We start from the raw sequence: 288358 nt of genomic DNA on the forward strand, positions 1-288358 counted from the left end.
TTCAATAATTAAGGGCGTGTTCCACTAATAAGGCTCCATTCTGCTTAACTTTTACTAGCACTTTTAGAGTCCGTTCCAGAACACCTTCTTAAAAAATAAGAACTTATTTCACATTTTCAAACTAAAAATAATGTAAACGAAAAATAAATTTTCAATTTTTTTTGCACCGTATTAAAGATCTCATTGAGATCTCTTAAACAAGATCTCATTGAGATCTCTTAAACAAGATCCATATTACATATTTTTAGATTTCAATAAGCCCATTATTTTTTAGTTTAAAATTACCTTCTTAAAAAATAAGTACTTATTCGGCTTTCTGGAACGGAGAGTCCTTATTCAATTTTTTTCGCTTTTGTTAGTTTGTGCCAAACTTTCGTGAATTATTGATTGGTCTTGATGAGAGTAATCGAAAAAGTCGACTTTAAAGTGGTTATTTTTCAAAATATTTGAGTAAAAGTAATTTTTTTCACTTTTCGATTTCTCTCGTCGAAACGAAACGAGTCAATAATTCACAAAAATTTGAAGGAAAACTAACAAATGCGAAAAGAATTCAAATAAATACAAAAACCAACTTATTTCACTTTAAGTTAAAGTGGAATAGGGTTAAATACTTATTTTCGAAGTAAAAGTGATTTATTATAAAAGAATCACATTATTTCATAAATTAAAGAATAAATACTTTAGCGAAACGGGCCTACGCCACAACAGACCGCTGCCCTGCCGTGCATCAATTTGCGATTAGAAAGCCCAGGAGCATTGCATGCTCCAGTAGCACTGAATAACTTTTCGTCATACACGCTCACCCCCTCTCACGGTTTTGACCTCTTCTCCCTCTCCCTCTCCCTCTCCCTCTATTTCTTCGCCTCATCTCTCTCTCTCTCTCTGTCTCTCTCTCTCTTCTTCTCAGGTATCCCTCCCAGTCACCAATGGCGAATCTCGAAGAATCAAGTCCCCTCCTATCTACCCACCTGCCCTCGGACGATGACAAGAAACCCACCAAGCCAACTTCTGCCCCTCCGCCTGCTGCAACGCCGACAAAGCAATCTCCTCCAGATGGACCCGCCTACGGCTGGACGGCCGATGGGCTGCCACTGGGGCACGGAAGCGTGGTCGGTGAGCCCATGCGCCGCGCTCAGTGGGACTCCAGCCTCCTCGCTTGCCTCGGACGCAACGATGAGTTCTGTAGCAGCGATCTCGAAGTTTGTGAGTTTCTTTTTCTTCTTGTATTCCTATTTTTGTTCTGGTTTCGTGGAGTTTTATTGTTGTGCTGAAAAGGGTAAACTTCAAGAATTTGACGCTCAATGTTGATGGGTATTTGCAATTTAGACTCTGTTTGGATAGCTGTGAATTCCAAATGAAGGTAATTAGTTGGTGATTAGGATAAATAGTTTAGGGTATTTGCAATTTAGACTGTGTTATCTGTATGGATAGGTGTGAATTGCAAATGAAGGTAATTAATTGGTGATTAGGATAAATAGTTTAGAGGTTTAGCTATAGGTGGATTGTGAAACTTCTAAAGGGTGGATCTCGAGGTTTTGTGAGTTTCTCTTTGAATTTTGTTGTCTTATTTTCCCATTTTGTGCTGTTATCAATAGATTTCAAGATTCTTGGGCTGAAAAGGATAAGCTTTTATGAATTTGACGCTCAATGTTGACAGATACTTCAATTTAGACTCCGTTTGGATAGATGTGAATTCCGAATGAAGATAATTAGTTAGTGCTTACGATATATAATTTAGAGGTTTAGCTATAGGTGGCTTGTGAAACTTTAGTGAAGGATGGGTTAGAGGTATAAGAGAGGTGTTTTGTTTGAGATCCTTGTATAATTACAACCCTTAACATGAAGGATCTCTGTAGTAATTCAAATTGATCGCAAAAAATTCATGAATTCAATGTCAAAAGTTAATTTGTAAAGTATCAGATCTAGGTTTGACTTATTATTATTAGACAATAAGGTCAAACCACTTCATTTTGAGATGCAAAGCTATCCAAATGGAGCCTTAGTTTCCCATCTAGATCTGGTTTTTAGATGTTAGTACCAATGTTAATTCGTCCATTGTGGCTAATAGTATACTGCTGCCTGTTGTATGGATGTGCATAGAATAGTTGGATTTGAATGGCTTGTGAATTTTATTGCATTACAATATGGAATGCGGGAGGTGTTACGACTTGGTGGTATCGCTTTATGTTGGATGAAGATATGCATGCACGCTTATTCATTTATTCAAATCTGAAAATTTATGAAAGATACGATTGTGAAGATTATTGCTATTAGTTGTAGCGGAATTTATGGTCAAAGGGGAAAGTTTAGTACAGTGATTGAAGCATGGAAGAGAGATTGACCCTATCCTTCTCTAAATACCCCTCTTGTTTGCTGACATGTGGCATGCTACTATAGGGGTGTGATTTTTCCAAAAATATATAATTGTGTCATATTTGGTTATGCTAAATGCCATAGTGGTTGGAGTAATGCGTATAATCAGATTTCGTGGAATTTGGTCAGTTATAAATTGAAAACTAGTCCTTTTTTTTCCAGCAATCAATCTACTCTTGCACCTGACTTACTATAATGATCAATTCTTACCAGATAAATGGTTGATGAGTGCTCATATCTAACACAAAAAACCTGAAATTGTTGTCTTCAGTCTTACATCTGCATTTAATTTTCTTCCTGTCGAAATAGGATAAATGTTCTTGCACAATATATATGAATACGAGGTGACCGGTAAACCTTCCAATCTGTTCTAAAAGCGCTACATGGACTAAAGTTTGATGTCATGGATAGTCTATCTAATGATTCTAATCCTTGCGCGAATGATATTTTCCTTTAAATGTTTGCACTGATCAAATTAACTTTTTATGCTTGATCAAATAAATTGACTTTGTCTGAGACGTCTCTAGTAGTTTACCCAGTCCGTATGTTAGGAACTTAGAATTGGATAACTTAGTTTTTTTTTAGCTTCAAATCTTATTGGTTGAGACGCTGTTAACTTTGAATCATCTAGACCTCTTGGATAAGTTGCTCTCTAATCTTTAGTCCACAATTGTGTTTTCTGCGTATTTCTCTCTCTCTCTCTCTCTCTCTCTCTCTCTCTCTGTGTGATAAGTTGATATTTAATAGGCCTCCTTGGAAGTGTGGCCCCATGTGTGCTTTATGGAGGCAATGTCGAGAGGCTTGGCTCTGCTCCCGGGACTTTTGCAAATCACTGCCTGCCTTACTGTGCTCTATACACGATTGGTCAGGCCTTTTTGCAATCAAACTCCCTTGCACCCTGCTTCTCATATCCCAACCGTACTGCCATCCGTCAGAAGTTCAATCTTGAGGCAAGCTATTTTTTATCTTTTCCAGTTATCATCTCTTCTGACTACATTGGAAATCAAGCTTGTGGTATTTTCTCATTGTTTAGTTTAAGTTTCAACTGATATTCTTGTTCTTTAGTTCAAGATATATTCTGTAATTATGATACAAACGTGTAGGGTAGAATACTTCCACTCTCTTTCAATGTCAAAAATCGCATAATTCCTTCCTGTGCCGCATTTCTAACCTGTTCTCTGCCGTAGTTTTCTTTCCTTTGTAATACTTGTAGATTTTGGTTAAGATTATTCTGTTTGATGAAGAGGATAAGGATATACCCAACCTGGCAAAGTTCTAACTATATCATATCTTAAGTAAGAGTAATATTGAAAGAAACATAAAATCCCCAAGCCTCCTGACTTATATAAGAATAAGATAACAGAGTAAGATTAAACAAATATAACTCCCCATGGTTCACAACAATGTCAAAACAAAAAATTAGAACGCAACTATGATAAAGTAGCAAATTGTGTGAGCCTAATACATTTACATGGAGAGTGTCTTTGATGTTCAATGCGCGAGTGATGAGGAGGTTGTGGGAAGGCGATGTAGCCAGGTACGGTGAGATCTTTGCACTTGTGCTGTTGTGCAAATGGCAGTACTGAGTTAGTCTCTATCTTGGGGACAGGTTGGAGGAATAGCGAACTGGTGTGAAGAATTTGTATAAAGGGGTCCAGATGGGTGGCACATGTCATTTTACTAACTTAATAGGGGCGTTTGAGGAACAAACACCTAGAAAATAGTTTAGTGATTCCACCTTTTAAAGTAGTATAAATTTATAATTGATATCGTGTTGTCATGGGAAATGTTTCTGCGGTTTTGTCTTTTGTATGATGATAGAGCTCTATTCAATAGGCTGTGTTGTCCTATTGCCGGTAATGAAGTGGGAATTATGGCAGTCTCAGTTGACTTTTAATATTTCGAGAGATGCATAAATTGTTAATTTTAATAATAGTTACTCTGAAATGATGTCTATATGTTGTAATAATGTAGATGCTAATACACAAAGTATTCATTTTATCTGATATCCTTGTGAAATAATTGTTAGTATATGATCCACATTGCGAGGGTTAAATGCTTAGGAATTGTATGGGTCATTGTAACACTTTGCTGTTTGATATAATTTCCTGCATACATGATTGAATTTGTACTGCCTAAGGTTAGGTCTGTCCCTAGTCATTGCCCGCCTATACCACCATCAATTGGTGATTACATGGGTATTGTTAAAACCTGAGAGAGCTCATGCAATTGTCTTGGGATTGGAGGAAACTATTGGAATCTCAGAGTAGTGAAACTCAGAACTACGCTTTTCAAATACTGCATTGTTAGTTTACAAACCAAAGTACACGAAGCAAGAAAGTGTACAAGGATTGAATAGAAGATAACAAAGAGGCAACCATAGTGTATTTCGTCTCATTCACATCCCACCTTGTTACTAATTTTTGCTGCGCAAATTACTCAAACAAAAGTCTCCCAACTTCTGTAAACTATGTTTGTCTAGAGGGTAAGATATAGGAAGATAAGCAAGTATTCGTTTGATATGAATTTATGCTTGTTGGATGATCATCCAAAGATGGAGAGGTGTTCAGGTAATTAGGAAAATGTTCACTATTAAGGAAAGTGTTCAGGTAATTTATGCTTGTTGATGATCATTTAACTGGTGTTAACTTCTCTTAATTAGTGTTTCCGTTCCTTAACTGTGTCTACTGAATCAAACAGGGAGGCTGCGAGGCACTTGACAGGTCATGCGGATGCTGTGGTAGCTTTGTTGAGGATGATGTGCAGCGTGAGCATTGTGAATCTGTTTGCGACTTTGCAACCCATGTCTTCTGCCACCCGTGCGCACTTTGCCAGGAGGGCCGTGAGCTCCGCCGTAGGCTTCCTCATCCTGGGTTTAAGGCACAACCCATCTTGGTCATGGTCCCGCCCAGAGACCAAACCATGGGCCGTGGCAAGGCCTGAGTCTGAGTCTTCTACCTCAGCGTTGACATGGTGATAAAGACTGGATTGCATAATCTAAAACTGTGGTTGAAATTTGGTGTTACAGGTATAAATAAGTTATCATGATAATCTATGTCTCCGTTTATAGTATGTAATTGTCTGTTGTGGGGGTGACTGGGTGTACTATGATATCTGCGGATATGCCTTTTGATGTGGACTGAAGCTAAGACCGCAAAACAAAAACTGATTTCCCTATTTATGTCTGTGTTGCATTGCTCTATCTCACATTATTTGATGTGTTGCTCTTTGAATATGAATGCTTGGCATATATCTAATGGGGACGTAAGATTTCCTGAACCTACATCTCCTTAAAAATGCTGTGTGCTTTTAATACGCAAGACTAAAAGGTTGGTGCTCTATTCAACTATTGAAGTTATCCGGTTCATCTTAGTTTTGTGACCAGTAGGTTGCCCTGATGGATGTGTGATTATCAACCCAGCCATCATAGCTTTGTGACCAATAGGTTGCCCTGATGGATGTGTGATCATCAACCCAGCCGAAACCAAATGGTCATTTTCTTTACTTCTAAGACCGAAGTTTTGAGTCCAAGCTATGAATCGGTATGATGCTGCTGTAGTAATCTAGCATACAAAGGCTCTGTTTGTTTGGGCTAGTTATATTTACCCGAAAATAAATTTCCTCACTTTTGGCGTATGGTTGCTCGTTAGTTTTCTTTTTTCTTTTTAATTCAAAGTCATAGCCACTGTCATTAAGTGGTAGATCCAAAGGATCAAATTAGAGATTAGGACATCAAGAATAGGGGAACAAATGATGAAAAAAAATAAAAGAGGGGAACAAGCTCCCGAAAACAAGCACTGATATCTCTAAAAATAATATTGGACTACATTGAGTAGAATACACACAACGACGAGATTCTTCAGTGTTTACTGCAAATGTGGTAGATAGCATGTTGGTCTTTAACTCTGTCTCCGCTTGCAAGTGAGAGTAATTCAGGACATAAACCATAAAACCATATTCCATAACCATCTGCATGTCTCATAAGGCCTTGTTGATTCGTGAGGCTGAGTAGCGCGAGGCTTCAGTTGGATGACATAATCCTCTTCCAACTTTGTTTCTGAAAATGCTTGCTTTGGGACTTTACCATCCGTCAAAATTGCAAGCAGAACAAGAGTTAGCATCACACATGAGACCTGAGTTGTTTTCTTACTCTCATGCGTCGTGTAACCTGCTTAGCAAGGCTTTGATGGGTTATGCAAATGCTGTCTATGTTTTGTGGAGGACAATAAACGTGCAATGTGAACAATGCGAGTCGGCTTGTGACTTTTGCTACTCATATCTTGTTCTACGCTTGTTCACTTTGCAAGGAGGGTTGTGAGCTTTGTTATCGGCTTCCTCATCCTGGGTTTGAGGCTCAACCAATCTTTGTTATCGTCCTGCCTGCAGAGCAGACCATGGGTTGTGGCGGGGCTTGAGATTCTTCAAATCTCAGCATTGGTGTCTTGGGTAAATTTCGGTACGCTATGATATCCGACTTTGTGATAATATCCGATTCTATAATCAAACTGTTCTTGAAATATTGCTTTGCATGTATCGCTGAGTTACCCTGACCAACATACTCGTTTTGCTTTTTCACATAGCTATTGTCTGTGTTGTGCTAGCAAGTCCAATGGTTGCAAAAATGACTTAGAGCCATCGCCAAAAAATGGCATTTTTTGCTCCAGTAATTTATATCATTTTTATCCAAAAATGGCACCAAGAATTGGAAAGCCATTTGTGCCACATCATCAAATCCAACAATCAATTTTCAGAGAGAGAGAGAGAGAGAGTACTTGTTGCCGGATCCAGATCCTCCAATCTCGCCTTTGCCAGAATGGTTGATCTTCGTCGTCGCCGGAGCCACTGCTAGTGTTGGCAAAAACAGTCGGTTGTTGCACAAAACTAGTAGATTGTTCCACACAAACAGTGGATTTTTGTACAAAATCAGTAGATCTGTTGCACTCTATCTTGATGGTAGTGTCGTCTGATACCAGTGGAACCAACGTGCTTAGCTGTTCATCGTAGAGATTTCTTCTACAGCAATAGATTTCTTGAACTTGATCATTGTAGAGAAGAAGAGGATAATGCTAGTATATTGATTATTGAGAAGAAAATAGTAGATGTGTTGTAGTAATCAAAAATTTTATTTATTCATAGAGATGAATTGAAAATGTTAGATAGTAGGGTTGAATGAAGAATAAGAAAAGGTAGATGGAGAATGGAAGTCAGAGAATGTTAGTTAGTTGGATTTGGGAGACAAAGGGAATTTTGCCAAAAAATGAAAGATGGCTTTGCACCAACAGTGACATTTTGATGAATATTTTGATCGTGTTGCTAGGCAGTATGCTGTGTATTCATTTTGATGTCAGTCAGCTTTTAAAACAATTTCTTGCCTGTGTACTCAACAAAAAACATAAGAAAATTCATGTCATTCATTTCTTCACTTGATTATTTTTCTTACAGTTGCTTCTCCTACATAAATTTCCTCCACACTCCAGGTATTCCCTGATCTAAACACAACTACGGAATGTCACATGGTTGATGGATCCGTGCAGCCGCTTAAAACAACAAAAATCACTTTGATTATTTCGGCGATGCCCTTTGGCATCTTTTAGCTTGGAACTTCAGTGTACAATCTCCAACGTACCAAAAACAAAAGAAGGATGAACAAGAGCAAACACAATTCTGGCAACAGCCCAGCCTAATAATAAGGAAAGCTAAAAAGAGTCATATCAACATGAGGGAGATTGAAAAAGCGCTTAGCGCCGAAAAGAAACAAAAAAATAACCACAATTGTCTTGGAGAAAAGTGCAATATGTTTTGAATTTTTGCAACTGAAGTCATTATCTCCCTAGTTAGATGCCAAATCATCGGGGGTCTAACTTAAAATCAAATTGTGTAGCTAAATTTCAATCCAGTATGATGAGAGGAGAAAAACATCAAAGAAAAGGGTACGGGACAAGAAGGATGACATTTGAACACAACAACTCAGCCTAAAGAGCAGAAGCATTACAAATTGGCCGACCATGTCTATTCTCCGGGTGCAGAAACACCTTGCTTCAGCCTCTCCTTCTTCATCTTCTTCTTCGAGACTGGCTTCTTCTTCTTTGGAGGAAGGGTCTTTTGTGCATACACATAAAGTACATAATTTCCAACCAGGAACGTCAATAGTAGGCCACCAACAAGGAGCAAGACTATCAGACCCGGGTTGAACCCTTGAGGATCCTTGATCACATTTTCCTGTTCATCAAATAAAATGACAACATTAATTTCCAAAATTTTCCAGCAACTGTGAGTTGAAACATCTCAACAAAGCAACACAAGAACACGCAACTACTATTTTACTGGCTACTCATCGCAATCCCCACATAGCAGTTCCAAGATATAAAATTTTCGACAAAATCATCTCATGGTTATCCAAATACATTCATCAATGATTAGTGCACTTTTAAGCAGCAACCAACTACATGCACAATCACCGATTACGCATAGATTTTCATAACAATATCGGCACGGCTAAGATTGACCAACACCATAAATATCTTCTCAGTTTAGGAATAATTGCAGGTCCCTCCCAACAATGCGCATTCACAAAATAAATGAACTTGCCAAGGCCTTGAAAATGAAACATGTGAAGGTCAGATATTGACACCAACTGATACATGCAAAACAAACCGAAAGGCCTTTCCATCGGGTGCAGATCATTATTCATCAAGATCCGCAACCAAGGATATGCCATACACTGACATAACAATTCCCAGTAAAATACACAGAATATCATGGAGATTAATGTGTTTTTCTAATAATTATAACATGCCATTCTGATACAAAAAGACTATGTTTTCCATAATATTTTTAGTAGACCACACCCACAAAACTGGTTTAATATAAGCGGGCTGATCATGATTGACTAGAAAATGGCTAATAGATATCCAGTCATGGTGACAGCAGGCGGCAATGGATGGTGGGAATCAGGTTTAAGAATCTACAGTGCTTATCGTAAATAAGAAGTCTAAGATAGTAAGATCTCAAATGCTTCTACAAAACTGACTGAGTGGCTTCTCCAATATCTGTCGGGAAGATGACAGAAGATGACTCTACTTTTTCCCATTATTGGTTTGATCCATGATGGAATTGCAGAAGAAGTATTGAAGATGAAACACCAATACTAGGGGAACATGCGGCTTATACAGCATGCAACTTCTAAGTCTTTGCATCAAAAAAACCACTTCCAGTATTTTTGTTTTTATGTGCCAAAGTTCTAGCACAAGAAAGCCCAAGTATATAGTATATTTGATATGAATTCACTTTATAATGATCTGCAATGATAAGGAAAATATTTCTATATATACATCCGAATCTGTCTATAATATCTGAATCTAATAAATCGCCCAAACTGGCTTACTCTTGGGATGTCCTAAAACCTTAGATTCTATAGTCTAAACAACGAGTGTAATAAGTTCCAGACAACTACAAATAAGAAAGAAAAGAAAAACCCTGGGAATCACTCTTAATGGCATTAGGCATCACACCAAGGGTTCAACTGCATCGCACTATCTCAACGAAGCATACTTGGCTGAAAATTATTCTGTAAAACCTGAGTCGATTAATTTTTAAGAACTACAAATCTTTGTAAAGACTTTGGAGACTTCTTAAACCGACTATAATAAGGACTTCCAATAAAAGGAGCTAGTCAAACCACTAAATTCTTTGAATTTCTAATATCTATCCAACACCAAAGAAGACCGATAAAGTCATAGACAACATAAACACAATAAAAAGATCCTTGGATTAGCAAAGTGGCCTGTCCGACAATTATTGCTAAATTACCAAAATACCCGACTGCAAAGAACATTATGAAGACACAAAAGAACCAAGTTATTCAAGGTCTCAAGTGGTTTTGTCTTGAAAGCAACCCATTAATGCTTCCATAATCTTGTATTTCCCTCTCCTCTTAGGAACTGCATCTAACTTCTTTACCTTTTAGATCCTAAACAAAACCCCGAAACTAACTATAGAAAACTTGTCTTACATCACAAAGACACTTTAAATTGAAAATTATTAACCTGTACCAAAATGGTTATGGCTTCCCCAGCAATGCAAAGGCAAGTAAAAATGAAGTCCGTCCATATTGACCAGCCCAAAAGCAGGATGATAATTAAGGTAAGAGAAGCGGGAAGGATGTATAAAGAGTTGGAACTAAGTTTGGCATTCCTAAACTATGGAAAGGGTTTCACCTGGTATTCCACCCTCCTACTAAACTTAGAAGCTCAAATTGCAAGAAAAACAGTAAATAATGACAGTTTACATCAGTATGCTAACTAATGAATTCTTCAGAATGGCATGGGCAAGTGTGAAATTCCTAATTATCAGAATCCACCGAAGGATAAGAGTAAACAAGAAGATAATCTTCTCACCAGCCAAGAGATATTTCAATTAAACAAGGAGAGGCTTTCTCTTGGGAGTTGAATTGAATTAGCCTTAATCAAATCGCATGTTTGTTTAGCCGATAAAGACTACGCCAATGCCCCCAAACAGGCTCTCAATCACACTCCCCATGATTAATCATCAAATTCAAGCTCAAATTACACCGCAAGTATAGACCTTTAGAAAGCGCTCTTCTTTCTACTTTGACAAGAAAGCGCGCAACAAGTTCAGCTCGGTAGAACGCAAAACTCAAAATTCGGCCAAATCAGGAACAAAAAACGTAACATAACGACAGATCATCGTGAGACAAGTAAGAAATCCTAGATCACGACACCCGAAACACTAAATCCAGTTCAAACGCAAAGATAGATCTAACGAAAAAGGACGAGAATTGAGAGACAGAATGAGCGATCTGTATCGAGCGTGCGTACCGCGCGATGGGTGAACGAAGGAGGAGAGTGATCGGCAAACTCGGCTTCGTAGTCGTCCATGGCCGTCGGACAGATCGGTTGTCAGAGCTGCGCAATCGGTGATGGGTTCGAGGTAGGACCGACAGAATGCGAATGGTGATGTGATAAATTGGTTGCGGTAACAGTTCAGGCTCGATATTTGATTACAAGTCCTCGTAGTTTTCTTTTTTCTGAAATCGCCCCACAACTTATGTTTTGTTTCGTTTGTGGCGCCCCCCATCTATTGGAGTCAGTCACATACTAGTAGATTTCTCTTTGGTGGCCGCTATTCGCAGCCCAGTTCTTGCTACTCGCAGTCAATTGCTATCTACAAACCATCACCTTATAAGGAATTGCTACTTACAATCAAGAAATTATCCTTGAACTCCCCTTTTTGCCCTTCTGTACAAAAAACATACAGCCCAGAATCCGTTCCTTCTTCAGTATGACGTTCCCTTTTCAAACCTATGTTTTATTTCTCCTGTCCACAGCTCCATAGTCTGTTCCTTCTCTCCAGTCGACAGCTCCAACTCCCTTCCCATTATCGCCACCACCAACTCCCACCCCACAGCCCCACCTCCCGTCTCTCTCTCTCTCTCTCTCTCTCTCTCCCCCTCGCGTTTCTTCTTCTCCTTTTGCCCCGTTTCTTCTTCTCCTCCATAGACACCAACACCACTCTCACCACACCACAATAACAGTACAACTTTGAGGCGAAGGAGGTGTGAGAAGAAAGCACAACACCCCGGCATCACCAATTATTTCAAAGTTAAACATCGGTAAAATTTTGAATTTTGTTATTACGCGGGTTTTTTTTTTCCCGATTTTTCTTTGAATTTTTTTTGAGAAACCCACAATGAGTACGCTACTATTTCATATATTTCAGATTTGATCGAACATTAGAGTCCGATTGTTTTCCACAGTTTCGGGTATTAAAGTCTGATTGTTTGCCCCTTATTCGGATTTTAATATCTGAAATTCATTGTATTTAAAATTCATTCGGATTTTAATTTCTGAATAGCCCCCTAGTTGAATATTATAAAAGTTGAATTGTTAGGTCATTCAGAATTTAATATCCAAAATTTATTGTCTCATTCGGATTTTAATATCCAAAACTTTATACCCCATTCGGACATTACAGTTCGATTAGCACCCCTTGGTTGTAGCCAGAGCTGTAGCTTTTCTTTCAACCAATTTTTGAAGGCATCTTATTGTAAAAGCAAGCCAAATCGATGACCTCTGTGGTCTGTACACGTGTTAATAAATTTGTAAGATGCAATATGCATGAATAATGCTCAACACACCAGTTGTAGCTCTTTTATTATGCTTATAGAGATGCGATATGGCTTCACAATTATAACTCAATATCATGACACGTAGAAACACTTCCAATTTGTAACACAATAACTTAGTGAAAAGTCTGTTTTGATTACACTCCTAGAAATAGTACCATTAACACAAATGCAAAGAAAACCCGTTTCTGAAATAATTAATTACTTTCGGTTTTGATACCAAGGTCCAATTGGCTATATTTTTTTGAAACGAGTCACCAAAGGTTGTTAATGTAGTCAATTGGTAACTTGGTATACAAACCATTGACATTGTCCAGAATGATTGACAAAATTTTTGGATTTTAATATTTAGCTGAATTTGTAAGGTAAGGCCATTCGGAATTTAATATCTGAAATGTTTGGCCTCATTCGGATTTTAATATCCAAAGTATTTTACCCCATTCGGACATTAGAGTCCAATTTGTTCCCTATATTTCAGTCATTAGAATTCGATTGTGAGAACCCATAAACATTCATAACATTACCCCACTCGGAGTTCTTTCTTCCCCATTGAAAAAGAATAGGAAAACCCTAGTTTGGCATGAAGAACTTGAAGTAATCTCTTGGAGTTTGACATGTAATATGAAAATTTCTCTTCTTGTGGTAAGAAATCTTCCTTAAACTACGAGTATTGATGAATATGTGCATATAGAATCAACCTACATGGAAGAGATTTAAGAATTATGGTTCTATAGTGCTTACATGGTGATTTTATATCTAAGGCTCCGTTCCAGAAACCTTCTTAAAAAATAAGCAGCTTATTTCACATTTTTAAACTCAAAAATAAAGTAAATGAAAAATATTTTTTTAATTTTTTTTGCATTGTATAAAAGATCTCGATGAGATCTTTCAAACAAGATCCATATTGCATATTTTTAGATTTCAATAAATCCATAATTCCATAATTCCGGAACGGAGCCTAATTCATCTTAAATTCTCAAATATTGTTAATTTGTGGATAATATAATTTTGATCATGGAAACCCAAGATTGATGCATGTTAGTTGGTATATAGATGGATTATGAGCATGAACTTGTAGAATTTTGAAGTTGCTTACTGCATTGATGTGAAGATATTTTAGAAAATTTGGGCAACATCCAAAGCTGTATTTTTCATCAAATTTGTTATACTTAGACAAGTTTATTGGTTATGGGTCCTTTCGAGTCTTAAAGATCGTTAAGTTGGTGTTGTTTTGGCAATGGAATCATCGAAAAATATGAAATACACGATTTGTAATGAATATTCGATCACAGACTACTCTGCTGAAAAACTGTGTTTCCTGCACAGAATTTCTGACTTTGAGATTGAATTTGACTTGGTTCTCTTGCTTATAAAATTCTGGAAAAAATCAAGGATGAACTTTGATGTGTTATTATGAGTTATACCAAATCCTAGGTCATTTGGGTGTATACTTTGATCTTGGCAGATTTTACAAGTTGGTGTGACACTGCTGGAAATACTTTGACCGCAGCATGTGGTCTGAGTTTGTGGAATTAATTGAGCGACCTAAAGAGGTCGTATTATTCTAATTTTTTGAGTAGTTGCTGTTCTATATATCTAATTTGATCTTATAAATTCGCGGTTCTTAACTTTGTACGGATATGTAGAGACCTGTAAATTTCTTTGTTAAATTTTTATGTTTTATAAAGGGATAAGTGATGGTTTAATGTGAAAATAATGGTTGTGGGTTCATGTGCAAGGATTTGGGAGATGTGGGTGTTAGTGCAATTTGGTGTATATGTGTGTGTGTGTGTGTGGCAGGGGATTTATTTCCCCTCTCCACCTCTCAGTCTCTCAGTCTCTCTCCCGATCTCTCTCTCTCGGCACCTTCTCCATCTCTCTCTCACTCTCACTCAAAACCCAACAAATCAACTTCAACCCTTCATCAATCAACCTTAAATCCTTCACCTCTATGCGTATTGGAGCTTGAATCGCGTTGGTAGGAGCTCGGTGACCCGTAGTTGGCTTGGTTTGGAGTTTGAAGTTCTAGGGCTTGTTCAATCTCTTTGGTTTCGGCTTGGATACTCGAGGTAGGGAATTCTACCTCTCTTTATATGTTATTTGAGTGTTCTTGTACCATTTTTGAGCTTGTGTTGTTAGTTATTGAGATTGGATCGAAATCGGAAAATTCTGTCAAAAATCGTCTGGAAAACACTCTCCCTACCGGTAGAAACTTCTTGCCTACCGGTAGGACAAGTAAGAACTTTTTCCCTCAACCAGCTCAAACGTACTGCAGCAGCTCAAAAGCTGCTCAACGTATCGAGTTTCTACCGGTAGGAACTTCCTACCTACCGGTAGGTCAAGCTGCTCAAGCTGCTTAACGTATTCATTCACCTACCGGTAGAACTTGTTTGCCTACCGGTAGGCCAAGTACAAAGTCGTTTCATTCAAAATGTTGGCTCTTCTGTTCGCAGTTTCTACCGGTAGGGTTTCTTTACCTACCGGTAGGTCAGGTGTCGAATTCTTCTCTTCTACCGGTAGAATTCAAGCACCTACCGGTAGGTGATTGAGCTGCTACAGTGTCTTTCAGCAGCTTTTCATACGTTCTTTCAAACCACTTTTTGGAGCCTTTCATCGATTCTATTGGGTTCGCTTGCGCATTATTTCTAGTGTTTAGAGGATAATACATATTTCATACCTAAAATCGTGTCCGATGGACTTGAATGAACTTAATGGGTTAATTATCACGGAAACTAGGATCGACGGATTGACGTTAATGGATTACGGATAAAATGTGTTATGTTACCGCCTTAATTGAACTGGAAACCGCAGTGAGTAGTTGATGCGTGGGTCATGGGTTTAACTTGAAGTAAAAGGTTAGTAGATTGCTTAAAGGGGAATTAATGACGGTTTCAGAACAGGTGAATGATAAGAGGACATAAAGGGTAGCTATTCAATGAAACGAGAAACATGTAATGTAAGGGTTGATTTCTGTTGAACCTGAAGCTGGGAACCAAATGTGTGATTTGGATGTACGGGGTCCCGAGCACCCGGAACATGGATTGGATGTACGGGGTCTTAAGAACCCGGAATGAGAATCGGATATACGGGGTCCCGAGAACCCGGAATGAGAATTGGATGTACGGGGTCATGATCACCCGGAATGTAAATTGGGTATACGGGGTCCTAATGCCCGGAATGTCTTTTGATTGATATCGTGATGTGACGATGTGAAGGATTTCTTGTGTGCCCATCAAGGATCCATAGGGAACTTCTGAGATACTAAGCGGTTGGAACGTAACCATATGAGGTGGATGTGTGAAGATCGAAAGATGAGTAAAAATGAATTCAAAGGACAAAGATAGGTTAATTGACAAGAGTGAAGTGTTCGTTTACGTTCTAAATTTCTAATATAGTACTTATGTCTTATCCATGCTCCTTTGTTATCCGAAAGTCTATGTTTCATCGGCATCTTTTATCTCATTTGCATATAGAGTTTGCGTAGACTTTTCTACTGGGCTAGTGTAGCTCAAGCCTTATATTATTTCAGGTGCTAACCCGGAACCATAGCTTGCATTGCTTGGCGTGCTTGGAGTGTGGACATTATTTTTGAAAGTTAACCGAAGGAGTTACCTATTCATCTTTGTAAATTTATTTTGAAAGATGTATTTGCAACTAAAATTGTAATTCTTTTGACTCAGAATATTGTAACCACTAATTCTTTTTTTGAACTTCGCTACTTATGATAATTTGGGGCCGTCGAGCCAATGTTGTAATATTTTGGAACATTATGGACTTGGAAGCTTAATTGAGGGAATGGGAACACAGTGATCTTTTGGGTACAGTACGGATATTTGTGAGTATTTTAGTATGAAAATCATTTATAATTATGTTAAAATTCGAGGGCGTGACAACTTGGTATCAGAGCGTCTAGGTTTGAATACTTTGAGACCGTGGGGAGACTTTAGTCTCATGGGTTCAAAATCATAGCAAAATTTTTACATGATATGTGTGCTTGCATTAAGGAGTCTGTACATTGGCATTACATCGCATTTACGATAATGTAGATTGTCAAAGCATGGTTGGCTTGTGTTGGGAAAGTCGAACGTTTAGTCTCACGATGGAGTCGTGGTTGTTATTGTTGATGGTTGTTGTCGTTGATTGTGTTATGTTTTCAATCCTTGTAGCGCGATGCCTCCGAGACGTGAGAATAACCTTGCTAGGGAGATTGTAGCGGCACTTGCGGAGTCGAATCTTTTGAATTCAGCATTTAGGGCTAACACGAATAACCGTGCCATGGAAGCGATGAGGGCGTTTCGCCGTATGAAACCACCAGAGTTTGATGGGGAGAGTAGCGATCCTCTTGTGGCTGACCATTGGCTTGCACAAGTTCGTAAAATCTTTAACGCTCTTAGGATTACTGAAGATGACCTACGAGTGAGCATTGTGGCCATTCAACTTACTGGCGAGGCGAATGAGTGGTGGGAATCGGTTTTAGGAGCAAGAAGAGACGCTAGGAGAATGACAAGGGTGGTTAATCGAATAAATGAACCTGATGTAGAGAACCTGACTTGGGCTGAGTTTGAAGAACTCTTTGAGAATCAATATTTTCCAGAAACGTATCGCGACCAACTTAGAGAACAATTCGAGAAACTAGAACAAGGTAATATGACCGTCTCCGAATATGCTACGAAATTTCAGTCTTTGTCCCGTTTTGCGCCGGAATTAGTGGCGTCAGAGGAAAGGAAGTGTAGGCGTTTTGAGAAGGGATTACACCCATACATTAAGTTGTTGGTGGTGAGCCAGCGCATTGGAAGGTTTTCTGAGATTGTCGAATGTGCAAGGAGTGTTGAGAATCCAGTGGGTGTGCAAGGAGAATTGAACGTGTGGGAACCTAAGCAATCGACCGCTAGTGCAAGTTTGCCTTCGGGAAGTTCTGGGAGCCAAGGGAGGAAGAGACAACGGGAACCACCTCAATCATTTCACGTTCAGCAGAGTTTTGGACCACTTACTTCATCGGGAAGTCATGGAGTTTCTATCAAACCGCAAATAGTGTGCCATCGGTGTGGTCAGTCAGGTCACTTTCGTGCTCAGTGTTCGCAACAACAGAAGACATGTTTCATTTGCGGTGCACCTGATCATCTTGCGAGAAGATGCCCTCAAAAAGTAGGAGAGCGTAGTGGGCCTAGTTCAGTGAGACCAGGGCAGAGTCTTGTTCGACATCACTCCCAATTCCAGTCTACTTCGGGTCAAGGGTCACGCGCTGAGCGAGGAGCGAGTTTTACCATTTCTCAAACTCCAGAGACACCAGATGTGTGGGGTAATTTCTCCTCTCTCGTTTAATCCTTTGCTAGGATTCTTTTAATTTGGGAACATATCATCTTTCCGTGGTTTGCATCTTTTCTTTTACTTGAATTTGAACACCAAGGATTCCTAGACCATTCTTATTTGTTGAGTAACACCTCCAGATAGTATTAGCCGAGACAATGAGTTGGTTGTTTCAGGTTATCGTTTTGTCTGTGATCTCAGTGTCTTACGTGAGGTGAGGTTTGGTCTTGTCTTGAGAAAAGATTGGCTATGCCAGTGATTGCTTGCTATATGTCGAGCGTGTCTTCATCCGAGTTTTTCTTTTCCCGCTCTTCTCTCTATGGTTTAGTTGAACCTTGATTGAAAATTGTATCTGGGCTTGCTATCCATGAAGTCGTTTGTTCATTAGCTTGAATAGATTTTGACATCTGCATCTATTACCACACGATCCTTTCAAGTGCTACTCTGTGCTACACGAATCCTTGTCATGAAGTACCATGTGGTGTACCTACTATTGATTTTGAAGTAACTATTGTTGAAATCTATGAGTACTTCTCGTCTATTATTCTCATTCTACCCCTTATGTTACGATTCATGGTATAAAATCTCGTTAGTCGAATTGAAATTCTATTGCTATGGTTACAAGTTTCTTAGTTTGCAGTAGCTATTCACTTGATCTCTGTTGTTACAGCCCCTATCTATTAAAGCTAAGTTAGTAGTGATGTCTTCAACGACATCGCATCCTTTTGTGTTGTCAAATTCAAATCTTGTTGTGATTGTGGCCTCTCTCGGGCGTTTAAAAAAAAAAAAAAAAAAAAAAAAATCTGATATAGTCCTCAGCCTTGGAGGTATATAGTTTGTTCTATACTATTTCGTTCTAGATTATCAAGAGTTATGCACCTTTCGGTATTAGTCTAAGTATGGTTGCGCATCATTCGTTAGTTTTGGCGCTATCTTTTATATTGTGCTTATCATTGGTATCAGGATACTCGTTTGCCAAGGCGTATGTACTAGTTTCCTAGACTCGTGGACTAGTGGGGCAGATGAAGTTTCTTTTCCTAGATTCTTGGGTTTATTATGAGTTGGTGCATTGAGTTTGTGGCCGCTTTAAAGATTTTCCATATTCCATATTATACAAATTCATTGGTGCCATTAGATGCGGACTTGCCATTTTTGCCTACTTTAGCATTACAGTTTGTTGTGACTCCTCAACGTTGAAGTTACGAGATTTGAACTTACTTTTGCTTCATATCGGCTTGCTCATTTAGACTTTATCGATTGGTCTAAATTCCGTCATTGCAGCCTCTGGTCTATTTATTGAAAACTGCTACTCTATTCAAGTTCTTGTGTCTTAACACTCACTTATTGGAGACAAATTTTTTTTTTGGTGACCTATTGGTTGATATTGATTTATAGTTATTGTTCGATTCAAATTCACTTGTTGTAGTTGGTCTCTGTGATGTTCAGATTTGTAGCCTTCGTGGTAGTCCCTCGACTCTGAAAGTATAAAACTCATTCTATATTGCTCAATTTCACTCTGTTAGAAGTTTTGCTTATCCTTGGTATTGGACACATTGTCGATCTTGCATCAGTTCGTTTACTTAGTGAGCTGTCCTGTTGCTATGTGTTTGTCCTCAGTATTGAAATCTATCATTTGCAAGAGATTGTTCACCAACTCATTTGGCTTGTAGAGTAATGAGAAGGTTACGATCGGTTATTTCTATGTTCCTCGGTACGTTGAGTTGGTTGTTTAGCGAATTTAAAGATTTCATGTGTTCCTTGGATTCCGGATGCCTCGTCTCCATTCTTTGAGTCCTTGATCAGTGTTGTCTGAGTCTTGAAGCTCATTGTTTCGTTTGAGATAACCGAAGGATGATGTTGACCGTTGTTGATACCCCTTTGTCATTCGAAGTGGGAGGACGTATTTCGTAAATTATTGCCGCGTTGAGGTTAGTTTCGTTGAGGCAGAAAAAGGAGGAGCTTTTATAGTTTGAAGAATACGTTATGTATCGGATACGGTGCGTGTCTTTCGGATACCCAGGCGACAACCGACGAAATCCAGTTGGAAGAGGCGATTGATCACCGCCCATTCCAGATGGAAGTCTCGGGAAGTCAATTGGACTATCGGGTATTCTTGATGCATTTTAATACATAGGTATTGAAGAAGTATGAAACGAATCCGTTGCATGTGTTAGAGAGGTCCGAAGTTGAGTTAAAAGCCGACGTGTCCTAAGGTGAGAATCCGACACGTATCCTAGATTTGTGTAGCCAAGTTTTGAGAGGCAATACGATACGATTAATATGGGTTTACATGGGGAAAGGGGGGACGAAGTTCAAAGGAGATATCCACCTTCATTTTAGTTGATTGATGTGAGTATGACGTAGCACTTTCATGATTATTGAACCGTTGCATACGTAAGTTGTTGTGATTTTGCGTATCTATATGATACTTGGTAGCGTTGGACCCGGTTTGACAAATTTCGGGACGAAATTTCTTTAAGGAGGGTAGGATGTAGAGACCTGTAAATTTCTTTGTTAAATTTTTATGTTTTATAAAGGGATAAGTGATGGTTTAATGTGAAAATAATGGTTGTGGGTTCATGTGCAAGGATTTGGGAGATGTGGGTGTTAGTGCAATTTGGTGTATATGTGTGTGTGTGTGTGTGGCAGGGGATTTATTTCCCCTCTCCACCTCTCAGTCTCTCAGTCTCTCTCCCGATCTCTCTCTCTCGGCACCTTCTCCATCTCTCTCTCACTCTCACTCAAAACCCAACAAATCAACTTCAACCCTTCATCAATCAACCTTAAATCCTTCACCTCTATGCGTATTGGAGCTTGAATCGCGTTGGTAGGAGCTCGGTGACCCGTAGTTGGCTTGGTTTGGAGTTTGAAGTTCTAGGGCTTGTTCAATCTCTTTGGTTTCGGCTTGGATACTCGAGGTAGGGAATTCTACCTCTCTTTATATGTTATTTGAGTGTTCTTGTACCATTTTTGAGCTTGTGTTGTTAGTTATTGAGATTGGATCGAAATCGGAAAATTCTGTCAAAAATCGTCTGGAAAACACTCTCCCTACCGGTAGAAACTTCTTGCCTACCGGTAGGACAAGTAAGAACTTTTTCCCTCAACCAGCTCAAACGTACTGCAGCAGCTCAAAAGCTGCTCAACGTATCGAGTTTCTACCGGTAGGAACTTCCTACCTACCGGTAGGTCAAGCTGCTCAAGCTGCTTAACGTATTCATTCACCTACCGGTAGAACTTGTTTGCCTACCGGTAGGCCAAGTACAAAGTCGTTTCATTCAAAATGTTGGCTCTTCTGTTCGCAGTTTCTACCGGTAGGGTTTCTTTACCTACCGGTAGGTCAGGTGTCGAATTCTTCTCTTCTACCGGTAGAATTCAAGCACCTACCGGTAGGTGATTGAGCTGCTACAGTGTCTTTCAGCAGCTTTTCATACGTTCTTTCAAACCACTTTTTGGAGCCTTTCATCGATTCTATTGGGTTCGCTTGCGCATTATTTCTAGTGTTTAGAGGATAATACATATTTCATACCTAAAATCGTGTCCGATGGACTTGAATGAACTTAATGGGTTAATTATCACGGAAACTAGGATCGACGGATTGACGTTAATGGATTACGGATAAAATGTGTTATGTTACCGCCTTAATTGAACTGGAAACCGCAGTGAGTAGTTGATGCGTGGGTCATGGGTTTAACTTGAAGTAAAAGGTTAGTAGATTGCTTAAAGGGGAATTAATGACGGTTTCAGAACAGGTGAATGATAAGAGGACATAAAGGGTAGCTATTCAATGAAACGAGAAACATGTAATGTAAGGGTTGATTTCTGTTGAACCTGAAGCTGGGAACCAAATGTGTGATTTGGATGTACGGGGTCCCGAGCACCCGGAACATGGATTGGATGTACGGGGTCTTAAGAACCCGGAATGAGAATCGGATATACGGGGTCCCGAGAACCCGGAATGAGAATTGGATGTACGGGGTCATGATCACCCGGAATGTAAATTGGGTATACGGGGTCCTAATGCCCGGAATGTCTTTTGATTGATATCGTGATGTGACGATGTGAAGGATTTCTTGTGTGCCCATCAAGGATCCATAGGGAACTTCTGAGATACTAAGCGGTTGGAACGTAACCATATGAGGTGGATGTGTGAAGATCGAAAGATGAGTAAAAATGAATTCAAAGGACAAAGATAGGTTAATTGACAAGAGTGAAGTGTTCGTTTACGTTCTAAATTTCTAATATAGTACTTATGTCTTATCCATGCTCCTTTGTTATCCGAAAGTCTATGTTTCATCGGCATCTTTTATCTCATTTGCATATAGAGTTTGCGTAGACTTTTCTACTGGGCTAGTGTAGCTCAAGCCTTATATTATTTCAGGTGCTAACCCGGAACCATAGCTTGCATTGCTTGGCGTGCTTGGAGTGTGGACATTATTTTTGAAAGTTAACCGAAGGAGTTACCTATTCATCTTTGTAAATTTATTTTGAAAGATGTATTTGCAACTAAAATTGTAATTCTTTTGACTCAGAATATTGTAACCACTAATTCTTTTTTTGAACTTCGCTACTTATGATAATTTGGGGCCGTCGAGCCAATGTTGTAATATTTTGGAACATTATGGACTTGGAAGCTTAATTGAGGGAATGGGAACACAGTGATCTTTTGGGTACAGTACGGATATTTGTGAGTATTTTAGTATGAAAATCATTTATAATTATGTTAAAATTCGAGGGCGTGACAGATTAGTCTTTAAAAATACAACTTTTAGTCTTTCATTTGGGAGGGACATGCATTTTATGCATTCATATGTTGGTTTGTGCAAGTAAACTTGATTTTTTCTTTTCGTAAAGGTGATTTGGTGATATCAATTGTGTTGTAGGTGTTAACGTGGTTTTCTTGACACTTAGCTCATATTTTATAACATGTGCAAGTCTTCTACCGATTTAATGCTTCTCTTATGAGCTTGAAAGTAAAAGTTTATTGATGGAAAGTTTTTGTCATGTTACCATTGATGGATTCTGATATAATTCTATAGCCAAGGTTTATGTGGTCTGTCGTTGGTATTATCTGACACGGTAGTTTATTCTTTGTTAAACTTCGTTTTGGGTGTTTCTAGACGCGGGGTGTGACATCGATTTATGTATCTTTATTCAGAGATTAGTATCCGATTCACCTACCTTTAATTCAAGCGTTAGACTAATGTATTGTTTGCAATGTACAGAAAATACAATGACACGAGTTCCTCCTACTATTTCTACAAGGAAGAGGAAGGCTGAGCAAACTTTAACTTTGGAAAGTAAACGAGGCAAAATACGAGGACGAGGCCAGAGGCAAGAGGTTGGGGGTGAGGAGGATGTGGTGGTTGAGCAACATCGTGAGGTAGACTCTAGTACCTAGTAGGAAAATAAATACTATAGTTTTGCATGTGGTTTCATATTAGTCAAATGCAAATGTGATAAACATTGATTCATTTATAGATTTGTATCGTTTTTGTGTAAATTGTACGATTTTGACAACTATGATTCTAACGTATTGTTTACAATGTACAGCAAATGAAACGAGTTCCTCCTACCGTTTCTACAAGGAAGAGGAAGGCTGATCAAACTTTAACTTTGGAAAGGAAACGAGGAAAAAGTCGAGGATAAGGGCAGAGGCAAGAGGTTGAGGTACATTCGGAGGTAGAGGAGGATGTGGAGGTTGAGCAACATGCTCAGGTAGAGAAGGATGTAGAGGTTGAGATACATTCGGAGGTACAGGAGGATGAGCCACATGCTGTTCTACGGGAGGATGAGCCACATGATAATGTAGGGGAAGATGAGCCACATGTTGAAATTTGTGAGGATGAGCCACATGTTGATGTATGGGAGAATGAGCATGAGTCCATTCAACAAGAGGACGAGGTACATGAAAGTTAGAATACGATTTTGTGTTTCTATCTTTGAATTGGATAGATATATTTCACTCAACTACTAGTACTACTACTACTCTAGAATTTTTCGTCTATGATTCATTTATAATTCATTTATTAGACTAAACTATTGTTTGCAATATACAGGAAACGACACAAGCCAGAGGACGGGGGAGAGGACAAGGACGGGGGAGAGGATGAGGGAGAGGGCGTCAGGCAAGGCAAGAGGAGGTAGACGGTGAGGCAGTTGGTCCACAAGACCGGAGTTTGTTAGTGGATTTTAGGAACCATGTTGCTGTTGATATTTGGAACGGTATGGAGCGACCATTGTTGAAACTGCACTCGCACGGACGTAATTTGAAGAAGTGGTCAATAGCGGAGGCAAATGAGAGGTTACTTATGAGGGTTAGAAGTTCAGGGTTGTTTTCACTTTCTCAGATTATTTCTTCATACTGCAACAAAGTGTTATTGTCTGCCTCTGTTATTGTCTGCCTTTGTGGAGAGGTGGCATCCGGAGACAATTAGCTTTCACTTTCGATTTGGGGAGATGACTATTACACTGGATGACGTGTCGCACCTTGTTGGGCTTCAAGTGGAGGGGTTAGCGGTGCATGCAGTGGATAAGACGAGGGAGGAGTGTTTGGCAATGGTACAAAGGTGTCTTGGTGTGACGGCAGACGTTGCGGAGAATAAAGTTACAACAAACATCGCGTTGAGTTTGAATGGTTGATGAAAACTTTTAGTGAGGTGGTAGATGGGGACTCGGAGGAAAGGGTTGATTGTTGCGCACGGGCTTACTTGCTCTATCTTATTTGTATACCTTTAATTGGATTCTAATTTCCGAACAGAATGAAAACTAGTCAAATACATGACACCATTCATGTTTCTGAACAGAATGTCACAGACTTGACAACTATGAGTTTTCAAACAGAAATACAATATAAGAGTTTCATTGACGATTCGAAAACTACAAGTAGATGTAATCATCCAATTTTCATAACATTAGAACATATTATATAATACAACACATTAAATCGTTTCTCAATCTTCTGAATGGCTAATTGACATGGATGACCTCCTTTGTTGCTACGTCAACGCCGATGATTTCGTTGAACTTCTGAATGGCTACAACATGTGCTGCATCCCAATTTTTAGCAATAGAAAGACGATATTTTTTCCAATTGCAAGCTATTGGCGGCATAGGGGAACCTTTTTTAAGGAATACCTGTCAAATTGCATTACGTACTTATAAAAGATAAATTAAGTTGGATTTAAAGAGCGCAATTCATTATATAGATGACAACAAATCATTTACCAAAATAATACATGTACAAAGTGTCCGCCGTCAACAAACCCGATAGTAATAACCTTTCGTTTCATGGAGGGTAAAGGCTTCAATTGGAGGGGGAGGAATGTAAGACATTGAACATTTGATAAATGGACAACGACACAATTATAAGCAGATGCTATGATGTGATCCATGTCTGGCATTGTCATCCAATGTTCCTGGGGCGCCGGACTTTCATACCATGACAAAATGTGGAGTAATTCCCTAGCCCTCTGCGTCCCCCCTACCACTTGTTCGTAAATGTGTAAATGTGTTTTCAACTCTTTCAGCAAATCACTTCTTACCATTAACCACTCATGAACATCGTCTTTCATGAAGCCCGACACTGCTCGAAACCCACAATTCCCATCATATTCAACATCCTTGACCGATTCTATGTAAGGTCTTATTGCTTCTGGGAACTGATTGATGAAGGGGCATATAAAAAGTTGTGCTGAAACTTTTGCTTTCCCTTTCAGATTACACCACGGTTTCTCTTTGACGGGCTTAGGGGTTTGAAGGGATGCCATAACATGCTCAAATTTCGAGGGATCCTTATGCGTCCAATTTTGTTCTTTGGCTGCATTTTTTTCTTTCGTTGACTTCCGACCGCGTGGTTGTGCATTCACTTTGGGTTCAAGGAGAGTACTAGTTTTCAGATGAGCAAGCTCTTGCATTTTCTTAACATAATTTAGCTTTACATCAAATTGATCTTCATTCAAGAACTTGTTGTAAAAACAATCAAAGTGAGCCAAAAGCGTCTCCTCCATCGAACCCTCATTCTGGGGTGCAAGCAAAGAAAGTCTCTTCCAATGGTTGTAGATTAACTCAATCGGTAGAGGGATATTTGTCATCTTGTAAGGAGCAATCTCATGAGCGCAAGGTAAACCATGAGTGTGCCTCAAAGTACACTCGCACTGACGCTTCGATTCCACAAACCATTCGACTTGATGGGATGCCGCTAAAACAAGTGTCATGGCATTTGACGAAACAACTCCCCTTAGCCTATCAAATAGAGTTGTCCTAAAATCATGTTGCACAGAATTAAGGCTCTTCTCAAACGAAGCTTTGACTTCAGTAACTTGTAACAACATCAATCTGTAAATCTTCTCCCATATAGTATCAAAATTGCATTGCGAGTTTTCAAGATGATTTTTTAGCTTCGAATGTGAACTCTCCGCCCTATGAATAAATATGGCAAGATATTAACCGTAGCAAATAACATGAATAAATGAAAAATTTTCAAAAACGCGTGAATAACATGAATATTAAGGAAAATGGCAGAGTTATGAATGAAGCGTTTACCTGTTACTTGTTAGGTTTCCGAAATGCATGACTTTGTCCGTCCAAGCTCCTACAAACCTCTCTTTGTAGGGTACCAACCAATTTTTCTCGACGTACTCAAGTGCTGCAGGAACCATTTCAAAATTACGCTTCAAAACACAAAGGCGCTCTTCATACTGTGCAACACTCGATGAAAGGACGACTAGGCCCCAACTGCAAATAAACTCCTCCCACCTCTTGTCATCAAACATCTTTCTACACTTGGCTAATACGTTCTTGCCAATATGCCACCTACATGGGAGGTTGGTAGCTTGAGGGAAAACATGTGTGATGGCATTCATAAGCGCCAACTCTCTATCTGTGACAATAACGGACGGAAGCACGTTGGGATCCATCATGCCTTTTAGCTTCTCCAAGACCCAAGTGTAGTTTTCCGTTTTTTCACACTCCATGAAAGCAAATGCTGCACAAAAAGTCATCTCCGTCGATATTACACCAACAATTTGAAGCAAAGTAAACTTGTACTTATTCGTCTTATATGTGCAATCCATCATTAAAACGTGGGGAAAAGCACGTAACATCTCCCCGATAGATGGAGGAGACCAAAACAACTCCGTGACATTCTCAGTCTCGTTCCCACGGGTCCAATGAACGTAGTGGTACTTTTCTAGCCGATCCAACAAATGTTGCATTTGAGATTTTCCAGCTTTCTCTATCACTCGATACTTTTGTCGTACATTGTACACGGTTTTGATAGACGTTACGGTCTCAGGATCTTGAACCTTCAAATGGGTTAGGATTTCTTTGGGTTTCACCAAAGCGACTGACAAATCAACCACCGTGCTAGTCTGCTCTGCCGACAACCTCCCAGCATACGAATGGCCCTTCAAGTATACCGTTGGAGGATGGTTATGGGTGCCATTGTGGACAGAGACAGTCCAACCATCATTGCCCTTTACAGCTTTCAATTCAAATGGGCATTCACATTTTTTGGTGCCCGTGGACCGTACTCTCTTCTTCACAGCTACCTCCTTCCCATCAACTTTCTTCACAAACGGCCTATACTTACCTCTCCTTTCACATGAAAATCTCATCCTAGGTGTGCGATTCTTAATACATTTCTCGGAACCCTTAATCACAATGATAAACCCGTGTTGTTTACCAGTGCATCTTATCCAATCTACTAACGCTTCATCGGATAGAAAAACCTACACACACATAACAAAAAATTATAGCCTGTAATATAAGATTGCACAAGATAAATACTCTATCAAAAAAACACTTTCCATCTCCGTTGTAAAATGCTCCGTATAATCGTATGAAGGACAAGTTGAAATAGGTATAGTCGATGGCCCTACATAACTACCAAGTGTTGAAGTGTCAACCTGTAACACCCAAAGACCAACCAGGTAAGTGTAGGATTTTTTGCAGTTTTATTCAGATATTAATATATGAAAACTGGCACTAAATTCGGATATAAGAGTCCAAAAATGTTGACAATATTTGGATATTAATATCCGAAAAGTTGTACATAATTCAGACATTAGAGTCCGAAAAATTAGTAAATTTTTGGCACTATGTATCCAACTGTAAATACAGGATTCTCTGCAGTTTCATTCAGAGATTAATATCTGAAAACTGACACTAAATTCGGATATAAGAGTCCAACAATGTTGACAATATTCGGATATTAATATCCGAATAGTTGTACATAATTTAGATATTAGAGTCCGAAGAGTTAGTAAAGTTTTGGCACTGCGTGTCCAACTGTGTCGGGCCAGAACTGAAATTGAAAATGGAGGGCTTCTGAAATTGAAAATGGAGGGCGGGCTTACCTCTTGCTGCGATTTTTGCTCCGTCACTACAACATCTGTGACATGTTTCTCAACATCCATTGTGTGATCTTCTTACTCCAAATTGTGGTGTATTGATGGGTCAACTTTTTCTTGTTTATCAATGGAGGGAGAAGAAGCAATCGAGGTTTCCATTGACAATGTAGGAGGAAGAGGAAAGAAGGAAGATAGGCAGACTTGGCTGTTGGTAGGAGGGGCCTTATGGTAGGTGATGGCAGCTGGGTAGGGATGAAAATGGAGGAGTTTGAATGGGGGAGGGAGGAGACGTTTCGGGAGGGAGGGATGGACGGGGAAATTTTTTGTGGTTGTATGTTTTGGGAGGGAGGGAGGGATGGACAGGAGATGATTTTTGTGGTTGTATGTAATGAATTATGTAAGAGGGTAAAATGGTCAAATAACATGAGATTTTAGGGGTATAATGGTCAAACTGAATAAGGGCATTTTTGTCCATAATTGATAAAAATTTTAATCGGCTGCGAGTAGCAAGAAGTGCGTTGCAAATAGCGGCCACCTTCTCTTTTTAGCTTCTTGCACTCATTCCCAACTTACCTTATAGATACTAAACATTTGCATAATTCACTAGAAATAGAAATTACATCTGCAAATAAAAAGATTAGAGGCCATCTGGAGTCCCTGACACTTTAATCTTCTTTGAGTGAGTGCTTTATGTTTCTTTGCCAAATTCATATACAGGTTGATTTTATTGTATATTTAGACAAAGAGATTTTGAGTGTCGGGCAAAGTACTGGTTCGTGAGTTTCATTTCCCCAAACTGAAGTGGGCTTGAAGGTTTTTTTTTTGTACCTTAGACTCTGTTCAGTTGCCAAAAATGTTGTACAAGAAAGTTATTCTCAGGAAAAATCAAGTAAAGGAAAAATAAATCTATTTTCCTGTGAGTGTTCATTTGACAAAATTTTTTTGCAGGAAAACTAAAGTTTAGTAGTTCATTTGTCGGGAAAAGACACTTTTGAGAAACTTCTTTATTTCCCATGGCTAAAAGTAACTTTGAGTGCTAACACATGCCGAAAAATGTATTTTATCTAATGCAAAGCCTTAACATGAAGCTTAAAAAATAAGTAGATAACTAAATAAACAAATGTTAAACAACTATGCTTGATTAGTTGCCGATACAAAAACTCATTGATAAACTGATGATTAGTAAATACAAAACAAAACTGAAGACTAATGACAAGATAAATAAATACTTCCAAACAAAACCAATTACTAATTTTTTCCACAACAATTATCTTAGAAAGCACCACAATAGCCGAAATTGTTGTTGCTCACGTAAATCTCAAAGTGCTTTTCTAATAACCTAATTCGTATTTTTTTGGTATTGGCGTCATTCGCCTTTTTTCTTACCCGCCAATTATTTTGGCCCTATAATGGAGAAAACCTTCCCGTGATGCAAAATCCTATGCTTTTAGTCGAATCACTTTTGCAAGAAAGTAAATCTTGCAGGAAAACTTAAGAACATGTTTCCCACTACTTTCCTGGTAACTAAATACTACAAAAGTTATGGGAAAGTTGATTTTCTCATCCTTTTCTATACTTTTCTGACAACTGAACGGAGCCTAGGGAAGGAACATCATCCAACCGGTGTAGAAGGGAGTGTATCGTTCCTAAGGAGAGCGCGGTCCTGCATGCCTCGATTATTTGCATATTATTATGATTGATGATATGTTGAGGTTATCACTGTTGCAGAAAATCCTATATTAGATAGTATAAATATTTCCAACAATGTGCAACTGTTGGGAAATGACTGCAAAATCTCAAAGATATTATGAGCATGAACAATGAATCATTATTTGCTTATACTTTCAAAAAGCTTACAAAGAAAGAACCATTGACTCTGCAAACGTATTGGATAAATGTAGTGTTGCTCGTGGTTCATTCTGTGAGTTCTTTCGGATCCATTTTTTTCACTATATCAATTTACATCATCTCGATTCTCGACTGTCCCTACCGGTTATGAACCGCGACGAGACCGGTGCTTCATCCGTTTAGCCTATTTATTCTTCAGTTATCTCACCCCTGTTACTGGTGCTTTGATCTGTTGGCATCGCTAGGGGGCGACGATGAGATGAGAAATCAATGGGACTATTTCTGAGGCTCCAGTCTGTCGATAAGGAAGTCCTTGGAGAAACGAAAGAATACTGCCGTTCTTGTTGTCTCCTCTTCCGCCTCACTTCCGCGTGCCATTGCTTTAAAATTCTGGACGTTTGTTCTTCCAGGACCTTACTTTTGAATTGCGATCCCATCTGTTGCCAAAAAAAACCCCTGCTTTTGTTAACGGAATTATTCCACAAATTTTTTTTTTTTCAATCGGCAACCGTATTATTGATCAATGCAAAGAAGAAGAGTCTAATAGAGCATCTCGACAAGGCCCTACCGTATTATTCCACATTCAAACGAGAAAAATTCACATCTTTCTGACTTTTCTGCCCCATGCCAAGGATTGTACAGGAGACAGACAAAAGATCAGAAGCTGTTAATTGACCCTTACCAATCTATGACTCCAAATGTCAAAAGAAATTATTTTTTTGTTCGATCTATATTGGAAACAAATGACTATTCATTATAGTAGACGCGACTGGCAATCCTTCGTTCAAAAATATTTTCGTCTATATCAGTGCGTTCCTAGCAGCATCGTGCTTTAGAATCCGTGCATTTTGAAATTCTCAAAACAATGTGGGGCTAGATGTGTGTTAAAACAAAGGGAAAATGAATGTTTTCATGTGGGAAACAAAACCCTAAATATACTTCCGGCGATAGTAAGTTCACCTGTGTCACAAGCGCGTAGAGAGGAAGTGTAATGTAGCTGCAAAGGACTTGAACAGACACCCTGAAAGAGGAGCAAAGTAGAAGAAGCAACAATCAGAGATGGAAGTTCCGATAATTTTGTGGCATAAAATTTGATTGTCTGGCCAAGGAAATATACAAGTAGGGATGGGAAACCAGGCTTACGCTAACACGATTCTGGTGATAATGATCGCTGTGTGCTCATGGTAACAAGAATTAAACCCAAATTGTATCTGTAGTTCATGAAAGAGTACTGGAATCAGAAACTTCGATAACGCAACTTGTCTTAAGGTTATATACATACATTGAATATGACTAGAACTAACTTCAAACGAAACAGCGAAAGAAAAGCACTTACTGTTACCCAAATGAAGAATGCTAGCTCGAACGCATTCTGAAAGGATATAGAAAATGCAGCATTTGTTAGTAATCTCTTTTCGTCTGAAATTACCGAAGAAAAAGACTTGCTTGTTATCATCGCTCTGTTTGTTATGGTAGAAAACACTTTCGTATAATTGGGAAAACATTTTGTAAATGATTGCAGTTTCTCATACAGAACACTAAGCAAATGCAAAAAAAAAGAAAGAGGAGTATAGTTGTCTTTTAAGTTTTAACTCTTGCTTTACAAAGGAATTAGGATGGGAGAGGGAAGTACCACAAAAAGAGTCAAATGAAGAAGAGTGAGAACGAACATCGGCCGGCCAAACCAGAAGAGATCATCATGCGGTTGGACGACTGGAGCTCCGATGATCACGCTATTCTGATTTTGAAGTTGAAGAGCCATTCTCGCAACAACTACTTGCAATTTTGTTCCCAGCACAAGCACTACCTACATTGGACATGGCAATGAGCAGGAGAGTGTATATCAAGGAGATATATGTGGTACGTAGTTGCACATAAAAGATATCTATGCATAGGATCGCATCACAGAAAAGTGCACGAAAAATGCGTTGCTGGCCCGCGTTTGTTTCCAGTGTGGTCTGAAATTGTGAAAAGGAGGATGGGTTTTGGCCACAAAAACGAACTTGATATGCACTTTTCTGTATCCCAATTCCAAATCTTTTGATGTTGTGGTAGAAATTCATCTTGATGCACGATAGTACTTACCAACAGCGGGGCATAAGATAACCAAAGAAAAACATTCCAACCTGGTTGAATCCAAGAAAAATTTCGAATAAGGGAGTGACAAATTTTAGCGATACAGATCAATAAAACACAAAGCGCGGTTCTAGCTGATCAATCACATTCATATTAATATGAGTGGGGCTGTCATCTAAAATGAAAGAGGTCCTACAAACCTTGTATTGGATTGTAGCTTACTCTGTCTTGGGAAACTTACTGTAGTAAAATTCGAAGAAATCGTAGAAAGTAGAAAATAAAAAAGAAAAGCGTACTGACCGCGAACATCCACAAGCATCAAGATAACGACCAAAAACCACATAAAAGGGCTGCGAAAAGTCACATAGGCAACTGTTAGAGAAAGGTAAGATACTTCTTTTCTGTTCGCGTAACATAGCTTTTGATGTACTTATCGAAAATTGCGATGGTGAAAGAGAGATGATTTCGATCTCTTTAAAAGCTAGCTAGCATGCTTGGAGTAAAAGTATCTTATCACAGGACATTGAAATTTCATATATGGTATTGGCATACACATTAATTCAAACGTGGTTGAATTAATTAATATGCCGCTTGGCAGCATCCCGGGTCCTGGTTTCACTGTATTGTTCAACAAATACTATATGATGACAATTAGAAAGAAGAAGAGCATCTAGCAGAAGAATTAAAAACCTGATGCTGACTACCACTTTAAAATCTTCCTCTAAGGATCTCTGTATGTACTTTTGGAAATTGAAGTTGTTATGCCTTGCTGACAAATGAGCCTGATCATCCCAATATCACAACACAAAATTAAGCACATTAATTAGTGTTACATGCATCAAGAACACATTTTCCCTCTCCAGTTTTTCCAAGAAACAAGTCATGATAAAACTTGGAAGATCGAACAAAGTTGAAGATGGATCATTACCGCGATAAAACCGTGTCTTAAGGTAAGGTAATCAACCTTTGCTACTGAATGAAAGAATTGCCTGAAAAAACATTTCTGTACAATTTCACAGTCAGTGTCCAGTAAAGAAGTAACCAAATCTTTTCACCAAAAAAAAAAAAAGAAGAGGAAAACGTAACCAAATCCAAATATCAATAGACCTATGCAGTACAAATATTCAAATTTATCAGTTCGGTTGCATTTTTTATGTACAGTTTCGCGGACCAATCTTGAAAAACTTGTTTTGCAAAACAAAATATGGGAATAGGCTCTACAATATTACAAAATGTGGAAAAAGTAATAGAGACGCAATAATTCGCCGTCTCTTCCAATTCCAAAATCCACTCGTAGGAGAGATACTTCAATCTCGTTGCAAATTTGATAGGATTCGTGAATTAAGGAATACTATGCTTAACAAACGAAACAAAGATAATGTGTAGTGTTTTTCCTCCTTGGTCACCGCGGAATATTTTTGGAACAAATAATTCGTAGCGAAATTTAATCCCTTGCCAAACAGAAACAATGTAGCTAGCTAGGCAAAGACATGACTCACAATCCACAAGTGAAGTGATGAATCTGTACAATGGGTCATGTGCCTTCTCCCAAATGTTGTTTGCCTTGTGAATCTGAATCGATTTGGATCTGATAAAAAAGTAATATATTAAGACAGAATATAACAACAATGAATTTGAAAAAACTCGAAGCAAACTTTTAACGGTCTAAGTGGAAACTTGATTATCCGGAGTTTCGAATCCATATGTGCCATAGTGTCAAACTAGGTCCAATAGGGATGCACTGTACTCCGGTCCGTCTCCCTCCGGTCCGGGTGGGTATTCCTCGATCCAATAAATAAATAAAGAGGGGATGGTATATGTGTTCCCCGTCCCGATTGTAGCAATAAATGATTTTGTACTTATAGACCTATGTTTGTTTAAATATAATAATGAGAGCAAAATACCAAATAAAAAAGTCGCGCTATTTCTTCATTTCTTTGTTTTCTTATTACTTGCGTTTTAACCATCATCACTTATTCATGAACGAAACCAGCATTTTGGTATCAGGATTCGAGAGGCCAGAATTCGACCAAAATTATTATTCCCTCTGTCCCAAATTGGATGATAATTTTTTATATTTGTGTCAATTTCAATTTATTATATCTTTCAATATGAATCTCAAAAAATATGCAATATGAATCTTGTTTGATAGTTCTCAATTAGTTTTACCATACAAAGTTTTCAAACTCATGAAAAACATTATAGATTGAAAGATATAGACAATGAAAAATGACACAAATTTCAAAAATTGTCATCCATTTTAGAACGGAGGGAGTATTTTTTTTGCCTATACCAATATGGTATTTGGAAGTTCCCTTCTTTTTTTAAAAGGACATAAATTTATTCACGGTAGAGCCATGAACAAGTTTTTTACAGCAGCAACCAATCGCGATCATCCAAAATAATTTTAGACGGTCGCAATTGACTCCGTAAATAACTAACTATTCACGGCTCCGCAATTAAAAAGATTTTTCTCTTTTTAAAGTCTGTTCGGGGGAAAGCATTGGAGGGCTTAACAAATCTGACTCTTGTTCCCATTGGAGCAAGTCTAACGGTACAGAAAAAGCGTACAGATTTTGTGTGGGATCCACTACGGATCTCACACAAATGATTCGAGTCGTTCATTAAATGTAAAACAGCTTTTCAAGAGCCTTTGCAAAAAATCAGTTCAATCCGATATATATATATATATATATATATATATATATATATATATATATATATATATATATATATATAGATATATATATAGATGCTCAATCCAATCATCTAACTTTTGATTTTGATTCCCGGATAATGAAACATTCTATAATTGGATTGGGCATCTATAAGTATCGGATTGAACTGATTTTTCGCGAGGGCCTTTGAAAAACTGTTTTACATTAATGAACAGTTCGAATCATTTGTGTGGAATTCTTAGTGAGCCCCACACAAAATCTGTACGCAAAATCTATACATTTTTTCCGTACCGTTAGACTTACTGTTCCCATTGCCATCGCTGCTCCATAATCTCCTAAAAGTCAAGAACTTTTTTTCCAAGATCAGAAATCAAGAACTTGTTGTAACGTACACAGGAAGTTTATATATATATATATATATATATATATACACAAATTATCAAGTGAGGGATCCCTCATTTTTTTAAAATGAGGGACTTTCATTTCCCGATCAAATTTTGAAAATCCGAACCGTTCAATGTGTGCAGAACGTGATTTTAAGGGTCCCCGCGAGAAATCAGCAAAAAAAATGACCGGGAAGGGCTTCATCCGAGCAGTTTTTTTTGAACCGTTCAATGAAAACTGCTCGGATGAAGCCCTTCCCGGTCTTTTTTTTTGCTGATTTCTCGCGGGGACCCTTAAAATCACGTTCTGATCACTTTGAGCGGCTCGGATCATCGAAATTCAATCGGGAAGGACAGTCCCGCATTTTAAAAAAGTAAGGGATCCCTCACCGGAACCTGACTGTATATATATATATAGTATAAAAGTAAAAGTCAGTGGCTGACCCTTGACTCGACCAGGTTACCGAAACCATTTAAAACACGTTGACATATATATACTGTATATAGTTGAAACAAAATAATAGTATTTTTTGAAAGTTGAAAAATAGCACACCATCTGGGACCATTGGAGTTTCTAGAAATGAAAGTCAAATTAAAAGACTTTGATCTTTTTTGACACTTTTGTTTAAGTTCAGTACTCCCTCGTAAGTATCAAGTACTACAAAATTATTTAGATATTATAAATAACTCTGATGACGAGTGGAATTATCTGTAATAGATGTTCAGGGGCACGTAAATTAGTCCGACTATCATAAGTTACAAGAATAGAAGAAAAACACAACCCTCTTTGTGTTTGGTTGAGAGTTTAGTTTAGTTTAGTTTTGATAGTGGGTAGAGAGAGAAATAGAATAATGATTGAAGATAGGGGTAATGATTAGAGAGAGATGAAAAAGTAATAATTTAAAAAATAGGGTAATGATTGGAGAAAGAAATAGGGTAATGATTGAAAACAAAACTAAAACTACAACTAAACGGTTAACCGAACAAAGCCACCCTTTACGGTGAGTAGAATGTTAATCACGTTAAATCATAACATTCATGTCGAACTCGTGACATTTATTTTCTACAAAATCTCGTGCCACTATAGGTTGGTTATGCATGCCGCGCGGTACATGTATTTCCTGCTTTTCTTGTTTCTTAAGATGTGCTATATATATAAGAACTTCATTTTAACTTTTGGGAGGGAATGAGAATGCGTTTTATGTAATGACTCGCGGTATGACCAAAATGCTCAATGGGATTATGTAAATCTGATCTTTTTGAAGAATTAGAATGAATTTTTACATACCATTTTCAACTTGGTACTCAGTGGTCTGAGTTTCTTCCTCCCAAGCTTTCCAACTCCTCATCTAAGAGAACAGAAAATGAACAATAAGAAAGGAAAGCAATCAAATTGCGCATAGTACTAATATAGACTACAAAAATGCTACGTGCACAATCGTTGTATTGGTTGTGTGCGTAATTCTGACCGTCCAGATGTGTTTGGACGGTTTAAATTTTAAAAAAACTCTTCCAGAAAAAAGAGTTTAACTTTTTTGGGAAAAAATTTGAAGGAATCTTGGCCGACTATGGAGAATCAACCACGAATCCAGCCACAAAAAGTGCATTGATCGATCCACACACACTTAAACGAGCATATACACACACACACACACTGTGTGCACAAGTGTGTGCACGTGTATCTAAATGTGCGTGTAGTCCATCCATACACTTCTCTAGTTGGTAGACATGTCTTTGAGGGAACTCCTTGGGCCCCTCAAAGACAGGCCTTGCTAATTAATTGGTTATGTGACCAGTTCAAATATCTGTAAAACTGTCCACGAATATGAGATGTATAAAGATAGATGGTGAGATTTTTGCATCACACAAGTTTCTTACCTTGGCCCTGCCCAAACCCATGGTGAGTACACTATAAACAATCTGCATAACCGCTAGCACAAAGATGAAAATGTGAAGCTGGTGAAGCCCTTCTTCTGACACTAAAGAAGCCTTCCCCTGCAAATTAATTTCCATGTATTGCTCAATAATCTTAATATGTAGCGCGGATATCAGAATTGATTATTCTTTCGAATTTAATGCCAGGCACATAAGAAGAAAGAAACGTACTTCACCACAAGAACCGGTGGTGGCTCCACCACCATCATCCGCAGCTTGCCCATCATCATCGTCCAATCGCCGGTGTGGCACTTTCCATATGGTTCTATTGTATATTTCACCGGTCGGTAAAAATGTACGGGCGAGGCCAACAACCAAGTGCTCCACATTCTCTACCGTGGTGGCCGGAGTCTCAGCCTGCTTTCGGCACGGAAGCATGATGTCAGCTAGCCTGCTAGGTATGCAGATGTCGGAGATGGGCACTTGTGTTACTGCTAATAGAAGTGACATGAACCCTAGCAACATAAGCTCTGCAAAAAGGTAAGGAAAGAAAGAAATCAATAAATCCATGTGAAAGTCAAGATAAGTTTTTCGGTGCCGGATGGGCACGGGCCACGTGGTGCCTAGTTTTGGACGGCTTGGGTAATTTTTTAGTGTAAAATTACTAAAATACTCCCTCAAGCCCAAACAGATCTGAGCCATCTAAAACACATTTGGACGGCCGAGATGAGTGCTCGGCACCACGTGGCCCTTGCCCACCGGGCACTGAAAAATCTCTCGAAGGTCAAAGTCATGGTATTGTATTCAATCTTCTTCATCTGTTTTCTGTTCAAAAGATTAATAATGAAAACTGAAACACACTCATCATTTCCATGAGGTCACAATTTTTTTTTAAGGTAGCGTTAGTAAGTTCTATTATACGAGGCTGAACGTACTTCTATCTACTCGAACTTGAGACCTCTCCAATATTAGGCCCCTCTCCATGCGGCTGGGCCAAGAGCCCATTGGCATCGGTTATCATTTAATCATGTGCCGTTCAAAAAAAAAAAATAGTCATGTGAAAATACTTTTTTTTTTTTTTGAAAATTCGAAAATAAACGTGGCTGGCTATTGTTTCAGAATTTGTTTTGCATTACATCTTCTAGAAACTGTTTTTACACTGAATATTTTTCTTGTACATCTTTGTCTTTTTGCTGCGAAAGTACATAGGTTTAGAAAAATGTGGAAATAGTTTACCTCCTTCTCCAAAATCAGTTCTGTTTCAGAAGAAGAAAAAAATCACAAATTACGTTTCAAACTTCGCCAGCCGTGAATATAAGTTTCTGAACAACGTTCTTCGATATCGTTTCCAAAAAACTCGATCGTTCAAATGATTGGCATGGGAAACAGTTTCTTAAACAGTACTTAACCAAACAAGTTTTCATTTCTAAAACATGAAAACAATCATTCACTACTCACCAGATTTAAGCCTGTCCACAGCATCATACAAGGCAGTTTTCCGGTGTCTTTTAAGCCACTGCACCAATTCGATTAATTCCAGAATCAAAATTAACTCGTGCATGACATAGTACGTACAAACACAGTATATAAACACACACACACACACACACATATATATATATACACATATGTTCATGTATTAATTTGTTTTCTTACGTTGGTGAGGACTTGGATAGAGTGCTCTATAAGGAAGGAAACGGAGATGATGACGAAGCAGACGATGGCAAGGGCCCACGTCGGAGTGTACTCGAGAGACCGTCCGGGTGTATCTCCGCCCGCCATGATCCTCTCTGTTTGTGGTGGTTGTTTTTTATTGCAGTTTTGCGGTGGCTGTAGTTGCGCAGGACGATGGCGTGGTGGCGGTGGTGTACTGTAGTTTTATTTGCTCTGGGGAGGACACAGGTGAGGACTTAAATAGAGCCAAATTATAAAAATATCTATAAGCTAGACTTGGACGTGTTTGTACGTACCTTCTTGTTTTCTTAAGTTCAAACAGGATTGACCCAAAACAAGTCTACCCAAGAGAAATTGAGGACGCTGCATGTGTTTTTCTACAATTCTAATTAAGGATTGATAGGCAACAATACTTGTGCATTTAAAGAAAGAAATTACTTCTATCAAAGGCCCCATTTGGCTATTTATTTATTGAATTCCATGAGCTATTTAATTGGATATTTTTCAAATTATTTATGTAAAAGTATTAATTTTTTATTTTTTCGATTTTTTTGGTCGAAACGAACCAATTTTTCATAAAAGCAAATTGGTACAAAATTAAAAAAATGCAAAAAAAAAGAGAAAAGAATAATAAAATAGATAAGGACAAAATCAAAAAACTATGGTTCACAACTTGTTAGTCAGTGAAACCCCAATAATGTTTTTTAGAGATTATTCATTGTCCCAGGGGCAAGGCACGTGGTGCCCTAACCTCTCTTTTCACCACACATTTGTGTGATCTTCACATAGTATACCTCTGGGAATTCATAATTGGCTAGTTATAAATAATCTCAGGGCTATAATATAAAGAATAATTCTGGACATACAGTATTGAGGTATTAACAGGGAAGTACTACAATACACACCTTTTATTTGGATGTGTATCATATCCACCTTCATTGAAACACACCAAAATGTTATGATTCCCAAAATGTTATATATGAATCTATTGCTAAAAAGTTATGAATCATATTGATGAAAAGTTACGAATTTTTAGTAGTATAAAAGTTACGATACGAAATAAAATGTTATGAATGACCGGTCTTACAAGTAATTTTTTATGAAATGACACAATATGAACCACACAATAAGTGCATATGGTACATATCTTAAAGGAGTGTGTATTGAAGACTTTCCCATAAAACTATACTACTATTATACTAGTAAAGTTTCACTTCAGCATTCTTAATTGGAAAAACCATTTTCTTAAAGGAGCTTTGAAAACTCAAGGAGCTTTAAAATTTTGATTAATTTAGACATGTTTATCAACCAGCACAAGGCTTGTCTGCAGTCCACGCTTGGACTACAGAGGTGCACTTGGAGTGTTCGCAACCATCGGATGGAATTTTTAACGGTCGAGATTTAAAAAAAAAAATTCTGGAAAAATTTAAATTTTTTTCCGAAAAAGTTTTTAAAAATCTAGACCGTTAAATGCAAAGATGAACGTCTGTGATACAACCGGGTCCTATCAACTGATCATTTGACCTCTAATAAGCTTTATTTGAACCGATCACGTATCGATATCTTGAGTAACTTGAATTTTCTAAAAATCGTGAGCTAAATAATGCATAGTAGGAGCTTGTTCAAGATTGGTTTAAAAATCTTAAAAAGCTTTCAGACCTGTTCAAGCTTGATTTATTTAGTTTAAAATCAAATTGATCTTTAACAAGCGAACACGAACTTAAAATCGAGCTCGAGTAATTTGGTTCATTTTCCAGCCCCACAATAAGATACTAAGAATGCCAAAAAGTACTTGCATGCTTCCTATAACAAGCATTCAATCATATACTCCATTCGTAATTTTTTAATTGTCCACTATGATTCTGCATGATATTTTCAATTATTTATCTCTTACTGAGAATTGATTTTGGCACTCCCCTCAATTTGAGGAGTGCCAAAATCAATTCCATATCTCCTTTGGAAATGCGGTTATCAATTTGGAGAGTGCCAAAATCACTTTCCCTCTTAATGTATGTTAAATATATGCAATATATGGATCTTCTTTGATAGATCTCAATTATTTCTTTAAGGCAATAATTTTAAAAGCATAATATACGCTAGAGAGATATAAGCTATTGAAAATAGCACGCAGAACCATAGTGGAAGCTTAAAAAGGGACCAAAGGGGTACCTTTTAATTTAGGAAATTGATTTTTGCGCTCCACTTTTGTACGCAGGTGTTCCACTCTGTACATGAAGTTACTAGTAACTTCACGTTAAAAGTACATGGAGCCCATGCATATAAAAGTGGAACGCCAAAATCAACATCCTTAATTTATTTTAGGGAAAATTTCAAAATACCCTCCAACTTTTACACCAAAATTCAATTAAACTCCCAACCTTTTAAAAACTTCAATTTTACTCTCAACGTTATCTTCCGATAATCAAAACGCCCCCTTCCGTCCGAATGACTAACGGATTCCGTTAAAAGCTCCGTTAAATAGTGTCCCGATCGAATTTAGATGATTCAAGCCACTCAATGTGTTCAAAACGTGATTTTAAGGGTACTCGCGAGAAATCAACAAAAAAAATGACCGGGAAGGGCTTCATCTGAACAGTTTTTATTGAATAGTTCAATAAAAGAACTGCTCAGATGAAGCTTTTTCTGATCATTTTTTTATTAATTTCTCGTGAGTACCCTTAAAATCACGTTCTAATCATATTGAGCGGCTCGGATCATCGAAATTTGATCGGAAAATGGGAGGTGCAGACCGAAGCAAAATCCGAACGTCCAAACTTGAACAAAATCCCGATCGATCCGCACCTCCCCTTTCCCAATTGAATTTTGATGATCCAAGCCGCTTAATATGATTCAAACGTGATTTTAAGAGTACCCGCGAGAAATCAACAAAAAAAATGATTGGGAATGGTTTCATCTGAACAGTTTTTTATTGAATTCTAAAACTATTCAGATGAAGCCATTCCCAATCATTTTTTTTGCTGATTTTTTGAGGGTACCCTTAAAATCACGTTTTGAACACATTGAGCGGCTCAGATCATCGAAATTCGATTGGGACGCTATTTAACAGAGTTTTTAACGGAATCCGTTAGTCATTTGGACTAAAGGGGGCATTTTGATTAACGGAAGATAACATTGGGAATAAAATTGAAGTTTTTAAAAGGTTGGGAGTCTAATTAAATTTTGGTGTAAAGGTTGGGGGGTATTTTGACATTTTCCCTTTATTTTATTGGTTGAACAAAAGAATAAATTCTTCCGTAGTCAACAAGGAAAGTTTTTCGACTTTGATTTTTCAGAAATCTGCCGTTGATGACACGCGATACAGTAACAATGAAAGAAGAAAAGGACCATAGTTTTGACAATTAATTCACGGGTTCAGATTCACTTTGCGGTTGTTTGAGCACGTTTGGACCATTGGATGCCAGGAATTGATGGAGGGGGAAAGGGATTATTAATTTCCTTGTTAATTTCAAGAAACATGGAGTCTAGTTTTGAGACTTTGTCGCAACGACAACAAATACATTCACATTGCCGAAGGGAAAAAAAACCAAACACATACGCATCACAACGTGGGTGTTTACGAAAAATTCTAAGAGGAGATTTTGAGATTTTAGCTTTTAAATATTTATTTTTACATAATAAAAAAAGGAAATAGTTATAAGACTATTGAAAATCACATTACAAGATTATTTTCTTAAAGAACACAATTCCTGCATATTGATAAAAAAAAAAAAACTTGCAAATAGTTATCTTTAATTTTCATTTCAGGAAATTAAAAAGTCCAAGAATCAAACATACCACCAAGGGCAAGCATAAAATAATTGTACCATAACATTTCATAATGAACATTCTATTAGGGAAAGTACAAAAAGCACGTGAGAATCGATATCCAATTTTTTTAACTAAGGGTAGAGAGATATTATCTCGAATACGGGGATGTTGCGCACTCTATATAGTTTTTTCTCGAGCTTAAAAACACAATCTAAACCACTAACTTCAGAGTGCTTGATATGTATAAGAGCTCAAAACATAATTTGAATCTTTCACTTTGTAGAGCTTGACATGTAGAACAACAATTAAAAAATCTAGTCAATTAGACATTATTTGCTTAGTTAATGAACCAAATTACTGATGTGTATTGTTGAAATTAATCGTTTTAGCTGTCCATTTATTGAAGAAAAAACATGCATGATTCGTTTACTAAGTTATCGATGTTCAATTGGCTTGATTTTTTACAAGGCTGTTATATACGTCAAGGTCTATATAGTGAATGGTTTGCCTAACATTTTCAAGGTCGAAGCAAGGCCAGAATGGATGGCACGACAACCGGTAGGGTCCCATCTGGACGCGGGGGCTCTGCTGTGCCAGGAGGCACATAACCCCGTACCCACACCCAAAAATGGTAGCGTTTTGGAGGGAAAAAAAATTTAGCCTTCCTATTTGTAATCCTATGGAGCAGAAACGTTATTATAAGAGCCTTGGAGATAAAATTTAATTATATCTCTTTAGAATAATATGATCAGAATAATAAGATCTTCACACTGGTTTAAACGAATTGAAAATTGGAGCAGATAATTTTTTAACTGTATTTTTAATATATAAACAATCTAAAAAAATTAAGTGCTCCAATTTTTAATCCGTTTGAATATGTGCGAAGATCTTATTATTCTGAACATATTATTCTAAAAAGACATAATTAACTTTTGTCTTTAAGGCTCTAATAATCATGTATCTGCTCCATAGAATCCTAAATAAAAAACAGATACTTAATTATGAGAGTTTTAGAGACAAAAGTTAATTATGATACTTCAGAATAATATGTTCAGAATAATAAGATATTCACACTTGTTCAAACGAATTAAAAATTGGAGCACTTAATTTTTGTAGACCATTTATATATTAAAAATACAGTTAAAAAAATTATATGCTCCAATTTTTAATCCGTTTAAACCAGTGAGAAGATCTTATTATTCTGATCATATTATTCTAAAAAGATATAATTAAATTTTATTTATAAGATTTTTATAATCACGTTTCTGCTCCATAGGATTGCAAATAGAAAAGAATAAAAAAAAAATTTCCTCCAGGGTACCATTTTTTTTCTCACGTTTCTGCGTCCGTCCCATCTCCATTACGTCAATACATTACCTTTGTAAAATACGAGAGAATAAATATTTTATTGAATTCGATAATAAAACTATACAATGAGGCATTTATTTATACAAGAGGAAAGAACCTAACTATGGAAAGGAATCATCCAAATTATAATGAAATCGTAATCAATTACAATCAAATCACAATCTCAATATCACGATATGATCACAATATTATTTAGTATATGCAAGGATTCTAACAACCTCAATAGTTTTGCATATCCCGAATCTAGTGGCGGACCCAGGATTTTCACCAAGCGGGAGCACATATATAACATTAACAACCTTAACAAAAAATCAAAATTAGGCAATGTAAAACGGAATGTAAATATCCATGATAGAGTAAAAAATAACTAAACAAACTAAGGACTAAATTTTCTGAACAACCAAAAGACATATCCGGAACTCTAACGAAAAAATGAATAAAAAGTCCTAATTTATCTAGATCTAATTTAACTGTTCAGATGCAAAGTATTTTAGATGCAATTTCCCAAGTTTAAATCTTCAATTCAAAAGGTAGGAGAGAGAGAGAGGCTGGAGATGCGTGGGTTACATGGATATAATGTGTCAGCAAAACCCCTTGGAAGAAGTCAAAGATGGGTACCACTAGCGTAACAAAAAGTAAAAACAGCCGAACTTGTTTTACGGTGCGTGGAAGCATATAACCAAAGGAAGGAAAAAAACTTGCAGCTGTGAGGACACGTGACCTCACGTATCTCTGAATGGGTCCGCCCCTGTCCGAATCATTCTAAGAGCATCTTCAATTTAACACCCTCCAAATATCTATTTGAGAGAATCAAATTAATCTATTTTATTTGAAAAGTAGATTTAGAGGATTGCATTATTTATCTCAACTCCAACCCAACACTCTATTTCTCAACTCCAACACATATTTGGAGGAGATCCTCTATTTTTTCCTTCATCCTTTATATTTAGAGGATCAAAATTCATCCTTCCAAATGGAAGAGAGTTTTAGAGGATGGGTTGGAGAATGTTTTTCCTCCAAAATAAAGAAATGGAGTATGAGTTGGAGATGCTTTAAGGTGCATGAACTAGAAATCTTAATGTTGGGTTTTGAAATAGAAATACAAATGAGGAAGCCAAGTTCAACCCAAAGAAGTCGTTAAGCATGTTCTTTCCCAATTAGGTACAGATATACTTAGTCGTACTAATTCTGCGTTTTTAAGTCTTTGTTAATTCTATTAGTGATCAACAAGCTAATCCAATCACGAAAAAGTCTCCGCTTGATAATTACTCCTTCCTTTGGAACTCAAATCAAATCATTAACCACAACAATGCATTTCGGCCAGCCAAATGAATAATCAGTCACCAATCGCGACTTTAAAAATAAATTTTCAGCAAGGTCGAATATTTAATTAAATGAGACCATTTCTTCATAGCAGTGCAAGTATTTATCATGTAACGCCTCGAAAATTCGGTTCTTTATGCAAACTACATTAACAAAATGTGGAAATTCTAGTGTAGATTTACACAAAACGGTTACGAAGAAACCAAGCCATCTAATAAATCCGTGGCTCCACCAATGGAGTTGGTAGTTTTTTTTTTTTAACAGCAAAGAAGAATTTTATTAATAGAAAGGAGAGTACAAATAAAAGGTTAAAAGAAAAGCATCACAACACAAAGGTATTGAGTCGGTAGTTAGAATGCTAATTATGCAAAGACAAAACCAGGCATGAGAAGTAAGATAAAAAAAAGAAGAAGAAAATAATTTTAATCAAAAGTTTAAAAAAATAGACTGAAGAAGAAAATAAACCAATTGCAGGAGAGAGGAAAAGGCCCCAAGACAGTTAAGGCTTAAGATTTTTTATTACTTTTTTCACATTTTAGAAAAATTTATACTAACCCAACCCCATCAACAGATGTATCAACTTCCTCTCCATAGGAGTTGAATCCACAATGTCAATGAACCTAAGCACATTTAAGTACACAATCATTGGACTAACTGCATTAATTTAAGATGTTAAGCACAAATAATATAATGTGAAAGGGGAAACACTGTTATTTTTCTAAGTAGTTAGACTTGATATGTGACAACAGGATACCAAAAGGGCGAGAAATTTTTCGGTCACCCCAACACTTTCTCTCTCTAAATTCGAGCTGTCCAAAAACACAATGGTCGACTTGGATGCGCCGAGCAGGCATCATGTGATACCCACCTGGTACTGAAAAAAATTCCCATAAGGGCACACAACCTTTTTGAAACAGAACTGATCACCTGAATTGAACGAGACAAACGAACTCTAGAGCAAACCACTTTTCTGAGAAAGGGAAAAAAATACTATGGAGTACTTCTACGGTAGAACCAATGTTCTTCTATCATCTTTGTTAATAAACGTTGATCAACACAAAGCAACATCTTCGAGCATGTCCATCCATACAAAAAAAAAAAAAAAACGTTATTTTGCAAAAAAAAATAAAAAATTGGCAGCCTTGCTCCACCAGTGATCTCAATCCCCTCTTTTCTCTCTCTCTCTCTCTCTCTCTCTCTCTCTCTCTCTCTCTCTCTCACAGATCAGAGAGATGTCTCTCTCCTACAGGCTAGAGCATCAAACAATCGAAATCCTTCCTCACTCGATAAACAGCTATGAAGATTAGAACTTTGGGTACACGATGATGACGATGGCCCTCGTCCAACTACGAAGAGCGTGGATGTCCAGATCTGACGGTTGAAGTGGTGACTTCCTCTTCCCCTCTCTCATAGATGTGAAGGGATATGTTCCAGTTTTCCGGGAATGAAATTTGAGATGGATTGTTCAGGACACGGGGATCTTGAGTGTAGTGCGGCATCTCGGCAATCAATGAACTTGATTGCTGAATAGACGGTTTGGATGCTGCACTACACCCCCTTGCACTACAGAATTTTCAAGTCCGATTGTTTGGTAGTTGGGATGACGTGGAGAGGATTTGGCTTCACCATTCTCGGCTGCCAAGTTTGGCACAAAGAATGGCTATGCCAAAATATGGCAGCCCGGTGGACCACCTGGTTTTGAGATTGGTTGCCAAAAAAATGGCTTTGGCAGGGGGAATGGCTGCCCGGTGGACTAGCTTATACTTGCTCCAAAACCAACATCAAAAGATTAGCAAGCCCCAAAAGAGACTCATACTATCTCCTCAAACCAAAACATCAAAAAAAGTAGAACACACAGGAAAGCGCCAAAGGAACCACCAAAATAGACCAACAAACTCAAAACAAACGGACTCGATAGGGTTAGAGCATAGACCAGATTAGTTCGGCTTTATTGTAAATCAAAAACCCTAACTGATGTAAAGGATTGATGATTGAAGATTTTTTAGATCAAACCGAGTCCACAGCTAGAACAAAACCAGTTCAAACCTGTAGTTTATGGTTTCCTAGCGATTTACTTCCACTTCATGTTCATAGATTATTAAAAGTACTCCAATTGTATCAAAAACACGTTCAGTATCATAACCAATATAGAAGAGAACCTAAATACTCCTCATAGGACCAGACTCACAGTTCAACGGTTTTGGTTTTCTGCTGAAATCAAAGCTAACAAGAGTCTCAACAGATGATATGGGGTGATAACGAGCCAAATGAGTCTTGATCAAGTTTGGTTTGAAAATTTAACGAACTACAGAAATATGTTTGAGCTTAGCTTGTTTATAAGACAAGCCGATTTCAAACGAGTTTTAATCAAGCCAAACACAAATCGATATCAAGTAGCTTGAATTATTTATACATAAAAATCCAAACGAGCCAGGTAGAGCTTGCACAAGCTTGGTTTGAAATCTTAGTTATAAAAAAATGTTCAAGTTGAAAATTTTAGCAGCCCTAATCCTGATCAAAAAAGGAAAAAAATAAGATAGGTTCCAGCCCAAGAATCGAAAGAGTAATCGTCTTTGCTAGCCAAGAGCTAATCACCATATTGACATACTAGACCTGTATAATCCCAAACAACTCAACCACACCAAAACAATGCATAAGCTTGAGTTGAATTTCACTCCCTAAACTACTTAACCTTCCCTATGTATCTCATCTGATAAAGGACGACAAAAGAATCTCTACAAAAGTCAAGAAGGCACCTAAATCCTTCCAACAACCCCTTGATAATTACTCCAGTAAAGCATGCAGGAGAATTAAGCACAGAGAACAAAATAGAAAAACAGAAATACTTCAAACCATAGCTCTACAAAATACCCAAAAGATAATCAAAGCACAAGAGCAAACAAAAGGTAGATTTAAAGTTCTCACAGGAAGGTCATATAACTAATCAACAACCAACCAGAACCGCAAACCAGAATTACCAAACCCTAACCCACAACCGACTCCAGAAACTGCCACCACGGAGACGCAGAACAAGGCGGAGGGCGATATAAGAATAGAGAAGCTGCTTCACTGCAATTAGCCTATGCAATCCAATTGCAAAGAAGCCGGATCCAAACATCAAAAAGCATGAAGCACACAAATTATCACCCAAGGAACCACCAAAAATAGACCAACAAACTCGAACGTAAGGGCTCGATAGGGTATAGATCGGATCAGTTTGGTTTTACGGTAAACCAAAAACCCAACTCCTGCAAAAGGATTGAGGTTTGAAGACTTTATGGATCAAACCACTTCCACGACGAGAACAAAACCAATCCAAAGCTGTATTTTATGGTTTAGTTCGAATTTCAGACTACGATTTATTTCCACTTCAAAGAACATGTTTATAGGTAATTAAAAGCAGTCCAATTGCATCAACAAACATAATGTTGAATACGGTAACCTATTTAGAAGAAAGCCTGAATAACATAGGACAACTGTTTTGGTTTTTGCTCAAATACAGGACTGGAAGTTAATAAGACTCTCAAAACATGACGCTTACCAGCCCAAGCATCAAACGGAGTAATCTTCTTTGCTAGCCAAGAGTTAATCACCACGTTTACTGTTCACATACTACCTGTATAATCCCAAAGTCAACCACATCAGGACAATGGATAAGCTTGAGTAGAATTCGACTACCTAAACTACTAATTTCTCCCCATGTATTTCATCTTCTAAAGAACAACAAAAGAATCTCTACAGAAGTTTCAAGTGGGCATCTAAATCCTGCATTGTGCTTTCTTTCTAGGTTCAGCCTTTTCTAATTACCCTAGGGCTTCGACTGCTCAATCAATAGCATAATCTACTTCCTATCCCCTAGAACCTCCATAAAATCAAAATCTAGAATCAATCCAGACTCCATTCTCAACATTTTAAGACAGCAAGCATCCAAAAGAACTAAGCATAGACTGCAAAATTAGATAAATACAAAAATACTTCAAACCATAGCAACACAATTATTATAGCAAAACACCCATAGTAGAAACGGAGCACAACAGCAAACAAAAGTAAGATTTAAAAGTTTTCACAGGAACTCAAATAACTACTCAACCACCAACCAGATCCACGAATCAGAAAAGGCTTCAGCAACAGCCACCACGTAGACGCAGAACAAGGTGGAGGGTAGACTCCTTCTGGATATTATAATCAGCCAGAGTCCGCCCATCTTCCAACTGCTTCCCGGCAAAAATCAACCTCTGCTGATCGGGCGGAATCCCCTCCTTATCCTGAATCTTGGCCTTGACATTGTCAATGGTGTCAGAACTCTCCACCTCCAGAGTAATAGTCTTCCCAGTCAAAGTCTTTACGAATATCTGCATCCCACCCCTCAGCCTCAGCACCAGGTGCAACGTCGACTCCTTCTGGATGTTGTAATCCGCTAGAGTCCGTCCATCCTCCAACTGCTTTCCGGCGAAGATCAGACGCTGCTGATCCGGCGGAATCCCTTCCTTGTCCTGGATTTTGGCCTTGACGTTGTCGATGGTGTCGGAGCTCTCGACTTCCAAGGTGATTGTTTTGCCGGTTAGGGTTTTGACGAAGATCTGCATGCCGCCGCGGAGACGGAGGACGAGGTGGAGGGTCGATTCCTTCTGGATGTTGTAATCGGCAAGGGTACGTCCATCTTCCAACTGCTTTCCCGCAAAGATCAGACGCTGCTGATCCGGAGGGATGCCTTCCTTGTCTTGGATCTTGGCCTTGACGTTGTCGACGGTATCGGAGCTCTCGACTTCCAAAGTGATCGTCTTGCCGGTTAGGGTTTTGACGAAGATTTGCATGCCGCCCCGGAGACGAAGGACGAGGTGGAGCGTGGACTCCTTCTGGATGTTGTAGTCAGCGAGCGTACGGCCTTCCTCGAGCTGTTTCCCGGCGAAGATCAAACGCTGCTGATCCGGAGGGATTCCCTCCTTGTCCTGGATCTTCGCTTTAACGTTGTCGATCGTGTCAGAGCTTTCGACCTCGAGTGTTATGGTCTTGCCAGTTAGGGTTTTAACAAAGATCTGCATCTGTTGATAATAACAATCACAATAACAACAAAAAAAATTAAATACCTTGATTGGCTGAATACTACTACTACTATTGAATCAAAAAGAACTCGCAAAAACACAACCGATCAGAAAATCTATCAAAAGGTAGTTAGATGATCGCTGAACAGAACGCGTGCTAACCTTGTAGGGAAGAAGAAGGTTAGAAAGAGATTGTTGTTTGAACTTTGAAAGAAGGGAGGAATTTAGGGAGATAGAGAGAGAAGGTGTGAAGGATTGTTGAGAATTGGATGTGAAGGAGAGAGCGGAGAGGCGTGAGAAAATATATATATACAGAGAGAGAGAGAGAGAAGATTTGGCTGATTTCGTGGCGGAGAAGGTGGAGTAAATCCGGAATGTACGAGGAATAGCAGTAAAGAAAGGCGGTTGCTCGTTTCCTATCCCATACGATACGATATTGCTAACAAGAAGTATATGACAACACACAAATACTTGCACATATTTAACAAGCAGTATATGACAACTAGGGCTGTTACGAATCCGAACAGATCGAAAAAACCGATCGATTGGTTCGGTCTTCGGTTAGTTCAGGGGCTTTTTTTGGTAGTTCAGGGTAAACCGAACCTAGGTCGGTTCGATCTCGATTTTCTGAAAATCTATACAAATCAAATGCGGACCGAACCGATGTAGGACCGAACCAACCGAACCATATATATTATATATATTTATATAAATCGTTTTAATCTTAATCATCAATCAATTTGGTATTTTAATCTATACCATCCACTCCCAAACCCTACCCTATCTTTAACTCTCCGGCTCTCCACACTCCAAACCGCGCAATCATTCCCCTTCTCTTCCCTCAGTTCTCTCCCTTCTCTCTAACCTCCACGGTCTGCAGATTCTGCACCGCCTACCTCCACCAATGTCGTCCTTACCCCCGCCGCCACCCCCCTCCCCCCACGTACGCCGCCTTGTCCACCATCCTCGATTATCATCCACATTCCGCCTTGTCATTGACAACACACAAATATTTACTTACCCATGGGTTGCCAACATAGTAAGAGCAAACCTGCACTTGCAACATAGTAGGATTTGATCCCCCCTAGAGGCAAACCATGATTTAAGTGGGGGGTCATGGCGGTGGGTTGCTGTGCTAGTTTCCTCGAGGTTTGGATTGCGCAGTCAGGTCCAATAGTGACTCGGTTGCAGGGTTGTTCCTCGGTTACCAAAAAAAACATACAAATACTTACACACATTCACTCGTAATAGGTGTGAGTCCCGCAAACACACACAATAGGGGTGGATCCCGCAAACACTAAATTCACTCACAAATAGTGATTGATCCTGCAAACACTATTGTGAGTGAGTGCGTGTTTGAGGGACCCACACCTATTACGAGTGCTTGCGTGCGGGACCCACACCTATTAAGGAGAATTTAGTTTATAATAGCTTTATGTTTGAGATCCGTAACATAACTAGAGTTTACTCTTTTTTTGGTTTAATAAATTGTCAAATTCAGTATTTTTATTTCGGACTTGTAATAAATCAAATTCTATTTTGAGTTATTCATATTTAAGTAATGAAATCATGTTTAATTAAATTACTCTTTTTTAAGAAATCGCTAATTAATGTTTCCAAAATTCTTTAAAAATTTGGGGCATTACAAATATACTATAACCCGTCAAGGTAAAACGTACTCTTACATAGATACTATATTCTTTAATTTTGTAAGACTTAGAGTTATTTTTATAAGCACTTAATACTTTTTTATATTTTAAGAGATTTTATATTTATTTGACTAAAATAATACTTACTCTCGTTAAATTTTAATCACTACCATTATTATATAATATTTTTACCGTATCTCTATACATTTAACTATATTCACTAGTATATTAAAATCTTAGTATAATCATAATTTTGCTTAAAGTTCCTAACTTATAATTTTTATTTAACTTAGATACTACATATAAAATTTTATATTAGTTTTCAATGTACCATTTTATTTTTATATTTTTTTATAAAGATTTATTATTATTATTATTATTATTATTATTATTATTATTATTATTATTATATACATCATTTTTTCTTCTAATAATACATTGAACGTGTTTTTAATATAGCTAGATCAGTTGAATGTAATTATATAATAATAACAACACAATAATATATTAAACTAATATTATTTCAAGATTAAATATCAAAGTGATATAAATGAATAGTACTATAACAATATCAAAATAATAGTAATTTGTGATAATATTAGATAAAATAGCACGTCGGGATATAATATTATCGATCAGTTATCGAGTCGAATAATAATATCAATACGGTTAATCTTCCATTAACCTCAAAATTAAGTTATGGGTTTTGTGTTTGAGATCGCTTCAAGTTATAAAAATAATTGTAATATGTTATATTATATTTAGGAAAAACATAATATGTGTTATTTGCCTTTGCTTCAACCGATTAAGCTAATATTGAAAGTTGATAGAAAGAGAAGGTTGAAAAAGATGGTGGAAATAAAACTTTTTGAAAGTTGACGATGATAGATCTTAATAGCTTAGTAACACCTTAGAATAAATGTAATTCGAAATTGTAACAACCCGGATTTTCGACCCTATTTTTTTTAAATAATAGGGTTAATATTATTAATAGCATTAATAAGATACCAAAGATGTAATGAAATGAAATCAGTACAGAGGATCGGGAAAGAACTAACCTTCTTATTAGAGGGAAAGAGACTGCAAATATTACAAGAGAGAGAGAGAGACCGAGAGATTGGTTTTTACAGAGAGAGAGGGCAAAACCAAAAACCTACCTCAAACAAAAGCAGACGCGTCCTTTATATAGAGGACTCTACAGGAAAAGAAATTATTACAAAACAACTGTACATCTGTGGAAAAAATTGACAGACCAACTTTTCCACCGAAATTTACTCCATTATTGAGTAACTTTGAAAATACTCCATTATTGAGCTTTCAATACACTTCAAAACAAAAGCAAAAATTTGCTTTTAAGCTAAGCAACCATTATTGCGCTTTTAAGCTAAGCAACCATTATTGGTCCCGCTTTTCTTTTCCTTTACGGGTTTGGGTGGTCACAATTTCCACCATGCTGTCCCAAAAGTCACCCAATGTGGGCTCATGCTGATCTTCTTCATAAGGGTCTTGAGATTCGCCAGCAAGACAAGTAAAAGGATTACTGTCAGCCTCATTGCTGGTGGCTGATGTCATGGATGCATCATCGGAAGCTTGATTGACCGATTGCAAAAATTGATCTTTCATATAATCCATTGTCTTAATTACAATTTCTTCATCAGAAAGAGATGGATTTTTAGCCCTTATTTGAGCCGAAATTTCCAAGAACGGATTCTTGATCGAGGGTTTTTCCCTCTGCTGAACCTGCTTGGCTAGCTCTTGATTTTTCAATTTTATTATAGATAGCTGCTCTTCAATTTGGAGCCCTTTCCACCATTTGTGTTGGTAGAATCGTTCTAGAATTGGAAAGCCAAAATTATCTTTGGCAACCTGAATATCCCATCTCCAGATCCATGGGATTCCGCAACATGCCATGGCTTGAAGGAATAATTTTCCTTTTGGAATATTGGGTCCCCATAATTGAGACTGAAGATTCATGAAGGACTCCATATCCTCTTGTAAATCTTGTGGAAGATAATCCGGATGAGGCCCAAATTTATTCCACCAAGATATGAACCAATTTGGAAAATCATTTTGTCCAACAGATTTTGGACATAACTTGAAAAACCAAGAATGTTTCTTCTTGGGATTTTGGTAATAAAAAGCTTTGGTCCAAGCTTCAATATAATCCCAATAATTATATTGAATTGTGGAAGTTATATTATCCTTTTTCATAGTCAGAATTCTTGACTTTTGTGGGTGAATTCCCCATCTGTGGACTGGAATAACCATCTTTATTATGGCTTTGCTATAACTGATTGGACCATTCTTTTGATCCACTTTTTCGAAGGTGTGGCTAAATTCCACTGATCCTGTTTGAATTAGCATTTGTTCATAGCAAGGACGATATTTCCCTTCAGGAACTGGATATCCCATTATATCCATGTATCGGGACTTAATTTCCCAAGGATCATTGAATTGCTCATCCTGAGATTCCAGGATCATAATTGTCTCAGTTAATTCTGAGGTTCTGAAGATTTCTTCAGTTTGAACTACCTCCGCCATTGAAGGTGATGATGGTGAGGCGATATTGGCCTCTTGCAGAGATGGATATTGCAATCTCTGAGCCTTCAAGTAGGCTTCTACTTCTGCTTGGGTCACCTTTGGACGACCCCTGCCACGAGGAGAATTTCCTCGACCACGCCCTCTATCCGGTGGTCTGTTCATTCTGCAAAATTAAGCAGTAGATAATAATATTAGCTCCGATTGAAGCCTGTCAATTGTTAACTGGAGAAATTCCATATCCCAGTCTTCATCATCATCAGTTCCATATTTTTGATAATGCCTTATTAAGGCTTCTCTGGTACGGACCCATCGTAGAACATTACTACGGGTATGAGGCCATTTTAAAATTGTCATTTCAACATGAGAGTTGAAAACAGCTCTTTGCAATTTCAGATATTGCAATAATATTGTTCTTTGTAAAACAAAATTATTATGATTCATCCCTGCAAAAATTCACGTGTAAGGAAATCAGGTAGAGAATTATTTTCTCCCTTAATGTATTCAATTTCAAAATCAAAGGCAGATAATTCAGACTGCCATCTGGCAAAAATTTGCTTTGAAGCAAGATTTTTAATATCCTGCTTTAACACTTGTTTAGCAGCACTGCAATCAACTCTAATTAAAAATTGTTGATTGAGTAAATCATCTTGAAATTTATTTATGCATTTAACAATAGAAAGAATTTCTTTCTTTATTGTACTATAATTGGTTTGAGCATTTTTAAACAAACCAGAAGTAAATCTTACTAATTCTTCTTTATTAGAATTAGTATTATATTGTTTCAAGATACCTCCGTATCCTAAATTCGAGGCATCAGTCTCTACAATTTTCTTCCAATCAGGATTAGCTATTGCTAGACAAGGCAATTGCTTTGCTTTTAATTTAATTTTTCGAACAGCTCTAGTATGCTGTTCAGACCAAGGAGGAGGATTCTTCTTAAGTCTATCATATAATGGTGCAGAATCCTGAGCCAATTCTTTATAATAGTCTCCTATATAATTGAGACTTCCTAAAAATCTTTGCAATTGGGTTTTATCCCTAATTTCATCTGGGAATTTAGAAGCAAATTCTATACTTCTATCAATGGGAATAATTTTTCCCTGGTGAATATTGTGTCCTAAGAACCTGACTTTAGTCTGGAATAATTTCATCTTAGGAGCAGAAACTACCAAACCATTTCTTTTAATCACATCTTTAAAAATTCTAAGATGCTTAACATGTTGATCTATGTTCTCTGAAAATATTAGAACATCATCAATATAACATATTGCAAAATCAGCATGGGGATAAAAAATATCATTCATAATATTTTGAAATTCTGAAGGAGCATTCTTCAAACCAAAAGGCATAACATTCCATTCGAAATGACCAAATGGAACAGCAAATGCAGTTTTATATCGATCAGATTCCTGTATTTGAATCTGCCAATAACCTGATTTTAAATCAAATTTAGAAAAAATGACTGCCTTATTCAGACGATCCAATAAGTCTTTTTTATTTGGAATAGGATACCTAATCCACATTAAGACTTCATTTAATGGTTTATAATTAATAACCAGTCTAGGAACACCTCGTTCCCTTTCAGCATTTTTATTAACATAAAAAGCCGTGCAACTCCAAGGAGAATAGCTTTTTCTAATTAATTGTTTTTGAAATAAACTGTCAATCTCATTTTGACATAATTTCAAATATTCTTGTTTCATTTGAGAAGGTCTAGCCTTTGTAGGAATTCTTTTTTCATTAAAATCCTTCTCATAAGGTAGTGAAACAACATGCTGTTTCCTATCCCAGAAAGCATTTGGGATATCACTACAAATTTCTTTTTGAAAATCTTTTTCTATCTGAGAAATTTTCTCTTTTAAAAAGGGTTTTTGAAGAACCTCTTCAATATTCATTATTTGAATCTCTTTTTTGAGAAAATTTATTTGTTTATCTTTATGAGAAATTTTTCTCATTATATCATTAATTTCTTTGTAAACAGGTGGAGATACAAATTCAAAGAATATCTCATGACCATCAATATGAGCAGATATTCCATCTGTGCTAGCCTTCATGGGAAGCAACATTGACAAAAAAGGAGTTCCCAGAATTAACTCCTGTTGAAGATTCCGAATGCATAGAAAAGTTGTTTCTAAACAAACTCCCTTATTACAAATGTAAACATTATTGAGTTTGTATTTAATTATCATTTTTTCTCCACTAGCATTAGTGAGACTTTGAGAAGTTTTCTCAAAATATTGGGTTGGAATAATCCCTTCTTGGATACAATTCATATCCGCACCACTGTCAACCAAAGCAATAATATTGTTGATAGTGTATTCTTTATGGATTACCAAATTAACCTTAATATGCCATTTTTGGTAAACCACTTTGTTTATGGAATTTAAATAGGCCAAATCATTAACTTTGCTTGATTCGTCCCTATTCTCTAAAACAACCAATCTTGTCTTTATATCATAAAATTCTTGAGCAGCTTTGCTCTGAAAAGTTTTTAATGACCGAATCTCGGCCTTTAGAGTATTTATTTCACTCTTAAGATCAGGAATTGTAACAGGTTTAAAATTATCTACCTGTTCTAGACGATCAAGAATAACTTTTAAACTATAATTTTCTTTAGGAAGCTGGGGTTTTTCTTCCTCTTCTTCCTTTATTGAAGATATACAAGTTTCTATTACTTTCATCTTAAGCTGGGGATCATCAATTTGATCGATAACTTCTAGAAGACCCTGCTGTTTCTCAGTTAGAACATTCACACTGAGACCATTCATTTCTACTATAGCCTTCCAATAATCATCAGAAGTAGAACATTCAATACCATTGCAATTGCAATTATCAGTGATCTCCTCCTCTTCTGAAGTGGAAGAGGTATCTTCATTCTCAGACAAATCATTAATTTGATCTTCAGAATCAGAATCACTAGAATCAATTAGAATTTTGTAAAGGGTCTGTTTTAACCCTTCATCCAATTGAAGTTCTTCTAATTTCTTTTTGGTCTTACATTTGTTTGCATAATGACCTATTCTGCCACATTTATAACATTTGGCAGAGACCTTCTTTTTACCTTCATTTTTCTGCTTTCTAGCAGTATTCCTAGGATTTTTTGAGCTCAATGGCTCATCCCTATCCTTATGTTTCTTTTTACCATATTTCTTTTTGGAATACTTTCGAGTAGTCTTATTACTACTCTTAGTCTTATGAGGTTTAGAATATTGGGGAAGATCATAACCAAATTGGTCACAAAATTGTCCTAACTCTTGTTTACCAGTTAGGTTCTGCTTTTTTAATTGGTTATGCAACTTTATGTCATTACACAAAGTCAATCCTTCCTGAATAATTATGGCTATAAGCTGGCCATAAGTGTATCTATTATAATCAATAGGTAGACCATTATTTTGGTCACGTAATTTCTTCCTAATTTTCTCCGCAAAGAAATAAGGTAAACCATCAACAAATTTTGACTTCCAATGCTCACTATTAGCATCAATTCTCTGCATAACTTTAGCTAGAAATACATCTTTATACCAACGAAAATGAGTTAACGTTGGACATTTTAAATTTTGAAGTAGCTCTCTACTCCTTTCTCGTTGGTTATCCCAATGACCAACAAAATGTAAAATTATCGACTGGACAAGAGTATAAACAGCATCTTGCTTTATTTCGCCAGTCTCAGTCGTTTTTATAGCATTTAAAATTTCTTGCCTTTGGTCTGTGGTTAAAATATTATCCCACCAACCTTTGAGCATACCAGTGAATCCAACTGTGATCCAACCGGCGACTTCCTTATCTTTATTATTATTATTAGTACAGATTGTGCTATACATCATCATTTGATGTGCAACACCAAAAATTTGATATTCAGTCATACCATCTATGTTCCATTCATAAATAGTCCTGCCACTATAAGACATCTGTTTTTGAAAACCAGATTCTTCATAAAGCATATCCTGTGGAGTAGGTCGAGGATAATAATACCTATCAGCTCCACCATAAGGAAAGTTTTTGGGGTATTGAATTTTATTAATAGTCTCATGTTGAGACTGGAGAAAAGAATTTTCTAATTCTACCACATCCTGAGAAGATATCTCCTGGTCGTGATCATCCGAGATAGCATTAAGGGTTAAGCCCTTAAATCTCGTTTGTAATTCTTTAAGCAAATCAGAATTTTTATTAGGGTTTGTAAGATTAAACCCAGTTATTGGTAAAGGTGGCCGGATATTAGATGGTGAAATCCCATCCTCTTTATTTCCGGTCTTAGGACTCATCAATCTAACATCTTCTCTAGTTTGAGCTATTTGCTCTTCCATTCTGACCAATTGGTCTCCAATGGTATTGAGACAAACATTAGTATGATTATTCTGCTTATAAATTTTACCATTTGGATCTGTGTTAGTAGGTCTAACAAAAGCAGCAGTTTCCAAAGGTAGATCAGACTCAGAATTGCCCTCAATAGACAAAGGTATAGTTGGAGGATGAACTGCGCGAATCACAGTTCCTGCCATAGACCTCCAATTCCTATGATAATCCTGTATAACATTTATGGATCTATCACATTCAAGCCAATACCTTCCATAAAACCATCGTGTGAAAGGTATAATTTTTTGTTGGCTTTCCAGGCAATCATAAAATTCACTCTTGAATTTTTGTAATTGACTAGAATTATATTTATTGAAATACCAACTCCTAAACTCTTGATATTTTGGGAGTTGAAATTCTGCATTAATTCCTTTTCTGAGCTCAGGTCCTATTATCATTATTAAGACTGAACGCCATTTCACTAGCAGTAGGTGATTCTACTGTGTTATTTTGGTGAGTATAAACACCATGAGGTATTTGGTTTTGGGACAACCTTATCCCAATCAGATTCTCATCCTCCACGGGATGATGAGATTCTGGAATCTCAGATGTCGAATGTCGACTAGTAGCTGGTATGCTAACTCTATACGGAGTTTGATTATTTCGAGAACTCAAACTTCTCGCATAACTTCCAGCCTGTGAGTTTCTAAAATTTAAGAAAACAGTGCCATCATTATCTTGAACAATTTGTTCAATCGTATTACTAATGGGTCTAGGAGGAACCGCATTAGGCATAGTCCAGTTATCAGGGAAGGTAATTTCTTCCCAATTAATCAACCTATTAGTTGCAACATTTGATGTTAACATATTAGATTCAACTAAAGTTGTTCTATCTGTGGGTCGCATCATTCGTACCCTGGGATTCATTGTATTCATAACTTTGTAATAAATTCTATAAATTACAGCAATAACTTCGGATCCAGGTAGGAAATCATAACCCCTAGTCTGGATTCTACAATTTAAAGCTTCTCCTATATTTCTATCCGTAAGAGATAAAGATAAATCAGGGAAAGCATTAAAATAAACAGGACCATGGCTCAAGCTGGTCTCAATTGCCCCAATAATTGAGGATCTCCAATTATTACACCTTCCATCACGCAAAGTGACTTGTAAACAGGTGTCCATTCCTAGCAATGTTAAAGGTTTAAGGGCAATTTGCACTAAACCTATATGAACATACTTATAATTTTGCATGTGTGCAAGCAGATCAGTGCGATCCATAAGATTTATTATCTTATCATTCAATTCTAGGCTTTCTGTTCTTTCAACAGTTTTAATTGCCATGCTACTTTTTAATTCAAACATTCCATGTCTATATATAACAGAATGACGAACTGGAGGAATTGTCCAGTGATTTAATTGTTCTTGCACATTAGCATATTCTATTAATTCAGAATTTTTAATTCTATCATTGTCAGAACGAAATAGCCTTCTCATATTGAGATGGAGGTGTTAGTGCAAGCATAAGCCATGATATCATGATAAAGCCTTTACTTCAAATAAAATGTTTTATAATCATTTTGTGAAAACTTAAATGTGAGATAACATTCAAGGTAGTGGGACGTCACCCAAGTCGCGTTCGGATTTGTCCGGCCATGAGGACCCGGGAAGGGTGATTTGGCCTATTGCTCCGGTAAATCGTTGACAGACGTGCTTTATCTTACTTTTTTTTTTTTGTAAATTACATGCATGCATGCATACAAATTCCTTCCATCTCTCCCTCTCCTACTCAGTTTCTACTTCCTCCCTAGCCACAAATTCGTCCGTATTTCCGTCCATTTCCTAACCCAAGAGGTAGAGTTTTAATTAAATTCAATTTCGTCACCCACTTCCAAATTCGTCCATAAATACCCCATCACTCCGACCCTAGGGCATACCACAATATTCTCCACGCCCCACCAGTCCAAAAGAGAGAGAAAAATCAGAAAAAAATCGAATTCCAATCCATGGAATTCTAGAGAGAGAAAGAAAGAGAGAGAAAAGCAGGTTTTGTACCGAGACCCAACTAAGACCCGAATTGATCATTCCAATCACATCCCTCAACCCCAAGCATCCCCAAGCATCATTCAATTCGAGCCCAAGGTCCCCCGATCGCCAAAACCGAAGTCGTCTTCCCCAAAATTCCAAGTTTCGTTTTAAAATCAATTCGGCCCGAACCAAGGTATTATAATCCCTTCCAAACACTCCTCTAAGTATATTAAGTGTTTTTATGCTTAACCCAATAGCCCTAATGGTCCCATGTATCGAAAACCGTAGAGAAAAACAAAAAAATCATTTTCTGCGTTCAACCTTGCAGCCGCAAGGTTCGGGCCGCAAGAACCAGGCCTGACCTTGCGGTGAAGGCTCCAGCCGCAACCTCTGACCGGTCCAATCTTGCGGTTTTGATGTTTTGGTTCGAATCGACTTTTCGACATCCCGAACACTATTTTTGACCCCCGAACTATTTTTCCTAGACTTTTCACACCTCAAAGATCATAACTTGTTAAGATCATTTTTTTATGCAATTATCTATTTATTAAATTATTTATTCGTTATCTATCAAAGTTTACAAACGAAAAATCTTTGCGACCTTCCAAACAACGTTTTAACACCCAAACTAATTTTTCCTAGACTTCTTGCATCTCAAAGATGATATCTTGTTAAATTAATATTTTTTTATTTAATTTACTATTTATTGTTATTTCTATGGCGTTTCCGATCAAAAATTCTTTACGACCTTATAAACGTTATTATAAATGCCCGACTAATTTTATTTCGACTCTCTATATTCTGAAGATGAAATTTTGTTAACCATAACATATTTTAATTTATAAATTATTTATTATCTATTTACTTCACTTTCGGCCACTTTATTTAACGTCTTCATTTAAAATAATCCCGCGACCCTCCGAATCCAACTTTTGATACTCAACTGGTTGCATAGGACCTCTCGGACTCTTAATCAGGTCACGTTAATTATTTTAATATTTTTACCTAATTAATGCATTAAATTAGTTTTTAATGAATCTAATTACTTAGAAATAAATAATGAGAGTCTAGAAAAATATTTTTTTAAATTTTGTTAAAAAGCTCTTACTTATTATCATCTTGGCCATACGAGATTAAAGGCAACGGCCCATTCATAAAAAATTACGTGATTTATATGCTTATTATGTATTTCAATTATCATTGTGATTATTTGTATACTGCTCCGATTTGTGATTTATATGTTAGATTGAAACCTAGAGATATGGGGTGGTATGCAAATAGAGTTCACTTAGACGGTACTAAGTAATGAGTAAATTGGAAAGTTTATTTTTAGATCTGCCTGCAGGTAGGATTTTAATATGTGATGAGTTGGATGTGATGATAAAACCTGGCAAAGTAAGCCCAGTGATGTTTTGATAAAACCTGGTGGATAGGGCCAGAGATATTTTCTGATGATAAAACCTGGTAAAGTAAGCCCAGTGATGTTTTGATAAAACCTGGCAGATAGGGTCAGAGTTATTTTCTGATGATAAAACCTGGCAGGTGGTCCAGCGATATTTTGCGACAGTAAAACCTGGAGGTTAGTCCAGTGATGTTTTGCGATGATAAAACCTGACGGTTGGTCAGTGACATTTCACGACGATAAAACCTGACGGTTGGTCAGTGACGTTTTGCGATGATAAAACCTGACGGTTGATCAGTGACGTTTCACGATGATAAAACCTGATGGTTGGTCAGCGATATTTTGTGTTGATAAAACCTAGCAGGTGGACCAGCGATATTTTTTTGATAAAACCTGGCAGGTGGTCCAGCGATGTTTTGTGATGATAGAATTGGTGGGAACCCCGTGGTGATTTTGATGTGGTGATTAAGATAGGCAAACCCTAGTTATGGTCTGGGCATGACTAGATTTTCCTTATTGTTATGTTATCGATCAATAATGAATAGATTTATAGGTATTTTGCTTTTCTGCATTGATGATATATTGTTACCTGCTAGCTATAATGTAAAGGAGGGGTGATTGGGTTGGATTATATTACGGGGTGAACTTTTTCACTCAGGCACGGATTGTCTGGCATCCGTGTCAGATTTTGCAGAGAATCAGGTAGAGACTCAGGACCCTGAAGGAGGGCGATATTACCTAGAGATGAATCCGGAGATGGAGACTGAGCAAGTATACGCTTGGGGTCCGTATCAATCCTAGAAGACGGCTTTATTATTTTGTCTAAATTATTACCACGAAGACTATTTTCAGTATTCCACTATGGTTTGTAATAGATGAATCTTTAGGATGAATTATCTGTTTGAGATTTTGAATTTAATTTAATAAATTTCCAAAAAAACTAATATTTTATACCTTCGATTTTATTTCCGAAAATCAGGGCGTTACAGAAATTAAGGATGGCTATGTGTTAGAACAATACTCACTTCTTACTCTCCTTTTAAGATTTGGTTTCCTCTCTCTCTCTCTCTCTCTCTCTCTCTCTCTCTCTCTCTCTCTCTTATACATGCAATCCTTGTGCTCTCTATTTCTATTTTTGCTTGAGTATGTAGATGGTAGGGCTGTTACGAACTCGACCGGACCGAAAAAATCGATCGATCAGTTCGGTCTTCGGTCAGTCCAGGGGCGTTTTTTGGCAGTTCGGGGTGGACCGAACCTAGGTCGGTTCGGTCTCAGTTTTCTAAAATCTATATGGACTGAACCAAATCAAATGCGGACCGAACCGATGTAGGACCAAACCGACCGAACCATATATTATATATATATTTATATAAATTATTTTAATCTTGACCGTCAATCAATTTAGTGTTTTTATCTACACCATCCACTCCCCTATCTTTTACTCTCTGGCTCTCCCCACTCCAGACCTCGTAGTCATTCCCCTTCTCTTTCCTCAGTTCTCTCCCTTCTCTCTAACCTCCACGATCTGCAGATTCTGCACTGCCTTCCTCCACCAGCGCCGTCCTCACCTCCGCCCCCTCACCACGTACGCCGCCTTGTCCACCATCCCCGATTATCATCCGCACTACCCAACTGCTCTACTCCAGAGATCCTACTGCCATCAAAACACTCTCTAAGAAAAATTAAGGATATTAGGTATCTCACCTCCTCTTCTAGAAATTAAAACATTGTATCTACATCTTCTTCTCCAATTAAGTTATTCCACTTAACAACCCTGTGTCAATGATTAGCACCCAAGATCGTATGATCTTGGGGCTTTAATCCTCTAATTTGTGGCTTTTATTTGTTTAAAGTTGTCATTTTTATCCGATATCGCACGTAAGGTATTTTTGTGTGAATTTCAGGTTAAACGTGCTTTTAAGGCAGTTTTGAATGCCAATCAACATCCCGGGATGAACCAAGTGTCCAAATGCCCGCCGGTACTCATTTCATTGCCACCAACGCCTAACGGTGTCCTAAGAAGCCTCGGAGATTGGCTGGAGGTCAAGGTTGGCAAGGAACGTGCCAAAGTGGTTCAAGCGAGCCTAATGCATCGAGGATGGTTCTCAAGGGTATCCGAGAGTCCAAGTGCCCAAGGCATATGTCCGCCAAGTCTCGGTGATCAAGAAATCAAGCAATGAAAGGTCGTCGGGACACGCAAAGGCATGATAGCCCGAGCTGAACCAGTTCTGCAGTTTTTGCAGCAAGGTATCGGTACCTTGTTTTTGAGGTACCGGTACCATTTCTCTGATATTGCCAACAGTTGAGTTGGTACCGGTACCATGTTTTTGAGGTACCGGTACCAATGCCCTTCGACCAACACCTTTTTGCTGAATTTTTCAACCTTCCATATATGGAAAGTTTCTACTTCTAATATGTTTTTGGGATATTTTGGGGGTCTTTTGGTCCATTGTATGGCTGATTGTTTAGCCTTATAAATAGCTTTTAATGGCCATTAGGTAATCTTTGACACTTTAAGTCTTTCAAGTTTTTAGAACTCCATAGTTAAAGCTCTTAAGCTCTTGTCTTTAATTCCTCAACTTCTTAAGTAAGTGGTGTTTGTACGTTAATTTCTCGTTTGTTAATGTTGTAGCCACTAGTGAGATCTCTATATAAACCAAGTTTGTTTTCAATTCTATCGGTTAACCATGTTTTCATTTCTTAGCATGCTTTCTAGTCTTTTTATTATGGGTGAGTAGTTAATTGGTAAAGTCATGGGGTGAGGTTCACCCTATGGATTAGTCTATTAAATGGTTTCCCCTAAACTTTAGCTTAATCTCAAGGTTTTGAATGAATTAAACCCATGATTTCTAGCTTTGATCATGGGGATTGGTGGCTTCTTTGATCAATGAAGTTTATCGCCTCGTGCTATGAGCTTGATAATCCTACGCGTGCGAACGATTCTTTTTCGTCTCTCACCTGCGTTAAATGAGTTCAGTTTGAATTAGAGCTTTGAGTTAAGTTACAAGTAGCCTTCAGCTTTTAATTCTTCTAGTGGAATCCGAACAGTTTCGGTCCACACATGAGTTAGATGAAGAAACCGTTTTATGGCTAAGTCGTGGGTAGATCAATCCCTTTGACTCGACCATCTTAACCTAGTTTATTTCCAAGTTTAATTTCATCAATCGAATCAAAACTCCAAAGTTGGCCGCTTGAACGCCGCAATCTTTAAGCAACTTCTATTCCAAATTCGCTAAAGAAGATTTCTCTGTGGGAATGATCTGGTCTTCCAGTTTTTATGCTATCAACGACCTAGCCCTACGCTTGGGGTGTGAGCCTTTCTAAGAGGTTAGGTTTTGACGAAGCAGTCAATTGCAGGTTGTAATAGCAAATTAAGACCCCTAATCGTACGATCGAGATTAATTTGGACATAACTAAGCAGTAATTTTGTGGTGAGTTCTTTATGTAGATGATGTTGCATGTGTTTGTGTAGATGATGTTGTGCATGTTTAGTGGTCCGTCCATTTCAAAATCAAAGTGCGTATATAGTATTAGCTTTGGTCTTTCCATTTCAAGAAGAGGTTTTTTTTTTTTTTTTTATATATCTGCCGAACTTTGAATCCATGCCTGCCATACACATCCCTTTTGGAGCATTTCGATCTCTAGGTAAAAAAAGGTTTCAATTGGAGTAATATAAAACATATATATATACACACACACACACACACACACACACACACACACACACACGCACAGTTGGGTTCTCTTGAGGGATCCCGGACAAAGAGATGGTGCGGGATGCGTTTGTGAGCCGTTGGATTTAATCCAACGGCCAAAAAAGGAGAAGGCAATAAACTCGCGAATAATTACACTTTGCCCCCTCAACACTCACATTTTCCCCCTTGTTTCATTACATGCCGTTCACAGCTTAACGCAGACCACAGAGAGAGAAACACGGACGAACGAAGAGCGAAGAAGAGGAAGAGAAGAAGAACGAAGACGACGATGAAGATTGAAGGCAAACGACCAAGGTATCTCTCTCTCGAACGAACGAACGAACGAACGAACAAACCAACCAACGAAAAATCTGGTTAGGGCTTCTTTTGCCGATTATGATTCAGCAAAAATTAGGGCTTTTTTTTTTCCATTGGAACCTAGCTCTCTCTCGAGAGAGATCAATCTCTGCATTTTCAGCAAAAATCAGAATGGATTTTTGGATTTTTGGAACTCGAACCAAAAAGAGGGCTTTTTGAACGACGATTTTGATTTTAGGGTTAGTGTTTGAAATTCGTGATATTACTCTTCTTATGCCTTTCTCTTTAAGTGCTGGTATGATTTTACCGTAAAACATGATTTTATTCTAGGACGAACGACGAAGAACGAAGAGGAGAAGAAGATCGAAGACGAACGAAGATCCACCGAGGTATCTTTCTCGAAAAAAAAAATTAAAATAATCTGGTTAGTAAATGTGATTTTGCAAACCCTACCAGCTTATCCATCCTTTTTGTTGCTTATTTGAGCTATTTGTGCTATTTATCAGTTAATGCTTTCTCTGGATTAGGAGATGTAAAGTACTTGTTTTTCCCTTCCTTGTTGGCTTTGGTTGTTCCTTTCATAGGCCCAAATGGATTCGGAATCCAAATCCTTGAATTCGTATTTGATGATATACTTAAACTGCTAATCGATTTGAATCCTTCTAAGAAGACTCAGTTTCATTCTAAGCTTAAATTTGGATCTGGAAATTTAAATCATTGGGTCAGTTAATGCGGAACTACTGCGACGTTCATTTTTTAAAATTCCGTGAAAGTTAGCATTGTTAGTTGTAGTTAGTGAGCGGAATGTAAATTGCACGGGAGTATACAACACCTGCCAGTTTACTTGTGCTATTGTGATGTTCATATGTTCAAGGTAAAGGGGGAGCTATTGTGGGGCCTAAAAAAGCTTTGCATATGGTTTATGCAGTTTTGTTATATATTTGTAAAAACGCGTAATTCAAAGGTGTGAAAAATGTTTACTTTGAGCACACTAAATTATAATGGATGATGTCATGAGTAGAGGGATGGCAAATACTATGTGGTTGCACATTTTTAGGATGGTTGTGCATATTGGAGTAGTGGTTTTTAACTGATTACTATTTAGCCCATAACAGTTTTAGTACATGCCCTTCCATTAAGATCGTGGAACCTTCTGACCTCATTTGCTGCCATTGCTACATGCAGTTGCTCTATTTAGCCAGTGTGCAAATTCTACAAACAAATTATTTGCTCTTATTTTATTTAGGTTACTAGTTGAACTTTAAAGCCCCACAACCCCCATCCCGTCCAAAAGGAAAAGAAGAGAAAGAAGTTCTGGTCAATCAAAGTAAAAGAAAATCTTAGTCATAATTTTACTTTGTGAGTTTTGGTGTGAAGGAGACAGAATTCCATTGAGAAAAATATGAAACTGTTGATTTCTTGTTTCATATTCTATTTTCCTACTGATTCAGTTGTCATATGGTAGCGTCAGACTCGAAACTTAGTCTCATTTCAAGCTTCCAACTAACATGTTCATATCTTTTCTTTTGATAAATATTGCAGTAGCCAGTTTTCTTGTGACATTAGATCACAGTTAGAGAATGACTTCGAGAATATTGGAATGCCACTGCTAGTTTTTTTTGTTAGGGTATAATTAGGGCTTTTTGTTCTATTACTCGATTAGGGCTTTTTGTTATGTTGTTATGCAAGTTTATGGATGTTAATTTAGAAATAAAATCAAAATGTTTGGCCGATATTATGTTGATTTGTTGAAAAATAAGAGTTTTGATGGGGGCATTCGTTTTGATAGGCTTTCATGCCACTGTGAATGTTGCCAAAATAGTAAATGTTAATTTACAAATTTTATTGCTCATATACTAATTCGATTTGATAGTCTTTGCTATTTCCAGTTACGCATTCTTAAGAAGGAACGAAGAAGAACAAATGGAAGAAGAACAAATTTCCAATGTCAATCCAACCACCTTGTTTCCACCACCACCACTGCAAAGGTATATTTCTCCCTTTCTCTCTCATGTAGAAAAATAGGGTAGTTATGAATGTAAGTGTTTTTTTATTGTTTTGTCTTTTGGTGGTTAGAATGCAGTCTGTAGATGATATACAACTACTCTCACCGTCACCTTCTCAACCTTTTGAGGAATCTGCTAATTCTTCTGAAGCACTTTACACTCCTAAAGTTAAAAATGAGATGATACCGAAAATTACACAGCAATTTAAAAGCTTAGAGGATGTTTACAAAGCTTATAACAATTACGCATTCGAATCTGGTTTTAGTGTGCGAATCCATTCTAGCTAGACGGATAAGAATCATGAAACCATTAGGAAAGAGTATGTTTGTTGGAAAGAAGGGGAGAGTAAATGTTCTGAGGCCAATCAACGATAGCGGGGTTTAACTAGGGAGAAATGTGGTGCAAAACTAACATTTGTAAAAAATAGGTCAGGTGAAGGATTTGTTGTGACCCAATTTGTGGAGGGGCATAGCCACCCTCTTACGACGCCAAGAGAGAAGCATTTCTTGAAATCTCATCGTCGAGTGTCAGTTGCACATAAAGCGTTAACGCAACAACTAGCAGCTGCAAATGTGTCATCCAGCCAACAAATGAGTGTTTTAGAATTGCAAGCTGGAGGTCTTGAAAATATTGGATGTTTACGACGAGATATTTATAATTCTAAAAGGGATATGAGGAAATATGTTGATGGACATGACGCCAACATGTTGAAAGAGCTTTTTGAGATTGAAAAAGAAAAGAATTCAAGTTTTACGTATACAATCGAGGAAGATGATGAGCACAGGCTAACCCATTGTTTTTGGACCGATGCGACCTCTAGGAAGTCATACCAGTATTTCGGGGACGTGGTGGTATTCGATACTACATACAACACAAATAAATATTGCTTGATATTTGCACCTTTACTAGGGGTTAACCATCACGGGCAGACAACGCTTTTTGGGTGTGCCTTCTTAAGTGACGAAAAAAGTGAATCTTTTGAGTGGCTTTTCAAGGAATTTTTGAAAGCGATGCCTGCATATACGCGACACATTTTCTCTGCCCACATGACAAGTAGTCAACGGGCTGAAATTTCTCATGCATTCTTCAAGAGGTATTTGTCTGACAATAATTCAATGTATGAATTTGTGACACGGTTCGAAAGGGCACTTGCACGTCTACGACATAATGAATTAGATTTGGACCACAAAGATATGAATGAGAAGCCAGTCCTAAAAACCTCATGGTTGATGGAAAAAAAAATGAGTGAATTATACACGCTCCATTCATTTAAGAAATTTCAGGAGGAAATATTTCAGGTTGGTGCATATGTGCTTATTGTAATGACCCGGATTTTTGACCCAATTTTTTTTAATACAAATTTATATTGTTAAATTCCTAATTCAATAATTAATTAAATTGAATAATTAAAATATATTATTATGTGTACAATTGATATTATTTGCATTATTGTATAAGATATGTATTTAAACTTTAGATATACAGGAAATCAGTGATTCATATTCATCTCTTATCTTTTCTATCTAAACCCTAAGTAGAACTCTATTCAAACTAACTCTCCAATTCTCTCTCTCATCCTATACATAAAAGCGTCCAGATACATTCTCACCATGTACATACATGCATCCACATACATTAGAATTGAAACCCCCCCCTCCCCAAATGTGGCACTTGTCCCCTATCTTTTTATCATTATCAGTATCACTCTCTTTCCTCATTCCATCACTTCTACACTTATCCTCTCACATTCTCACTACCTTATTCTCTCTCATTATACATACCCACATAAATCCGAAAATTGAACACCGGTATATTATTTCACTCTGAATTCTATTGTTGAGTCTAGAATAGAGAGAGAGAGAGAGAGAGAGAGAGAGAGAGAGAGAGAGAGAGTTGTGGCCATAGGTGTGTGCATACCGTGAGTTTCGTGGGCACACCGCTGTTGCGGGCCCTGTCGGAATGGCGCTGGACGCTGCCTCGAGATTTCAGAACCACTACGGCGATCTACGAACACCGTATAACACTTATTCGGACTTAGAATCGTGTTTGAGGTAGTTTTCCGAAAACCCGAAACCTTTATCTGCATTTTAATGGAGTTACTTAGATTTAAAGTTTATTGAAGATGATGATCTGCTGTTAAATTGTTAATTTATTTTTAATCCTGTTTATATTAAAATTCAGTCCGGTTGTGCTAGAATGATTAGTATTATACCCTGTGAAAATTTATGATCATTTAGCAAGTGTTTGATTGTGAAATTATTATTGATGATGCATTGTTGATTTGTATTTGAGTGGATGTTTACGTGTTTAATAAATTATTGGGGTAAATAAATGTTTATGAAATATTCACAAGAATATTTTACTAGTAAAAATTTATTTAGATTGTAAACAATAAATATTTTAGATTATATATTAGTTAATCTTTAACTCTAATAAATATTGACTAGAATAGTCTCGCATAATTTTGTTGTTATGAATACCTCTTATTAATATTTAATAGTTAGTAAATACTAAATTTAGCAATAAGTATTTTTCAATAAAAAAATTAGTTTGTAATATCTATGAATAATATGAGAGTTAAAGATAATGTTTAAATAGTAGAAATATTTTATAAAATTTCTAAATGAGAGAAATAGACTTAATTTTAAGTGTAGTAATTAATTGTTTGACTGAATATTATTTTGTTACTCGCATGATTAATTCTATGACAGGATTAATTTTATCGCATGGTTATGTGTTGTTAGTACTTTTAGTTGAAATGTTGAACCGTGCGATATTTTGTTGTGGCTGTAGATTGGACAAATAGGTTCCCGGGGTGGTTACGAGTAGTGAATCATGTAGACGATGATAAGTAAATGGAAAATGATAAAGTGTTGAAAGTGTGAGTACTGTGTGGACTGTGAATTGAGCCATGGCGATGGCAAGGGTAACCTATGGGGCCCTGTGTTGAAATGGGTTACCTAAGGGGCCCGGTGTTGTGACGCTAACGTATGATACGTCATGGGAAGTTTCTCTTCGAGGAAGAGAATGGGTCCCATGAGACGGTTATAGTTAGTGAGACGTTAATGTATGATACGTCATGGAAAGTTTCTCTTTGAGGAAGAGAATGGGTCCCATGAGACAGTTATAGTTAGCGTGGGGTAGTGGATGTCCAACCCTAATGTACGATACATCATGGGATGACTCGATCCTCCTATTATGATCTTAAGTGAGAACATACTTGGTACATAATTTAGATGCGCTCACCTAGGACCCTGGTGCAGGATAAGCAAGAGGAAGGGTGAACCCATGAGACGATTGTAGTTAGCGAATGTGGGAGGAAAGGATCTCGCAGAGAGAATCCTTAGATTACATGTAAGATGATGGATAGTAAAGAAAAAGACGATGTGTTATTATTTTGTACCTTCGGTGTATTATGAATTATTATATTATTGATCTGCATATTGTGGTATTGGGTTTTAGGATTTCTACTTAGTGAATTATCACTCAGAATACGTTTGTATCATGGCAAATCGTTTCCTTCGGCGTTCAATTTGCCAGAGTGTGCAGGATTCCACAGTGGAGCAGTTGATACAGGTGGGACCCCTGAAACAGAGTCTGGGCCAACATTGCTTGGAATTTTGTGTCAAAACTAGAGTCACTCTGGAGTTGCTTTTGTTAAATAAATGTACATAGATTTTTGTATTATTTTGAAATTGTAATTTTTGTATAAGGTTAAATAAGGGCCTAATAGTTTGTAAAATTCAGTGTATTTTAGGGTTAATGCTTCCGAAATCCCTTGAGAAATCGGGGCGTTACACTTACGATACTAAATGAGGATGAATGTCGCTCTCTGTGGAAAGTTCATAAGGAAGAAATGGAAGGTTCGAGAGGTCGTGAGCTGTTGGTGGACAAGTCATCGAACCGTGTGAGTTGTAGTTGTCAAATGTTTGAATTCGACGGAATTCCATGTCGGCACTTGTTGGCATACTTGTCTTTAATGCAGATTAGGGAACTCCCTAGCACATACATTTTGCAAAGGTGGACTAAAACTGCAAAAGCAGGCAGAGTTTTTGATGACTTGGGCAGTCATCAAAAAGAAATATGTGGCAGCCCACTTTTGGTGAGGCGACAGGGTATCTTTCAACTTGCTTCTACAGTTCTTGATTACGCTGTACTAGATGAAGAAGGAACTAAAATTGTGCGAGAAGCGTTGCTATCTAGTCAAAAGAAGAGTGCATTCATGAGGGGTTCTCGCCAAGATGGTTCAACAAGTTTTATCCAATTGCCTATTTCTCTCAAAAGCGAACATGGTTTGAAAGAACCACTGAAAGTTAGGGCAAAAGGTTGTGGTAAGCGTTTGAAAAGAGGAAAAGAGAAGGCCGTTAAGAAAAGTAGAAAATGTCATGGGTGTGGGTTATTGGGGCGGTCGCATGACAAAAGAAATTGTCAGAAGCTTATGAACATGTAAGTGTACTTGTCTATTTGTAATATGAACTTAATTGTTTACACGCATAATATATTTTAATTGTTATCTTATTTTTTAGGTCTTCCCAAGATGCTAGGTTGTATGACGACGACGACGACGACGACTTTGCCAATGAATGTTAGTGTTTTTTAAAGTGAAATACGGACTTCAAATAAGTAGTGAATTACTGACTTGAATGCTAATTTTATTTTTGTTTCAGGAACTATATGGGTTTGCGGATATTTAGATGAAATTGGCACGCATGGTAGATGATGCATTTTATTGGTAGTATTCTTTACTTTGGCTTTACTAATGATCAAATAGAACAGTTATGAAGGATTCCTGCAGCAGTTTTGCTGCTGTCTTGATGCAGTTGTCTGACTATTCTTGTTGCTACTGCTGTTATATTGATACCTATTATGGCTGCTGCTTTTTGGACAATGAAGCTTTTTGGAAAGTCAAGGACAAGGTTGGGGAGGAGGCCAATCAAACAATCACCAAAGTCAAGGACAGGGTTGAGGAGGAGCAATGTCAATTAAATTTTTTTTTTATAAGAGTTTTGATGACTGCAAGAGATAATGATGAACAATAGAAAACTTGTTTGATGTGTATCCTGGGTGTCTCTCCTTTTTTTTGGGTTACGTCTTAGTTTCGAAATTGTTGGGGATGTAAAATGGGAGTGGTTGAATCAGATTGGTTTGGGTTTAAAGTGTTTTGAAAATTGTTTAGCTGAGTCTATTTGTTCTGAATTAAAACATGACCATTCTGGATTTTTTTTTTTCTTGTTGAAATTGTGTATATTTTTGTAATTCACGTTTGCTGAATATGGGCATTTGCTACAGCCAATTCATTATCACCACTAGATTAAGATTTGTTTGATTTTACAGTGTAACGTAAGCTGTGTAAGTGACATATCAGGTAAATTTAACAGTTACAGCAAAGTGGTTTAGGACAGGCCATAGAGAGACTAGAACCTTTTTGGCATGCAAATTACGAAGTCTTGACAGCCACATATATCTTACCAGTTTCTAAGGTGATTGATTCCTTGTTGCTGCCACTTGTACGTAACTGACTAAATTAGTAAAAACTAACAGAAAGAAGTGTTTTTCACCTTTTGGAGGAGTAAAGTAACTAAATTTTATCCATTAGTATTCCGGTTGCTGGATAGCAATTCAAGGACACAGAAAATCAAAGGGAAGCAGCACTTTCGTAGTCCCCTCAGTGGAAAAAGGTTTTATATCTTTACAAGGGTTTATGTTTTTTGAGAAATTTTTTCAAAATGCAGCTCTGCAGAATAACATATTTAACAAAATAATAGACAAGAAGGACTCATACTATACTTTGCCCGGTTGACATTCCTTCATGATTAGTCTTTTGCGGTAGCAGATATTTGATAGAGTAGAACATTGGATTTCAGAATGCAATTGTTTGATACCTGGAGCGTTTATATTTGATAAACTGTTTGCTTGATGACATGAAGTGTATATACAAACTGAGGCCTTTTTGTATTAACTCTATTCCATTTCCCAGTTTACATGGACTTCAAGCTTCAGTGAAACATGGCAAAAGGTAAGAAAAAAAAAAAAGCCATGCATCCAAGGCCAAGCTAAACTACCACAATCACTAGTTCTACAGGCCACATACAAGGCCGCCAATTTCACTAACCTAGAAATAGTATCATAACAAACATACTACTACTACTTCTACTTGAGATCAGTGGCTGATTTTGCCACACATGTATGACACAACACAAAAAACAACAATCCAAAGATAATTCCAGTTTATTTCCCCCCCATTTCTCATTCTCATTCTCATTTGCATTGCATCAATCTCCTTTTGCATGGTGCTTGACCGATTCCTAGACCTAAAATAATGGGTTGCCCCAAGCGTAGGGCTGAGACCGATATAGCACAATACCCGGTAAGATCGGAGTCGAATCCACTAAGGACGGTGAAGTGTGTGCTGTGAAATCTCGGGTTGTAGTATTAAAAATAGCTCTTAGGTAGCTACCCTTGTCTTTTGGTTGATTAATTAACTAATACTAACAGACAACTTACTCAAATGATAAAAAAAGAGAGGCGCGGTCGTAGGGAATCCGGCGCTTGCTACCCGATCAGAATCCACTCGCTTTCAAAGTTCTAAAAAAATGGTTAAATTTAGGGAGAATTGGAAACTCCGAAGGATGCAAATCCTAAGGTTGCCGGTCCCGTACACTAGGGCTGTTACTTGAAACCGAAAAATCGATCGAAACCGGAAAAACCGGATTGGACCGGATTTTTTAAACCGGTTGAATAATTTCGATCCGGTTCCGGTTTATAAAATTTTATAAACCGGAAAAATAATTTCGATCCGGTTTATGTGTTTTAAAAACCGGTTGAAACCGGAACCGGTTATATATATATATAAGATATACATATATATATATATAAACATAGGGGAGGAGTTGAATTATGGGTTTTTGGTTGATATTTTGTGGTGTATATTGGTCTAATAAATATATTTATTAGATAAAAACTATTTTTATGGGCTTAATTATGTTTTTATGGATTTTTTTTTTATGTATTGGGCTCAAATGTGATCCTTTTTTGTTGGGCTCAAAAAAAATGGTTGAATTATAGATTTTTAGTTGATATTTATGAGTTGAATTGTGAATTTTTTGATGTGTTGAGCAAAAAATATGGCCCATGAATGAAAATCGGATAAACCGGACCGAAACCGGTTGAGCCGGTCGAAACCGGACCAGTTTTATCTCAACCGGTTTCGGTTTCTAAAAATCTCAAACCGGATATCCGGTTTTGACCCAAAAACACACTCAAACCGGTCGAAACCGGACCGGTATCACCCCTACCGTACACAGTGGCGAATAGGTTTTGGTCCCCTGTTCCCGCTCACATGAGCCCTGGCAATGCCTCGGATCGTCCAACGGACCTAGTTTTCATCAACTAAATTTATTTAATTAAATTAATGTGCAGAAAATTGCGAGACGAATCCTAATTGGGTCGCGGCGCGCCTTTACCCAGCGACCAAACCTCAGAAAAACTACTCACTAATTATTAAAAAATAAAAAGAAAGAAACCCTAGAATTAATCATGCTTTTATTACACAAGATAAAAATAAATAAATAAACAAAAGATAACAGCTAATTGAATACCAACGAACAATTTAAAAAAAAGAACATAAATCAATATGAGTTACCGGAGTGCGAAGATCTAAACAAAACTTCAAAACTTCAAGAAAAAAAAAAACTTTGAAGAAAATAACATAAGAAAGAAAGCAGCAAAATAATGAGAAACGAAACAACCCTCCTGATCGCAGCTCTTTCTGTCGGAATCGTACTACCCAGAAGAGATGTCGCAGCCTTCGTTCTTTCTTTTCTTCTTCCGTCCGAATTCCTTTCTTTTTTCCCCAAAAGCTGCCTCCTGATCAGTAGGTATTAGGTTTATTTTATAGGAATTGCATGCCTTAATTACATAGTGGTCCCTTAGGATTTTGTCTACTATTAAATTGACCACCAAAATTCTAATGCACTTCGCACTTCAATCCAAAACTTTTGTTAACTTCCATCTTTACCCAAAAATCATGAAAATCGAGCTCGAGCAACCTGTAAACATAAAAACGCAAAATAAATATCAATTAACAAATATAAAAGACTAGTAAATATAGATTGGAGGGCCAAAATATGTATATTTTGGCACTTATCACATGGCTTCAATCTTCATCTGCATTGTGATTGTTGTCCTCTGCATCTCTTCACTAATGCTCATGGATACTGAACTCTCACATTGTTCAACAGTCCTCACAGCCTTTGTTTTTGTCTGAACCTTCATTGGCTCCAAATTAGCCCTTCCTTGCAAAATACAAGGCTCATACCAACAAAAAAAACCACAATCCAAGTATTTTAATTGTAAAAAAATAACACAATAAGAACTTAGGGTTTCAACTCCAACAAAAAACAAGAGAATAAATTGGGGCAATGCATGCAGCTCACCTTATAGTTTGCACATCCGAAGAACCTTCGAGTTAGGTTCTTTTGTGTTCCAGATGTCCTCAATGGTGTTGGTTCTCCGCAATAACAAAAGATCCCAAAATCGGGATCACCACTTCCATTGTTACCCGAACTACTTCCTTCCATTGTGAGCTTCTCAGGAATACAATCCCCTGCCTAAGTGTAAAACCCGGTATTTAAAAAAAAAATTATTATTATTATTATTATTATTTTGTTCGAAAATTTTATTTATGTCGTCACACTAAATTTTATTCAATAATCGATTGTGCGCGCATACTTGCTGGTGAGAGTAAATTCTTTATTGTGTGCGAATGTGTACACTGCATCATTTTACCCTAACTCTAACCACTTCCAGCCAACTAAACCCATCTCTATGACCATCACCACCCGAAAGACCCCATGGATAATCACCTCCCCCCCCCCCATCATCAAGCCATCCATCCATCAAATATCCCTCCATCAAAAATTGCCCCCCCATTTTCGGCACTTCCTTTCCTCCAACCAATGGGAGCCCAACACACCACCTAAACACATTCCTTTAACCACTAAACTAATGCCAAACTCACACATTATGTTACCCATGAGACTTATTCCTAATACTAATCACACCGCTATATTGCTCTCCATTTCCCACCTCCTCCTCTTCGGCAGAGAGAGAGATAGCAGCGAGAGAGTGGGAGTTAGGAGCATCTCCTGTCTTCATCACCACCTCCACTCATCACCACCCCACCCATCAACCGGCCATCTCCTCATCTTCACCAACCAGGTACCACCATTAGCGTACTTCATTTCCCTTACTAGCCGGAACACCACCACAACTAGTTCCACCCCCACTGCCGTATTAAACATCACCACTACCGAGCTTCGCCCCCACTCCGACTCGCCACCGAAACCTCTTCGAAAAAAAAAAGAAAAAGAAAAAAACGTTTCGCAAAACGAGAGGTAGTCCGAAACTCACCTCCCTACGTATATATCGTGTCCGTAATGATTTTTATGTTTCGGTATGATTATATTCAAACACAACGCTGCCGGTCGGGTCCGGACAAAAACCCACCTTATTCGAACACCACTGTGTTTGTTTTGTTTTAAAAAAATGATGTTTGTCACCGTTGGGTTTGATTTAGAAAAGCATGACTTGGGTTTGATCAATGCAATTAAGAATTAAATATAAAGCATGCTTGGGCTTGATTAATGAAATTAGAAATTAAATATACGTGATAGTTTATAGTGAAATTTGTTCTGTTGATGCATGACTTGGAATTTTGGTTAAAGGAAATAAGAACCATTGTTTTTACATGGTACAATTTTAAGAGGAAAGTTGCCAAGTGTATTATCGTTAATGCAAGAAGAATGTTACTTCTATCACATGCTGTCATAGTCTCTAAATTTGTCACGCGGAAAAGCATGGTAATAGGTATTTATTTTCTCGCGTGATTTGTTATTATCGAAAAAATTAATTATCGTTAACCTATTAGTATGTTCGTAGAAATGTTAGATTGTGTGAAATGTTACTGTACTGATAGATTGGACAAATAGGTTCCCGGGGTTGGTTGCGATGTGCAGATTTAACTTATTAGACGTGAAAGTAGGGTTAATAGAAAAGATAAAAAGATGAGAGACTGAGATTTGGATTCCGGGATTGGAACCCGTGGTGATGTATTGATTGGAGATTGATTGGTGGTGAATTTGTGAATTGTTGGTTTACGAAACCCTGGGTACGGCATGGTGGTGGTCAGCTCTCGGATGTTGGGACGGGACATAAGGGTGGCATTGTGCTTGCGTCACAACCCGGGCTAGACGGCGCTTGAGCGTTGCCGGTGAAGTTTTATCCGAACTTATGGTTGCGGATGGGATACCCAGGTATATAACTTAGGTATCTTTCATCCGGATCTGGAAAAGGGGAGTCGGACCACACCAGTGTTTGCACCAGAGGTTATGGGTAGGAACGGATCTATGGTTAAGATCCGAGATTTCACTTAAGTTAAAGATTAGTAATGAAATAATGGATTTGTTCTCTTTTGATATTGCATTCCTATTATATAACTTGTTGCTTGTAAGTTATGGGTTCGGGTGGGTTTTGGCTATTGAGCGTCATCGCTCACGGTACTATGTTGCCCTGGTAACTCGAACGCCAGGTACTGAAGACGGAACGGAAGTGCCGTTCGAGCATTCCGACTTCAACCCCGCTACGGACGGAGGCGAGGAAACCTGGTTGCCGTACGCTTAGATGCTCTGCCAGATGATTGATCCTTGATTTTGAAAGCTTAAACGTTTAAATTTGGAAAGTGTAATATTTTGACCTGTTCAAAAACTTTAAAATTAAATTCGATATGGTTGTAATATTGTGACGTATACTTTTGGAACGTCTGACGTAGTGAATCGGATTTATCTTTTGAGAAATTGGTCTTTTAGTATTTACTTAACGTTTCCGAAATTTTGGGGCGTTACAACTTGGTATCAAAGCCTAGGTTTAACGATAATCGCAAGGACGTGAGTAATGGGTAGAAGTAAGCTCGGGGATATTTTGTATTGGTAGCTAAGCATACCATATATTCACTATCACCACGGTTCTTCCAAACTATCAATTTCTTAGAATATTTTACTAATAAAACTTAAATTTTTAAAATGTAGGATGTCGAGCCATTCATCAACATCAAAGTCAGAATCGGACGACCTGAGCTTTGACACTTATGGACGATGGAGGCAGAGAGGACGCCATATCATTCATCGAGATGAGCGCCAGCTTCTGGGAAGACTCAAATGGCAAGCGGAGAAAAGCATCATGTGGGATATCAAAAAGGTGCACGAGGACTCCCCGAATTGCTCCTTGGAGAAGCAGAAGCTGTTGGTGGACTATCGCCTCAAGAACCACGGCCTGAAGTACAAGGAAGCTCGAAAGATTATTGCCAGCGATGAACAGTACGAGCGCCTGAGGGCAGAGGCTCTAGCTCAGCCTTATGTGTCTTATAGACCACCGTCACCAGAGAGCGTGGGGTCTTACGTCGCTGGTCCATCTTTACCACCAGACTCGCCTGGACAGACGTACCCACCACCCGCGCCAGCACCTCCGGTCTATATAGACATATCTTCGGACTCAGAGGAGGAGGACCCAGAGGAGCCACCGATGGACGACTCAGACTAGAGCACTATAGTACTTGTCAGCGAACCCTAGTTATACTAGTATTAAGAAGGGAAGGGTCGCTGTACTTTTGGTAGTACTCTTTTGTTCACGGTAGCAGTGTTAGTAGTAGGGTTTCTTGTAGTACTCTTTTGATGATGGTAGTGCTAGACTGCTAGTAGTGTGATGTCCTTTGTGTATGGATAGAACTATGATGTCGAGATTTGTGATCGCACTTTTTGACTATTAATGGGATGATATTTCAGTTCAATATTATGTATTTCTGGTCTTAAGTAAAAAAAAAAAAAAATTATGCAAACGGGCAACACAACTACAAACCCCTTTTTGATTTTCGAATCCGACTGATGTAGATGGTGGGGACACGAAATGGTAACAGCGGTAATAATAACAACTCTGGTGGAAACAACAACAATGGGGACACAAATCAGAACGTCGTGGCCGCCCTAGAGAACGTGGCCCAGATACTCCAAAATCTTACTGCTAATCCACGAGGACCTCAGCCTCGAACAGCCCCAGACCGTACTCATCAGTTTTTTGAATTTAGAAAACAGAGACCTCCAACCTTTCAAGGGGCACCTGATCCTCATGTTGCCGATGGATGGATCCGTCAGATCAAGAAGATGTTGGACACCATGGGAGTTCAACAAGGGGCTGACCAGGTGGCCTTGGCCACATATCAACTGGAAGGGGAAGCTGACTATTGGTGGGAGGCTACCAAGAATACCGTGAATCTCGCCACAATCACATGGACTCAATTTGAGGAGATCTTTTTGGAGAAGTATTTCCCTACACCAATTAAGGACCAGATGGCACAGGAGTTTCTAGCACTTAGACAAGGAACGATGACTGTGACACAGTACATGGCACGGTTTGAGGAGCTATCACGACACGCATCGATGTATGTCCCTACTGATGCCGCAAAGGCGAGGAAGTTTGAGTGGGGGTTAGAGGACCCTCTTCGGGGAAAAGTCGTTGGTATGGAACTTCCAACCTTCTCTCGGGTGGTGAGGGCCACCTTGATCAATGAAAGGGAACTCAATGACTCTCGTAGAATTTTGAATCAGAAGAAGGCTACTCAAATGGGAGGACCAATCCGTAACAACAATCAGGGGTATGTTGCACCCAAGCCATACAATCAGAATAACAATTGGAACAACCAACTGTGGAGAAACAATAACCAGAATCGAGGCTCGAATCAAGTACTACATCAGATTCAGCAGCAGAACAGAGCACCCGGAGGGGTAAAGTGCTTCCACTGCAATTAAGAGGGACATATGAAGCGTTACTGCCCGCAGTTAGTAGGATCTGGGAGCTCAGGATATGGGGTACAACAACAGCAATCGTATCAGGGGAAACCAACTGGACAAGGAAATCAGTATCAGGGAAACCTTAACCACCAGAAGCTAGGTTGGAACTCACAACAACAACAACGCCAGTTTCAGAACCAGGGAATGAGGAAAGGACCGGGAGGTCAGAATCAGCCAATTGGGGGACGAGTGTTTGCACTACAGGGCGAGGAGGAAGCATACGACCCTGCAGTCATTCAACGTAACCTTATTCTTTTCAGCACTTGTGTACGAGCATTATTTGATTCCGGAGCGTCACATTCATTTATATCTGCTTCTTGTGCTAAAACGTTAGGACTAGAAACCGAACGTTTAGTATCATCGCTGAGAGTCACTTCACCGTTAGGGGGTCAGATTTCAGTAAGTTTGATATGCAAATCCTGTGAGATAGAAATGTCTGATATGCATTTGATTTGTGATCTCCGAGTCCTTGATATGGTTGACTTTGACGTAATTTTGGGAATGGATTGGTTATCCGCCCATCGTGCTGTGATTGATTGCCACCGAAAGATCGTGACAGCCTATTCTCCGGATGGGCTATGTTTCCATTTTAAGGGGGATAGACAGAATCCCGCCTCAACAGCGCCACAATCGAGGTGGAAAGATAAGCTATCAGGATGGCTGGCGAGCCTTATGCTTGAGGAAGAGGATCGCATGGAGTTGGGACTACCGCGGATCGTTTGTGAATACGCAGATGTATTTCCTGACGAGTTGCCTGGACTACCGCCGCAAAGAGAGTTAGATTTTACCATCGAGCTACAACCAGGTACTGCTCCTATCTCCGTGGCACCGTTTCGCATGGCACCTGCGGAACTGCGGGAACTGAAGGTTCAACTTGAAGAGTTGTTAGAGAAGGGTTTTATTCGGCCAAGCACATCGCCATGGGGAGCACCTGCGCTCTTTGTCAAGAAGAAGGAAGGAACTCTTCGACTCTGTATTGATTATCGTCAACTCAATCGAGTCACGATCAAAAACCGCTACCCCCTTCCGAGGATAGACGATTTGTTCGATCAGTTAAGAGGATCGACTTATTTCTCGAAAATTGATTTACGCTCGGGATATCATCAGCTGCATGTCCGAGATAGTGACATCGACAAGACTGCATTCAGAACTCTCTACGGACATTACGAGTTTGTTGTGATGCCGTTTGGATTGACCAATGCACCTGCTGTATTTATGTGCTTGATGAATAAGATTTTCACCCCGTACCTCGATCGATTTATTGTGGTGTTCATCGATGATATATTAGTATATTCGCCGTCGGAGCAGGACCACGAGGAGCACTTAAGGATAGTTCTGCAAGTGTTAAGGGAGAACCAATTGTACGCTAAGGCCAGTAAATGTGAATTCTGGATGAAAGAGGTGAAATTCCTTGGTCATGTTGTGTCGGAAAAAGGAATTTCGGTGGACAGAAGTAAGGTGGAAGCAGTCATGGATTGGAAGCAACCGAAGACAGTATTCGAGATCCGAAGTTTCCTTGGGTTAGCCGGATACTACAGGAGGTTTATTCAGGACTTTTCCACACTAGCCAAGCCAATGACTAGACTGACGCAGAAGGGTGTCAAGTTTGATTGGAATGAGGCTTGCGAAAAGTCGTTTCAGGAGCTCAAAAGAAGATTGACTAGCGCGCCCATATTGATCGTACCAGAGAGGAACGTGGGTTATGCAGTGTATTGCGATGCTTCTAAAGAAGGTCTGGGTTGTGTACTGATGCAAAACGGGAAGGTTATTGCCTATGGATCGCGACAGCTGAAATCGCATGAGAAGAACTACCCGACGCATGATTTGGAACTTGCCGCAGTAGTGTATGCTCTCAAGTCTTGGCGTCACTACCTCTATGGGGAGCAATTCGAGGTTTTCACAGATCATAAGAGCCTCAAGTACTTATTCACTCAGAAGGAGCTAAATCTGAGGCAAAGGAGATGGATGGAATACTTGGAGGATTATGATTTCACGTTGTCTTATCACCCAGGCAAGGCCAATGTCGTGGCAGACGCTCTTAGTCGCAAGACGAGGGGACAATTAGCTAGACTAGCTATGAAAGAATGGGAGATGGTAGCGACTCTCAACGAATTTCAATTACAACCAGCCAGTAGTGAAGGAGGAGCTTGCTTGTTTGCCATAGTCGCCACACCAGCATTGCACCGAGAAATTCTTATAGTCCAGACTTTCGATCAGGAATGCGACTTCATCAGGTATCAATTGGCAACAGGAAAAGCCGCAGCAGGTTGGACGATCCACACCGACAAGAGCCTCAGATTTCGAGATCGAATTTTTGTACCGATGTGAATACCCTACGGGAAGCCGTTCTAAGAGAGTTTCACCAATCAAACTTTGCCGTGCACCCTGGAGGGAACAAGATGTATCAGAACCTCCATAGACTATATTGGTGGGGAGGAATCAAGAATGACGTAGCCAAGTACGTATCTACGTGTCTCACGTGCCAGCAAGTGAAGGCTGAACACCAAAAGCCAGGAGGGACCCTTCAGCCATTACCGATTCCAGGATGGAAGTGGGAGCACATCACTATGGACTTCATGACAGGATTGCCTAGGTCGGTCAAGAAGAACACCGCCATTTGGGTAATTGTGGATCGATTGACCAAATCTGCTCATTTCTTACCTGTCCATATGACTGATACCATGGAATCTTTCAGTAGACTCTACATCAACGAAATCATTCGCTTGCATGGAGTGCCAGTATCTATAGTTTCTGATCGAGACCCCCGTTTCACCTCCAACTTTTGGGGAAGCCTACAGAAAGCATTGGGAACAGATATTCGCCTAAGTGCAGCATTTCACCCTCAAACTGATGGACAATCTGAGAGGACGATTCAAACCCTAGAGGACATGCTCCGAGCCTGTGTGTTGGATTTTAAAGGAAGTTGGGAGAGACACCTACCGTTGGTGGAGTTTGCCTATAACAACAGTTACCAAGCTAGCATCGGGATGGCCCCTTATGAAGCACTGTACGGACGACCATGTCGATCACCCATTTGTTGGACCCAGGTTAGAGAAGATGCTTTACTTGGGCCTGAGCTAGTTCGAGAAACTACTGAAAAAGTAAAAGTGATCAGAGAGCGACTCTTGACTGCGCAAACCAGGCAAAAGAGTTATGCTGACAAGAGGACTAGGCCTTTGACATTTAATGTGGGAGATCACGTGTTCCTAAAAATCAAACCGCGAAGGGGAATCATTCGATTTGGCAAGAAAGGGAAGTTATCACCTCGCTACATTGGACCTTTCGAAATCATGGAAAGAATTGGAGAGGTAGCCTATCGCCTAGCTTTACCGCCTCAGATCGCCAAAGTTCACAATGTCTTCCATGTTTCTATGCTCCAGAAATACATGGCTCATCCCACTCATGTGCTCAATTGGGGGAAAGTCACACTGGACGAGGATACGACTTTTGAGGAGCAGCCGGTGGAAATTCAGGATCGTGGAGAAAAGGTTACCAGAGGGCGAACGATCAAACTAGTCAGGATTTTATGGCGACACCGCGGACTAGAGGAGTCAACGTGGGAACGCGAAGACGCAATGAAAGCCAACTATCCACAGCTGTTTCAAACCGAAGGTACATCTTAATTTCGAGGACGAAATTGTCTTAAGGGGGATAGGTTGTAAAAACCCGGTATTTAAAAAAAAAATTATTATTATTATTATTATTATTTTGTTCGAAAATTTTATTTATGTCGTCACACTAAATTTTATTCAATAATCGATTGTGCGCGCATATGTTATTTATGTCATCACACTAAATTTTATTCAATAATCGATTGTGCGCGCATACTTGCTGGTGAGAGTAAATTCTTTATTGTGTGCGAATGTGTACACTGCATCATTTTACCCTAACTCTAACCACTTCCAGCCAACTAAACCCATCTCTATGACCATCACCACCCGAAAGACCCCATGGATAATCACCTCCCCCCCCCCCCCATCATCAAGCCATCCATCCATCAAATATCCCTCCATCAAAAATTGCCCCTCCATTTTCGGCACTTCCTTTCCTCCAACCAATGGGAGCCCAACACACCACCTAAACACATTCCTTTAACCACTAAACTAATGCCAAACTCACACATTATGTTACCCATGAGACTTATTCCTAATACTAATCACACCTCTATATTGCTCTCCATTTCCCACCTCCTCCTCTTCGGCAGAGAGAGAGATAGCAGCGAGAGAGTGGGAGTTAGGAGCATCTCCTGTCTTCATCACCACCTCCACTCATCACCACCCCACCCATCAACCGGCCATCTCCTCATCTTCACCAACCAGGTACCACCATTAGCGTACTTCATTTCCCTTACTAGCCGGAACACCACCACAACTAGTTCCACCCCCACTGCCGTATTAAACATCACCACTACCGAGCTTCGCCGCCACTCCGACTCGCCACCGAAACCTCTTCGGAAAAAAAAAGAAAAAGAAAAAAACGTTTCGCAAGACGAGAGGTAGTCCGAAACTCACCTCCCTACGTATATATCGTGTCCGTAATGATTTTTATGTTTCGGTATGATTATATTCGAACACAACGCTGCCGGTCGGGTCCGGACAAAAACCCACCTTATTCGAACACCACTGTGTTTGTTTTGTTTTAAAAAAATGATGTTTGTCACCGTTGGGTTTGATTTAGAAAAGCATGACTTGGGTTTGATCAATGCAATTAAGAATTAAATATAAAGCATGCTTGGGCTTGATTAATGAAATTAGAAATTAAATATACGTGATAGTTTATAGTGAAATTTGTTCTGTTGATGCATGACTTGGAATTTTGGTTAAAGGAAATAAGAACCATTGTTTTTACATGGTACAATTTTAAGAGGAAAGTTGCCAAGTGTATTATCGTTAATGCAAGAAGAATGTTACTTCTATCACATGCTGTCATAGTCTCTAAATTTGTCACGCGGAAAAGCATGGTAATAGGTATTTATTTTCTCGCGTGATTTGTTATTATCGAAAAAATTAATTATCGTTAACCTATTAGTATGTTCGTAGAAATGTTAGATTGTGTGAAATGTTACTGTACTGATAGATTGGACAAATAGGTTCCCGGGGTTGGTTGCGATGTGCAGATTTAACTTATTAGACGTGAAAGTAGGGTTAATAGAAAAGATAAAAAGATGAGAGACTGAGATTTGGATTCCGGGATTGGAACCCGTGGTGATGTATTGATTGGAGATTGATTGGTGGTGAATTTGTGAATTGTTGGTTTACGAAACCCTGGGTACGGCATGGTGGTGGTCAGCTCTCGGATGTTGGGACGGGACATAAGGGTGGCATTGTGCTTGCGTCACAACCCGGGCTAGACGGCGCTTGAGCGTTGCCGGTGAAGTTTTATCCGAACTTATGGTTGCGGATGGGATACCCAGGTATATAACTTAGGTATCTTTCATCCGGATCTGGAAAAGGGGAGTCGGACCACACCAGTGTTTGCACCAGAGGTTATGGGTAGGAACGGATCTATGGTTAAGATCCGAGATTTCACTTAAGTTAAAGATTAGTAATGAAATAATGGATTTGTTCTCTTTTGATATTGCATTCCTATTATATAACTTGTTGCTTGTAAGTTATGGGTTCGGGTGGGTTTTGGCTATTGAGCGTCATCGCTCACGGTACTATGTTGCCCTGGTAACTCGAACGCCAGGTACCGAAGACGAAACGGAAGTGCCGTTCGAGCAATCCGACTTCAACCCCGCTACGGACGGAGGCGAGGAAACCTGGTTGCCGTACGCTTAGATGCTCTGCCAGATGATTGATCCTTGATTTTGAAAGCTTAAACGTTTAAATTTGGAAAGTGTAATATTTTGACCTGTTCAAAAACTTTAAAATTAAATTCGATATGGTTGTAATATTGTGACGTATACTTTTGGAACGTCTGACGTAGTGAATCGGATTTATCTTTTGAGAAATTGGTCTTTTAGTATTTACTTAACGTTTCCGAAATTTTGGGGCGTTACACTAAGAATATTTGTCCACAGATTCAAGATACTTAGTCATATAAAAGAAAAAAAGGCAGACTTCCAAGATTTTCCCCAACTTAAGTTTTGCAAACAAGCTTCTGGTCCTTCAAGTAAAACAAGACCATACGTTTCTATGAAACCAAGACCTATATCAAAAACAGTGAGAGGAACACCTGCTGTGTTCAGAATTGGTTGAGTCTATTCTCCGAGGCCATATTGATTTTACATGGCCATCCTCCACTCATATCTGTGAATACTATATCCATGTCAAACAAAATTATCTACGAAGCATATTAAATATGAACATAGGCGTGTATTAATACTACACATAAAAGGTTCCAGTTTTGTGAAAAGAGAAAATAATAAATTTTCGTTGACACACCAACATATATGCCATGACTCCATTTTGAGAATAGCCAGTAACAAAAACAAGCTTTTGTAAGGAATGTTTAAAATGAATGTAAGTAACGCATTCGGAAAAAAATAGAACAGAGACTAAAGAACAACGCCAGCACTAGCAACAACAGCACTAGTATGGAAAAAGGATAGGAAAATACGAAAATTGAGATATGCTAACATGAGGATTTACAAGAAATCAAGAAATGGACATGGCAAAAATACTTCATTCATACACATCGGTATACAGGAAAGTGATAACAAGCAACTCATTTATTTTGTGAAAACTAGTTTAGATATATTAGCTGAACACATTCAATAACATGTAGCAAGTGTATACTAATGCTACATCCAATTTCCTCCAACAGCCTAAAGTGGGTGGACAATGTTACAAGTGTATACAGTATCTTTAAGTCATGGCAGAACCGTGCTCAGCTAGCACAAACGCAAGGATTGGGTGCTTGCAGTATGGAAGATTCAATGCCCCCACCTATTCCCCGACCAATTGATATGTTCTATGGTAAAATCAAACCAGCACTTAAAGAGAAAGGCATAAGAAGAGTAATATCCCCTAAAATCAAAATCGTCGTTCAAAAAAGCCCTCTTTTTGGTTCGAGTTCCAAAAATCCAAAAATCCGTTCTGGTTTTTGCTGAAAATGCAGAGATCGATCTCTCTCTCGAGAGCTAGGTTCCAATGGAAAAAAAAGCCCTAATTTTTGCTAAATCATAATCGGCAAAAGAAGCCCTAACCAGATTTTTCGTTGGTTGGTTGGTTGGTTGGTTGGTTGGTTGGTTCGTTCGTTCGTTCGTTCGAGAGAGAGAGAGAGAGAGAGAGAGAGAGAGAGAGAGAGATACCTTGGTCGTCTGCCTTCAATCTTCGTCGTCGTCTTCGTTCTTCTTCTCTTCCTCTTCTTCGTTCTTCGTTCGTCTGCGTTTCTCTCTCTCTGGTCTGCGTTAAGCTGTGAACGGCATGTAATGAAACAAGGGGGGAAGTGTGAGTGTTGAGGGGGTAAAGTGTAATTATTCGTGAGTTTATTGCCTTATCCTTTTCTGGCCGTTGGATTAAATTCAACGGCTCACAAACGCATCCCGCACCATCTCTTTGTCCGGGATCCCTCAAGAGAACCCAACTGTGTATATATATATATATATATATATATATATATATATATATATATATAGGGAAGATTAGAATTGCAGGAAATCATTCGATAACACTTCTTCCTATTTAGGAGTATTTCCTAACAAGAAGCGAAGTGGTCATTACTATGTGTAACTGAATGTGGTTTATCTCTGTATCGTTTATGTGTATGCAGAGAGGCTAGCGTGAGGAAGGGGGAAAATTGCTATCAGAATCGTGTCATAGATATTTCAACAATGCCGGCGAAATGTCTGACCATGAGCCATTTATTCCCATTAACTCTGGCTTTGTCGGTCCTATCTAGCGTTATTTGACAAGATTTAATTGGTTTGTAGTGTTTCAGAGCTTTCGGAGCATTCGGAAAGGATTTGGGGTAAGAATTGTGAGTTAAGGATGTTCCGGTGGAGTCCACGGTGAGAAGAGGAGCGAAACGGCGAAGGCTGAAAATTTGGTCCGAACCAAAGACTTGTTGGTCCGAACGACCAAGGCTGGAGCAACGATCTAGACATGCTGGAATTCTGATCTGGACAAAGGAACCGCTGGTCTGGACCAGCAAGCAGTGCACGTCAATTTTATGTTTCGTTTGTTTTAAGTATTAGTTTTGGGCCCAACTATAAAAGGAAGCCTTATCTTATTATTTAGGTTAAGTTCTTTTCTAGCTAGCGTGGGAGATAGAGGCAAGAGGATTTCAAGGAAGAAAATTTCATGTCTTCTTCAATCTTGATAGCATCTTTCTTCTCCATGGCCGACTAAACTCCTTGTCAAGGGAAACGATGAAATTTCGCACCAAGTAACTCTATTTGTGTATGGGTTTTGGTTTTGTTATCTGAATCGATTGTGAGACTAAGAACCCTTTCCGTTTCAATTGAACGGAATGATTTTACTTTTTCTTATCTATTGAGTATTTGTATTATGGATTTCAAATACCTAGTCTTGCAATGGTTTTCATTGATAGTGATTGGAATTTTGAGATAGATTATGCTTGTAAGACGGATCGTGCCATTAGGTGGCCAAACTGTGCTTTTGAGAGACAGCCTGTGCTATGAAATAGTCTATGCCTTTTAATAACCCGATTATTTTCTTTACGATTATTGTTAAGATTTGCAAGTCCTAGCGATAATCCCTTTTGATTCGAATAAATAAATCTATCCTATGCATATTGTTGTTACGCGGTCGGAGTGGATTCCAAACCATAGATATTTTCCTCCATCATTTTCAAACTTTTTAATTCATTGTTTTAATTTAATTAGGTTATTCCAAACAAACCAAATCAATCAACTCTTTTCTTTCCGAACTAATTTGCAAACTAATTGAATTTGTCGTAACTTAGCCATTCAGTCCCCGTTGGAACGATACTCGGTCTTAACCATTATTCTACGGAGCAGTAGTTAATTCTTGATTTTTATAAATTTATTTTTGACACGGAATGACGCGGTCAGTATTCAATCTCAAAACCCTATATTGGCTTGAAAATCAAATTTTTGCTGAATATAGTTCACGAGTTTAATGGGTTTAGTGTTTACAATTTACATACTGCTTAATTTTCGCATGAACATGAGGTGATGGACTGAAAATCAAATTAGTGCACGAACAACATGAAAATTAGATTGTGATTATGTTGGTTTTAATTTTCTGCTGTGTTAGATGGATGATATGGATGATGATGACATTATGGATGAAGGTGCTGAGTTTGATATCCCTCAAAATGCTAAACTAAATGATGATCTGATGCCTGAAATTAACAATGAGTTTGAAAAAAGAAGGTTGTTGGTCTGAAAAAAAAAGAGCTGCATGCTGGAAGCATTTTACACCTATTACACCGGAAAGTCATCCAAAACCTAGGGTTAAATGCAATTGGTGTGAGACAGATTATGCTTGTCACTCGAAGTTAAATGGTATTAAATCACTAACTCATCATCTAGCGTATCAGTGTACCAAATATCCACCAAGTAAGAAATTTACGGGTTCTAGGCAAAAACTCCTTAGTTTTCAAAAGAAAGAACACAATGGTGAAACAAGTGCAAACCTTGTGCCTGTGGCCTTTAGTGCTGACGCTTGTAAAAGGGCACTAGCGAGGACGATAATAATTGATGAGTTGCCTTTTTCATTTGTTGAGGGTGAAGGATTCAAAGATTTTATTAGTGTTGTTCAACCAATGTGGAATCCTCCTCGTAGGCTTGCGATGGCAAAACAAATCATGGTTGTGTATAAGGAGGAGAAAAAAATATTGAAACATACACTCAAGCGTCAAAGGGTTTGTCTTACAACGGACACTTGGACTTCGGTCCAAAATCTGAATTACATGTGTCTTATGGGTCATTTTATTGATGAGAATTGGAAGTACCAAAAGAAAATTTGAATTTTGTTGTTCCTAATCACAAAGGTGACACTCTTGGTAGAATGGTTGAAGAATGCTTATTGGATTGAGGAATTGACAAGTTTCTAACCGTTACAGTTGATAATGCATCTATGCATAATCTTTTGATTAAATACTTAGAGAGAAATAACAAAGATAGGAAGACCGCCATTTTAAATCACGAGTTCTTGCATGTGAGATGTTCGGCACACATCTTAAATCTAGTCGTACGTGAGGGATTGCAAGAGATTGATGTCCCAATTGCAAGGGTGCGCAATATGGTGCGATATGTGATGTCTTCCCCATCTAGAATGGTGGAGTTTTGGTCATGTGTTGAGAATGAGAAAATTATGTATAGACTTAAACCTTGTTTGGATGTGTCTACTCGGTAGAACCATACATATTTCATGTTGGAGAGAGCTTTAACTTATCAAAAGGCCTTTGATCGATTGTGTGATGACCCGAACTTTAAATTAAATGTAAGAGAGGAGAGATGGACGAGGATTTTGATGATGTTGATGGTATAAATATGATAATTCAAATTGAGAAGAGAAAGAAAACGGGGGGGGGGGGGGGGGGGAGGGAGGGGGGAAGGAGTACGTTGGGCCTCCAAGTTCAAGTGATTTGAAAAAGATTAAGTTGTATGTAAAGTTTCTTGGACTATTTTACGTTGCAACTTTGAATTTTTCGAGTTCTTTGTACGTCACTTGCAATGTTTTTTTTGATGAAATAGTGTTGATTCAATAAGACATTATGAAGTTGTGTGAAAACGAGGATAGTGATTTGTATGATTTGGCAAAGACTATGCATAAGAAGTTTGACAAGTATTGGAGAGATTTTGATAAGATTAATCTAATGATGATGTTTGCGGTTGTTCTTGATCCTCGAAGCAAAGTTGCAATTTTTGAGTATTGCTTGAAAAATACCTTGGGCTATGATAAGGCAATAGTTGGTGAGTTCATGGATAAGTTAAAAAGTGAAATTACCCGTTTATTTGGATGGTATGTGAAGCGTAATGGTAGCTTGAATGTGCGTAACAAAGAGGTTGGGGGATCATCGGACACCATAGATTTGGATGGACTTGAAACGGACATTGGTAATCATAAATCTTTGAAATCTTAATTTAAGAAGCACAAACAAAAGGAGGGCAACATGGCAAGCAAAACGAAATTGGAAAAGTATCTTGCGGAAACTAGTGAGGATGATTGTGACAACTTTGATGTACTTTGTTGGTGGAAGTTAAACTCTTCGAAGTATCCAATTGTCTCTCAAATGGCACGAGATGTGCTAGCAATTCCCGTATCCATGGTCACCTCCGAATCTGCTTTTAGCAAGGGCGGCAGTGTCATTGATCCTTATCGAAATTCTCTCTCTCTGAAGACCGTGGAAACACTAATTTGCACACAACAATGGATTAGGGAACCAACCAAGATCAATATAAGAGAACAACTTGATGAATTGGAGGCATTAGATTCGGGTACTACTCTTACTTTTAATTCTTGTTTTCTTTATTTTATGGTTCTTAAATTACTTTCATGTTGAATGTCTTATTGTATGTTTTTATTTGTTTTCTTTGCCTTCTATGTTTTTAGTTGTCTTAGAATCAACTGATAAGGAGGAAGGAGATGCCCTTGGACTAAGGAGTTCTACAAGGGGTACACAAGTTTATGTCTGCAAATTTTTCTACTAATGTTTCCAATTGATTTTGAACTATCTTAGGTTTCCCCCCCCCCCCCCCCCCCCCCCCCTTGGCAGGGTGTTGATAGCTGCTACTGATTTGATACTGAGATTATACTCTAACTTGGTTTATCTTTACCTCCTTTTTTATGCTAAGCAATTTGCCTTCTTCTTACAAGTTAAAACTAAAGTTTCTCTCATAATTTGATTGAATCATTGTCATTCTTTTGCAGTTTTCCTACAACACGACATAATATATTGGGTTTGATAAATTGAGAGGCATTGCAACGTGTGGGTTGGTCTTGCTGGGAATTGAGAGGCTTCATAGGGTGGGTTGGTTTTGTTGGGTTTATAAACTCTACGATGGTTTTATGTATTGTCTCTCCCGTTATTTGTTGACATATAAAGTCTAGCTCAAAGGGAAAGAAAAGTCAACCTATCCCATGAGAAACAAGAATGCACAGGCATAACCCTTATATTTTTGAAAAAACAATGTTTATAGTCTTCGAACCATGTTTTTTTTTTTTGTTGATTTTCTCAACTAACTTTGTACGTGCAGATTCAACCACTCCAAGATAGAAATATCGGAATTGTAATCCATGATGAGTGGGACCACAATGTCATCCAAATGCATGAGGTATAACTCCATACGAATAAAAAAGTTCCAATTGCAAACCGTAGTTAGTACCCCTAATAAATTTTATGTATTTCTTAACCGGAAAAGAAACAATGGCTAGGAAAGGGAAGACAACACATGTAAGCAATGGAAAGGAATATTCATGGGTATCTTCTAGCTTTCTTTTTGTAGCTTTGTAGAGTTGAGAAAAAATTAACGGGACTTGAATACCAAATTGTGGATCATCTTTAAACTACACCTTCGTCTTCTTTGTGTTTGTAATTTTCATACAAAGCGGGGCCTTTAAATTCATAGCCCTAGAAGAAACTTTGTTTGAACCTAATTTAAGAAAAAATCTTCCCGTATGAATCAGTTTCGTTAGCGAGGGTGGTCAATAGTTTCGTAATTTATTTTAGTTGTATTCAAAATGCATTGCGCCGTGCCTGAAGGCACGGGCAAACCCTAGTATATATATATATAACTATATATATATATATAACTAAAGAACATAATAATACATAGTATAGACAAATGTTCCCGAGTTGTCCCACACATGTGGGTCTCGCACACATTTACTTGAACGATCCCAATTCCCCAAACAAATCTATGTTCGAATATATATTCAATATTCGAACAACATTGTCAGGGCCGGCCTTGACTAATCGGGGGCATAAAGCGAAGATTAAAGGCGTGGCTCGTTTTTTGCTAAACTCCCCCCCCCCCCCGGCATTCAGTCTTCACCGTCCAAAAGTATTTTAGACGGTTCGGATTTTAAAAGACCCTAAACTCTTCCCTGGAAGAGTTCTTTTAAAATCCGGACCATAGATTGCCGAGACAGACGGTGAGATTGGGGGAGCAGTGAAAGTGAGCGGTGGGCGTAGCATTACTGATTATAAGGTGTACCAAAGTGCGAGCTAGTGTCCCCTACAACTAGTAAATCTCCAGAGACATTAAAAAAGCAACCACACCCTGAGCTTTAGCTCATGGCCGGCCCGGCACCGATCTTTCTAGTCCCAATCATCCCCCCACCCCCATATCCAAAACGACAAACATTTTGACAAACTTGGCTCAACCCACAACACCACATTAAAATTAGGAAACTCGAAAGAGCATCTAAACTGTACACAGCCAAAGCATAAAAAGCATGGGTGGGATTGGGAACCCATTTTTTGTGGCTTCGGGTAGAATAGAATAAAAGAGTTCTTTGATTTGGGAATACGCCCTCCATGGCTTTTCTTCTTTTATTTTTGGTTCAAGATTCCCACATTCCCATTCCCTCGGAATCTTTTTTTTTTTTTTTTTATAACCGAAGAACAGCCCTACAGTCGAGCCACAATTGGACCCGACTGCGCAACCCAAACCTCGGGGAAACTAGCGCGGCCACATCAGTCACGGCCCCCCACTTACTATTTGGCCCCCCACTTACTATTAGGGTACTCACCTAGTAAGGAATCGAACCCCTGACCCAGGGGAATTCTTCCAAAGTCAGTCATTCGTCCTTTCTACTGGGGCAATTCCTGAGTGTGTTACCTCGGAATCTTGTTTTTGCAAACCTTTTCTTTCCTTGTCGGAAGAAACCTTTTGCCCACAAGGAATAGCATTCCGTGGTCATCTCCTTTTCGTCGTTTGATGAGAAGCCAATGTAGTCAATAGGTTCTCTGCCTATGGGGGTTATACGCGTAGCCTTCCTAGGAAAGAATTGACTATCCCCACGAAATATACTGTATAGTACTAATCTTCCTATTTGTTTCATTTGATGTTTACTACTCATCTTCACCTCTTTTTGGGCAATACACTTCCCAAAAGGTGGATTATCCTGGCTTAAGACCCTCAAAAGGAAATACTACAAGTACATCTTGTGGTGTTGTGCTTTTTTCGGTTGAACCATCTTGAATGGTGGCTAGGTTGGTGTATCTTTAGTGTGGTTGAGACCTGCACACTTAAACACCCGTGTTAGTACCAAACCCGGATCGTGGGGAGTCCGGGATAGGCACTCCAACGGTCAAGTAAGAAAGAGGAAAGAAGAGCTTTTTAGGTTATGTTTAGGGTTTCGGAGAGAGAATCAGTTACCCTTCCTCTCAAGGTGGACTACTCCTTTTATAGGCAAAGGAAACGTGGATACCAACCCATGCGTTCACACCACGCGCTCGGTGATTGGCTCATCAATCGAGGCACCAAATCAGGCCCGTAGTCTAAGGCCTGTCACGATCTCCACGATCCGTTCGTGTAATTGGGGAAACGGTGCCACACCACCTGTCACACCTACTCGACTCTACCTGACTTCCTCTCCAAGTCAGGGAGCAGGGGTGGCTCGATGGTTGACGGTTCTGCCGGTCGATATAGCCCAGCTGTGTTTAGTATTCGGACTTCTGTAGAGTTAACAATTGGTCCAGTGGGTCGCCGCTGAACGGAAAGTTATAACCGAACGACCTGTATCCGGGTCCACGGTTCCTCCGCCGGTGAACGAACTTGGCCTGACAAGACTGGTCTAGCAGAGGCATAGTGAAAATTGTGCACTGCCGGTTCATTCAACCCTTAAGTCTACGGGTTTGACTAGTCAGAATATAAGGGGGTGTTTGGAAGGCCTGGTTTTACATTTTTCAATTTCCATTTTTGGATTTTGGGTGTTTGGTAGGAAGAGGGAAAATGGATTTTGGGTAAAATGGATTTACCAATTTCTTGTTTCTAAAACAAAACGGAAAATCTGGTAAAAGGAGCTTTTTCAATTCCCATTTTCCCATTTTCGAATCCAGCCTTGCCAAAAAGACAAGGCTACCCTCTCTCTTTTGGGATAATTCCCACACCAGTTCTCACATACGGGTAGTGGTGGTGCGCGGGTGGGGATCTCGGTTGGTGGTGGGAACCAGTGATGGGGTGAGCTTGGTGGCGATGGTTATGGAGGAGGTGATGGTGGCCGGACTCCTCTCTCTCTCTCTCTCTCTCTCTCTCTCTCTCTCTCTCTCTCTCTCTCTCTCTCTCTCTCTCTCTCTCTCTCTCTCTCTCTCTCTCTCTCTCTCTCTCTCTCTCTCTCAGCCCTGTGTGTGTGTTGTGTAGACCAAAAGAAGAAAAGAAAAGAAGTAAAGGAGAAGAAGAGTACTGGTAGGTGGGGGCATTGGTAGAAGGGAGGGCCAAGTACCAGTAGAAATAATTGGCGGGGGCAACATAGCAAAAAATCGTCCATAATTCATTTTCATTCTATATCTTCCAAACACTACTTTTATTGCAAAATGCATTCTGCACATATCATCCAAACACTCCATCAAATACAAAATACATTCTGATCATACTTCCAAAAGCCAAAAAGCTAAAAAATGAAAAATGAAAAGCCAAAAAGTTGACTCCCAAACACCCCATAAGGCTATATAGACAAGCATGCAAAGGCATTTATTCTAAGCACTTGATGAAAGGTCCAATTGCCAAGTACTCCTATCTCTTTTCAACACCATACTCCACGCCACAGCCTGCACCCACATTTTCCCTTGCTCTGCCCATTCATTACAACTCCCACCTACATGTATTTCTACACTCCATTATTCTCATCACTACGGTGAACAAAAATAAATCCATAAATTACTAACTACAATAATCAACTAAAATAATTGCTACGAAAAGATACGGGTATTACTTTCCAAATCATTTTCAGTAGAGGAAAATATGTGGCGTTACAGTCTATCCCCCTTGAAACAATTTGTTTCTCAAAATTCTACGGTTCAAAAATAATAAAACTTTTATTCTTTTCAGTAAAGAAAAATACGGGGTATTACAGGAATAGAGTCGCTTCTGGAAATCAAGGCCGCTTAATTATCTGATAATTAAGGTCGCTATGGATCCTTTGGTAATGGATTTGATATCTGATAATTTTTTTCTTAATTATCTATGTCAGATTTGTTACTTTTGTTTTATTTACTGGGGTTTGATGGAATTTGATTTTTGAGTACAGAAAACATACCCATTGAGGAAGGTTTTGAGAATCTGAGATGTAGCAAAGAGAGTTTATCCGCTGAGTCTGCTCAGCAAAGGCTAGAGCTTTTTGGCTATAACAAACTCGAGGAGGGTATTTGTTTCTTATCTAACACCCTCCTTTTGTATTTCCAATCTGTTGGCTTTTCTGGACTGTAATTTTGATGTTAAATTTTACTATCTTTTCAAGTCTCAACATTTCAGGAGAGTAAATTCTTGAAGTTTTTGGACTTTATGTGGAACCCTCTGACATGGGTGATGGAAACTGCTGCTATATATCATGGCGATTGCCTTGCCAACAATGGAACTCGCATTTAAATTTGGATTAGAGTTCTCACTGAAACCATGATCTACTGTCGAATACTAAGTGTACGTTTTAATATGTTTAGGGCAAGCCTCCTGATTGGCAAGACTTTGTGGTATAATCACTCTGCTTGTGATTAACTCAACGATTAGTAATTCACTAAAATGCTGCTGCTGCTCTCATGGCTCGCCTCGCTCCCAAAGCCAAGGTGATATTACATCTAGTCATTGAAACTTAGGTTGCTTGCTTACATAAATTGTGTTGACTTGATACTTTTGGTCTCATTGAAAATTGTTGAAAGCATACATAAACTGTTGTTGTAAGGCCATTTCTCTGTCCTTAAAAAAAAAAAGGCCATCTCTAGCCATTTACTCCTATTTCTATTCAACTGAAGTAAAATCTTCATTTCATATGAAGTACTACAAAAAAAAAAAAAATTTCTTCTTCTAAAAGAAAGCACACTCCAATCAGAAAATCAGATTTAAGCATAATTGTGACTTTTTGGTAAAAACTCTGGTACTGGCAGAGTAGTTAATCTTGAAAATCCCAAAATAGCCTTTAAAATTTAGAGTGAAGAAAAGAAGAGTAAAATTCTAAATCACCATTCACAAGCCACATTCATAACCAAAATTTATTGCCAAATTATCTATTCACAACAAAAACCATAAAACCATATAGTCATACAAATAGGCTACAATCAAAGTTAGGTTTCAGTAAACTAAAACTTGATACTACAACCTGATATTCCAACAAATTACAACAAATTAGTCATTTTTCTTGATCTTTGATTCACTTGAATAGTTTCAATCTCTTTCACTGCCTTTTCGAATCTCCCCAACACCGCACGAGAATCTCCGCATTTGTAATGTACAACAGTCCACCAGTTGAATAGCTTCAATCTCTTCAGGTGTACTCAGCCATTGCTTCTTTACTACAGAAAGGAACTGCTCTTCCGTAGCCAAAAAAGTTTTGTTTATAACATGAGAAGAATAAGTTCCCCCCGGATCAACCGGACAAAGGGGCTGTCCGGACAGCCCCTGTGTGGGCCTTCTTTGCGCAATTTTTTGGAAAATCCGAATCGTGCAGCTTGTAGGGCCCGCAAAATAATGTATCTGCGCCTAAAATTAGCTTGTCCGGAATCGATAGGTATGTCAAAAGTTGAGTTATTACACGGAAAAATGGACGACCGTGAACAGTTTAACTTTAAAAACAGTTGACAGATCACGGTCGTCCATTTTTCCGTGTATAAACTCAACTTTTGACATACCTATTGATGTCTGGACAATTTGATTTTTTGCATAGATACATTATTTTGCGGGCCCTACAAGGTGCATGGTTCGGATTTTACAAAAAAACATGCAAAGGGGACCCACACAGGGGCTGTCCGGACAGCCCCTTTTCCGGTTGATCCGGAAAGAACTTTTTCTCTTATAACATCCTCGATATCTCCTGGTTCTCTGTTGTGAACTTTGCACCATGAATAGTTGTCAAGTCAGTAACATATGCTTTATTTGTTATGATATGAAATTGCTGATGCATAGTGCTTATGTTGCATTATTGAACCAATACTACAGAATTGATCGTTACATATATGTTTTCCAAAACAATTATCCGTGTGTCTTGGGATGGACTCGATGGTGAATAAATAATTTAGACAAGTACATGAATCTCATTTGCTGACCATTAGACCACAGTCTTGGAACATCGATCGACTCACATGTGTGGAAATATCAACCCTTGCAAATTGAGGCCAAGCAATTCACAACTCAGAAAATACCGAAGAATTTGGATGACCTAAGCTTTAATTTTAGAGCAATAATAAGAAGTGGAAGCATTTAATCCCAAAAAAGCACAGGGAAATCCGGCACATTATTCAATTTTCATTGCATATATAAACACAAACTGCTAAGTTATCCAATATGATGTGCCTAATTCTAATAGCATTAGGTATCGCTTAGCACACTAAATTTAGATTTTGATTTCAGGAGGAACTTCTTTCTCTCCATTTCTGTTTTTATCTCTAACTCTTCAAAGTTATTTTCAGCTTGTATTTGCTACATTGGCACTAGAGAAAAACTACACAAACCACTTAAACAAGACTCAAAATTCTTTCAATCTCGCAAAGCATAACTTTTCAATCTCAATGCGTCCAAGCACATATAAGCTTGGGCTCCTCACTTGGTTTTCAGAATTGCTCCACACCAGTGAACCAAATGAATTTACGATATGGTCCTGCACCGTTCTTAGACATGAAAGTAACCGTATCCCGCACTTTTTCTCTTACAATTTTGATTAAACCCTAATTTTCAAAATTGGGTTTTTTTTTTTTTTCTAGCAACTCAATTTAGGATTTTTTTTTTTCAACAACTCAGTTAAGGGTACTGGTTGAAACAAGGAGGGAGGGAGGGAGGGAGAGAGAGAGACCTTCGTGTTGGGGGTAACAGTGGTTGGAGTGCCCAGAAGCCGGTGGAGGTGATGGTCGCCGGCGGTGGGGGAGTGCTGGGGTTGGGTTGTGGTGCTCGCCGGTGGTGGTGAGAAGTGGATCGTGATCGCCAGTGGTGATGGGATCGTGGCCACCGGTAGTGGTGGTGGGAGCCCCTCTCTCAAGTTCTCTTCTCTTGTCTAAATTTTTGATCTGAAGTGGAGGGGACGGGAAGGAGAAGGGGGAAAACGATTTGGTGTTGGTTTTTTGTTTTAAATTCGAAACGGCGTCGTTTTGATTGACTTCAGCATGACGTCAGCGATTGTGTCTATAGTTGCGCATGTAGCATTTTTGTATTGAGAGAAACTTATTCATAGTTCCGTCGTGAACAAGGTTTTTACAGAAGCAATCAATTGCGATCATTCAAAAGTGTTCTGAACGGTTCGAATTTTAATAAAAGAAAAGTTTCAACTTTTTCCAAAAATGTTTCATTGACATCTGAACCATCCAGAACACTTTTGAACAGTTGCAATTTGCTCCAAAAATAACTATTCACGGTTACCACGTTAAAAAATGAGAGGTGCTACTGGTACAGAAAAAAATCTGTACCAGTGGGGACAAACCTCTTTTTGGGCCCATTTTGGGTCTCAAAAAAATGATCAGAGTCGCTCATTTTGTTTAAAATACTTTGCTTATGGTCCCTAAAAAAATAAGCTTAATCCGGTATCGGTAAGAGTATTTACGAAACATCCAAACTTTGCTTTAGAATTCAGGAGAGCAAAGTTTGGATGTTTCGTAAATACTCTTACCGATACCGGATTAAGCTTATTTTTTTAGGGATCATAAGCAAAATATTTTAAATAAAATGAGCGACTCCGATCATTTTTTTGAAACTCAAAATATACCCAAAAAGAGGTTTGTATCCACTGGTACAGATTTTTTTCTGTACCAGTAGACTTTCTGTTAAAAAATTCTCTCTTTTTCTGTACCAGTAGACTTTCTGTTAAAAAATTCTCTCTTTTGTACGTATGAAGAGGGAGAGTAGTTATTAATCCGGCAGTTATAGCTTCCGAAATCTTATTGGACCACGTGTTTTTCACTCTCTGGTACATCACACCTCCTAGGCTCCCTTTGAAGCCCATGAAAGAAGAAGAAGAAGGAAATTGTTTTTTTTTTTTTGATCCGCAGGAAAATCATTGTTTGGTTGGAAGAAAAAGAGTAAAGAATATAATAGTTTTGAGAAAAATTCTAAAATCAGTCCAATTGGCTGACAATAGTGAGTATGTGAATGTATATTAAAGAGTGTAAAAAGTGTACAAAAATACGTATTTTCCTTGTCTTCTAGCGTGTTTATTGTTAGCTCAGTAGGCTTACAATAGCAAGACCGTAATTTTAAATGTAGTGAATAGTAAATTTTTCATCATATTTTCCTCTCATTTTTCTTGGAAATTGAATTCTACATTCTTTTCTTTTTTTTATATCTTCACTTCTTTTTTTTTTTTCTAACAAAAAAATTACACACACTTTCAATACTAAAATCTAAAATAATGAATATAATTTATATAAATATAAAAAAAAAGTGTTTCTTCTTTTCTTTTTTTTTCCTTTCCATTGTTACGGGTTGTTCTTTTTAAAAAACCACTGACTTTTCCGTCAAAAATGAGCCAAATAAAGCCACATAAAGATAAAAATAAGCCATTTTTTTCGTCTTTATTCAAAAAATATTAGATTTCGATTAAAATTTTATACTTTTTAAATTTCTCTCGATGTAATAATTCCCAAAAAAAATAAGAATGATAAGAAATTTTTTTAAATAAAGACAAAATATAAGCCAATTTGACTTATTTGTCCAAACACCCTTTACAAAACAGAGCCCTAGTCTTCCCCTCCAAATTTCATCGTCAAAACTCTCTCTCTCCCTCCCTCTCTCTCTCTCTCTCACTCATCCCTCCTGCAACAAATAACAACTCCCTATCTCTCTCACACACCTACTCATCAATTCATCTCTCTCTCTCAAAATGTCAAACCCTCCCCTCAAGTCCGTAACCCTAACCCACGTCCGCTATCAAAAGGGCGACCAGCTCGGCCACTTCCTAGCCTGGATCTCCCTCGTCCCCGTCTTCATCTCCCTCGGCGGCTTCACCGCCCACTTCATGTTCCGCCGCGAGCTCCAACCCATGTTCTTCGCCCTCGGCCTCGTCATCTCCCAACTCATCAACGAATTCATAAAACAATCCGTCCAACAGGCCCGCCCTCTCGAAATCTGCTCCATCCTCGAGACCTGCGACTCCCACGGCTGGCCCTCCAGCCACTCCCAGTACATGTTCTTCTTCGCCACCTACTTCACCCTCCTCACCTATTTCAGGCAAGGGTTTTGTGTTTTTTTTTTAGGTTTAATTTGAAGTTTCTTCAATATTGTCTGCTGGATCAGTCGTATGAAGTCAAAAAACATGAAAGTTCACTTACCTTTGGGATTAAGTAGATAATATAGCTCAACCAAATACAACAAATCAGCCTGATTAACTTTTCAACCAAAATAAATATCTTAATTTCGATGTTGTGGGTTACATATAAATTCTTTTATATATTTCTTTCACCGCTGAACTGAAATCTTGGAGCCACCCCTGTTACAGAATCGGAGTCCTCGGGAGGAACCAGATGGCGGTAGCGGGCTTGGTGGTCTGGCCGCTGGCTCTGTTGACCATGTATTCTAGGGTTTACTTGGGGTACCACACGGTTGCGCAGGTATTCGCCGGGGCCGGGCTTGGGCTTGTGGTCGGGGCTGCGTGGTTTTGGGTGGTGAATTCGGTGCTGAGGGCTTACTTTCCTGCGATCGAAGAGAGCGCGTTTGGGAGGTTGTTTTACATCAAGGATACATCGCATATACCCAATGTGTTGAAGTTTGAGTACGAGAACGCGAGGGCTGCAAGGAAGCACGTGTCTTACAAGAGGTCTGATTGATGAGCCTCGAATCGGTAAGTGTGGTTTCAGCATTTTCCATGCTTGTTATAGAATGTCATTAGCATTTCTTTGCTGTTTTGTTCTGTTATTGTCATTTGTATAGTAGTAGTATATGTTTGATTCGAAGAAAAGATGCAATAAGAGAAAAATTTAAAAGCACCTATATACACTGGGGACCAAATCTTATATTTAGTCCAGCTTGCATACACAATTACACATGGAACGGTTAGAAGCACGGTGATAATTCCTCTTCTGACCATTCAAAAACCTTACAATCTGTGTAGTGGAACATTTGTGTTTTGCTCAACCGAATAATCCACATTATGCGTTATAGAACGTTTATATAGCTCTGAGATATGGTCAAAAGCAGGGTTTCTTACTGCACTTTGAAGTCATTCCTATAGAAAACCCTGACGAACATCCCTTTGTACTTCTGTACGATGGAATATCTATGACCTTAAACTACCCCTTGTTCTGCTCTGCCAAATGATTCAGATAATGCATAAGCAGAAGCCACAACTTGTTCCTGCTTTCCCTCTCTCTAAACTTGGTGAACTTTGAAGAAGCTCATCACTCCTTCTGAGGAACCCCACTCCAGCCCAAACCAAGACAAAACCAATGAATATATCTCTTGCCACTCGTCGATGAACGGTCACCCTCCTGTTTACAAATCTATTCCAAGTTGCAATCACGTACTTTTCTTTGAATTAAATTGTTCGAAGTACCAATGTTGAGGATAAACCTCAGGTTGCACCACAAAAAAACGAAGCTACATTGGAACGAGAACTAGTGTGAAAGGGATTAGAAGCAAGGGTTTTGCTGATGGTAACCTAGTGTGGAAGAGAGATTTACCTTTTTGCTCAAAGGACCCAAAATAACAATTGGTCTCCTACTTGAGGTGCCCTTCTAAGCAGGAACAAGTAGCAAGCAAGATGTTTGGAAGGGGAATCACATAGAAGCCTCTTAAACAAAAATATTTGAAGCAATACTTCCTAGAAAGTGGGAAATGTTGAATCGTTAAGGTTAATACATCAATGCTTCATGAAGTTAATTGTACAGGGGTGAAGAAGGGCATGCCTGGTGGAATCCACAAATACTCAAACGTCCGTAACACAAAGGGAAATGATCATTTCAAATCTACAAGGATTAAAAACAGGTCTTAATAGGGGCTGAAGTTTTTTGAAGCTTTTCAATGTATCTCTTGTGATTCCTACGTTTCTGCACTGTGTACAGGTGATTGCAGTCGGTTTGGAAAATATGTCTTGTAATGACTGGTGCAGCTTTTTTCGAGCTTCATAAAAGGTGCCATAAAGGGCGTCTCACCCCCTATAGAAGTGCAAGGGAGAAAAGAGAGCATAAAAACACATTCATGCATCAAAAAGGTTTTCAAAATACAAGACTTAATATAGAGAAATGTTAATAAGACAAACTTCAAAGTCTACAACCAAAGCATACATTGGTTGTTTTTAGTCTATCTGATGGTGTACTTCTACACCCTCAAATGATCTTAAATTGCGTATAAAGGGATCAAAAGCCACATTTTTCTAATTTTGTTTCTCCACTTTAATCTTCGCACGATTTAGAAGATGCTTACCCCTTGAAAGAAAGTCTCACTACACCCCAAACAAGACAAAACTGAAGTCCAAAGTTTTCTCACTGCTTGACAATGATTAAGGCGATGGTTCACAAATTCATTCTTGTGCTTACAGTTACCGATGTAAGATACCCATGATGATTCACTTTGTAAACACTGACTCTGTGCAACCCTTTCTCTTCTACATGGATTCACTTGTACTTGTATATTGCCACTTCGCTCTATGGACATACATAATGCAAAACTATATTATGAATTATGGGTTGCCCTCTTCGCAGCTTGAAGTGCAAAGCTGTAACGGGTCCATAAGGGCACAAGTTGAGTCCAGTCTCATTTCCCTTTAAAATCCACTGGTGAGGGGATGGTGCCTAAGAACTTATATTCGCGTAGTCAAGATAGTGTTTGGCTCGTGTGTGGGACAGTTGAATCATCACACAATCACATTTTTGTTATCACTAGAAATGATTTTAATTTGAGCTGTGATCCAGAAAAAAAGCCACATTTAGAGGTGTGGACTGGAGCCCCAAATAACTTCCCAAGGGGATGGGGAAGAACACGAGCTAATCAAAGCCTTGGAGAAAACTTGCATTTCCAAGAATCTTCCTCCATGACAGCAAATGTGGCAACGCCTAGAACCTCTCATGGAGCCAATTAACTCCTAGTCTCGCGCCTCTCTACATAAAAAATATTATCATCGGGAAATTCCGTGCTGTTCTTCTTTGCTCGAGTACTCAGGCATTGTAGCATCCCTACCCATTGCAAGCCCAAAGTCAGGGGGAAAAAGGTTCTCTAATCTCTCCTCCCCACAAAAGAAATGAGACCAAACGTCCCAGCGTATAGGTGTTTTGTTTCTAGTTAACTTATCCTGCACCTTATGACTCCTTTTGACTAATCCAATGTACATAGGAGGAGCTGTGACTTCATGCTTGATATCTTTGAGGATGAATACAAATTCACTTAAGGTCTCTTTGGAACCTATGGAAAAGAAGAAAGAAAAAAAAAAAGGAAGAGAAAATAATTTTTCCTTGTTGGGTTTGAGAGAGAACAAGAAGGAAAGTAACAAAACAAAGAATAATTTTCCTCCACACTTTCCTCTACACTCTCCTTTCCTTTCCTTTCTTTTCCTCAAGTTCCAAACAGGCCCTAAGTTTGCTGGAATTAAATATTGTTTGTGCTTTGTTTCACAAGTTTCTATAGAAGAATGTGATGTTGCCGTCCATTGCTAATTCAAAATTTGTGTAGAATTGCCTATTTTGTTTGAGAACCGTAGATGTAAAACTTTGTTAGCACTTGGCATTTTGTGAAACCTCTAGGGGCTTGTTGTGTGCTGCTAGAAAGTTGTCCCTAAGTTTTAAGGTTTTGAGTCATAAATTGCCATGTGGGAAGTCGTATTATGCATGCCTTTTATCTAGGCAGTTTACATCATGACTCACCTAGTTACCTTTTCTGTTTCTATGGAACACCTTACTGATATTTAGTGGAACTGTCAAAGCGCCCCTTTTGTTACTGTTGTGCGGAGCTATGATTTATCAAGGTGATGTGTAGTATCTTTCCTTTCGTGGTTGGTGTCTAAAATCACTAGTGTTAGACCCCTCAGGGGCAAGGGATGGAAAAATAAGACTTTCTGGAGATCTGAGACAAGAAGAAAATAATGGCTTTGGCAGAAAACAACTTTGGACAGACAAGCATTGTCTTAGTTTTATTCCTATTTGTGATGACACAACTGCCAGATTTGTTGTAGTGCAATTTCTAGGATAATATTCAAATGTAGGAAGCTCATAGTTTTTCGCCCAACATACAAGGCAGTTATCAAAGGAGTATATGGAGTTTAGTTAAGAAATGATTTGTTTGTGTACTAAAATAGAGACAAGACTTGTACAAACTACATGAAACAACAAGCTAGTTTGCCTATTTGTTTTATTGAAATATAAATATTCTATTGATTTCACAATTAAAAGTCTCTGCGGCCTTTTGTCCTTGCTCAATTTAGAGCATCTCCAATCCTTACCCATTTTATTACCCATACCCAAAATTTGAGTAAAAAGCCTAAAAATCCATCTCCAATGCTATACCCGTATTGAGTTCTACCCATTTTCTCACCCAAATATGGGGAGACTCAAACCCATACCCATTTTTCAAACCCTCTTTTCACTCTCATTAATTACAAGAGTCCACTCATTAATTTTAAGTGTGCTATTTAGTAATAGATTTGGGTAAAAATATGGGTTTAGCATTGGAGATGCCTTACCAAATCAAGCTTTTGACCCAAATTTGGGTGAAAAAATGGGTTAAGGATTGGAGATGCTCTAACTCGAACCAAAATGCGATTGGGTTTGTGGTGCTACTTTTGCTGTTCAGATGGGAGCATTTGAGCTTGGATAGTGGGTACACTTGAGATAGAAGCATCAAGTAACTTGGTGGTGCATGATCATGGCGGCACCAAGATTGAAATGTAGGGAAAAAAATAGAGGACTATGACCTGGTCGGTGACAGCCTTTTCTTCCAGGTTCTGTTTAATTGGGAAGAAAAAGATGATGAAATGTGAAAATGCTAGAAAGTGAAGGGAAACAAAGGTAAAGACGAATATTTTTCTTGCATGCATTTAACTTGGATGATAGTAGTAAAATTTTGAACCTATAAGTTTGGATAGCAATGAAGTTACAGGAAAAATAGGTGTTTGTCTAAGGTAAACTCACATTTTTCAGCAAACTAACTTGCTTAGGGTAAGTTGTAGGGATAGGGCTAAATTTGCAATTTAAATACTAGATAACGGTTTTCGTGAGTGGATTGTTTGAAAATTCATATTTTCTTGTGTAATTTTGCATGAATCAGAAAGAGCAACTTTACATGCATAAGTGGATTTTACAGATTTTTTTCGTTTCTTGCACTTGTTATCTTCTTGTTGGTTATAGCAGAAACAAAATCTTAATTTTTGCTTTGAAACTGTTGTATCGTAACAAGTATTAGTTCACACATCATGATATGATTCCTTGAAAATGATAAGGGGTGCCTTTGGACTTAATGAAGGACATTGTAAGTTTGGTTAATACTTCATACAAAATATTATACACCTGGGAGGTTTCTATCCCCGGAGGGGGGGGGGGGGGGGGGGGGGGGGGGGGGGGTTGGGTGATTGGGGGGGATTGTTAGAGTTCCACATGATGAGTAGTTGATACTATTACTGGTGTGAAGAAAAGATAGTGCTTCAAAGCCGTTTCTGTGTTTTATTCGGTACCTCTTGTATGTTTCTGCGTTTCTTTAACTCTAGATTTGTCAGTGTTAGAAAGGCTGCATCAAGTTAGTAGTTGTTTTAACCACTCTTCATGTTATTTGCATGCTCAGGCACAAACACAGCGGCATCAATTTCTTAAGTTCCTACAGTGTATTGCTTGAAAAGCTCCATGGTATTCCGTATAAATACAACATTTACGTGTACTTGTTTCATTTCTCAGGTGGCTTGCCTCAATTTGTCCAGCAATTCATTCTTGCCTATGTGAGAATCAATCAGATAATTGTGACTCTTACTAGGATCTCTTTTGGAAATTTTGCAAAGAAAAAAGAGTAGATTTACTACATTTGCTGTGTCTATCATTTTTATGAGGACTTGCAGCTCTTAATTAATTAGCAAGCTTTCACTCACTTGGATTTGGTTTTGTTTTAAAGGCTATGTAATTGGTTTCGTACTGGTGAAATTTAATAGGGTTAGTATGGCCCTTCTAGTTTGTACCTTTTTTGGGTGAAACTCCACGTTATTGTGTTTCTGCATAGCAGGATGATGGTTCATAAGTTGGAAAAAGGAAATGTGGTACAAATAAAGGTCATTTTAGTACTATTTCTTGTGGGCAAGTCTTTAGTTTGCATTTTAACTATAGCAAGGATTTGTGAACAGCATTGGTCATTTACCTTCAGGAGGATGATTAGGGTTGTGTCTCGAGTAATTCTCAGGTCCATTTAGTTTCTTCTATCGTATATTGGAAATAATTGTTGGACTTCAGCTGGAGAGTAGTCTGAAGGAAGAGTAAAGAGATGAAAAATCTGACCTTTGGTCTACATTTGAGATTATTAGGGTTTTGTGTCGAGAGTAATTCTCAGTTGGTTGCTCTGGTGTTTTCTTGTTGTACATGTAACTGATATTTGGTTTGTAAGCAGATAAACAAAAAAGGTATTACATCAAACAGGTACATGACTCAAATGAGATTGAGTTTATGTTTCCACTATATGCAAGGGAGATTGAAATTCCACTTGAATCATTGTACTCAATTTTTTTTCTCTAGCTAGCACCCTCCAACCTCGGCCTCGTACAGATTATTCAAACTGGAGTGCGATAGCCGATAACTATTGGAGAATTGATCTAGCTAGGTTCATTAACTTATTTGTTAATTTAGCTAAAATTGAGAAGGAAGGATATTTATCACCCAGCCTGTGAGGTAAGTATTTTTTTTATTCCATTTTCTTTTTACCCAGTTCATTATGTGACGGAACCACCACCTCCCAAAATATCATTTTCATGTGATATCAATTGATGTATTTTTGAAATACATTTATGTAGACTAAATGAATTTTAATCTTATGTTCTGCTCTCATTTTTTGGATAAATATGTTTTACAATTAACATAAGATACACATAATTATATTTTAATTTTGAGAATGAATTCTTTACATCGTGCCACGTTGCAAAACAGTGATCTCAATCAATAGAACATAGCGATGTGGCACAATATAATTGATTTTGAGGAAACAAATGTTTATACCGACGGTGTAAAGAATTTATTCTCTTTAATTTTCTTGATGACATTCAAAAAGATATTTAATTTGAGTCCTATAAATCTAATCTAAGGAACCCAGGTCTAAGCGAATCATGTCTTTAAGGAACTACTATGATTTAACAATGGAGGTCTGGTTCAACAAATAACAAGATGGGGAATCTCATATCTAAGCAGATCATGGCTTTCAGGCAATTTTGACGATGGACGTCACCTAGCTAGTCCAACCAAGCGCAAGACTCGTAGGCGAAAATTAATACTCAACAACTTTGACGATGTTCAAAATGCCGGAGCCTTCAAAATCCAAGGACTAAGCACAAGCGATCTCATACAATTGAGGATAGTTCCAACGATCCTCTTGTCTATCGAGCACCGCAATAGCTTGTTTTTATTCTCTAATGGATCTTTTGCAAATACTAGAATGAGCAATGTTTAAAGCAATATGTGATGTTTTTGCAGTCCTATTGGTGTAGGCTCTTTTTGCTGCTGCTTTTTTTTTTTTGTTCTAGTTGTCTCCTTGTCAGTAGAGATGACGATTTTTTTTTTTTTTCAATTAATAGAAGTGGTCATTTTACATCATATATGAAGTACAGAGTCACTACATTAATTGTGAGAGTTCACGAGACAACCAAGCCTAATACAAGAAATAAGCGTATTTATAGGGTTAGAGAAACCAAGAAAGAAAGGAAAAGCATCCACACGTAGGTGGAGAGACTCGAACTCTTGACCTCCTAGTGAGATGCAAAAGTCTTGGCCAATTGAGCTAACCTCAGTTGTTTAGAGATGACGATTTTGTCCGGTCCGATCTGCGCTGCTCCGTTACATATTCCCTTCGGATTGGATCTTGGCTTCTTTTCAGGGAGGGATTGGACCGTATTTGGAGGCAAAACCTAAAAAAAAATCCAAGTAACTCCACCCCGTTCCCTGCCCCATTTATTATTATCATTACATTAGAGAATTTAATATACTTCATCCGTCCCAAATTGGATGTCAATTTTTGATATCTGTGCCAATTTCAATATATTTTTCAATATGGATCTCAAAATATATGCAATATGGATCTTGTTTGATAGTTCTTGATTAGTTCTATTATACAAAGTTTTCAAACTCATGAAAAATATTATAGATTGAAAGATATAAGTGATGAAAAATGATACGAATTTCAAAAATTGTTATTCATTTTGGGACGGAGGGAGTATTATTTAAAGTTTAACCCCTAAAGTTATTCATAGGTATGATGATTTCCAATGTATATATATATACTACTCTATACAATCATTCATTTTTTAGCAGATCTTTAGTCATTCATATTCTAGGGTAAAGCGTATTCCCGTTCCCTCCCGCTCTGGATCAAGAGCGACACATCTTGCCAGTCCGATCGTTCCATCGTTGTCGGCAGCTGGCGAGATGGTGACCGTGACCCTCTCTCCCTCTCTCTCTAGTGAGCCGCTCACCAGTCCGCTAGCCACCATTTTCAAGACTCCGATCATTCTATCGTCGGCAACAAGAATCCAAGTAACTGAGACAAAATTGATCAAAATTTCGTTGATTTTATAGTAGACAAAGGTCCTTTAAGGAGGGATGTAGATAATTTTCTTAAAAATGAAGAAGGTCGGGATTTCTTGTCCTTTGATAACATTCGTTGTTTGTCAAATGGATGGCTTGTATTTTGTGCTTCAAACAAAGTATTTCGCACAAATAAAAAAAAAAAAGAGTATTTTGCTTTTCTTGCAAGTTACTCCATTTACACAAGAAGAAAAACAAGACTTTATTGGCTTCTAACGGCTTAAATAGTTGATCGACTTGTTTGTGGTCTACACTTGCACAAGAGCTATGAAGAAAATAAAACAAAAAGGCCGAACCCATTCGAACAAGTCACTTCCCAAACCGAGTGCATTATTAGAGCATGGACACTTGTCTCAACAAATTGAACCCACTCCGGGGACCTTGATGTGCCACTCATACGGGCCTCGTCCCAAGCTCAAAAACATGATCTAAATGGTTCATTTTGAAAAAGTCATCGATTTAACAACTGTAAAATATAAAGTTAATTGGACATCTGCAATTTCCTAAGCATATCATGTTTTTATGCAATAGATGAAAAGCAAGTAGACTACCAAAAATAAACAGTCGATTATTTTGGTTTTTCTGTTGAGCTAATGATATCCGATCGACTTGATCTTTTGTAGGGCTATCAACGTGCCAAGCTCCGCACAGTGAATAATTCGGATCGTATTTTTTAGCCCGGAACGAGACCCGTATGGACGGCACAACAGTCCCTCGTGTCCCCTTATCAAAATATTCATTTTAAGTTTTAACTGTACTCTCGGATCAAAAAATAAAAGTAAAAGTTTTAATTGTACTCCATTAAAAAAAAAAATTCATTTATAATCTCTTGTCTTTTCCATTAAATGTTGGAGTGTTTGCTTCTTTTTTCATTTAGCAATTCATCCCCAGTGCCACTCGGTCGAACAGAGCATCCCAAATCAACCCTACAGCCACTTCCCACACCAAATGAATCCTACTTATTTGCCTCTTCTTGTAGCCAAAGTGTTCAAAAACTGAATACCTGGGTGACTTTCTTCGTTGTTTCTCGCCATAGACGTTAGTCTGTCAAATCGATGCCATCCTCACCCCCTCCGGTGAATTGCTTGCTGGGTAGCCAAGCAGCCACTTGCCACCGGTCAATCATTTTTCCTCAGAAGCACAAAAAACATATAGAAAGTTACTCCAGAAGGCCTTCAAAAAGATGACCATAAATCCCAAGAAATCAGTTAGTAGTGGGTCAGTTGACTCCAATCCAAAAGAAATTACTCCCAAATAAAACAGCAAAGGCACCATGCTTCCTTTGAATTGGCCACTGTGTCTTCTGGACAATTTATCATTTAGTAGGAGTACATTGAACCGTCCAGCACACAAGATGGAAACCGAAGTCATACTGTGCGTTACGGTTAGTAGAAGGAAGTTGTAGCTGTAAAGACATTGGTCATATAACCCTTTCATAAAAGCGAGTCCAAAAATTGCATGTAGTACTGGTACAGTAGCAAAAAACAAGAGGACTCCACTTTGAATTCTAATAAACATGAAATACGACCAATTACTGATGGTCTCTTTGCTGGAAGAAGAACTAGAGAAATATAGTATTTGTAATCCATTCTCTCACTATAGAAACACTTGTTTCAGTCTTCTCGTTTTCGGCCAAAAAGCAATTCAGAAAGAGGAAAAATGCCAAGTCAACACTAAACAAGCTATCTTACAATGCAAAATTGCATGACAGTGTACATAATCAACAAGCTTCAGCTGATATGATCACATACAATTATACAAGACTGAAACTTTTCCAGTTTTCCTCATCAACTATGAATCCTGAAAATCAGCAAGCCCGGCAATTGATTAGAACTGCACAACAGATATGGAGCAACTCACAGTTTGTCGTCTGCATCCATGGAGGGATATGGAATCAGTCACTTACAAATCGATGCATCAACTTGGATCGCGGTGCTTACTCATCAAGCCCATAATCCTCCCCAAAATATTTATCAACTAGTGCATTAGCCATGTTTCTAAGGTCTTCATTTTCATGAAATTGGAACCTCTCCATGGCATCAATGCCATCCTCTCTCTCTACGAGTTTTACACCCTCACTGTTCGGCATCCCCCGTAAGACCTTTGAATCAGACAAAATTTCAACATTTTTCAGTTAAACAAGAAGGAAGCTGTAAACTGAGATTCCATTTTCAAATTCTCAAATGATACATAAAAACACAATTCATGGAAGTATAAGTTCACCATAGTTATCAACCAAAAGCATCAAGATCTACTGCAGAGAAAAGAATATCAAGAAAGAGGGTTTGATGCGCTAGGAAACTCAATCGTTTCTCATGTAGGAGCTTTTAAGCTGTCAAGATCCCTAAAATTTGTTGCAGCAATAGATCACATAGAAACCAGATTTAGGCTGTTTTACGGGCATAAGCAGAAACACTTTGACCAAACTAATTGCATATTGGGATGTCCCAAATACATGTCCACTTTGAAAAGTCAAAGAATACAAGCTTTTGCTTATAGATACTTTTAAAAGTAGGGATACCAAACCGAGCCTTAAGTCCCAATCAATTGGTGTCGGCTACATGAATCCCTTTTTCTCCATTGAGCTCTGTCAAGGGTCACTTGTTCACTCAAACCCATTAGACTCATATCTTTGCGCACAACACCTAATGTCAATTTAGGTCTTCCCCTCCCCGTAGTGCTGCTACCCAAAGCTATCCTATTCGCTCTCTAATTACTACATCTCCAGGTCTACGGTAGACATGCCCAAACCACCCTTGCCTATTTTCTATCAACTTCTCCTCTATAGGTGCTACACCTACTATCTCACAAATTGTTTCACCAGTTCCTTGTAATTTGATTTCAGTCAGCAAGCTCTTCATATCTCACGGATCACCTACTAGGAGTTTATCTCTTCGAGAGTACCAATCAATCTACTAAACGATGATAGAGAAAAGAAGAAAAAAGCCTCCCAAGCACTGCACAAAAGATTAACACAAGCAAACAGATATGCTGACAAAAGACATCCAGAAAAAGTTCTAGGGGACAAAGATCTTTGTGGCTAGTCACAATTTGTACTGGGTCATAATCGACTCTTTGTTTCATTTTGTCATGAAACAAAGCAATACAAGATCAAGGATGATGTTATTTGGAGTCAGCCTAGGTTTGCAGCGACTAGGATTATTGAGGTGTTTAGTAGGAAAGCAAACAAGTTGAAAGATATCTACCTTAAGAAACCAAACCAGATCTACTGGGCTTTGCTTCTGTGTGCACGTGATACTCCCACATCATGCTATAGAAACGGATAACCGATTCCCCAATTTAAAAAATGGAAAAAGAACACCCAAAACCACAACTGAGCAAATTGACCGTAGCCAAATCAATGAAAATTAAGCCTTGTGTCCCAATCACTTAGGGTACGGCCTCGAGGTATCTCTATTAATATGATCTCGATAGAAAATTGGGAACATACCTAACCTTTAGCATTGTTTGCAGAAGGTGGTTGACCTCAATTTCGAACCCAAAAACTCAACATTTGGCAGCCAAGAATAAACAAGGTGACCATCCATGGAGTTATAAAGAATCATGCATGAAAATTAGAATTTAGAAATCAGCTAGAGCTTGTCCCACATTAGTTAATGATCACAACAAAACTAATGTCTAAGTTGGGAAGGCCTCTTCACTCGTTAGCCAATTGGTTTTTAGCTGGATGCTTTAGAATGATATAGAGCTAAGGATCTAGAGGCTTTTGGGCAAGACTATTTCTTGTAAATTGATTCCCTCCATCTTTGTGTCATACATGCACTTATATCCTAGGTTGTACATGCGGGAGAGTGCTAAAGCTTGTCCCCCATTGCGTGAATTATCGCCTCCAAATCAATCAATTGGGGTCAGTCACATGAATTCGTTTTCTCCATTGATGTCTAGGGCATCGGGTTCCGTGATAATGAGAAAACCTAGATACTTATGGACTACTGTCCCTAAAGCCAATTTTGGTCTACACCTTTTAGTGTTACCCTCTACCGTAACCAATATCACTCTTCCTCACTACCACGTCGGAAGATCTAAAAATAGACACGTCCAAACCACCTTAGTCTACTTTCTCTCATCTAACCTTCTATCAAAGCTACCCCTACCATTCCGAAAAGGTTTTCGTTTCTATTTCTATCTTGCAAAGTCCTATCACACATCTATCACAACATTCTCATTTCAACTACACTCATCTTACTCGCATATTGTTTCTTTGTAGCCCAATACTCTGTGGGATAACATTGTTGGCCTTGTGGCAATACCTTGTATCTTGCGATGACACCCTTGAAGCACTCCGCCACTTCATCCATCCAACTTGTACTCTATGTGTTACATCATCCACAATCACCACATCCTCTCAAACAATTCAAAATTACAATAAATTGAGCCAAGATACTTAAAGACGCTCGATTCTTGGTAATTCCTCAAGACCAACATTTTGACTACCACTAAACCTACATTCCAATACTCCGCTTTACACCAACTGATCCTAAATCCTTTTTAATCTAATGCTTCTCTCCAAATTTGTAATTTGGCATTAGCATTGCTCGCTGTTTCTATCTACTAAGACAATATCATCTCATCATCTTTTGAATATGTCTAGTCAATTCGTCCATTACTAAGAATTAGAGGAAAAGGCTCAAAGTGGACCCTTGGTGTGTAATCCCACTATAATTGGGAACTAACTTGTTTCCTCTAGTGGCAGTACCTTCATGCATGTCTTTAACCACATCAATATACCCTTTCGTCGCATCCTTCTCTCCAAGACCAACTATATAACGTATCTAGACATCTTATTTTTTCTAAATCTATGATAACTATGTGAAGTTACTAGAGGGAATAACATTTAACTCTCTGAGAGCTTTTAAATTGTTACAAGACTAAAAGGAGCAAGGAAATAGCATCATGCTCAAAGAACAATCATCTGCCCAATCCGAAACCTAAAACCTCAATTAGATGAAATGAGCCAAAACCCAAATATATTGAAATAAAAACAATCAAGGAGCCAGGAGATAAACAAAGAAATAAAGAGCATCATGCTAAATACTACGGTCTATGGAGCAAAAATGAATAGATGATTTGCTTACCAGCTCCATGAACTGGAGCCCCAGCCTTGCAGCCTCAACATCAGCAGACCTGACCATATTTACAAAACCCGGAAGGCAGCCGTTACCAACAAGGGAGACCAAGTGATCCAGAATCAAATTTGGTCTCCCACCATCTTCAGATGGAGCAACACAGAGATTTCCTAGAACATATGCTACTTCCTTCCTTATATCAAATGGTGCTGTTGAAAGTAGTCGCAATAACAATGGCACGGCTTCACTTGAATTTATTAACTGTTTTTGTTCAATGGAACCAGCAGCTATATTAGATAGCACCCAAGCTGCTTCCTACAACAATGAAAGAATGCCAACTCGTCAAGCAACAATACTATTTATCAAATCAATGTCACATGTAAACTAACGAATAGAAACATGCCTTCTTCAAGACCCGATGATCACTTTTCAGACATTTGATTAGTGCTGCAACGACATTATCTGAAAACACACACATAACATATGAGCATTTAAAATAACCGGAGTCGGGAACTGATAAGATGAGAACTTTTTGCTCTCTTCAACCAAGAAAAGAGTAATAAACTAGCCTGGGATTCCCTGTCCAACAACAAAAAATCCATCAGTCATATGAGCATCACCAGCCACAAGATTACCTAGACTCCGCAGTACCTGAAGAAAATTTGTCGCTATAGACTCAGACCTTGCAATAATTCCAGTAAACCATGCACCCAATTTTTAGCTCATTACTGTTTAACCTACCACCAATTGACATACATGTCAACAAAAAAATGCACCACATAATGTTCGACTACAATTTTGCGTATTATGTTTTAACCTCAAGCTGATGTTCACATAGAGGCTGATTTTGATGGAAATTGTTTTTAGGAACCTAGAAAGCTAGTATGAGAAATAAAGGGGGGAAAGAAATCATTGGTGCTGGCTCCTCGAGCGCCCAGCCTCCCACCTTAGGTAATCGCAGATTGCGTAGCAAACACTTCCTTATTAGTAAATCCGCATTCTAAGAAGGTGAATTGGAGAGAATAAGTTGTCTAAAGTATCACCCCACTAATGGTTCTTTGTCAAAAGACTCTGGTTTGATCAGAGCAAGTGTCCAGGGGCTGTTTAGTGTCAAAAATCAGTATCAGGACCCAAAAAAAAAAAAGGGTAGCAACTGCAACCTAGGGGAGCTGGCCCAATGCATGCTTGAGCGAGCATGTTTAGCTCCAAGTTATTTTGTCTAACTTTACTCTCATATGTTCTCTCCCTTTGGCCGCTCACAAGCATTCACGTAGATTTTGTCTGTAATTTGGATATTCCACGTCTATGAGTCTATCCTTGTTTTGTGCTTTCTTATTCTTAATCTCTAGATTAGTACTCTCTTACAAAAAACACACACATACATGGATTAGTTGCGGTGTAGTTGTCAGGATTGGTGCTAGTCTGATTAATTCAGCAAATTCATTTAGTAGATTTTAATTGGTTATTGTTTCCTCGGGTAATCAATAAAGGAAATAAAGCAATCCCAAATCACATAAGGGTGTGAATTATCTGTTGGCAGCAATAGCACGCACTTTACAATTCACAACAGTACCGGACTTGACAAGAACATTTGATAAAAACAAATTTAGACTTAACCAGCACATCATACTGTTGGCATTAAATATAAGCAGATGTAAACAAATACATTAAATGCATTACACAGAAAAGACATCACAAAAAACGTGTATCTGAATGACATTACCTACACCTGATAGTAGTAGTTAGAATCCACAATCTTGGATTTTATTATGCACAAAACAAATCAGCCAAGCTACTCATTTATTTTGCTAGTTACCGGAATGAGCAATTGCAAACTATTTGATGTTGCCAATCTTTCCACGAGTAATTGAAGGAGATCACTCTTCACCAATATGTCGATAGCAACATTAGAAAGGGCTGAAAGATACACAATAATCCATGCTACTTCTGTAGCCAGATCCTCATCCCTGATTTGGAACACAGTTGGATTAAACCCAAAGATTTATATCCTAATTATGACAATATAACAAGATTTTGTATGTAAAACAAAAGGGAACTATTAAAATTTCCATACAAAAATGCAACAAGATAAGTAAATTATTCCATGGCTCGATTGCATGGGATAAATATAGTAAATTAACAAGAACATCAAATAGCTCTTGCAAGTGCAGCATATTAAATCTAGTCAAGAACCAAGGGATCTCAATTGGTCAGGCATCTAGGGGTGCAACGGTAAAATCACATGGGAGATTTGGTTCCTCAAATTAACAGTGAAAATATTGCTGACTTTATATTAGGACTCGATATCTTGATCTAAACGATATGCCACATAGATAAATGCTGGAAACAGCATAGTATTGCCAACACGTGGCAAGATATTTTTAGTGCCTCAAGAGGTATTAATAAGAAGATTAACTAAGGTGAGACTGAAAAGCTAAGATTTTCTCTCTCTAAAACATTTTCAATCCCTCTAGATTCAAGGCAAGAATGGGGAAGAATTCAGCTAGCAAAAGAAGAAACCAAATGAAATCAGTAAATATTGGATCTACACTTGATTTTGGCTTCCTTTCTGAAGCAATCGCTGCAGCCCAATCAACAAAGAGCGCAAGGAGAGATGCAACTGGAAGCACCAGCCACAGAATTTCTGATGAACCACCACCCTATGACTGCATTGGGGCTAAAAGCATCACTATAGATGAGATAGCTTTTAACGAGCTCGCTGAAGCTCGAAATCAAGGCGAACAAGAAGAAAAACAACAAGATCAAAATAGTGTTGAGTCCTTGCAAAAAATATGCTCTCCAAAAGCAAATGAAACAAATGATGGGGGGACGAAAGGTTTTGCCAATGAAAACATCGCCCACAACAACGTCGTCAATGTTGGTGGAACCTCAAGGAACAATGAGGTTGCAGTTAATTCTGGAAATGAAGATTGCTGCCAGATCAAAGAAAGTTATGACGAGATTGTTGGAAAGCAGAAAAAAATTGAAATTTCTGCAGGAATTACCACACTACAGAAGCCTGGAGACACTGCTGCAGAAGAATCATTCAAAGTGGGGAAGATGAGTGAGAATGACGCGCTCCAAAAGGCAGGTGAGAAAGTAGTGGTTGCGAACCATAATGATGCCTCAACTGTTCATCTGTCGACCATTAATGTGGGGGTTTATCCGGTGCACTGCAAGCCTTTGGACCAGTGTTCGGTATCAAATCATCAGATTCAGGCACATGTTGATAATGGACAAGAAGATTTCATTCCAGCCATCTATGACAATCAGCCCGGAAGCCTCACAAACCAGTTGGGGGAGCGTGTAAAGGCAGAAGAAATACTGTCCGCAGTCAGCACGTCCTTGGAAAGGCCAACACAGGTGAGTGAAGATTTAGAGTTTAAATTCACCCCTTATCGTCCACCTCCTCGATTAAGAAATGGTTTAAACATAGATAATCTTCCCATGGAAAAGAGTCATAAGACCAATACTATAGCACATATTGACCCACACCCAGTGGGTTTGGCTCATGGATCAGATCCCAATCAGAAAACCCAACTCGTTAGAAGTTGGGCTCGTTTGTGTCAAGAACCACCTAGTGAGCCAATCAACATTGCACACACGAAGCCCAAGTCTGGAAGTGTTAAAATATCAATTCCTTTTGATAAGGATATTCGTCAAGAAGGTGAGGCTCTTTGGAGAGGGTGGATTGTTGGATACTCTATAGAGCAAAAGCTTCCTTACACACTTGTTAACAACTCAGCCGAGAGACTTTGGGGAAAATATGGGCTTGTTGATGTTCTTACTATGGACAATGGTTTTTTCTTGTTTAAATTTAATAATGCAAAAGGGAGTGAATTTGTGTTGGAGGGTGGTCCATGGCACATGGGGGGCAAATTTATAGTTGTTAGACCTTGGGAACCAATCCTCAAACTTGAAAAGGTGCAAGTGAACAATATTCCCATATGGGTGAAGTTTTTCAATGTTCCTTTAGAATGTTGGACAGAGAAAGGATTAAACTTGATTGCTAGTGCGATTGGGAGGCCCATAAAATTGGATGAACAAACGGCTTCTAGAAGCCGCATAGCATATGCTAGAGTATGCGTCGAGGTGTCCTGCAAAGATACCCTCCCGGATTCTTTTGTTCTCGACTTTGAAGAGGGTCAGAAGTTTGACATAAGGGTCGAATATCCATGGAAACCTCTTAAGTGCGATAAGTGCAAAATTTTTGGTCATTCTTGTGGTAAAGAGAGAAGGAAAACAGAGAGAAAAGAGTGGAATCAGTTGGACCAAAAACAAGAATCCACTAGGGGAAAATTTAATGAAGTTCAGAGAGAAGTGGATAAAAAGAGAGACCACAAGAGCATCTCACAAATGTCCTACCTACATGAGATGAAAAAAGAAGGGTTGATGAGTGCTATCAGGAAAGAAGAGATAAAAGGTAAAGGCAAAGTAGCTTTTAGCAAGGGAAGGGAGATCAGGAGAAATAATACCATGTCCTTCCCCAGTGATTTGGCTATTGCAAAGGACGATGGTGATCATGCTCAAGGGAGGCCTAATCTCCGTCAAAGAGATGCTACCACCTCAGTTGGTCCTTGTTACGCAAGGGCGAGACCTCTCAAATTGAGCAAGGACTAAAGGAGGTTTAAGGTAGTCTGCTGGTTTCCCTTTCCAATCTCTTGTCCCATTGTCTCCTGTTGCGAGAGACTCATTTGCTTGTAACTTCTCTGCTCAGGTTGTTAAAGTTGGTTTTCTTATGTGGTGCCTCGCCTCTCAAGATGTGAGAATTCATCTTTAGAAGGTCTAATTTCCTTCTCTCTTTTGGCTGTAAGGGGATGCTTTTTTTTCCTTTGGACTAGTGAGAGTATTTCATTTCATTTACTTCAGCTCATCTTAATGCCAGAAAAATTCAATTATACAAATATAACGATGTGAGCGATTTCAATGCATTATAATAGGATTGGAGTGGTAACTTACACATACTGCATTTCCACAGTTTACGACTTATGGAATCTGGGATTCTAACGACGTTTACACCTTTCCAAACTTACACATAAGCTGTTGGCAGCAAATCACAATTTGCACAGCAGTTAAGCTACAAAGATCTTGCTACAGTGATCATCGTGTTTCCTTAATGGAGACGTAGAGTTGCTACTAATGAGCTTTCCAACAGGGGGGCTCTCACAACAGTGTTTCCATTATAGTTAGAGAAGTCCTAGATAAATGGGTAACTACGGCAGATGAGTCCATAGATGCAAAACATTTCTGCGCATAGGGCTGACAGAGATGGAAGAACTATCAGAGCACCAAATGGTTAGACAACCTGGTAGTCCTGATTTTGTTATCTGATCCTTCCATGACTCAGATTGGAAAGGCGTTCAAGCAAATTCCAGAGGCAGTCCAGAAACTATTTACGGAAATAAATAACAAATGATGCTTCACTGTAAATGATCCAGAGTAATGAAGTATTAACCACTTACGCTTTTTTCAAGTGCCGAATAATTGCATCAAGGACCCCAGCACTTTTTATGAGCTCTGTTGCCGCTCTTGAATCAGGTCCCTGCATCCAATGAACTAGATGCATCTAGTAACTCGTATTTACAAAGAAGAATCTAGAGAAAATAGTATTGCACGAAACTAATCCACGAGGCCAATCCCATGTTATTAAAAGTCATAGCACATGAACCTAGAATTAAGCATACAAGAGTGATAAAGTGAGATTGTTAGGCCGTCTTATGAGAGATCATCAACAAAATAGGAGAATCATATCCCATAGGTATCCTTACAAGAAACGCCCTTTCGATTCACAATGCAAGCCAATGAAGACACCTTAAAAGGGAAAGAATTGATCAAGCAGAAGGCTAGCCAAAAGGTCTGTTTTCTATGCACGTTACAGTTTCAAGCTATGTCCTACCCATCTTATCTAAGAGAGAGTGAAGGCAGAGAACAAAATTATCTTCCACCTCAACATGGCTATTCTTCAATAAGAAGTTTTTTTGGGTAACTAAGAGCTTTATGAGAAAGAACAAATGTCATGAGGGACATCCATTAAATTTTGAAGTTTGAAAAGAACCAAGAAACCTTATAGGGCCAGAGAACAGGACCAGTAGGTCTGCAGCAGAGCTAACAACATTGTCTGAGAATTGCTTAGAGTAGGAGCACACTAAAAAAAGAAAAAGAAATTCAAGAACCAGCAATCACCAAACAAGAAGTAGTCCTTTGCTGCAGCATGGATACATCGTAAGATCACATGTATGGCAAAGGAAATAACCTCATAACAGATCTAGCTGGTTCAACTACTCTAGTTGTATGCTTGGACATGTGCATAAGCACAAGACCAACCAGACCATAATGGGCACCCAAAGTAACGTAATATAGATCTAGTTTGTTAACCAACTCTACTTGTATGATTGGGTATGTGCACAAGCTAAAGATTGTGTTCGATACAAGGGAAGGGGTAAGTAATGTTATTTGCCATTTAAACCTAGGAGCGTGAATGTGCAACACAAACTCAGCAGGAAACAGGCAATCCCATTTCAAGCACCGGTCAATATCAAACTCGGGCTAACATAAAAGGGCTGTCCAGTTTTAAGCGTAAACTGAACTCCTTTTTCAGAATGAAACTTCAGAGGTAGGTGGCAGGCAGGCCACATAGACATACGAGATGCATAGAAACGACGACTCAATAACTTTCATATCACAAATCAATAACCAACCAAATAGGTTACCGACAATAACAAAGAAATTGTTTCTAAAACTACAAAATAACGATAATAAACAATAACCATGATAAGATACAAGAGCAATATCTGATGAGGGGTTCAAAACCTTGATTAAATTTGAAAGTGCCCAAGCAGCTGTTCGCACTGTTGAACCCTTATTGGGCAGCATCATTCTTGCAAGAGGTGGTAAGGCTCCTTGCGAGAGCAGAACTTCTCTAAGTTCTTTCCCTTCACCAGCAACATTTCCCAAAGCCCATGCACACTGCTCAGCAACAGGCATGGAGCTCTTTTCTACACAAAAATTACCAATTGAAAGGTTTGACTAGCCGGTGCAAAATTATCAAGAACAGCCCCAAGCAAATACAAATTGGAATCATAGGGTTTAGGATAACAAAATGTTTGATATGGGGTAACAGATACAGGAAAAGAAGGAAGTGCATTTTTCCAAAGAGTAAACATGGAATCTCAAAAAACTGGAGATATTCTGAACGAAACATATAGAGTACAAACAGGAAAGAATCACAAAAACTTCTTAAGTTATAAATAGGAGATTACCCCGCAAACAAAACACCCAATAATGCAAAAGCTGGCACAAGAAATGTGAAATGACTCAAAAGAGTATTCCAGAAGGGGGCAAAAAGCATAAAAGGCAGTCTATTCACATAAAGAGGAAAAAAAAAACTGCAGTACTTAGAAGAAAGCTCATGAAGTGTCCCTTCGAGGATTCTTTGTTTAACAAAAGAATATGTAGAATCAGGAAAGCATAATTTTCGCATTGAAATTCAAGGAGTAGGAAGATCTGTGCAATGAAGGCATTGGTTAGTTGAGATAACCATAAATCATCTGCTGAATATACTCCTAGGTAGAGTGTCCCCGTAAATGCTGATAACTTGGTAAAACCAAACACCTTAAAAGTCTTCAACATACGAATAACAGAAGAATAATCATGAGAGTGGATGTGTACAATTGAGATTGTAGCCCAAAGACACGAGGATCTCCATTTTACAAAGAAAGACGTCAAACATTAACTCAGGTCAAACAACAACTTGATTAAGAAACACAGGAAAATATGATTGGCCGGCTCATTCTTCGACAGAAAGGGTTAGGACTAGTAAGAGTAAATGTGGTGTATTAATGTGCAGGCATGGTGAACTAGAAGAACAAATAACCTTCAGCTTTTTTCGCATAAAGTAGCTGCCTTCAAAATCAAAATACAACTTTACAACCATCAACAAAAATTGTTTCAAATCACCCTCATGTGTACTGTTTAGTATACCTTAATTATCAATTTGTATTTTTCATTCTTTTCATGGAGAAAAAGACAAAAACCAATAATCTGTTTTGAATGCCCACTTGCCCAGGACTAACCCAACTTGTACACGACCCATCTTGATTTCATTTCATGTTGGTCAAATGCCAAATTGCCTGTGTTTCTAGGCCTAGTAGTCCAATCTTGGTCAGTGGTACCGTACCTAAATAGACAAACCCATGAATAGTGCTATTCCATAGCCGATAAAAAAAAATAGTGCTATTCCATAAATCAGTAGTCCAATGACCCAAAGAAGGATGTCCATGTTTATTTAAGCCCATGGAAAAAATTGTCAATGCGTAAAACTCCAGGTAACCTAGTACCATTTTTCACTGTCACTCTTAAACTTACATCACTGGAAATAATGTACGTGGAGAAAGGAAAGGGAGAAGAAGAACATATAAGAGATGGAATGAAAGAAAGAATAATTTTCATTCTAGCACGCTGAACTAACCTCCAAGATGAGCAATAAGCAACGGTAAAGCAGGCAATAAAGCTTTCGTTTCTTCTGGCTTTCCAGCTGCGATGTTAGTAAGACACCAAGCTGCTTCAAGCAACTGCAGTATGACAAGCACAAGAGAGAGCAATAGATATCAGAACTCCTCTGGAGCTGAATGGTGAAACTAAATTAAGTGCTGCTTACTGGCTTGCAAACCATGGATGCTCACCAACCCCGTCATTGCAGATTCACAGACACGTATTTTCATAATTTTCAGAAGTCTCTTTTTCTAGGGGACTGACCAATTGGACTCATAACAGATATACTACACTTTTCAGCATTGAAGAGAATTTGGATTCTGTTGTTTCCATGAGGTTTAAGCTTCTTCTGTATTATTTTTTTTCCAGCATGTGTCAATGACGGTTTGTTTTATTTCCTCCTTGCTACCTTCCAATGTTAAACCGTCACTAATCACAATTCACAAAACTAAAGAGAATTCCATATAAAATAAGTTTGTAAGAATTTCTCTTCTCCAGATGGAAAAAGATAATCAGAAGTTCCGGCTTGCACAAGCAATTGCTAGATACAAACAATATGTAAAACTTGCATTCACCGTGGACGATGGCAATTCCTATCACTTAACAAACTAACAAATTTATATACTCATGTTTCCGGCACCCCCATTTTCCTGACTAGGAGGTAATAAGGAGCGGCTCTAGAAAAGAGATTGCTCGACCAGTCGACCGGAACAACGGCCAACAAGGTAATTTAAATAGCAAGATATCACCATCAGCCCATACATTGTTATAGATAAAATACCAAATACAGTAAGACGTCTACAGAAGACTTGAACTGCAAATAACCAGAACACGTAACAAAGTTTCTTGGACCTGCTCATCTGGTGAACCAAATGAAAGACACTGGACAAGAAGAGATACAGCTCCAGCTTTTAGAGCAGCTTCAACAGGAGGAAATTCGGATCTCGACAACAACCTCCGTAGTTGACGAAGGGCAGTCACCTTTTTCGACATTGCTCCCTTCCCCCTAACAATCAGAGAGTATAGGTTGTGTAAGACAATCTCCATGGAATATTAGGACAAAACTGTCATCAACATAAGTGTTAAGAATATAAATAATAAAGTTGCCCCTCTCTATCCAATATGGTATCAGGGCAGGCAATAGATCCTGGGTTCGAAACTCACCGCCTACCTAATGATTAAAATTTACACGTGTTTAGCCCACTTATAGAGGAGAGTCTGGCTACACATGAGGGGGCGTGTTAAGAATATAAATAATAAAGTTGCCCCTCTCTCTAACAGCTTAAGCTTTTAGATGAGTTGGTGGTTAGCAATCTAATAATAAGCAACTAATCAAATATGCTTTTATATTCCTCTTGAACAATGCTTCCAAGAAATTGGTAAACACATAAATAACATATGTCAAATTTACAGAGCTGCCACATATTCACAATATAGCAACAAATTTTTTAAGTGCAAATTTTGTGGTTCCAAGTAATCTCCAAAGTCTAAACTCTTTCCCTCTATTTGACTATGGAGTTTCCTGTATATTTTGATGCGAAGATCCAACGAACGGTAATCAAAAAATATAACCATGAAGTTTGGAATGCACAGATGCTTGAATTGAAGAATCAGCATACCAAAAGATTGTGCATGTTGGACAACATATTAAGATAAAGAATATCGATGGTGCCAAAATCTGCCAATAAAGCAGCTAGGCCTTGTTATCTAATATGGTTTCCTCGTAAAGGGTTCCAAATCTGACACTTCACTCAAGTCCTAAAATAAACTGCTTTCCACTGTGCATGGATAATAAAACACCTCTTAAGTACTGTGCAAAAAACTGAATGAGATGACTCACTGAAACGAAATAGCAAACTTTAATTCCTCCACAGCAGAAGAGGTCTGAACCTCAAGAACTGATTCCTCTACATCAATCATCATATCACTGTCAGGAGGGGCGATGTCATCACCACTAACTCCAACTCGGCACAAACGCTTTGTTCGAACCAGTGCTTCCCTTCTTTCTTTTCCCACTGTAACAGCGTGTTGTCGTCTTCGATTTGCTGCGACATTTCCAACTGTAGCCAAGAGAAAACTAAATTTCAAATATAAACAAACCAGCTGATACAGAGTTAGAGGACATGGGTGCATGAATCATATGTGGAATGAACAGGGAACCAAGCTAATTGAATATCAACTGCAGAAATACAATTTCAACAACCTTCAAGTCCTATATTTTGTCCTTTCTTGGATTTAAAGTCCATTTGCTAGCTTTGAAAAAGTTGAAAAGCATAAATCTCCATTTAAAATATAGCCAATATACTGAGCTTCTTTCCCATAGGCTTACACGGGACACCATTTTTTCCCATCTCATAAGAAAACGAAACAGCATGAAAATACAATTATGAGTTCTTGTCTCCTCAACCTTCACCGATAAACAGTCGGTGTGGGAGGTTTGAAAGATATTAGTTGGCCTGTTGGGGTAATTCTATTTGTTCATTTTCCTCAGGTTTTTAGGGAGGTTAACGATAATTATATTAATAGAGCATAATGGCACATTTATTCCCTAGCATGCTATCATTAGCTAAAAAATGGATTAGTTTTACTGTCAATTATATGGTAGTATATATTTCAGATCGTTTTGGTTAGTGATCAACATTCCAGTTTGGTGCACCAAATTTTAGTAGTATACTTTTGTTAAGTATGGAGCATTGGGGAATTTGAGTTTGAACCCATAATGAGCGGGGCCGTTTTATAAACATAACAAGGTCCCTACCTATATGGCTGACCTTTTTAAGTTTCTTATAGTTGGATGAAGGCAGAGACGGATCCACAAGGGGGCACACGGGGGCACATGCCCCCACTCAAATGCGTACCCCCACTCAAAATTAAAATATTTTTAAAGTTTTTGTATAAATTAGCATAATTATGAGAGTGTGCTTAATATAAAAACTTACACACTTGCATATATCTCAACAATACATATAGAATTAATTTTATGATTGAATTTCATCATATGGTGCATTTATACTTGTAGCTTTATGAGCTGTTTGTCTATTTTGAGCCATTCTTTCTTGATTCTCTTTATTTTTAACCGTCTGGAAGAAATATTTTACAATAAAGTCATCAACAAAACTAGTTCGATCATTCTAAAACTAGTCGATGTTCATTTGAAACATACTTTATAAATTTTGTCTGAGATTTTATGCTCATTTTTACCTAATTTAACTTAATAAACTTTTTTGTATGATCTTACTATGGTCGACTAAAAAAAAACTTTCGCTACTATGATTAACAAGGTGCCCCCACTAGGCTATATTTCTGGATCCGTCGCTGGATGAAGGAAAGAGGATAGCTATATCTTCTCCTCCAAGCTCTCCAGGCATGGAGGAAACAAGGAGAAGACAATGGGAGCCACTGCCCCTACTCCATGGGAAGATTAGTACCGATATAATGGAACACAAAACTTGAACGTCATATAGGTTTCCCTTGATACTCATAACGAGCCCCCACTTCCTAAAAAAAACAAGGATCGCATTCATTTTAGGTAGTTTTATTTTTGCATTATTTAGGACATACTCCATCCATCCCAAATGATAGTCCCTTACAAAAATACGTGCAATTTTCAAATCAAAAAATTAACTACTTCCATACATGATTTTTCAAGTTTCTTCGCACCAAATTAATGATCTCGATGAGTTCCTTAATTTGGTGCAAAAAAATTCAAAAAATTATGAACGGAAGTACTTAATATTTGTATCCGAAAATTGCACGTCTTTTCATAGGGGACTATCAAAATGGGAGTGTGAGGGAGCAGCATTTTCTTCCCTTCATTTTGCCCAAAAAAATTCATCTCTTCCACAATTCTATCAGATTCTATTACTTTCCTTTGACCACATCATATGTCTTCTTTGTCCTCCATGTTCTTATTGTTCTTAGTCTAGAGTTGCATTATAGCACCATAACCTTTCTCATCCCCCACTTAGCGGACACTCAGCCGTTCTGAAATCTAATTTCATCTCTCCACACATATGCTTACATCGGAGTTCGCAAATGTCATGAACTAAAACATAAGTTTTAGGTTTATAAAATGTGATTTATCCTAAACCCATGACTCAAACTATCCACCAAAACAGATAAGACTCAGTAACCATACAGAACCGGAGCTTCTAAATATACCAATCAAATAAAAAAAATACAGTCACCATACAGAACCGGAGCTTCCAAATAGACCAATCAAATAAAAAAATACAGTAACCCATATTCACTCTAGAGAAACCCTACATGTTCGCGTTAGTTACCCAAAAATATAATTAGAAATAGAGAGAAGGGAGGAGGGCGTACCTGAAGACTTAATCGGGTCCCTTCTTTGAGAATTCAGGCCTTCATCCGCCATTACTGACGACCAACTGAAGCTCAAAAACTCTCTGTCGGTTGCTTTTAAGAGAGAGATGGAGTTCGATTTTGGAGGGAGGATGGAATAGAGGGAGATAGAGTAGGAGCAGTAACCGAGTAAACTGAATGCAACTATTAACCCGCTGTTTGCGGCTTCGCGCGCCCAACGCTCGAAAGATACTCTGATTGTGAGTTTGGGGAAATTTGATTCCAGCAGTCCAAATGATGATACGATGATTTGACGTACCCACCCCGTTTGGCTGCTTGGCGTATTGTGCTCCTGTCTGGCTATTAGGTTTTCCTGAATTTTTCTAGAGAGTTTATAAATACAATTGCGAATTTACTGCATGTAACTTGTTTTTTAAGTAAATAATATTCGGACAAAAATGTTTTAATAAAAATAGATAAAAATATTCCTACTTTTATTATATACAACCACAAACATATAATCACATCAAAAAAACATACATTCCATAACCCACCCACGTTTCCCTCCATTTTTTCCCATCTCCTTCCGGGGGAAATCTTCTGGTTCTTCTAGTTCCTTTCTAGGCCACCACCATTGTTGAGCTCTCACCTCCCCACCATAAACCCAGTCGACATCTACTTCCGAACTCTCGCCTCACACCTCCTAACTCTCAATGGAAACTTCCATTGCTTCTTCTCCATCCATTGGTAAAGAAGAAATCTTAAACCCAACATATGAAAGCAATGTGCATTTTAATTGGGGATCGGAAGGTTGTGCAATGGAAATGGAAGTTGACAAGGAAGAGGGAGCCATGGAAGTTATAGTTTCAAAGCCAAAATCACAGCACGTGGTAACTCATCACTCCTCCATTTTTTAGCCTGGATCTGTCCCGACATTGTCATATTTTAGCCTGGTTCTGTCCCGACATTTTCATATTCTAAAAATTGAAATTACGCCACAATTTCAAACTCTAGAGTTTGAAAATTGACAACAATATCATATTGTAAAACTCGGAATTCTGCTAAAATTTCAAACTTTAGAGTTCGAAACTTGTTGACAATAATCACTCCTCCATTTTAAATCTGGTTCTGGCACGACATTGCCAGATTATAAAATTTGAAATTAGGCCAACATTTCAAATTCTAGAGTTTGAAAATTGAAGATAATATCATATTCTAAAACTCGAAATTTTTCCAAAATTTCAAACTCTAGAGTTTGAATATTTTAAACAATAATCACTCCCCCATTTTTAAGCTGGTTCTATCCCGATGTGTTCAAATTCTAAAATTCAAAATTATGCTAAATTTGCAAACTCTAGAGTTTGAAACTTATATCATATTCTAAAACTTGAAATTATCACAAAGTTTCAAACTCTAGAGTTCGGAGCTTGTTGATAATATCATATTCTAAAACTTGAAATGCTGCCAAAATTTTAAAATTTTAATTGGTTTTTCTTTTGGTGTTCTAGGGTGACACTTCAACATTTGGTAGTCATGTAGGACCCGCAACTAATCCTACTCTCACTCCTACACTATATGATTATACGGAGCATTTCACAACGGACAAGGTGAGTGTTTCAAACCATGGAGTTTTTTTCATGTTCAACCTTATGGTGCAGGTTATGATTATTTTTTTTTTACTTTTCTACAGGTATTTTTGTCCGAGAAAGAATTGGTAGAGTGGACAAGATCTACGGGTAAATGATACGGCTTTGTCATTATCATTAAGGCATCGAAGAAGTTTATTAAGAATCGCAAACCGAGGATGAGGTTTTTCATGCGAAAGGAGCGGGAAGTATAGAAAGTTTGTGAAGAAGTCTTTGGGGGAGGAGGTGGCTGTGAAGAAAAGGGCGACGCATTCCACGCGCACAAAGAAAATTGAATGCCCATTTCTATTGAAAGGTGTAAAGGGCAATGATAGTTGGACTGTCTCTGTCCACAATGGCACTCACAATCATCCCCCAGCGGTGTACTTGGAGGGGCATTCGTATCCTGGAAGGTTGTCGGCGGAGCAAACTGCCACGTTGGTGGATTTTGTTAGTCGCTATGGTTAAACCCAAACAAATTCTAAGTCAGTTAAAGGGCAATGATCATTCGAACGTCACAACAATCAAACATGTGTACAATGCACGACATAAGTACTGAGTGATAGAGAAAGCCGGGAGAACTCAAATGCAACATCTAATGGCTCGGCTACAACATTTTAGCTATATGAATTGGGACCGTTCGAACAAGGATGGGAATGTCACGGACTTGTTTTGGGCTCCCCCTTACGCTAGCGCGATGTTACGTGCTTTTCCTCGAGTGTTAATGATGGATTGCACGTACAAGACAAATAGGTACAGGTTTCCATTGCTGCAAATTGTTGGCGTAATATGTACGGAGTTGACTTTTAACGTAGCCTTTGCTTTCATTGAGTGTGAAAAGGAGGAAAACTACACTTGGGTGTTGGAGAAGTTAAAGGGAATGATGGATGCTGATGCGCTTCCGGTTGTAATCGTCACGGATAGGGAGTTGGCGCTTATGAATGCCATTAGAAGTGTTTTCCCTCATGCTACCAATCTCCTATGTAGGTTTCATATCTCAAAGAACATCTTAGCTAAGTGTAGGAAGATGTTTGATGACAAGACGTGGGAGGAGTTTAGTTGTAGTTGGGGCCTAGTTGTCCTTTCAGCGAGTGTTACACAGTATGAGGAGCGCCTTCGTGCTTTGAAGCGTGATTTTCAAATGTTTCCTGCAGCACTTGATTATGTGGAGAAAAATTGGTTAATGCTTTATAAGGAGAGGTTTGTTGGAGCTTGGACGGATAAAGTCATGCATTTTGGTAACCTAACAAGTAATAAGTAAATGTTTTATTCGCAATTTAAGCATTTTCTTTTTGCATTTCAAGTAAAATCCATAGATGTTATTTGATGTGGCTAACGTCTGGATATATTTATTTTTTCGTAGGGCGGAGAGTGCACATGCTGCGCTAAAACATCAACTAGAGCACTCTCAATGCAACTTTGACAATATATGGAAGAAAATGCACCGACTTATTTTGTTACAAGAAACTGAAGTCAAAGCTTCTTTGGATAAGAGTCTCACTTCTATCCCACATGAATTTAGGAGTCCTCTATTTGAAATGTTGAGGGGAGTTGTTTTGAAGAATGGCATGACACATGTTCTGGCCGCGTCCCGTCAAGTGGAATGGATTGTGGAATCGAACCATGTGTGCGAGTGTGCTTTGAGGTACACCCATGGTTTACCCTGCGGTCATGAGATTGCTCTTTACAAGACGAAAAATATCCCCCTACCGCTTGAGTTAATACACGACCATTGGAAGAGGCTGTCTTTGGTTCAAGCCCAGAATGATGCTTCGTTGGGGGAGACAATGAAGGCTAAGTTTCAGATTTTCTACGATAGATTTGTTAGTGAAAAGCCTGATGTCCAACGCCATATGTTCAAAAAGTTCGATGAGGCTATCAATTCGGATTGCACTACCCTGGTTGAACCCCAAGAGAAGGCAAAGCCACGCGGTCACATATCAACAAAAGAAAAAAATGCAGCCAAAGTGAAAAATGCAACTAAAGTAAAAAATTCGACACGTAGGAATCCTTCGGAGTTTGAGCACGTTTTGGCCTCCCTTCAACCCTCCGTTGAAACCCCCAAGGCAGTCAAAGAGAAACCGCGGCTCAATTCGAGAGCCAAAGAAAAAGTTACAGCACAAGTTTCAACATGCCACTTCATCAATCAATTTCCAGAACCAATAAGACCTTACATCGAATCGGTTAAGGATGTTGAATCTGATGGGAATTGTGGGTTCCGGGCAATATCGGCCTTCATCAATGAAGATTGCAATGAGCATGAGTGGATTAGGCATTTTTATATAACGAATGTTAATTTTTTTTAAAACCTACTATGGCAGGTGTTCCTCAAAAAGGGTTCCCCCATGCCGCTAATAGCTTGCAATTGGACAATCAATCGCGACTTTATAGCAACAAATTGGGATGTACCATATGTCAAGGCCATTCAAAAGTTCAAGGAGATCATTGGCAATGACTTTGCAACAAAGGAGGTCATTGATGTGGATTAGGCATTTTTATTTGTCAAATGTATCTTTTACTTTGTGCTTCTATTTTGTTTTAGAATGGTAATTGCATTTTGGATCCTAATATTTGACAAATTATAGTTGTACGTATTTTGGTATTTATGGATGAATATTGGCAGTCTGATACTTATGGATGAATGTTGGTAGTCTGATACTTATGGATGATTGTTGGCAGTCAGACAAAGAACTTTCAGATTGTATTGCATTTTTTTTTTCAGTAAGCCTATTATTTTTAAGTTTGAAATTTGCAAATAAGTACGGGTGAACCGGCCATGTTTCCTTTTTGACAACAACAACAATATTTGCTCCCTTGAGGCCAACAATAACAAATCAATTGAGTAAACAAAAATTCAAAACACTACCTAACCAAATCCTAACAAATCCACAAAAGGGCCATATTGTGAAATACATACCCATTTTTTCCCCATACATAACGTATTCCAGAGATTGTCAAAGCCAACCCAACCTAAGCATTCCCACCTTTTAACTTCTTCCTCGTCGTCGTCGGTCCATTTCATGTTCGTCATTATTTCATCCCGCACCTCTCTCATGTTCGAATCATTTGCGTGTAGTGGAAATAGTATGTCTTCAGCGGCCTCCATTTGGGCATATCGGGGATGAATGTCCGGAATATCATCGTTATCGTAGTTTTCGTCATCATGCAAAGCTTCTTGAAAACTCTTTGTCGTTCGGACAATTTTGGATTATGAAGTCGTGTCTGGCCATGGAATCCGGAACATACTTCTTGTGAAGCGCCAATGGATAATATGTTGAAATCTTCATCATCCGCCACTGATTTTTACATTCTCTAAACTTTTGCTCAATGACAAATCGAAGTGACGAGTGCCATGCACCTATTAAAGTATTCGTAGTCGCCCAAGTATCGTCTCACTCCGCACCTAAAATCCTCTAGGTGGTACATGTGCTCTTTGTACGGTGCCAGGTATCCCTTTGCATTGGGGTAGCCACCGTCCACTAAATAGTATTTGCCTGAAAACAAAAATTTGAAAAATGAATACAACTATTTCATAAGTGCATATTTAATTGAAATAATAAACGTCAACAACAAAAGGTTTACCTTCTGGTGGATGCGAAACTTCTTCTTGCCTTTACCATGAACACACTTCTTGAAAATTAAATAATCATGCATTGCTCCTTCCCACCATAGCGAGGCAAATGTGAAGCATAGATCAAAGTCGCACACCGCTATTATGTTCGTAGTGTGGCCCTTCTTACATCCCTGGAATTTTTTTGCATCCTTCGGTTTAGTCTTGCAAAATACATGAGTACCATCCATAACCCCAATGCAATCCTGTGAACAATTTTCGTAATACATTGGGTTAAATGTCAAAGTCAAACACAATTTTTATATTTTCCATTTAATGAGTCAAGGCAAATTTTTTAAAATGTTTCGTACCTTGAAATGTCTGTACTGAGGTCTAACTTGCAAGTAAGGATGTGGGTCATTGTAATCCCTTTTTGGCTTTATTTCGTGCGCCGCCAAATTTAACATACATTTTAGGACTTTGTTGATCTGCCTCAAACAAGTAGCTTGCCCACGTTGGAATTGTTCCTGGATCTGTTTAAGGGTCTGTCCACACAATAAGGACAAGAACATTGCAAGGCTCTCAATTATGCCGACCGCACATTTTGTTTCTGTGTGGAAGCCGTATTTATTAACCATTTCATTGCATAGCATTCCGAACACTTCCTTTTTCATCCCGAAGACTTTAGGACACTTTCTAGGATTCTCGAAATTTAATGCTGACATCACCCAATCCAAACCGTTGTTGCCCGACGTAAGGTACGGTATCCTCTGTTTTTTTTTTTTGGGGCTGCTTTCATCAACTTTCTCCATTAGCATTTGTATGACATACAAGTCTCGCTGATGCACGGCATTTATGAAGTCTTTGTATTTAATGCCCTCCTCCTCATCCGATTACTCTTTGTTATCCTCCTCCTCATTTGATTCCTCTTCGTTAACCTCCCCCGTAACCAAATGTGTATTACGCATGGGATATGCCTCATCTGAGTGCATTTGTGAAGTTAAAGGTGTGTCCCTATTACAAGTTGTGTCACCCGTTCCATCATATTGACCACCTTCGTTACGAAACCAAGCCCATTGATTCGATGTTCTTATAAGGGATGTTCTACCTTGTTGATCCCCCCATTCTAGCCAATGCATTTGATGGTTGAGAGAAGTTCGATGTGTTTTCTACAAATGTATGAGTACCTGACCCATACCAAACCCCCAGGTGTGCGTTGGATGAGTCAATGGTGTGTTGCAATGACACATGTTCAATCCAAAGTGTTATAATAATTGTTATACGCATATCTGTATTGGTCATTGGGGACATCTGCATAACGACCAAAGAAATTGTTTCCTGCGACAGCGTTTTCATTGTTGTTACCAAAATAGTTACCTCTTGATGGATCCATGGCCCCTATACAGTAAAAATCCATGTAAAGTCATTACAACCTTATGGACATAATCTTCATTTTCTGAAGGTAAACTATGTAAAATGATGGTAATACTTGAATGTTGCGAAAACTCGATAAGACTCCATTGAATGTAAAATCATGGTTCCGATGTACCCACTTTAAATTTTTTTTACCAGGCTCACCATAAGTTTGCAGGTCTACTAACAAAAGAAACGAAAATGGAGAAGAGAATTTAACCATTTGTGAAAAAAAATGGGTGGGAATTTATTTTTTTCAAGTTCTTTATTTTAGACACAGAGAGAGAAAGTTTCATGTACATTTCCTACTAGCTCAAGCACACACACAGAGAGAGAGAGAGAGAGAGAGAGAGAGAGAGGGAGAACACTACATACATCAACGTTCCATAGAAACAACAGTTTATCCCTAAATTTATATCTTTATGCGTGACCTTAATAACAAGTAAGCTATCTGAATTGTAGCATTTGCAATCCCCTGCGCGAAACACCGTGGAACGACTTCCAAACAAGATGCATTCAAAACAATTATGCATTACCAAATTCATAGCATTACCAAAGTTATGCAACATATATTAAAAACCAACTCATACAAATTATGCTTAACAGTACGTTGAATAAAATAGTTCCTAACAACTCAACTGAAACTTAACAGATTATAGTTCCAAACAATATCCGAATTAAAATTGTACGAAATTTGAAGTCTAGTACCCCAAACATAAGAAGACACAATAACAAACGAACAACGGCGTGGAATTTTGTAAATTGGGCCAAAGTCCTAATGGTAAGAACCATGAGGGAATTGGGGACCATGTGGGAATGGCAAACCTTGAGGGAATGGTTCAGACTCTTGATGGAATGCTTCATAACCCAGAGGGAATGGGGGACGACCCGGAGGGAATGGTTGAGAACCCTCAGGGAATGCTTTAGAACCCTGAGGAAATACGGGACCCCGAGGGAATGGGGGACGGGGAGGGAATGGGGGAGGTTGAAGGCCTTTTTTTTCAGGGGGAGCCTTGAAGTACTTAACTACGGCCAAAGCATGCTCTTTCTGAAGCCATTTAATCATTAGGCTAATGGTCTTTATCTCATAGAAAACATCAATTTTATGTTGTTGTCTTCGAAAAACAATACAAGCCCAGATAAGGAAATCTTCGTTTTCACCCTCATTTTTTAAAAAGGGAAGGGTTTTAATTTTTTGGACACAATCGTTGATGACCCATCTTCCCGAACGATTGATGATTATACTTGGGGATAACTTGAAACGGTCAATTGATTGGGCAATAGACCCGGAATCAAAGTCACTAGTCTTGTTAAACTTGCGCTTTTGCGCAGAAAACCCACTGCCCAATTTTGACGTTTGGCCTACTGTTTCTTTGCCCTTTCTACTAACCGGTGTCGTAGTTTGGTAGATGATTTTTTAGAATGAATTATGGGTTGTATTTTTACCATATTGCCTTTTGTCTTTAGTATGTTCTTATAACAGGTGTCACTTGCGTTTTTTTCTTCTTCTTTTTTTTTTTTTACTTTATTATTCAATAGTTTTTATTGGTTGTCTATTATTGAAGTCTATTATTCTAAAGTAATGTTTTGTTTTTTCCTTTTTTTTTGTTTTTCAGATCCGCTTTTTGCCTTTGACTGTTATATTATTGTGTTAAAATAATTATTTTTGATATGTAATTTTTTTCCTTTTTTTAATTTAAGGAAGACATTTGATATTTTTATTTGGTATTTTAGAATTAAAATAATAAGACCAATGTTAAAAGTAACACTTTAATTTAACGACAAACACATAACATAAATATAAAGAACAATACAACAAACACAAACACTTAATATTACAAAACAAATTAAAGTACAATCCGAAGCCAAAAAAAACAAAACACACACACACACACACACACACACACACACACACACACACACAAACCACGCCTACAAGCAGAATGAAAAAAAATGAGGCAAAAAAAAACAAACACACAAGTTCAACAACATTACACAACCTTACTTTGGAAAATAATGAAACAAAAAATTCCAACAGGCGGTTCAGAGCTAATTCCCATTCAAGTCCAAACTCCAAAGTGTCGAGGTGACCTAACATATATTGTTTTCCATAATGAAATCTCGCATAGATGCCCTTACAGTGTCCATGTCACGATCATCACGTTGGACCCTACTTCCATGGTTGCTGTTAGGTGCCGTAGTTTCTACTCCACGATTTGAAGGCAAGAAATTTGGTCGCCTATCATAGAAACCAAAAGGAATGTCAGGAAATTTGTTCCTTCTTATAAAATTATGAATCGCCATCGTTGCGGATACAAGAGCTACTTGTGTTGTCATTGTAAAGCCAACAGGCATGTCACAAATCAGAGGCCAACAAGCTTTTCAAACGCCATATGTCCTTTCAATGGTGCACCGAAGAGAGGAGTGTATTTTGTTAAACCTTTCAAAGTTGGTCCTTGGTGCGCCTCTGTCACGTCATTCAAGAGGGTGATATCTACAACCTTTGTATGGTGCTAGCTAACCACGAGTGTTTGGGTACCCGACATCTACCAAATAAAATTGATCTGAAGTGATTGTGCAATACGTTAGTTGTAAAATTTTAGTACGATTAGGGTGTAATACAAGTTAAGGAGAAATCGCAAGACTAACCTCCTTGTGGTGTTGAAAAATTTAACATAGGATTCCTTATGCAATCATAAAAAATTCTTGTGTCATGCGCACTTCCTTCCCATCCCGATAAGACGATAGTGAAGCACATATCAAAGTCACATGCGGCCATAATGTTTTGTGTTGGATATCCTTTACGACCAATCCATTTCTGTGTGGGGTCGCCCCTAGGTGGGTGGGCTTTTACATGAGTGCCATCAATAGCCCCAATGCAGTCCTACATATAGAAAATTGATTGGTTAAAAGCCCTAAGGCAACGAATTGGTTGGATACTCCTAAAACGAATAAATCAATTACAAAAAATACCTTGAAATGTGGATAATATATTGGATTGTTAGCAATTTTGCTATGCACTCCTTGTTGAGGCCATGGTCTAACCCAATCGATAGCCATGGCATTAAGGGAGTTTAGCACATTATGGAACTGCCTTGATATAGTCTCCCCCGAATGTTGAAAACGTTCGTGGGCATTTCTATTATTAGCTCGTTGGCCCATAATTCAGAGAAAGATAGCTACTTACTCAGCAACCGAGATTCGCTCGGATACTTGCAACCCATAATTATGCTCAAGTTGGTAAACAAGTGAAAAGAAATTCATTTTACTCATATGAAATGATTGATACATACACTTTGGGTTTCCCTCCTCCAGCTCGGTGACCCAAGCTTGACCAGTTAAAGCGGAGGTATGACACGGTTCCTTACACATGTACGTATCATGGTGGATGTTACATATCCCAACAGCAGCTCGTCGCATTTTTGCATTTGCCCGATGAGGCCTAGGATCACTCGACCCTTCCCCGGTATCAGACGGATCTCCATCATATGGATCTCCGCCATATGGATCGTCGTCGTCCCAATTTTCTTCATCGTAAATATCATGATCGTAATCATCCGGATTTTCATAATTGGCCATAAGAATTTGTAGGGGCAAACATGCACAGTGGTAGAATATGGGTGGTTTTGTTGCAAGTGGAGCTTTGTTTCATGTTAAAAAACACAGCCAAGTGTATGGGTATTTATACACATTCTTGGTTATTGTTTTGTAAAGCAAACCCCCCTTGCCAAGTTGGCTACAAACCTGCAAAACTATTGGCACCACCAAATTTTTTGGGAAGTTAAAATTACTATTCACATTTGGAGCTACTTCATGCATTATTGGGCTTTTCCCACAAATGTAACTTGTCCTTCATGCATTATTGTCCTCCCCATTTGCCAAACATCAAATATACAGCCAAAGAAAAGGAAAGCTGGGAATTCAAAAACTGCAATGACTCGTGAAGTGCATTATTGGTTTCTTGAAAGCAGGAAAGCTTTGAATTATTGGCCTCCTTCTGATTGATGAAAAAACCCAATAATGCATGAACACACCCCATAGATGCAGATTCGGGCAGGGAACTACCCATTAAACCTTTACTCTCTAAAGAATGAAAAAATAAGGAACCTCATGTTTAAACAACCAAATGCACTATACAGTAGTGGAACCATTAGTCTCAAATACTATCATTAGTCAGTACTCCACCACAAACAAGGAACCATCAATCTCAAATACTACCATTAGTCAGTACTCCACCACAAACAAGGAACCATCAGTCTCAAAATACTACCATCAGTAACACCAACAAAATTATTCACTACCGAAACACCAACTTCACCACCAAATTAAAGTGCAGAAAAACAGGAAAAAGTGTTGCAAACACAGTCATACAAGTCTAGTTAAAGTCTCATTGAAAACCACATAATTAAAACACGCAAGTCTAGTAAACACCACTTGAAAGAGGACAAGACATGAATTGAGGTCTCCAGCCATAAACTTATCGATTATTGAACCAATTGCCACCACCCATTTTCTGCAACTCTGCTGTATCCACCCTTTGCAATTCTTGGGTTATGAAGTGGTACCTCCTAATTCGTCCGGGCAAGTCATGAAAAGCGTTTGCGTCATCGCATCTCTGAAAAGGTTATGGGCTTTTGCCCACAACGTTGGATCTGTGTCAAATTCAGGGAGTAACGATAGTTTCTCACTGCATTCTTTTATCGTTGGAATGTTAGGGGCAGCACGGTGGACGGAGGAGGGAGAACTTGCACTGTCAGTTGAGTCGCAGATTTGTTGCATGCAAGCTTCAAGTCTTGAGCCCATGGTACCCTTTTTGCCTTTGCCTTTCTTCGTAGCCGATCCATCAACACGCCTCTTTTTGGACACATTTTCTAGTGCGTGCATCAACTCTTGAACCTCAACATCATCATCCAATAATGCATCAATGTTGTCCACCTCCAAATTTATTGTACGCTCTTTCGGGGCAGCTGGAACTGAGCCTGAACTAGGTGTGTGCATATGCTCACCAGTAGCTGTGTTGCTACCAAAAAGGATGCGCATTTCCTCCTCCAGTGGCAAGGGCTTTTCCTTGAACTTGATGCACTCAGGATGGCACTGCAAATATTCATATCATTTAGGGAAATGATTTAAAAATAACCTCTGTATTTTGTACAAAGAAAAACATATTCAGAAAGCACAATACAGTGCTTGAAAGAAATTGGGAGGAAGGAATACCATCAGCTTGAGATCCCACCACTCCTCTGATGCTGTAATAGCACCCGTGTCTGGATCCCTACGTAGTCCGCTTTCACCTAAAATCAAGTGTTGCCACTGCTGCCACTTCTCTTTCAGAACACCCCATTGATTCTTCAGTTGGCTTCTGTCATAATCCTTTCCCCTTTGTTCATTAAATTTCTTAAGAACATTGGCCACCCAATCTTGGTAAGTTAGGTTTCTTCTTTGTACTCAGCACCTCCCAACTCTTCCACACATGCTTGGATGAAGCACTCTTTGGATTGTGCATCCCAAATTGCTTTCATAGCTGCAGTTGCCACTTTTTTTCCTCTCGAAGACGTTGTTTGAGTGGAAGATATGTCTATAGTGGTGGATAAACAAAATTATACGTTCTGAATAAAAAGAAAACACAACTATCCACGAATCGAAAGGTACAACCACATGATTCCTTCAATGACCATCAATCACAAAGGGAAGTTCTATTGGCAGCAACCTATGGGAATATTACATATCTGTACACATGTTTTACTTCTTTCATCTACTATTTCATCATAGTATTGTAGGTAGACAACATTCATACTATCATCGCAAATAATTGCCTTAACATAATTCCAGGTAAGGAAAATGGTACTCAGGTTCAACACACAGGTAACAATTACAACTAAACAAGCCAACAATCATACTCCGAATTAAATTAAAACTACAATAAGTTTCCGGTACATCTTGCCAATTCCCAATACAACATAATAATGACAAAAAGTTGGGAAATTACAAAATAACATGGACAACAGTACTTGGCTAACACATAGGCATACTATAATCTGAATTTAACGACATCTCTCATCTTCATTTGAACACGATGACCCCCATCGCGATAACGAGGCATATGGCCAAAAACTTAGTCAACATCTTTGAATACTCCAATTGTTGTCGAATGATCATAACCTCTTTCTCAAGTGCTACAACATCATCAATCACCTTGGTAGCATAGACATTGGTATATTCAGTCAATCCCCAACCGCCAATTTTAGTACCACTTGTCCATTCCAAAGGGAGGCACCAATCAAAGAACCCACACTGAGCTGCCCTCTCTCCTTACGGCATATAAAATACAATTCTCCTTTCGACTTTTCACTCTTTTCAACAACCTTAATTTCAGCCCTTGTCCCACAATAATAATCTCTTGGCTTATACAGAAGTTTGGGGGTGTTGGTAACCCCTTTCTTGGTCTCACTCTCCGCTCGGTAATAACTACTACTCGATAACATTTGCCTTTAACAAACAGGTATATTACTACAGATTAGTATAAAATAAATAGTACTATAGAATATATTTTTTTTAAGAACTGAACGCATGGTAGAATTTTTTTAAAAAAAATCTGCAAACATTAACCAGTACCGTAAACCTTAAGTCAGAAAGATAAAACCTTTGTCAAATCTCTCTGTCACTTGCTCTAATCTAGCAGATCTATAACAACCTACACACAGATAACCGATGCAGAAACATCTACTGAAACCCTAACCTACTCAACAATTTCAAGCCAAAGAACAAGAAGAATACCTGAAGATTGGGTACAAAAAGTTGATGAGAGGTGGTGTAGATCTGCTCCGGCAACACACCGTGTACGAGCACGACCCTTTCTTCGAGCTTTTTTGTTGTGAAGTGCTTCTCGTTTCTCCTCTATACTCTTCTCTCACTGGTCTCTCTCTCTCTCTCTCTCTCTCTCTCTCTCTCTCTCTCTCTCTCTCTCTCTCTCTCTCTCTCTCTCATCTCTATTCTCTGGGTGTCGGATGTGTGGTGAACAAATGAGAAGAAAGTGAATAAGGAAGGAGGGGCAAATCTGGTAAAATGAAGGAAGGATTATGGGTATTTTCGTAATAGAACAAAAAATGAGAAAATGAGAATCCGAAAAACTCCTCCAACCCAGATTCTGGTTTTTGGCTCCTAAATCCAAAATCCGAAAATCTATTATCCCAAAATCCATTCTCAACTCTAGTTGCCAAACACTTAAAATTTGAAAATGAGAATCCAAAATTCGAAAATTCAGTTGCCAAACACCCTCACTGTATTTTAATACATTGGGACCTTTGAGCCAGAAATTTAATTTGTGGAATTATTTTGAGAATAGGGAATTGAAAGATCCGTTGGGTGACGATTGTATTACAGCGAGAACCTTGTTTATAGAAATTTATTATTATCTATGTTGAAAATCGAGGGTGTGACCAGGGGAAACACTCATCCTATGATTCCACAAAAGATAAGTAAAATCAAAACAGAAAGCTTTAGAATTAGCAGCTGCATGTAATTTACCCAGATAACCTGATATTGAATTTTCCTCCCTCCAACAAAAGTAGAAGTACCAACCATCGGAAGAAGACCACGTCAAGAACGAGCATTTCTCCTCTATTTATACGAATTAAACTGTTTCAGCAGGTGAGATACTCCCTCCTTTACTATTGCCTTCCTCTCCTCCTTAAAATTCCACGATTCATGCACGAGATAACGTCCACTAAGATTACAATCGTTCAATTCAATCAAGGTTGTTATAGGCTGTTGTAACAGCCTCATAGACTTCATTGCCAAGTTATTCCATCAAAGTTTTCGATTTCTCATCCTTCTCGTCGATCACTTCCTGAATAATAGAAACATAGAATATAAACCGTACGATAATGGAAAGCTAAAAAGGCATATGATTTTTCATTTCAAACACATGGTAATTATTATGAAATTAAACACACGGTAAATATTATGACACTCGCGCATGCCCATGCCCATGCCTAAGGCACAGGTGGAAACACCCATCCTATGATTCCACAAAAGATGCGCAAAATCAAAATAGAAAGCTTTAGAATTAGCAGCTGCATGTAATTTACCCAGATAATTTGCTACTGAATTTTCCTCTCTCCAACAAAAGTAGAAACACCAACCATCGGAACAAGATCACACCAAGAACGAGCATTTCTCCTCTATTTATACAAATTCAACTATTTTAACCGATGAGATACTCCATCCTTTATTGTTGTCTTCCTCTCCTCCTTAAAATCCCACAGTTCATGCACGAGATAACATCTACTAGGATTAAAATCATTCAATTCAATCAAGGCAGTTACGAAAGCCTCATAGACTTCATTGCTAAGTTATTCCTTCAAAGTTTTCAATTTCTCATCCTCCTCGTCGATCACTTCCTGAATAAAAGAAACATAGGAAATAAACCGTACGATAATGGAAAACTAAAAAGGCATAGCATTTTTAATTTCAAAAACATGGTAATCATTATGAAATTAAACACACGGTAATTATTATGACACTAGTGCATGCCCGTGCTTGAAGGCATGGGGGAAACACCCATCCTATTATTCCACAAAAGATGTGCAAAATCAAAATAGAAAGTTTTAGAATTAGTAGCTGCATGTAATTTACCCCGATAATCTTCTATTGAATTTTCCTCCCTCCAACAAAAGTAGATGCACCAACCATTGGAAGAAGACCACGTCAAGAACGAGCATTTGTCCTCCATTTATACAAATTCAACTATTTCAACAGGTGAGATACTCCATCCTTTACAATCGTTCACAGTTCATGCATGGGATAATGTCCACTAGGATTACAATCGTTCAATTCAATCAAGGCTATTGTAACAGCCTCAAAGATTTCATTGCCAAGTTGTTCCTTCAAAGTTTTCAATTTCTCATCCTCCTTGTCGATCATTTCCTGAATAGATTAGAAACATATGATATAAACCGTACGATAATGGAAAGCTAAAAAGAGATAGCATTTTTCATTTCAAACACATGGTAATTATTATGAAATTAAATACATGGTAATTGTTATGACATTAGCGCATGCCCGTGCCTACCCATCCTATGATTCCACAAAAGATGCGCAAAATCAAAACTAAAAGCTTTAGAATCAGCAGCAACATGTAATTTACCTAGATAATCTACTACTGAATTTTCCTCTCTCCAACAAAAGTAAAAGCACCAATAATCGGAAGAAGACCACTTCTAGAACAAGCATTTCTCCTCCATTTTTACGAATTCAACTGTTTCAGTAGATGAGATACTCTCTCTTTTACTGTTGTCTTCCTCTCCTCCTTAAAATTTCACAGTTCATGCACGGGATAATGTCCACTAGGATTACAATCGTTTAATTTAATCAAGGATGTTACAACAGCATCATAGACTTCATTGCCAAGTTATTCCTTCAAAGTTTTCAATTTCTCATCCTCCTCGTCAATCACTTCCTGAATAATAGAAATATAGGATATAAACCGTACGAAAATGAAAAGTTAAAAGCATAGCATTTTCTATTTCAAACACATGATAATTATTATGATATTAGCGTATGTCTGTACCTGAAGGCACGGGAGGAAACACCCATCTTATGATTCCATAAAAGATGCGCAAAATCAAAACAGAAAGCTTTAGAATTAGCAGCTGCATGTAATTTACCCAAATAATCTGTGTTGGGTGGAAGTTAGATCCACTGGCCGGTCACGATAATCTTATTATTGTATGCCTTATTTGGATGATGTTTTGAAAATTTTTGAGTTTGATTTTTGGGTAATAAGTGGAGAAAGAAAATAGGATAATGATTAGAAATAGAGGTAATGAGTAGAGAGAGATAGATAGAGAAATGAGAATAATAATTGGAGATGGAAGAGAAAAATGATAGTAATGGTTGGAAGTAGGGACAATGAATATTTCTTTAGTTGAATTTTTTTTTTCAAAATATCATCAAAACAAGGCATTAATTACTGGGATAATTGGGTTGCCCATGTGGGTATGACCCGATAACCCATATATAACAAAGTTATATCTTATCTTGAGAAAGGTTGAAATAATCATCATCTTTTAGGATTAGAGGACTTCTAATGGCTTGTTTGGATGACATTTTGAAAAAGAAATTATAATTCAAAAAACACTCATTATCCATACTTTCAATTATTACTCTTATTTCTCTCTCCTCTCTCCATTCATTATTCTCATTTCTCTCTTTATCTCTCTCCACTTATTACTCCTATCTCCAATTATTATCCTAATTTATCTCTTCACTCATTACCCAAAAATCAAACTTAAGAATTTTCAAAATATCATCCAAACAAAGCATATATCATTTAGGATGCTCTCTCTCTATAATTCCTGTAGGATATTTCACAATATAATACACAAGAGATATATAAAATATATAGAGTTCTAGGAAACACTCTTATTTTCTATAGTTTTCTCTCTACCACTGAAGAGCAATCCGAGCTTTTACAAATGGAATTGAGGGCTCCATTGGATGCGGGAAAAGAATTGGGAGTATTAGTCAATAAGGGAGATAATATAGTACGGGTATTGGATAATAAGATATGACCCACATTAATGTAATGTTTATGGAGGGGGTATTAAATAGTACTTGGTTGAGATGAGGTGTTAGAGAAGGGGGATTAAAAGGGTAGATGATGTAAAAAGTTATTGAATGACGAATTTGCCCTTGTTCAGTCCCAAACTTAATTATTCATTATATTAATTATATAATTGCAAAACCAAATAAATTTAGTTTAATTATCAAAAATAACTAAATTTGGTTTTGTTAAAGTGTTTTATTATCCATTTTTGTTTCTTAAAATTTAATATCTAAAACTATAAAGTTTGTTTTTTTTTTTTACAGCTTTTTTCTTTGTTGAATATTATATTTTGATTCGGAAAAAAAAAGTACAGAAAGGGTTACTCGTATATGTGAAGTAGATGATTAAATTTCACACTTTTTCTTTAAAACCAAAACACCACCAGTGCATCTCTTCTCTCTCTGTACCCCACCCAACTGCCCCACCCACCTTTCCGGCTTCTCCCATGGATGACGATGACGGCGTTCAATTTTTCACACGACGACAACGACGATCTATGTAGCAGTGTCGGTGGGTCTTTTCTCCTCTCTCTCTCTCTCTCTCTTCCATTTTTCCTGATCTGGTGTGAATGTGTGTGACTGTGTGCGACGGTCTGATTATGAAGACGACGGTTGATGTTCAAACGATGATGGTCCGATTACAGGTCAAAATTAAAAATTTTCTTCCCCTTTTTCACAGTTTTGTGGGGATAAACTGTGTTTCTGTTTTTTGTTCCTTCAAATTTTGTGGTTTTGTTTGTAAAACCTTTCGATTAAATTATTGAAGTAGATCGGAGATATCTTTTTCATGATTTCAATATTGAAGTAGATTGACATAGATTTATGTGTGTGTGTGTGTGTGTTTGTGGTGGTAATCAGTTTCTGTTCTTCTTCTTCTTCTGGTTTTGTTGTCTCTATGAGCAGACTGAGAGAGAGAGCCGTTGGGGAAGGGGATACGGAGGAGTAAAATAGTCAAAATTCAACAGGATAAGGCTGGATTATTTATGGACTGGGTTAAACCCATACATATTTAATCCCCCTTTGGTCGAATTAATTAGTCCCAGGCATAACTTTTCTGGGTATGAAAATGGACTGCCAAACCAAGGCAAACCTTGGTTTCTGTGTCTATCCGTGTAACGCCCCTAATTTTGGGAACGTTAAATAAACATTTTCATTGAAAACTTAAATAGAGTCTAGCTCATTATTACATCATAACTCCCGTGAGAGTACTTTTATTACATAAGGGAAGGATAACTAAGGTTCCTAACTACAGTTTAGCCTGCTCCTCCATTCTTACTAGTTCTTCGACTTCGAAAGCCTCCAAAGTATATAGCTCACCCTGATCATCTACAAAGTTACCAGCATCGCCCTCAGTATAATATGTTAGGGTCACCAAAGGTAACACCATGAGCTACAAGAGCTCAATAGAATAATCCATACATGTTAACCCTTAACTTACAAACAATAGGTCATAAAGTTAACGATTTTCACATAGTATATGCATATTTTAACAAAACAGTTAACAATGACACATCCACGTTCACTATCCAAACTAACGTTGGTGTCCATGATTTTCTGAATTTCTCCTACGCGACATTTCGTAGATCGTGTCACTGGTTTCACCTTTCATTTACCAAATCAACATTTCCAAAATTGTTTTTAACACACCCAACCTCGGTTCCACTGTTCCGGTCTCCCGAGTATCCTCACAATGGTTCCGCTGTCCCGGGTTCCTATTGGCACACAAAACATTTGCATTGGCTCCTCTCCATGGATAACCAAGCCACACACCCAACCTCGGTTCCATCGTTCCGGTCTCCCGAGTATTCTCGCAATGGTTCAGCCGTCCCGGGTTCCCATTGGCGCGCGCGCACACACACACACACACCACACAATGGGCTACCATGTCCAGCCACATTGCGGTTTTCAAAACACACATTTCGTTAACAACACCCTAAGTGTCATGTTTTTACTTTCTCAATTTATGTGTCTCGTTTTTATGCAAAGACTCCGCGGCAGTACTTTTCACATAAGTAAACATAAATCATTCATTGTAATCTTGAAACTAAACTAGCAAGATCATCTAATTCTATATTACTTTATCATGCTTATATTATCACGTAATCATGCTCAAACATTTAGCACACATTATAAAGTATAGTGTCACATGGACGGACACCTTTAGAGTGAAAAACCACTTATACTTTATCACTCATCAAACAAGTAATCTAAGTAATCCCGTATACATGCTCATAACCCTCCTAAGATCAAAATACGAATACTTTCGATCAAGTTTATATTTCGAAAATCCGTTCTTTCTTCCTTTTAGGGAAGTTCAAAACAACATATGTTTTTTCGGAAAATAAAGTCAACATATTCAACATACTCCCCTTCCTTTTTCAAAACTTTAATAAGTACCTTTCAAGTTCTCATGCATTTCCACATACAAACAATATACACATTTCTATATTTAGAGATAGTAAGTACGAGAGAATCTACTTATACTTAGAGTTAGAGTGTAAGGATAATCTACGTATACTTAGAGTAAGTAAGTAGAGGTATTCTACCGTTCTTCTTGGCGGTAGGGCGGCTACGAAAAAATAAGTCGGTGATCGAACGGAGTAACTTCCTACTGAAAGCTTACAGTAGCTTCGAAAGAGAAAAAAAGGTTTCTCTCGAAACTATTTCTTGACTAAACTACAAAACTTTTTGGATCGAAAGGGTGGTTGAGTGGCATTTTGGTGGCGGTCTTGGATGAGTTTCTTGAAGAAGTCAAGAACAAAGAAGATCAAAACAAGAACACAAAAGTTCTAGAGAGAGAAGTTGAAGACTTGAAGGTATGAGTTGAATGGCAAGTGAGGGGTCTTATTTATAGCAAAATTTGGCTCTCCCTCTCCTTCATTTGGCCGGCCCTCCCTCTCTCTTCTTCTCCCATGGAATTGCTCTATTGTATTGTCACATCTCACCTTTTATCATGGCATAGTCTTACCTCACTTGTCAATCCATCTTTTAGGCTTAAGGCTATAAAATCAAGTAGGATCTTAAGCTTTCTAGGTAAATCCTAGGTGATTATAGTCTAGATTGGCAAGACTTACAAGTCTAATGGTTAGCCTTCCATGTTTAGTCAATCCTAGGTCTAGGTTGTAGTCAAAATCTAGGGTCATTAAGGGCTAGGTTCTAGGATGATTAAAGGCTAGATTGTGTGCTTGAAGTAGTCTAGGAATAGGTTGTCATGTAGTGCTAGGGTTGTGTGTAAGAATGGGCTAAAGAGTAGCTTGTGTAAGTGTACAAGCACATGCACACACTCACACACCTTTTCTCTCTCTCTCTCTCTCTCTCTCTCTCTCTAGTACTATATATATCTTACATATATATATATATAGCTATATATATATGTACACTTAGGTGTTAAGTAGTCTTATTAGGCCTAAGAAAGAGTGATGATTAAAGCTAAGGCTTGCAAGTGAAATGCATTGCCCAAAGGTCCAAACTTTTCCTAGAAAGCTATATATATGTACACTTAGGTGTTAAGTAGTCTTATTAGGCCTAAGAAAGAGTGATGATTAAAGCTAAGGCTTGCAAGTGAAATGCATTGCCCAAAGGTCCAAACTTTTCCTAGAAAGCATATATATATATATATATATATATAGGCATGACTATAGTAGGCTATGATGTATATATACCTATATCTATGTATATATATGTACTTAGGAAATCTAGGAAGTAACCTTGGAGGTAATTAGGTTTAGGGCTATTAATCTTAGGTTTGCATTCATGACAAGCCTAGGTCATGATGAAGGGTTCTAGTCTATGTACTCATGGCAAGTCTTATTCCTATTACTTTTTTGAACAGATTATTCCTATTACTCAAAGGATAAAAATTACCCTACAAACTATTGCTCAATGGTTAAAGAGGAAATGATGAGAAGAAATATTCTTGGAAGAAATATCTTTTTGAAAGTGATTTGATTAAAAAAGCACAATGATGAGTGGGAAAAATGACAAGTGAATGAAAAGTGAAATGATTAAAGGGTTGGCTTTTGAAAGTGACTTGTCAACGCAAAATAATGAATAATGCTTCCAAGTAGCCTTTCTAGGAAATTTTTAGGGTGATATACATATGTATATATGTATATGTATGCCAAAGTTACTTGTAGGAAGGAGAAGGAAGTGATGATGAATTATGGGCTACTTGATGTGACAAGTAGCCCATAATTCTAGATAATAGGAAGTCTCTCTTCTATTACTTGGAAGAACAAACTTGGTTTTAGACAAGTCTATGGTAGTACTATTTCTAGATAATAGGAAGTCTCTCTTCTATTACTCAAAGGATACAAATTACCCTACGAATTATTATTCAATGAGTAAAGAGGTAATGATGAGAAAAGATATACTTGGAAGAATTAATGATGAGAAATAAAGTCTTGAAATGACTAGTCATGAAAATGCAATGATTTCCTAGTCTAGGGTTGAAGAGGTTCAATTAGGGTGTAGAAAGGTTCACAAGGTTCAAGGGTGGGTGGAAATGTTCACCTAGAAATTAGGAGGATTTATAAGGGTCATAAGGTTCAACTAGATGAAACTAGCGTTGAAAGATAACTGGATTGGCCAAACTAGTTAGTTAGAAATTAACTAAACCGGCCGAGTAGGATTTCTAGCCAAGAAATATAACTTTAAGATTTTATTATACATACTAGGAAAATATACAAGTGTTTCTATAAGCATATTTGTCTTTAGAAAAGGACTAGATTGTCCGGTGCGAAAAGATATAATTTTATAAGTCTCAAATCTAATTATGACAGATTATTAGAATTTAAAAATTAATTTCAAAGGCAAATTCAAGTAATAAAAATAAATTTCAAATATTTAACGATTTTTTTTATTTACCAAAAATAAGGGTCGTTACAATCCGGGCAGATTAGTTAATCCCCCTTGCTATGGCTGCATCCAATCAGGCCCTGAGGGTGATACTCAATTCTCGTAATAACACTTAATCACAAGATTTTATTGCTGATTTAGTACATGATCCCGAGTACATAATCCATCCACCAAGGTCCAGTTCAATTAAAGTTCGCAAGAGGTAATTTGAACTACTCGCTTTTGCACTCATTATATATTGTTTAACACTGGTATCAAAGCCATAGTTGGATGTTTTCGTGTTCCTTTGTACTTGAATAACCATATGTATTATGTTCTAGGCGTATATATTGATTGATTTTCGTGTATACCGTATATGGGTCCGAAAAACATGATTTTTAAAAAATTCTCGAAATTGATTCAAAATTTTACAGAACGTAGTCCATAGCATTTACATCATATATGGAAAGTTTTGTGATGATTGAATCAATCGTTTATGAGAAAATCAAACCCTAGTTGATTTTTCTAAAACTTCGACTGGATAGACTTTCTTATGTGTTATGAATTAACATGCAAGACTTATATCATTGCGTAGCTATTGTTTCTAACTTTTCAACGATATATAAGCTTGATTTGGAGTTACGGTTCAAAAGTTATGGCTAACCCTAGTTTTGGTTATTTTTTATGGAAAATTCTCACAGGAAAAAAGATGAGGTGTAGATTTTGCACTGTCCCATTCTCATCAGAGAGTGAGTGAGGTTCACCTTTCACCTTACCTATGTTGTATGAAAAAACCGAGAGTACCACTGAACTCAAAATTGAATTTCCTGCGTTTCTGTGTTTTTTGTTTATTTTTCTATGATAAAATTACATTTTAAGAATTTAAAAACAAGAAAAAAGAAAATAGGACTCGGTTTATGGGAGAGTGGGAGTGCGTGCTTGCTCTTTAGAACCAAATTTTTTGTGGTATATATACCAGTACTATTACATATTTTTGGTGTAAAACATATAATATTGTAGTAGGTGTAGTTTTTGTTATGTATTTTTATTTGTTGTTTAATAATAAAATTCTAAAAAATTACAAAATTTTGAATTGAACCTTCTTGATTCAGTACCTATTCATTGGTGTAGAAGATATATTTTTTTCAGTATTATGTTGATATTATTGAACATTTTCCACTTGTTATTTATTCTTAGAAATTTGAATAAATTCATAAACTAACGATAACTGCATGAGAGCGACTGAAAATTTACAACATATTTAATATTTTAAATATTTTTACATGTTGTATGTAGCATTTTTGAATTATTTTCGACATTGTTTAATTTTTTTAGTTACAGCATTGTTTAATGTTTAAACTATTCATTTTGATAGCATGAAAAATATTATTTAATGCATAAATTGCATTATGCACCGTTATAAATTTATTTCATGCCTATAATATGCCATTTTTAGCGGGAGATTGTCCGATGGAGAAAATATTTATATATATATTTTTTGAAAATTAAAATTTTGCGCATGAGTTGAATTAAATAATAATAATAAAATACTTATCGACACAGAAGATGATTATAAGCATAGCGAGTTTCGATCTTGCGACATGTATAATATCATTCTTGTTTTATTCTGTTTGTTTGGCTGCAAAATAATTTTGTGTTATGTTGTTACTAACAATCTCAAACGCATTTCTTTGATAGAGTTAAAATGGAAGTTAAGAAAATTATGTCAGATTTGACCAATGTTGAGAAATTGAGAAGCGACAATTATAATATTTGGCGTTATGAGATCAAATTTTTATTCAATGTGCTAGAGGTCTTGGAAACCCTCGACCATGAGATGGTTGAGCCAAACCGTAGTGACTGTCGCGCCCTGATTTTTACCGATGGTCACCTAGCCCACTTTGTAGGGCAAAAAGACAACGCTTACAAAATCATGACTTTTAACATTAAGTATTTGTCAAATTCAATATTTCTATTTTGGGCTTGTAATAAATTCAATTCGATATGAAATAATTCATATTTAAGTAATGGAATCATGTTTAATTGAATAAATTTTTTATTAACAAATTATTAATTAATGCTTTCAAATTTTTAAAAAAAATTAGGGTGTTACAGAGCTTGACACACAAGAATACTATCTTTGATCGTAAATAGTAGTGTTCTAAATGGCGGCCGTCGAGGCGCCGCCTAGGCGTTCGGAGGTGCCTTGCCGCCACGCCAATATCCCTTGGCATTTGATTTGGCGCCCAGGGAGGTTAGGCGGTGTTCGGCGGCCGCCTAGGCGGCCTTGGCGGTCTTGGCGGCATCGTCGGCGTCTTTGGAGGCCTTTGGCGGCCTAAAATGTATAGTATTAAACTAATGGAGATCACGTTTTGGAAGGGTATGGAGGAGAAGAGTTAGAGGAAAGAGATGAACTTTGAACTTGGCATTAGGGATCTCCGATCTCGTTTATTTCTACTTATTGTCTTATTCAACTTATTTGCTAGTTGCTACTACTTAATTTCATTTGGATTTGTACTTTGAAGTTTGAACATTAAACTTTGCATTATGGTTTTGCAGAACTTTGAACTTGCATTATGGATACATAGAATATAGTTTGATTGGATAATGGTTTGTTAAAAAAAAAAAAAAAACGCCGAATTGCTTGGCGCCGCCTAGGCAGCTTGGCGCTTGGAGGTGGGTCTCCGCCGTACTAGCGCCAAACGCCATTTAGAACATTGGTAAATAGTGGTGGCAATGCCACTATCTCCGCATCCAATGATTAAAAAAATCTTCATCATTTTTATTTCATTTTAACCTAACACATTGTGACTAATTTCAATATTTAAATAAAATCGTTTCTATTATTTTATGAATCTCATTTGTTTTATTCAACCCATTCTTAATCAAATACGAGTATTTTCAAATCTTTCTTAAAAATAAACTCAACATGCAAATGTATTCTACAAGAAAATAATACAATATGAACTCGAGTTGACTTGCTCACAATTACGTCTAATTGGGAGCTCCGATGAAATTGTCAACCAGAAATATATGTCTTGGCAATTATTTCAATTTTTACAACAACGACAGTGATTCTCAATTTCATTACATGTATTTGTGATAATTACCCCACTTTCCACTGAAATGTAATTCTCTTCGAACATTATAGTGGTTTTGAAAAACAAATTCTGTTTCCGAGCATCGTGTGCAGTGTAAAACCCCAGTTTCTACGTACGAGTCTCTAAACCCTAGTTCTAGCCCCATCAAACCATCGGGAAGACGAAGAAGACGCCGAGGGAGTGACTGCGTATCTGCGAATCTATTTAACGATGGAGAAAGGAACCTCTTTTCTGTTCTCTGGCATCACATTCAACAGAAAGAAATTCTCCGGCGATTTCGAAAAGTTCAAGGTAAAGCTGCTTCCATTTTCTCAACCCACAGTTCTCACTCAACTTTTCAGTTTGTTAGCCGAAAACATCCGAGCTCAAACTCTTCGGTGTTTGCCGAGAAAATCCGAGCTCAAATTTACACCTGCTTGAGCAGTACATTGAAAACTAGGGTCTGTCTGGTATGGTTAATGTTTTTTTTCGTGTTTTCGTTTACCGTTCACTGTAAAACACACGACACTGGGTTGATCAACAATATACCGAAACATGTTTCCTGAATAATTTTGTTTATGAAAAATAGAGGAAAAGCTTTATTTTGCATGAAATACTCCAATAGGAAAACACAACTCAAAGTGTAAATTTGGGTAAAATTGTCTTTAATGCCATGATTGTAAATTTGAGAGGGAGAAAATAGGCTTGCAATATATGAGTAAAAATTTCAGTCTCCCTTGATTTGAGTAAAACTCAGTTTGGTAGAGGTTGAGTCGAGGAGGGGAGTTGATTTTGAGGGTTTTTTACCCAAATTTTGAGTTTACGTGAGAAAAAGGGTAAGGACCGAAGATGCTTTGAACCCCGCTACTTTTTCACAACAACACCAAATGGATGTTTTGTTTTGAAAATATTTCAGCTCAAGTTTGAGTATTTTATAAGATAAGTGATGGTTTTTATTTCACTATTTCAGCTCAAGATGATTTAGTTAGGGCAATGATGTTTTTTCTTCTTCTTTCAAAACAATTATGAAAAGTGTTACGGAAACTGTGTTATGAAAAGGGCTAGTAATGTTTGTCTGTGCCTCTGTTACTCTATATTATTGTTTCATTCTGAACCTCATAAATAATAATCTTAAACTAAGAATATTCAGATTCACATTGTAGTCTATATGTTATCTTACCAGGAGAAGAATGAAAGTAATGATTTATTAAGTAATGAGGTGAGCTTGATCGGAAGCCGAAACAGTGAAATGGATGAGATTACGATGCCAGGGAAGAAGAGGAAGAGGAAGGCGATGTTTTTGGGTAAATTTGGATAAATGGGTTTTGAGTTAAGAGGTCAGGACTTCAACTAGCTGCATGATAATAACTTTCTTGGTTGGTTTTGTTTGCTTTGTTGTGTTTAGAGCCGGTTGAAGGATTCAATGTCTTCAAAAGCTCAAAATCAGCAGCTGTGACTCAGGAGAATAACCAGACTGAGGATGAGATTGCTCAAGGGAAGAAGGAATTATACAGGAAAATGGAGGTGTTCCCTCTACTCTCTCTTTGGATTTATGTATAGTGTATACAACAAATTTTGTTGCGAGAATAGATGGTTGATGAAATTGTATATCGTAGATTTTCAGTATCAGTACTAGTATATGTATCATGGATTATTTACCTTATACTCAAATTGTACACGTATACTGCTATTGTCATATGTATTGTTAATGTTGTCATATTTTTCTTCTTTTGACTTCAGGTTTTTGTTCTGATTTTTTTTGTTCATTTGTTTAGAGGGATGCACTTGTCCGTAAGAAGCATAACATACACACTTCTGGGAGTAATGTCCCATCTCCTCTCCAGGATTTTGCAGAGTTGAAATCAAGGTACTCTCTTCACATATTGTGCAATATTAGATAGAAACCTAAGTTGCATGAACTTGGGTCTTCGGGTATGGGTACATGTGTAAGTGTCAGTTTGATTGTAATGAGTAATGTCTAAGGAAAAACGGGCATGGGGAAAAAAACCATATTTCCTTTTATACTTATTTCACTTCAGGAAGTAATGTCTCATCTCCTCTACGGGATTTTGTAGAGTTGAAATCAAGGTGCTCATATTCATATATTTGAAACACAACCTATGTTACATGGATTTGGGTGTCAGGTAGGGGAGTGCACGGGTCAGCTATGGTCAGGTCTACCCTTAATCCGCCACCAGACCTAACCTCATCAGGTCGCCATTTTTGTCATCCGATTATGACAGAAATGACCATCGAAACCAATAGATCTCAGGTCACAGTTTGATGAGTCGAAGCCGGATGGTTTGGCGGTTTGAGCCAACGTATTGAACGGCATCCTCTGCTTTTGATTGTCCTCCGCAGGCAGTAATTACGTATGTCTGTAGCCCCTCAAGCGTTGTCGGTGGTTCACCAGAATTTGAGCTCTTCATGGTTTACGAGAAAGGGCTAACAAAGATATGTCAAAGGGGGATGGGAGTACATGACTTCCCTTTTTTTCTTCAGAATGAGACACATGTAATAAAGAGGAAATGGGATGATAGAGGATGCAATGGACATGAACTAAGGAATGAGAAGTTTGTGATAGACGTTTGAGGTTTATTGGGTTTGGTGAATGGGGAAGTTTGTGAGAGGAGAGAGAATAAGATGTTTATCTGGCATTTTTCTTTTTCTTTTTAGAATGTAAATCAAACATTAAAAATACAGAGAGGAATAAATACATTGGCAATGTAGAGAGAAGATGGAGAGACAGTTATAATTACCTCTTTGGGAATCTGAAAAGAATGCAAGTTCCGAGATAAGGACCACATGTGAAAGAAGAACACGGCGTGTTGACTTTATTTAAAATCTCGGTCGGATTGGGCTGACCAGGTGAAACTTATATGAAACCCACCACCCACCCGAAACCCGATATTTATTACTTGACTCAACCCGATTTCGACTGAGTTACTTTGCAAAACCAACCGCGAGGTGGCAGGTCGGACAGTTTGAGCGGGTTGGGCGGATTCTTGCTCACCCACTGTTGGGTACAGGTGCATGCCTGAGAGTCAGTTTGATTCTCATGTCTAAGGACACAAGGACATGGGAGAAATGGTGCTTACAATGCTGCATAGAGCATTTCACGTGTACTTTTTGAGTTTATACATAGTAGTGTAGAATCTCATACTAAATATGTTTGCAAGGTACAAGTCCGAATACAAATGTAGGTTGCATATGTCATACCCTTGTCTGACTCAGAGAGTCACAAGGGACCATTTAACATACAACACAACATGAGTCTGAAGATTGACATTAACACTAATAATCTTCAGCTCTCTTCTTATTTGCGGCTTATGAACATTTTAGGGCAAATTAGATTACACCCCCATCCTTCCAAGAGATTTACATTAACACCCATCAACTATAAAATTCACCCCTGCTCATTGTCAATGTTGTTTTACCAGTCTGCAAGGTTTTAAAAACACATTTCTGGTTAAATGCATTAACCCTGTAATACTGCCTCTCGTCATCACTGCATCTCCTCAGGCTTGCTCTTCACTATACAGAAAATATACGACAGGAAGTATTACGTGTGCTTTACGCACCTTGAGTGTTGCATTCCATATGGTTTCTGAGGTAAGATCACGTAATGCCAAATGAAAATGATTAATCTCAGAGGGGTATAATAGGAGTCACAACCTAGAACAAAGCGTTTTTTATATTTTTAGCATGGTTGTATAGTGAACGGGAAATTTTTTATGTAATTATAGGATCCATGTCGAACGAGGCATATCTGACAGAATTTCTGTAGTGTCTTGTCCGACATTGGTTTTTCTTGAATTTGAAAAAGTCCTCTCAGGCAGCAGGGAAAGATGGCAGCTAAGCTATTTGGACAGACATAACTTAGACAAATAGGTTACAAGTTTCAAAGCTGCTATTTCGTTGAATGAGATATCTTGGATTTGGAGGCAGTTTGAAGGACCTCTTGCGCCAAAATCCTGTAAAACTACCATATGAAGCTATCTTTTATTCTTCTTAGGCCTGAGTCTGGCTATGGTTTTCATGGAGGCAGCTCGTTTGGGCCTCCAAGTTCTTTCAAATTTCCATGTAAGGCTATTTCTTCTTCGTCTTCTTCTGAGGCCCGAGGATTATTACTCTTTTATGGAGGCAGCTCATTTTCACCTCTGATGTTTTACGATTGTTATCATCTATACTACGAAGAAGAATATTCATGTTTTACAGTTGTCTTCTTACTTTTGAAATGTGTTTTAAGTATGTCGTGACTAAAAATGACAATGTCTCTTTGCTTGATACAGATATGGTTGCAAACGGTATTTATTACGCAATTTTGCCGAACTAGGATTTAAAGAGCCAACCCCAATTCAAAGGCAGGCGATTCCAGTCCTTTTATCTGTATGTTCTTCTATTTAATTCTAGTTTCTTCTTTACTTGTTTTTCATTATTTATTTATCATGTTTGACGATATATTTTCGTCAATTATGCACGCTATCTCCTTCAGGATTGGCATCAAAGTTGTGGAGTTATTCTTAATTAAAGATTGACCATGACACCCAAAAGGCAACCGGGGGGTTGAATAGGGTTGCTAACAATAACGCCTATTAAAAATAAACTACTAAGCAATAATATACAGCAATAAGAGATATTGGAAAATGAATAACATGATTAACTATTAAAATTTGAATGCGTAAAGTAAAGAGAAGGGAAGAGAGATCAAACACAAGATGTATAGTGGTTCGGCGATGCCTAAACTATTAAAATTTGAGTGCTTGTAAAGAGAAAGAGAGATCGAACACAAGATGTATAGTGGTTCGGCAATGCATAGCCGAATACACTTCTCAAGCTACCACTATTCTTCAAATAGTTTACAAACACTAGCTTTCCCGAGGAGCTAGCGAGCGGCTAGGATTTTTCCCAAAATCCTTAGAAAGAACCTTCAACAAAATAATTCCTATTTTGACTTTAAGCTTCCAAGTGTTTAACTCCTAAGCACTCACTCAGACTATTTAGAGTATTGCTACTCTAACAAGAAGATTTGAAGGATGCGTACAAAGCTCAATATTGCAACACTCCTCAAAGTCAAATGAGTAGATATGAAAATGGGAGAGGGAGAATATGAGAAACTTGATTTTGAAGCTCTTGAATATGATGAACTTGGAAGTGTTAGAGTTCGTAGAAATGGTGCTTGAACCTTCCATTTATAGATCAAATCCAAATACTAGCCATTGGTGGTAGTTCATAGTTGTGCTGAGCATTGAATGCAAAATAGAGCTGTTGGTGGTAGTTGGAGCTGTCAGCGCAGCTTTTCTGCACGGCCGGTAATCCCACCTGTGTCCACCGGTCGACTGGCCGGTCAACCTGTCATTTTGCTTCCTTAACCGGTAGTCAAGCTTTCTTCCTGGTAGACGTCTGGTAGTCAGCGACGACCGGCTAGTCAACCGGTCTATCATCCAGTTAAGCTTAGAATGTTTGTATTGATTCCATTGAAGCACACCTTGATTCCGAATCATTCCATGATTGATTACAACATGTCAAATCATAAAAACACGATGCATATGATATATATTCATTTAAAAGCTCGTATTGGGAACTAATCGGAGGTTAAAGAATCTTGTTGTGATGTTATAATTGCAAAATACAAATCATCATCAAAATCCCAATATTGTAATACCTACAATATCCAACAGACTGTTAGTGTCTTTTCAAATACTGTAGCTGTTCTATAATTAATCTTTTATTTGTGCAAGGGGCGGGAGTGCTTCGCTTGTGCTCCAACTGGTTCCGGCAAAACCTTGGCTTTCGTTTGTCCTATGCTAATGAAACTTAAGGTATTACTGAACTTTTTTGAACCACATTTTGAAAGTTGGTCATTGAATGGCTCTAAGGAAATGTCCCCATAAGCAGCATGCTTCAAAGGATGGCGTCCGGGCTGTGATCCTTTTACCTACACGAGAGCTAGCTGCTCAGACAGCGAGAGAGTGCAAGAAGTTGGCTAAAGGAAAGAAATTTTATATCAAGTTAATGACGAAGCAGCTTGTTAAAAGTGCCGATTTTTCAAAACTGCATTGTGATATATTGATATCAACGCCTTTCCGTTTACAGTTTGCCATCCGCAAAAGAAAGCTTGATTTAAGCAGGTATGTACTTGACATGCTATCCAATCTCTAGTTGATTCAACTCCCCTAAAATGCACGAATAGGAATGCCGATACGATGAATGTGGTGATATCCTTTTTCAATTATGGCCCATAACTGAATGTTAGTTTCTCCAACAATCAAGGGAAAAGTTCCTGGACACTGTTTTGAATTCCCAAAACAAATCAAAGATTCTATGTTTGGTTTTAACCTTTTACTAAAACTGGAGTAGCTGTCAAACATCTGGTGGTATCCCTTCAATGACGTACTATGATTTTTCTCTGTCATGACTCCCAAAGTAAACTTGGACAAGAAGGATACAAATATGGCTTGAAACCCAGATTTGGGTGGCCATGGAGTTCTTTGATGCTGGAATTGACGACCTATTCCACCTGTCTGCTTTGAATTATGGTTCACTAAGTCACGTAATGAATTCCCACCAGTTCTCCATTTCTTAGAGTGGAAGTTAGAATTAACCCCTCTTTGAGTTGTGCTTAAAGAGAAAACTTTCATGAATCTAAGAAGCACAAATACGGACACGGGACACGGATACAACACGACATGGACATGCAGACATATCATTTTTTTTTTTTTTGACTTACCCAAAAAATTAAAGAATATATTTTTGTAGTATAGATGTATGTTATGCATATGAGGGATCAAAAACATTAATCCTATCAAATTAACATTTGGTGGATACAAATTAAGTTATCATGAACTGAACATCTATGGAAAGTTTAACTCTGTCCAAGGTTTAAAAATTGCATTTTAACCTCCTGATGGGTTCTTAAAGTGTCCCAATATCAATATTATCCCGACATGTTCTAGGGTGTTCACAACGTGTCCGAGTAAAAACAATAGGATAAAAATTGAACACATATTTAGGCAATTTTGGCACGTGTCTGGAGTGTCATGTCCGTGTCCCACGTGTCATACATGGATACGTGAGATCGTTAGCGGTGTCCTGCTTCTTAGTCTCAAAATATTGACACTTATCGTATACCACTTGCTTGAAGAGTGAAGAGAATAGGTTGCTAAAAGTTTCCTGAAGGTTAAAAATCCTTTCAGCATAGCAAGTTAGTATTACCATGCTTGCCAACTTAGATTTTTGTTTCGTGCAGGGTTGAATATCTCGTCCTGGATGAGTCAGATAAGTTATTTGAACTTGACTTGGTGGAGCAGGTTGATTCAGTGGTCAAAGCATGCTCAAATCCATCTATATTACGTTCATTGTATAGTGCTACTTTGCCCGATTCAGTTGAAGAGCTTGCACGCACGATAATGCACGATGCTGTTCGTATTATTGTTGGCAGGAAGTAAGGCTGGCTTCGTACAAAGCTGATGTAAATTCTACCGGCCAAAAAATAAAATAACATTAATAACTATGGCCTCTTGGTAGAAGCCTCTGTAGGGCACCCTACAGTGGTGACTCAAAAAAGTACAATTGCTCTAACGTAATAATGTACTTTATATATACATATATAAATAAGGGGTCGGTTCCTCTCACACAAAAGTTGAGACAAATTTTGACATAAAACTAATCGGCGTATCACGCAAATGATCGGAGCCGTTCAATTCATTTAAAATAGGTTTGAAAGAGTTCCCATAGAGAATCAACTCATTCCGATATTAGTAAGGGCTTGATCAGTTCATTCAATTTTATCCTGTAAAATTTGACTGGAACCAACTGAATGAACCGATTAAGCACTTAGGGATATCCAAATGAGTTATTTTTTACGGGAACCCTTGAAAATACATTTTAAACAAATTGAACAGCTCCGATCATTTGTGTGGGACTCCAAAATGGGTCCTACAAAAAACTTGTGTCAAAATTTGTGTCATTTTTTGTGTGAGGGGAACCGGCCCCTATAAATATATATACATAGACATATATGTATTTCTGTTATTGTATGGCTGCTTATTTGAGCATATGAACAGGAATGCTGCTTCTGAATCAATAAAGCAAAAACTGATTTTTGTTGGAAGTGAAGAGGGGAAGCTTCTTGCTCTTCGTCAAAGCTTTGCAGAGGTATGCTGCTGATGTCTCACTGCTTCTGCAAATGTAGGATCATTGAATTTGCATATCTACAGATTAGCACGTTTATTAGGCACAAAGACTATAAAGAACAATAATAAGAAGTTCAATTAGTGGCTCTCTGGATGTGAAGTCAAGTCTGCAGCTCCTGCACATGTTGTATTGTTGGAAAGTTGGAAACTCATTCATGGACAATGATGGGGACTGTGGAGAATATGAAAAGTTGAATGATGTACTTAAAATTACATGTACGGATTTACCTGCCCGATGCAGACATAACCATCCCATCCATTCTTGGGAGGATGGTATTTGTACTTTTTGTGGTCATCTGTGATCCTTGGAAGACAATCAGAGATCGAGATGGAAACAGATATAATATTAGGTTAGGAGTGGTTGTGTCCTCTTAGGAGGGAGGGAGGGAGGAGGGGTGTTTTGGTTTTTGTTAATCAGGATGTCCCACAAGCTTAATAGGCTAATAGCTTCTCATTGTGAGGAAAGAGATCGCCCCTCTAAATTTCTTATCATGATCTTGCTATGCAGTAGATACTTATTTGGCAAGTAAATTTTATTACAAAACAGTTGAGAAAGAATGCCACCCAGTACAAGGGAATTCTACCTGGTGTTAGTAACTAAAATAAACGTGCTTGCTTCCAAAACTTGTGTCCTTGCATTTCAATCTTGATTTTATTAAACCAAGTTGTTCGGATTGGTTATATGAATCCTTTTGCCTTTTACCCTGACCTCTAACCATTCTTCCAAATAGATGCTATTTCAATGACAACGATAATAAACTACCTCAGAGAATCCTTATGGAGTCATCAAACTATAGTAAACTATCATGTGTATATTCTTTCGTTTGGTCATTTAATAAGTTGTTAGGACTTTCCCCTGTCAAAATATCGGGGAATTAACTTCCTCTCATTATAGAGTAAAAGATTCTGGTTGATAAAGCTATTGAAAAATGTTTTATTTTTCTAGTAGATGAAAGAACTAGTTGTATTGCTGGATTATTTCTTTCCCGAAGTATCATCTCTATCTTTCTCTCTGTCTTCCTCCTTATTCTCTCTTATTTTATTTCTCTCATTTTTCCGTCTCTTTTGTAAGTGGAGGTATTAACTTGCTGTCTCACTCTTTACTTGAGTGGGTTTCGACTTCATATCTTCGGTATTGACCTATTGAATAGAATGTAAAACGGTAAAACCAGAAAGGTTAAATTTGGCACAGGGCAGTTTCTTCTGCATCAGAGGAAAAAGAAACAGCTCTGACATGTCTAATGTGGAAGTAGTGGAAATCCAGTGTCGGGAATGTTTCAGTTAACCTCCTTAATCCTTATACCAAGGTTTTGAATATCATACCGGACATGGTACGAGTTTTGCCTCTGGAACGGTATGTACCGGTACCGGTGTCTTACAGGGTACCGTTTCAGATTTATCGCCAAAAATATATTTTTCTTAAGAAATATACTTCTACACTAAAATTTCATATACCTAATGCAACATTATACTACCCAAAGACATTAGAGTTCCATAATTGTTTAAATTTCACAATTTTTAGCAATAAATTTCATCTACAATTTAAATTTCACAATTTTCAAATGTTGAAATGCTGTAAATCAACTTCATAAGTTTACAGGTCATGTCTAGGTTATCTCAATTATTTTAACTATTTTTTAGATTGACACGTTTTGAGAGAGAGAGAGAGAGAGAGAGAGAGAGAGATTTAAAGTGCGGTACGTGTCAGGGGATGAGTGAGGGGGTGAGGTGTGTAAGGCTGTAACCAATGTGTCAGACTCTCATGAACGGACAGAACACGTGTGCAAAATTCCGGACGAAATGCCCGGTAAGCCCATCTTGGCCGGTATTGTCCGAATCAGCCGGTACCGACCGGTAAGGTCCGGTATTGAGACTGGGACGGTATTGGTAGGTCACGGTACCATTTACTCGTCAATCTGGTACGTAGCAGCCGATATTGGCCAGTACGAAACGGTATTCATAACCTTGCCTTAATACATCAGATATTTAAAATTCACCACATAATCAATCTCATCTTTAATTTCCTTTTAGGCCTTTTCAGGAAGAAAAAATAAAGCCCTCTAAGGACTTTTAGTGTGTTCAAAATAGAATGTGTCCAAAGCTAAATGGCTGAGAAGAAGAACACAAATCATGCTGTGTTTGGTGCAAGTGGTGGAGGATTTTGAATAAAATGTGATGAAGTATCATTTCCATAGCTGCTTTTGGCTGTAGTACTTAGACGTAAGTTGATGATGGAATTTGCATCTTTCTTGTTTGTTACTAATCCCCCAGCAGTTTATTTGACATTCATCTATCCTTTATATTTTTTGAGCTTCATGACCATTTATTTCTTTTTTCCCCCTTTTTTTCGCATTTTCTTATTTCAACTAATATGTATTAGCAGAGTTGGAATCCACCGGTGCTAGTTTTTGTTCAAAACAAGGAAAGGGCTAAGGAGCTTTACAGGGAACTAGCTTTTGACAACGTCAGAGCTGATGTTATACATGCTGATCTCTCCCAAATACAGGTTCACTGTCATTGTTATCTAGATTATATTAGATCCCTGTAGACGATTCTCCAGATCTCTCTGGTTAAGGGGGTTTTATTTTCTTTTGGCATTTACCTGAAGCAAGTACTTGATTTCTTGTTTAACAACCTGCATTTAGTATGCTGACTATCAATAAGCTGAGCAAGAGGCTTCCACACTGGGAAAATATTAGGATAGTTAAGCAGTAGCACCAAGTATGGATATGTCTGTGAGCCTCACCTATGCGAGTCCGACCCATGTCGAACACAGACATGCGCTCTGGAGATGTGCAGGACACTCAAATATGTGCCTGACTTTTAATTTTAGTTTCTAAGTTGGACACACTGGAGACGCGTTATGGGCACATTGGGAGCTCATAATACAATTTTAAAATTCTCGGTGAGGGTCAAAATTGTGATAGATTGTTAGTTCCTTAACACTAAATTAGTAGCTCTTGTTTGTATATCTTAACATTTTTATATAATGTATATATAAACATATATGCAGCCAAAATGCAGATTATCTCCCTGTGATGAAAGCCTTTGGAACTTCACCTCCCTGACTCTTAGAAATTACCAATGACCTCCTCGTGGTTTCAGAAGTGCTACCGTTATATTTTCTTTCCAAATTGATGGAAGGTGTAGAACACACACCTGTTATGAGAGGTGGATTGAAAAGAAAATTTTGAACTTTTATGTATGAAGACATCATTACCCTTTTCATCTTCCCTAAAGCAATATTGAAGCAACCAATCATTTCCACAACAGTATATTAACCCCGCATAGACTTGCCCAATATTTCATCAAGGCAAATAGAAAAACAATTGAGGATACATAACCAAGATGAAATAACAAACAACTAAATTATTAGCTCAACAAGCTTGGATTCATTAGATCAAGTTTTCAACACCTGAATTTTGAACGAGGCAAATTTATCACATTGTACAGATAACAGATTCATATCTCTGAGTGCTGAGCAAAAACAAAAATAGTTAGTTTGCCCCATAAAAGTGGTATACCTAAACGTAGTGAACTGTAATCCTCTCATTCACTGTTCTTTGTTACATCATACATGAGTATTCACAAAATAAACTAACTGAGAATTGTAAAAGTCATCAGCAAGGAAGTATGCATGACGGGTATTTGAAGTGAAGGAAGAGATGTGCCAACGATTTACCATCTAAATTAAGGAACCATGTATCAGTGAAGGATTCGTAAATACCAGTTTCTGTGTTGCTGAACCTTCATTTTTGCAGCACCCACTCCTGCCACCCCTGTCCACCTTCAAATTCCCAATCTTCTCCCAGTTCAAGATACTCTACCCCAGCCCCGCCTCCATTCCTTCCACAATTGCTCAATGCTGACTAAGATTGATGATTTTTGGACTTTCTATCAAGGTCGTAGGCAGTGGAGAGATGGTTGATATGGCGAGGAAACATGAGTTAGGGTTCTGAGTCAGCAAATAGAGGGTTATGATTTATGTAGCTGTGAAGGTTGTCTGCAACTGGGCAATAATGATTTATGTATATGTAAGGAATTCTTTATCCATATAGCCATATAGGTCTTGATATAATAGTTACAGCATAATTTATTTTGAGAACTAGTTTTAAAAATCAAGGAATTTGAGTTAGTTTGTGATCTAGTTTTATGAATAATTTTCTAAGTTAACAAAAAGTGAGTAAATAAATAATTTGCCTAACTAAATTTCATGTAGTAAAACATGGGAATGCAAAAAATCAATTATTGTCAAGTTAGAGATGCAGATAGAAAAGACAGAGGGTAGTACGGTCATTTAACATCTGCCATTAGTGGTGTCAAATGTCATTGGCAGCTATTAGATTGATTACCTGGCCTGCGGTCTTTTTTCTTTACGTTCCTTAAGTATATGAAACTTGACAATTTGCTCCCATGCAAGTCATTTGATCCCCCCTTTCCCCTGTTGTTTCTTTCTTTTCCTCCCCTCCTGGTTTGGGGTGGGGATATGGATTTATAAAACTCCAATTCAAGCCCCTTATGCGGTTTTTTTCCCTGTTTTTTTTGGGGTGTAAAACTTGTACAACTGTGGCGGAATTTGTCCTAATATCTTTTACTTAAATGCAGCGAGAAAATGCTGTTGATAACTTCAGGGCTGGCAAAACATGGGTTTTAATTGCCACTGATGTTATTGCCCGGGGGATGGATTTCAAAGGTGTCAATTGCGTGATTAACTATGATTTTCCGGATTCTGCGGCAGCATACATTCACAGGATTGGTACGTTACTATAAGCTTTTTCTGCTGACTGGGTGAAAGTTGTGTTTTTTTGAAGAGTTCTTCTGGTCTTGTTGCTTTACTGGCTATTACAAAATGATAGTTGGGCTTTTTAACATAATTCAACGTTGCTATGATTGGGCAATGTACCTGGCCTATTACACCATTGCTAATGCTCATCACTAGCAAAGCGAAGCATTTTCCTTTTCGCGAAGCATTTTCCTTTTCGCGCAGCATTAATAGCAGTGTGAGAATGTTGAAAGAGTGGAAGAAATATTGTAGTATTTTTATTGCTGTTGTTCTTACTTCCATTTTTTTCCTTATATTTACTCAACTTTTCCGGCTTCTTGTTTTTCTGTGTGCTACTCATTGAAAAAAATGTTGGTTGACCTTGTAATTAGGCCGATCGGGCAGAGCTGGGAGAAGTGGAGAGGCTATCACTTTATATACTGAGTCTGATGTACCATTTTTGAGAAATATAGCCAATGTGATGGCAGCTTCTGGCTGTGAGGTTCCCGCTTGGATCATGTCTTTGCCCAAAAAGAAGTGGAAGAAGCACAGGCCACGAAGAGATGCTATTTTGACCAAACCAAAGGATGAGGAAGAATAAATACTTGTTGAAGCCATCTTTTGGTACCAGATAAATTTTCCTGTTCGAGTTTGCTTGTTGGCGATTGTGATCCGTTTGGTACTTAATCTTATAAGTTAGCTGATCCGGCACCGGTCTCTTCAGTTTTACCTCCAATGGTTCTGTCCTGTATCCAAATCAAGGCCAGCTTTTGGTATGAAGAGCAGTGAGTACTTCTCAAGGCCAGCTTTTGGCATTGGAGAAAGTATCCTTCTTGAGTTCTCTTGTTTGCAATTGTAATATATTTGATGTAATTTTGTGTAAGTTAGGTGATCTGGTTCTAGCCCATCAGTTTAAGGTCCTTGGACACGAGCATGCCTCTATTCATTTTAGCCGAAAATCTGCAATAGAAATGAATAATTTTTGCATTTGTCTTCGCGACCAATTGACCTGCTGATGAGTACGCATTTATTTTGTTTTGTTGGAAAAAAAATAAATGTTGAGATGTGGTTCAAACTCAATGTCTTCCTGAATCTTAGGCCTGATGTGCAACTTGTTCAAATTCAAATGTAATTGGTCAAAAAAAGTATCCAACACAGCTTAATCGGTCAATCTGCTCATCTTCTTCTGAATACTAAAGGGACTAGTTTATGCAATAAAATCACAAAGAGTTGACTTATTGGAAAATTGACCTCTGAAAAGCTGAAGAAATTTTCTATTCGTTATATTTTCTTTGACAATGGAAAGATATACCTATGAGCTGTGCTATGAGCAAGTAGAGTGGAGTCTCATTGGTGTCTCCTTTGTATTTTCATGCACATGGGAAGGGTTCGTTTCCTTTAAGCACCATCTCCCTTCTTAAGTCCCTTAAGATAGACTAGATTAGGTTTAACGAATAGAAAAAATATATTTATACAAATAAATAAACAATACTAAATAAAAAAAGCTGTGCCATGACATAATACATGATCCCACAATCCTCAACCTATAAATCAAATTTTAATATTTGTAACATATGGATATACTTGTCTTAGACCCAGGGATGCTGCAAAAGCAGCTCCTTGTAGAGTGAAGCAGGGCATATTCGAAACCGGTGAAAACACTTTTAGATGGTTTGAATATGCCTTGCAGCATCCCTAAATTAACTGGTACGGAGTAAATTGTTAAGCGACATTTTGACCTTTTCAGTATACTTTGGGATCCCATAGCATGAAACACTTACATAACTTATATGGGAGGTTGTTAAGGACGTTTACCTTTTTTGTTTTTTTTGTTTTATTTATATATAAAAAAACGAGCTCAATGAGGGTTTTTGGTCTTCATTTCAACTTAATTCTCTCATGCATATAGTCCTGTCCTAAAACTCACATAATTTGCTTGTGCATGCATGAGCAGGAGTGCGAACGTGAATTCATATTTAAAAAACATTTTAAACTATTGAAATTTGTTAGAGTGAATTGAGAGCGCAAGTACATAAGGAGGGTTGAGAGCCAATGATTATGCGACTTAGGTCCTATCCAACATATTCCAAGTAATTGTTATTGCATTATACCAGAATTGCCGTGAAAATGTCTTTCGAGTAAAAAATGAAAATAAATGCCAAGACGAAACATTAGCACTTGCTAAAACGAAAAACTTGGCAAATCAAACAAAATGGAGTAAACAATATGAACGAACCATTTCATAATGAAGCACAATCAGACCCCCGGTCCTCTCTGGTCCTTTTTTGGATGTCCTGTTCAGGTCATTTTAGGGCCTTTTCCAAGTTCTTTTTGATGATCGAGACGTTTGATATTCTAGACATTGTCGAGAACATAAGACACATCAAATTCATGTTAATTGCAAATCATTTAAATTTTTTTTGAACATGTTTATCTAAAAAAACAGATTTAGAAAACAATGGATTAGAATTTTTTTTCTAGAGATAAACATGTTTCGAGAACGCATAAAACAATATCCAATTAGCATGAATTTCCGCGTTACTAATGTTCTCGACAAGATTTAAAATTTTAATAGCTCTGATTATCAAAACAAACTTGACAAGGGCTCGGAAACGACCCGAATAGGAGCAGCGTATATTTGTACATATCAATTCTCACTGTTGTTGCTAGCTATTCACTTCGCAGAATAATTGCACACAAATTTACTCACATTCACATTGAGGTCCATACATATTATACCTTCAGTGTGTAGACTCCACCAGAAAATGTGAGTATGTGTGTAAAATACATGTGCAAGTGTTCGTGGTTAAATAATAATTGCTACATAGTATATTTATACGTATCTCTCTTTTTTTTCTGTAAATATATTAATATTTATACATATCTCTACTGTTTGTTCAGAAATTTTCTTTATTTTTATTTTTCTTTCCAAACAAACCCTACTTCTAAACCCTCCGCTTCTCTCCACGAAGTCGGACTGCAAAAAGTCGACCTCATCGGAAACTTCTCACAGATCATTCCATTCCGAACCCTACAACACTGAATATTGAAGAGAGAGAGAGAGAGAGAGAGAGAGAGAGAGAGAGAGAGAGAGAGAGATGTCATTCAGATCGAGGGAAATGATGAAGAAGATAATGAAGAAGATCGGAGGGGAGAGCAATTTGGGTCCTGGAGTGAAGGAATCACTGGAGAAATGCATACCCAAAAGCAAAGTCGTCATGGGTAGAGCCCAACGCGGCCTCTTCGCCGGCCGTCACATTCAGTTCGGCAACCGCGTCAGCGAAGACGGTGGCAACAAGTATGTTATATGTTTGCGTTTTTGTTGGTTTCTCATGATTCCGACCAGCGTTTGTCTAATTCGATTGTTTAGTTTGTTGGTAATTGAAGCGGTGCTTCTGTTTCTGAGTGTCAATTTCTATTATTTTTATATGTTGGTAATTACAGTAGAAAATTTTTCTGGCTGTGCGTTTTTTAATCCTTTAAAATCCATTAGCTTATTGATAGAGTTGCAAAATTGAAATGGAAAACGGTACTGTTTGATTGATTGAATCGCCAATAATTAACCTGCTGTTCAGCAGGTAACTAACTGCTTAAGCAGCAATCTTTCTAGAAGTTGAATGGGGAACAAAAATTTAGATCACTATTATTCTTTATGTGGCTTCTAGCATTACAAGCTTTCCGTCAACGATAAATGGCTCTGCAAAGAGGAGAAGGTTGCAACCTATGACTACAAGTATAGTAGCAAAGGGGTTTTTCAAGAAGACTTAAGTTCAGGTAGTTTTGTGTGAAACAGTTGGTGTTGATATAGAGAGTTTTGTTCCACTCTCTCACACCCATCGGTTCTTCATATGAGGTCTCCCTTGAGACTTCTCCTTCTATTTTGTTTCTCTTTCTCAAGTATCAAAACCAACCCGTCTTGTTGTGTTGTTATGTTCCATCTTAGCTATGTTATTTTTCACACACCCATATACATGTGTATGTCTGTTACCCATCTTGCTGTGTTGTACTAATGAGCATCAAAGAGTAAGCAGACCATGTGGAAAAGCTAGTCTCAACATGTACATAAAAAAAAGCCTGTAGGACATAATATAGGCTACACCATTCGTGGAAGACCATATGCATGCGAAACTAGCCCCGCTACATCTTAAATGGAAGACTCAATGCATTGCAAGACAAGCTAGGACCACACTCTACTACTCATTTTCCAACTTGCAATGTTTAAGAAGATGATTAACCATTTCATCACATATACAAAGGCAACACCAATAGACTATAAACCGGTATCCTCTGATTTGATTATCAATTGTCAAAATTCTTTTCAAAAGTGGCCCTGCCCACTACAAGGAAAAAAAAAAATCTTAGGAGGAGCCCCAGCTGACCATACTCCTTTCCACAGGAAATTTCCACCACTAGTGACAAGTGAAGCGCGACCATAGGACTCACCTCAAAATTTCCACCCTTCTAACCACCCCACTGCACGATATTATCCCCCCATCCCACTCCTCAAAGATCGTAAAACAAGCCAAGAAGATCAGATAGAAAATTAGCTCTCCATTTCAGCTCACTGCCAGAAGCTTTAGAAAGGCCTTTACCTGATTTGCATGATTGGAGTTGGCAGTATCTTTTGAGTAAGAACAAGATTTGTAAAAAATGTAGCTTCTAGTATGCAAAACTATAATTGGAAGTTCGAATAACAGTGTTTGGTTCTTTAACAAGTGTTTCAAAGCATGTCAAGGTATGTTTACCCACTAGCCCTCTAATTAAAAAAACTATCTTGATTTGTTTGGTTTATGCTGCACTGCATTTGAGTAGGCTTAATCAACGGCTGGTTTTCTGTGATGTTTGGAAATTTGAAAAATTCCCGCGTTTAAGAAAACACAGCACTTATATACATTTATGCATACACATAGACATTACAACGACGCAATGAAAGGAGGAGTTAATGGGTAAAATGCATTCATCGACACTTTTTGTCAATGCTTGACTGAGATTCTCATGCACCTTAACTCATACAAGCAAAGCGCTGGGGTATTGCTGTTGTAGTTAATATTGTGTCCTTGACCGGCTTGAAAAGTTTGGTTCTTGTCTGACTTGAAAAGCTCCATTTATGGAAGCGCTTGAGAAATGTTTTGGGGAAAGGATGATAGAGGATCTGGAATGGTAGAACGTTTCAGAGAAACTATTCACTCTCCACAATCAATTATCAATTGACGCTGAATAACAAGAAGAGGAGAGAGAGCACAAGTGAAAATCCAGAGAGGAGAAGTTAAACAAACTACAGAAGGGTGGCAGCCACCATAGTCATCTTTGTAGCATCAAAAACAACTTTACTTAGGAGGGAAACTAAGAAGTTACAGGAAAATCACCAGAGTTGTTGAATAAGAATACCATCGACGTCATTATTCTGGAGAGCTTAATCTACCCATGCACATTGCTAAATGGAAAGGTATGGATTTGATCAAATATAGAAGTTAGAAAGTTACTTACCGTCAGATTTTAGAATAATAGCAATCTGATGGAGAAAAAGAAAGAGGTAAAATTCCTCTCTATAGGACCATGTCCTGACAACTGTTTACAAATGCCCAAACCACATGACTAGTGCAGTTATAGGAAGCCTTAGGCCGATATTCCCTGTGATGCCCTACATCAGCTGGTTTCTTAAGTCTTGGGGAATAAATATAGTTTGGTTTGTGTAGATATGTACTGTTGGCCACAATGGAGATCTATATTATTGCACAACGTATAGGAACATATACACATAGAGGTGCTTGAGGTACTTAAATCTTTTAGGCTTTCAATTATTTTTTGGGTTCTAAGTTTACCTCGGTTCCCTTCAATTGTTGGTTATTTGCATTTCTTTCTTCCTATTCTTTTGTTTGACAAAGGAAATGGTTTGTCAAAATGATAGCTGCTATTGTACTTTGTAACTATAAACGAGAGTAATATGATTATTTAACCCAGCTTAATCTGTGAAACACATGCTATAGATGCTTCTGAGTTATGATCCTCCAATTTCTCCTGCCCTATTAGTTAATGATTGCTCCAAGATGTTTAATGGAGAAGGTTCGATGAGTTCTCCTAAATAAGATCACGTAGACATTTTTTCTGTTTGAATTTCCCTTCTTAAGCCAGTTGAATTCATTCAGAGCTGTGGTATGGCATAATTTGCCTGCGTTGTCAATGAAGATATGAAGGCATATATAGCTTTGAGGGAAGGTCTTTTGCCTTGAACGTTTGATGTTCAAAACTTGTTCCAGTGAACGCTCTGAATGGAAATTCATCAACTATATGCAGGATATAGGCTTCCCTTCAAACACAATGCATGGCATTTGATGTAGAACAGAATTACTGCCTTGTCGGATGGACTATTTTTCGGGGCAAAACAGTATATAGAAGGAAGCAATAGTCTGATGAGCTGTTAAATAGATTTAGAAAGATACCTAATATTTCCTTCCCTTGGCGCACACTTATACTCAATTAATGGATTTATTAACGGCGGAGGGAGGAAAGAAACTAATAAGATTTCAATCTCTGAGAAACAGAAACAGTACCAGTAAAAGTAGAATAGGTTAGGTCAAGAAAGAAACTAATAAGTTTCCCTAGTGAGATTCCATGGACGCGATTTTGTTGTTGATTTGTGGTTACTGTGCTCTTCCAGAAACACATAATGGAAGCACAGGTAGAAACTTTTCTCTCCCATTTCTTGCAACATACAACACGCCCTGATGGAAACCTAGTACCCATGGACTTGTAAGGAAGTTCAAATATAGCATTCCCATATTATAGTCCCACACCAACCTTAGTTTGGATATGTTTTCGCCTCATCGGTCATAATCAACTTAGGTTGCTAGGAGTTCAGAAAAGCAGTGTAGGGTGGCAATTTTGTCACTCCATGCATTCCGGAGCTATGTTGTACAAAACATTGATGCGATACCTTTGATCCACAACATTTGTTATGATGTCAAGTCTTCGATATGTTCCTTAATATGTAGTAAAACAACTCAGTGGAACCTATGGTTGCATATTTTCATACAGGGACGTTTAAATTAGAGTTACCAAAAAAGTTTAAATTTGTTCCATTGGAGGTTGTGTTGCTCATTTGCCTGTAAGTTCCATACGTATTAGCTGCTGTGGAAATTATTTTGGAGAGAGTTTTTTATCTTCTATGTTTTTGTGAAACTTTTGGCAGATGAGATTAGAAGTTATCAGCTTAAATTATAGACATTGATAAACTTACAAGGCCATTGTTCTTATATATTTTGTGCAATGGTGGGTCACAGGACAAGGAGAAACTGGAAACCCAACGTACAGGATAAGCGACTCTTCAGTTATATCCATGATCGGCACATCCGAGTAAAAGTCACAACCCACGCCCTACGATGCATAGACAAAGCAGGTGGGATCGATGAGTACTTGCTAAAGACACCATACCACAAGATGGACACAGAGATGGGTCTCTTCTGGAAAGCCAAGGTCGAGAAGATGTACGAAGAGATAGGGGAGATGGAGGTGGTTTTCTTTTCACCCGAAGACGAAGCCAAGTTTGAAGAGCAGTTTAAAGAACAAAAATTCGCTGAGAGGGCAGCTCGTAGGGAAGCAAGAAGAAAGATGTATGGATGGTCAGGGAAAGAGAAACAGATCGAGGAAGGAAGAGTAGGTGGTGAAGAGACGGATAGGGAGGAATCACATGGTGGTTTTCCTGAGCAGTTGGTTGCTAATTCTTGAGTGCAAGTTGTTCGGCTTTTTGTTAGCTTGTGTTTGGGACATTGATTTGTAGAGGCCAGAGGAAATTTTAACAAAATGAAGCGGAGAAGCAACGTTCCCATAGTGTTTTGCTCTTCGTTGGTGTATTTCTTCTCATATTCATTATCCGAACATAGCCTCGTTTCAATGTCAGATTATGCAGTTTTGTTAGCCTTTGTATGTCTATCTGATCTTGAAGTTAATCGTAGTGGTAGATGTGATACCTCGGATTGCTTTGATCCTCATTATACCAGTCTTTATTTTTTTCATCGGCAAAAGAAATTTTCATTATACCAGACTTGATAGCTCTCGCTTTCGTTCAGGAGGATGATTAAGGTTTTGTGTCTCGAGTAAATCTCAGGTCCATTTAGTTTCTTGTATCGTATATTGGAAATAATTGTTGGACTTCAGCTGGAGAGTAGTCTGAAGGAAGAGTAAAGAACTAAAGATATGAGCTTTGGTCTACATTTGAGCTTTGATTCTATAGATTTCAGTATAGGAGTTGTAGGATTCGGGCCAACTGTGACAATTCAGTACTCCAATTCTTTTCTCCGGCTAGCAGCCTCCGACCTAGGCCTTGCAGCAATTATTCAAATTTGACTGTGATAGCCCATAACTATTCGACAATTGGGATTATTACCACTAGGTACAGAAAATAAAATATATTTTCTATTAAGGTAAGATAGAATACTTAATTACCACTAGGTCCAGTTTTTACAAAATACATTTACCATTAATGGAAGCTATGGAGCACGGGTACCGGTATGCGGTACGGGTACGGGTACGGGAAACAGCAAAACCCCAAAAAAGTAGGGTACGGGTACGGCGGGGGTACGGCATAAATATATAAATATCTATATATATATATATATATATATATAATGTTTTTCTATTTTTTATTGCATAAAATGAAATATAAACCCATTTTACCAACAAAAAGCAAAATCAATACAAAATATGCATATCTACTGCATATCTATTAGTATTCAGAATTTCAGATACATATATACATATACATTACACATGCATACATTCGTACATATATACAAAGAGAAAGATTATTCCGATCGATAAAAAAAATATACAGAGAGATACGAAGAGAAGAGAGACAAAGAGAGAGAGGGACAAAGAGAGAGAGGGGTGTTTATAAATAACAAATAAATTACACAATAAACCCACATTTTATAAATATTTTTAAAAAAATCCCAAAAATTTTGAAAAAAATTTCATTTTGGGCTAAAACGTACCCTTGTCGTACCCGTCCCGTACCCTTGCCGTACCCAAAATTACCAAAAGTACCCGACACAATTTTGCCATACCCGGTACGTTTTTGCCGTACCCACGCCGTACCCGTACCCGTACCCGTACCCGGTACGCATACGGCGACATTTTCGAAGTACCCGTGCTTCATAGAATGGAAGTGTCACCCTAAGACACCCTAGGGTTTTAGGGTACCTTAAAACCTTAGGCTACCTTAGAGTTTTAGGATACCATAGAATTTTATGGTATCCTAGGGTTTTAGGGTGCCCTAGGATTCTAGGGTTTAGCGTACCCTAGGGTTTAAGTTTAGACGGTTTCATAGAGCCCTAGGGTTTAGGTTTAGGCACTTTCATAGGGGTTTTAGGATGCACTTGCCTATCATAGAGTTTTAGTGATTTAGGCATTTTCATAGGGTACCCTAGGGTTTAGACATTTTCATAGGATACCCTATGATTTAGACACTTTTATAGGATACCCCAAGGTTTGGGCACTTTCATAGGGTGCCCTAGGATTTAGGCACTTTCGGAGTTTAGAGTTTTAGGTACTTTCATAAGGTTTTAGTGTTTCATTAATTGGAGGTGACCTGATGGGAAATATTTTTTATTTTCTGTACGTAGTGGTAAAAAGTCCGACAATGGATCTAGCTAGGGTCATTAACTTATTTGTTAATTTGGCTAAAATTGAGAATTAATCGCCCAGCCCGTGAGGCAAGTATTGTTTTGATTCCATTTTATTTTAACCTAGTTCATTAGGTGACTGAACAAGCAGCACCCAAAATATCATTTTCATATGATATCAATTGATGTTATTTTTGAAATAAATTTATGTAGACTAAATGGATTTTGATCTTATGTTCTGTTCTCATTTTTTTAAAGAAAAATATGTTTTAAAATTAACGTAAGATACACATATTTTCTGGATGTTCTGTTCAAGTTGTTTTTGGGCATTTTCCAAGTTCGTATTGATGATCAAGACCTTTGACGTTCTAGACCTCGTCGAGAACATCAGGCACGCTAAATTTATGTTAATTGCATATCATTTAAATTTTTTTTGACACGTTTATCTAAAAAAACTGATTTGCAAAACATTGTATAAGAATATATTTTTCTAGAGATATGTATGTTTCGAGAACACATATCCAATTAGCATGAATTTTTGTGTCACTAACATTCTCCATGAGATCTAAAATTTTAACGGTTTCGATTATCAAAACAAACCTGAAAAGGGCTCAGAAACGACTCGAACAGGAGCACCACCGTAAAGGGATTATAGAGAGATCCCAGGAATCTATCAGGCCTTCTTTCACCGTTGGATCAAAGAAGAATCTAACGGCAGATAAAAGCCCTAATGTTTCTCCGTCCGTAGAGTTGGATTTGGAGCAGTACTTAACCGTAAAGACGCTGCTCTTTCTGCTTCCCTCTCTACCAGCTTGCTCTCCACGCCGTTTCTTGTGCGAGAAAGCTTCAATTCAGTCCAATACGGATCGATTTCTCTCTCTACAACTGACTGGTGAAAAGGTTCGATTGATATCAATTCTCACTGTTGCACTTCGCAGAATCTCCTATATTTATACGCATATCTGTACTGTCTTATTGTTCAGAAAATTGATCTAATTCGTTGTTTGAAGATATGAATCAATAGTTTCTTCATTTCTTCAGCCCTTTGGACTGAGGGATTTGACGAGAAAAGAAAAGAAATGATTAGAGTTTGTTGCCAAATCGCTCAGTTGGATTGAGTAATTTGGTGAGAAATGGAGAGTTAAGTACGAAAATGATTTTTCTTTAATTGGCTCCTCACCCTTCCTTATCACACCCTTCCTCACGGAAATTTTTCCAGTGCTGCGTGGATACCATGTGGTGCCTGCTCGGTGCATCTAAGCCGTCCATTGCGTTTTTGCATGGCTCGGATTTGGAGAGAGAAAAAGCATAGAGAAAGTGTTGGGGTGAGAGGAGAGAGAGGGTGATTTCTCCTCACTCCTTTCTCACAATCCAAAGGGGCTGTAGAAACCACCTGCCTTTTGGGATATCCATGTATATGTTGATGCCAAGTTTTGGTTTGTTTGCGTATTATCTCCTTTTTGTGGAGAGGTTGTGAATTTTGAGCTGGTTTAGATATTTGTTCATTACCATGGAATCTGATTGGTTCTACATTACTTGTTTCTATAGAATATGAAACTCCTAATATTTACTGCTTCGCGAGATATATTTCTTTTGAGTGTTTTGATATCTTTTCGGGTTACCATAGTCAGGCATTGCTGGATTTTGGAGTTGGATGATTCCATTGCATTTCTGGGAGTTTGTCTGCGAGACTTTTTTTAAGACATTAAGTGAATGAAAGTGTGGAGAGAGTCTCGAGAACCTACTTCTACTGTGTTCTTGTTCGGTTGTGTCAAATATGATAATATTGATTTTTGGTTGTTTCTCATGTTCTCTTTGTTGTGGAAAGAGGATGCTGTGATAGAACTATGCATGTAGTTGTTGCCTTGTTGGTCCTAAACTAATGGCTAGGGGGAATAACTAAATCCCTTAGCTTTATGCTGGTTTAATCCCAAGTTATGAATGGCCGCATGTATTGAATAGGTGTTATGGTGAACATACCAAAGATTGTATTTTGGATCTCATTCCATTATCCATCAGTCGGTTTGTTTCCTGTGTTGTGTCGGAATCGGATATAATGTGAGTGTTGGGGTTGTTACTTTGCTAAGAGTTCAATGTGGTTATAAATGGTTGTTTGCAGTTTGAAAGGAGAGTTAGTTTATTGTTAAATTGTATTGGTGCATCAACCTAAGTGGTAATCATGCATGGGTATGGAGTAGGCAAGGCATGCTATATTTGTTGTGTGTTGAGTCTGTTGACTGTGTTATTTCTCTTGGAGTGTTTATGGTTTCTTTGAAGTATTACACGTGCCAATGTCAGGGATGATTGTAAATGCTGAAGGCCGTTTTTTAAGCCCTTGTTTTTTGTTGGAGTATTAATTAAGTAATTTTCCAGTTTCATCGTTTTCCTTTTTTCTTCTGATATACTTGCCGTTTCTACAGACCTGCTCTTCCCATGTATATTCTAGTTAAATTTTAACTTCTATGTTGTTTGGATTTCAGCTTGCACCCAACTTTTATAATGGGTAAGGAGAAAGTTCACATCAACATTGTGGTTATTGGCCATGTCGACTCTGGGAAGTCAACCACCACTGGTCATTTGATCTACAAGCTTGGAGGTATTGACAAGCGTGTGATTGAGAGATTTGAGAAGGAAGCTGCTGAGATGAACAAACGTTCATTCAAATATGCCTGGGTGTTGGACAAGCTCAAGGCTGAACGGGAGCGTGGTATTACGATTGATATTGCTTTGTGGAAGTTTGAAACCACGAAATATTATTGCACGGTCATTGATGCCCCTGGTCATCGTGACTTTATCAAGAACATGATCACGGGTACCTCACAGGCTGACTGTGCAGTCCTTATCATTGACTCCACCACTGGTGGGTTTGAAGCTGGTATTTCCAAGGACGGTCAGACTCGTGAGCATGCGTTGCTGGCCTTCACCCTTGGTGTCAAGCAAATGATCTGCTGTTGCAATAAGGTAATTGGTGATTCCCCCCATGCTGCTCCCGTGATGGTTTTGGATAATTTTATGCTCCCATTGAGTGGCTGGGCATTTGAAGGTGTTCGATTATTGGCAACCAATATTTGTTTGGCTTGTTTAAGAAAGCCAGCTTGTTTGCTTTTTTCTGTTTTTTGTGTGTATGTGTCTCTTGGCTATTTTAGGACTAAAAAGGTGGCAAGTTTTGACTTGTTTGAAAAGGCAAAAATCCATGTAAGATAGTAGTGCAAACAAACCGCCTGAGCCAAAAAGCTTGAATTTAGATGTCCCAACTTAGCTATTCTGACAAAAAGAAATCCCAACAAGCCAAAGGTTGATTTTTAAGACATCCCACACAAAGTCTCATTTGCTAATTCTTGGAGCTGAGAAATTTCCTCGTTAATTACTTTCGGCTTTGGCAGGACATGATGTGGAGTTCCTATTTTAGCATTTGTAATGATGACAGGTGTCTTGCATATAAGAAAAAATGACGGTCATGGTTACTCATAGTAATTATTGCTGCTAACTTCTGGTGTTTTATTTCCTTGTAGATGGATGCAACAACCCCAAAGTATTCAAAGTCAAGGTTTGATGAAATTGTTAAGGAAGTATCTTCCTATCTCAAGAAGGTGGGTTATAACCCAGAGAAGATCCCCTTTGTCCCGATCTCAGGGTTTGAGGGTGATAACATGATCGAGAGGTCTACCAACCTCGACTGGTACAAGGGCCCAACCCTACTTGAGGCCCTTGACTTGATTTCGGAACCCAAAAGGCCCACGGAGAAGCCTCTTCGTCTCCCACTTCAGGACGTCTACAAGATCGGTGGCATTGGCACTGTCCCTGTGGGCCGTGTTGAGACAGGTGTCGTCAAGCCTGGCATGGTCGTAACGTTTGGCCCAACAGGCCTCACCACTGAAGTCAAGTCTGTGGAAATGCACCATGAGGCCCTTCAGGAGGCCCTACCAGGGGACAACGTTGGTTTCAATGTGAAAAATGTTGCTGTCAAGGATCTCAAGCGTGGGTTTGTGGCCTCAAATTCCAAGGACGATCCTGCTAAGGAAGCTGCCAACTTCACTTCCCAAGTTATTATCATGAACCATCCAGGTCAAATTGGAAACGGGTATGCCCCAGTTCTCGATTGCCACACCTGCCACATCGCGGTCAAGTTTTCTGAGATTTTGACGAAGATTGACCGAAGGTCTGGGAAGGAGCTTGAGAAAGAGCCCAAGTTTTTAAAGAATGGTGATGCTGGGTTTGTGAAGATGATCCCCACCAAGCCTATGGTGGTGGAGACTTTCTCTGAGTACCCGCCGCTCGGTCGTTTTGCCGTGAGGGACATGCGGCAAACAGTGGCCGTTGGTGTCATCAAGAGTGTCGAGAAGAAGGATCCAAGTGGGGCCAAGGTCACCAAGGCTGCTCAGAAGAAGAAATGACTGGTGGATTATTGTGAGGATTTGGTACTGAGAACAAAAGTGGAGTTTGTTTATGCTGTTTTATTAGGCTTACATAAGTTTTGTCGTGAATGTTTTGTTTGCTCTTTGTTGCTGTTCACTAGCCTCACTTGTGGGGACTGTGGTGGTGTTAAGCATTCAGGTGCCAGATCTGGGTGCTTGACAGGAAGTGGCAAATGATTTATTTTTTGTCACTTTCTTTTTGGTTTTGAGCAATGCCCTTGTTTTCTTGTTTTTGTTTTTTTTTTAAATTTTCGGTTAAAGTATATGAATTGTTACATTTGGATGCCCTTTGTTGCTATTAATCAATTTGTGTAACTTGAAGAGAAGTGTCTATTTCCAATTCGCATCCTGCCTGTACCACTTGAGCTTCTGCTGTCTTCTTTTTTGACACAAGACTTGCTGTCTGTCCAGTTTTTGTGTCAAGTATTTGAGAGCTGTAATTTTTTTTTTTTTTGAGTTCTCTGGATATTCATGTTATTGCTCATCTTAACCCTCCTGAAGATGGCATTCATTTTCAAGGTGCATTTTCCTCGGATACATGTGGTACATAATTATCCGACCTACGAGGGCTTGGGGCTTCCAGCAAGAGAGAAATCAATCTGTTCTCTTTCTTCCACAAATCCCTCCCAAGATCCAAGATCCAAACTAAACCAATTTTACTTTAGATCATTTCGTTTGGGAATTAGTTTTCGAACAGTTTGGTCTGTAAATAGTACCTTACTAGAAATTGATTTACTCCATGAGATCTTACCAACAATTCAAGGTGTCTGAATTTAATGAAAAATTAGCTTTTAGTATTTTCAAAGGAAGGAATCTCCGGGGAGTCAAATTCTGGTTTGGATTCAGATGATACTGAGACATTGGTTGATGAGAATTAGGAAGGAAGAAATTGGATCCTCTCCAACTTTAATTTGAACTAGACTGAATAGGACAATTCAAATCTGAGTCGTCCATTGTTATTATTAATGGTTTGGAGGGAATCCGAAACTCAATCAGGAACACCCCTTGTAACTTCTTTGTTGTGAGCATGAAATACCCTAACAATGAGGGGAGGGAATTAATATGAAACCAAGTTAAGATGATTGCCTTGGGTATACCATTGGAAGCAAATCCATCAATGATAAGGCTTGCTTTGGGATCTGACAAAAGAGGGCCCTACTTAAGCCAAATCCTTTTATTATACAGCAAATGGATATCAAATGTAGGGTCAAATTATGATCCTGCTCTAACAACTGGATCCAGGGAGATGGACTGTGTACCAAATAATTCACTTTAGTCACCCTCCACCATAATTGCACTAGTTAATCATCAATACCACAATAAAAACAGATTGGATTACACACATGTAATGATCTGTTTTCTGGTTGGTCTGCGCATGTTACTCTGGATGAAGGGTTTGCACTTTGAAACAAAAGAAAAGGATGTGGGTACAGACATGGGGTTTATACCCAAGCGTACAAATTACTTTGAGGCCGTCTCAGGCCCCACAAAGATGATCGAAATTGCTCATTTTTTTCAAAATATATTATTTAGGGTCTCTGTTAAAAATTAGCTCAATCGGATACAGTTAAAGGCATTTACGAAACATCAACTTTGTTTCATAATTTTCCTTACCAATATCTCATTGAACTGATTTTTTACAAGAATTATAAACAAAATATTTTAAACAAAATAAGCAACTTTATTCATCTTTGTGGGACCCGAGCCGAGCCCCAAGATGATTTGTACGCGCGGGTACAAATCCCAAATCTGTACCCATAGCAATGCTGAATATGGTGGGAGAACTATAGGGACCGACAGTCTTTATACCGAAATTGCACCGATGGATTAAGCACCCTATACACATCGGATGCTGTTGATTCCTGCGAAAGCCCCCTCATTTTTTTATTTTATAGAATTTTTGAACGCCTCAAATCAGCAATCCGGTGGCCGGAGATGACCCGGCGCGACCGTCAATTCGATTTCGGGTACTGTCGGTCCCTATAGCTTTATTGTGAAACCTATAGCTTTATTGTGAAATAAGATAGTTGGAGAAGAATTTTAGAAGTGTGCCTCACAAACAAATTATGTAACTGCTTGTTGAGTTGTTGTCCAATTCATGTACTTTTTTGTTACCAGTTACTGTAAATTTGTTTGTGTTTCAAAATACTACTTAAGATAGCTTCTTAGCTGAGGGTCTTGTCATAAGTGTTTCGATAATGACACATCCAAGGTGCATGCAGTTCTGATCAAAAAAAAGAAGAAGGTGCATGTAGTTAGTCAGAGTCAAGACTAGAGCAGTCAATGTACGGTTGGCTTCGATTTCCAAGAAGAAATGAAGATCGATCACCAAGATGGCAAGATCCTTCTTGGCAAAGTTGCCGGTTTTCACCTCCGACGTGATCAGCGGCGGATTTAGAAATTTCATACAAATGAGCCACCTTTCAAGCATGTTTTGAGTAAAAATACTTAAACAAAGTAGTGAATAACTTCAAGAAAAAATTAATAGATTATTTGTGTTTTTATATTTATAGTTTATTATATCTTATATTTAGTTGTGTAATAGGTGCAAAGGTATTTGTGGCTTTGTGGTACTATTACTACATAAGTCTCTGTTGGGCAGGATTCAACTTTTATAATTGGAAGTTTTGAAGAATTTTTTGTGTTTAAAGCATTTAAGCACATTTTAAAATAAAAAAAATAACTAATTTAAGAAGACAAAACAAATTGAAACTTAATTATTTTTACTCAATTCCCTTCTAATGTTAACCTCTTACTAGGAAAATAAACATAACTACTCACCAGTGTGCCACCGTGGCATTGACTTTAGTTAGTTTTTAATAGTAATTTTTATTACTACGTATTGTTTAGAAGGAACACTTTTTGATTAGTGATTAATTATCTAGTGATACTTTATGTGTTTGTGAACTAGATAAGCCCTTATATTTGTATTTAAAATGTTCAGAAAAGTTAGGTTTGTTAAAATGCCCTTTTCTTGTTTATTGTTTTATGTCGTTCAAAATATGTTTTTCTTGTTTATTTGTTTTATGTTGTTCAAAATATGTTTTTCTGTTTTCAGGTGGAGACCGGAGAGTATGATTTGTCGCAAAAAAAAAAAAACAACATTTGTTACGAAAAATTTACTTCATGCTGCAAAAAGCAACGATGAAAGGGATCCTTATACTTCACATTAGTGTGGCCTTAAGGGGAGAGTCTTTAAGGAGGAAAGCCGACATAGCCACCCCCGGTCAGATCCAAACCATTTTTTTTTTATTTGTTTTGCTTTTGAATGAAACGATATCATATTGTTTTTGGGTGTTACTATTTTTTAGGTATTTGTTTTGGGTTATATTATGTATGTTGATGGATTATTAATACATTAAAATGTATTCCTTTTTGGGTATTAAGGATAAATAACAGTAGAACAACGCATGCATCTTTTTTGTAGTATAAGTCTTTTGGCGAATGATTAATCAATCAAAATGATTATATTTTTAGTATGATGAATAATTAATCTAGAATACGTGTTTATACTTTTATACTTAAAAATACTACTCAGAATTTTGAGTGCGACCTCCAGCTTAAAAATCTCGTTCCGCGACTCTGTAAACAACTAAACGTCATCTCCAAAGTAAATGGATCTCTATGCTTGAGTCCAAAGTAAAGTATAATCTTTTCTGTTTTGTTTTGTTTTGATCAAGAAAGTAAAGTTAAAGTCCACGCCAATTTCTGGTAAGGAAGGCCATTGCTTTAGGATAATCCTCCACATGGGACTAATCCCTCCCTCGTTACAGGAAGAGGTGTCTAATGATCTAGTGGGACCCACTTACCGAACTCCATTACTGTACTTGGTCTTCACAAGCAACCACCAGCTGATGATAAATAAAATACTAAGCAAGAACCAGCTTTTAATATTCCTCATAAGCCTGAAACCTTCTTGTCAAGATCTGGTTTTTTCCTCTTTCACTATTATCTTGAAGGAGAGGGGTCCGACTTCTCAAGTCATGCTTTTGTTTCTCCATTGATAAGTAAGAGAGAGAAATTGTCAGCACAGGATAATAAAGAAGCAGCTCAGAGATCTAGCGAACCTCATTTTGGAGGTACTTTGTGCTATTCACTTTTCAGCATTCCAAAAAAACATCATTGCTGTTTCTGTTTGGGCAAGGATTTGCATTTCCAGTTGTTTTTTGAAAGTGGGTTTTTATATTTTTCTTGAATTCTTGCAATTTAAACTTCTGGGTGTTGTGTCTCTTTCTTGGTTAACGGCTATTTATTGGTTTGACTCTATGAAAGCTTGGCTCCTGGTATTTTCATGCCTGTTTGGTTGCTGAGAAAATGATGGACAAGGAAAGAACTTAGGAACTAAATCTTAGATTCATAGATTGTACTTAGTCTGGGTCCGTATGGTTTATGATAGTCTGGGTCCGTATGGTTTATGACTCTGCTTAATTGTGCCTAAATGAGTTATCCAAAAAAGAAAAGAAAAGAAAAGATTGTGCCTAAATGAAGGAATGGGCTTTGTTGAAGTGTTTTTAGCATCGCTTGGGGAATTAGAACTCCCAACATTATAGTAAAAAATTCCTATTCTCTTATTTTCCTCCCTCTTTTTTGTTTTGTTTTGTTGTAGCATCACACAGATCTCTCTCTCTCTCTCTCTCTCTCTCTCTCTCTCTCTCTCTCTCTCTCTCTCTCTCTCTCTCTCTTCGATATACGTTTATTCAACAGTAGATTTCTCCATTAAATGGATGTAGTTCCCCGTATGTGTAGGTTGTGTTTTGCTTATATTTTGGGATTATGGAAAAAACTGATTTTTGGGGTGTTTTTACAGGACAAATTGGGGAATGATATAATAAAATGGGGAGGAAAGGGAACTGGTTTTCTTCAGTAAAGAAAGCATTCAGTCCAGAGTCCAAGGAAAAGAAAGGCCAGGTTTGGGAAATTTTCGCTACAATACTTTGGTTTTTCTATGGGCATTATGAGTTGAAGAGATGCTTTTTGTGTCTTAGGATTTTATCACTCAATGTATTTTGTTGCTTAGTTGGAATTATGTTACCTGGAATGCAGATCGTTCCTATACGAGGAACGAGAATGGGAACGTGGTACGCGCATGTCCGAATTTTTGAAACCACATGAGTGGGCTTCTATAGATTACATTCCAAGAATCATCCAATAAAATAAAGTATTATTTGTCTAACAATTCATGAAAAACAAATTTCTAGAAGCATTATGAGCAACTTTTCTTATATTTTGTCTTGCGAAAGCACTAATATCTCTAGTCTTCACAGGAGAAATTTTGAGATCCGTTTGGATCGCTAAATTCATCGTATTTGAACGCAGGTGTACCACATTTCAGAACAATAGTTCCAAAATGTAATTTGCTAGGGTATTAGCGTTTTCTGATAACATAGAGTTGGATACTTGTGTTTGCGAAAGAATACGTGAATAAAATATCAGGACGAATGTCTCTTGCTATGTATGCAAATGCAATGACCTAAACTGGTGAAAAATTCGGGACATATATAGAAGGCCTCTAAATTTAAATGGGATTGTGATACATTCAGTGACTGTGTTTCAGAAATCAAATAAATCGGACAAGAAATGGTTTGGGAAGGAAAAATCTGCTGTTTCCAGTTCCTCGCCTTCAGAAACTGTCACAGTGCCTCATCCTCTTCTTCCTCTGCCAGAAGAGGTGAAACCAATTGAAGTGGAAACTACAGATTCTTACTCTGTTGCACTTGCCACCGCTGCAGCAGCTGAGGCTGCCGTTGCGGCTGCTCAGGCCGCTGCGGAGGTTGTTCGACTCACATCCGTGAATCGGTTCCCAGGCAAATCAAAGGAGGAAGTGGCAGCCATCAAAATTCAAACAGTTTTCCGTGGGTACATGGTATGTCTTTAATTTTTGGGTAAATCTCAATTGATGTCATTTCCTGACAAATTAGTTGGCAGGTTATTAAGATGGAAAATGCTCTTGTATCATCATGCGGAAGTTGTGTCCAGTGCTTTTGCTTATTTTGAGCACAAGCTTGTCTGTAACTTTTCATGTAGTACTTATTTCTCAAAAGTTGCATGTAAATCATAATTCTCCCATAGGAAATAGGTTTTCATTGAGACCTAATGAGAGTATTGTGGACTGCCAGTTTAAAGTCTAATTCCATATCCACCCCACAGACAATTATGAACCCCAAAGAGCAGGTTCAGGCCCATCTAGCTCAGCTTGTTATGGCGAGACAAGACAAGCAAAAGCCATCTTTAGGGCTGGCATTGAACTCTATCAGACCTTTAGCTCAACTCTAAAAAGCTCTATACGCTCAATAGCATGGTGTTTAAGGCAAAAAAAAAGAAAGAGGCATGCAGGCTCTTTCCTAACACAACAGCTCCAAACTAAACTCGCAATAATAAAAGCACGAAAAAGGCCATTCAGCGCGTTTTTAAACAACCTGTGAATTTGCTTCTAAACAACTGGGTTTCCGGGTGCCTACGAACAACTGTTACAATGCACAATGCAATCCAATAGATGCCAAAACCCAGACAAATAGTAGGAGGTGGGATGACTCCTTCAGTGGGATGCTTATCCTCGTTAATTACAATATTTCATCTCGATGTCCTCTGATTCCGACAGCTGATATTCTGTCAGGAAAAGTTCTGCAACTTGTTCCCAAATATAGTCGCTCTACACGTTCCCGACTTCATGAGGCTGAGGCCATGTGTTCGCTGGTATTAGCTACACACTAATATAATGTTAAGAAGTGATGTTTGACGCCTAAAACAATCATATAACACTCTAGATAATAATTTGCAAAAATAATGTTTGACACCTAGAACAATCATATAACTATCTATCTATATTCCCCCGCTATATTCGTTAGTCCCTATTCAGAAAATGACTGGAAGAGACATGTTTGAATACTTCAAATTTTCAACGTTGGTGCTAACTGAAAGTGAAGTACGCTTGACGTGAAACATTTTTGTACATTGCGCCAGTATTACCTTATGTCATGGACTATAGTTGTTCTTTTCAGGGATGCAGAAGATTTGGCTTTTAAATAACAAAAGATTAAATTGTTTCAATCGCAACCAATATTAAAAACAGATCGACGATGGGTCCTTGTGCCAATCCTCACCAATTGGGTGGAAGCCATATTGATTTGAGTTGAGTAGTGATTGGCCAAGACCTCTTAGAACAGAGGGTCAAACCATAAACTTTGAACTTATTTTTTAGTATGGCTTAAATGTAGCCAGTTAAAAGTCTTAAGACTTGCATGTAAATGTCTCTGAGTCATTATTGATATTCTTCTCTTCTCTAACAAATGACTTAATCAATGTAGTAGACTAGCAGTCATCATTTTCTTGAAGGAGAGAGATGCTTGCAAAAATGCCAACAACCATGGTTTTGAAAATCTTGAATAAATTATGCTAGATAATAATCACTACAAGTTCATTTTCTACAATTATAGCTGTGTGAGGACAGGTATTAGTTATTGCTCTTGAAGTCTGGATCATATTACCACTTAGCAGCCGAATATTCTGTACATGTTTCCATATATGTAATTTATTTTTCTCATTTTTCTTGGTTGTAAAATTAGCATCAGGTCACAATACAAAGTATTCATACTTATCAACTGATTTGTCGTTGGGGTTCATTGTCTTCAGGCAAGGAGGGCATTGCGGGCTTTGAGAGGGCTTGTTAGGTTGAAGTCATTGGTACAGGGGCCTATTGTCAAACGCCAAACTGCAAATGCTTTGAGATGCATGCAAACTGTGGCACGAGTGCAATCTCAGATCCAGTCTAGAAGAATCAGGATGTCTGAGGAGAATCAGGCACTCCAGAGACAACTACTTCAGAAACGTGCAAAAGAACTCGCGAGTTTGCGGGTTAGCTTTCTTCTATAACTCCATACTTTTCGTGCAAATTGCTTTGGTTCATTTGGAGTGTGATGCGGTATCCACCTACAATGCAATTGGCATTAAGCAAATTAATTGGTCACAATCCAAGTGGGGCATGCAATATGCCAATATCTTAGCATATGAACTGTACTGGTGCCATTTGGAAATATTGATTCAGGTATTGGTTTGTTGAAGTGCACAGATTTGCAGTACTGATTCAGATTCTTTTGGATTCAACATTTGAAAGCCTAGATGCTAAATGTTCCGGCGACCAAGCAGCTCCTTGTATGTGGTGTTTTTAGTGGCGGATTCAGGAATTCAACGTGGGAGGGGCACCGACTCATCAAAGTTTTGAACATAAATTTTCAAGCATAGTCTAATGCACACTAATATTCGTCACAACGTACAAAAGTTTTGCACTAATTATAATAGACCATTTTGATTATGCCAATCTATGGCTCATCAACAGCATATACTTAAAAATACAATCTAAGAAACCACTATTACTCTGTATGGTAAGTAAATTCAAGTCCCGAACTTAACAATTAAAGCCTTATCCTTTGATTTATCATCTAGAAATATGGTTTTGGGGCAGCTTGGATAGTTTAGAATACTACGAGGAAGTCTTAGAGTTTATGGTTGAAACTTGATTACCACTGTAATTCTATGTTGTTATACTAAGATGTAGAAGTGTAGGGAGAGGAAAACCCAGGGGGTTCACGTGCCCCCTGTGGTCCTTGACTGGCTATGCTAGTGGGTGTTGTGATGAATGAACAATTGCTGTAGAAAACCTCATCTTAAGTGCTTTCAGGTTACTTATAACAAAAAGCGCTTTCTGATAATTTATTCTGCTCAGAAATAAAGATTAGATCTGTTGTTTGGTGGTTTTTCTCGTTGTGTCTTTCACCTGAACACAATTGGTTTAAATGTTGTAACAGATTGGGGAGGAATGGGATGACAGTCTACAGTCAAAAGAACAGATCGAAGCAAACTTACTGAGCAAGTATGAGGCAGCCATGAGAAGAGAAAGAGCACTGGCTTATTCTTTCTCGCACCAGGTAATCTCTTCACACATCTCCCAATGTCGACACCTCCGGCCCCGTTAGAAAGAGATGGAAATAGGATACGACTTGTAAGGACACATAAATGATGAACAAGGACTGCACATGTTTGAAATATTTCTAGTTCTTGTCGATAGCTGCCAGCCTGCCACCAAGAAGTATAGACAAGCTATGTGTGGCAACTGGCAAGTCATAAGCTTTGTAGCACGGACACAGATACGGACTCGGACACAAGACATGGAATTTCTGTATAAATGGGGACACGGAACATGGAATTTCTTAAATTATGGGGACACAAACACAGTAGGGGATACGGCAAAAATAAATAAATAAATAATATTTATTGTATACCGGTGAAAATATAGTTATGTGTATAAGCTTGGAGCTTCAATATTTATAACCAAGCATCATATATACATCGTAAAACATAATATTTATTCCAAAATATATGAAGCAACTACACATTTACCCCCCCAAAGTTTTAAAAAAATTGCATATTTAACTTTTGCCATGTTCCCATATGTGTCCCTCGCATGTCCCTGCCGCGTCCCCCTAAAAAATTTAATTAAATTTATTGGACACACCACGTGGCATGTCCCATACGTATTTTTCCGTGTCCCCCGCGTCTCCTTGTGTCCCCGTATTGGACACGGGGACACGCCGGCCTCTAGGAGTGTCGGTGCTACATGACTCATAAGTAGGCTTGATTCTGAGTATACTTTCTGGTGTAAGCTAAATGCCTGAATGAAGACCATTCCCTAGTTTTTTTTCTTTCTTTTTTCCACTATTACTCTTTATGTCTAGCACTCTAGTGCCACTTGTTTTTTTTTTTTTTTTGAAAAGGCTAGTGCCACTTGTTTGTGCATCCATTAAGAGATATAGACAATCAGGAGCGGAGCTGGAATTTCTGGTGGGGTCAAAAATTAGATCCATGTGCAAGTTATTTTTCTATTTTTATTCAAAGAAATAACTAAATAAAGAGGTTAATTATAAGGTAGGTATGTACTAATATATATAATTTTGTATAACAAATGGTCCCAAATTCATACTAAATTTTAAAAACGATGCTTGATAGACTCAATCGTAATACTTTTCAACTCCCGAGAAGAAGAGAATGCTTGGATTTTCTATGCATTTGAAGCTAGTTGGGGCAATTTAGAATTTTTTTTGTGGGGTCAAAATAGCAAAATTCGTCTTCAAACTATCAAATATGCTTGTGAGTACTAAAAGTGAGTGCCCCTTCGCTACTTTGCCAACTGGCTTTGATTCAGCTTGCAATTTAACCTTCACTTTGAAAGGTTACCTCTCCATTATGTTTCTTGAAATATGAAGGGGCTGAAGGATGTGTTGGTCATTTCATCTGTAGGAAACATTGGTATTAGGTCATCCATATTAGGCAGACATATTATAATATATTCTGCTATATTAGACTTATGATCACTGATAAATCCCACGAGTCTTTATTTCTTAATTTTGCAATTGCTAGCGAAATAATATGCAAAACTAGGCTAAAGTGCGTGATATGGGCCAAATTGTGAATCCATGCACTGAATCGAAAATGGCGTTGTACGCTCAAGCACATTGTGTTGTGTATGCAAAGCCAAATGCCCTGCACATGCAAGTAGGAACATCACCTCATACACGCATACGCCTATAAGATGTGATGTCATGCTCTTAAATACGCTCACTACAAGCATGCGAAACCAATGTAGGTGAAAACAAGCAAGCAACACTTTGTGTCAAGGAACAGATCTCCCATCCTTGGATATAGTGGAGAGATATAACTAGTGCATTTAAACTAGAACTTCCATTTTCACGACTTTATGAAATGTTGTGCCAACGTAAATGAAAAGTTAGAAATGCTGTGATCTATAGGAAGTTGTTCTTCTTGCTGTCCTAGTTGCTGTTGATAGGGGAGGAACAACTGCCAAATGTGTAGTTAAACCTTTTGACCTCCCCAGAAGGAAAATTTGCTTGCTATTTTACTCACAACTTGGTTGTGTTCTTTAATAACTGCAGAAACTTTGATATAAGATTTCGTGTCTGAACACGTTTTTCCTTAGAAGCTGTGGAGTGAAAAAGTTGTGTCGGAGTGCATTATGTTTGCACTGCATGCAAAGCTGACTCCAACTGATTCTCAAGTTACCAGTTCTCTGACTCAACTTATTGTAGTTGTTCGGTTTCTGACAGTCCTATCCTCTTCTTCTTATTCTTATTAATTTTGGAGGTTCCCAACCTCACAAGTGGTTGGAATATTTAGCCGTTTTGAGTCAAACTAAGGGAGAATGTCTGCCAATCAAGTGACAAAACTATACTTATCTACCGGAAGATCTTATTCTGGTAGTTTATGTGAAGTCAAATTTTCATGTTTTTTTTTTATAGGTATTTTGGAGCAGAAATCATTGTTTCTTTGAATCACCCAGCATGGATTAATATGCATCTCTCTACTAGTTTGAATAAGAATTTCACCCTCTAAGTTAATGTTTCTGCTATTTTCCACAAGCAGCAAAGCTGGAAGAAGTCTACAAGACCCTCAACTCTGATGTTCATGGACCCAAGCAATCCTCACTGGGGATGGAGTTGGTTGGAACGATGGATGTCTGCCGAGAAAGACCTCAACAATGACCACTCATCCGTCAAGAGTGCCACCCTCAGCACTGCCGGAGGAGAAATCACCAAGTCTTACGCTCGTCACCTCTTAAATGCCGACAAACCTTCTCCCACTTCCACTCCAACACCAAACCATCCTTCCATCCACAAGTCCCTTTCAACTTCCCAATCAAAGGCGAGGAAATTGAAGCCCGAAAGCCCTAGAGGGAGGATGTTGACTCCAGATGACGATTCAAAGAGTGTTTTCAGTATGCAGTCGGATTTGAATAGGCGACACAGTATTGCAGGGTCGTCAGTTAGGGATGATGAGAGCCTCGCGAGCTCTCCGGCATTTCCGAGTTACATGGCACCTACTAAGTCGGCAAAGGCTAAGTTGCAGACTGAAAGCCCGTTGGGCTTGGAGAACAGGACGCCGGAGAAAGGATCAGTGGGGTCTGTGAAGAAACGACTGTCTTTTCCGGCTTCAACAGCTAGGCCGAGGCGGCATTCAGGTCCACCGAGGGTGGAAAGTGGCTCCTTTGCAGCGGTCAGTGTGAGGAGTGGAGGGGGAAGTTAATCTGTTCCTTGATGGAGGAACATATATATAAGCAATACTATTGGAGTTGAAATGGAGGTTATTAAAGAGGAAGATAAGATTAAAAGATAGGTGATTGGATACGTGGGATTTTACTTGTATGTAGTTTAAGAAAACTGTAATCTTTGATTTGTTGCTTTGAGATTGTTGGTTTTCTGGGGGAGTTTCCTGGATGAGTCCTGCTATGGGATTGCTTTTAGTATTTCTTTTGTTCTTGTTTCCCTTATTGTCAAAGAACTGGCTTTGGGCTTTGATTATTTTGTATGCTACTACTAATGAATGTGATAATCATGGGTTCGAGCCGCCACAGAAACAGTCTCTCCTCGTGCAGGGTAAGAGCGTACATTTAATTCTTGTTCAAACCCTTGTAGTAGCGGGAGACTTATGCACTGGATGACCCTTTTGATAACGAGTGTGAAGCTAGTACACTTCGCTGTCTCTTTTTTCATTTTTTTGGTAAATGACAATGTGATTGATGCCTTGGATGCGCATATACATCTCTCTCTCTCTCTCTCTCTCTCTCTCTCTCTCTCTCTCTCTAAATTCTTGTTAAATCCATCATTTTCTTTCTTGTATCCTCGTTTCTCGTTTTCTGAAATGTCTATGTTATCATTCTTTGCTTAATTCTTCTCGTGGAAAAGTAACTGTTTTAATGGAGTCTTGGCCCTAACCCTAATTCGAGGAAGTAACTTCCCGCTTCACTTCCATGGCCTTGTTCAGCTTAGCTTTTTGGACATTTTTTTCCTTATTCAAAACTCTTACACCTTCCGAGTTCCGACTTTTTCTAAGTAAAGACAAAAATTAGCCAATATGTGGCTTATTTTTGTCTTTATTTAAAAAAATTGGGTTTCGATGTTAATTTTTTACTTTATATATTCCTCTTATCATGACGAAGTAATAATCCCAAAGAAAATAACGAAAAACAAAAAAATGCGATTTTTTTTTGAATAAGGATAAAAATATAATCCAAATCAATTATTTAGCCAAAAAAGCCCCAAGTGTGCGTAGTCTTTTGTGTCTAATACTCCCTTCGTCTCGTAGAGTTGGTATGCAATTTGCAAGCTTAAAAATACTTACCGTAATAATCCAAATCAATATAATTTTTGGGGCAATATAAATCAATTATTTAGCCAAAAAAGCCCCAAGTGTGCGTAGTCTTTTATTTGATAGATCTCAATTAAATTTTGAACGGTGCAAAAAAAATAAAAATTATTTTTAATAAATATATATTTTTAAATATTAAAATTGCACGTAGTTTCATAGAAGGTCGAACCTTACGGGACGGAAAGAGGAGGGAGTAGTTATTTACTTATTTTCTCCGCTGTATAGTTACAGTATGACTTCGTTAGCCACTTGCCAGAGCTCAGAGGAGTTGTGAAGGAGATGACCATCTTTCTTTCTTTCTTTTTTTTAACCATTCGCATGGCGTAATTTTGTCACTGATCTGATTTTGAGTCGGTTGTCATCCTCTAAGAGAAATTTTACGTACAAAGAAAATATACCTTTAAAATTGAAATTATTTCGAAAAAGTAAGTTAATGGAAAATTGAAACTGAAAGCTAAAAAATTAAGTACTGAAAATTAAATGTTAAATTTTTTAAGCTGAAAAGTTGTTTGATAAATATATTAAGCACTGAATTAAAAAATAATAAATTAATTTTAGTTCTGATTCTCTTACTACTAGTCACAATGTACTTATGATAATGGTGGATCGGTGATTGTGATGGTGGTAGGGTTGATGGAGCGAGGGAGGTGGTGGTGGTGGTGGAGTGGCGAGGGAGGGGACGATGGAGTGAGCGGGGTGGTGTAATGGTGAGGTGGCGGTGGAGTGATGGTGGTGTAATGATGACAGTGAGTGGTGGTGGTGGAGTAGTGGTTGTGTAACATTCCTAATTTTTTTTTTAAAAAAAATTTAAAATAAAAAAATTCTTAATGTCAAACTCAAATTCAATGATCTATCAAACTAAATTGATTAAACACATGAATATGTTCATAGGGTTTATAATACAATTTACTATACATACATTCTTAATTATATTTATCCTTTCTAAATAATTTCTAACTAAAAATTATGTCCAAACAAACCTTCTAATTGCCTTCCACACTCAATCACCCACTCTGCCATTCATGCTAAAAATCAGGCTTTCACTTCTTCACTTCCTCTGCAAATTAATTTTGTAACCTCCCACTTCCCCTTTACATCCTAAACCACATTCATAACCCACCTCTCCACTTCCCCACTCATTCTCCCTATTTACAACTCTAACCTCCGAAAATTTAACCACAGTTACTCCTTTCCATGTTGCTACTCAATCCAGAGAAAGAAAAAGAGAGAAAAAGAGAGAGAACTTGAGTTCTCATCCATGGAATTTTAAGAGAGAGAGAGAGAAAAACGGGTTCCTATATAACACTACTCCATACATCAAATTCGGGTTTCCAATCAACCACTACATCACCAAGCATTCACAGCCCACCTTCCATTCATTCTGAGGCAGCCCCGAAGTTCTCCGATTCCGTCATCTTCTCCAAACGCTAAAAATCGACCAAACCCATTAATCGCTTTTTCGGCCGGAGTCGAGGTAGAATAATCACTTCTCTTCTCTCTCCTAAGTATATTTAATCCATGTATGTTGATTTTAATGAGTTCTTATAAAGGAAATCGCACCCGGGCGTCGAAACCATGAAATATGAAAAATCCTCTGTTTTTCGGACGAGTAACTGTTCATAGACGTTAGAATTTTAAAAATTGATACTGTTATCACACTATAACCCCTAGACTTTGTATGCTTATGGATTTAACCCAAAAGATTTACAAGTTAACTTCAGACAGGGTTTTCACCCCACTGTATATATTGTCTTGTTATGGTAGAACAAGATTTGAATGATTGCAAGTGTTAAATACATGACCACATTTTTTTTTAGTGTTTTGGAATGTATAGATGTTAGCTAAATGTTAATTAAGTTCCTAGAAAAAAAAATACTTATATACAGTACATTATTAAGTTAACTAGCCTAAGTAAGAATCAATATACTTTTGCTAAACAAGATAAAATTTTAATATAAGTTTAACTTGAGAATATAAGAATACATTGAATATTATTAAAGGAGAAAAAAACTCATTTAGATAGTGCAAGTCGTAGTAAAAATCTATAACAAGAACTAGTTGGTAAACTAGACTGGCATGATAAATTTACTGAAACCATAAAGATACATTGATCTGACAAAAGTTATTATTACTCTGTGAAGTCAGTAAGTTATTATCGAAAACAAAAAGAAAAAGAAAAAGAAATGTACTTTCTGGAAACAAAATAAGGGAACACTTTTAACTGTGGGAATAAATACTAATAATTAACATTAAGAATTAGGGTTGCCCCTTTAACATAATCACATCAACCTATGGACACGTAACATTTTGTAGACTATCGAATTACCTTGAGATTACAAAATTCCTAATTGAACCCTTACCGAAATAAAATTTGTTAACACCTGTTCAATAAGATTTACGCTAACTCAAAAGACATCGGCCCAATCCTAACATCTACGTGTTTATTTACTCGCACTTATATATTGCTATGCTTGTGTTCAAATTGAAATGTATGATGTTATTGGATGAGTCGTTTATGAAACTTTCATGTTGTACATGTTAGCGCGGACTTAGATTCACTGGGTGGTTACGAGTAGTGACTCATGTAGACGGTGTTAAGTAAATGAAAAATGGTAAAGTGTTAAGGTGTGAGATTGTGGATTGTGATTTGAGCCATGGCTATGGCAAGGGTAACCAATGGGCCCTGTGTTGAAATGGGTAACCAATGGGGCCCTGTATTGAGAGATGTTGTAACGCTAATGTATAATGCGTCATGGGAAAATTCACTTCTTTTGTTCAAGAGGGAATAGGTCCCATGAGACGGTTATAGTTAGTGGTAGGTGATGTCCGACCCTAATGTACAATGCGTCATGGGATGACTCGATCCTCTTGTTATGGTCTTAAGTGAGAACATGCTAGATATATAATTTAGGTGAACTCACCTAGGATCTTGGTACAGGATAAGCAAGAGGAAGGGTGGACCCATGAGATGGTTGTAGTTAGTGAATGTTGGAGGAAAAGGATCTCGTGGAGAGAATTCTTAGATATCATGTAAGTTGATGGATAGTAAAGAAAAAGGATGATGTGCTATTATTCTGTACCTTCTGTATGTTGTCAATTTTTATATCGTTGAACTGCTAACTGTAGAATAAGAGGTTAGTAGGGTTGGGATTATCTACTGAGTTTCAAAACTCATTATGGTGCCGTTGGGCTGGCGTTTTATGCCAGGTAATCAAGAGACCGAAGAGCAGAATCATCTTCAAGATGATCAGTATCAAGGTGAGAACCTCCCAGCTGAGGAAGAGGAATTTTGTCGAGCCTTGGATACCCTACCCTTAGAAGCTCTGTTAATTTAAAGTATTGTTATTTGAAATTCCAAAAGTGTTATCACATTTGTCAAACTCTATTTTTATTTCATTGGGTTGTAAGACAGTTAAGTTGTTTTGAATTCGGTATTTGAGATTTTCGCTGTTAAACTCTGTTTAATAAAAATTTATTTCTTAAATCAGTTTTATGGATTATTAAATCAATTAGAAATAATTTAATTAACATGTCTGAAAATCGGGGCGTTACAGGTTGTGCAATGATGGTGTTTGAGGTGGCAATGTGGTGGTGGTGGTGGATTGATGGTGATGGTGGTGGTGGGAGTGGTTGTGGTATAGTTGTTGAATGCAAGTACATAATAATTTAGCAAGAATTAAGTAGCTTAAAGCTTCTTAATATTTTTCAACTTTTTAGCTTACATTTTAAGTAGCACTTAATTTATTAAACAATGTAAAATATGATTATCAATCTTACTGAATCACGTATTACTTAATTGATTCAGTTTTAAGTACTGAATTTATGTTATCAAACAACCCTAGGAGTGTGTACACACGGAGAGTTATTACTACTGCTATTACGCAAACAACTTTACTTCACGGGGATTTGTTCCTAGTTTGGCATTATAAGTCAAATGGATTATTTATTTGTCCTTATTCAATTTTTTTTTGCATTTGTTAGTTTTTCGTCGACTTTTTGAGAACTAGTGTTTCGTCATGACGAGATGAATCTAAAAAGTAAAAAATTACAATCAAAATTTAAATTTTTTTAAATAAAGATAAAAATAAGTCAATAAGCCAATTTTTTCATCTTTATTAAAAAAATTAGAATTTCAATCGTAATTTTTTATTTTTAAAATTTTTCTCGTTACGACGAAACAATAATTTTAAAAAAAATCAAAAAAAACCTAACAAATATAAATTTTTTTTATAATAAGAACTGAAAAATTAACCACTTAACTTATAATGCCAAACTAGGCCAGCAAAAGGACCACCAAAACAAACACAAATTACACGAAAACGAACGTGGCCCTAAACCCTTTCTTTATGTATGGAGCAGGTAGGATAATCGGAAAACCTGCTCATTCATCTCTTCCAATCGTGCTATCTAATATATCATCAATGGTGAGTAACCTAACTCTTCATTCACATATGCTCAAATTTGTGTAGTTTGAATCGAATTCCATATGTTTCTGTAGTTCTGCCGATGATATTGGTTTCATCCCATTCTTAATTTCACGAACTTGCTAATTGAATTACCAATCAGCTGTCAGTTAGTTTTTGACGCCCATGAACCCATGCTTTTCTGAAATTAATATTTTTGGCACTTCTGCTGTTCTACATGATAAGTGGGTAAACTTTGCTCCTTCCTTTTTTGTGTTATAAAGCAATTGTATTTTATTATTCATTACCGAGGTGTCCATATTGGTCGAATCTCAAGAACAAGCACTTCTTTTGCCAAATTACGCGGCAGTCTTACACTGTTAGTTAGGGGAAAAAGGTATCACGAATCGGATTTTTTTAGGTAAGAGATGTATGCTTGGTCCCAACCTCTTATGTTGCAAAGAAATATGGTATTTACTCGGGTAAGTGGGGAGTCTGCTAGACAGACATCATTGAGGGGAATCCCTTGTGACAATCTCTTATGATCACATTGAGTTAAATATGATCTAATTTTCTAGTGAAGAATGTATTCCACTGACAAAATTGAGTGTACCACTGTGCCTACAATGAACTGTTATTACTTAGTCCGTCCGACAAATGCCGTATAGAGCATCGCCTTGTCATTTAAGAAGGCGGATAGGAGGAAGGCAATTACGGTCTCCCTATTTTTGTTTTTTATGCATCTTATGTTTGTAGGGTACATTGTGTTGGAGTTATATGCTGAGGTTCGACAGAGGGGGGCCATTTGCTGACCATAGAGCCAATCTCTTATGAAGGTAGATAGGAGGAAGGCCAAATACAGTCTCTCGTTTTTGTTTTAGATGTATGCATCTTTATTTGTAGGGTTCATTGCGTGGGACTTAGAGCAACTTCAAATTGGAGATGTCAATTCTTTTTTTAAGGCTTGTGTGGTATTTTGGCATCTCCAATTTGACATCAAAGCCTCCTCGCCAACCCTTATGGAGTACCAAATTCTATTTATTTGAAACGGCTAGAATTATTCCCAAACAGTCAAAATTTGGAAGAAAAGCAAATTTGGCATTGGGTGGGTTTGGCTTCAAAATTGGCAGGGGCTTGCTTCCTTCAAATCCTCGTGGATTTGAGTCCACAAAAGGCAGATGGGTTGGAGTGGAACTTGCTGCCAAATATTTCCGTTGAGCCTCCACGTCACTTTTGAATTGGCCGGTTGGAGATGCTCTTATATGACAGAGGGGGACCATTTGTTGTCCTCTTTTTCATAGATGTTAATTAATACGGTCCCACATTGTTTGGGAAAGGAATGGAAGATCATGTAATAAGTGTTGGGACCTCTCCACCTAAAAGCTTAAGCTTTTGGATTGGCTATCACATTTCTACATGGTATCAGAGCAGGACCCACGCCATCAACATTTTTGGAAAACTTTCAATTTGCACCTCATGACGGCAAACCCCAAAAGAGGCTACACGTGGCAGACCTCAAACATCGTGCAACGTGATAAAGTGATAGTAGTAAGAATAAATAAGAAGGGGCGGTTGAGCAACTCAAGCAAACATTCTCAGCCTCACATTCTCAGGAAAAAAATGTTGAGGAATACAATGCCGTATTGCTTGGATGGATTGTGTGATCACTTATTATAATGTTAGGACCTCTCCACCTAATAGCTTAAGCTTTTGGATTGGATAAAAAAGTTTCTGAATATGTAGCAGAACAATGTTCTTCCACAGTTTATAGCTCCTCAAAACACAACTCAAGGTCTGCAAAGTTTTTGATGGTGAAGAAACATATGGACTATACTTTACGTAATAGGCGCCTAATCATTTTTAGTTACAACTTACAACAGCAAAAGTCGATATTGTAGGCACACGGTTAGTACAGCCAAAGTTAGAAAGGAAAGGAGGAGGTTCAAGCTATAAGTTATTGTGCTTTCGATGTTTATTGAAGATAGTTGTAGTGTTTTGCCTACAACAAACGACGGGATAAAAGTTGTTGGATAATGTGCTGGGTAGTCATCTTTTTTCGTCATAACAATTTCAGTCTATTGTTATTGCTGACCCATTCCTTAGAGTGGACTTAGACTAATTATCTTTAAATGTGCAATTTGCACCAGGCTACAGCATTGGTAGCAGGACTTGCTGTTGCTGCAGCGGCTTATGCTGGTAGATATAGCATCTTGGCTTGGCAAGCATTCAAAGCAAGACCACCTGCACTGCGCAGATTTTATGAGGGGGGATTCCAGTCTGCAATGTCAAGAAGAGAAGCAGCTCTTATTCTTGGAGTCAGGTACCTTGATCCTAATACGTTTTATGAGTTGATATTCACTCATCTCATCACCTCTGTAGAATATGGAAAATGTCATTTTGGAATGCACTGATACGTTACAGAATTATACTTTGGATTTGGAAACACAATCCGGAATCAGGTATACCTACATTCCAAAATGGTAAATGAAATGATCCCCACAGTTTTTCCTTTTATATTTCTTAAGCATTTTGCATATGGGAATACTTAAATGTAATGCACTAACAATTTAGCGTAGTGCTTGTAAAAATTTGTTTTAACATGAATAATTCGTGAAACAATACTCTATTTTAGTGGATGTTTCTCTGTCTAATAAGTACTCTCCAATAAGTTGACCCCTAGCGTACAACAATTACTACCTAGCGTACAACAATTTAGTAAGGCATACACATTATTTGAATTCCGTTCCTTGTACCAGAACAGTCTGTGTTCTAGGTAACAGGTTTGCGGATAATGTTATCTTATGCTTGCATTAAAATCAGTGGCTATCAATGTAAAGGCCCATGGCCCTTCCCTGTTCTGTGCAGGAAGGGTCAAAACAAGACAAGGAAAGAGAGGGCGTAGCCGCGTAGTGTTCCTGTGGCAACTGTCAAGACCATCCTTGTTTTTTAAATCTTGTTCTACAAATTGGTTTTGTGGGACTCTATAAAATACGGACATTTCTGCTCGTAAATTATAATGGTCCCTATCTTTAGTCAAGATGGCATATGGTACTTTGTGTATTTACAGTATCAAGTGGCATTGGTTATTTGTTCTACCGTGTTAGCTTTTTAACGCTGTTTTAGGCCCCATAAGTAAAAATAAATAAAATGTGCCATAAGAATTGACACAGTTATCAATGGAAAGTCACTAGTTGCAGCATTTAAGCGGCAACACTATATACCTATCACTAGGTGACCCTGTCTTTTTGGTTGGTATTCTTCACCTAATTCTTGCGGTACTCTTAGAAAGAAGTTATTGCTACAAATTCTTCTCGTTCTGTGAAGGTGGTAAGCCTGAATTTGCTAGGTTGGTTGTCTTTGCTACCTTACCACCGTAATAAGTAGAGTTCTTTGGGGTTGGAGCTACTGTTGCTTGTGGGAAAACATAGACCACCACCACAACCATTTAGCCTTGAGGCCACCAGAAGCATCAGTCTCCATTTAGCATGCGAGTAATAGTCCATATATTTTCAGCCTTACTTCATATTTTTCGATGATTTATCTTGTGCAGGGAAAGTACTCCAATGGATAAGATAAGGGAAGCACATAGAAGGGTAATGGTGGCAAACCATCCAGACGCAGGCGGTAGCCACTACCTTGCTTCTAAAATCAATGAAGCAAAAGAACTGATGCTTGGAAAGAAAAAGGGGAATGGCTCAGTATTCTGACAGTAAAAGCTGGTTTCCTCAAAATTTACAAGGCTGAGTTGATGTGATTTTGCAATAGTCTAGATGGATATCACGTCATCTCCCTTTTGCAAATACTCCAAATACTGGAACGATAGGGTTTGTTGTTCAACTAATTCTTCGAGACTCAATAGTCGTGTTCTATGTCAGAAATTCTTATTTTTTTGAGTATATTGGTTAACACGAGCTCGAAGAGTGGCATGATGCGGCCATTTTTTGTGTGTGCGCCTTTTCTGCCATTTTCGATCTTGTTTATGGAGGATTAACTAGATTGTTTTAAAGCGGCGACTCTGTTTGGTGGCTGTTCTTAGAATTAGAAGAGAAACACAAAGGGCTTTTGCTTCCTTGCTGCAAGCTCGGGCAATCAACAAAAAAATTGCTTAGCGTTAGTAAGCTCGCTTTGTAGACTGAGTGTAGGGGTTCGATTTGACGAGATCTTGACCGTGATATAAGCTAGGATCCTCCCTCTGCTGCTCCGCTCTCCTGCTTTTGGACCTGCAACAAGTCACTAGGGTTGGGATAGCCCAGTGACCCTCCGACGATCGAGTTAGATCTCTGGAAGAGAATGTAGATCTAGGGTTTTGGGAAGAATGGCCTACCTCTCCTACCTCTCCTGGTGTGTATCCCCATGTATTTATAGACTTAGGTTTACTTAGCCTCCAAGTCAACACGTGGAGGATACGCTCGGATAACCGCTTCGGATGATGTCATATATGATGAGTGGAGCCAAACGGTTATGGAGCACATGATCAGATCTAATCCTAATGATTACATTTGCCACATAATCCTTGTGGTCCCCGTCTGGCGTAACTACCTCTCTTAGGTGGCTTCGGGAACATCGAAACAAATACATTGCAAACTGTTGATAATCACCGAAGCAGGTACAGAAGGCTTGTTACTGAGCGGTAAACTAAACAGTTAATCGGGATCATTAGCTTTTACCAAGATGCTGGATAGAATTCCCACGTGGCTTCGGTTCAAATCACTTGGCCAGGTTATTCCCACGTGGCATCGGTTCAAATCACTTGGCCAGGTTACCGAAGATGGTAACCGAGGCCACCACACTGAGGACTTTAACGACTATGAGATGGCCTGAAGAACGACTAGTAACTAAGCGAACTGCTGCACAAGAGTCCTTTAGATGTAGTTTTGTTCTGAGTTGATTCAATATGTTGACTTGTAAATAACCCATAAACTCCTGGTTTTCGGGATACAAAGTTATCTGAAGCTTAACGCTTCCAAAATCTTTTTTGTTGATGGCCAAAACGAATTTTGTTGAATTTTATATAGAAAGAAACAGTTTTTTTTTTCCCAAATTTCTCAGAAGTTATTTTCTCTTAAAGTAATAAAGTAAACGGATTTGGTACTTGAGGTTTTCCGTTTTCATCTAGACTTAAGTTTAGATTCTCTGATTTTATGTTTTATCTGAACTAGCCTTTTTTATATATTAATATTAATTTTGTGTAGGGTTAGGAAATGTATCTAGTATTTTGAAGTGTGTTTAAATTGATTTTGGGGGATTGCATCTCTCTCTCTCTCTCTCTCTTGATTTTGGGGGATTGGATATCTCTCTCCCTCTCTCTCTCTCTCTCTCTGTGTTCGCTTGACAATTTGCACAAGCGACTTTGTAACGACTCAGCATGACAGGTCTAACTTGCAGGCCTGTACTGAAACTCCAAATTGAGAAATTTATATTTTCGGCACCACTATAGCTTTGAGTCTTATTTCTATTCCAACTTGAATCACCCAGATCGGATAACCGAGTAGAAAGTTACGATCGAAATACTGAAGGTTGAACTGTTTGAAAATATTATTGGATTATAATATATTTTTATTTGGTTTGAATGTGAATTGACTTGATTTAGAGTCATGTCTTTTCAGTAACACCTGACGAACGCGTCTTATATGAATAGATGTGTCTCCTCACTTGGTGACTATTCAGAATAGTCATCAGTTGGTCTATAAATAGGTGTTCTCTCATTCTTTTCTAGATGGTTTTTTTGAAGAGTGATTGTGTCCTTATTTTCATGGAGTCAGAGTCATTCATTTTGAGAGAGTAAAAAACACAAGGAGAGTCATTCATTTTGAGAGAGTAAAAAACACAAGGAGGTTCAACAGACCCATCGATTGAAGTTCTTCTTCTGTGGGGAGTTCGATTTAATTGCACTCATATTATTGGTTTTCATCACAAAAAGTAAGCATATTTTTCCAACAATATATATTAAGACAGATTTGCCGGTTACTTTTTGTGTATGTTTTGATCCTTGGTTTTGACATTCTTCTGTTAATGCGAATTTCGTTTGCAACGGAAACGACAAGAATATTTGGCACCTCTTGAGGAATCGGTTTAGGAGAAGGAGCGGAGAAGATTTTCTTTCCAATATTTTATGAGGTTTAATTTGATTAGTTTAGAATCTGATACCTCTTGTATCTTACAGGTTGGTTTGTTAATACTCCAATTCCCAGAGAACAATTGAGAAATATACATGTGAGTGTATATTTTGATCGGTCTTGCTATTGTCAGTCCACTGGGTTGACGATAAACATATTAGAAGACAAGAAAAACACATATTTTTGTGTACCTTTTACACTCTATAATACACATTCACACACTTAGTATTATGATCGGCCCATTGGACTGATTTTATAATTTTCGTATTTTGATTGATACCTTTAAGAGCATGTATGTGAATCGGTAGGAAGTATAATTTTCTTCGTCCCACAACAACAACCTTGTCAGGGCTCCAACAAACAACACCCAAATGACAAGACCGGGCCAGCCTAGTAACACCGATAAAACTCGCACGGTGAGGAAGATTGGAAAAGAGAGCACATAGGTGGACTGCACGTGGACGATTGGCGCCATCGACGGGGAGCACCGAACTCAGAGAGGGACAGATTTGGAGAGAGAGAGAGAGGAGGGGGAAACAGAACCCCAGCCGTAATCATGTCACCGGACAAACCGCCGCTCCAGTTCTGGGGGCATATTCGTCGGAGGATCTCACCAAGCGGCCCGACAACCCGTCATAGTAGGGAGTGGACGGCCGATGATGGAGGGGTGAGGTGGGGTGAGGCGGCAACTCCAACCCCCCTACCAAGAAATCTTACCAGAAGTATGTAGAGAGAAGGCAGAGAAAAGAAAAGTTAGAGAGAGAGAGAGAGAGAGAGAGAGAGAGGAAATATATCTTAACACAATTAGTTGAATCCTATAGTTAAACAATCAGAACACAAAATGAACAAAAACTAATTGTGTTTGAACAAAAGCATCCATGGAAAGCTAATAAAGAATTTGAACCTCCAATGAGTTACCTAGGTGAGTTACCCAAGTGCTAGAGTAGTTTCTATTTTCTTAAAAAGAGGCGTGCCATTAAAGTGGTAATGCTTCAATTGGTAAATCGAAGTTTGAACCCAAGCTTAACATGCGGCTCCCTACCATTTCTCAATCTAATTAATCTCACAAAGTTTTACGGTTAAATAGAGGAGTTCAAGGAACACAATGTCTTTTTTCTTGAGAAAAAGGCAGAGTAATTTAAGCAAATGTCTTATTCGTTTCCTTCCATAGAGCATGTACACCAATAGGTAGCTAAACTACCTTGTGAATAGTTTACAATTTTAATTTACCTATTAACTTTTTCTTTTACAACTACCCCAACACTATCTATTTTATTTAACACCTACTAAAATATATATTTTTCACTCTTTTTCTTTATCCTTTATTTTTAAACTAAAAACCCCACAAATCAAGAACGGATAGGGAGGAGGGAGGAGTGAGAGAAAGAAACAATAAAATAAAGGCTGGCTTTTGAACAATGCTTAGTTAAAAGTACCTAACTACTATTCATAAATCCTTTTTACCTCCCTTTTTACATCAGCTGATACAGCCTACTTTTTGTGTTTTTTCTCTCCAAAATAGCTCAAAAGCCTTTTTACCTCAACTGATGCACTTGCTCTTATCAGAGAGGGGCCTCTTAGGCAGCGGGGCTTATTTATTAAAAAAAGGGGACGGATGAAAGATCTACTCTTAACTTAATGGGTGAACTACTGAACGAGCCGAGAACGAGTGATTTGAAGAAGGCACGGAGAAGATAAAAAAGAAAAGGAAACCTATGCTTAACACACCCAACTCATAGAACTACCACTCAGAAGACACATCCAGAAAGAAAGAGATGGCTACATCTAAGGGCTGATTATTGGGTCTAGCTTCAAATTTCCTCCCATCCATCCCCCATCTTGCTCTAGAAGAGAGATGAAAGGAAAGGGAAAAGATAGTGAGACTAATGGTGCTCGGTATGCACAGTGGACTGAGATTGTAACTAAACCTCGACGAGACGATCCTATTGCCGGTGTAGTAAACGAAGCACGATCTTATTTCTTTTCTACTTCCTTCCGCTTTCGACCTTCCCTAGGTAGAGATATCCATGAAGCAGTTTTTTTGATAGGCAAACAGATTTTCAACTTTGCATGTTGCACGTCACCGATATTAGAAACCTTGACCCGCCAGCCGCCAGACAGTGTATTAGGTAACTTTCACCCAAAGGAAGTATAAGGACAGAGAGCCATTTTAAATTCTTTCTTTAAGAAAGAGAACTTAGGTCCATCATATGTGGCCAATTAGGTAACTTGGTTTCTGTAGAGAATGAACTTAAACACGAATTTTGTTCATACATGATGGAAATTAGGTAACTTTCACCCAAATGAAGTATTAGAACAGAGAGCCACAATTAAAAGTAGTTATCTATAGGAGAGCAATTTAAAGCAACCGAATAAAATACAGGACTCGAGCTATATTATTTAATTCGAATTGTGTGAGGCATCCTTACAAACACCTTAGATGCAATAAAATAAGGAACGTATTCAATTCCTAAAGTCTTGATTAAAGCGTTAAAAATACAATTTCTGGAAAATATAGAAGAAGTAAAGAGAATGAACTTACCTAGGAGAAGGCTGAAGGCAGAGCACGTTTCCACTTTGCCCGGCTTGAGAAGAAGAGAGAGGGCGAAAGGGTGACGGAGAAGGAGGGGGAGAGGTGTAAGCTGGAAACAAAACGGAGAGGAAGGAGGGTGGGAGAGAGAGAGGGCGCCTCTGAAAAACGTGAGAAAGAGGAAGAGTGAGCGTCTGATGTGAGAGAGGGAGAGAGAGAGAGCGCGCGCACTACCTCAATTTAGCCAATGGCTAGATTTATGCATAAAGAGATAGATTTATGCATAAAGAGAAGATAAATCTGGATCATTGGTTATGTATAAGATTCAAAAACCATCGCTCCTTATTATATAGATTTATGCATAAAGAGAAGATAAATCTGGACCGTTGGTTATGTATAAGATTCAAAAACCATTGCTCCTTATTGGAGTATATAGATACTTGGGCTAAGGACACAACATCAGCACATACTCTTCATACATAAAGGGAAAAAGTTCTCAGCAATTCTTCACATAAACAACCAGAATCCCGACAAATCTGAACTCAATAAACCAATTATCAATATCGTAAAATCTTCATAAAATATCAAGACTCATTGCAACACACGCTTTGTGCGTATGCAATGGCCATTGATTCCATGACAGAAACTCTCTCATGCATTTAATCAAACAAACATGAAAAGATGAGGCTCGGCGTATATCCTCCTCGAAAAAACTACACAAAATAAAAGTAATTTAGTCCATTTGGTTCTCTAGCTGGATACTCGGAGCATCCATATTCCAATATCAAGATCTCTATGAAACATGAGAACCCAAGTGGAAAAGCACGCCGAGTATGTATATTCTTGGATCTAAAAAATGACGTTTGATCCTATCCTACATAAGAGACACACCTAAAGCATAAACATATCACATTGTGCATGCCTTGCAGTACTGTATCATAAAGATCAACGATCCTTGACCTTCCCAAAATAATTAAGCTTTCTAGAGAAAGTATAACTATCCATTGAGTAGAATCAAACATCGAGCAAATGAAACCGAGAATAAGAAACCAAAACAAGCGGAAGAACACCGTATTGTGGTTTCAGCCATGCCTACCTAGCTCCTCGTTGGTCCTCTTTCGATCTCTATCAAAAGGAAGAAAAATTCCTTATTTCTTTCTACACACAATTTCCATAAGAAAACGGTAGCCAATGACGGGATCCAATATGCGGCTACATGTACACCGCCGCTTCGAGACTAAATACTAGTCAAAAGATTTTAACCTATGAAAATATAATTATAACTCAGGCAGCAACAAAAGCACAAACTATCAACAATATTAATGGCATTAAACAAAATTAAGAAGTTACAGTTATGAGGTGGACACTTACTGACCTTGTCATCATCTTAGAGCGATTTATATGCTCTTGACCATTGCTTTGCTGCCACACGAGCTGCAAATGAAATCTAATTATAAGACTGAAGGCATTCCTTTTCTTTGTCACAAGTTCTAGTAATAACAAGTACCTGTAGTTTTAAAACAATTGCTATCTTCTCTTTTATGACAATTTGAAATTATGAACGAAAATAGTAAAAAAAACAGGAACACAAAAGACATGACATTCAACACCAACATATATAGCACGGAATATATCGCTGGTTTTGTCACTCTTAATTGGAGTACAATGCAAAGATTGTTGAGCTTTAACTTACAGTGTTTCAGAAAGCATTGTTGACAGTTATTTCTGGATTTTCGAAAGTGGAGAATTGAAAGTCGTAGTAGTACTCATAGTAAAACAAAGAGATACATACACATGAGAGAGAGAGAGAGAGAGAGAGAGAGAGAGAGAGAGAGAGATACACATCTGTAGGAAAATCATAGTCTAAAACCTTGAAAAATAAATATGGTTCCAAAAATCATATCGTCCTAGCAAATCACAAAACTTCATCAAGGGAACCATCATAGTTTCCTTTTCCATGAACTAAAGTAGAGAAGATAGATAAGGACCAACAAAGTAAACACTTTCAAGTGCAATGTTGTCAAAAAGAACACATCAACATAAAAATGAGGAGTTAAAATATAGTATGCACAATTGCACATGACACTAAAATAAGCTTTCTAACCTGCAAGTTTACGCCTAGAAGCAAGCCATGAGGCACAGCAGAGCCCCCGCTTCCGTATCGTTGGGAACTAGTGGAGAAATTGCAAGAGACCATTTTAAAAAAAGTAAAAACTGGTTTCAGAAATTAATTTTTTTTTAAAATAGGTTGATACAAACAAGTTTTCCGCTTTCATTTTTTTTAAGAAAAAATAGAAATTGATTTCAACAAATAGAAAATAAGAAACAAAAAAGTGATAGTGTTACCAAATATAGCCTAAAGGTGTAATTCAGTGAACATTTAATGACTACATACTATTCTTACCGAGCAAAAAAATGAACACTGGGTATTTCATCAAGCCGTGGACGGAGAATGGGAGGGGAGACTCGAATACTGGGTACTATTATTTTCGTGAATCAGTGATGAAGGAGTTTCAGAGAAAGGTGTGTAGTTTGCGAAGTAGGGGATATGTAGTGGGTGGTAACTTTTTTGGAAGTTTTTTTTATGTGTTAAAATATCTAATATATCCTCGTAGTTAACTATATTGTATTGTGTTGGTTTTTTAGAGGGCATTTTTGGAAAAGAAAAATACATGACAAGAGAGATACTAATGTGGTGCTCTCCCTTTATATATTAGAATAAATTACTATGATTTCCATATCATAGGATTTCATACTATACTGTTGGTTTTATTAGTTGCGTGTATCAACTGATCACAGTTTTTATACGGAATGGTAAATAATAAGGAAAGATAGGGAATGATAAATTTTTGGGAAAAAAACTGAAATAGTCCATGTAGTTAAGTATTTGTGTCAATTTGGTCCCTGTAGTTGCAACTGGCTCGATTTACACTCTGTACTTTTCATTTTGTTCCAATTTGGTCCAATTACTAACTTCCGTTAGTCCGCCGTTAGTCCTTTAAACAACAAAATCATATGGCCCCCTTTTTTGGGATTAAAATAGACTCATTCGGCTAAATAAGCCAACTGGCTTATTTTTTTATCCTTATTCAAATTTTTTTCGTATTTGTTAGTTTTTCGTCAATTTTTTTAGGGTTATTGCATCGTCATGACGAGAGGAATCTAAAAAGTAAAATTATGATCGAAATCCAATTTTTTTAATAAAGACGAAAAAAATTGGCTTATTGGCTAATTTTTGTTTTTATTCAAAAAAATTAAGGTTCGATCGTAATTTTTTACTTTTTAGATTCCAAAAAAATTAGGGTTCGATCGTAATTTTTTACTTTTTAGATTCCTCTTGTTATGATGATGCAATAATTCCCAAAAAAATGATGAAAAACTAACAAATACGAAAAAAAATTAAATAAGGACAAAAAAATAAGCCAGTTGGCTTATTTAGCTGAATAAGGTTGCTCATTCCCCTCTTGCCCTAATATACCTCTGAACCAAAACACATCTCATTCTTCCATTCTCCATTGATAAAGAGGCACTTGGGAAGAATTTGGTTATAATTTTCTACAAAATGTTGCCATCGAATTCAGCATTTTCATGATCAGCCATAAGGCATCATAACCCCTGATATTGTCTACATGTTCAACTTGTGGACAAATACTAAGATGCCTTATTTTTCTACATAATACTGAAAATGCATATAGAACCATGTCCAAAAGTCACAACATGATATAAATCCAAAAGTCATAACATGATAAATAATCATGTCCAAAAGTCAGAATATTATAAAAACTCAATTCCAAATTTACCATGTCATAACCTAATACATAGACATAACAAATCACTCAACTAGGTTACAATAAACCTAACTTAACAGTCCAAGTAGTTACAAAAAATAGTGCCCTGTCATTCCATTCATTTTCCTACACTTGGCTCATGCACTGATTCCTGACTAAGAATGTTGAAAAATAAACCTAAGCCAGTTTTTTCATCTTTATTCAAAAAAAATTGAATTTCAATAATAATTTTTTACTTTTTAAATTCTTCTCGTCATGACGATGCAATAACCCCAAAAAAATTGACGAAAAACTAACAAATACGAAAAAAAATTGAATAAGGACAAAAAATAAGGAAGTTGGCTTATTTAGCCGAACGGATCAGTTTTAACCCCAAAAAAGGGGGCCATATGATTTTGCTATTTAAAAGACTAACGGCAGATTAACGGAAGTTAGCAATTGGACCGAATTGAAACAAAATGGAAAGTAAATAGTGTAAATCGAGCCAATTATAACTACAGAGACCAAATTGACACAAACACATAACTATAATGACTATTACAGTTTTTTCCCCTAAATTTTTATACGTATGATATGGGATGTACATTGAATGCGAATGGTGTGTTTTTTTTTTGGGTGTGTACGGGAGACTTTTTTATTGCATAACACCTTCATTCAAATTCCTCTACATATCTCAAAATAATAATAATAATAATAATAAATGCTCTACATTTCTGTTTTGGTGCCTTTTCGACCATTTAATTTTTAGTTCAAGATCCAAAAATTATATAGTCTGAGTACATTGGATTGGCAAAGACTAATAAAGATAGCATTTGAGGGGTCATAATTTTGTTCTTCCTTTTTTTTTTAGAACCAATTTGAGGGGTCGACATTGAAGCGGTTCGTGGAGGCAGGAAGACTCAAAAAAACTTCTTGCGGCATCAATGAGCACCGTCTCATCCAACCTGGGGAATATGGAAATAACACACACGAGGATATGAGAAGTCTACTCTATTATTTTTCGTTTTACGAGACATATCAATTTTCTCATAATACATTACATTTAATTCAAAAAATAAGTACTACTTATTTGAAAGATAATTTTTTAGTGGAACACACCCAGTTCCACTTAGATTTTTTGGATCTTGCTTGTTGTCCTTATTTAAATTTTTTCATGTTTATAAGTTTTGCTCCTAACTTTTGTAGATTATTGGGAAAATTTTCAAAATGGCACATGAACTGTATACCAAATGTCACAGAGACACTTGAATTTAAGTTTATTTAAATTAAACACCTGTACTAACAAAATCCCCAAATTTAGACACCTGAACTTAAGTTTATTTCAATTAAACACTTGTACTAACAAAATTCCCAAATTTAGACCCCCGTCGTTATACTCCGTCCTAAAAATTGTTGATATGGCATCTCCAACCCGTTTAAGTTGCCCTATTACACGTGTTTCCAACAGGGGACGATGCACCCAAGTGAAATCCATCATTAGAAGTATGCCGAGCAGAAAGAAGAACTGGGTTTGGGCAAAAAAACATGATTTGGAGGGAAAATGACCTTAACCTAATTGATTTTCCTCCATTTCTCTCTCCAGAAGTCTGCCTATTGTTCTACCATCTCCCTCACTTCAACCCTAGACCTGCAGTCTGCCTATGGGTTTTGCTTGAGTGCATCGTCCCTTGTTAGAAACATGTGCAATAAGGCAACTTAAACGGGTTAGAAATGTCATGTCAGCAATTTTTGGGACGGAGTATAACGGCGGGGGTCTAAATTTAGGGATTTTGTTAGTACAGGTGTTTAGTTGAAATAAACTTAAGTTCATGTGTCTAAATTTGAGGATTTTGTTAGTACAAGTGTCTCTGTGACATTTGGTGCAAAGTTCATGTATCATTTTGAAATTTTTCCTGATTATTGGTTCGTCTCGTTCAGATGAATCAAAAAAATAAATAATTATGACTTTTACCCATATAGTTTTTGAAATATTCATGATAAAGCCCAAAAATAATCCAAGATATATCAAAAAATATTTTTGATATATCCAAGATAAAGGCATTAAGTTTGTAAGAAAAAAATGTGCAATATTAGATTGCAACTTATTTGACACAATTATTTGAAAATAAATACATTTTCAAATCATATCAAACGATAATCCGATCAACGTGATTTTGGAAGTGGTTTATGTTTCCGATGAGATCTAAAAAGTGAACGGTCCCGATCATTGTTGTGAGCCCCGAAAGAGCCCATAAATAATCTAAAACTGAACCAAACTGGTTGGAAGGGAACTTAGAGTAGACCCTTGTCCGGAGACAAAAAAACAAAAGGAGAGACAAAAAAGGAATTCACAGAATTAACCAATAGCAAGAGGTCGAGTTCAAATCTCTTGTAGTATTCAAATTCGGCTATATTCCCTCCGTCTCCATTCTTTAGTCATAAATAGTACTTTTTTCGTCCCAAAAAAAGATTGTCCCAAATGAAAACTAATGGGTAATAGATAAGAAATTTCCTCTTTTACCCTTTCATTTTTTAATTAATACTGGAGTAGTACTAAAAAAAGTAAGAAAATATAATAACTGAAGGAGAAAATGAGAAAAATAAATTTTCAAAAGTGCAATTATTGTGTTTTCTTAATTAGTTAGAGTTTTCGTAAAGGAACTATAAAGAATGAGGAAGGGAGTGTTTATGTTCCTGTGCGCTTCCGGTGGGTTCAGTTCCCGTCCCGTGTGGGCTACGGTCCAGTCCGGTCTAGTTTGGAATTTGCGGGTCTTTTTTGGGCCCATAACAATGATCAAAATCATTCATGTTTTAGAGATCGTTGAGAACATTGGCCACAAAAAAAATCATGTTGATCGGATATCATTTGATATAATTTTTAAATGCATTAAGCATAAGGTAAATGTGCCAAGTGAGTTCCAATCTAGTGTGTGCACCTTTTTTTTTCAAGTTTAATTCATTTTAAAATCATAGAAAACGGTATCCGATTAAAATGATTTTTCACATGGCCAATGTTCTCGACAAGCTCTAAAAGATGAGCGGTTCTGATCATCGTTGTGGACCCAAAAAGAACCCGCAAATGCCGAACTGGACCGGACTGGACCATAGCCCACACTGGACGGGAACTGAAAATTTCCAGCAGATTCAACGGTAAAAAAAATTTAAACAATGCACAGCATGGGCAGAGAGGATTTGAGGGGTTATTGAAGTGGCTTTGGAAGACTCCAAAAAACGTCTTGTGGCATCGATTGGCGCCGTCCTATCGCATCCCATGGGGGATTTGAAAAGAACATTACAAGGGAATATCAGAAGACACTCGTTGGTGACACCAAGAAGAAGACCCATGGACTTCCCAATGTTCCCATCCATTCTTTCCCTTTCTTTATTTCATCCTACTTCTTCTGTTTACCATTTGCATACCTATCTCCAACTCGATTGGGTTTTAATCGTTCCAGTACTGAATTGGGTGTTTGATACGGAGTAGTAATTTGGCGATATGGGTAATGATAATACAAAATGGAAGAATGCCAAGTTTAAAGAAAGAGATGATCAGTTGCTTGATCATGTGCTCTCTTGGTCTCTGGAAGACATCTCCAATGAGGGTCTCTTCAAAAACAAGGTTTTGTGGGTCTTTTTCCTTTTTACTTATATCTTTTTTGTGACTTAACTTAAGGATTGTGTCAGCCTGTGGAAATGGAGTTTAGGCTGGTTTCTTTGCTAAATTTTTCAGACTCTATGGTAGTGTTTGGTTCGTTGGAATGATTGTGGGAAGAATCAAACGGTCATTTCATGTGACATCCTGTCGTGTGAAATGGAATCTGCTTTCACTTGCCAATTCCAGCCATGCATTTTATAAGTATTGACGTGGTTTTTATTTATGTAAAAAATCAAGTTGATCAGACATTATTGATAAGGGCTTAATTGAATCGTGTAAGTGAAATAGACAGTCAGGTCCATTTCTCTTGTGGCAATAAGTTTCGTTCCGTTGGATATTGATGTTTAACCAATCAATACGATTTTTTTGAATGAAGATGTAATCATGGAGTCATACAAAATGAACTACTCGGACGTCAAGGGAGACCACTTTGGGTCTTACATGAGGGGCACTGGGAGGGTCTACACTCCATTTATTGGCCTCTTAATCTTAATCTCATGTAACGTATTCTATGCCAAAATTTTAGAGACCACACCTACAAATGATCATCCCTAAGAAATGATCACCCCCATTCCAACTTTCATTCCAATATGAACCAAACATTCCCTATTTGTATTCTTCACTAGCCTGATGCACTAAAGCCATTAATCCTGCTTAGCCTATCACACACATTCTTAATACAATCCCTTAATGCAAAGAAAAACCAAAAAGGATTTTCCGCTTGACCAAAAAAGAAAAACCAAAAAGTTGGCTCATGCTCTTTTTTCTATCTCTTTGGCCTTTGCATGTTCTGAACACCGAGGATTATTTTAGTTAGAGTTTTAAGTGTTATGCTCGTTTTTGGAGAGGGTATTGAGCTCAGGTTCTTAGGTTGACTCTTTTTTGGTTTGTATTCCTATAGTCTTAACATTTATGTATACTCTAACATGGAGTTGCTCTATGTTATGTCGGTAGCTTTAAAATTCTTTTTTTTTCGTGTTGAGAATGGATAAATTTAACTTAAACTATTTGCTGTTTCATATTTGCAGGAACTTACAGTTTCGGTAGGTTTTTGTTAAATATGTCTCTCTCAGTGTGTGAAAGTGTTTATAGACGTAATTGGAGCCTTTCAACTTGTGGGAATTGTGAAAAACGATTGTCATGATTTCCTTTGGACATATTAGCCACCGATTTTCTTTTTATTATAGGATAGGAAGTCTGAATCGTTGTATGTGAAATGGCATGCAGTGTGATTTCTTGTTATGGGCTGTGGCTGCTAGGCCTTGCTTATAATGTCTTGAGTTTGGCTCCTCCCTTCTTTAGACTGTGGTAATAGCGTTGAATCTTGATGCTACCTAAAAATGAAAATAAAAACTTAAAATTATGCATTAGGTAACACATAGTGAAGGCATTTGCTATATATTTAAAAATGCCTACATATTCATCTGTCTCTTTGTTTCTGCTGTCTTCTTGAACTTCTGCTGTTTTGTGAACAATTGGACATATAAGATTTGGGGTTTATACGGTAGTTGTTGATTCCAAATTATGTTTTTTCGCCTACCTTATTATTTTTCTGTAAGGAAAATAAAACATTTACTCATAATTAACGTGGCCCATAGGCCTATACATCTAAGGGTGGTTAGTGGACAGCCGAACATGGGATGTGATTCTACGAACCTACAGCAGCTTCGATTAACCTGTGGTTGGGGTTTCAAATCCAGTTCATGGCCCGCCTAATTGCAATTTCTTCTGATAGAAAGGAAGTTAGAAGAATTCAAATTGCCTTCCATTTGAGCTAACTTATAGTTGCTATATAAAAGCATAACCCTACACTCTATGTAGCTGGTTGAACAATGTGAGTGAACGTAGGGTTGCTGCTGTATGCACTTTTGATTTATTTTTTTGGGGTAAAAGTACTTCTTATTGCTGTGTATATCTTTCACCTATCCTCCCCGACCACTTTTTCATTTACTAATGTGTTGGATCTAATGAGTATTGATAAACTCCCATTGCTGGTCAACTACTTTGGTTACATGTTTGGAACTGTCCAGAGCTTGCTGTTGAAATGCTTCTATTGTAAGATCCCTAAATACCAAGGCTCCAGCCCTATTAGCTAACCCGAATTCTATCTCCCTGCACATGATTGTGAAAATCCTCATTTGATTTTTGAACGAGCTTACCCAGGGTCCTTTTCTTTATATTGCAAAGGGGACAGCTTCCATCCAGTCCCACCTGTAGTTCATCTTAGAACTCGATAGCTACAGATTTCCTTCCTCTCCATGGTTTGTGCACTGCCGTCAAATGTTGGACTTAATTTATAGTTTTCTTGCTTGCATATATGTCTGGAGATTAAAGAGTGATTAGTTTTCTTGCTTGCATTTAAACGTTGCTGGTTTCTACAAGCTTAAGCATGTTGTAGGATTCAATTTTCTGTTGAAGGACTTCATTTCGTTCATTATTTATTACTGACATATGTGGGTTCGTTTTCTTTCTTTTAGGTGGAAAGGATCCCAGAATCATTCCAGTCTGTACAGGAGTATCTGGAGTCATTTGTCTTTCCTTTATTGGAGGAAATACGAGCAGAGTTATGTTCAGCATTGGAGGCTGCATCCAGTTCTCCTTGTGCACAAGTCCTCTCTATGAAGGAAACACCAGATGCCGCATTATTCTATGATGTCAAAGTTGGTTCTTGGAGAAACAGACAGAGTCACCCTGGCAAGGAGCCTTACAGATCTCTTCCGGGTGATATGTTATTGTTTACAGAAGCTAAGCCTGAATCTGCTTCAGACTTGCAAAGGTCAGGAAGGGCATGGGCTTTAGCATCAATCACCAAGATATCTGGGGATGACAAAGCTGATGACATTACAGCTGCTAATTTCAAAGTTAAAGTACCCAATGGCCTGGGCATAAAAGATTGGACATGCAAATTCTCTAGTGTGATTTTCTTGATGAATATCACAAGTAACAAGAGGATATGGAATGCATTGCACATGTCTGGAAATATGGAAGTTATCCAGAAACTTTTGTGTTATAAGGCTATGGTAAGAAATCTGGAGAGCTTCATTGTACCCCGAACCCCAGAGAGAAAAAAGACGAAGACATTTAGAGCTGTTATAGCACTTCTTTTTCTTTTTGCTGAAAGCAACCTATGAAAACCAAATTCCTTGCTTCGTAAATGGCAACGAGTTTTGTTTACCTCTCTAAGCGATTTCATTTTTTGTTGGTTTGGTTTATTTTATATTAATGGGACTGTCATTTAATTTGTTGGTTAAAAGAGTTGTAGTATGAGTTATTGAATTTCATTGAAAATTTTACTTATGGTTTGATTCTTGTTACAGGCTGAAGAACCTTGTAATCTTTGTCCCATGGAGAAGAATCAGATCTCCGAAGAAAATTTATGTTTGTCATCTGAGCTGAATGTCTCCCAGTACAAGGCAATTGTCAGTTCTATATGTAAAATACAATGTAACCACACTTCTGCTGTGGAACTTATCTGGGGGCCACCTGGGACAGGGAAAACTAGAACACTTAGTATGTTGTTGTGGACCCTCATGCAATTGAAATGTAGGACCCTCACCTGTGCCCCAACAAATACTGGAATTCAAGCAGTGGCCTCTCATACACTGAAAGTAATGAGAGAGTCAGTTGAAGAAGGTAGTGGAAGGGAAGCTTTGGTTTTCTCTGCGGCAGATATCCTCCTGTTTGGTAACAAAGAGAAATTAAAAGTTACTCCTGATGTTGAAGAAGTTTTTTTGGATTATCGTGCTGAAAAGCTTGCTGAGTGCTTTGGTCCAGTAACTGGTTGGAAGCCTTGCCTCACTTCACTGATAGAATTTCTTGAAAGTTGTGTTTCACAGTATGAAGTCTTATGCGATAACCAATCAGTCAATGGTAGACGAAGCAATGTAATTGATGATTGGATTGTGGAGAGTGTTTCATTTCTTCAGTTTCTGAGAGAGAAGTTTCGATCTTCCGCTTTGGCACTCAAAACATGTTTATCTTCTATCTGCACTCACGTGCCCATAACTTTTATTCAAAAACGTAATTTCGATAGCATGGTAGTACTTGTCAACTTCCTTGATTCATTTGAGACTTTGCTGTACCAGGATGAAGCAGATTCTGAAAGGCTCAAGGAGCTTTTTTCTAAACCTGAATCTGTCTCCGACTCTTCTGTAGAAGAATTTAGAGTCTTGTTTCAGAGAAGGAAATGCATTTCTGCTTTAAGAAAGCTACAGAGCTCACTTGAAAAACTTAAGCTTCCAAGTTCTATGAACAAAGAAGCAGCTGTGAACTTCTGTTTTCGAATGGCTTCCTTAATTTTGTGCACAGCATCAAGTTCATACAAACTGCATTCAGTTGCACTAGGGCCACTGCACATGCTGGTTATCGATGAAGCTGCACAGATGAAAGAGTGTGAAACACTAATGCCTGTACAACTCCCTAGCATAAAGCATATTGTCCTCTTTGGTGATGAATGCCAGTTACCAGCTATGGTCCATAGTCATGTAAGTGATTGCTACTTGGCCTTTTGATATGTTCCAGACAGCAATTTAAGGTCCTTCTCATTGGTAGTGGTGGTGTTGTAAGTGCTAGTGTTGCAAGTGCTACTATTTCTTTAGAAGTATTAAAGTTGCACAAGCAAATATCTTCTTTTGTAGGTTAACCATGAGGCAGGATTTGGAAGAAGTATGTTTGAGAGGTTGATTCTTTTGGGTCATCCAAAGCAACTTTTGGATATCCAATACCGTATGCATCCGTTAATAAGTTGCTTCCCAAATAGTAAATTTTACCAAAATAAGGTCATGGATGCACCAAAAGTGAAGGGTGAAGATTATACAAAATGCTACCTTCCAGGTCCGATGTTTGGACCATATTCTTTCATAAACATATCTTATGGAAGAGAATTGCTTGATGACCGCAGTCGGAAAAACTTGGTTGAGGTTGCAGTTGTACTGAAACTAGTGCAGATGCTTTTCAATGGTATGTTAAATTGTGTAAATTCGTTCATTGCATATGCTCATTGATTCCTTGTTCAATCCAATGCAACCATTGAACTGCTGCTTATAATCTGAGAGGAGCTGTGCTTTTAGCATTTTAATAGTAGCTTCCAATCGATGTTTGTACATTATATGCCGTCCAAAAAATCCTTGTTGAACATGGAATCATGGATCCGTAACTTACCATTTTTGGTAGTGTCTTATGTTAAATCAATGAGGCTGGTACTATCTAGCTATATTTTGAAGCAGAAGCAATATAATCTGGACCCGTGGAAAGTAAAGTTGAACATCTGAAGCCAGTAACAAAGCTGATCTGGCATATCAAATAATAAGTATGAGGTCCTAATTAGATTACATCTGGATGTACCTACATTAGTTTAGCTGACAATATATTTTTACTGTTTCCTTCAGCATGCGCTGCATCAAAGCAAATGATTAGCATTGGGGTAGTATCCCCCTACTCTGCTCAAATTGCAGAAATTCAACAGAGATTGGGTCTGAAGTATGAGAACCTGACTAATCTTTCAGTAAAGGTCCGCTCAATTGATGGGTTTCAAGGTGGGGAAGAAGATGTTGTAATACTTTCAACTGTAAGATCTGCTGGTAGAGGATCGGTGGGGTTCATCTCCAGTCCTCAAAGGACTAATGTTGCTTTGACTAGGGCTAGGTATGATTCCAAATATGCTAATCATATTTGATATAGTCCATGTAGTGTACTCCAATGTTTTCCAACAATGCAGGTAGATAACTTTTTCTATTATCATAATATAGACATTGCCTCTGGATTTTGGGGAATGAAAGATCACTGAGTAAGAGTGGATCAATGTGGGAAGAACTTATCCACGATGCCAAAGTTCGTGGGTGCTTTTTTAATGCTGATGAAAACAAGGCTTTGGAGAACGTCATATTAGAGGTAAAGAAAGAGCTCAATGAGCTGGAAGATTTCCTAATTGGGGATAGTATATTGTTCAAGAGCAGCAGGTGGAAGGTATGTTGGGTTGTACTTGTAGTTTACCTTTAATTTCTTAGCGGTATTACCCATGTTTATTTTGGCTTTGTAAATATGCCTTCCCTAAGTTTAGATTCTACAAACTTCTTTACTGTTTTGTTTTCGACCATTCTGCACTCAGGTTCTCTTCAGTGAGTACTTCAGGAAATCATTTGTCAAGCTAAAGACATCCGAGATGAAGAATTTAGTTCTTCTTCTACTATCAAAGCTTTCTACTGGCTGGCGACCAAGAAGGAGAAATACAGAAGTGGTTTGCAAAAGCTCCTCAAAGATTTTGAATAAGTTCAAGGTCAGGGAATTGTACATAGTCTGCTCTATTGACATAGTTAAAGAATCATGGTACACCCAAGTCTTGAAGATCTGGGATGTATTGCCATTGGAGGAGATTTCAATGTTGGTAAGACGTCTGGACGGAATATTTGGGATGTACACAGTTGATTATCTCAATCATTGTGAGGTGAAATATTTGGAGGGGTAAGTACATACTTGTGTACGCTAATGTATGTTAGCGTTTTAAGATGTGAACAACTTAAATTCATTTGTACAACTTAGATTGAAAATAATGGAGGTTCTACCCTACAATATGGATTTCCTATGCTTGCTCAGTCTTCTCCTTTGTCATCATCACAATACTAATAACAAGTTCTGTCTTTGTTTGGAGTTTAGGGATTTGGTAGTTCCAATGACTTGGCCATCCTCTTCTACATTGCTTCAGTATAAGAATCTTAGTGAAGTTGAAAATGAGGAAGATTTAAATGCCGTTTCTTCTGATGGCAAAAGCTACTTGGAGAACACAAAGGTCAGTGAAAGTTTGTTACTGATGAAATTCTACTCCTTGTCATCTGGTGTGGTAAAAAATCTGCTCTCTTACTGCAATGGTAAGGAAATAGTTCTTCCCTTTGAACTAACAAAACAAGAGGAAGAGATCATTCATTTCAACAGAAGCAGTTTTATACTTGGAAGGTCAGGCACCGGGAAGACTACGGTTTTGACCATAAAATTGTTTCAGAATGAGCAACTGTATCACTTAGCATCTGAAGGATATCATGAAGTTCAGAGCAATCTCTCTACTGTTACTAAGGATGATATGTTGCGCCAGATTTTTGTTACAGTTAGTCCAAAACTGTGCTATACAGTTAAACAACATGTTTCTCATTTGCAAAGGTCAGTAAAGAAATGACAGTTTGGTTTAACACTTGTTTCAGTCTTAGCTATGCAAAATCGGATATTTAACATATATCATGACTTTAATTTTAATTGCTGGATATTCTGTTCAAATAGTTCAGATAGTATGAGGTACGACGTGTCATTTATGTCGCTGATTCAAAAAAAAGAATAAGAGGACTAAAATTTTTCTAGGTCCATCTGAGGTATTACTCTGGCATTCTGCAACATAATAGTTCACTTGGTTTAATGTATCGGTGTTAGATAACTTAGATTTATTTTGTAGTGTTCCATAAAAACTGTAGAAAACATTCTTGTGAAGTTCTGAAATTTTGCAAAAACTTAATGTTATTGTTGTCTTCTATTTGTTATGCATTGCTAAAGAAGCCTTTAGAAGGAGCTTAGAGTTTATGATATTAGGTCTGTCCACGCACTCATCCGTGGATTTTCTTTCAGCAACTGCACTGAGCAAAACCCCCTTAATGGGTAAAGTTTTTGTTATGCCTTACCTTAACCATCTCATAATTCTGGCCTTCCAGGGATCTAATCTAATGGTGTTGATTCTCTGCTCCCCTGAATGTTTAAGGCTTGGGCCTTGGCATTGCCACCTTTGTGATCTATTTCATTTTTCTGAAATCAATTGTGGATAACTGGCGGTAGAGCTGGCCTTGAATAATACTAGCATACTTAAGTTATTCTTTTCAAAAGTGTTTTTGAAATGGTAGCGACAGCCGATAGGAAATGGAACATTGTAAACAATCATAAGCAAAGGAATTAAATTTCACCAACTTCTAATAATTTACTTCTCAACATTATTAAAGTACATCAATAATATTTAGAGGTGTGACACCAAAGGTGAAAGGGAATAACAAAAGAACTTGGGAAAATATAAAAAATAAAGGAACAAACAAATGAAAAAAAGGAGAGAAGGTATACAAGTAAGAATGGTTCTTAAAACATTGGAGGCAATACATAGCATACAAAGTTTGTGGTGGTGGGGGCGGGGGGGGGGGGGGGGGGGGGGAAGGGCCGGGGCCTACTTTGGCTGCAGCCACCCTTTGTCCTTGACTACAACCACACCTGCATGGAACAGAGTGTGAGAATGACATTTTGGCACTGGTAGCATTGAACTATTGTAAATAATTTAAAGTGTAAACATCTACATCTGCCAGCCTACACCTGGCTATTAAATTAAAAGAGGTTAGCACTACATCATGTCATTGGCTCTGATTTGAGCCAGTTAATTAGTTTGAGTTAGGCGAGTTAAGAGAGCTAAGCTACTTCACTTAGCCTTTTATAAACAAACCAGAATAAGATGGAAAAGGCTACCCTAAAAAGATAGATTTAGTGCTTTTGAGAGAGAAGGCATTGTTTTACTGATGACACTATCTGATGGTGCATTTTAAGAACTTCATGTTGAAACCAGGCATGCCGAAAATGAGTTGGAACTTTACTGCAGCTTATTGATGATACATGCCAGTATAAGAGCTGCTTTATGATGAAGGATATAACTGAAGTATGATGGCCTGATATTACATAGTCATCAAGTATATCAGCATCTGGCACATATGGACAATTGCAAAAGCATCTTTTTACCATGATTGCTCTAACTGATTTAACGGTATTCAATATTAAGTACCTCTTTGGTGGGTTACTTGTCATTTTCTTTCTGCATGTTGTTGCATCATTGTCTTTTCTGAGCCCCCAAGATTTGTAAAAGACAGTGGCATTTGAAAATTATGGAAACAACTCTTAGTATTTGTATTTTGATATTTGTCTTCCCTAAGTAATAACTAAGAGTACGACTTTAATATACTTGTGTTACACTTTTAAGCAGTACAGGTTTATTTGTAGATACGTTTTATGCATCAAGTCCTGAAATTGTGATTGGTTTTTCTCTATTTGTGTTGCAAAAAAATACAGCTTTGCATGTGGGAGGAAGTCCAATTCAAAAAGCAGTTTCGTTGGTATGGATGAGATTGATGACGTAACACTGTTTGATGAGATTCCAGATTCTTTTGTGGATGTTCCACTCCATTCATACCCACTTATCATAACATTTTTCAAGTTCTTGATGATGCTTGATGGAACAGTTGGCAATTCGTTCTTTGACAGATTCCCTTATGTAAGACAACTAGCTCATGGGAAGTCTAGCAATACAAGATCACTTGCCTTTCAAACTTTTATCAGGACAAAGGAGGTAACCTTTGAGAGGTTTATCTCATCTTACTGGCCTCATTTTAATACCATGCTCACTAAAAAAGTGGATTATTCTACTGTTTTCACGGAGATAATGTCTGCTATAAAAGGTGGTTTACTAGCTGGGGAGGCATATGATGGGAAACTCAGTAGGCAGGACTATATTTCTCTATCAGAAAGTCGGGGGTCCCTTATTGTCAGGGAGAAAAGAGAGATAATCTTTGACATTTTCAGAGCATATGAGAAGAAAAAGGCAATTGATGGTGAATTCGATGTGGCTGACATAGTCATAGATCTTCATCGTCGGCTAAGAAATGAAAGATATGAAGGTGATCAGATGCATTTTGTATATATCGATGAGGTGCAGGATCTTTCAATGAGACAAATTGCTCTTTTCAAATATATCTGCCAAAATTTTTCAGAGGGCTTTGTTTTTTCGGGTGATACCGCTCAAACTATAGCAAGGGGTATTGACTTCAGGTTTGAGGATATACGATGTCTATTTTATGTGGAGTTTTTGAGACTGCAAAGGGAAGAGAGCGACGGAAGACAAGGGAAAGGTCAAGTCTCAAAAAAGTTTAATTTGACTCATAACTTTAGAACCCATGATGGAGTTCTTAAGTTAGCGCAGAGTGTGATTGACCTTCTCTATCATTTCTTTCCTCAATCAATTGATATTTTAAACCCTGAACATAGTCTTGTATATGGTGAAGCCCCCATATTGCTTGAGCCCAATAGTAATGATAATGCAATTTTCACTTTATTCCAAAACAGTGTAAAGGAAGGAAGTAATCCTGTCAGCTTTGGGGCAGAGCAAGTTGTTTTAGTTCGAGATGATTCTTCAAGGAGGAAAATTTTGGATTACATTGGGAAGAAAGCTCTTGTTTTGACAATCATGGAGTGCAAGGGCCTAGAATTTGAGGTGAATGGATGTAGTTTCTAATTACTATTGATTATTTGATTCATATCTCGAGTGAAGTAAGCTTTCAGACTTGGGAGGCTTTGTTTTGGTTAATTTCTCTTCATATATTTCATGTTTATCATATTTTTTTAATGAACTTGCTGCAACGTGTTTCCTTAAATCGCATCGTGTATCAAATTGCAGGATGTCCTACTGTACGACTTCTTTCGCTCATCACCTTTGGATAATCAATGGGGAGTGATATATGAGTTTATGGAAGGAAGAGATTTGCTGGATTCTGCGCATCCCCATTCCTTTCAGAGGTTCAATATGGAAAAGCACAATGTCTTGTGCTCTGAACTGAAGCAATTATATGTGGCTGTCACTCGTACCCGGCAGAGGCTTTGGATTTGTGAGAATTACGAAGGGCTATCACATCCAATAGTCAACTATTGGAAGAAAATGGGCCTTGTTAACGTTGGACGACTTGATGAATCATTTGTGGAGGAAATGCAAGTTGCTAGCAGCCAAGAGGAGTGGAAGTCCAAGGGCATCAAGGCCTGTTTCCATCTTTCCACCATTTACTATTGTAGCTACTTCTGTTTCTTGTACATTATTTATTTCGTGCGATCTATGTTACATGGATCCTTCTAAATGACTAAAAATACCCATGTTGGACCCTCAACACTTAGACAAGAGTATGGGACCCCTTTCCGACATTTTTAGTTTGACATTCACCCTGCAAATGTCTTTTGTGATTAGAATTTACCATGAACTTTGTGTGGAACTCCTATATTATGCGGGAAAATCCCTATGGTACTTTAAACATTATTTATTTGAGAAACAAATGCAAGATATTAACAAATTTGAATTTTATGGCGTAACCCCATACTTTGTGATGAAAATTGGAGGACTCAGACACTTAGACACGTACTCTGACTCAGACACTTAGACACGTACTCTCACCCGACATCTATACCTGAGTCCATTTCACATAGCATACAAAGATCATCATCAACATCATAACACCCTGATTATTGTCATAGTGTGCCTCTTGCCATTGTTATGCTGGTTGGGCTGCATTAGAACTCCAAAGCATGAATTTATACTTGGCTTCTGTAAGTCATATGATACTGATACTGAAATCTGGTGATGATGCTTCCAGAAGTACGCCCACAACTCCGAAGAAGTACTTTAATATTGGAAACACCACCCACACCTCTTTATATGCCTCTCCTTCTTCTGAGACAGTGAGAAGATGCATCATTTTGCAGGAATATATCATGGAATTTGGAAAATAGTAAAGTGATAAGATATCAACAATTAGTTGTGGTTAATATTCATGTTGATTTGGGATCATGTAATATAGCCGATTTAGGTATCCAGAGTTTCCCGGTCCATTTTTGTTATATATATATGTGTGTATATATATATATATATATATATATATATATATATTATATATATCCACACATGTGCATGTATAATGTATTTAATTTATGTCTTGGTTTGTTTTCTTCCTCCCAGATTATTTGTGTCTGCTAGATGACGGCCTCATTTTATATCTTTCTTAACAATTAACATCTTGAATCTAACTATTCATGCAATTTTTTTCCTGAATGCAGCTCTTTTACGAGCATAGCTATGAGGTGGCAACCACGTGCTTCGAAAAAGCAGGAGACACATATTGGGAAAGATGTGCCAAAGCTGCGGGACTTCGTGCTTCTGCTGATCTTCTCCGTGATTCAAACTTTAAAGAGTCTCGCACTGCCCTGAGTCAAGCAGCTGAAATATTTCAGTCCATTGACAAGGCCGAATTGGCTGCCCTATGTTATTTCGAGTTAACTGAATATGAAAGAGCAGGTAAGCCTTTCAACCATTCAATAGAATTAGCTTTCAACACTTTCGTTCTGGCTGATATTGAAAGCATTCACAGTGTGGAGTTTTAGATGTAAAATTGTGCCTTTTGTCATATCAGTACACTTTTTAACATAGAAACGTTTAGCATGGTAGCATGGCTAAGAGCACCTACAACAATGTTATGTATTTTAGAAATGAAACAAATGTTTCAAAGTTCTAAGATACTTGGTCTCCTTCACGTGTAAATACACATTTATAAGTACATGACCTTCAAGTGTACAAATTTCATCATAAGTACTACAATCCATTTTTTTTTTCTCGTATTATTTGAAGATAAGGTCTAGTCTGTATCCTAGAGCCTATTCTTTTATAGGTCTAGCCATATGACAATCACTCTTACTCTTGATCACGTTGTCACGGTACACATGCATGAAATTATTGCTAGATGAGCAATCAAATTTATCTTGATGACATAATTTCTTTTGAGCATTCTAGTTGGCTTGTCTAGCTCCTAATCACCCAAATTTGTCTTGAATAGAGTACATTTTGGATTTGAGGACAATTTGGTATTCACACTCCTTTTTACCAAGTATAAATTGATATTTACACTCTTATGGATACAGGCATAATTTACTTGGAAAAATTTGGGGAATCTAAGTTGGAAAATGCTGGAGAATGTTTCTTACTGGCCAAACAGTATGAACGTGCAGCTGAAGTGTATGCTCGGGCAAATTTGTATGCAGAATGTTTGTATGCCTGCAGGGCTGGGATGTTCTTTGACACAGGTTTTCTCTACATCCAACAGTGGAGACAACACATGGCCACAGACGTCCTAAAAGAGCTAGAAGAAGTTTGTCAAGATTTTTTGAAGGGAGCTGCCCTACATTGCCATGAACACAAAGATACAAGAGCAATGATGAAATTTGTTAAATCTTTTCACTCTGAGGATTCAATGCGCATGTTCTTGAGGAATTTGAATTATCTTGATGAGCTTCTATTGCTTGAAAAGGAATGGGGAAATTTCCTGGAAGCAGCTAACATAGCGAAGCTGAAAGGTTATGTTCTCTTTGAAGCTGATATGCTTGACAAGGCTAGGAAATTCAGGGAAGCATCTATGATCATGCTTTGGTATGTGTTCGACAATTCTGTGGGTTCAGGAAAAAACAAGCATGGTTCTCTCAAGCAGTTAGGTCCACGGGAAAGCAAGCATGGTTCTCTCAAGCAGTTGACTCCCGAAGGTCTTTTAGGAAAAGTCAAGTCAATTTCTCTGAATCACTCAAATCTTTTCCATGAGTTTGTGTGCAGGGAGGCTGAGATTTTATCTAGTGGAAAGACCATCGACGAAGTCCCCATGATTGGCTTAAGGTTTATCCAGTGCTGGAAACGAGATGCGCCAACAGATGTGGATCTTAAAAGTAGGTATGAAGTCGAGAACATTGAGCAGCATATGTTAGAAAGATGTGCACATTACTATAATGAGCATAAAGATAAAGCATCCATGATGAATTGTGTTAGGGACTTTCATTCGGCTGCTTTGATGCGTGCATTCTTGGGAAATTTGAATTGCCTTGATGAACTTTTCACGCTTGAAAAGGAATGGGGAAACTTCCTTGAAGCCGCAGACATAGCCAAGATGAAAGGATGGGTTCTCCTAGAAGCTGAGATGCTTGAGAAAGCTAGGCGACCCAGAGAAGCATCTATGCTCATGCTTTGGTATATTTTTGAGAATACTGTACTGGGAAGCAAGTGTTGCCCATTGCAGCTTACACAGAATGAAAAGCTTTTAGAAGAAGCCACAAAAATTGCAATGAAACACTCTGATCGATTCTACAAGTTTGTTTCTAGGGAAGCTGAGATTTTATCAAATGGAACAGCTGTCGATGAATTTTGTGCAATTGGTTTGAAGTTCATCCAGTGCTGGAAACAAGATGCACCCAGAGACGTACATAGAGTCACAACACGTTATGATATACGGAAAGTTGAGCAGCATTTATTAGAAAGATGTGCACGTTATTCCTATGAGGTTGAAGATAAGGCATCCATGATGAAATATGTGAGAGAATTTCATTCGATTGACTTGAGGCGCATGTTCTTGAAAGCCTTGAATTGCATAGATGAGCTTCTGGTGTTGGAAGTTGAAGATGGTAAAGGAGATCTTATACATCAGGCAGATTTGCTCGAGGAAGCTGGACATTTCGAAGAAGCATCTAAGGTCATTCTTTCATATGTTTTGGCCTCCTCTCTTTGGGTATCAAGAAGCAAAGGTTGGCCCATGAGGCAGTTTGGGGAAAAGGAAGAACTTCTTGCTAGAGCAATGTCATGTGTGCAGAATCAATCTGATTTGCTGCATGAATTTGTCCGTGCAGAAGTGAATATTTTGTCCAACCAGGAGAGTAGCTTGTCTGAGCTGAGACAGTATTTGATTGCTTCCCACAGACATAAAAGTCTTCGAGGTCAAATTCTCTGTGTTTGGAAAATTTTGGATGCTCATCTCAATTCAGATATGGCAAGGTATGAGTGGACTAATGAATTAGTTAGCGATAAGAGGAAGAATGCAGAAGACTTGATTTCCGAAGATGGGATTTCTGTTGAAACATTGATTTACTTTTGGAACTTTTGGAAGAAGAAGATCTTGAACTTACTTGAGAATCTTGGGAAAATTGGACAAGAAGATATGAGTAAGAGTTCAAGCTATTGGGAGTTTTGCTTGAACTATATGGGTGTAAGGAAGCTCTGTGGTGATCAAAGTGATATTTACCTATTGGTGAACGCTGAAGCCAACTGGGTTAAAGAAATTGACGGTAGATCTCTTGAGCGGAAAGGTAGTATGGTTGGTATTGGCCCTATGCAGCTTGTCTGTTTCGCTCAGAGTTACTGGGGTTCAGAGTTATTGCGTGTTGGTGTGCAAGTCTTGGAAACTCTCAGGGCCCTGCAAGATTACACAGTCAGCAGCAACTTCAACATTTTTCACCAAACCATGTTGCTTTCTCAGACCTTTGAAGTTGCAGATTTTCTGAAAGAGTACAAGACTCACGACAGTAATGCATTTGTGGAGGAGTACATTACACCAACAGTGCAAAACTTCATTCACCATTTGTTTCCTCTGGACTGGAGAAAGTCATCGACAGAGAATATGATCCTTCTGAGGGGAATCGAACTTTCAAAAAATGTGATGACTAAAGCTATTTTTCAAAACATCACGAATACTAAGCTGACATATGGGCAAATGGGTAGGGTTCTGATGTTGATACTTGGGTTCGGTAAGCTCTCTAACGAATCATATACGGAGATTGTGAGATGTTTTGGCTGGAATTTTAAGTGGATGTCATTGGTCAAGGAACTGAGTGGGGATCCTGCATTAGAAAGTGCAGTGGGTTATGAAATCAGAAACACTAATGCAGCTTTAAGTGATATATCTCTGTTTCGCAAGTTCTACGAAGCTCTTCAAGATACTTATCAGGCCGACTGGAAATCAGAACTGGATTATATATCTCCTACGTGTTTCTTGTATATTATTGAGCGCCTTTTGTTCATAGTATCCTACTCCGAAGGATATTTCTTCACTACAAAATCAATCATTGTTGAATGGCTTATTTCCCAGGAATGGACAAACAATCCAACTACGAATTTATTTGGCGAGTCATCTCTGGATTTGGTAGATATCCACGACTTCATTGTGAACCTTGTTCATGATCTACTTCTCAATAAGACTGATACACTAGAGTGGATCAAATCCACAGAGAACATTTCAGAGGATTACTTTCCCCTCCTCGTTGTGCGATTGGTTATTCTTTTATCTGTTCTTTGTGTGAACTCAAGAACGAATTTTGACAAACTTTTTGGGCTGCTCTATAGGAGTGACATTGGTTCTCAACTGCCACGGGCCTTTCGCAATGCCATCTGCAGGAGGGATTGTTGCTTCGTTGATGCGCTTGCTGATGCTCTTAAAATGATTGAGACCCTCTTGTAGTGGTTAACGGAGACGAGATTGTGAACTTCTCCTGCTCGGGTGCAATTTTCTTGAATCTGAAGGTTGAGAAAAGTAGGGAGGATTTCCTGAGAGAGTTGTTTCCCAAAGAAGGAAAAACTAAGGATTCACATGCTAATATCAAAGAGAAGGATTCGAACTATCCCCATTCAAACTGCAGTTATGGTCCTTTTGGGGAAATGCTTGAAGTTTTGGATTTTGAGAATGGAAAGGAAATAAGCTTCATGTTTGAGAACCCAAAATTAAAGGTAAAGCTAAATTTATTTTTCGTAACTCGGTAAAGCTGAATTGCTAGATCAACTATTATAGACATGTTTTTCAGAACCTCTGTGAATCGAAATCTAAACACCTCTACTCTTATTCTATATTTTAAGGTCGAAGTGGAGAGAGATCTTCAACTATTATCCTCTGTGATGGATTTGTTTCCAGAAATTACTAGCAAGGATGACGGAAACCTTTAGTGTGCTGGATGATTTGAAGCAGCTTTCTGTGGGGTTGGATAAGAGGTTAGATGTGTTTCTGTTGTTGTCTAACTTCATATTTTCATATCCTTATTTGTATATTCTTTCTCTTGTCTAACTACCTAGTGTAAATGTCTTTGCTTCTGGATGTGCTCCAATCTGTTCCTTGGGCACATAAATAACTGGTTCTGGAGAAATCAGTCCCTTGTCCTCACCTATGTAGCACAGATACGGACACGGACAAGGTACATGACAATTCTAAAAAAAGGGGACACGGCAAAATTTTTTAAGTAACTTTTTAGTTATGCAAGCATGTAATTGTTTGGACTATGACTCTTATCGAACGCATTATCGACCATTGTATGCCTATACATGTACAAATACATTTTATATTACACTTTTGGCACAACACTCTTGAAATTATAAGTATTTAATCCTGGAAAAGCTATGAAAAATTTATAAAAATCACTTTGTTGTGTCCCCGACTGTCCCCATGTGTCCCGAATAAAGAAAATCAAAATATAATGGACACGTCCCATACATGTCCCCAGCGTGTCTCGTGTCTCCAAACTGTGAACACAGATAGGTCCTCACCCAATTGAAGTGTTCCATAGGCTGTATTGATCTTGGTGTACACGTTCCCGTGGCTTATTGCATTCATATACCTTTCTCTTTAATATGTGTTTTGTCCCTTGGAAAAATAAAAACCTCAGGTTACTATTTATAATGTTTGTTGTAATAGATCCCATGTATTTACTTCTCATGCATTTGCCTAGGTTTACTACTCACTCAAAGCCAAACTTAACATATGCAACATCATTCCACTGTGAAAGTGCTGCCTTAAAAAGCTATTGGGTTGTGACTTCATAAATAATGGCTATACTTGGTCAACTCAGTGTTTTTTTTTTTTTTGGGGGATCTTTCTACGTTTCAGGGAGCCACGCATTGAGGATAACATCTCAACAATCAGTGAAATCTTGAAGAGATTGCATCTGAGTTGGCCAAGGCTAGAGCCTTTGTTTCATCTCTTGCAAAAAGATATTCATCCAGATTGTGAGGATATCAAGACCAGTTTTTCATCAGGCAAAGAGTGCATCCATAGAGAGGGCGAAAGAATAAATGGAAACATGCAATGATGCAACAATAGGAATACCATGGCAGCGCGGTGTATTTCATGTTATAGACTCAGAATGTTGGATCAGGCCAAGAGTGCATCCATAGAGAGGCGAAGGGACAGAAGGAAACATACAATGATGCAACAATAGGAATGCCACGGCAGCACAGCATTTCACACGTCACAGACTCACAATGTTGGATCTGGCCAAGAGTGCGTCCATAGAGAGGAAGGAACAAAGGAAAACATGCAATGATGCAACAATGGGAATACCATAGCAGCACGGTGTTTTTCACATGTCACAGACTCAAAATGTTGGAAACTCAAGAAGGATGGGAATATTCGGCATGCTGGTTCCTTGGGGTTTTTCCATCTTAGAACTGTAGATTTTGTCTCGTGGTAGCGTTTTTAGGTCTAATGTTTTCACTTTCATCAACTATATGGTGGAACAAGTCGTGTGTTCATTATTATGTTGTCGTGAGGAGTAGATGTTGGAAATATTACATAGCCTGCATATGACTGTTGGGAGTTGAAGCACTCCCAAGCCTAGCCACGACGGCAATTCGTCCTTATAAAAAAGTTGTGGCATATTGGCAAAACCAGATTTTATAGTTACTTTCTGTTTTCTGCATGTTGAGAATTGACTTCATAGTTTTGAGTACTCCTATTGACTATATAGTTTTACTAGATGACCCAAAGCCCAATTTTATCTATGGACGGAGTAGATGAACCTTAGACGTCCCAGTTTCAAATTTTGTTTATCAACCTAGTAGTTTTTGTTTGAGTTATTCAAAAGTTTCCAATTAAACTGGAACGCTCACCAAATGTCCTTTTTTTTTAAATAAAAAATAAATCTATCTAAAGTCCACATATCCAAGATGAAAATTTAATACCCGTCCTATGATCTTTTAATAAAAAGAAAATAATTCACCTTGTCGTTGGCTACTTTCACAATACTCTTTTCTTGTTATAGACAGCGATTTATAGTTTATGTCATGAGTTTACCGTAAAACTACAAATAAATATAATAAATTTATCATGTATTAAACAAGTTTTCCATAAACAATGATAAATTTATAATAAACCCAAAAAAAAAAACAATTAATTTATGTTATGAGCTAAAACAAAATGAATCTTACGATAAATCTATAATATGCAAGAATTGTTATGTAAGATAATAAATTGGACGTAATAAATGACGGGTTGTAGAGGGAGATAGATATTTGCAATTTAATTAAGTCTTTAATTAATAAGGGTATAATGAGTCTTTTATGCATGAACAAATGAAAAGAAAACTCATGATGATTTTACAGACTATTTATTTTCTCAAAATAAAACCCGTATTTAGTAAATTAAATTATGGGTACATCTTTTGATGTACTTCAAATGTATACCGTGTTTTGCGGAATGCACTTAAGGAGTTTCACACAAATGATCAGCATTTTGCATTTTCGGTGTTCGATTAAACTGATTTTTTACGATACTCTTGAAAAGCGTTTTATTATTTGGTGTAACCATAGCAAGGGTTCTTTTTATTTACTCTTTTCCCCTGCTTTGGCCACCATATTCCTCTCCCTTCCCTTCCCAATCGGTAATCAACGCTGCGAAGAGCTAACCATCTTCTCTTTCCCCTCAACAGGTGAGCGTCGTCTTCCTCCGCGCTTATGCATCCATGATTCCATACATGTTCATATGTAGCTCTAGCATATACACGATCGTTTGCTTACTTTGAACGTAAGGCTTGCACAGTGCACACCAACTATTCGATAAAAGTTCCAAAAGATTCGCAATAACAGTTCACCGGTATACTTTGTCTGTGAATATGCAGCCTTGATTGAAAAAACAATCGTTTCGGTCTGCTAGGGTTACTAGGGAACCAACTGATCTTCGCTTAATCACAACCAACGGATAACACTTGTTTTAGTAGACAATTTCGCAGTTTTTTTTTTGTTGTACTTGTTTGTTCCCTAATTCACTCTATGATAATTTTCTGGCGAAGTTAATTTTATTAATCATGGGAAAGGATATTTCAAGAATGATCAGAGACTGTATGTAGACTATAATCAAGTTGATTGGCTGGTCTAGACGCGAGATTGGACGCATGAGAGTGCATTCGGGCATTTGAATGTGAGAGTTGTTGGGTGGGTTACTGGTAGTGTTTTTCTATGCCCGGAAAAAAGTTAATAGAAACAAGCTATTTTCTAATTTGAAGAATTGTGGTGATACTGATAGTTCATAGTTCAGGTATCGATTTCTCAGGGACTACAAGACCAAGTATACTTTATTTCCAAGATTATTTGTACTCTAATGCAATGAGCAAAATGGTAATTTTATTTGTTTGATTTCCAAAATAGAAAATATAATGTTTGGTGAATTAATCAATGGAGACAAATCTGGGGTTTTGGATCCCCCCTCTCCATATACGATGGTTTAGTATGGATTAAAGGGAACCATTCGAATCATGTGAATTCATCCTAATTACAAATGTTCCACATTCATAAAATGAATATTCACATCTATCCAATTAGCATAGACTATCCGGTACTGGCACAATTACTCTTGATTAAATATTTGTTGAATGAACCAATTTTACAAGACATGGGATGTATAATAGCTTGGGGAAGTGTTACTATAGTCCCTGCACTATTAGTCGATGGGATTGCTCATCTTATGTGCTTATTTCTTCTCTCACTAGTATTCCGGCTAATCGGACATGACCTCATAGTCAAAAGGTTTGTTTCTGAGTTCAACTTGAGGTATGAGGCGCCGTGTACTTCAAGACATTGTACCTACTGAGTAACCTGATGTTCGTCCAAAGCATTATGAAATTGTATTTAATTGGACTGGAAGTCCGCTGTATGCATGATTTTTCTCTCTTTTGTTAATTGGCTGTGGGATCAGGTCTGGACTGCTAAAACATGACACAATGAATTCAGGACCTTTTCTGGTTGCTTTACCTCTGAAGCTCTGGGTTTGGTTTCCCCATGTTTACAGGCTTGGAGTTTGCTTCCAAGCAAGGTGAAGGCTTACTTTCATATTGCAATGACGACTGACACAATTCTTCAAGATCAAAAGAAACGCACCTCCGATGCGTTACAGCGAAGGTTTGCCCTTGCGGAAGCTGAGCTTTGTGTACAACAACAGAAGAACAAAAAGAGACCTCATGAAGAAAATAAGGAAGTTACTCTTGACGTAACTTCTTCTTCCGCTGATGTGACTGATGCATTATTCAAACCCTCTTCAAATGCTTCATCCAAGAAAGGTTTTCTTTTTTTCCTTTGTGATTTACTACATCATATAAAGAAAAATTCAAAGTTTGCTTGAATTCTTTTGCTATACTGACCCTGTGGTGATGAATTATTTGGTTTCATATTTAAAACAACCTTCCTGAAAGTGTAATCATTTGAGTATACAAAATACATGTAACAAGATCCTGGGTGAAACGATAGGACCATGGGGATGCCACCCCTATACAAATGAAAGTGATAAAGAAAAGGCCATATAGCTGACTGCACCAAAAAGAGACCAATCAATAAAAAGATTTATACTCATCTGAAAAAATAATAGAATATGCAAGAATAAAGAGGTGGCCGAGTTTCTAATTTTGTGAGGTTGAATTTTGGAGATGGGCCTTTGGTGTAAGGAAATTTGATATTGTAATCAAAACTTCTCTTTCGAGACAGTGGGTCCTCCAAAGAAAACAAACAAGATGACGACAATTGTTAATATCCTTTTTTTTTTCTTTCGGCCTTGAGACTGATTGGAGAAACATGGGTTTAGTTGAGTTCAAGAATAAAGACTGCTATTACACTATTGTAAGGGAAGATTGAAAAAAATTTGCATCCTTGTTCCTTAAAGCAAGTGTTATTGAGGTTTACTTACTGAAATTGCCCATGCTCTATCAATGAGAGGTTAAGTTTACTGTCCAAGTTGCCGCTCTGATCAGCGGAAAAGTAACTAGCCAAATTTTCTTAGGCTCTGTTCAGTTGTCGGGAAAGTTGTGTGAGAAATTGATTGCCAGGAAAAGTGAATTGAGGTGAAACAAAGGAAATTGAAATTTTTATTTATGTGCATGTTCTCTTGACAAAGAATCTTGCGCGAAAACTAAAATTACTTGCTTTTGGCTCCATTCAGTTGTTAGGAATATTGCTTGGGAAAGTATTCTCATGAAAAGGAGAATTTTTTCCTATGTGTTCTCCTCATAGAAAGTCTTGCAGGGAAACTAAAATTCCTAGAAAAACGTTTTCTAGTGGAAAAGTTGAGGTTGTGGGTCCCACAACTTTCTTGGTAACTGAATACACAAAAAGTTATGGGAAAGTTGATTTTTCCATCATTTGCAATCCTTTCTGTGCAACTAAACGGGGCCTTTAGTAGGATCTATATTGCAGGAAGGTGTTTCCCAGTGGGAAAGTTGAACTTGTGGGTCCCACAACTTTCTTGGTAACTTAATATACAGGAAAGTTGATTTTCTCATCCTTTCCCCTTCTACTGAACAGGGCCTTAGTGAGCAGTTGAAGATCAACCCACCTTGTGCTACTAGTAGCACATTAAGGAGAGAGTCATTATGGTAGAGGTATCACTTGTTGTAATGGATTCTGAGGTGCGAAGACCACCAGGCAAAAAGATCCTTGAAGTAGATGAACTCATCATCCAATGACTTACTATAGAAATATCATCCCCCTTTTTTTTTTGCAAGCGATGGAGATTCACCCACCTTGTTGCAGAACTGCCTTGTCTGGTTGCCATATGGAGGTTTTCTACCACTTATTGGGTTTTGAGAATGGGGATGCGATTTAAATTAAAAACCCACGTGATGTTAGGGGTGGGGATGCTTTTAAGAGTCTGCCCCTATATTTTGTTAAAATTAGTAGGCATTCAAGAAAAACATTTTTGAACTGTATAGCAGTTTTACGACATGCCCCAACATGTTCAACCATAGTTTATGGATTGATTGCCTGCACAGTATGTCAAAGGAGTGAACATTTTGTGATTATAGCAAAAGGAACTTCAAGACTATTGGGCATTTGTCACATAACTTGATGCACCGGAAAGTACACAAAGGCTGGATATCGTTCTAGCAGACGAGATAATTACTCGAATCCACGAGTAGCCCTTGAAATCCACAAGGAAAAGAGATAGAAACTCTTGAATTAATATTGATTGGAAAGTTGATTTGCCCTCAGGCTTACAATCTTATTTATACTAGCTAAAGGATAAAGATAGACCCAACCTTTGACCTTTCCAACACATGACTCTTTGACTTCCAACAAAGACCTTTAGACTCCTAAGACTCAATACAGAGAACTTAACTAAATGACCCTTCAACAAACTTACTTAATACCAGCCTTGAAACTTTAAAAGACACCTTGGAACTCATTACTAATTCTTTGACTTCCTTTTTGATTTGTGACTCTCCAATTGCTTCATGAATGCTTCAGCCACTTGTTCTACATCATAACTACTTGCTCTTGCTGCTTGCAAATACCAAATTGTCTGCAATCCAGGAAGAAAAGTTCACAGCCCTTCTTAAAAAGTGAGTCTTGTCACTCTTTCTGCGAATTGTCATGTGAGCCATAGGGTTCCATGTGCAAATCATTCATTTTGTTCCTAGTTATTTCGGATGTCACAAGCGTATGAAAGAATGCAGGCATGGGTGGGGAATATGAACCATTATGTGAGCTGTTGGCCTCCGGGGCAGTGATGGGTCTGGGTACCATACCATAGTTGTGGATTCAGTTTATTGCTTTTCACTGCTATTTATATTGGGTCCTCATTTCTTCAAATTTGCAGCTTCAGCTTCCTATCTGCTCTCTCACTTATCACCTGCTTCCTGTATATATTCCATGCATTGTGATCTTTCACTATCAAGTCAATGGGATGTCCTACGAGAATGGTGGAAAAGTAGCAATCATATTATCCTAATCTTGCTGGAGAGAACGTCAAAGAAATTGTTTTGAGTTGACGCTGTTTAAAGAATAGGTGGAAGTGGTTAGGGCTTGAAAACTTCATTAAGAATTGGAACTTTGTTCTTTATAATTGGTGTTCCTTGAAAAACTCTACGCTTTTCTTGTACTGTGGGGTTGAAAAGCGTTGAGTTTGTTCCTTATAATTGGTGTTCCTTCATGTAGGACATTTTGTTTGTCTATTAGGAGATAATTGACCTTCATTTATGTTGTTGGTTGGTATTGGTTCTTTCAGTTTACCATGTCCATTGAAATGGAATTTGTTTTTTCCTGTGATTACAGGTTTCAGTGTATCTACAGTATGATCTTGTGGTCAAACATGAGAGGAATATGTTCAGGCTTAAGTTGTCTGGTACTATCTAGAATATCCTACTATGCTTTTGAGGTTCTCTCTGTGATTGATTTTTTCGTGCTGGTCTATTTGTAGGGAACTTCTCCTTCTCCGGCCACAACACAGCACAAGGTAGGCTTCTGTTGTCATTACATGCACCTTGCTAACTGTTATAAACTTATATGTATGCTATAGATGTACAATTCTTTTAATTTAGCCTAGAGGTCTATATATCTTTATATTGGTGTTTTGTAATTTTGTACTAAGAGAGGAGTAAACTGTCATTGTAAAAACCAGACGTGGAAGCTAATCATGCAACATATTTTGAACTCTCTCATCCTGTACACGAGAATCTGCTGCCAACAAGTCTAAAGGTATTTTGACGTTATGACTTATCATTGGTGCTTGCCATTGATTCTTCTGTACTGGTTAATATGCAAGAAAGCATTTTGTTGATTTTGGCTCCCTTTGTCAGTATTTTGCTGGAATCATGCAGATTTCTGACAGAAGAGGAAACACAGTCAGTCGGGTTTTGCACGACCTCCTCCAAAGTGGTGATTCAGCTCAGAAGTACATGCAGGGATCCAGAAGCATGAAAATTGACAACTGGATTCTTCTTGATAATGTAGTTCAAGATCGTGGTAGATCTCTTGATGCTCGTATCAGGGCTTTGCAGACTCACTCTAAGCGGTCTAAAAAGCACATGTCTATGAAGCAACATAGAAGATGTGGATCATTAGATTTGCCTCAAGAGTTCTATAAGTGAGTGACACGCCTCTTTACTGAGAATTTGCCGTAACTTGTGATTCTTCTTCCTACTTGGACTTGGACAGCAGGTCATTGTTTTCCAGTGTTGAAAATCTTCCAAAGTTTGTTATAAAAAAGGTTGTTTCACTTGTTCTCATTACAAGTTTTCATGTACATAATTTGTTAATTGATTAATCCCTTAATTGGTAGGACAAACCACAAAGCAGCTAGAATTAAAAACTTCTGTAGAACAAAGATGAATATGTTATGTGGAGCAATTCTGAAAACCACAGTGGACTTATACCCCAAGCAGACATTGTTTAGTTTGAATTTTGCTTAGAGTTTCTGGTAGACTTGATGTCTTGGTGATCCAGACAATAGTTAGCTCAAAACGGAGAGCGCAGGGGTGGTTTAAATTGCTTGGCCAAAATTCACTGCATCGTAAGAGCTAGAGACTGTATCTTGATCATCCCTGTTTGGCTTATGGATAATTGGGTTTAACCCCTCTTCTGCAAACTATAAATTCATCTTCTGTAGGTTTTCCTTTTATCTTTGTGTTTGAATATTTGTTCTGAAAATTGCTGTTTGATTTGTGTTGTAGCTTCGATATTTTCAAGCCAATGCATGAAATGTGGAAAGGCTACATGAACCAACTTCTTAAAAGTGCTGGGTGAGATATTTTTTCTTCTTGACTTCGCCTGTTTTACAATCATGCAACTTCTTATGTCCTGTATAGTATGGTTATGAGTTGTAACTACGAAAACATGCCTGCATTTTTATCTTGCAGGAAAAATCAGTTGGCACAATACCTTCTCGCTGCAGATCTACACGGTGCTATGATTCTAGGTTAGACCCTCAAGTCAGTATTTTCTGCGGCAGTAATTTATCTAAAGATTGGCCATATGCCCATGGAAACTTCGGGAACTCTCCACATCACATGGAGAAATAGAAGCATTATCTGTGCTTGATCATATTTGGACGTAATACTGTCCTAGCATTACCATAATGGGCACGTAGACTGGCCTTACTACATGAATGTTATTGAGTATTTGATGGGGACCTGTAGAGGTCCTGTGATTCTTGGAAATAAGGAAAGGGACAGGGTGTGTCAATAGTTAATTTTTATTGGTTTAATTTCATTTTGAAAGTAGAACAACTGGAGCTGTGGGATCAAAATCCCAGTTAAAAAGTAAATTGTTTTGTCTGGTGGTCTCTGTAGGTTATTTTTCTGCTTACAAATGATAACGACTTTTTCTTTTTTTATGCCATTGCCATTGAAATTTGGATCGAACCATCTATATTACTGATCTACATTTTTTTTGGTTCTAAGTTCTAACTGAATCATTATGTGAATGCATTATGGAAAAACATCTACTCTCTTGAACTCATGAATGCCTTGGGCTTCTGTTCATTTTTTCTAGATTTTGTTGCTTAAGTGTGTCTATATTGTCTTTTTCTGGCAGTTGTCCAGTGTAAAGTAGCTTCCTACAATGGAGTGATTGGTATCATGATTCGTGAAACTACAGAAACATTTGGGATAATTACACAAGATAATAAATTCCGAGGTAATTCATTTGCGTGGAAACATTATTATTATTATTTTTTGTACTCCATATATAATTGTGGGCTGGTACAGTGCACAACATATATGATGGGGCAAAATCCATTTAGTTTCCCTGTGGTTTGGCCTTGTGGCACTTTGGCCCTTGATGTTAGCAGCCAGTTCACCCACCCTTTTGATAGGGAAAATCCATTCAGTCCACCGCTTCCATCCTCACCCACCCTTTCCGCTAATCCTTTTGCGACTCCTGTTAATTATTAATTTTTTTTTTTTTGGTGATGTTTCACTACTTTTTGCAGTTGTGCCCAAAAAGCTTTCTGTTTTTATGTTCCAAGTTGATTGCTGGAAAATTACATTGCATGGAGACAAACTTACCTCAAGGAATGTAGGATCGTGATGCCAATTTTGACAGTAGAACCCCAGGTAAGCCATTGTCTTCTTTAGTTGATATGAGTTGCCATGCATACATGTGTATTTCGGTGGGTATGCGTTAAATTTGTTCTTATTGAGGTATCAGGTATGTAATCATAAACTGTCTGGCATATTGACTTTGTTAACATACATAACTTTCAGATATTTTTTGCAGATAGTAGTTTCCTTCGATGTTTTTTCTTATCACCGTAGTTTCCTTTGATGTTGTTAGGTCATGCACACTAATGAGCATTGAAGCTTCTAGTACTGGTGGTGGTTGTGAAAAAAGAAAAGAAAAAGAGCATATGGGTAGTTAGGAATTTAAATTTCCATGGCAAGTATCTGTAGCTTTTATGGTATGAAACTCAAATTGGTTTTGCCATATTTACCTGATTGGTGTGAATTTTTTTGTTCTCTCTGTTCTTTCCATGCTGAGTTGGAATTTTATGATCCTTGGAAATGGTGCTAAAAATCTGTTTTTTATTTCTTTTTCTCTTTAACATTTCTGGGGTTACTTTCTGGTAAATGTGCTTCTTATTTGCTGTCTATTCAGTTAAGTATCCAGTTTGTCGGTTTTTTTACCATGTGAGCATCAAAATGATAAATATGAACAGATAGTTATGGTTTATTTAAGGCGACCATTATTACAGAACCGCAGGGATGCAAGAGGCTATAGTTTCACAAAGCCATTGCTAGCCATCCTCAGAGAGTCAGTTGAGGAGTTCTAGGAGAGTGAGGTGAACCCATAGGACAAGTATTCGATGCATCAATAGGCTGTAATTTGCTCTGAAGCGAACCAAAATTGCACCTGCAATAAGTGCGGGGCTGGGGAACTCTTTAATGAGGCAAAATGACTTCTTAATCTTTACATGTCAAATGATTCTCCTATGTGGAGGGTGGATTTGGCAAATATTGCTCGGAAAATATGCACTTGAAATACTCTTCATTAGAAAACTCACTAAGATGATTGAGTTAATGGCTTGAACTGGTGCAGGTGAGTGTAAGTCACGCTTGAGCTGTCAACAGTCTTCAAAAATCACAATGCATAAAAGTACAAATTAGAATGAGTTCCTGTAGGGGCTGTCAACAGCCTCCTCGTGTGTAAAAGAAGTCGTGAAGCTATACCCCATATCAGTCTTCGAGCATTAAGTTGGGCTTGGACATTGCCTTAAAACCATTGGGGCACTACACAGATTCCAACGTAGACGCCCATGTTTTGTTGTTGGAGAAAAATTAGGGCGGTATAGAGTTCTGGTCGGGATGACTCACCACAAACAGAAGGGAAAAGCTCTCTCCTCAACGGGCTCTTATCTTGTACACACTGACATAACCCGTGGCACATGTGTATATTGCATTCTGTGTGCATGACCAAAACTATTAGCAACAGTTTTAGAGGCTGGCTTATGTACGATTATCGGCATGTAATCATTGATTCACTGTTTCTTATACACACAAGGTGGCTACAAATGTTGGATCTCTTTTCTAAGTACTTTTCAGTATCTTCGAACACTGGGATACCATGATACAAACCTTTTTTGAATAACTAGAAGGCTGGCACACATGATGGGTGCGGACGTTTTATATGTGGATTTTGTATGAGAACAAGGATATCATTCACTTATTTACCCAAAAAAAAAAGAAAAAAGGACGTCATTCACCTTTTTTGTTCAGCATGTACAAAATCGGACTCAAGGCGCATTTCTGCGCTTCTTTTATGTATTGGTAGATCTGCTACGATTTTCATATTTGTTCACTAAGTATGTCGTATCTGATGTCACTGATCACCATTTTCTTTGAAGGCTGCTAAACTCCTTAGTCAAATACATTTTTTAGTCTAATGTTCTCTTTCAAATCAATCATGCCAAAGAAGTCAGTATTGTTATCTTGCTTTTTAAGAAATTTAATTGTGCATTGCCATAGCATCTTCCTTGAGCTGCAAATGTCTGATTACATCGATATAATTTCTGAATCGTTCTCTTGAAAAGGAAATTCGTATGCTCCCTTGCCTCAACAACAAATCAGCATAGAGTTGAAGTGTCTGGTAATCATTTAGTTCAAATCTCCTCTTTACGTGGAGTTGAAGTGTTCGGTTGCACTAATGAAACATAAATTTTATTGGATAGCAGATTGTGGTCAAGTATAAGCAAGCCTGTCGCTTATCCGGGTAGTTGGATGCCATTTAGATGTCAATTGGAGGAATGAAACATCACTCACGTTTGTTTTTCCTGTGCTCATTGTTGTAAGTTGTGAAGCTTTCTTCTGTGGCTTTGGACTTTAGAGTGCAACAGCGTCATAAGTTTGTGGATTGGTTTTTGGCATGATCTATCTCACCCCTGACGAAATGCACGTACTCTATGTTATCACAGTGTTAAGGGGTCTATGGCTCAATGGAATTGAGCTCTTTTTGATGGTGTCCACCTCTCTGCTAATGAAACAGTGGCCAACAATAATGAAGTGTTTGCTTTGCTGGTGCCTTCGCAGGGCGATAATGGGAAGGATGATGACGTAGACAGAGTTACCAGCATTGATGAAGGATATCACGACTAATGATGAAGTCAGCTTCTCCAACCGAGTTCACGTCAAGTGCAAATGGGAATCAGTGGGGCATGGAATTCAAGTATGAAGTACCCTTTATTGAATGCTATTGGCAAAAGATAGAAGTTCTTTTGGTGCATCATCTGCCTTCATGTGAAATACACTGCTTGTTTCAACGCTCTGTCTTGTTTTCGATATCATTTTTTTGCCAATTACAAGTTTTCCAACAGATTGGTAAAGGTACAAGACATCAACCAGGGAAGGCTTCTGAATGACTTTTGCAATCGCTTTGGGCGGATATATTCTTCATTTGTAGGAATATGTTTAGGCTTTAATATTACTAAAGGTTAATCGTGAACTAGAGCAAGAGGCCCTTACCTTACCATAGGAGCTAGAGGCAGCTATGGCTATGTTGTAGTAAAATCTGTTTCTATCTTCCTTCTATATCTATGCCCCTGGTATTTGCCCGGAAAAGATTGATTGAACAAATTCAAACTTATTTTTTTAAGGAGTAATTCAATTCCTTGAAATAGTGAGGTTTTATTTTTGTCTTCAATTACCTCGTGATATTTTTTTTACTTTTTAGGTTATCGGGGCGGTTCCGGAGATCCTTAAAAAAATCTCTAAAAAAACCTCCCAAATCTTAATCTCATAGTTTCCAATCAAATTTTGATGATCCGAGCCTCTAAATGTGTTCAGAACGTGATTTTAAGGATGCTCGCGAGAAATTGGGAAAAAAAAAAATCAAGAAGGGCTTAATTTGAGCAGTTTTTTATTGAACCGTTCAATAAAAAAATGTTCGGATGAAGTTCTTTCCGGTCATTTTTTTTGTTGATTTCTTGCGAGTACCCTTAAAATCACGTTCTGATTACATTGAGCAGCTCGGATCATCAAAATTCAATCGGAAACTTGAGGGATTTTTTTGGAAGTTTTTTTTTAAGGGTTTCCAGAACTGCCCGGGTTATCGCTATATTGTCTAGACAAACCCAAAAAAGCAGAGAAAAATAATTGCCAAGTACAAAAGATTTTTTCAACGAGACCCTTTGCACAAAATAATTGCTCCAAGATGATCTGAAGTTTCCCTTTATATACATTCTCAAGCCGTTCTCGCCCATTATCAAATATACTTTCAATGTCGGGGCAAGGATAAAAAAAAATAATAATAATGTCGGGCAAAATATGCTTAAAAAGCTTTTCTACAGGTTGGGAGAAAAAAGACAATTATGTATACAAAATAGTGGGTGGTGATATCGCCACGAGGCTTTTTGTTAGTGCCACGATGGGTTCCTTGCTTTGACTTTTTTACCTCAAATCATACCTCTTGGGCCACTTTCTCTCTCCTCAAGACGTTGCTCCTCCTTTAAACTCCTCTGATTCTTATCTTTTCATCTTTCCGACTGCCTTTACGTACCTCTGATTCTAGTTCTACTATTTCGTGTGCCCGATCTTTGAAGCATGCCATGGAGGACGCAACAAATCCAACTCCCAAGGTCACAAATCCGAATTTCCTGTACGACCCTCATAGCTAGGATAGAGACCCACAGGACCGACCCTGGAGACCCATCCTCTTCTTCCCCCACACAAGACCAGGTTGTTGACGACTTCATTTGCCGATGACGACGGTGTGATTGGCGTTGACATTCAAATCTATTTTTATCAAAAGACTGGAGGAACGCCCCCTTAACTCATCACCAATTCCAATTATTCATCTTCTTTGATTGAAGGGGTTCATGTCTTTTTCTATATAATATGTTATTGTCCTCTCCCTCGTCTTTTGGTTGTAATCAAGTATTTGGTGCTCGTTGTTATCTTACACATTGGAGAGTTGCAATCCAATGGGGTTGATCCATGGGGCGGCGGTGGTTGCGGGTTTCTATTGATAGGCGATTGAGAAGAGATCAAACAGAGAGGAGAAATGGGTTTTTAGTGGCAGTGAAAGACAGGAGAAGAGAGGAGGAGAAGATGGAACCAGAATGCACCAGAAAGAGAGAAGACAAGATGGAATGGTGTGCGCCGATTGTGGAGTAGAGAGAGAGAGAGCCTTTGATTTGGAGAGCTGTTAGGCCCTTTCTAGAATTCTTAAAAAATAAACAGCTTATTTCATATTTTTAAATTAAAAAATAATATAAATAAAAAATAAATTTTTAAATTTTTTTGCATCGTATAAAAAATCTAGATAAGATTTTTTAAATAAGATCCATATTGCATATTTTTTTATTTCAATAAACTCATAATTTTTTAGTTTAAAATTGCCTTCTTAAAAAATAAGGACTTTTTTTGCGTTGCAGAACGGGCTCTTAATCCCCTCCCCCCCCGTGTGGGGGGGTTCTAACACCTGGCCTATCATTTTCCCGTTTTACCCATCATGCTCTCTCTCTCTCTCTCTCTCTCTCTCTCTCTCTCTCTCTCCCGCTTTCTCTCTCTCTTATTTTTTTGTTTTATAAAATTTTAAATGCTAAAAACATTTTTTGCTTTCTCTCTCTCTTATTTTTTTGCTTTATAAAATTTTAAATGCTAAAAACATTTTTTTTCATGTATTTTTTTAATAAATTTTATATATTTGAAATCTACTCAACGAAACCGATCAAACAAGCCTAATATTGATGGTGATATAACGTAAAACGGAAAATTTTTATTTTTGTGGTAGCTTAAACTGTCTAAAGAGATTGGAAAATTAATTGTTCCAAATTTCAATCCGTTTGAACCGGTGAAAAGATTTTAGTTTTCTGATCATTTTATCCTAAATGGTCATAATTAACTTTTGACTATAGGGCTCTCGTTAATTAGCCCTAAGATAATCGTAGAATCAAATATCTCTTAGGGTTAATCAACGCCCTAGAGTCAAAATTTAATTATGACCATTTAGAATAAAATGATCAGAAAAATAAAATCTTTCCACTGGTTCAAACGGATTCAAATTTGGAACATTTAATTTTTTAACCATATTTTTTAGTATATAAACTGTCTAAAGAGGTTGAAATCACGTATTTTTTTAAATAAATTTTATATATTTAAAATCTACTCAACGAAACCTATCAAACAAGTCTAATATTGAATATGAAATAATGTGTTTAAATTAAATGATTTTTTTAGACCCAATATATTATCTCTTTATTTTTATTTTTTTGTCCTTCATTTTTTTTAAACTTCTATATTTGAGTTTTCAAGTAAATTATGTATTTTGAATTCACTTAAATTTACTTTATATTTCTATGAACAGTCAATAATGTAAACTGAAATCAAATTTCATTTAATTATAATTGAGTACATAAAATCAATACATGAACATAAATAAATACACAAATTTAGTCAACATTTTCGCCAAATTGTGGTCGTTGTCCCGACGGATCTATCTGCATTACTTCATACCACAATTGGAGGCGTGCTTCATAAGGATGAGCCCATCCTTGTGCTTCATCTGATGCATTTGGCCTCCACCATATGATGATGGGTGGTACAGGGTAATGACGATATAAGAAAACTTGCACGAAATGATTGTCATTAACACGACCAATAGCTATATGTGTGCGCACTGCGAATGGAACTGGATGAGAGCTCAATGGCAAGTGAGTGAGACAACTCGAAGCAATCATATCGAATGTATGCAGTACAACGTTGTACTTTGATGCGATGACAAGTCCCAATGGTGTGGAATCCATCCAGTGATCCTCTGGTGCCGATGGCTAGAAGAAACGAAGTCTTTGTAGCACGCGGGATACATAATTACGTTCTAGATAAAGCTGTTCGTACATTACCCAATTTTGTTCAATCTCTTAGATAAGGTCCTGTCGTACTTGAGCTCATTCATCTTCAGAACCATAGACTTGCGCAGCTATCGCCTTGAAGCCACAATGATCGTCGGGTCAAACGTCAACACAGTGGGAAATATAACGCTGGTACTACTGAGGAAATTTCTGAACGAGGTGATCCCTCCCATTGCTCCTTCGTGATGTTGGAATACGTGAGGCCTGAGATTCTGAAGTGGATACTGTGAAGGAAGGTATGCGACCTCTATTCTGCTCATCTCTATCTGTAGGTCGACCCCTATGTTCTGTGTTGTATGCTGGGGGTCGAACTGTGCAATGAGATGGATTTGCCATATCGAGAAACCTGTTCATCAGAGACTCTCAACTATCGGAATTCATTTCATTTAATCTTTCAATAAGCTGAGCTGCCCTGTCGGATTGTGCTCTCTCATCAGTATGCCTCTGGGCGTGCATGGACAACATACTCCAGTGAGGGTGGATAGAGCTTAGCGGAATTGGTCTGTCTACTGAACGGTAAAATGTAATATCGTGTGTAGAGACCCGTATTTTTTAGATTGTATTTTTCTTTTGTAATCGTACGGCACGTCGAGATAAACGGTACGGATATTTGGTATGGCGTATTCGTGGAAGGATATAAGGGTGATTGTGCGAAAGGTGCATGTGTGAGTGTGTGGTGTGAGAAGTAGGGGATTACTCCCCCACCTTTATTATTTCTCCAGGAGGAGAAATATTCTCATTCTCTCTCTTTCTCACTTTTGGCTCTCTCTCTCTCTCCTCCTCTCCTCCGAAAAACTCCCTTCTCTCTTCTCTCTTCGATTTTATCTACCTAGGGTGTGATTCCGAACAAGGTCCGAGAATTAAAGTTGCTATACGAAGCACAGGCTTTCCGAATATCTAAGAAAATTCATGATCGGACCTTGTGGGAGCTCGGTTGACTTGGTCAAAAGGTCGGGTTTTGCTCAAAACCCTTGAGGTAGGGATTTCTTACTTGTTCTATGCATTGATGAGTTGAATTTGTACCTAAATCTCGTGTCTGATTGTTGTTTTGAAGTGTATTGTTGGCCCTTGAAATCTGTGTATCGCGCTGAAATTTCCAGGCGCTACCGGTAGTCTATTTTTGGTCCTACCCGTAGCCATTGATCAGAAACTGAACATTTGTTCCGCTACCCATAATCCGTTTTTGGTCCAACCGGTAGCCACTGCAGATTTTTGTAAAAACTCTTGTTCTCACATTCTAATGTCGTGGTTGGTTTCCATAAGTGATGATATGTATCTTTATGAGTTCAAGGACATTAATTTACATTTAACGGGAAGTATGACGATAGCTTGATGTATACGATTGCCAAATGACGAACCGAGAACTTAAGACACTATGTGAGGAATATGATTGAAATGGAGCACACGAACACCGAATGCAAGTTGTGAACTTTGTGACTTGGTGATGTAATAAGAATCGATGACATGGGTAATGAAATGGCTGAAGGAAACTTTAACGGGCCCGTCAATTGGCGTGGTGACCGGCAAGGGATGAACGGGGTCCTAAATACCCGGAATGAACGTGTCCACCTATTGGTGCGATGACCGGTAGTGAATGAATGGGTCCGCCTATTGGTGTGATGACCGGTAGGGGATGAACGGGGTCCCAAATATCCGAAATGTGCACTTGGAACAAAAGACTTATTAACTATGAAACACGGGACACTTTGAATGTGATGGTGAACTAGATAATTGTTTCATTTTCGGCTTGTCGTTTTGTATCCTCGCGATTCGTCTCATTGGTTTCTCTAAATTTCTTGAGTATTCGTTCTATGGGATTTAAGCGTAGGAACTAACAGACTTGGTTTAGTAGAGACTATTTGTGGTTAATACGTTGTGTGGGATGCGGAAACATATCCAGAGGTATGGCGTGGACTTGTGTATTTGTCGATGTACGATATGGTATTTTGTTTGTAATGAAAATGGGACAATGAATGATTATTTGATATTGTGAACAATGCAAATGAACGGGTATCACCATGACCAATCGGTGATATAACCGGACCATCCAAATGAATGGGTATCACTACTTGGTGATATGACCGGACTACGAGCGATACGACCGGACTACGAGCGATACATACGAAGACCGTAAATGATGAAATGTGGAACAATGTGTGATTATTGAAAAAATGATGAAAGATTGGCTTTTAATCAATTTTTTTTTTTTTGAAAGGAAAAGGATTTTGTTAAAAAAATCCTTCGATATTCTTGAGCGAATCAACGGTTTTCGATATTTGGGCACAAATCAACGGACTCTGGTATTCAAACTCGAATCAACAGAGCTTGATCTGGTTTTGTAATACTTTACCTTTTTTTTTTTTGAAATCAAAAGGGAAAGTTTCATGGCGAAGGGGTTTGATGATGAATGAGGTGGAAGTGAGAAAGATTGTGGTATCATACGAGAGACGATGAGATGATTGAAGATTGATTATTGATTGAGGTATACAGATGCGAGTTTATTAATGTTGCTAGTTTGATGTGTGAACAATTAGGAATATTTATAAGACGTCTAGAACCCTATGGTTGTAGCCCGCTTGTTTGTTGTGGTAAACCTTGTTTTCTCATGTTCGCTTATTGAACTTTACTCACTCTTGGTGCATGTTCTTTCGCATTTTCGCATAGCTTAAGTATAGATTTTTCTACTGGGCTAGTGTAACTCAACCTATCATTTTCAGATACACCACAGGAGCACAGTCATGGAGAGTATGGAGTGCATGCAGACATCACAGGCTAAAGTTATTTTCTAAAGTACTTGTCTTTCTTTGTAAATCGAACTACATTGTACTATTTTCTCTAATTTGGAATACTGTATCAGTTTGACAGATTTGTGAGATTCAGGAATTGTATTGTAATTTGGGGTATCGTATGTACTATTGCGAGGATTTATATTTAAAATGGTATTGTTATTTATGTTAAAAATCGAGGGTGTGACATCGTAAAAGCATAGCAATCCGTGTGTCCTTTTGATCTTACAAAAGCAAAGGCCTGCTTTGTTTTCAGTGCGTTGTGCCTGCTTATGGATCAAGTTCATTGCCTGTAATGAAATGCGACCTCTGATTTCACTATAAATATCTTCATGTAGATGTATGTGTCGTGGAATGTTGAGAGATTTTTGGAACGACCCCTGAATATCTCTGAACTGACTGGTCAATATCTTTTCTATTTTCAGAAAAGATGTTTGAAGCAAGGACATGGTATCTCCCAAGTATTGTTTGAGCCTTGCATACGCAGACTCTGCCCTGCAATTTAATAATACACTATGTTAAATAGGAAAATTACATAAAGTATTCTTTAGTGCAGGACAGTAAATATACAACGACTATAGCAAAATTACCTTTGGCTTGAATTGCTCCCGAGGTTCATAAACTGGTTTATATATGCTGCAACAAATCGCTCTTTGCAAGGACCTAACCATGTATCCCAAAGGTATTGTATGACATTGGAGTATTGCTCAATCTCTTCGCACATGGCATTTCACCTCTCTTGAAAAGACATCGGTGTCGATGAATGAATAAGCGACTGCCATGCATCAGAAAACTCGTCCCACCTCGTACCAAACATAGGGCTGCACTTCTTCATTACACACTGGTTTATGTGCCAAATACAAAGGATGTGCCATGCGAAGGGGAAACATATTCCAATAGCGCCAAGAAGTACCAGATCCCTAACTGAAACAACAACCGATGGCAACGCTGCCCTTTTTCAACCATCCATCTCTTTAAGGTATCCAACACCCATATCGGTCGCTCTTTCGTCTCAATATTCAAATATGCAAACATAAGAGAGTAAGTTTTCATTGTGGATGTGATACCCACAACTTCCAAGAGTGGTATTCGATACTCATTACTCTTGTACGTCTCATCAATAATCAACACAGACGAAAAATTTGACTGATAGCTCTAGGCTTCTATGATGAACCCAAAGAATATTTGTGATTTCGTTGGTGTGTTCATTTTTAAGATAGTCATAAATGTATTTTTTTTCGTTTAATTCTTTCAAGATATACCCAATAGGAGATAGACCCCCCAATTGCTCTTTCTTATACAGTGCCTTCATATTGTAAATACTCTTGATTCCTGTACTAATTGACGGGTCTTGTTGTATCATGAAACTAAGAGTTTCTCGAGGCGCGGTGCTGCTAGACATATCACGAACTAATTGCTGTTGGATTGGGGTCAGCCTTGACGGGTATTCATGTCCCTCAAAACTTTTAGTTGGTTCATGGTTATGAAAACCTTTAACAACCTTCAAACTCCACGTGACACCGTCTGGAGGTTGTGGTACACCTTGCAACTTAAACGGACAATCACATTTTTTAGTTCTAGTATTCCTTTGCATTGAATGCCCTTCCTGTGGCAGTTTGTACAATCCTCCCCTTTCACAAATAAGAATGCACTTCAGCATCTTATTGCCCTTTATACTAGCAGATTTACTTATGACAATCACAAAATCATTTTTCTTACCAATTCTCCGCACCCAATCTACCATGACAACTCTAGTTTCAAATATCTAAAACAAAAAAAAATGAATACGTATAAGCACAATGAAATATCCCGTATATTAAAAAAATTGATTCTTGCATATAAGTGAGGGCGTATGCACGTGAGAAGCTGGTATGCTTGAAACATGACAAAAGAAGTAACAAATGTAACACCCATAAAATACATTCTATTAATTAGAGGAATTAAATTACTTAAATTACTTTTTTCTCGTTTCTCGTACACATGCTTTATCTTCTCGCGAACACATTATTCTTTCAAAGCTTACTAAAATCATGTGATGGTATTAAATCATATATTCATGCTTTTCGACTTTTAAATCAAGGTTCAATACGGCACATAAGATGAGAACAACATTACTTTCATTTTTACTGAAATAAACCTACTTTCAATCTGTCTTGTTTTAGCAACAGAAGTGATATTAAAATCTTTTAGTTCATACTTCCATACAGTGGAAAAGATCAACAATACGCATATCCACTTAATATCCTTCTTTACAATAGAGTTAACCATTTCGATTTCCTAGGTAACCCAATTCTAGTGTATATTCATTATCATGCAACTGACACTACAGTCAAATGTCCTTTTTAACATTTACCTACTCTAGTAAGTCTAGCTAGCAAAGAACGCTTCTATCACTACTCTCTTTTTTTGGTTAATATACTTTTTTTTTTATCAAGGCATAAATAATCTCGAGTTCCAACTTGAGAATTATTAACTAGTTAGTTCCTAAAGCATGTCCTCCAATGGCATCACGACAGTAAACAAGACATTTGATTCAAAAATAAATAATAATAATGCTTCTATGTTCCAGGGGATTTACATGCATCAAAAAAAAATACTATACTTTGGTATTTTAACAAAAGTCATAACAGTGATATATTTAAACGGTGCAAAAAAAATTTAAAAATTATTATATAGTTTTAAATAAATATTTTTCAATCAACATGCACTACAAAACATTTAATAACAGTTAAAAAAAATTCCTTGAATTTTTTTTTTCTTTTTCCATTTCTGTGAACTTCACATGGTATGTAGGAAAGATAGAATGAAATGAAAGAATTAACCTGGTCAGTCGTAAATTCGACTGTGTAATCACGCCCAACGTAGGAGTTGCTCTTCCCACAAGGAATATCATTCGCAACATCGTTCCCAACTGACCAACTATCCGAAAATAAAAAATTATACTGATCCATAATGTTCTTTTATGAATTACGAAAATAAAATGAAAGTTGAGGAAAATTGTGAGGATGTGATTACTCAAGAATTTCTCTCAATCATCAGATTATATAGCCAACTCAATGCTCTGCAAGTTGAGTTGATAAGGTGCTCAACTCAATGCTCTGCAAGTTTCTGCATCTCTAAATTTGCAGCTGCTCTGCAAGTTGATAAGGTCCAACCATAGGCAAATGATAAGGCGCTCATCTCTAATTTTTTTTTCTTTGCAGGATAACTGATTACTCCTAGGCAAGTGGTCATCAAGCCACGATTCACCAATGTGCTCCACGTTCAAAACTTTTCAAGGTTTACATGCATACAAAACCACCACATGCTACAAGGCATCGATTGTCTCTCTTTTTTCTTTTCTTTTTTTTCATTTCATTAACTAAAATGATCAGAAAACTTTTTCTCTTTCCACTGGTTCAAACAGATTGAAATTTGGAACACATTTTTCAACCTCGTTAGACAGTTTAAACTGTGAAAAAATATAATTTTTCCGTTTTACATTATTTCACCATCAATATTAGGCTTGTTTGATAGATTTCGTTGAGTAGATTTCAAAAATATATAATTTATTTTAAAAAAATACGTGAAAAAAAAGTTATTAACATTTAAAATTTTATAAAAAAAATCAAAAGAGAGAGACTCCTGAGAGGGGGAGAGAGAGAGAGCACGCGGGAGGGGGGCGGGGCGATTAGTAATTTGCTTGATTTGTGAGGCCGATTACTAATCATCCCCCCCCCCCCCCGTGTCAGACTCCCTGACACGGGCACTGCTTCCCCCTTTTACCCCCATCTGCTCTCTCTCTCTCTTTCTCTCTCATTTGTTTTTGTTATAAAATTTTAAATGCTAATAATTTTTTTTCACGTATTTTTTTTAAATAAATTTTATATATTTGAAATCTACCCAATGAAACCTATCAAACGAGCCTAATATTGATGATGAGATAATGTAAAACGGAAAAACTATATTTTTGTGGTAGTTTAAACTGTCCAGAGAGGTTGAAAAATTAAGTGTTCCAAATTTCAATCCGTTTGAACCGGGGAAAAGATTTTTATTTTCTGATCATTTTATCGTAAATGGTCATAATTAAATTTTGACTCTAGGGCTCTCATTGATTAACCCTAAGAGATATTTGATTGTACGACTTTCTTATAGTTAATCAATGAGAGCCCTAGAGTCAAAATTTAATTATGACTATTTAGGATAAAATGATCAAAAAAATAAAAAATTTCCACCGGTTCAAACAGATTGAAATTTAGAATATTTAATTTTTTAATATATAAACTGTCTAATGAGGTTCCAAAAATTAAGGAGTCTTAGGGTGCACCCTAAGAGCACCTGATTTTTTAATCATATTTTTTAAACCCAAAATATAAAACCAACGAATGAAATCAAAATTCTTAAATGCATAGAAGAGTGGGAAGTATTAGCTCACAATTTGAAAGATAAGGCTGGGTTACTCAGTTGCAGGTGCAACAACAGAGCATTTCATTTTCGATAGGTGCAGGCACAGCAACAATTGATAGCATTTAGATTTTCAATGCATTATCTTCAATTTGCCAGTTGCATTTCATTTTTCATTTTTTCAACAAGTGCAGGTGCACCAACAGTTGATACCATTCAGATTTTCAATGTGTTATCTTCAATTTGCCAGTTACTCAGTTTCCCGATGCAAATTCAATGCCTTATATTCATTTTTAAAAATCCATTCAGATTTTCTTCTTATCTTTAATTCTCTATATATATAACTATTTCACACTTACTCTCATTCACCACATCCTCACAATTTCTTCAACTTTCATTTCATTTTCGTAATTCATAAAAGAACGCTATGGATCAGTATAATTTTTCATTTTCGGATAGTTGGTCAGTTGGGAACGATGTTGTGAATGATATTCCTTGTGGGGAGAGCAGCTCCTACGTTGGTCGTGATTACAGAGCCGAATTTACGACTGACCAAGTTAGTTATTACTGTCATTATTATACATATTTGTGACTTATTTTGAAAATATGCTGCATAATGTTGTGTGTAATATTACTGTTTATGATTGACCAGCCGAATTTACAATGCCTTGTTTGTCTTATTTCTAACTTTGTTTGCTATTCGTTTATCTGCTATCATATGGTATGAGCATATCTATTACTCTTTTGTCATGTTTCAAGCTTACCAGCTTTTCACATGCACACACCCTCACTTATATGCCACCTAAAGCTTACATGCAAGAATTAATATTTTAAAATACGGGATATTACATTGTGCTTATACGTATTCATTTTTTTTTGCTATTGATATTTGAAACTAGAGCTGTCATGGTAGATTGGGTGCGGAGAGTTGGTAAGGAAAATGATTTTGTGACTGTCATAAGTAAATCTGCTAGTATAAAGGGCAACAAGATGCCAAAGTGCATTCTTATTTGTGAAAAGGGAGGATTGTACAAACCGCCACCGGAAGGGCATTCAATGCAAAGGATTACTGGAACTAAAAAATGTGATAGCCCATTTAAGCTGCGAGGTGTAGCACAACCTCCAGACGGTATCATGTGGGGTTTGAAGGTTGATACAGGTTTTCATAACCATGAACCAGCTGAAAGTTTTGAGGGATATGAGTACCCATCAAGACTGACCCCAATCCAGCGACAAATAGTTCGTGACATATCCAGCAGCGCCGCGCCTCGAGAAATTCTTAGTTTTATGAGACAATAAGACGCGTCAATTAGAACAGGAATTAAGAGCATTTACAATGTGAAGACACTGTATAAGAAAGAGTAACTGGGGGGTCTATCTCTTATTGGGTACATCTTGAAAGAATTAAATGAAAAAAGATACATTTATGACTATCTTATAAATGAACACACTAACAAAATCACAAATATTCTTTGGGTTCATCCTAGAAGCCTAGAGCTATTTGTCAACTTTCTATCTGTGTTGATTATTGATGCGACGTACAAGAGTAATGAGTATCGGATACCACTCTTGAAAGTTATGGGTATCACATCCACAATGAAAACTTACTCTCTTATGTTTGCATATTTGAGTAATGAGATGAAAGAGCGACTGATATGGGCGTTGGATACCTTAAAGAGATGGATGATTGGAAAAGGGGCAGTGTTGCCATCGGTGGTTGTTTCAGATAGGGATCTGGCGCTTCTTGGAGCCATTGAAATATATTTTCCCCTCGCACAGCACATCCTTTGTATTTGGCACATAAACCAGTGTGTAATGAAGAAGTGCAGCCCTATGCTTGGTACGATGTGGGACGAGTTTTTCGAGGCATGACAGTTGCTTATTCATTCATCGACACTGATGTCTTTACAATAGAGGTGGAATGCCATGTGCGGAGAGTTTGAGCAATACTCCAACGCCATACAATACCTTTGGGATACATGGTTAGTCCTTACAAAGAGTGATTTATTGCAGCATATATAAACGAGTTTATGCACTTCGGGAGCAAATCAAGCCAAATGTAACTTTCCTATAGTCATTGTATATTTACTATCCTGCACTAAAGAATATTTTATGTAACTTTTTTATTTAACACAGTGTATTATTAAATTGCAGGGCGGAGTCTGCGCATGCAAGGCTCAAACAATACTTGGGAGATACCATGTCCTAGCTTCAAGCATCTTTTCAGAAAATAGAAAAGATATTGACCAGTCAATTCGGGGATATTCAGGGGTCGTTCTAGAAATCTCTCAACATTCCACGACACATACATCTACATGAAGGCATTTATAGTGAAATCAGAGGTCGCATTTCATTACAGGCAATGAACTTGATCCATAAACAAGCACAACGCACTGATAACGAAGCCAGCATTTGCTTTTGTAAGATCAAAAGGACACATGGATTGTCATGCTTTCATGATATTGCACTTTACCGTTCCATGGATAGACCAATTCCACTAAGCTCTATCCACCCTCACTGGAGTACGTTGTCCATGCATGCCTAGAGGCATACTGACAAGGGAGCACAATCTAACAGGGCAGCTCAGCTTATTGAAAAATTAAATGAAATGGATTCCGACAATCGGGAGTCTATGATGGACAGGTTTCTCCATATGACAGATCCATCTCGTTGCACAGTTCGACCCCCAACATACAACACAGAACACAGGGGTCAACCTACAGGTAGAGCTGAGCAGAATAGAGGTCATATACCTTCCTTCACAGTATCCAGTTCAGAATCTCAGGTCTCACGTATTCCAACATCGCGAAGGAGTAATGGGAGGGATCACCTCGTTGAGAAATTTCCTCAGCAGTATCAGCGTTATATTTCCCACTGTGTTAACGTTCGACTCGACGGTCATTGTGGCTTCAAGGCGATAGCCGCGCAACTCTATGGTTCTGAAGATGAATGGGCTCAAGTACGACATGACCTTATCCAAGAGATTGAACAAAATTGGGTCTTGTACGATCAACTTTATTCAGAACGTAATTATGTATCCCAGGTGCTACAAAGACTTCGTTGCTTCCAGCCATCGGCACCAGAGGATCATTGGATGGATTCTATATCATTGAGACTTGTCATTGCATCAACGTATAATGTTGTACTGCATACATTCGATATGATTGCTTCGAGTTGTCTCACTCACTTGTCGTTGAACTCCCATCCAGTTCCATTCGCAACACGCACACATATAGCTATTGGCCGTGTTAATGGCAATCGCTTCGTACAAGTCTTCCTATACCGTCATTACCCTGTACCACCCATCATCATATGGTTGAGGCCAAATGCATCAAATGAAGCACACGGATGGGCTCATCCTTATGAAGCGCACCTCCAATTGTGATACGAAGTAATGCAGATAGATCCGCCGGGACAACAACCATAATTTGGCAGAAATATTGACTAAATTTGTGTATTTATTTATGTTCATGTATTGGTTCTATATACTCAATTATAATTAAATAAAGTTTGATTTCAGCTTGCATTATTGACTGTTCAGCGAAATATAAAGTAAATTTAAGTGGATTCAACATACATAATTTACTTGAAAACTCAAATATAGAAGTTTTAAAAAAATGACGGATAAATAAATAAAACCAAAGAGATAATATATTGGGCCCAAAAAAATCATTTAATTTAAACACATTATTTCATATTCAATATTAGACTTGTTTGATAGGTTTCGTTGAGTAGATTTCAAATATATAAAATTTATTTAAAAAAATACGTGATTTCAACTTCTTCAGACAATTTATATATTAAAAAATATGGTTAAAAATTAAGTGTTTCAAATTTCAATCCGTTTGAACCGGTGAAAATATTTTATTTTTTTAATCATTTTATCCTAAATGGTCATAATTAAATTTTGACTCTAGAGCTCTCGTTAATTAACTCTAAGAGATATTTGATTCTACGACTTTCTTAGGGTTAATCAACGAGAGCCTTATAGTCAAAATTTAATTATGACCATTCAAGATAAAATGATCAGAAAACTAAAATCTTTCCACCGGTTCAAACGGATTGAAATTTGAAACACTTAATTTTTCAACCTTTTTAGACAGTTTAAACTACCACAAAATATAGTTTTTCTATTTTACATTATTTCACCATCAATATTAGGCTCGTTTGATAGGTTTCGTTGAGTAGATTTCAAAAATATAAAATTTATTTAAAAAAATAGATGAAAAAAAAGTTATTAGTATTTACAATTTTATAGAAAAATAAAATAAGAGAGATAGAGAAATGGGTGAGAGAGAGAGAGAGAGAGAGAGAGAGCAAGTGGATGGGATAAAACGGAAAATTCCTAAGCAAACAGATGCGCGGAAAAAAAATACTTTTTCTTTTTCTTTTCATTTACTTTACTTTCTATCATTTTCACTATCTATTATATTTTTCTCTTTAATCAAACGGATCATTATAGAAAGGGTAGTGATTTCACTCCCATTTTTTATAACCACACTTTTTATTTTTGTCTTTTTGTGATGTCCAAAGCCATAGGCAAGCGTATCTTGAACGTGACGAAGAAGCCGATTCGGTCAACGATGCAGCCTAGAGTTCACCCACTTTTGCTGGTGCTTAGGAACTAACATAAATGAACAGAATTATAGAGAGAGAGAGAGAGAGAGAGAGAGAGTAACTGGTTGGGCTTTTCTGAAATTCAAAGGTTGGAAACCAAGTGAGATGATCAGACGGTCAAAAACACTGGGGGGCTTGATACCCCAAAACTGCCTGGGGGCGGCATCACAATCAGACCCAGTAATAGTAACATGGGAGGTGGAGGAGAAGGAGGAGAGAAGAAAGAGGAGGAAGAGTGAGAAGAAGAGAACAGTGGTACTCCCTCACGAATTAGTGGTGTCGGAAGTTTTGGCAAGGCTTGCTTGCAAACCTCTGATGCGACTCAAGTGTGTCTCCAACCTCCGGCGTTCACCAATCGAGGACCATTGTTTTGGAAAGGTACATTTCTTCCGTTCCCTATCTCGTTCACTATAACTTGAGGTTCTTCTACTGCATATCGTTAGGGTCAGGGTTAGGGTTTGGGTTTGGGCTTGGGTCGAAAGGTGGAGGAGTATTAGAGTTAGATTTGGTTCACCATTTCACTGTTTCCAGAAAGATGTACAATGGATTTATGCAAGTCGTTGACGACCTCTTCTGTGCTTACAGAGGTAATCGCATGTGGGTTTGCAAGGTCTCTACTGGTAGTTCCATAGAGCTCCCACCCTGCTTTTAATTATCCTCGTCTTTAGAAATCTAGATTCTACCTCAGGTTTGATTGTACTAGAAAGGAATACAAGTTGCTTAGACTGTGCTTTTGTAGGGACCGTGGCGGTGAAGACTTTTATTTCCCACCAGACTGCGAGATTCTGACTCTAGGCAAAGACGTTGAGTGGAGAAGCATCCCCAGTGGCCATCCAGTTAACTACTTGGGCGAAACCGTTTTCCTCCATGGCAATAGCACTCTCTTTTTCTGGCCCAAGTATGGACACTCTGTGCTTGTTGCGTTCTCTTTCAAGGAAGAGGTATTTGATGTTGTTGTGCTCCCGCCATGGCCATTCAGGGGTGAGGATCTTCGGGATTCGCTATTTCAATTTGGAGACCATCTGGCTTTGGTGGAGGTGTTCTTTGATCAGGAGTTAGAGCTCTGGGTGTATGGGGGCAAGATGCCTGGAGAAGAAGAGAATAGGGGAGGAAAAAAAGATGTTGATGTGGACATTGATGATGATTATGTTGATGACTACGAAGAAGAAGAAGATAACCCATGGACTAAGCACGTCATCAATATCCCATATGCTTTCAGATGCCACGGATTTAGTTTACTTGGAAACCTCCTTACAGGTGAGATGTTAATGACTGGTACACTCATAGCAGAGGAAGAAAAAAAGATTAACAACAGTAATAACAAGTCACCGCCCCTCGTGACCGTCATGCCTCCTCATTATTCATACGACCCCATGAAGGAAAAGTTTTAAGAGCGTATAATTGGCAACAAGTTCCAGATCTCTCCCTTACCTTTCATTTCCATTGGAACTTACACTAACAAGCTCCATATACCAGTGTGTGAAAGATGTCAGACCATTGGAAAATTTGATAAGAGGAGATGAATCCAATCTTGGAAGAACTTAGAGCTTGATTGGCTGGTCACCGCACTTCTTGCCAAACAAACTTGAAGCGACTAAAGATCGATGATTTGCTCAACTATTCTGTGTCCCTACTCTTTCTTGATAGTAGTATGATTTTTGTTCAACGGTTATTTATGATTGTGATTTCGTTCTATATACGAGTATTGTGATTTTTGTGGTTTCCAGGGCAAGTATCTGCAGCCTTTATGGTATGAAACTCGAATTGGTTCTGCCATAATTACATAATTGGTGTGAAAAATTTGTTCTCTTTGTTCTTTACCTGTTGAGTAGGAATTTTATGATGCTTGGAAATCGTGCTAAAAATCTTTGTTTTTTTTTGCTTTCCTCTTTGTCATTTCTGGGGGTACTTTCTGGTAAATGTGTGTCTTATTTGCTGTCTTTTAAGTTTGAGTATCCAGTTTGTTACTTTTTTAGCATGTTGGAATTAAAATGATAAATAAGACAGAGAGTTATCATTTATTTAAGATAGCCATTAACAGAACCGCAGGGATGCAAGAGGCTATAGTTTCAAAATGCATTGCTAGCCGTCTTGTCTTCAGAAAGTCTATTGAGGTGTTCTATGAGATTGAGGTGAACCCATAGGACAAGTATTCAATGGATCAATAGGCTGTAATTTCCTTTGAAGCCAACCATAATTTCACCTGCAATAAGTACCAGGCACCCTTTAATGAGGCAAAACGACTTCTTAATATTCACGTCAATGATTCTCTTATGTGGAGGGTGGATTTGATAACTATTGCTCGGAAAATATGCACTTGAAATGCTCTTCATTAGAAATTCAGGGAGACGATTGAGTTAATGGCTTGAACTGGTGCAGTTGATTGTAAGTCACATTTTGAGCAGTCAAAAGTGCTTCAAAAATCACAATGCATAGAGAAATTAGAATACGTTCTCAGAGGAGTTGTCTACAGCTTCCTTGTGTGTAAAAGAAGCCACGAAGATATACCCTATACCTCACATGAGTATTCGAGCATTAAGTCGGCCTTCAAAATTGTCTTAAACCGATGGGGCACTACACTGACTCCCACATAGACGTGTACTGTGCTTTGTTGTTGGAGGAATTAGGGTAGTACAGAGTTATGGTTGGCTATGAAGCACCGACACCTCTAGAGGTCGAAGTATCGCAGTGGCGGTATAGAGTTACGGTCATTGGTCGGGTTGTACACCACGAACAGAAGGAAAAAGCTCTCTTCAACTCATGCAGGCTCTTTATCTTGTATAACTCTAACATAACTCGTGGTACATGTGTATATTGCATTCTTTGTGCAACACCATCCACCAAAGGTCCAAAACAATTTAGCAACAGTTTTAGATTATTCGGATGTAATCACTGATTCATTGTTTCTTACACACAAGGAGGCCTACAAATATTGGCTCTCTTCTATCTATTCTTTTCATTCAAATCCATCTCATGCAAAAGAAGCCTGTATTGTTTATCTCGCATTTTTAGGAACTTAGTTGTGCATTGTCATTGAATCTCCTTCCTCAAGCTACAAATGTTTGATTACATCAATATAATTTCTGAATCAATCAACATAAATTTTCTTGGATAGTTGATTGTGGTGGTCACTGGTCAAGTATAACCAAGCCTGTGGCTTCCGGGTAGTTGGATGTCAATAGATAATGAAGTTCATCTTTTACCCTTCTATTCTTAAAAGAAAAAGGGTAGTCATATGGTACACACCTCTTATTAGGAGATGTACCGTATGCATCATGATTTTAAACCCTTGGATTTAAAAGTGAATAATCTGGATCACCCGTTTATTAAATCAATTAATAAAATAAAAAAGAGTTTAGCAGGTAATATGTTATTCTCTCCTCCTTGACTCTCTCTTCCTCTCCCTCATTTGTAAAATACTGTAAATTATAGAACATAACCATAATTGTTATGACAATACAAAAAATTGGTATTTTCTTACCACAATGTGTTGTACCAAAAGAACATTTAAAATTGTACATTCTATATAAAACCAATTTCTCTGTTGTAACTGAATGTATGGTTGACTTGCAACCGCGACACAATAATGACAATCAAAACCATTGATTTTGTTATATTTGTTGATTAAATAATCCACATAATTTTTTTGGCTTGATAAGGTTTAGAAAGCCCTTTCATCGGCACCCGAATTCAATAGTAAAAGGATTTTTTTTGTCTGCTTAAAGGTCTAATGGTAAGCGATCAACTTCATTCTTGGTACATGTGATCCATTCATATTATGTAAAAAATAGATGGTTCCGATCAGAAAAAAAAATGCCTTAGATGGGATTCGAGTGGAGCATTGTTAAACTTTAATCTATCTGGATAGATTAAATATTTTTCGATTACGCAGTTGTCGATATCTAATAATATCTAATTTTGGTGACAATGATGAATATCGTATGACTTGATATTCTAACAGTTATGATAGATCATTCTAAAAATATACTCACTAACGACATTTAGTTATGGTATGGTATTTTGCCGATTATAACTATCGTTAACTGAACATTCTGATTGAATTTTTTTTTAAGACACGTTGTGGGTATGAAAACGTCAATTTATGGTGTTGTCATAACAAATTTGGTTATATTACTGAATTTGTGGTATTTTAGACATATATTTTGCTTGGGTATAACTATTGTTGTTCGTTGTATGACATGACATATTTTGGTTTTATTACGGAATATTTTAATCAATTTCTTTTGGTACAACATATTATGGTAATAAAATGTCAATTTATGGTATTGTCATAATAATTATGGTTTGTTATATAATTTATGGTATTTATATATATTTTCTTTTGATATGGCACGTTGTGGTAAGAAAATGACAATTTTAGATGTTATCATAAAGATTGTGGTTGTTTTATATAATTTGCGATATTTTAAAAATATTTTTGACTTGGGTATAACAATTGTTGATTCTGATACGACATATTTTGATTTTATTACGGAATATCATACGAGTCAAAAAAATTTTGGTACCACTCATTGTGGTAAAATAATGTCAATTTATGGTATTGTTATAACATTTGTGGGTAGCATTATTTAATTTTTGATATTATATGCATATATTTAGCTGGGGTACAAGTATTTTCAATTCTGGTACGAATAATTCTGGTTACATAATAACAATATTTTATAATTATAGATAATCTGCTAATGACATGTTCAACAGGTAAATTTCAAAGTACAAGTCGTAACTAACATCATAAATATGTATTAGAAAACCAAAAATCGGCATAATGAAAATCACAAATTATCATAATTAAACATACGGTATACCTTGTGTACCATAGCTTCCTCCAAAGAAAAATGAGTTACCAAAAAAAAAGAAAAATGAAATGACTGAAAGGTGAAATGAGAAAAATAAGTTATGAAAAATGTAATAATTGTGTTTCCTTATTTAGTTGGAATTCCCAAAAGGACTTAAGAAATTAGTATGACAGATGGAGTACATTGTAATCTAATTCTATCTTCCTTCCTTCTGTGCGTATCAGTGTATATTGCATCTTGTATTTCTTCACAAAATATTGTTTGAACACTTAACTTATTTTTTACAAGTAATTTTTTTATTACAAGTAATTCAATTAATGATTATTGAAAGTTTTAATTTTTAGGGAAATAGTTATTTTTTATTTTTGTCTTCAGTAATTTTTTTATTATCTTGTCAAGACCAAAAAATTAAAATATATATTAATCCAAAGCTTTCGAAAGAATTAAGAATAGAACACAAAACTAACTACAAAAATTAATTTACTCCAAATAAGACCTTTGCACAATATAATTGATTTTATCTTGCTTATCTTCAAAAAAAAATTAGACCATAAAGATTCCAGAAAAAATATTTCAAAAATTTAGAAAAATAAAGAAACACGACACCGCAACAAATATGGAGAGAGGGAAAAAAACAGAAAAAAATTATAGAAAATAGATCTTAAATAAAAAACTCCAATCAAATCACCTTAATTGTTAGTACTAATTGGAAGAAAAAGAATTGATAAGAATAGGAATAATAATAATAAGAAGAAATATAAGAGCACATTAGTGCACGAACCGTATAAGAAGAAACGGCACGCGCAAGCATACGATGCTCTCTAATCAATATCGGCAACGAACATGGCTAAATAACGCTATTGGCAGAGCGCATCCGTAGCGCATTCTAATTGCCCCTCTCTCTCTCTCTCTCTCTCTCTCTCTCTCTCCATGGCAAAGAAATATACATACATATTTTCCCATATCTATCAATAGAGAAGATGATCTATGTATACGCAGATAATATGGATATTGTGCTTGTGCCTTCCTGTGTGTATATGCGTGTGTATCGACAGAGTATCAAAAGAGCAGGATTTATCAGAAGACACGAGAAAGGATGAAGAAATGGGTGGATTTAAGTGCAGTCAAAGAGGCTCTGCTGCAGCTGAATGAAAGAATTGGATTTGGAAAAGCGATTTGTGTAGGTTTTTTTTATAGGATGGGAGAAACGAGGGAACCCTAGAATTCGTCAAACGAAGTCCTCAAAGTGGGTTAAAAGCCCACACAAACATTTGCAGGGTTGGGTCTTGGACTACTACTGGATTAGGGCCTTCTCCTTCTTGGATTCGGATCATGGGGTTCAGAGGGACCAAGTTCTGGTCTAAATTTTTAAAATTTCCCGTCTAGTTTGGTCCAGTTTTGGACCGTTATGAACCCACTCCAAACCTACAACAATAACCGTAACCGAAAAACAAGCACGTCTCTAATGATAACTAACTGATAGCTATGTTGATGATTCACATTTGTAAAGGACAAACTGGACGGTGAAAGTTCAGATAGTTCATTTTTTTTGTCTTCAATAAATGTAAGTTGCAAACATAGTTATCGGTGTTCACGGTGTATGTTTTGCTAACTAAAATAAGTACTTATTGTGGATGGGTCCCGATCTTAACTTTAACTAACACTAAAAAGACTTCTAAACATGTCAAATGTAACCATTTTTTCATTCTCAACCTAACACAATTTTTGGACCCCATTTTAACACTTTGTCACACAATAAGAATATTTTCAAGAGTCAAATGTGGATCCCACTTTCTACACTTTTTGTCATATAAAACACAACATATTTAAGAGTCAATGTGGATGCTCTTAAGGATTGAGAACTGGATCAAAATCCAGCCCACGTTCCATTAACATTTTTTTTACTTTTAGAAAAAAAGTGCATGTTTTGTCCTTATTCAAAAAAAAAACTCACGCTTGTTAGTTTTGCACCAAATTTTTGTGGATTATTGATTCGTCTCGTACAAGTAAAAGGAAAAAAAAATTATCCAAAAAATTTGGAAAATAACCACTTAAAAAAAAAAAAATCACAACCTTAGTCAGAAGTTGTGTTCTGTAAAACGGCCCAATCCATTTGTGACTTGGGTGGGGCCTCAACTGAACTTAACATTCGATCCATCCAACATGATCAAAGCCCAAAAACCCTCATAATCTTTCTCCGTATATTTTACTCCCCAGCAGTTTGCAAGCCTCATTTCAGTTTGGAGGTTAGGGTTTTATCAGGCGGCTGCTCGTCTTCTTCTTCCAACTCCCCCAAACCCCAGTTGCAGAGCTCTCTCTTTCAGCAAACATGGGGTAAGTAATTATCACCACTCTTCTCTTCTCAGCTTATTTTGTTTGTCTTCTGGATCTATACATACCTGTGTGTGTGTATATGTATGCACAAGAGTGTCCTTAGGGAGTTTTTGCGCATGAGGCTGTTTGGGTATATGCATCGTTTTTACGAGCTTAGATGCTGCTTATTCACGTTGGGATCATAGGATGTGGATTTTTACGTTTTTTACTGCATATGTTTGGGTGCTAAGAAAACTGAGGAAAAGAGAAGGAAAATTTAAGATGTAATGCTCCGAGTGGATAGATGTGGATTTTGAATGAGGGGACTTAAAGTTTCGTTTTCAACGACAGTATGAGAGGTTTAGCTGTAGCTTCCTTGTGAACTAGAGTGGAAGATGGATTAGAGATTGAAGAGATGTATTGTTTTGTGGGGATACCTATTATTACAACTTAATGTCAAATCACTTGGGAAATGGTCAATTCAAAATCATGATTATACAGCTCCGAAATTCGATATCGAAATGTATGTGTACACTTGTAAGTCATCAAATCTAAATCAGAGTTCTGTTGAATAATAATGTCTACCTTCATCCACCTCTGTCCAACAGAGTCCAAAAAACGAAGAAGGTTGAATTTTTGATGCTTTGGTTTAATTCAATTTCACATGACCTTAGTTTGCTTTTATAGCAGGAAGTTGCACGATCAAAAGGTAGGAAAATTTTATTTTCGATTCAGCAACTATGTTGAGTGACAAATTAGTTGGATGTAAATTCGTTAGTTTCATTGGCTTAGGGTACCCTCTCTTTTTTTTCTTTTTTTTCCTATTAACTTAGGCATGCACAGTTGAAAAAATACACTCCTCCCATGAAATACCCTCCTTTTGCTAACTGTTACATTATGAAAGTTCCCATTTGTACAAATGGAAGAAGGAAAAAATTATTTTCAATTAAAATGCAAGCTGAAGTTTTCATCAAGATTCAATATTAAAGATAACAAGTTAACTATCGCACTCGAACCAAAAACATCAAGCATACTCTTGGTATTATATGTTGGCAGGTAAAAGCACATTTAAAATTTCTTTTGGTTTTTGGTATCATTTCCACATGGTGTTTGATTACATGTTTGGTGGTAAGATACAAATTTATGGAACTATGCAATGATTTCGTTTTGGAAAGGTGGTTGTAGCTTACCAAGTATTCTTCCATTGTATTCAATTTTCGAGCAACCAATCTGGAAATGTTTTTTATCTCAGGAAGACACGTGGTATGGGAGCTGGTCGCAAACTGAAGTCCCACCGCATAAGGCAAAGGTGGGCTGACAAGTCATATAAGAAGTCTCACCTTGGCAATGAATGGAAGAAGCCATTTGCCGGGTCTTCCCACGCCAAAGGCATTGTCCTTGAGAAGATGTAATCTTTTTTTCAGTATTCTTTTGATTATTTTCTTTTGTTTAGTAGTCCTATCTTAGTAGAGCATTTAGCATCAACCTAACAATTGGCCTGAAATTTACAGAGGTATTGAGGCTAAGCAGCCGAACTCAGCCATCCGGAAATGTGCCAGGGTACAGCTTATTAAGAATGGGAAGAAGATTGCTGCTTTCGTCCCAAATGATGGTTGCTTAAACTACATAGAAGAGAATGTAAGCACCGTTTAAAAGCTTGGTACTGTCATATGATTGTTGGTCTTGATGTTTGACCCTTTAATATTTTGCTCTGTAGGATGAGGTGTTGATTGCTGGATTTGGGCGTAAAGGGCATGCTGTCGGAGATATTCCTGGTGTCAGATTTAAGGTTGTTAAGGTATCCGGTGTCTCTCTCCTGGCTCTCTTTAAAGAGAAGAAAGAGAAGCCAAGGTCTTAGTTTTGTGTGAGGAGGTTCTGTTCTATCTTTTGGTCATTTTGTTCGAACTATTGGAATGTTACTGTTTGAGAAGTTTTTTGTGAACAACTTGGTATCGATTTTCCTGTTATTGTGTCGGCATTAATACTACAATTTTCGACATCATAATATTCGCGGCTCTGCTATATTAGTCTCCGTTTGTAGATGGTGTCTGTTGAAATTATGTCATACCCTGTCATTCATTACGTAATGAAGGCTTTGGGTCACTGGGATCAAGAAGTATTGCATTTCTGCTGAGAATGCATTTAGTTCTTCCTAAGGTTTGATTGTGACACAGTGAAGTTTCACCTCATCCTTTTAGGAAGCCGATTACTGGTTATTAGTACTTGTTTTTTCGTTCTGCTTAATTGTTCCACCTCATCCTTTTTGGCCTGAGAAATTAATGGGCATTTTGCCTAGATCTTTATTCACAATCCATATTTGCTTTACAACAACTGTGGTTGAATTAAGGAGCACTTGGTGCTTCAATTTTGTGGAAAAAGAAGGCTTTTTTGTGCTCCTTGTGTGAGCAGTAGGTTGGTGATTGGGACACTTGTTACACCAAAGAAAAGAGAATGCGATTACTATTACTGAAGCGCAGGCTGTTGTGGTATTCCCCCAAATATCAAGGGCAGAGAACCCTTTCTTTTTCTTTTTTTTTTTCCTTCTTTTTTTTAAGTTTTAAATTTATATTACCGTTATTCTCTGGAAAGTTTTTTTCCTTTTTATAACCACTTTATTTGTTTCTTAGATAATACGGAGTAATGTTGAATCTTCAAAATTGAAATTCACTGCCCTTCATATTCTGGGAAATAATTACTACTTGACTTGGATACTTGATGTGGAGATCCATTTGGAGGCCATGGAGCTTGGTACTAGTACAATAAAAGATGGAAGTGACGCATCCTTGAAGGATTGCACTAAAGCAATGATTTTTATTTGCACCATCTTCATGAGAATTAAAAAGTGAATACCTCACAAAAATGGAACCACTTTGAGTTATGGAACAGTTCGAAAGAAAGATGCGAACATCGAAAGGCTATTTTTCTCCCACTCACCGAAGAAGACATGCTTGAAAAAACGTTTTCTACTTTTCACGCATGTGATCCTGTAGCAGAAAATATAGAGAGCTTCGTTTTTAAACATGGGTCTCGCAGCATGTGTTAGACGTCGTTTTAAGCTCCAATTTAAAGCTAGATTATTTTGTCCATTCGTGTTAAAACGTGAATGGGCAAAAAGATCCTGAAGTAAATAAGTTACTCACTCAAGTCTTAACAATAATCTAGACATTTAATTTATAGAAACCTATTTGACAATTAATTCAATCAAACGAACAAGTTACGTTTTTTTACAACTTATTAAAAGCTACAACAAACAGTTTTATCACTACTGGGGAAGTAGGGATGCAAACGTTACAATTTCAATCCAAACCCTACTATAGGGAAGTAGGGTGGTACTTGAGTGGATTTAGGGATACATAATAGTATCAATCCCAATCCAAATTCTGAAGAGAATAAAAAAAAAAATTCTTCCCAAATTCAACCCATATGCAAAAAATACGTCGGGGGATCACCCATATTGCAAAAAATACAACGGGTTCAAGGTAGAGTCAGAACAGGAAAGGATACATTGCCATCCCCATTGGACACATTCATATGAGAAAAGCACAAGAAGAATTCAAGATGTTTCGTTGATATGTTATATTTGAATATTTGATAAGCAAAAATTTCGATAAGAAAAAAGGCGGTAAACGCGATGAAATTACTGAAATCAGCCCTGTTTAATTGCTTTTATTATATATTTTTGTTACTCTCTTCTCATTTTCCTAAGACAACCTATTCATTTTTATTCGACTTTCTTCATTTCTTTCTATCCAAATATCCTGACCGAGTTCGTTCCTGGGAATAGATCAATATTAAGTATACAGTAGCTTTCGAAACGCAAACATGCAGCAGGAAAATCTTGCCACAAAACGCATCGAAGTAACTAGTAATCACAAGAAATCCCAAGAAATCTCATTATAAACATCCAATATAATTTGCAGCTCAGCACAGATACCACCTTTTCTGGGCTCTGCAAGCTACCAGCATCTAAACCAGGGCAAACCCTACTCCTATCAAGAGGGCTCAAGTTTTAGCTCCAATATCGGACGGTATAGTGTACTTCAACCTTCCTTTGCCATCCTTTGAGTTCCATCTTTGGGGAAAAAAACCTACCTGCATCAAAAGTACAAAGCAATTTTACAAGCTATACTGGTAGGAGAGGAGAAAGAATGAGAACAGAGTATTGAAGTTTCTAGTCTGCAAGATTGATTAGGTGAGTTTAGAAACTAGGAAAATCTTGTAAAGGAAAATTTTCCTCTCAACTTCCTCTACTTTCTTCTTTCCCCAGCGAGGGACTAAAAGAGTTTTGTTGTTTCCCTCATTTTTATTTTTTGATAACTGGATGTCACGGCCATCATTGATAGAAGTCAAACTACAAAAAGATCAATCTATTACTTTGAAAAGAGAACCATTGGTTTGACTGACGAACTATGTGGGAAAATGAACCTTCTTTCTTTGATTTTCAGCAAGCACTTTTTGAAAGTAACAATTCCATTCAGTTCGGTTCTGGAAAACTAAAATCAAAGGCGCAGCTTGAGCACACCTCCACTAATTCCGGGGCCCTAACGTTAACAGCATGGTAAACCTCCGATGGCCCCAAGGTTTTAAATGTTTGGCCTTTGTGGAATCCCTCGTATCTTTAATTACTCTCATCTGTCTTCTTTCCTAATAAACACAGCTTTACCAGATGATGCAAGAAGCTTCAAGCGGTTCAAAGGAATTGCCTAGGATTATCTCATGCAAATGAAGTTGAAGATAAATAAAAAACCGAAGCATGATCCAACACAACTAATTAGAGTTCATATTTATGCATGGACAGTATGGATGTACCTCCAAGTAAAATCTGCTGCATGAAGGTTGTTTCAACTGTTATCCATCTGAGCACTCTCTAAAGAACGGATGGATGATGTCTTCTCTACGACGCCAATACTCAATCTAGTTGGAAGGTCCTCCTCATTGAAAGAATTCTTAATAGCCAAAGGTGTCCTTGCACTCACATTAATTTCAGATGTCGTTGGAGAAAGAGAGATCAGAGTCGGCCCCAACAAATTACTTGGTGATTCCCCCATTTCGCTGAGGCAAGATAATTCTTTTGAAGATGGCAACTCTGAATCCAGGAGACCGGAATCAATTTGAGAAACAGATTTTCCAACAAGCTCTTTCTGCACATCCTGTTTTGAGACCATAGCTCCCACATGCATGCTCAAACCCTCAACATGGTCTTCAAAATGGGCATCCTCCTTTTCATCCCTTTTACAAAGAGAATTCAATTCATTTTCGAGTTGCTGTAGGATAAAATTTGCATGTTCATCCTCATTTTCAGTCAGCTTTATCTTTTCGGCATTCAAATGGGAACTCACATAAGTGTTCCCTTCAGCAGGAGTAATGCTGTCCTTCAACTTGGTATCATCTTGTTTTTCCAAGTTAAATTCACTCTTCAAGACACCTGGACTTCTAGACTTTTCCCCATCAAGTCCCTCACAAACTACTTTCGCAGCTTTCAAGCAACTTTCTCCAACTATTTTGTTATGAGATTTAGCTGAAATGCTATGATTTTTATTTACGCCCCCAGAAACATTAGAGACCTTTGGAGAAGCATTTAATGGTTTTTGAGATGGCACAGGTGAAGCAGGTTTCTTACTGTCGAGCTTCAAATTCCCAGTTGCAGTCACAGATCTTGTAGGTTGAAGCTTTGTATTATTTGCCTGGCTTGAGACCCCATTTGGTTTACTGATTCTGGCTCCAATTTTAGGACGAGGTGGCATACCAGAATGAGATTGTATACTTACTTTAGGGGTACGATCCACAGGTTTCACCTGCATGACATAAATTTCCACATAGCCAATTACTAAAAGGAAAGTTCCGAAACTGACGCAACAAAACCAGTTCAAGGAATCACCATCCCATCTTTAGGAGACTTCTATATTACAGGGACCGGGTATAGTTGTTTGGTAAGGGTACACGTATAACAACAATAATAGAATCCATCTAGTCCCCAATCATTGGGGGTATGCGCGGGGGAGGATTGGAAACAGACCTAACCTTTGGCAATAATGCACAAAGTGACTGCTCTCAGAGTACCACTGAAAGAGTGGCCCCCCTATACCTCCAAGAACCGAGGAGCTAAAGGGACATTTTGCTACAGAACCATGCCCCCAAATCAAAGCCGAAAGGCATCAGAGAGAGCAGGCCTAGAGACCCAATCAATTTTTGTGCACATTACCATGTCTAAGGGTACATGTTGAAGCGTCAGTTTAATCTAATCATGTAGACCACAAAATAGTCACATGACTCACATATCTTAGTAGTTTTTGTATTATGTTATGTTGTGTTAAAAGGTGCCCATCAGCAACTCATGCCTAATAGAAGAGTTGCATGCATAATTTTGTAGTAACTATAATGGTAAACATGCTTCATAGGTGAATGTCCACCTAAAACTGTCAGAGACGTATCCTGTACCCTTACCCAAGTGTTGACTGTCGGTACTTCATATATTTGGCAGAGTCTGTTTAATACTGGTAGACTTAACCCATTTTCTCTTCTTAAGCCATTTCTGCCGTAGCATTGCCTTGCAGAACCAATTCATAATAAAAGGAAAAAAGAAAGAAAGAACGGCACTGTAGTAGCAAATGTGGACTAACCCCGTCAAAAAACCCAAGCTTTGGGGATGGCATACGCAGACCTGTGGGTTGTCCTGTAGCTGGTCGATTAAGTACACCACTCTGCATCGAAGCTTTCTGTTGATTTCTACTAGAGTGTGGATTTACCTCGTGTTCATGCATTGAAATTTGTTCATGATTTTCAAAAGCAGGAGGGGCATCACTATCTAGGGATCTGCAAGGAGAGCTAGTATCAATGCTAACCCTTGAACTATTAGACCTCTGGTTGGCAGTAGAAGTTGATGAAGATGATACTGAGGACCATTCACTGAAAGAACTAGCAGGGGATGCATTAGAAGCTCGTTTCGATATAGTTAATTGAGCCTGTCCTTTTTTCTTCAATGGAACCTTTGATGGATTTTTGAGGGTTGAACTGGAAGAAACTGGATTAACCGTTTTCGAATCAATCCTCCTTCTACTAGATTTCACAGGAGATATGCCTTTGCCACCATCGACAGAATTCAAAGAGAAGGATTTTGAAGATGGTGCAGGCTTCGGTACTGCAGTTCTGAAGGGACCACCCAAACCAGATACCTTTGACACCAGACTGACTTTACATGGAACTGTCACAAATACACACAAGGTAAATAGATTTACACTACAGAAAAAGAATCATGCTGCTGGCAATTGAGAGGGGAAAAAAAAATCATATCTGGATTTCTGCTTACCAGAGGACCCTTTTGCTTTATCATTCTCCCGTTTGACTTTGTTGGCATCCAAAGAAGCCCTTTTCAGCGGCGCTGACAAGATGGGATTAGGCCTGCCAATTACCTTCATTGGCTTTGGAACGGAAGAAGTCACACCTCCATTGCTAGCCAGAGGCTTTATTAAGCAACATATAAGGGGTGTCAGTTACAAGTCTATACACATAAGAATTGAATTGGTTAATAAGATATCAAACTATTAAAAACTAGCGTATGCATTGTTTCTCTTCCATATTTTGTTCTTTTTTCTTTCCCTTTTTTTAAACTTACTTTTGGGTTCTTAGCAAACACTTCTATACCATGTGTCTCCTTATATACGAAATGTGTGGCAGTTATCCAAAGGAGAAAAACAATACAGCAGTGTTTAGTGGAATAATACATGAATCTTCTTCGACCTGAGAAATATTCCATGGAGACGTAGAGTGACATTATCACCAAGAATGGCATAAGGTCATTTTGAATTTTAATTCCTCAATATTTCACGGAGCTAACAATTTCTCTAAATTAGCAGGAGAGAACAGAGACAGCATTTTGTAGGGTACCAAATAAGGACTTGCCTGAGTGCCTTGTGAACCAGAGCTCTGCTTGGCCAATTTCCCTGGTTCATGCATGGCAATTGTTTGTTTCTTTGAGGCAGGTTTCAGCTTCAGCTGAAAATGGATGTAAATAATTCCACACTGCAGTAAAGAAACATAAAGCAACCACATCTAGCAGCGATTATCTACCAGCTGAACTCACCATATTCTTAGAAGCGTCCACCTTCTTTAAAGCTGCAAAGCAAATGTACTGGTTTATAAAAAAAAGTTAAAATGAAAATGCACAGGCAGTAATCACTTATAATTTAGCAACCAATGTACGTTCTAAATTATAAACAGAATCATTCAGATAATCTTGGACACCCTCAGCGAATAAAAAAAGGAATCCTGTTCTGCCAGGTCAAACCACACGGACATGAAATGTAAAGGATAACATCCAGCAAAGTTTAGAAGAAAAGATAAAGGTGACTAACGTAATACTATTTGCTCCCATGTCACCACTTTATATATCTTTATATGATTATATCCATGAAATAGATTCACTCGTACTGTTTATAAAAGTATAAGTACTTGGAATCATTTAAAAGTGAAAAACTCTTTTCTCTTGAATAGACTGGAGAAGCAACAGGTCAAGGGTGAAAGAGTAAAATATTCTGACAATGGTGATGAAATTGAGGCTAGAAATGAGTATAAGGGCTTCATGAACAGATTTAGATATCTATTGACCATTCAGCTTCAATTCTAATTTCTATGTGGCCAAAAGCAGAGATATGGTGGTGCAGGACGACATATAGGCAGACAAGGAGGAAGTAACCAATGGACGAAATCAGAAAAGAGGAAAAAGAATATATTTCAGCCATAGATCAATTGCAGAACAGCTTCCTTATACTTACAGCAGGTAGATTGGGTGTCTGTTTCTCCTGGTGCAGCTTTGCTAGAACTAGTCCAATTCGATGCTTTACTGGATTTCTGAATTGAAGCTCTGATGTCTTCAAAGAAATCAGCTTCAAGACTTTCAAGAGTCAGACTCTCACTTTCTAATGTAGAGATTGAATCAATAGATTTCTGCATATCCTCTTCAATTCCAGGTAACAAATGTTTTCCACGCTTGTCAGCTCCTTTGATCATGCTAGATAACTCATCAGGCTCTAAAAAACCTGGTATATCAGAATAAGTGTCAATGTCAGTGGGCTTAAATTTGCATATTTCCATAAGAAACCAAGTAGGGATGTATTCATTGATGGACATATATTCCAAGTTGAAGCATACCTTCACTATTGAAGAAGGCACTATCCCAAGCTAAACTTTTCCGTAAATTACTCTTTCCAATTTTCCTTGCCATTTCTGGTTCCAATGTCTCAGAAGATTGAGGCAACTGTTCCATCTGCCCACTAACTTGGGCTGCATCCACTTCCTTTTGAGTAAAGACAGCATCCAGAGATCCAGAACTGGTGTTGTCATTCAAATTTTCTGCACAATTGGCCAAAAAAAAAAAATCAGCTTGGACTGTGCTGTTGCAATAACAAGAATAATAGTGAAGACAAGAAAAATATTGTCATCACACACTTAAAACCTACATTTACCATAAAAGTGAAGGAAAACATGAGAAGTTCACACACACACTCACACAAAGAAGAAGCAGAAGAAGCAACTGAGTTAAAGAACACTCTATCCCTCAGTCCATTAACCTCATGTAATAGAGGCACACTGTAGGAAAGCCACACCAGTAACTGGATTTGACCCAAAAAGGGAAAAAGAGAGAATAGTTAAAACCAGAACTAGTGCCACCAACCTACTTTGCCGGAGACTAGGTCAAAATATCCTTCAAACTTATTGCCAAGGCCGCATTGCAGATGTTCAAGTTGATACGGAATGATCAACCAAACATGGCCAAGGATAAGGGTTACTCATGAAGGATGCCAACCACCTAGAGATTGAAATTCAAGAAACCAGAATGTGCCATAACACTTTGTGGGAGACCTTCCCAATATGGAAGACTTGTTCATGTAGCGATACTAGTACTGCTATACTGTAACGGATGGCAGAACTATTCACACCCAAAACTAGCTCAGCAAACAAAGATACAACAATGATACGCAGTGTACCTAGGAGAGGTTGGGAAGTAACAAAATATAATTCGTTGTGCTCCTACCCTAGATCCACCTTCTTTTTGGACACTTTGGCACACAAAGGGTGAAAGCCCCTTGCACGTAATCTGCAACACTAATGCCAACTCTGAAGGGGGTTTTAGATGCCCCGCGGGCACCCATAAGCAAATAAACTCACAAATCCACCAGTAGTTCGAACTTTGAAGCAAAAAGGAAGTTGACTAGATATCAGACTCTGCATGAAAATGGGTATTAACATTAACATTCACCATGCACCAACAAAATGAGACCTTTATTTCACCATCAAAAACTTGTTAATTGACTTGTTTTTATCTTTCCTTCTAGATTTCTCAAGATTCAATGCGGACTCTCCTAGCTAGATACCCACAAGAACAACAATACCATAACCCATCTAGTCCCCAATCATTGGGGGTATGGGCGGAGGAGGATTGAAGACAAACCTAACCTTTGACAATATATACACAAAGTGGCTACTCTTAAAATACTAAAGCGAAGTTTTTCTTCTAAACCATGCCTCGACATCAAAGCCGAAAGGCATCAAAGACAGCAGGCCCAGAGACCCAAATCAATTTATGTGCACAAAGAGAGGACAGGCCCAGAGACGCAAATCAGCAAACCCTACGAACGATAAACAAAGAAAACAAATGGAAAAGATCACTCGGAACGCTAATAGAAAAAGAAAAACCCTAGAATACAGCTTAAAACAGCACAAAGAAAGGGGGGAAATTCTCAATTAGTATGAAAAACAAGGGAATAAAAGAGCAAAACTAAGAAACCCTTTTCTGGAAAAAAATAAATGAAAAACAATGCAGTTGTTTTCAAAGTTGGAAAATTTAGGGGCACCCATTACTGCATTACAAATGAAATCAACATCGATTAAGCAATGATCATTCTGTTTCTTCCAAAAACGCTTCCAACAAACTAAACACAACTTAATTCTACAGATAAAGGGTTCAAGAGACGCTGATCTAAAGAAGATAACCTGATAATTGATCGACGTGTCTGAGCCCTTTGAGTTCTGGGTCATTCCTCTCGCACTCACTCATTGCACCAATTTACGAACGAAATGCAAGATTAGCCGAAGGAGATAGAGAGGTTGTTCGAAATGGCAATCGAACAAAAAAAAAGAACCGAGAGAGAGAGAGAGAGAGAGAGAGAATGGGGATTTTTCCCTTTTTTGAAATTGAAGCAGGCGGTTTCAACTTTCAAGTTGACACAGGAAACAGCAATGCTATACACACAGCAAAAGTGCACAGATTTTGTGCACAGATTTTTGTGTTGGGGCTCATTACGGATCTCACACAAATAATCCGAGCCGTTCAATAAATGTAAAAAAAAATTTCAAGGGCCCTCGCAAAAAATCAACTCAATCCGATACTCATAGGTGCTCGATTCAATCATTTAACTTTTCATTCGAATTTCAGGATAATAAAAAGTTAAATGATTGAATCGAGCACTTATAGGTGTTGGATTATGCTGATTTTTTGCAGAGGCCCTTGAAAAAATATTTTACATTTAATGAACGGCTTGAATTATTTGTGTGGAATCCGTAGTAGGCCCCACACAAAATCTGTGCACTTTTGCTGTGTGTGTAACATTTTCTGGGAAAGAAACGATATGGGCACATATCTCAAATCTGTACCGCATGTACAGATCCATCTTGGACCCGTTTCGAGGCTCAAAAATTATAATCGTACCTGCTCATTTCATTTAAAATGTTTTTTTAGAGTCTGCAATTAAAAATCATCTTAATCGAATATCGGTAAAGACATTTAAGATACATCCAACTTCGCTTCAAAATCCATGCTTGAAATTCTGGGAAAAATTTGGATGTTTCATATATGTCCCGAGTCTCTTGACCAATATGCGATTGAGTTAATTTTTTTTAGAAACCATAAATAAAAATTTTAAACAAAATGAACTGCTCCGATCATCTTTGTGAGACTTGATATAAATTCAAAACGGATCTGTATGCACGGGTACAAACTTTAGATCTGTACCCATAGCAGCGTAGAACTTGAAAATATTAGAAAAATGACTTCCTTTTAGAGCATCATAATGGTAATAATCAAAATCAATAATCAAAATGTGTCACATCAGCATTTGATTATCTATTTAGTCCATAATTAACCTTAACAACCTCTACCTCCACATTGGTTATTTTTGCATCACTAACCAAAAAAACCCTCACAATACACAATGTACATTGCCCAATCGCAAACGAATTACAATCACGCACCCGACCACACCAAATTATTCGTCTCGATGAGACGATTCCAATGTGTGCTATTTTTGAGTTATTGAGTATTGAATTTGATTATTGAGTTTTGGTTATTGGTAAAAGTTGTTAAGTTCGGTTATGGGAATGTGTGAAATTTGATAATTTGCTAAAAGACTTGTAACTTTACTTATTACAATGTGGAGTGTTTTTTGAGCATTATTGTTAAATATGTTTATCCACACTTATTTGCTTATTACAATGGGATGCTCTTATGGACCATTTGTGAACAAATTGTGCACATATGGGTTAGTGGGATCCATTTCATGTCTCACAAAAATAATTTTGGTCATTTATTAATTTTAAAATAATTTTTGGAATCGCTTTGATAAAAATCAACTCAATAGAACAAATAAATGTACGTACTTCATTCTCACGTCTAACTTTTGTTCCGAATTTGTTTAGAATTCAGCCTCTTAAATTCTGAATTAAAAGTTAAAACGTTGGATCAACCCCTTACAGTCATCTAATTGAGGTGATTTTTTTTATTGTGTGACTCGAAAATTATTTTAAAATTTATTAAACAACTTGAATTTTTGGGTGGCACTACAAAGTTAGCCCCACGCACTTATCAACTCAATCAAATATTGATAAAGACGTTTATGATACATCAAATTTTGCTTCAAAATTCATGCCTGAAGTTCTGGGGCAAAATTAAATATTTTGTATGTGTCCTGAGTCTCCTGACCATATTCTACTGAACCGATTTTCTTTAGAAAACACAAATAAAATATTTTAAACAAAATGAGCTCTGATTATCTTTGTGGGACTCAAAACGGATTCCAAACGAATCTGTATGCCTGTACTGATTTTAGATATGTGCCCATAGTAGCACTGAGGTTGAAAAAGTAGAAAAATGATATAGTTATGGACCATTTGTGAACAAATTGTGCAGATATGGATGAGTGGAGCTCATTTCAGGTTTCACGAAAGTGATTCAGGCCGTTTATTGATTTTAAAATAATTTTTCGAATCGCTTTGATAAAAATCGACTCAATGTAATGATAGTAACTACTTCATTCACTCATCTAACTTTTGTTCAATTTTTTTTTTTTGAATTCAGCATCTTGAATTCTAATTTAAAAGTTACAAAATTGGATCAACCCTTTACAATCATCTAATTGAGGTGTTTTTTTTACTGTGTAAGCGCGGTCAAAATTATCAACTCATGTTCATAGGGAGACTGTTTGACCCTCCAACTGATCACGGACACGTAGCGTTGGGGCCTGCGAAGGAAGGAAGGATGCCCTCGGTCAAACCCTTGCTCAAGGAAGAACAATTGACCGCTCAGCGGTGAAGCGACGCCTATACAAATGATACTGAAAATTATTCCTGCGGAAGACGTCCGTGGGAAGGTACCGCGGAGGCCCGCTGGTCTCGCGAAATTACAAAGACCGTCCCAAAAGTAGCTTTGGCAACACAGACCTCGGCGAGAGCCCGTGGGTTGCTCGAAGCCTCGTAATTACCAAAAAGGTTGCATTAAAAGAATGCCCAGGGTTTCGCCCCGGCCTAAAGGTAGAGCCTGGGAGGAACCCTGCGGGTGAAGAACGATCGTCGCGGGTCGCGACCTTGTTCTAGCGGGAATTGGGGAATCTCTTGTGGCTTGGTGGCTTAGAGTGGAGGTCTCGCCGCGGGAATACCGGTTGGCCTGTGGAAACGCTTCCGCGGGAAGGCCAGTTTCCTCGAAGGCCAGAAGGTACGAGGGGGACACGTGTCGGGGTCTAATAGGAGCATCGTCCTGGGCCTGACCTAGGCCCAGGTGCCCTATAAATACCCCTGACATTCCCAATGATTAATCATGACCCTTTTCCTGAGAAAGAGTGAGTGAGCACTAAATTTGATGAAGAAGAACATTCTTCCTCAGAGAAAAGGAGTGACCTCATTCATTCAATCCCGGAAAAGGTCAGATACCTCGCGGAGAACAAGAGTGACACGCTGCCTCTGTTCTTCCCGTACCTTCCGCTCCTCTCTTCACCCCATAAGATTTCTCACCCTTTTCTCCCGCTAATCATCGACCAATCGTGCCTCTCCAGCTCACGGATATTTACACGTAAGCGATCCCTTGCAAAACCCACCTCCTACATTAAGGCGACTTTGCTGGGGAGGTTTCTTTTGGTTTATGGTTAGCACTCGCTCCAAAGAATACGTTGAACCATTGCGTCGACGAGCAATGACGGCATCGGATAATACCGTACCAACCTTCGAAGAAGTCGGAGAGACCAACAATGCGAGTGTAGCTACACAAACACTACGGGCTCTCCAGGACGGGCAACGCCAATTCCTTGAGACGCAGAAGCAGATGCTCACGGCCTTCAAAGGTCTAACAAAACTCATTTCGGCGGCCCTCCCGAGAGCCACGACTAGCCAAGGAGACGAGCCCCCGCAACTCCACGCCGGGGGTAGCAACAGTCAGACAATGCAACCTCAAATCCTTTTGTCCTCCCCGCACCCACTGCGCAGAGTCCTGGTAGGAGGAATAACAGGAAACCCCGCCAGAGCCCATAGAAATGAGCCCGTCGCTAATGGAACTAGCACGCCTTCAATGGGTCCCTACATCACAATGGCGGAAGTGCAGGCCTTGCTGACACAACAGAAAGCAGGCGAAACAAGCCAAAGAGAGCCGACCGTTGCCAAGGCCAGTACCCCACCAGTGGAACAGTTCATCACCTTGGCAGACGTGCAGGCCCTTCTTACCAGAGAAAAGGTAAAGATGATTATGCCCTCACTTCCAAGCCTAGACATCTGACCCCCGTACCCTGTCATAATCCAATCATTGCCCTATCTGAAAGGGTACATCCCTCCGAAGTTTGTAAAATTCGATGGTAAGGAAGGCAACGCACGGGAACATATGGTTCGTTTCATTGAGTCCCTTGGGGCCTATGCATTGGATACCAACTTGCATCTCCGCGAGTTCTCAAAGTCTCTCACCTCCCGCGCGTACACGTGGTACGTCAACCTGGAGCCCTATTCGATAGCCACTTGAGAAGAAATGGTGAATAGCTTCTACGCCAAATTTTTCCAAGTCCGCGAGAAGGTCACCGTGATAAGTCTTACAAAGGAAATTCAAACGGGCGGAGAAGATATAGTTGATTACATTAAGCGATTTCAGGATCGCGCGGTTGATTATACCGAGTCAGTCAGAGAAGTGCAGCTTGTCGAAATCTGCATTGGCGGATTGATGGATGAGTTTAAAATGTTACTTGTGAACTTGAAGTTGGGAACTTTCTCTGCTCTCTTAGAATCCGCGTACAACATCCGCCATGTGGTCAAGCCGGCTAGAAAGGAAAGCTGGAAGGGCAAGTCCGCGGTCGCCGCCGTAGCCGTCACGGACGTGCCGCGAGGACAGCAAGCCTGTGGTGGAAGAAAGCGAAGGGAGCGCGAGCCCGACCCATTCCCAGATTACCCCTGCAGCATGGATGAAGTTCGCGCCTTGGTAAATGCCTGGGTGGCGGATGGTGAGTTGGAACTTCCTTCAGTAGAATACGAACCGACACGAGAGGATCGAGAGCATCCACGGTACTGCATGTACCATAGACATACCAAGCACCCGACTAGCGATTGTTGGTCCCTCAAGAGACTGTTCAAGAGGAAATAAAACGCCAATGAGTTACGGATTGGGCGACGCGACATCCGCATGAAACCCTATCCGGCCCACGGAAACCACAATGGAGAAGTTAACATGGCGGAATGCTATCCGTTCATGTACGAGGATGAAGATGAAATGAATACCCACTATTATCAAGAAGAAGAAGACGAGGAAGAATGGGCTTGTATGGTCTCCTGCCATGAGATCATTGAAGAATTTGAAGGCGGCACAATTCCCACAGTTACACCAGATCCCAATAGCTCAGCCAAGACATTGCAAAATAGCATGAAGTTCCGAACGTTTTTTGGTTTCGGCTTCACCTCGGCCGCGAGGTTGGAGATAACCAAAGCAATTATCAACATCGTAGAGGTCCACCAAGAATCATGCATGTCCGCGGAAGGGTCCGTCCCACGAACAATCCGTGACGAATCCAACTCTGTTACCTTCTCGAATGCAGATCGAAGGATACCGTACCCCCATAACCACCCCCTGTACGTCACGTCCCACATCAATGGGACAGAATTGAAGAGAACTTTTCTGGATGGGAAAGCTTCTCTCAATCTTATGCCATTTTCAACATTCAGGCGATTGGGGATCCAGGATAACCGGATAGTAGAGTCACCAATCACCATCACGGGATTCGGAGGAGACCGGAAGCAGTCTTTGGGATATGTCATGGTGGATTTAGAAGTGGGGGCAATTCGCTCCGCGACTAAATTCCATCTCATCAATGCAGACCCAAATTACCACATCATCTTGGGATGAAGTTGGATGCACAAGTACGCTGTCATACCATCGAGCTATCATCAATGCTTGAAGGGAATATGGGCAGGCAAGAAAATTACTATTCGCGCCTCGGAAAACCCGTTTGATACTGTGGGTAGCGTGCCCGGAAAAAGAAGGGCGGATCAATGAGTGCGCTTCTTTTGGCAGACGGGCACTCAATTCAGAGTCATCACTTGTGTGAAGGTTCGACACCCAAGGAACTGAACTTGAAACGCTTGCTACACTGTTTGATTTGAAAAAGGTGAAGGCATCAGTCCGTCATAACCATATCTAGGTTCGGGAGCCAGGTTACAAAAGGGGACGAGTTTTAAGGCACCCTTCTCACCCAATCCAGAAATCGGTCTCTACTTAGGCATTTGCGAAAACATTTGTGATTCTGTTTGATTAATCAATTCTTTAGCCAATTAGGGATGGGGGAACAATTTAATGGGGATTAAAGCTGTAACATGTTTGCAGGATGTGACAAATAACATGGATGAAATATTGAAAAATAAATGAGATAAAATCCAACATCGTGAAAGAACATCAAAACAGTGTACTGTATGGATTTGACATGCACAGCAGCCAACTTGCATGCATGTATCTACGTGCATGCAAGCCCACCATCGCGCGACAAACCCATATAATCGCGCACGGGTTGATATCCTTCCAATAGGTTGTATTTTATCCCCTTCTGGGCTCTGGAAGGACCAGTGCACATCCAGGACAAACCAAGCAGTTTACAATCAGTTAATATACACAATTTTAAGCAGTTTAAAAGCTGAAAGGCCCTAAAAACTAACAAAAAACCCCCATAAACAGTGTGGGGACAAAATAATGGCCTAAAGCCAAGCTACCCATGCAAGGCCACTCACTGGTCAGAGGCAGGCTATCGCGCGACTATGGCACTCCGTTGCGTGATGCTCGCGCCCTAGCGCGCGATGGTCTGAGCCTTTTAATCAGTGTGTGGTTTACACATTTCTGGGTTCTGAAGCATATTCAGAAAGGTTCTAGTGGTACTTCATAACAGCAGAAATGCAAATTGAACTACAGCTAACAATTCTAACAAAGGAAAGCAGTAAACTGGTTGTTAACATGCTTAACAGTGATCTATATGTAAATAAATATACGAAAACAGTAAGACACTAATCCCCACGAGGACCATCGCGGGCAGACTGGAACAGTCGTGTGCGTGAGTGGCTCCATCGCGCGCTGGTTCTTACCACAACGATTTTTGAAACCTTGCCAGCTTTAGGACCAGGACTGGTATTGATTACCAGCCTTGGCCCTGCCAGCCCCCCTCAAGAATCAGAACAGAAAAACAGTAGGTATGCTATACCTAGATTGAGTTTGAACGGATGATTGAGCTTTGAGGTTTGAAGTTGATTGAGAGGTGAAAATGAGTATTTTGAGGAATGTGAAATTGGATGAAAAAGCACTAGAGCTTGTGCTTACTCTTTTGAATTTTTGTGAACCCTTTGAATATTTGAACCTAAGGTGTATATTTTTCTAACCCAAGATGTATCAATTTTTTTTGAACCCTTTAAAAGATGAACAAAAGGGGGTATATATAAGGAAGGATGGAAGTGAATCTGGTTGGTGCAAGGAGAGGAATTCAGCCAGTCCACGAGGCTGGCTGAAGTTTGCTCGATGGTGTTGACGTCTCTAACGACTAGGATCTTGTCGATGGCGTCATCCTCTGTCAGGTTAATGGCGCCGACGCTGGTGACAAGGGGCTAGGTTTGATCTCGGGTTCACCGTTCACCTATCTTCGATCGTAGCCCAACCATTCGCTCTGTTATGTCTTCTGGTAGTTTCACCCACAACCTGGCCGTACCAGCCATGCATGTTCTTCCCCCCTCTAGTCACAACCGATCAGCTCCCTCTTCTGGTCTCCCCTTCCCTTGTCCGATCAGCTGTCCCTTTTTGTCCCAATTAGCCCCCTTTCCCTGCTTCCCCCTCCCCGTTTGATTGAGACTCTCTTTGTTCCTCCCTTTCCCTTCTCCCCTCTCCGATCGAATTTGGCTTCCCTCTCCGTTCTCCCCTTCCCTGTCTGATCTGATCGGTTTTCTTGGGTTCTGTCTCTACATGAATATCTGGTGGGTTTATTGGTTTTGTGTTGCAGGTTGAAGTTCTGGCCTCTTGTCGCCGGTGTTTGATGTTGGTGAGGTTTTCTGCTAGTGGGCTTGGTTTTCTCACAATGGCTAACTGATCTGCATCGGCCGTCGTTAAAAATAGACATGATCCGGCCAGCGATTTGGTCGATTTTGGTTGTTTGTTTTATCGTTTAAGCTTGTGTCAAGTGTTTGTTGAGATGATTGTGGACTGACGATTGGGAGGTGATGCGCGTAGCTTAGCGTTGTTTATTTGTTTCTGTTGTAGCTTAGGTTTGTTGCACGCTCATGTGCTTTGATTTGTATTATGTTAGTTGAAACCCTTCTTGTTTTCTTTTCTATTCATATCTATGATGTTCTTCTTTGATGCCAAAAAAAAGTTTTGAATTTTTTTTTTTTACTTTCGGCACGGTTCTTAATAAGCTAGTTTCTCTATCTTTTTCTCCACTCATTACATCAAATTTTTTTCCCTTAAAACTTAGACAATTATGCAATATACACAACACCAAATACAACCTCTCACATAAAATGTGGGGCCCACATCCAACTTTGAGCGCAACCGCCCGATGCTCGCGTGAATGAGCACGTGTGGGTGGACTTTACTGAAAAAATGATGACCGACACAACACTATCAAATGCTTGCAATTAAACAAGTATTCGATAAAACTCAAAGTCGCCACTTGGTTTAGGTCCAAGAACTATGAATGACTCTTATGGAAAGGCTTGATCTTTGCATCACCACAGACAGGTCCGATGGCTAAGGTACAAATTAGGAAGGTGTTAGGCACCCACTTCACCCAATCCAACGATTGGCCTCTGATAAGCGCCCGTTATTGCATTCAGGGTGCACTAGATCTTTAGTTTTAGTTTAATCTCATTTATAATTTAGTTGTTTTTAATTACTTTTGCACATAGGGTATGCTAGTTCTATTTTTGTAGGAAAATCATTCAAAACAGGAGTTTTAAAGCCCAAAACATGTCAAGACATTCAAGGTTCAAGATGACCAAGAACGGAGTCACCGGAATCCAAGCACAAAGAATTAAAGACCCGAAGGTGACCAGATGAGCCAAGGCCGAAACAAGAACCAAAAGGGGCAAAGTTTCTGAGTTAAACACTTCGGTATCGGTATCACTTGTTTTGTTCTATCGGTACCGAGACGTTCATGCAGCAGCTCAAGAGTGCTTTGGTATCGGTACCATTCGTTTTAAACTATCGGTACCGAGATTATTACCGAGGTTCCAGCGACAGCAGTAAACACTTCAGTATCGATACCATCTATTTCATTCTATCGGTACCAAGTGGCCTAGCACAACAGCTTAAGGTGTTTGCTATTAGTACCGAGGGCTTCGGAGGGAGATCTTTGGAGCATCTTTGGAATATTCCGTGCTCAAATCTTGGAGAATATAAAAGGCGTGATGTCACATTATACAAAAGGGAGGAGGATTGCATTTTCTAGATCTAGGATAGATTTTGAATTACTTTTTGAGTGTTCTTAATGTTCTTCATTTTCAGCCCTTAAACTTTAATTTTCTGCCTTAAGTAATTTATGTTGTATTTGGTTTGATATTTGAATTTTTTTTTGAAATATAGTAGGGGTAATAAGTGAAGAGAGATAGAGAGAGAAATGTTGGAAGTCGGGGAATTTTTTTGAAAAATGCTTTTTGAAAAGGCAAGAGAACAAGACATTAGTTTTGTTATTATCGTCTTCATTAAAGTTGTAGAGAATCTTTTGATCTATCATAATCTCTAGTTTATTTCAAGTATTGTTATTTCAATATGTTAGCTAAATTTTTGCTTATGTTTATCTCTCTAAATATGAGTGAGTAGTTTTTTAAGGTTAGGTCATGGGGTGATTAGCATCTCATGACTTGAGTTAAATTTGCTTTCCTCATCATAAAGTTTGAATCTTTGGTTCGAAAATCAATGTGTAGTTCAGATTTGTTTGTCAAATTGCTAAGGTGTTAACCTCCTTGATCATGTGTAGGCAAGAACATTGCCTAGTTGTCACACGTGATGCTTGAAGCTTTATTGCTCGAGGTGTTTGCCAAATGAATTCTAGAGCTAACTTGGTAATCGAACCATGTATCTTCTGGGTTAAGAACCTTAGTTGTATACCTCAAACCGAGTAATAGGATGAGGAGAGTGATTTGACTTGAGTTATGTGTGTTAGTAATTCCTAGACCTAACCTGTCTTTTTATCCTAGTTAATTCTGCGTTTAATTTAGCCTTTTAATTTCCACTGCATAAAGTAAAACAAAGTTGACTGTCTAAAGGCCGAAAACCTTGCTTACATCTACAAATCCATCTAAGCCATATTAACTATTCCCTTGGGTACGATCCCGGTCTTCCGGATTATTATGCTTCAAATGACGTATTTACCACGCTTGGGGTGACCATATTTCGATAAATTGACGCGAACAAAGCAGCCTCTACTCATCACCATTGGTTCAAATCATCTTTATCATAAATGCACAAGACTCGAGCAAACGAATAGGTAGGTTTTGGTAAACACGTTTTTGAAAAAGGAGTCTTTTGCAAGAGGGGAAAATTATTTGAAAACTACCTCCGTCGAACGCGACACATAGAAAAGAAAACAAAAACATGCAACTTATGGATGAGGGCCTAGAGATGGGCAGCCCATTATCATCCCGTATCCACAGGTGATAATCAACAGCCATCCTTAGGTCCTCATACGGTCCTAAAAGCTAAACTATTACACAAGAAGGATTAATCAGTCGTTGCGAATGCCAGAAGGGTCCTTACTTCTAGGGGAAGTTACCCTAAAGCTAACGAGCATAGCAAATGCCTAAATTAAATGGGTATGTGCAACATGTGATGCTTGAACTAGACAAAAATAGGAAACATGCATGAACTGAACTTGAACTAACATGCAACATGAACATATTAGGAAACTAACTAAACAGGAAACCTGATCGGATTAGGAAACTTTCCAAATTAGGAAACCCGACCAAGTTAGGAAAGTAACCCGATTAGGAAACCACATGCATCGACAGGCTACTCTTGGATAGACCATGAGAGCAAAACAACTAATTAAATGAACATCATGCTAATATGCGACATGCAGTGGTAAAAAGGTAATTTGGCATGCTAAGGTGGAATCGGCAGCATAATGGCTATAATCGAACAGAGTGAAAACCGTAATTGAGCAGCATAAAGGTATGGGTTAACAGATCAAGGTGCATGCGGACAGCATAACGACAGGGGTAAGATACTAAATGTGC

At 38.0% G+C, this 288358-nt stretch overlaps 18 protein-coding genes, 2 long non-coding RNA genes and 1 pseudogene across 44 annotated transcripts; 11 read left to right on the plus strand and 10 right to left on the minus strand.

Moving 5' to 3' along the window:
• Positions 1-795: 795 nt before the first annotated feature.
• LOC131324770 (cell number regulator 8-like) lies at positions 796-5575 on the plus strand. Its single transcript, XM_058356878.1, has 3 exons — positions 796-1203; positions 3121-3323; positions 5074-5575. The coding sequence occupies exons 1-3, from the start codon at positions 927-929 to the stop codon at positions 5314-5316; spliced, it is 723 nt and encodes a 240-aa protein (XP_058212861.1). The 5' UTR covers positions 796-926; the 3' UTR covers positions 5317-5575.
• Positions 5576-8124: 2549 nt separating this feature from the next.
• LOC131324771 (DNA-binding protein S1FA) lies at positions 8125-11368 on the minus strand. Its single transcript, XM_058356879.1, has 2 exons — positions 11211-11368; positions 8125-8592 (listed from the first exon to the last, which is right to left on the minus strand). Exons 1-2 carry the CDS (start codon positions 11268-11270, stop codon positions 8383-8385), a joined length of 270 nt encoding a protein of 89 aa, XP_058212862.1. The 5' UTR covers positions 11271-11368; the 3' UTR covers positions 8125-8382.
• A 13422-nt stretch (positions 11369-24790) lies between these two features.
• Positions 24791-28239, minus strand: LOC131323898 (PKS-NRPS hybrid synthetase cheA-like). The gene is made up of 5 exons (XM_058355734.1): positions 28180-28239; positions 27625-27729; positions 26366-27552; positions 25060-26242; positions 24791-24958 (listed from the first exon to the last, which is right to left on the minus strand). Exons 1-5 carry the CDS (start codon positions 28237-28239, stop codon positions 24791-24793), a joined length of 2703 nt encoding a protein of 900 aa, XP_058211717.1.
• Positions 28240-29981: 1742 nt separating this feature from the next.
• On the minus strand, positions 29982-38936 carry LOC131324767 (MLO-like protein 3). 2 transcript variants are annotated; one of them, XM_058356875.1, is made up of 15 exons: positions 38690-38936; positions 38492-38549; positions 37265-37563; positions 37037-37153; positions 36447-36507; positions 33597-33685; positions 33026-33100; positions 32788-32879; positions 32398-32447; positions 32107-32147; positions 31655-31828; positions 31358-31393; positions 31165-31232; positions 30982-31042; positions 29982-30458 (listed from the first exon to the last, which is right to left on the minus strand). In XM_058356875.1, exons 1-15 carry the CDS (start codon positions 38813-38815, stop codon positions 30210-30212), a joined length of 1596 nt encoding a protein of 531 aa, XP_058212858.1. In that variant the 5' UTR covers positions 38816-38936; the 3' UTR covers positions 29982-30209. The 2 variants fall into 2 exon arrangements, with proteins under 2 accessions (XP_058212858.1, XP_058212859.1); XM_058356876.1 differs by having other exon boundaries at positions 37265-37484; positions 38690-38755.
• A 10175-nt stretch (positions 38937-49111) lies between these two features.
• Positions 49112-50658, minus strand: LOC131324769 (polyubiquitin-like). The gene is made up of 2 exons (XM_058356877.1): positions 50371-50658; positions 49112-50208 (listed from the first exon to the last, which is right to left on the minus strand). The coding sequence occupies exon 2, from the start codon at positions 50206-50208 to the stop codon at positions 49288-49290; it is 921 nt and encodes a 306-aa protein (XP_058212860.1). The 5' UTR covers positions 50371-50658; the 3' UTR covers positions 49112-49287.
• Positions 50659-98110: 47452 nt separating this feature from the next.
• LOC131324778 (uncharacterized) lies at positions 98111-100127 on the minus strand. The gene is made up of 2 exons (XR_009199431.1): positions 99918-100127; positions 98111-98960 (listed from the first exon to the last, which is right to left on the minus strand). It is a non-coding gene; the product is annotated as an uncharacterized LOC131324778 (long non-coding RNA).
• A 1678-nt stretch (positions 100128-101805) lies between these two features.
• On the plus strand, positions 101806-108196 carry LOC131324775 (lipid phosphate phosphatase gamma). Of its 3 annotated transcripts, none has more exons than XM_058356887.1 (3): positions 101806-102280; positions 102549-102890; positions 107923-108196. In XM_058356887.1, exons 1-2 carry the CDS (start codon positions 101934-101936, stop codon positions 102874-102876), a joined length of 675 nt encoding a protein of 224 aa, XP_058212870.1. In that variant the 5' UTR covers positions 101806-101933; the 3' UTR covers positions 102877-102890; positions 107923-108196. The 3 variants fall into 3 exon arrangements, with proteins under 3 accessions (XP_058212870.1, XP_058212868.1, XP_058212869.1); XM_058356885.1 differs by having other exon boundaries at positions 101818-102280; positions 107813-108196; XM_058356886.1 differs by lacking the exon at positions 107923-108196 and adding an exon at positions 106829-107539 and having other exon boundaries at positions 101818-102280.
• Positions 108197-112298: 4102 nt separating this feature from the next.
• On the minus strand, positions 112299-129061 carry LOC131324773 (importin subunit alpha-9). Of its 2 annotated transcripts, none has more exons than XM_058356882.1 (11): positions 128703-129061; positions 126217-126436; positions 125229-125382; positions 124354-124456; positions 122697-122881; positions 121349-121428; positions 117703-117853; positions 116456-116537; positions 116290-116348; positions 115896-116201; positions 112299-112900 (listed from the first exon to the last, which is right to left on the minus strand). In XM_058356882.1, the coding sequence occupies exons 1-11, from the start codon at positions 128752-128754 to the stop codon at positions 112736-112738; spliced, it is 1557 nt and encodes a 518-aa protein (XP_058212865.1). In that variant the 5' UTR covers positions 128755-129061; the 3' UTR covers positions 112299-112735. The 2 variants fall into 2 exon arrangements, with proteins under 2 accessions (XP_058212865.1, XP_058212866.1); XM_058356883.1 differs by having other exon boundaries at positions 115896-116197; positions 116286-116348.
• A 4883-nt stretch (positions 129062-133944) lies between these two features.
• On the minus strand, positions 133945-134795 carry LOC131323899 (uncharacterized). The gene is made up of 3 exons (XM_058355736.1): positions 134228-134795; positions 134015-134122; positions 133945-133965 (listed from the first exon to the last, which is right to left on the minus strand). The coding sequence occupies exons 1-3, from the start codon at positions 134672-134674 to the stop codon at positions 133945-133947; spliced, it is 576 nt and encodes a 191-aa protein (XP_058211719.1). The 5' UTR covers positions 134675-134795.
• Positions 134796-139128: 4333 nt separating this feature from the next.
• On the minus strand, positions 139129-140825 carry LOC131323900 (uncharacterized). Its single transcript, XM_058355737.1, has 4 exons — positions 140484-140825; positions 139835-140363; positions 139501-139581; positions 139129-139352 (listed from the first exon to the last, which is right to left on the minus strand). The coding sequence occupies exons 1-4, from the start codon at positions 140484-140486 to the stop codon at positions 139129-139131; spliced, it is 837 nt and encodes a 278-aa protein (XP_058211720.1). The 5' UTR covers positions 140487-140825.
• A 13028-nt stretch (positions 140826-153853) lies between these two features.
• Positions 153854-167827, plus strand: LOC131324772 (DEAD-box ATP-dependent RNA helicase 57). Of its 2 annotated transcripts, none has more exons than XR_009199430.1 (12): positions 153854-154102; positions 154974-155094; positions 155196-155314; positions 155566-155657; positions 158083-158179; positions 159532-159612; positions 159689-159921; positions 161040-161234; positions 161857-161947; positions 164369-164491; positions 165747-166019; positions 166591-166728. XR_009199430.1 is itself a non-coding variant. In XM_058356881.1 (12 exons), exons 1-12 carry the CDS (start codon positions 154022-154024, stop codon positions 167346-167348), a joined length of 1593 nt encoding a protein of 530 aa, XP_058212864.1. In that variant the 5' UTR covers positions 153862-154021; the 3' UTR covers positions 167349-167827. The 2 variants fall into 2 exon arrangements, 1 of the variants encoding a protein (XP_058212864.1); XM_058356881.1 differs by lacking the exon at positions 165747-166019 and adding an exon at positions 167140-167827 and having other exon boundaries at positions 153862-154102; positions 166591-166741.
• Positions 167828-169651: 1824 nt separating this feature from the next.
• LOC131324777 (uncharacterized) lies at positions 169652-174661 on the plus strand. The gene is made up of 2 exons (XM_058356888.1): positions 169652-170045; positions 174028-174661. Exons 1-2 carry the CDS (start codon positions 169846-169848, stop codon positions 174470-174472), a joined length of 645 nt encoding a protein of 214 aa, XP_058212871.1. The 5' UTR covers positions 169652-169845; the 3' UTR covers positions 174473-174661.
• A 2454-nt stretch (positions 174662-177115) lies between these two features.
• Positions 177116-181108, plus strand: LOC131324774 (elongation factor 1-alpha-like). The gene is made up of 3 exons (XM_058356884.1): positions 177116-177267; positions 178848-179328; positions 179880-181108. Exons 2-3 carry the CDS (start codon positions 178867-178869, stop codon positions 180759-180761), a joined length of 1344 nt encoding a protein of 447 aa, XP_058212867.1. The 5' UTR covers positions 177116-177267; positions 178848-178866; the 3' UTR covers positions 180762-181108.
• A 3270-nt stretch (positions 181109-184378) lies between these two features.
• LOC131324779 (protein IQ-DOMAIN 2-like) lies at positions 184379-193203 on the plus strand. Of its 3 annotated transcripts, none has more exons than XM_058356889.1 (6): positions 184379-184861; positions 185590-185690; positions 186337-186645; positions 188412-188633; positions 189584-189703; positions 192213-193203. In XM_058356889.1, exons 2-6 carry the CDS (start codon positions 185616-185618, stop codon positions 192870-192872), a joined length of 1386 nt encoding a protein of 461 aa, XP_058212872.1. In that variant the 5' UTR covers positions 184379-184861; positions 185590-185615; the 3' UTR covers positions 192873-193203. The 3 variants fall into 3 exon arrangements, with proteins under 3 accessions (XP_058212872.1, XP_058212873.1, XP_058212874.1); XM_058356890.1 differs by lacking the exon at positions 184379-184861 and adding an exon at positions 184930-184954; XM_058356891.1 differs by lacking the exon at positions 184379-184861 and adding an exon at positions 185172-185331.
• Positions 193204-198281: 5078 nt separating this feature from the next.
• On the plus strand, positions 198282-202403 carry LOC131324780 (mitochondrial import inner membrane translocase subunit TIM14-3-like). Of its 3 annotated transcripts, XM_058356894.1 has the most exons (4): positions 198355-198418; positions 199154-199233; positions 200545-200717; positions 201948-202403. In XM_058356894.1, exons 2-4 carry the CDS (start codon positions 199228-199230, stop codon positions 202102-202104), a joined length of 336 nt encoding a protein of 111 aa, XP_058212877.1. In that variant the 5' UTR covers positions 198355-198418; positions 199154-199227; the 3' UTR covers positions 202105-202403. The 3 variants fall into 3 exon arrangements, with proteins under 3 accessions (XP_058212875.1, XP_058212877.1, XP_058212876.1); XM_058356892.1 differs by lacking the exon at positions 199154-199233 and having other exon boundaries at positions 198282-198418; XM_058356893.1 differs by lacking the exons at positions 198355-198418; positions 199154-199233 and adding an exon at positions 200041-200439.
• An 11903-nt stretch (positions 202404-214306) lies between these two features.
• LOC131323901 (uncharacterized) lies at positions 214307-232687 on the plus strand. The gene is made up of 18 exons (XM_058355738.1): positions 214307-214429; positions 214495-214558; positions 214842-214969; positions 215494-215508; positions 216943-217509; positions 217783-218949; positions 219103-219424; positions 219853-220108; positions 220213-220429; positions 220572-220924; positions 221117-221614; positions 223538-224735; positions 224919-225272; positions 225761-225964; positions 226340-226577; positions 227198-230810; positions 230937-231068; positions 231958-232687. Exons 1-16 carry the CDS (start codon positions 214307-214309, stop codon positions 230542-230544), a joined length of 9051 nt encoding a protein of 3016 aa, XP_058211721.1. The 3' UTR covers positions 230545-230810; positions 230937-231068; positions 231958-232687.
• Positions 232688-233532: 845 nt separating this feature from the next.
• On the plus strand, positions 233533-244239 carry LOC131324781 (ribonuclease MRP protein subunit POP4). Of its 15 annotated transcripts, none has more exons than XR_009199440.1 (13): positions 233533-233776; positions 235132-235399; positions 238528-238563; positions 238729-238805; positions 238928-239193; positions 239780-239848; positions 239966-240024; positions 240642-240743; positions 241039-241162; positions 241383-241506; positions 243136-243191; positions 243274-243389; positions 243517-244239. XR_009199440.1 is itself a non-coding variant. In XM_058356895.1 (10 exons), exons 2-9 carry the CDS (start codon positions 235180-235182, stop codon positions 241134-241136), a joined length of 927 nt encoding a protein of 308 aa, XP_058212878.1. In that variant the 5' UTR covers positions 233533-233776; positions 235132-235179; the 3' UTR covers positions 241137-241162; positions 243632-244239. The 15 variants fall into 15 exon arrangements, 2 of the variants coding, with proteins under 2 accessions (XP_058212878.1, XP_058212880.1); XR_009199437.1 differs by having other exon boundaries at positions 243277-243389; XR_009199438.1 differs by having other exon boundaries at positions 243277-243389; positions 243632-244239.
• A 3987-nt stretch (positions 244240-248226) lies between these two features.
• Positions 248227-250550, plus strand: LOC131324783 (uncharacterized). Its single transcript, XR_009199446.1, has 2 exons — positions 248227-248425; positions 250167-250550. It is a non-coding gene; the product is annotated as an uncharacterized LOC131324783 (long non-coding RNA).
• Positions 250551-266231: 15681 nt separating this feature from the next.
• LOC131321993 (small ribosomal subunit protein uS12-like) lies at positions 266232-268370 on the plus strand. Its single transcript, XM_058353064.1, has 4 exons — positions 266232-266386; positions 267618-267773; positions 267877-268003; positions 268083-268370. The coding sequence occupies exons 1-4, from the start codon at positions 266382-266384 to the stop codon at positions 268221-268223; spliced, it is 429 nt and encodes a 142-aa protein (XP_058209047.1). The 5' UTR covers positions 266232-266381; the 3' UTR covers positions 268224-268370.
• A 1632-nt stretch (positions 268371-270002) lies between these two features.
• LOC131323272 (uncharacterized) lies at positions 270003-277562 on the minus strand. Of its 2 annotated transcripts, none has more exons than XM_058354977.1 (9): positions 277355-277562; positions 275513-275713; positions 275137-275400; positions 274446-274477; positions 274250-274357; positions 273672-273825; positions 272986-273566; positions 271175-272160; positions 270003-270457 (listed from the first exon to the last, which is right to left on the minus strand). In XM_058354977.1, the coding sequence occupies exons 1-8, from the start codon at positions 277416-277418 to the stop codon at positions 271207-271209; spliced, it is 2358 nt and encodes a 785-aa protein (XP_058210960.1). In that variant the 5' UTR covers positions 277419-277562; the 3' UTR covers positions 270003-270457; positions 271175-271206. The 2 variants fall into 2 exon arrangements, with proteins under 2 accessions (XP_058210960.1, XP_058210961.1); XM_058354978.1 differs by having other exon boundaries at positions 274265-274357; positions 277355-277561.
• On the minus strand, positions 272477-272576 carry LOC131324965 (small nucleolar RNA snoR100; annotated as a pseudogene).
• Positions 277563-288358: the final 10796 nt, after the last annotated feature.

This window comes from Rhododendron vialii, chromosome 4a (genome assembly GCF_030253575.1).
Source record: "Rhododendron vialii isolate Sample 1 chromosome 4a, ASM3025357v1".
Taxonomy (NCBI): Eukaryota; Viridiplantae; Streptophyta; class Magnoliopsida; order Ericales; family Ericaceae; genus Rhododendron; species Rhododendron vialii.

Coding starts and splice junctions, on each gene's coding strand:
- LOC131323272 (XM_058354977.1), bottom strand. CDS start 277,418: ATGAGTGAGTGCGAGAGGAATGACCCAGAACTCAAAGGGCTCAGACAC. Junction 275,714..277,354: donor ACACGTCGATCAATTATCAG/GTTATCTTCTTT, acceptor CCAATTGTGCAG/AAAATTTGAATGACAACACC. Junction 275,401..275,512: donor TGCCTTCTTCAATAGTGAAG/GTATGCTTCAAC, acceptor CTGATATACCAG/GTTTTTTAGAGCCTGATGAG.
- LOC131324773 (XM_058356882.1), bottom strand. CDS start 128,754: ATGGCGGATGAAGGCCTGAATTCTCAAAGAAGGGACCCGATTAAGTCT. Junction 124,457..125,228: donor TTGGTTCACCAGATGAGCAG/GTCCAAGAAACT, acceptor GTCATACTGCAG/TTGCTTGAAGCAGCTTGGTG. Junction 117,854..121,348: donor ATTCGGCACTTGAAAAAAGC/GTAAGTGGTTAA, acceptor GTTCCAAATCAG/GGATGAGGATCTGGCTACAG.
- LOC131324772 (XM_058356881.1), top strand. CDS start 154,022: ATGGAGAAAGGAACCTCTTTTCTGTTCTCTGGCATCACATTCAACAGA. Junction 159,613..159,688: donor CTATGCTAATGAAACTTAAG/GTATTACTGAAC, acceptor CCCCATAAGCAG/CATGCTTCAAAGGATGGCGT. Junction 166,742..167,139: donor AGCATACATTCACAGGATTG/GTACGTTACTAT, acceptor CCTTGTAATTAG/GCCGATCGGGCAGAGCTGGG.
- LOC131324767 (XM_058356875.1), bottom strand. CDS start 38,815: ATGGCGGGCGGAGATACACCCGGACGGTCTCTCGAGTACACTCCGACG. Junction 32,880..33,025: donor TAAGACACGGTTTTATCGCG/GTAATGATCCAT, acceptor TGGGATGATCAG/GCTCATTTGTCAGCAAGGCA. Junction 31,829..32,106: donor TATCTTATGCCCCGCTGTTG/GTAAGTACTATC, acceptor TGTCCAATGTAG/GTAGTGCTTGTGCTGGGAAC.
- LOC131324771 (XM_058356879.1), bottom strand. CDS start 11,270: ATGGACGACTACGAAGCCGAGTTTGCCGATCACTCTCCTCCTTCGTTC. Junction 8,593..11,210: donor CTTCGTTCACCCATCGCGCG/GTACGCACGCTC, acceptor TTTGATGAACAG/GAAAATGTGATCAAGGATCC.
- LOC131323901 (XM_058355738.1), top strand. CDS start 214,307: ATGGGTAATGATAATACAAAATGGAAGAATGCCAAGTTTAAAGAAAGA. Junction 214,430..214,494: donor AGGGTCTCTTCAAAAACAAG/GTTTTGTGGGTC, acceptor GGATTGTGTCAG/CCTGTGGAAATGGAGTTTAG. Junction 220,430..220,571: donor TCAAGAGCAGCAGGTGGAAG/GTATGTTGGGTT, acceptor TTCTGCACTCAG/GTTCTCTTCAGTGAGTACTT.
- LOC131324769 (XM_058356877.1), bottom strand. CDS start 50,208: ATGCAGATCTTTGTTAAAACCCTAACTGGCAAGACCATAACACTCGAG.
- LOC131324780 (XM_058356892.1), top strand. CDS start 198,341: ATGTATGGAGCAGGTAGGATAATCGGAAAACCTGCTCATTCATCTCTT. Junction 198,419..200,544: donor TATCTAATATATCATCAATG/GTGAGTAACCTA, acceptor AATTTGCACCAG/GCTACAGCATTGGTAGCAGG. Junction 200,718..201,947: donor GCTCTTATTCTTGGAGTCAG/GTACCTTGATCC, acceptor TATCTTGTGCAG/GGAAAGTACTCCAATGGATA.
- LOC131324777 (XM_058356888.1), top strand. CDS start 169,846: ATGTCATTCAGATCGAGGGAAATGATGAAGAAGATAATGAAGAAGATC. Junction 170,046..174,027: donor AGCGAAGACGGTGGCAACAA/GTATGTTATATG, acceptor GGTGGGTCACAG/GACAAGGAGAAACTGGAAAC.
- LOC131324774 (XM_058356884.1), top strand. CDS start 178,867: ATGGGTAAGGAGAAAGTTCACATCAACATTGTGGTTATTGGCCATGTC. Junction 179,329..179,879: donor TGATCTGCTGTTGCAATAAG/GTAATTGGTGAT, acceptor ATTTCCTTGTAG/ATGGATGCAACAACCCCAAA.
- LOC131324775 (XM_058356887.1), top strand. CDS start 101,934: ATGTCAAACCCTCCCCTCAAGTCCGTAACCCTAACCCACGTCCGCTAT. Junction 102,281..102,548: donor ACCCTCCTCACCTATTTCAG/GCAAGGGTTTTG, acceptor CCCCTGTTACAG/AATCGGAGTCCTCGGGAGGA.
- LOC131323900 (XM_058355737.1), bottom strand. Junction 139,582..139,834: donor TTGCCCGGACGAATTAGGAG/GTACCACTTCAT, acceptor TTGGTGGTGAAG/TTGGTGTTTCGGTAGTGAAT. Junction 139,353..139,500: donor GGTTCCTTGTTTGTGGTGGA/GTACTGACTAAT, acceptor TTCATTCTTTAG/AGAGTAAAGGTTTAATGGGT.
- LOC131324781 (XM_058356895.1), top strand. CDS start 235,180: ATGACGACTGACACAATTCTTCAAGATCAAAAGAAACGCACCTCCGAT. Junction 238,564..238,728: donor CGGCCACAACACAGCACAAG/GTAGGCTTCTGT, acceptor TGTAAAAACCAG/ACGTGGAAGCTAATCATGCA. Junction 239,194..239,779: donor TTGCCTCAAGAGTTCTATAA/GTGAGTGACACG, acceptor TTTGTGTTGTAG/CTTCGATATTTTCAAGCCAA.
- LOC131323899 (XM_058355736.1), bottom strand. CDS start 134,674: ATGCTAATGGAGAAAGTTGATGAAAGCAGCCCCAAAAAAAAAAAACAG. Junction 134,123..134,227: donor CTCAGTACAGACATTTCAAG/GTACGAAACATT, acceptor AATTGTTCACAG/GATTGCATTGGGGTTATGGA. Junction 133,966..134,014: donor ACACTACGAACATAATAGCG/GTGTGCGACTTT, acceptor TATGGTGGGAAG/GAGCAATGCATGATTATTTA.
- LOC131324779 (XM_058356889.1), top strand. CDS start 185,616: ATGGGGAGGAAAGGGAACTGGTTTTCTTCAGTAAAGAAAGCATTCAGT. Junction 186,646..188,411: donor CAGTTTTCCGTGGGTACATG/GTATGTCTTTAA, acceptor CATTGTCTTCAG/GCAAGGAGGGCATTGCGGGC. Junction 188,634..189,583: donor AAGAACTCGCGAGTTTGCGG/GTTAGCTTTCTT, acceptor ATGTTGTAACAG/ATTGGGGAGGAATGGGATGA.
- LOC131323898 (XM_058355734.1), bottom strand. CDS start 28,239: ATGGATGTTGAGAAACATGTCACAGATGTTGTAGTGACGGAGCAAAAA. Junction 27,553..27,624: donor TTACAACGGAGATGGAAAGT/GTTTTTTTGATA, acceptor ATGTGTGTGTAG/GTTTTTCTATCCGATGAAGC. Junction 24,959..25,059: donor ACGGCGGACACTTTGTACAT/GTATTATTTTGG, acceptor GCAATTTGACAG/GTATTCCTTAAAAAAGGTTC.
- LOC131324770 (XM_058356878.1), top strand. CDS start 927: ATGGCGAATCTCGAAGAATCAAGTCCCCTCCTATCTACCCACCTGCCC. Junction 1,204..3,120: donor TAGCAGCGATCTCGAAGTTT/GTGAGTTTCTTT, acceptor GATATTTAATAG/GCCTCCTTGGAAGTGTGGCC. Junction 3,324..5,073: donor GTCAGAAGTTCAATCTTGAG/GCAAGCTATTTT, acceptor TGAATCAAACAG/GGAGGCTGCGAGGCACTTGA.
- LOC131321993 (XM_058353064.1), top strand. Junction 267,774..267,876: donor GGCATTGTCCTTGAGAAGAT/GTAATCTTTTTT, acceptor TGAAATTTACAG/AGGTATTGAGGCTAAGCAGC. Junction 268,004..268,082: donor TAAACTACATAGAAGAGAAT/GTAAGCACCGTT, acceptor TTTGCTCTGTAG/GATGAGGTGTTGATTGCTGG.